This window comes from Bombyx mandarina, chromosome 20 (assembly GCF_030267445.1).
Source record: "Bombyx mandarina strain Sakado chromosome 20, ASM3026744v2".
NCBI lineage: Eukaryota > Metazoa > Arthropoda > Insecta > Lepidoptera > Bombycidae > Bombyx > Bombyx mandarina.
Window position 1 is genome coordinate 1962057 of NC_143226.1, and position 214040 is coordinate 2176096.

Genomic DNA, 214040 nt, shown 5'->3' on the forward strand with positions numbered 1-214040 from the left:
CAGCAATGACAATTTCATGGTACTTTAACGTTGTTTCGAATACAGTTTCCTTGAAGCTTCTTAATGTTACAATGTTTTTATTTTTTAAATTTATAACGCGAGTAACATCGCGCGGCACATCTAGCTCGGCATTAAAAAGAAAGGTCCAATTTCAGTTACACAGCTGTCAATTAACGATATTGTTTTCGTATGTCATACTCGGAACGGAAAACGCGCTACAGACGTCCATTTGACCAAAGCGCGACAGGCGAGCGCGCGCGTCTCCTCCTAAGCCTTTTACCGAAAAAATAAAAAAATAAAAAAACAGCCATGTTGAAATATACCGCGAAAAAATATTGCGCTCAAGGCAGCAAGATCAATCAAGTTCTGATTTCGATTTTAAGTGAGTATTTTTTTTGTATATTTTATTTTTGTCGTTCGATATTGTTTCGACAATTATATTATAAGTTCGTTTTAGAATTATTATTTAAATGAATTTTGAGAAATCTAAAAATGTCATTTTAAAAGGTAGTCTGAATGTTTTTTCTAGGGTATTTTTAGGAACATATCAACAATTAATATTAATAACGCAAACGACTCTGAATTGTAAGAAATCATAATAGGTACACCGCAGTCTTATAATGTGTATTTTTAAATTAAATATTTATGACCATTTAACCCTTTGCGTCAAAATCGACCGTTTTTTTTTAGTTAGTGTAAATTGTATTTTAGTGCAGTTTATGTTAACATTGAGCCCAGTGAGTTTCTCGCCGGATCTTCTCTGGGTCGTGTTTCCGATCCGGTGGTAGATTCTGCGAAGCACGGCTCTTGCTAGGTCTGAGCCCAGTGAGCTCATCTACTAGCTCGGTGACGCTGATATGGTCTCTCCAGAGTCTAGACCATCAGCTTAGGTAGAAAAAAAGAAATAAAATAAAGTTGACATTAAAATCTAACTTAATCTAATTGTTTTTCGATTAAGTTGTCTCTGATTTCATAACGCATTTCTTTCATCACCGAATATCATAATTAGACTATCGTAAGAGTTCAAATGCGAATTGCCTTTCTTAGTTTATTCTTCTTTCACACAACATTATAGCAAAATGTTTTTTTTTGCAAAGTTATCACAGAGTTTGTGGGCCCAAATGTACTGATTGTTAGGTTATTCTTTCGTCCGTATTCGCTGCAGATGCAAAAGTTACTAATTATTATATACGTATATTTGCGTTTTGTGTTCTATTATGGATTGTGACGTATTATAGTATCGTGTCCCAGAAAATGATATGTTTGATTATAAAATTGATTATAAAAATTACATAAAATACGACTCATATAATTAGACACTTCTAGGAAAGTATAATATACTAGCGGCCCTCTCCGGCTCCGCTCGGGTATTTAACTAAAATTTCAACGATGTTTGACGTTGTTTTATTTTTTGAAATAAAAGAACACTTATTGCGGCATAACTATAATAGTTAGACATACGCTGTCGCGACACTTTTTGTAAATAATAATGTGTTCTACAAAGTCGTAGTACATTATTTTATTCTATCATCAATAGTTTTCGCAGGGCACGTGATGTAAAGAATATTTTAGGTAATTTTTTTACACCTTGGGTTATATTATTGGAGTATTAGAAAGGATCCCTCATTTTTTCAAAAAAAATATAGTATACGTCACTCAGGAATAGTGTAGCTTCCAAACAGTGAAATAATTTTTCAAATCGGTTCAGTAGTTTCGGAGCCTATTCAATACAAACAAACAAATCTTTCCTATTTATAATATTAGTATAGATATTAAAACGGACCGTTACCGTATCAATGGTGTTTCAACCATACGATACTAATGAATTTGGTTAGAGAGGTACCTACATCTTCTTTTTTATTGCTTAGATGTGTGGACGAGCTCACGGCTCATCTGGTGTTAAGTGGTTACTGGAGCCCATAGACATCTACACCGTAAATGCGCCACCCACCTTGAGATATATATTCTGAGGTCTCAGTATAGTTACAAAGGCTGCCCCACCCTTCAAACCGAAAAGCATTACTTCTTCACGGCAGAAATAGGAGGGGTGGTGGTACCTGCCCGTACAGAATTACGAAAGGTCCTGCCACCAGTAATTACGCAAATTATAATTTTGCGGGTTTGATTTTTTTACACTATGTTATTCCTTTACCGTGGAAGTCAATCGTGAACATTTGGTAAGTACGTACTTCATTAGAAAAATTGGTACCCGCCTGCGTGTCTGTGGTCTTCTGTAACTATTTCACAGCAGAGGCCGTGAACTAACGAAAAAAAAAAACAAAGAAAAGGTTCATAATGTAACACTAATAATAATCATAACATTAAGCACAATGTAACACATAAATGCATAATGGCGACTCATTAGCACTTTACACTATTTTCTTCTATAATATGTTTCTGTATATCTAATTAAATGCAATTAAAAGTTCGCAATGGACTTTAAATACCTACCTAATTTAATTTATCTAAGATGCATCACACAAAAAGCAATTCGATTAAAAAAAACATTATATTTTACGTTCGTAATACCGTTCAAATTCATTTAAAACCTTTTTTTTTGTTTGGTCTCTTTAGTATTTCGTTTGACGCTACTGTCGATCCTTTGGCCAGTAAAAGCATACTACAATGTATTGAGTGTGTCAAAGCAACTTTGTCAAGATAAATTACTGTTTGTTGCTAAGTGTAAAACGCAGTTAGTCTGTTAGTTATAACCGGTATCGTCTGCACTGTAGTCCGCACGCACGTATGTTCTGAATTATCTGTCATTTGCTGCAATAAATTAGCGGCCTAAGAACAGTTAATATACAACAAAGTTCATAGAAAGGCGATGCATATTTAAATGCATTGCTGGTAAAAGCTTTACGGAATATGGATATTAGTTTGTTAAAACTATTTGTACAGTTTATTCTCGGCTTATTTACTATCGCAATATTTATTCTTAACGGCACGGGAGAAAAATTTGGTATTTTTTTTTATTCAATTTACATTAGATTAATATCAATAGCAATTAGACTTTAGAGGTCATCCACCGGAGAGTTAAGAAATTTAATTACCTAATCTATAACCCTACATTCAAATTACCCACTAAACCTCTCGACATTAAGCTTAATTTTATTTAGAATTCGCGATGTATATCTGAATTTGGCGGACCTTCGCAAGGGTTTTAGCGAAAAAATTGATGAATCTTCCACACACCGATACAGATTTCACCTTTATTACTATGAAGTTACCATTCATCATCACCATCATCTGAGGCATCACAGCCGTAGCCACTTAGCCTGGTCCAGTAATTTTTCCGGCCCGATTTACTCGTTGGGTTTTCTTCACGAACTCAATTGTCTCACAACTTACAGTAAAAATCTGTCGCGGATCATTTCCCAATTAAATATAAAATAATCTTAAGCAATCAATCAAATGTAATCAAATCTTAGTTATATAATTATTTTATTTTTGTTCTTAATGCATTGTCGATTGCACCTATAATTGAGGTGACATCTGCCATGAACTTTTGTCAATTTCTCAATGTTTTGTATTGATGACCACTTTGTTGGTGCAACTTAAGAAATAAATAATAAATAATAATAATAATAACTGTTCATCCTGAGTTTTTTGTCTCATACGACGCCGTCCAACCATCAGTGTGCTTAGTGCGAGTTTTTTGACGTTCCGATAGCGTAAAAGTTAGCTCAATTTTGTATGCAGTTGGATCAGAGCCCCTAGCGGCAAACGTAGGCAAACGATCCCATTCCATACAAATATGAGCTAACTTTTACGCTATCGAGAGTGTTAAAAAACTCGCACTAAGCACACTGAGGTGGGACCTGAAACCATTCCACTTACCCTAACTGAATTTACCTTAATAGCACAATTTCTGTGCCTTGCGACTCTTTATTTCTCAAAATTGTTGTGAAAATGCTTCTGAAACGGCCATTAGTGACGGAGACCAACCTTAATCAGGTAGACTGCATCGTATAAAGGGTAGTAAACAAGATACAATTGGAACCTTCATGCTTCGTATTAATTGGTGATTTACGATTTCCGGAAATATTTAAGAGCTACACCGTGACCACTCTCCTACTATTGCAAATATTCTGTTACTATAAGAATCGACTATTATAGATCTCCTTCGTAATCTAGTAGGAAATAGAAAAAAATAGAGAGAAACGATCACAAAAAGGCTACTAGGAACATCTGAACAAATATCAGATGTTTCTGCGAACTAGTTTAGGCCATTCAATATAATTAACCCAAATATAAGTACAATCTATATGTAATTACGTATGTATGTATTTACGTATGAAATTTCACAATTTAAGCATGTAGCACTGAATATTGTTCCTCCCATAGCCACAGCCCATTAAGTTTCTTGCCGGATCTTCTAAGTGGGTCGCGATACGTATCCGGTGGTAGATTCGCAGAAGCGCTTCTCTTGCTAAGGCAGATACTAACGCGTTCACGCTGATCCCCCCGCTGATGTCCAACGAAGCCGGAATAGCCCTTCGAGACTATTAACGAATAGAAAAGGGGGAAAAATAAGCTTTCAAAAAAACCATAAAATCGCCTAAGTTCCCATCGAAACGTTTAAGTGATAATTTTTTATATTTGCGTGAAATACAATCTATTGCATGGCATAGAATGCAAATGGTACCAAAAAATGAATTATCATTTTTAAATAATAAAGCTATTTTCAAATATGTATGTTGCGTAATTCATAAGCAATTATAAAATTATGACCACTTTGAGTGATTGTGATGTGTCAATGCGCCAATTACTTCAATTGAAACGATGTCTGCTGCTGAGCTTTTGCTGGAGACTTCACTTAGAATTTGTTAGTTATTTGAGCACAACACTAACAAATGGTAGCAACACTGTTTGCACACATGCACACACACACACGTATACACTAAGCATACACTTTACCTTTGGTCAAGGCGTAACGATCAGCTTTTTTTTCAAGGGGTTTTATGACCTGGTAACTAAGACCTTTAAGTCATATCTTATTTTAATTCATATTATTCTTATTTTTATGAATAATGTATGGAGTGAAATGAAATTAAATGAAGATGATTAATTTGAGACATTAATCAACTGGGATGAAATGAAATGAAATGAGATGAGATGATATGGGATGACATATATTATAATCTCAGTAAAATGGTGGTCATTTACTGAGATTTTTTCAGTAGACTTTTTGGAGGATCCCGAAAAGTTACGTCCAGCGGCTTTGTTTCATTTTCCCACATTTGTACACTTTCATAGATATTAAATAGTTAATAAGCCACCGTTATTATATATTTAAACTTGAAGACTACACTAAATAGATAAAATAAAACAAATCACACAACTTCACTCCTCGTGTTCTCGCCAAAAAGTCCGTAACGATCAGCGTGTTCGAAATATTGCAACAATCGAAAAATCACAATTAGTGCAAAATACAATCAAGTTACGAATAACTCGTTCCCCGACTGATTTGACGAGACTGACGTGGTGGCTTAAGTTCGATTGCTTAAACTCAATTTAAGTTTACCGCGATAGAAAATAATCGAAAAACCCATAGAGATATTTTTGCCACTAAAAATTCGTTTTTGGCATTTTGAAATTGTCCGTTACTACAGAGCAGATTCTGAGCTCACAGTAAGCACAATTCAATATACTTCTGTCGCGCACGTATTATTTCTGTCTGATACGCACAACGATTTATAAAATTCAAATTAACACCTAATTATAATCATTTCAATTCAAGATTGAAGAACTAAATATAGTTATTACCTACTCAGTGCAATATAGAACTGAAACCAATATATATAATTCAAAGCATCTTGTCATTTTCATTAAAATATTTACTCTATGGTTTTTGCGCCCATGATGTTCATTGAAAGGAATTCGTGTTTCGCGGTATTCTTTGAAGACACAATGTTTTTGGTGCAAACACTAGGAGATTGTTTGGTTTTCATCTCAATCCATTACACGTAAGTAATGATAGCGTTCCTATGCTCTTAAAAATTTATAGCAAATGTTTGAACGATAGCGTTGACCATTTTTTTGTAGTGTATAATTTCATGTTTGATATTCGGTCGCCATTATGACGAATTAATATGAAAATGCTCCTTATCTTCAAACCGAAACCGATGATTGCTTCGCGGCATAAATAAATAGACAAGATGTCATAGACTACCCCCTTTTTTTAACTCTGGGGATTCCCGGTCGAGGGTTTAGCAGACCGGGCTTCTGCCGGACTCCGGCGTTTCCAGAAAAGAAGAGGAAGATAGAGGTCCTCCTCGTCCAATTTTTCCTAGGAAACTACGCATTGAAAAAGGCACACGTGACACCACCCTTGTGGTCTAATAGCTCGTTATATTATTAAAAAATCCGTGTGGCGATCGTAGTATGCAGGAAATAAAGACGAAAATATTAATACTGCGGAAGCATTATGAAAATACAATAATAGTTAATCAGGCTGTATTCTATCTTCTGAGTAGTCCAATCAAATGTTTTCAATAAGATTATTTAGCCTAGCCTATTTTATGAGTCCCCAGCGACAGATATTAATTAATTGTGGACAAAGGTCTATGATATTTTGTGTGTTGTTATGTCTCGATTCCACCCACTCCAGTATTACCAGTAAGAGTAAGGTGCACCCATATCTACTGAGCTAAGTGATGGCCTTCAATTAACTAATTGTTCACCTCAAAGTTACGAGAAATTACGTCAATAGACCGAAATGAGATCGATTACACAAAAAATTCGAACTGACAAGAACCTATATATTGACGTCAACAAGAATTTTGTTGGCAATGTGGAATTATCAATCAATACACACTTTGTGTTCATATACCTTAATTTACTCTCCTTACGTTGCCTTCGAAGAGCATTGACCCTATGCTGAGCGATGCCATTAAAATTTCTTTTTCTGTCGAATCTTTTTTATCTTTTGTCTAAAGATCGGCGGCATCGGTACTACGGCATCTGTTGGCGCTGGTAACCTCTTAAGATCGACTGTAATTTAGTGTAGCCAATAAACCAGAACGTTTTAAAATTATTTATCTAATTGTTTTCTTTACGATAGTAACAACGTTCATTAGTGTAGACTAATTAAAATATTAATACAGTTGTAAACTCATTTCTATTTTTAGAAAACTGTTTTATAGTTATTTTGTTTTTGCTGGTAGATGAGGACCGACGCTCTCCCGGTTCAAAGGGAGTTTTTTTTTTTTTTATTGCTCTTGTAGGCAGACGAGCGTACGGCCCACCTGATGGTGAGTGGTTACCGTCGCCCATGGACTTCAGCAATGCCAGGGGCAGAGCCAAGCCGCTGCCTACCGTTGAGTACTCTCCACGGAGTTAAATAGGATTGAGACATCTAATGAGAGTAGGTACCTTTATATCCTGAACGGCATATGCTCATGTAAAGTAATACAAAATACTTTCGTATACAGTGTTATTAAAACAATAATCAAAAACCGAAGAGATATCGAAATGGTGATCCGTATTACCATAATACTGAAGGAACTATGATCAAGGAATTGTATTTTAATTATTTTTTTATTGCTTAGATGGGTGGATGAGTTCACAACCCACCTGGTGTTAAGTGGTTACTGGAGCCCATAGACATATACGACATAAATGCGTCACCCACCTTGAGATATAAGTTCTAAGGTCTCAGTATAGTTACAACGGGCTTGCGTAAGTAAATTACCTTTTTTTTCCTCTAAGCTGTTAATATAGTTATTTATTACCTACCGCTTCGATTTTAAGTATGGCCCTTTTACACCACGACACGTTGATACAATAACAATGATAATTAATTGTCTGGTCTCTGCTTTTGCAAAACTAAATTGGACGATTCACGATGTGGGAGCTCGCATTCAAGTTCCTGAGTAAACCATAAAACATTCCTTAATTAAATCAAGAAATGCAAGTGCGTGTCAGTGTAGTAGTAATAATTAATTAACGGCAGACGTAGGTAGGGTATTGGTGCCCCTACGTGTACCCGTGCGGAATTACAAGACGTCCTACCACCAGTCATTATGAAAATTAATAAATTTGTGGGTTTAACTTTTATTACACGATGTTATGCCTTCACCGTGAAAGTCAATCGAAAACTATTGATGATAAAATAAAATAATGTAATACGATTTTGTAGAACACATTATTATTTACAAAAAGTGTCGCGACAGCATATGTCTAACTATTATAGTTATGCCGCAATAAGTGTTTTTTTTTATTTAAAAAAATAAAACAACGTCAAATATTGTTGAAATTCTTGTTAAAGACCCGAGCAGAGCCGGAGCGGGCCGCTTGTATTTTATAATAAATATATTTAAAAGCATTGTAACTCGAAATTAAATAAAACTTAATTCTTCTTCATCGTTCCCTCACTGCTGAGGATCGCGACCACATGTGACTTTCCTCCACAGTGTTCGATCATGGGTGGCATGGACCGCTTGGTATAGACTACCACCAATCGCTTCCTTTACCAGAACTGACCATCTGGTTGGTGTTCTGCCCACAGCACGCTTGCCCTCTATGCGACCCGAAATTAAGAGCTTCTCTAATTCATGTCTGGGAGACCGCAAACAAACTTCAAATAGAATACACATTAACATTGGAACAGTGGAAATTCCCAGTTACGTGGTACGGATTTTGGCAACACATAGACATAGAAAGGTCGAGGACGTTTGTATTATGACACTGAGTAAATATGAACAGTGAAATAATAGGGAGGAATGAGGTTTCTGGGACTTGGAAGTGTGAACTGATTGTCTTGTTTATTGACAACGTTTACACAGTGTTTTACTAGAAATGGATTTGTTTTCTTGTTCATGGAGAGCCGAGAAATACCAGGACTACACAGATGTGTCGCTCTGTACCGCTCAGAACTCTCTTCAAACCTCATTTGTGTGAAGGATATGTCATAGTTCTCCGAACACCGTGGTTCATTTTTTTTTTGCTATGGTGGGTGGACGAGATTACAGCTCACCTGATGTTAAGTGGTTACTGGATCACATAGACATCTACAACGTAAATGCCGCCACCCACCTTGGTATATGAGCTCTAAGGTCTCAGTATAATTACAACGGCTGCCCCACCCTTCAAACGGAAATGCATTACTCCTTCACGGCAGAAATAGGCAGAACAGTGATATCTAACCTTGCGGACTCACAAGAGGTCCTACCACCTGTAATTAATTACGCAAATTATAATTTTACGGGTTTGATTTTTATTACATGATGTTATTCCTTCAAAGTGGAAGTCAACTGTGAATATTTGTTAAGTAAGTATTTCATTAAAAAATTGGTACCCGCCTGTGGGATTCGAACACCGGTGCATCCCTAGGTACGAATGCACCGGACGTCTTATCCTTTAGGCCACGACCACTTCGCGGGTCTCTCTGAGTCGAATAATACGCGGCAATATTGGAAATGAGCTCACGATAAGCGCGGTGTTTCCAGGTAGTATGGATGAAGTCTGCTCCACTAGTTAGTGGTGCGATGGTGTACACGTGGCCGCGTATTCAAATCTATATATATAGGGTATCTTTTTTTTTATTTTTTATTGCTTAGATGTGTGGAGGAGCTCACAGCCCACCTGATGTTAAGTGGTTACTGGAGCCCATAGACATATAGAACGTAAATGCGCCACACACCTTGAGATATAGTTCTAAGGTCTCAGTATAGTCACAACGGCTACCCCACCCTTCAAACCGAAACGCATTACTGCTTCACGGCAGAAATAGGCGGAGCGGTGGTACCTACCCGTGCGGACTCACAAGAGGTCCTACCACCAGTAATTACGCAAATTATAATTTTGCGGGTTTCATTTTTATTACACGATGCTATTCCTTCACCGTGGAAGTCAATCGTGAACATTTGTTGAGTACGTATTTCATTAGAAAAATTGGTACCCGCCTGCGGGATTCGAACACCGGTGCATCGCTTCAACACGAATGCACCGGACGTCTTATCCGTTAGGCCACGACGACCACGCCTAACGCCTAGCTTTTATCGCGGTCTTTGAGCGCGGCGACCAAATCAAGAAATTTTGTAACGAAAATAAAACCTAACACCCCTACTCCGCCTACCATGTAACTCGCGTTCAACATATTCACACGTTGCGCTTGTGTAGTGTTTGTGAATAAGCGCGCGGCGTGATGTCGCACTGCATGCGCATCATGAAAAGTCTGCCCATCTCTCTCTCGCGCGGTCTAGCTTATGAGTGTGAAGGGGACACCTAATGTTTTGCTTTTGTTAATGTTTATAAATATAGCGTGTTCCTATTTTATTACTGTTTTAATATTAAATTATTATTGTCTAATTATAATTACATAACTTGATAAAAATGCTATGTAATAGCTTTACCGCGGCAGTCCCAGAGTGTCACACGTGTTTTTAATATATGTAGTATATGTTACCTATTAAGTTTTAGTAATGTTTTTATTAAACTTCATTATTAACACACAGCTATGACAATTTGCTTTTTCGCTATATAGATTGTTTTATTTCGAACAAAACGCGAGATTATTGAACTGCAAATAAAATACAATATAATATATTAATGTAACAATGGGTTCATTAACGAAAATGTGACTGGAGACACGTCATAAAGACTTTTATAAAACAAAGAAAAATACCTAATTGTAGGCTTGAAACCGTCGGTCGCCATTTGTAGATTCCGTAAATGCAGCTTAATTGCAAACTGAAAGAAAAGAAAAATTGAATTGTAATTTGTTATAAAAAATTACAGTCAATAGAAATTGATGTTTTTATCATTTTGATTCTTATACTTTAAATGTTATATTTAAAATGCGCTTATCATTATAGACCCCTCTATTAGGAGTTGGAAGTATAGGAGAGTTGTTCAGATTATTTTGTTGTGTTGAGCAGAGTAAAATTTAGTTGATACTAGTTGAGCTACGCTGTGGCTCATGGGAAATACAGACTGGGAAGGTAAATCCTTTTAGAACTCTTAAGAAAAAAGAACCACAACGCTATCAACCTCGAGGTTTCTGGGATATGGGTTAAACTTTATTATCATTAAAAAATAAAATATTTAGCACACGTTTTAGCTGTAATATGATGTCAATATTAGATATATTATGTGCTTAATATTTTATTTTTAATCTAAATAGCTAAATAGCTAGGACACTAAGCTCGACTTGGTTAGCAGCATTTCAAAGTAAATTTCTAACAAAGCACTAGAAAGCATATATTTTATATTTCATAGTGGAAGCTATATATTTCATATTATATGTAAACGGTATATATCTGTTTATTGTATGTATATGTTTTCTATAGTAATGTATTGTATATAGTACACCTCAATATCCTGCAATATTTTTATATTTTCCAAAATTTCTGTAAATTAAACGGTTGTCTGGAAGAGATTTTAGCGATAAGGCCGCCTATTGTACAAATATGTCTCCTTTTTGACTGTTTTTTGAATGTAAATTGTGTTTTGGTGTGCAATAAAGTGTATTCTTAAGCGGTAGGCAGCGGCTTGGCTCTGCCCCTGGGATTGCTGAAGTTCATGGGCGACGATAACCATTCACCATCAGGTGGGCCGTATGCTCGTCTGCCTACAAGGGCAATAAAAAAAAATCTCTCTCTCTCTCTCTCTCTCTCTCTCTCTCTCTCTCTCTATAAAGCGACCCACTGATTTTCTCGTCGGACCTTCTCTGTGGTTAAAAAGCCGCAACATTGTGGCAATCCTGCATTATTCACGAGGACCGACTCCTCGTAAATAATCCAGGATTACTTTAGCAGGAGCGGCGCGCATTTTAATATTCTTAAAATGTGTGAATGCCATTTATTATTCCATGTATTATATAAAATTAATCATCATTCCATTTATCTTATATTATTACTTCATTTATAACGTTAGTAAGTACGTAGTAAGGCCAGACGCGACCAATTTATTTTAATAAAAGACAGTATCTGAGAAGTCTTGTAAAAAAAAAGAAAAGTAAATGACTTCATATTTTTTCCATAGCGTAATAAAATCTCATTCCACATCAAAACAAATCAGTAATCAAACGTGTTCAAAACAATGTACTAGCTAACGTTATTAATTCACAGTTATCTAGAAACATCTGCTTGCAAACCAATATTTCAATCAGGCGGCTGAGTCTTGAATCCGTGTAGACGGCGACCCTTCTCAATTGAAAGTGCAGGAATGCCAATTCAGAGCCTTGTTGTGCGGAGGCCTTTTCGTAAACAAATAAATTAAGGTTCATTCTTAGATTTGTGTTATTGTTACTGCCGTTAATGTTATGAAATTTTAATGGACTAAAAGAAGTAGTTATCTTTCTTGATTGTAATTCTAAAATACTATCTTTATTGTATCGTAATTGAAGTTGTCGAGGATAAGACGCTCGGTGTGTTTGTTTTTTTTTTATGATTGAAGGATTACTGGTGGCCCGGAGGCCTTTCCAGTTTCACCAGGACAGGTGGGCGAGCAAGGGCTCAGCCAGAAGGGGTGGGATTTGCTAACAGCTGCCCGAGCGCCTCCAAAGGAGACCTAACAGCTCAAGAGCAGCTGCTTCGCGAATGAATCTACTACCGGATCGGAATCGCGACCCGCTGAGAAGATCCGACGTGAAACTCAGCGAGCTGATTTATGGGTTAGGTTGCACGTCGAACTCTCTGTCGAGTTCGACGAGTACGGTTACCGGGGTCCCTAAGCCTGCTCCTAGTATTAGAGCTGAAGGCGTATAATGCAAAGGTTATTGGATCTGATGGATCCATAAGGACATGTCTAGGGCGTCGACGGTGACTGGCTCCTGCGTGATCAGGATTCGGGGAGTAGTCAGCGGCGGCAACGATAAGGCGATTATCATGATGCATAGCCTTATCGAAGTACCGTTCCGACGCTGACTTAATGTATTTCTGGATAGATTCGAGGCCCAGGTCGTCGTGTAGGTCAACGTTCCTCACGAACCACGGAGCTTCGACGGCTAACCTGCAAAAGCGGGATTGTAGAGATTGGAGGGTGTCTATGTGTGTGCGGGCCGCTTGAGCGAACACCACACTCGCGTAAGTCATGACGGGCCTTATGCAAGTTTTATAAAGTGTTACCTTGTTCCGAAGGGACATTTTACTCCGCTTACAGATCATGGGGTAGAGTCTACCGAGAATAAACGCGGCACGGTCGCGGACCGTTTTTATATGCGGGCGGAATGTCATGGATGCATCAAGGGTGACTCCCAGGTACTTGACCTTCCTGGCCCAGAGTATGGGTTGGCCGAAGAGGGTGATCGGGGGTCGGTGTGCTTGTATAGAGCCAAGCAACTGTACTGATGATGCATGAATCCTGCAGAAAAGTACTAACTTTTCTAATGGAATATGTATCTAATACACTTTCACGAAAGTCTTGTAAAAAAATGAAACCCGCAGAAATTTTAATTCTCAGAATTATTGGTGTTAGGGTGTATTTTGAGCACGCACGGGTAGGTATCGCCACTCCGTCTATTTTTGTCGCGACGTGAGTTGAAGCCATGGGTTGAGGCCAAATTGAAGGACAGGCCAACTGTTGTACTATAGAACTTGATCTCCATGGGCTCCGGTAACAACTTAACATCAGGTGGACCGTGAGTTCGTTCAGAAGTCTAAAAAAAAAGCTAAAACAATCACATGGCCATAACTTTTGTGATTGTTTTGTATTTTGAGTGAGTTTTGAAGATTACCACCAATAACGATGTTAGCGTTAGTCACATCTGACACTACACGCGGTTACATTTGACTAATCATTGTACATTTGGAGTCATCGGCCTATAGCAGTCCCTTTCTGGACATAGACCTCTTCAAATGCACGCTACTAAACACGGTCCTCGGCTTCTCTCATATAACTCTTGCCAGCCACCCTGCATAGATCATCACTCCACCGAATCTGAGGGCATCCTCCACTATGTTTGCCAATTCGCGGACTCCACTCAGGAACACGTTAACCCCCAACACCTATCGGCTCTCCGGCTAATATTGCCAGACCATTGCCACTTCAGCTTAATCACCCTCTGTGCTATGTCAATAACTTCACTTAACAATCACCTCGTTCCGGATTCGATCCTTCAGAGAAACCCCAAGCATAGCTCTCTCCATAGTGCACTGAGCGACTTTAAACTTGTGGACCAGACCAATCGTGAGTTGATCTATAGTCTGATTAGGATCTCGTACATTTTGGCCCCAAATGACATCATAATGAGAATTCAACAGTGGTAGCTGTCTCATTGTTGTACTGTGGCCATATTGCAATGCATCCTGAATAACTAGTACGAAATTAGTCACTATAGAAAACATATTTTTTGCTCAATCTATCATCATTAACCCTTGAATAAAAGGTGATTGCCGATAAAGCTTGTTGGATAAATTGTCTCATTGTTATCTGCTTCTTGACAAGATCAGATTGAAATTAATTTATACTTGCAGTCAATTGAGATGCGTCAATTTCCTTTTTTTATTTATATCCTACCATAAATAGAATAGCGCTATGAATTGCGATATTGATTGGCTTGATTTTGACTGTTTGTTTTCGTAAAAGTTTAATCTAGAACTATTTTGCTCAAAAACAGTAAGTCTTGTACATTGGGAGGTTTTTGGCTATAATGTGAAAAAAACGGGTAGATAATCTTAATATCGTTTATTTTAATATCGTCAATAGTCTGATAACAATACGCATTTCACATGATCCAATTCAAAAAATTACAATTTACTGAATTCGTAATTCGTTTTTCAGCTTTTTACTCCGCCGTTTCAACTATATATGTAAATGTTTTTGGATAGAAAAAAAATATATTTCATAAGAGTTAAAATATAATTTAAATATAATATGTATTGAACATTTTCAAATTGAAACTGGAATACCGAAATTCATGGATTTCCGACCTTTTGGTGTCAAAAGATTCTAAATAAGAATGTTGATTTTAATGTTTTGTCCTCAGTGGTTCTTCCGGTATTCTCGTATGGTGCAGCGGTGGGATGGTTGTCCCCCATGGGACCCCGGCTGATGGCCTCCGACACCCCTGCCTCGGAACCCGTTCACGCTGACGTAATATCCTGGATGGCTTCCGTGGTTTATCTAGTTGGTACACCTGCGGTTTTCCTGTTCGGGTACATCGTCGACAACTATGGGAGAAAGAAGGCTCTGATGCTGACCTCATTTTCTATGGCTGTAAGTTGAATATAGTTCTAATAAAGGTCTTACGTTTCTTTCTTTCATAATTCATTTCAATAAAAAATTGTGTTATAAATTTGAGCTAATAATCGTTTCATAATTCATACATAAAACACTCTAAGTTGAAGGCTATAGTTACGTCCCTATTTATTCTTTTTAATGTGGTTTGTTATTTGTTGTTCGTATTCGCGGGATATTTTCACTCCGAATATACAAAAGATAAACACACCATTTCAACAATATCTATAATATGTCATATATCAATATTAAAATATAAACTAAAAAAAAAGAGTAAACAACGCTAGGCACTAGAAGACACAAAGTAAAACTAAAATTACGTTTTTACATTCAACTTAAATCGACGCGCGCGAATCTTGTTGCATGACGTCACGGGACCCTGCGCGTTCGGAAACTCCGATGACGCCCGACTGCAACCGAATGTTGCACGCTACAAATAGCTTTAAATTAATACGTGAAGCAAAAACTTTGTATCCCTTTTTACGAAAATTGCGCGGACGGAGGAGTATGAAATTTTCCACACTTAAAGAGAATATAGAGAAGAAGTGCACAATGCTAATATTTTTTTAAAATAATGCATAAAAGATACAGTATATCAATAAAGAAAACATTACACACACTACATACCATGTTTTTTTTTTTTTTTATGATTGAAGGATTACTGGTGGCCCGGAGGCCTTTCCAGTTTCACCAGGACAGGTGGGCGAGCAAAGGCTCAGCCAGGAGGGGTGGGATTTGCTAACAGCTACCCGAGCGCCTCCGAAGGAGACCTAACAACTCAAGAGTAGCTGCTTCGCAAATGAATCTACTACCGGATCGGAATCGCGACCCGCTGAGAAGATCCGGCGAGAAACTCAGCGAGCTGATTCATGGGTTAGGTTGCACGGCGAACTCTTTGTCGAGTTCGACGAGTACGGTTACCGAGGTCCCTAAGCCTGCTCCTAGAGCTGAAGGCGTCTAGTGCAAACGTTATTGGATCTGAGGGATCCGCAAGGACGTGTCTAGGGCGTCGACGGTGACTGGCTCCTGCATGATCAGGATTCGGGGAGTAGTCAGCGGCGGCTACGATAAGGCGATTATCATGACGCATAGCCTTATCGAAGTACCGTTCCGACGCTGACTTCATGTATTTCTGGATAGATTCGAGGCCCAGGTCGTCGTGTAGGTCAACGTTCCTCACGAACCACGGAGCTCCGACGGCTAACCTGCAAAAGCGGGATTGTAGAGATTGAAGGGTGTCTATGTGTGTGCGGGCCGCGTGAGCGAACACCACACTCGCGTAAGTCATGACGGGCCTTATGCAAGTTTTGTAAAGTGTCACCTTGTTCCGAAGGGACATTTTACTCCGCTTACAGATCATGGGGTAGAGTCTACCGAGAATAAACGCGGCACGGTCACGGACTGATTTTATATGCGGGCGGAATGTCATCGATGCATCCAGGGTAACGCCCAGGTACTTGACCTTCCTGGCCCAGGGTATGGATTGACTAAAGAGAGTAATCGGGGGTGTGAGATTCCTCCTCCTAATACGGGAGGAAATCCGTGTGGAGCTTCCCCTCTGAAATAGCACCGCAGTACTTTTCGCTGGGTTGATGTCTATGCGCCATTTTCGGAACCACTGTCCTAGGGCTAGGGCTGCGCTCTGAAGCTTCTTCGCGATTAGGGACTTGTTTCTACTGGAATAGTAAACAGTCGTGTCGTCGGCGAATAAAGCTAAATGGGTCGGCGGCGACCGGGGAATATCGTTAACGAATAAGCTAAATAGGAGGGGTGAGAGGACAGAGCCTTGCGGGACTCCAGCTGTGAGAGGTCGTGGGGAGGAGCGGGTTCCCTCGACTCGATATCGAAAAGAGCGGTTCGACAAGAAGTCCCGTATGATGAGCACGAGACTATCCGGCACGCCCATGTTGAATAGTTTGAAAATCAAACCGTTGTGCCAGACTTTGTCGAACGCTTTTGCGACGTCGAAGAAGAGAGCTCCCGTGTATAACGGTTTTGGTCGATTAAGCCCCACAAGAATGTGCTCCGTGAGGCGGTGCACCTGTTGAACGCATGAGTGATTTGTACGGAATCCGAATTGTTCATCGATGAGAATGCCCTTGGATGAGACGAAGTCTCTGAGGCGTTTGTAGAGCAGACGCTCATACAGTTTGCCTAAAGACATGAGGAGGCTAATCGGGCGACTACATACCATGTATTTGACGCACACATGCATGCATACTATTTATTGTCAAACTTTTGTTCTTGACGTCTGTGGTCAAATTGAGAAAACATTAAATATTGTATGTATGTCTTTATTAATATTTTTTTATAGTGTAGCCTTGGCGAAATTTGTGATTATAGAAGTATAAAATACAATCATAATAGTGTACAAACTTACAATTCCAATTAATTATAGTCGAATTTCGACTACTGCGGGACCTCTAGTAGCTTTAATTAGATATAATCTTGTTTTTAGGCATGTTGGGCTTTGAAGCTGTATTCCACGGAGACCTGGGCTCTGATCACGGCGCGTGCGATCATCGGCTTAGGGGTCAGCGGCTCGTATGTCGTCACGCCTCTATACATCAAGGAAATAAGTGAAGATTCCATCAGAGGCACCCTCGGAAGTCTCGTGGTCTTATCGCAAAACCTAGGCAATCTAGCCGTTTATATATTAGGCGAATACCTGAGCTATTACACGACCCTGTGGATATGTTTGGCAGTGCCGCTTTTGCACATGCTTGTGTTCACGACGATGCCCGACACTCCGTCGTACTTGCTGAAAAGTGGTAAAGTCGAGGTGAGTATCTTGAGAACGTTTACGAGAGAATCGTTACTGGTGGTAGAACGTCTTCTGAGTCCGCACGGGTAGGTACCACCACCCTGCCTATTTCTGCCGTGAAGCAGTAATGAGTTTCGGTTTGAAGGGTGGGGCAGCCGTTGTAACTATACTGAGACCGTAGAACTTATATCTCAAGGTGGCTGGCGGCATTTACGTTGTAGATGTCTATGGGCTCCGGTAACCACTTAACACCAGGTGGGACGTGAGCTCGTCCACCCATCGAAGTAATAAAAATATATATTTTCCTTGTGCTTGCATCGTGTTCCTCAGTGCTTCAAGGTCGTGACCTTTACGGAGAAGTTTTATTTGGATTATGTTTCTCCATAACTTTGTTGACATTATGAGAATGTTTTAATGAGGTTAAAATTTATGGAAATCGCATTTCGTTGGTAATGATTAAGCTGGATTAGTGTCTTCTTCTTCTTTTTCTCTACCTTATCCCACTAGGTGGGGTCGGCACAAATAATCTTTCTCTTCCATTCTCTTTTATCAGCCGTCATCTCAACACTCACTCCTCTCTCTCTCTCATATCGTCATTCACACACTCCATTGATGTCTTCTTTGGTCTACCTCTTCCCCCTCTACGTTGCTCTACCATTTCCATACATCTCCTCCTCATTTATTTTCTATTTTTTAGTTTGATCTTCTATAAAAGCATATTTTTTTGTATTTTTTAAAAAATTTTTTTTTCTATATACGCTTCATAGATTCCGTTACATACTAACATACGTACGTCTGAAGCTAATAAAAGCGTATTAAAATACCTAACAATTATAACAGTAATGAAAATTGGTGAATGTGTGTTTTAGGAAGCTCGCGATGCTCTGGCCTGGCTGCGATGCCGCGATAGCTCCGAAGCCGAAGTGGACAGCGAGCTACAGAAGCTGTTAGTTGAGTTGGAACAAAGCAAATCTGGAAAATTTGTCAGCGCTGTCAAAACTCTAAGTAAGTTACCTAAGTATTGTTGTATTTGTATAATTATAAATATTTGTATATTTATCAGAGGTGGATTATCCGTAAGGTAAACTAGGCACGTGCCTAGGGGCTTGTAGTTAAAAGGGGCGCGCGAGCTCAGAATTTTTAAATAAATAAAGAAAATAACATATCGACGATTAAGAACTAAATGCTGATCTATAATCTAAATTGATGATACAACGTCATCGTAATTGCAAAAACAACTAGTTAAAATTATATTGTAAGTATTGTGTATTGAGTATTGTGATGGCCATTTATGGCCGGTACAGGGGCGCCGATAAAGTGATTGCCTAGGGCGCCCTGGACCTTTATTCCGCCACTGATATTTATCGTGTAATAAAAATGAAACCCGAAAAATTATAATTTACGTAATTACTGGTGGTAGGACCTCTTGTGAGTCCGCGCGGGTAGGTACCACCACGACCCTGCCTGTTTCTGCCGTGAAGCAGTAATGCGTTTCGGTTTGAAAGATATAGAGCCGTTGTAACTATACTGAGATCTTTGAACTTATATCTCAAGGTGGGTGGCGCATTTACGTTGTAGATGTCTATGGGCTCCAGTAACCACTTAACACCAAGGTGGACTGTGAGCTCGTTCAACCATTTTAAGCAATAAAAAAAATTCAGAAAGTTGACAAATATAATACTAGATAACCAACTTATAACTAACTATTCGGATAACTTTTCGAAAGAGTTTAGTCTTTCGGGGAAATGACAAAGGGAAGATCTTCCACCGAGCATGACAACAGTTCTATGTACAATACTGATGTGAAAGAACGACCGGTTGGCAGCGTACCGTGCTCAGACTTTTTTATTGCTTAGATGGGTAGACGAGCTCACAGCCCACCTGGTGTTAAGTGGTTACTGGAGCCCATAGACGTCTATAACGTAAATGCGCCATCCACCTTGAGATATAAGTTCTAAAGTCTCAGTATAGTTACAACGGCTGCCCTACCCTTCAAATAAAATGCTTCACGACAGAAACAAGCAGGGTGGTGGTGCCTATTGGTGGTAGGACCACTTGTGAGTCCGCGCGGGTAGGTACCACCACCACCTCGCCTATAATAACAAATATTTTGCCTTCAATTGAATCATAGTCAAGTTTGCACGTGTTCCCTTGACGCAACATTTCGTTAATCGTATGCAAACAAACTGATGACGTGTTAACGGGATGTAGAGAGTGCTCTCCAAACACGATCGGTTCTCAGGCCGGTAGCGAGGCTAACGTTAATGTTTGCACAAGCGATGCTTCTCAAATAATAAAATTGACAGTGAAATATTGATTGATATGTATATTTTTATTGCCCTTGTAGCGGGACGAGCATACGGCTCGCCTGATGGTGAGTGGTTACCGTTGCCCATTGATGTAGGCAATGCCAGGGGCAGAGCTTAGCCACTGTCTACCGTTGCTTAGTCGCTGCCTACCGTTAGATAGAATTATATAAAGGATTATTTTTTTATTTATGTATTTTTATTGATAAAATTATTTTTCCATATTCAAAATATTTTAGAAGGCTCTTGTATTTTCCTTTCTGAGCTGGCGATACTAGGATAATTATTCTGCTCCGAAACGGTATTGCGGTCTAGTTTCAAGCGTTAGGTAGATTTTATATTTTTATTTTTTTACTTTTAACTTTTATTTTATACTAAGTGACCCGGCAAACTTTGTTCCGCATTAGAGGCAATAAATGAGCAGACTTTTGATTTTATCATGGTCAATTTCTTATTTGGATAATTAATATAAATCAAAATAGCAAGTATTTTAATGATACTTTATTGGCCATGTATTTTAGCTGGTATTATTATTGTATTTTCTTGTTCTTCTTCAGTCCTTTCACTCGCAATGTTTCGAATACTAGTTGCATTACGGCTTCGTCGGGAAAGATTTGATAGTGCTGGTCGCGGCATGGCTTTCTTAATGATTACCTATCTCGGCACAATAAATAGACATCAAAACAAACACATCAACCGGTCAACTTCAAAATTCTACTATAATTAGCCATAGACTACATTACGTTTAGCTGTCAGTTGCATTTTGTTATTCCATATCAGTTGCGTTTTTTTATACCACGTTTTATGTCGCGTCCAACGGGAGCGTGATAAAAAGTATCCTATGTCCTTCTCCTGGTTCGAAGCTACCTCCCCACCAATTTTCAGCCAAATCAGTTCAGCCGTTCTTGAGTTATAAATAGTGTAACTAACACGACTTTCTTTTATATATATAGATTACGGTTGAGACTTCTTTTTTTTTATTGCTTAGATAGGTGGACGAGCTCACAGCCCACCTGGTGTTAAGTGGTTACTGGAGCCCATAGACATTTGCAATGTAAATGCGCCACCCACCTTGAGATATAAGTTCTAAGGTCTCAGTATAGTTAGAAATAGGCGGGGTGGTGGTACCTACCCGTGCTGACTCACAAGAGGTCCTAACACTAGTGATTACGCAAATTATAATTTTGCGGGTTTCATTTTTATTACACGATGTTATTACTTCACCGTGGAAGTCAATCGTGAACATTTCTATGGGTAGGTTGTCAAATATACAAATTAACTTGAGCATCCATCGATGTTTTAGTAACGTTTTGTATTAACGGATGTGTTAGTATCTCACTAACTTAATCGGTAAGTTTAAAATGTCTGAAACTATTATTCTAATCAATTTTTAAATAGATTTAAAATCAAGTATTTGACATATCCATTTTAGACGTACCTATTTGAGCAAATATTGCCGATGATGAACTCAATAATATTTTTGAATAATTCGCTTAGTTTTACTTCCGTAAACGTGATCCGAATGTTCATACAGATTTGACAATTGAAATAATTGACGAATAGGTATTGTATAGTAAATTTATTATTATATATTAGTGATTATATTTTTATATATATTATATATTTTTTATTTATATAAAAATATATAGCTATATAATAATATAATGTATTATTTTATTTACATCAAAATACAGTTTATATTAGTAGAAACTATAAACACAAATTGAGTTGCTATTATAAAGAGAAACAACATTTAAAGCTATTGCTTCACCACTATTTTTATATCTATATATATAAAAGAAAGTCGTGTTAGTTACACTATTTATAACTCAAGAACGGCTGAACTGATTTGACTGAAAATTGGTGGGGAGGTAGCTTAGGATCAGGAGAAGGACATAGGATACTTTTTATCACGTTTCTGTGGGATGTGACATAAAATGTGGTATAACAAAACGCAACAGATGTGGAATAACAAAACGCAACTGACAGCTAAACGTAATGTAGTTTATGGTTAATTATTATGGTTGATGTGTTTATTTCGAGTTTCGATTAGCTTATTGTGCCGAGATAGGTAATCATTAAGAAAGCTATGCCGCGACCAACACGATCAAATCTTTCCCGACGAAACCGTAATGCAATTAGGATTCGAAACATTGCGAGTGAACGGACTGAAGATAATAATAACAACAAAAATACATGGCAAATAAAGAAACATTAAAACGCTTGCTTTTTTTAATTTACATCAATTATCCAAATAAAAAATTTACCTCGATAAAATCAAAAGTCTGCTTATTTATTGCCTCTAAGGCGGAACAAAGTTCGCCGGGTCAGCTAGTCTTTTTATATTTTAATATTTCAAAATGCTTTTATATTTCTTATGTTCTTTCTAATGTTTTTATGTTTCAATATTCGAAATTCTATTTATGTCATCTTTATATCATATTAACCTCTTTAAAGATTAATCGTATAGAGGTTACATATACACCTATTATTTTTATTTTATTATATTATTTTTTATTATTATTTGAGATTATATTTTTATATTAATATTTTTGAGTTATATTTATTGCCGTTTTCGTGCTGTTCCCATACCGACTCACTACACAGTGTGCGTTTTAAGTTCGGTAAGTTAGGTTAATCTATGTCTAAAGTTGGATGGTTGATTTTATATGTACATATATATCGAGACCGGATTAAAGTATTTTGAAAGTTTAACCTCTTTTTATACAAAAATGAAGTAAAAAAGGAAGCTATTAAATACTATGGTTATTAAGCATTTTAAATTTACAAACGCGCTTATAGGTACTCCTGCTAATGTTTAATGTTTACCGAAATCTATAGACATTACAAAAATAAATAGATACATGAATTCGAAGTATTAATAGGATTATATTACGGTTTTCCTATTCAGAATGGGTGGATGTTTAGGAGCTGAAATAGGCAAGATGGTAGTACCGATCACACTGCCTACCATAACTAGATTTGTTAGGATGTCGGAAAAATAGCTTAAAGCGCAACTTATGTTGAGTGGTCGAGACAAGTACAGGTAGCCTCCATATGACACGGTAGATATGTTCCTACAAAGTCCCGTGTTGTTTGAAACCGTGTTATACATATAAGACTCGAACTCAGTACAAAAAGGAGAGTAATATTTCTGAATGAAACATCTCAACTATGTCTGTACCTATGTATTATTTTATCTATTTTACATAAAAACTAAGCAGTATAATTTCTGTTTTTCCCATATATTGTGTGTTCATTGAAGTTGTCGTGTCCTAAAGGATAAGACGTCCGGTGCATTCGTGTTGAGCGATGCACCGGTGTTCAAATCTGAGGCGGGTACCAATTTTTCTAATGAAATATGTACTCAACAAATCTTCACGATTGACTTCCACGGTGAAGGAATAACATCTTGTGATAAAAATCAAACTCGCAAAATTATACTTTGCTTAATTACTGGTGGAAGGACCTCTTGAGAGTCCGCGCGGGTAGGTATCACGACCCTGCTTATTTCTGCCGTGAAGCAGTAATGCGTTTCGGTTTGAAGAGTGGGGCAGCCGTTGTAACTATACCTGAGACCTTAGAACTTATGCCTCAAGGTGGGTGGCGCATTTACGTTGTAGATATCTAAAGGCTCCAGTAACCATCTAAGCAATAAAAAAAAAAGTATAGGTAAAGTCAATTTCTAAATAATTTTAAACAAAAATCTCGTTATCATATTATTAGGAGTGTCGCATTATAAGAGAGTCATAAAAATTTCATTTTTATTTATTAGATTAAAACAAAAAAAAAACAGACATTCTATCATTTAGCGCATGACTGTTTCGCGGTAGATACAAAGTTAGTACGGGGGCTCAAAACAGCCCACATTTTGCGTCTTGTATCTGGGGGTAATGCGAACTAAACATTGAAAAACTTCGACGAAGTAGGTAAACTACATGTTTTATTGCAACGAATGGAAGTGACGCGGTTTACAAACACGCAACGTTTGTATCAATTAACGTTTTGAAACAGTATCGTCGAGGAACGTACAAATGAATTTGAAACTAATTTACAAAGACAGGTGGGTGGCGGCATTTCCGTTGTAGATGTCCATGAGCTCCGGTAACCACTTAACACTAGGTGGGCTTTGAGCTCGTCCACCCAACTACGCAATAAATAAAAAAAGAAGAGTGTACGTAAGATTATGCCTAATGAAAATGTTAGGATTTACTATGTAGTGAATTCTAGTTGCTTATTGAAAATCGAGCCTAACTAGAAAGAAAGTTCTGAGGTAACACGCACCAAAATAATATGCACTCGAGTTGGTAGGGCATCCTGGGCTATCCTGGCAGGGTCGCCATGTAATGTTGTACTTTGGGAGGTGTTAAAGGAAAACGTCTTCTTGCGTGTATTCCATGTTTAATTATCATCTTAATCCTAGTTTACAATTATGAAGAAGCCTATGTTTCTGGGTGGTCCGCCTTATTAAATAAATAATAAATAAATACAATACTAACAATCACGCCACGTTAACTGGTCCCGTGCTAAGTTCGTAAAGAACTTGTGTTACAGGTACCAGATAACGGAAATAAATGTTTTTATTATACATATACATATATCTAATATACATCCATAACCCTGGAAAAGACATTTATATTTACCATACAAATATCTTCCCTTGGCGGGATTCGAACCCGCGACCCCCTTGTGTAGTTACCATGTCACTTACCACTACACCAGAGAGGGACATACGAGATTACAATTATTAATTATGTTATATACTAAATGCTATGCTAATACTACGCTATGCTATAATATATAAGTATCTTATTTTATTTTTTATTTTATTTTATTAGGAAGACAAACAGTGAACTTAAACTATATAAACTCTAACCTTACAACTAAACACCATTTAAATGTCTCCGCATTTAAAATATATAGTATAGGTACACACTTCATTGGAATCGGTTAAAATGGGCTTTTTGCAAGTAAATTGATCCGAGATTTTGACGCTGATACGAAAAGCTGCCAGTGTCAAACTAATTGTTTATCCACGATCGTTTCGCGTGGGACGTTGAGCCCTATTAAAGAACTGGCTCCACCGAAATCACCACTGTCCACACAAATAAGTATGATTTATGTCATTGTTCAGTTGATAGACGGGTTTGGGTTGCGCAATGAAACACGCTGCGGGCCACACAGTTAGATTTGTCTTGTTATTTTAACGGTAATCTGCGATTTAGTTGTTGTATTTTTTTTTTATCTTCATCGATAACTACAGCACAGCTCTATGTCGTCCGCGTTAAAATGCAAATAATATGTTTGATTTCGGAATTGTTTTAGGTCGGAGCTTAAGTTGTTCCAGAAATATTTGCACGACTTCAAAGTCAAACAAGTATCGTGAATGATTATTTGAATTTTCATCGCGTAATTAATGAGCGATGTTCGAATACCTATTGTATTTTTTAAAAGGGTAAACAAGATCGTTTTTGAAATATAATTAATTTTAAACGCCTAAAGTTGTTTAATGATGATCCTTGTCCACAGTATTCGCAACGTCAAAGAAATGGCTAATAACGGCTAATACTATTCAAGGTTAAAATGTTAGGGACTTGAATTTTTTAATTTATAAATTTGTCCTATCTATATATTAATACGTGAAGCAAAAACTTTGTATCCCTTGTTACGAAAATTGCGCGGACGGAGGAGTATGAAATTTTCCACACTTATAGAGAATATAGAGAAGAAGTGCACAATGCTAATATTTTTTTTAAGTAATGCATAAAAGATACATTAAATCAATAAAGAAAATATTACACACACTACATACCATCTATTTGACGCACACAGGCATGCATACTATTTATTGTCAAACTTTTGTTCTTGACGTCTGTTGTCAAATTGAGAATAGATTAAATATTGTTTGTCTTTGTTAATATTCTTTATAGTGTAGGCTGGGCGAAATTTGTGATTATAGAAGTATAAAATACAATCACAATAGTGTACAAAGTTACAATTCCAATTAATTATAGTCGAATATCGACTACTGCGGGACTTCTAGTTAATTTTAAACGCCTAAAGTTGTTTAATGATGATCCTTGTCCACAGTATTCGCAACGTCAAAGAAATGGCTAATAACAATATAACGGCTAATATTATCCAAGGATAAAATTTTAGGGACTTGAATTTATCAATTTATAAATTTGTGTTATTATTAGAAATCAGGGATGTTGTACACACGAGTGCTTTTACCAGCTTTTTTTACCGGCTCCGGTAATCACTTAACATCAGGTGTAAAGCGTTGTGAGTGAGGTTCACCGATTGATACGATAAAAAAGGAACTTATTTTCCTTTTCTTGCTGTTGCCCATTATCTGGTGAAGTCCTTAGTTGCTACTAGGGACTATTCTAGGCGGAAACCAAGTGCAAAGAGAAAGACAGGTTTTATTTCAATTAACACACACTAAGCATATATGAGACCGTCAGCGCAAAAGTGACCTAACCCACAATTTTTCATAATCATGCTTATAATTATGTATATTTTTATTTATTTAGAAATAATAAATTTTGATGCAAAAACGGCGTATCCATAGTTTCACCCATAGATAACAGATGGCTTTGTAAACATTATTTTTGCGCGTGTTGTTTTTTAACCTACTACTCAAATTCAAATTAATGAAAACCTAAACCTCATTGCTCCGTAATAACTATGGTAAGCTTAGGCCACTTTTGCGCTAACGGCCTCATATGTTTTGTTCGTTTCATTACAGTATCAGACAGAAATACGTTCCGGGCTTTTCGTATAACCCTCGTGATAACTCTGGCTCGAGAGCTTTGCGGTTGCCTAGCCGTGCTACACTTCGCTTCGCTGATATTCAGCAAGGCCAGCTCGGGCTGGGTGTTGACTGCGAACCAGCAGGCCGTGGTGCTGGGCGTCGTGCAACTGATCGGCTCGTGCACCGCATCGACTCTAGTCGAAAGGACTGGTCGTAAGGTGAGTATTTATTCACATAATTATGTATGTTGTACCGAGGCTACGTTTTAGGAAAGTCTGGCCCGGACTAATAGGTAATCAGTATATTTAATTTTTTTTCCTACCTAATCTGATAACCTTGAGAGGCTATGTCAGCGTAACCGGGCGAGTAGCTGAGCTCACGGGGCTCAAACCGGGAGTGTTGCTAACACTGGCCCTAGCAAGAGCAGTGCTTCGCAGAATCTACCACCGGATTGGAAACGCGACCCACTGAGAAGATCCGGCCAGAAACTCAGTGGGCTCTAGTTCCTCAATCTATACTAATATTTAAATCTACAATGGTTTTTACGGATGTTCCGTTATAACTACTGAACCATGCATCCGATTGACTTGAAACTTTCTATACGTGTAGAAAATACATGTACTTAATGGATAAGCTAATATTTATATGAGTGTTGGACTGCCTAATAATAATGACAATAAATAATAATGTTAATTTTAAATGCCCAGCGAAGCAGGCCAGTACGGCTAGTTAGAATATATGATCGTTGTTCGAGTTTTTAATTTTTTTATAACGCATTAAGGTTGTACGGTCTCGTGAGCTACCCGGTGCTAATTAGGCGCAGACCTTAGTGTGACGTCACATGATAATCCTCAGTTGTGTTTGATATAACGGATATCAATCGCAACCAAACACTACCATGCTAAGTACTATTGCTTTATCTGTTATGTTTCTTATTATGATTAGGGTTAGATTATTCTTTCTTGAAGTGAGTATAATGATTAATGGAACACAAAAACGACTATTGATCACTAAGGGGACGCCACTAGCGCGTTATGTAAAGTTTGTCCACCTTCAAACAGGAAGGCTACGCAAAGGAAACAGGGAGGATAACAGTAACTACTCGCTTAAAAGTTCATACTGTGTGCTTAGTGCGAGTTTTGTAACGTTCTCACTAGCGAGCCAGTTTGCTCAAATTTGTATGCAATTGGAACAGCGCCCCTAGCGGCAAACGTACTCGGTGTTATTTTGTGAGTGCGAGTTCATATTAACGTTGTGATCTCGTAACCGAGTAATTTTACCGAAATGAGTACTACGAATGACATTTGTGCGAGTGCGTGTTACAAATTAGTGGATTTTAACGTTTCAATCGAGTATTTCTTTAGTAGTTTTATTTTTCCAACTAGAGAGGCAAAAATATCATGCCATAGAGCCTAATCTTTTTTTATGAAAAATGATAATATGGAGTGAAATAGATTTGATTAATTTGAAGCATTAATCAATTGGCATGGAATGAAATGAAATGAGATCAGATAATATGGGATAAAATATAATCTCTGCAAAATGCTGATTATATACTGAGATTTTTTCAGTGGACCTTTTCGAAGACTGAGAAGCTACGTCCAACGGTTTTGTTTATTTTTTTTAAATTTTCGCACTTTCACAGATACTAAACAGTTAATAAACCCACGTTACTTTGTTATTGCACAGATGGGTGGACGAGCTCCCGGCCCACCTAATCTTAAGTGGTTACCGGAGCCCATAGACATCTACAACGCAAATGCCGCCTCCCACCTTGAGATATTAGTTCTAAGGTCTCAGTATAGTTACAACGGTTGTCCCACCCTTCAAACCGAAACGCATTACTGCTTCACGGCAAAAATAGGCAGGGTGGTGATACCTACCCGTGCGGACTCACAAGACGTCCTACCACCAGTAATTACAAAAAATAATTTTGCGGGTTTGATTTTTATTACATGATGCTATTCCTTTACAGTGAAAGTCAATCGTAAACATTTGATAAGTACGTATTTCATTAGAAAAATTGATACCCGCCGGCGGGATTAGAACACCGGTGCATTGCAAGATACGAATACACCGGACGCCTTAACCTTTAGGCCAGGACGGTCTCAAAATTACACTTATACACGAAGAAATATTAAATACGCATTAACTAAGAAACATTAAATAGACAAAATAAAACAATTCACACAATTTAGCTCCTTGCGGTCCCTCCAAAATGTCTTTTCATCTTTTTTTCCTAGTTGTTCAATTGTAAATGAATAAATCAAAATCAAATCGAGTTTACGTTCTATACGGTGAAAAATGAAGAATTGTGAGTGTGAGTTGAGATATGCTACTCGCTTCGCAGGGCGTTTATTCACCGAGAGCAGCAATAATATTATTTCTCGTATATTGGTAGCACGTGATGTTTTGGCATTAGACCGTCTAAATGAAATACAACGCATTTTAACAGCATTTTAATGGGAACCAACTACTTTCAAAATTATTCGGGTAATGTCACGTGTTCAATACTATTTTGTACCTTTAGAATTAAAGTGGCTCAACCCAAAATTCTTAGTTTCTGGTAAACTTCAATATTGTAATACAATAATTGTATTTTTTTAGTTTTTCGGTTTAAACACTTTAAGCCATGCCATTTTATTTGAAAAAGACAGAAAGAGTACTTTGTCCTTTTCTAGACTAAAAGAGACTGTTTAATTTTATAAGCTGATAGAATAATATAGAAAAGAATAATAGGATACCCTCTAATCGTCACATTGGAAAAAGGTATGGCTTTATCATTTTATCATTTAAATTATTTTTTATTGCACTTATAAAACTAATTTAATTTACAATATGTAACTACATATATCTATAACTAATCCGTACTTGTCAAATTCCTCATAAATTGTCAATATTCTTAATAAAATTCCTATTAATAATATACAAGTGCAAATGTTGAGCTGCTTGCCAGAAATGATATAATATTGTTTTGTTTTTTTGTTGTTTCCTTGTAGGCTGCCTGTAATAATCTAAATCTGTGTGAAAGGCAATAAATGATTTTATTATTATCTACTAATGGTAGTCCAGTGGTCGAAATTTGACCATAATTTATTTAAATTTTAAGTTTGAACATTATTATAGTTCTATTGTCACCTTTCTATTATCATCATTTCTATAATAATCATTGCTCTATGTCGCCAAGGCTACATTATAGAAAAATAATATTAAAGACAAAAAATATTAATCTATTCTCAATTTGACCACAGATTGATAAATCAATAAACAAAAAAAGTATAAATGCATGTGTGTGTTTGTGTGTCAAATACATGGCAATGTGTGTAAGATTTTTTATTGATTTAGTTAATTTTTTTTTTTATTATACACAATTAAAAAAAATATTAGCAATCTGCACTACTCTATATTCTCTCAACGTGTGGGAAATTTCATACTTCTCCGTCCGCGCAATTTTCGTAAAAAGGGGTACAACATTTTTGCTTCACGTATTACTTAAAATGTAGGTTCTTAATAATAATACATAAGTGTTTTGAAATATAAAACTAATCTTAAATTTTTTAGTTATACCACTTCCATTCTAAGGGTGCTATTTCGTAAACAAACTTTGCCGTAATGGCGTAATCTTTAAAATACACGGAAACTGCCCAGCATAAACATAATTTTTTAGTAACTTTAATAGAAGTATTAGAATTAGAAGTTTATTATAGAATTTATTTAATTGTAATTACATATTTAGACATACTTAACATAATTAATCCTGGAATAGGTAATTATTTCAGCTTTTTTTAATTAAAGAAATTATGTTTTATATAGGTTTAATCATTTACCCGTTGAACGTTTATAAAATGATTGTATTTACGGTAATAGTGTTAATGATCTTCATTAGGTGGCCCAAATATACTAAAATTATTACGAGCATCCATCCTTACTTATAAATGTGTAAAGAAACAAATTTATAATTACATTATTCAAATTTCTACATAATTTATAAATTTATATCTGTATATATGTATGTGTAAATATGTATATATGTGTGTGCGCGCGCGCGCGCGCGCGCGTGTGTGTGTGTGTGTGTGTGTGTGTGTGTGTGTGTGTGTGTGTGTGTTTGTGTGTATATATATTTCAATAGATAGGTACATAGTGTGCAATTCATTTCGAAATTATTCTTGCCCATCTAATGGTTGTCTGGAAGAGATCACTCTTAGTGATAAGACCAAGAATTGTACTCTTTTTTTTTGTTAATGTTGTTTCGCAATATTTATTCATTTTGTGTACAATAAAGAATACTCTATCTCACTCTCTCTTTCTCTCATCAAACAATTCTTTAAAAAAAAGCAATGATTTTATAAGAATTAAATGAAAATGCAAAGAATTCATATGTATTTACAACTAGCTAGACGTCTATAAAATTTTCTAAACGAAAAAATATATGTGTATAAACCATTAGAATAGATAAAACCTTAAAAAACAATATTATTATTAAAAACGAAAGAAAAAATCTTGAAATTGTATTGGTTTCACGGCAAAATTTTTAGTGACTACGTAACTTGCTTGAAAGTGAAGAAATACTCTCAAAATCCATTAATTTGTAACTCGCACTCGCACATACAATAATCGAGAGGCTCACTTCGGTAAAGCTATTCGATACATGAGACAGCAACATAAACAAACCTTCTCTCTCCCACAAAATGGGATTCATAAGTTTACCACTAGGTGGCACTGATACAACCTCACACAAATTAAACATAACATTAACATCGACTGGGTAATTAAAAAACCTCGCACTAAACATAGGTACATTACCCATTACCCGACTAACTATAAATATCGTTAGAAAGCTTGGCATTTCAATTAAACGCCTTAAAAAACAACCTTGCGTGCTACCAATATAAGAGAAAAAATTATCGCTTCTCAAGACGAATAAACGTCCTGCAAATCGAGTAACTCACACTCAGAGCTCCGCACGTTTCACCGTGAAGAGCGTACACTCGATGCGAGTCATTCGATTCGATTTTTGAAACTCGCACTAAGCCTACTGGTGTACCATCACAGCGCGAAGGTATAGGTAATACTCAGAGAACGCAGCTGTGAATCCGCGGGGAATCCCCTAATCGCCTTTTGACAATCACGCGAGGTAAATAATTAAATTATTATTATAGGCAAAAATAATATTGACGTAGAAAAAGATACGAGTGTTTGATCCAAATAGAGTTAGGCGATGTCACCTCGAATTCATATGAGGTCAAATCATATAAATTTAGGGGCATCCGCTACAAGATGTCGCTAGTTTCGATACAAAAAGTGTCTTAAAGTATCGCAGTTTCAAGGTCCTGGTCTATGGATTACATTAACTTAGCAGGTAGTTTATTGCCCCGATTAGTGTTATGAAGAGTATCACGTGTTTACTTTCAGCCCCTACTCGGCACGACGTGTTTAGTGTCTGGTATATCGATGTGCGCGTTAGGAGCGTGGTTCTACGCGCAGAGCATCAGCGCCACCAGCGTGTCGTGGCTGCCGATAGCGGCGTTATGCTTGTGCATCTACTGCGATGCGGCCGGACTGCAACCCGTGCCTTTCGTTATCATGACCGAAATGTTCTCTTTCCAGGTAACTAGATATTTGTCTTATCTCTAGTCATCTGATTGTAGGCACTTGAATGTGCTATAAAAGTCACAAATTGCGTGATAAATAAAAGTTGTTTTTTTTTATTGCTTAGATGGATGGACGAGCTCACAGCCCACCTGGTGTTACGTGGTTACTGGAGCCCATAGATATCTACAACGTAAATGCGCCACCCACCTTGAGATATAAGTTCTAAGGTCTCAGTATAGTCACAACGGCTGTCCCGCCCTTCAAACCGAAACACATTACTGCTTCACCGCAGAAATAGGTACGGCAGAAAGTATGATTTTATATATATGATTTCATTAAATTAGTTCAAGAATACCTACGAAATATTTTCTCGATAAATCTATTATGTACCTAATATTTAAGGTGACTTCAGATTTAGATATAAGAACTAGAGTTCCTTGTTCTAGCTCCGCGGTACAGTGACTTCAATAGTGATATCGTTCGCGTGTGCTCTAGTATCGGTTGAGCTCCGCGTGTTCCAACCCCTGGCGGCCTCAATGGGTCTCCATATGGTGTTCTGGCTGTTCTCGGCTGTCTGCATAATCAGTACAGTGTACATAGCTTGCATGGTGCCGGAGACAAAAATGCGAACCCTGGACGAGATCTACACTGAAATAGGTGGCAAGAAACAGAAGGATTGCGAGGCAGACGTCACTAAATTGTAGTCAGATAATTCCTCTCGGCTGCTCTGTTAAAAATTAGTGTAAGATATTACTTTTAGTACGTAATCATCTTTATTGTTCAGTTCCATATAAAATTGGACTGTTCTAGATCTAGGCTAATAAATTATAAAATCGTATATTTTTCGTAACAACATGTAATTATTTTTATAAAGCTGTAGGTAGGTACATAAACTATGAGTATTTGAGATGCTGTCTTTGAGAATAGGTATTTATAAAAATTGACAATTTTAGACCAACATTTTCGTTTTTATTATTATTATTATTTCGAAATTTACGTTCCGTAGTTTAATCATAAATTGATTATTGTTAAATTGTGTACTTGTTAGAAAGTTATTAAATTTTTATTTTTATTTATATTATTATGACTTCACAGATTTTAGGTTAGAATTGTATTGTTATATTGATTTAAATACTATTTATAGTTATTTTAATTTTATTTCCGAATGTCTCATCTAAAGTATCTTACTCCTCTTTTAAGTAAATAGTTTAAAAACGTTCCTAGTATGAAATATTTCGGCCATTTTAGCGGGAACAAAGAGTGATCTGATAATGTCTGAATTGTTTGAATTTACCACTTTAATGTTTCTTCAGCCTTGATCGTGTAATATGAATGTAACTGTACTTGATTCTTAAATCAATTTACGTATCTGTGGATTGGCCCCATTTTACTAAGTTACTAGACTACGTCAGACTAAAAGGTCAAATAACCAAAAGCCGCAATGTATTTTTTTTTGTTTTTCAATGAATGTGAAGGTTTAATTAAACTCAATAAATGAAACACGCTTATTTCTTTGTTTAATTTTACCACCAGGGCCATGAAACTGAGATACTTTAATTTTTTTATATGGAGACTAGCGACCTCCTGTAGCGGATGCTCCTAAACTAACTATATGTTGTTAAAGTTAAGGCATTTCAGTATTGTTTAACTAGGTAACACACAAAAAATAAAAAAAACCGTACAAGTCTTTATTTGTTATAGACAAATTGATTCAATTTTATCAATTTGTGGTTTCAGAAAATTTACAAAATCCTTCATTAAAAATAAAATATAGGATAGGTAGGATACTGCCATGAGAAACTAATCGAAGCGAAGCCATCTAGTGGCTGATGCCCGTAAACTTTTTTGTTGAGTGCTTAAGTTGCCTATATATAACTAATTTATGTGAATTATCTATGTTTACCACATTCGATATTCTGACAGTAGTCCCTTGCTCCAAACCATGCCGTGCCAGCCAATACACTGTAATACTGCAATTACGCAGTCACCCTCAGACAAAGGGCACAAATTTCTCGCCGAATCTTCTCAGTGGGTCGCGTTTCCCATCCGGTAGTAGATTCTGAGCAGCACTTCTCTTATTAGGGCTAGTGTTAGCAACGTTTTCAGGTTAGAGCCCCGTGAGCTCACCTACTAGTACGATGACGCTGGCATAAACCCATAGGTTACCAGCTAAGGTAGGTAAAAAAAATACGCAGTTTTTTTTTTCAAATACAGAATCGTAATATCGATTAAATAAAACACAACACTCACAAGCAATGGAATGTTTACATTTTAATGACAATATTCTTAAATATATAAATATATAAGTACTTATACGATTTAAGTATGAAAGATTGTCTCACTCGATTATAATCAAACATTAACATTTTTCTATAGTGCGTTTCATATTTAGGATGTATTTTTAGTATCCTAATATGTAGTACCTACTAAGGATGAAAGGTAGATGAGGGTCATCTTTGAGGTGGTTCAAATAGAAAAGTTGTATCTCAAAATATTAAACTCCAATTGAATAACTGAAGATGGCGCTAGTGTGACTTCAGGGACAATATTGCGAGAAGTATACTGAATTAATTAGTTAAATAAATAAATAAAACTTGAAGTATGTAAACCTTCTTTTACTAATAAATGTAAATTTTAAAATTCAAAACGTTTATGGAATAATAACGCCATCTTACTTTATAGTTTCTTGATTTTTTTACATAAATCTTCTCTATAAATATTAATATGCATATTTTTCTTTTCATTTGACATAGCACAATAGCCATGTTATTAGCATATCAATCATGGATTATCTTCATTCAAGTTAAAAGGATAGACAATATAACCAATCTAATGGTATCATTCTACAGATTAGACAATCTTTCAGAATCAGTCCAGAAATTTATATAATATTAGAATGTAAAATATTTTTTACATAGGTACTTACTTACTTACAAGTGTGATCTTAACGCACAAATATGGAAGTTTTTTTTTTTCACCAGAAGACGTACACAATTACAATTTAGAAAATGTGTTTTGAAAGACATTAATTGTGCTCTCTTTACAACTCAATTGAATATTTAAATCTGAGGAGTGATTAAATAAGTTACCGAATGAAAAACACCTTCTACTTACCGTAACATAGTTATGATACTCGATACAGTACTGATAAATTATAAATTATTTTATTTAATTCCCCAAAAATATATACGATTGACGAAAACGATTTTACTGGCGCATCACTAAAATAACAATCACTCCTCTATTTCATTAAAATCTAAGACATATAATAATCTAAACGTCTTAATCTATAAAATCTATAGTATAAAAGATTATGTACGTATTTATAAGCCTATAATAAATTTAGTAAGTGGTTTTTATATATCATTAAAGAGTAACAATGTATGTACTGGTAATTTGATCAGTAATTTAACGTGACATCAGGTTGCCTTTTATGTCGTTAGAGCTCATATTATTATTGCATTTAATATTTAATTTAATAAGATAAAAATTGTCATTCAGGATCGATGTGTACTTGAAGAACCTTCGAAACAAACCCTCCTATTAGTTAATACAACGGAATTATAACTAGCTTCATGAAACTGCTGCCTAAAATAAAAGTAGGTAAGTAAATACAAACTGGTGGTAAGACCTCTTGTGAGTCCGCACGGGTAGGTACCACCACTCCGCCAAGTTCAGCCGTGAAGCAGTAATGCGTTTCGGTTTGAAGGGCTGAGCAGCCGTTGTAACTATACTGAGACCTTAGATCATATCTCAAGGTGGGTGGCGCATTTACGTTGTAGATGTCTATGGGCTCCAGTAACCACTTAACACCAGGTGGGCTGTGAGCTCGTCCACCCATCTAAGCAATAAAAAAAAATACTTCAAAAAACAACCACAAAATTTGTGACTGCAATTCGCATAATACTCATTTATCATAATTTTAAATCGGAACCAATATCCATTATCACTTAGAGCTTCGGAAAATTGTCTGAAAGCATGTATTTTTGTTTGAACAAACGTTCATTAGGTATTTATTTTCTCTAATGACTACTCCTACATGTCACATTAAACGCAGACCCTAATTTTTTTGTAGAAGAAAAAGCAATAGGTATAAATTGATGGAATATAATCCAAAAACAAGTACTTTTTAATATACTTCAAATTACTGATCAAAGTAAAATTAATTTTGTTTACATATTAAATATTACAGTTAGTGTAAACTTTGCATTAGTATCACGAGGTTTCTATCTAGTTTTGTGAAAATATTATAATTATCATATATATAATATATTATCATATTTAAGCAAAATATACCTAAATACAAAAATTTTGGCGTACACAGTTCAGAACGAGCACAGATTAGGTAAAAAAATGTAGATTAAATAGTTTTAGACGTAAACACAATAAAACATGTCCATAAAACTCGTTTTCTTTGATCAACATTAATCATCTATAAGAACAGCAATATAAAAAATACAATAAAAAAAATATCTATTTAAAATACATCAATAATTTTATGTTTTTTGTAATTTTATGTTTGAACATGTTTACTCATAAACTGTATACACCATTTATAAAAAAAAAACAGATTACAAACTAAATAAATTCTAGAACGCTTTGGAACATAACCTAAAAGTACAAAAAAAAACCATCCGTTACCAAGAACACAACAGATCTTCGTGTTAACTTAACAAATAAAAATCATCACAAATAGGCAAGACAATCTCTAAATTCCAATTATTTTAACAATATTGCACTAAAATTGCAATGTACATTTATATGTACATTCGAAAGTTGAAAAAAAAAGGTGCAAAATACGGCAGCCATTTTATTTCAAGTGTCAAAAATAAAACGAGGTAATGCCAAAAAGGTTAGGTATGCAAAAGCGCATCTAACAGCATAGGAACACGGTTCAAATATCAAAGACCCGTGAAAATCTCTTATCTCATGGTTTAGTTCAGGCATAATGCATTTCATGTTATGTTGCATTGTCTTCAAAACTATTAAAATATTTTTTACTTTATTTAGTTTTATTTATGGCGGTTCAATGTGATATGCAAATTGTAAACCTTTAGAAGGTGAATTAATTTTCTCAACTTTTTCCAAAATAACTCCAATAATTTTTTTTTATATATAAGCGACTATGTAATTAACTTTTCTTATACTTTGTGTCACAAGAGACGTACCGATATTTGTTAGGCTGTCTATGAAACATTTCGATTTTATGCATCGATTTTATTTGAATCATTTTTTACATCGGGGAGTATCGATTTTCGTGTGAACTTAAATTAAATTTTCAAAAAATAATCTTAATATAATAAAATAATAAACATAATTTGATTTGGTTGCGTTAATTTGGTTTCCACGGTCGGTGGTCAATGTCAAAAAAAAAAAACAAATCCTCAGTCTTTAATTAATTTTTAGTGATGTTTTTGTAATGTAAAAAATTTGGTATTCAAAATTTGAGATTACATTAATATTAAGAAATATCTACATCGCGATTTTAAATGTTCTGTATTCCAGACGTCAAATAAAGTTCGTTGAGTTTTAGCTATTAATTCTTAAAGGTATGCCATAATATATATCCCATACCTAAGTACTTTATTTCAAAAACTTTTTAATAAAGCTTTTTGAAAAAACATATATGTGTAAAATTAAAAATTAAATCAAAAGATTTATTTTTATTTAACGGAGTATAACATTTAAGTACATACGTATCATGTAAATAAATTAATTAATTAAAAACTTATAGAGCCCAACAGGGTTGTACCGTAGGCCAATAGACAATTTTGTTTTTGTTTTTTTAAGGGTACGGGATATTCATTATTCATTCTTTGATTTCATAAAATCGGAAATTTATTAATCAAAGCGACTGTGCAATTGTACGCAATAAATTCAAAATAAGTAAAAATATTTAAAATATTACAATCACTCCTCTCGTATTTTAAACAACAGAATTTTAATATAATTGCATTGAAAGGGAAGTTTAAATTGACTTATTTGTACATAAAATGGAAGGAATTGACCATAGGAAGACGAAACAAGATGTAAATATACTGATATGAAGGAATAGATAAATAAATAGAAATACATTTGTAAATTATGATAAAAAAAAAAGGCTTCTCACTATCAAAAGCGGAGCCCGGAGGAGCACAATCTCTCTCACAGACATTCAGTTTATAAATTAGCTTTTGAACATTCCAACCTAAGAGTGAAAGACATAATTTTTGAATATTTTTTTAAATTACATTATTGTATTAAATTTACTTAAATTGTATTAAAAACGTGATGTGACAACCCTAACTGCTAGGCGATCGAATATGTAGACACGCGTATTCCTACAGACTTACCAAAGTAAATGTTTCCGTTCTTTCAAATTAAAGCTTCTCTCTTTGTATATTGCAAAGCTGCCAATTTCAGCAGCAGCTTAGTAGTATCAGAAACCAATTTCTTTACTATAAAATATTCATGAAAATATTATTTTTTCACTTCTATCCTTTATTAGTACTATATTTGTTATATGCTCTTCAAACACATACCGCAATTTAATCAAAATAAATACGTAATCATAATGTTTAAACATAAAAAATAATGTACTATAGGGGGTCTAAAATTATGTAGACTGGTTATTAATTTTACTCACATTTAAAAATGTTTTTTTTCAAACAATGTTTATATTGACATCAATTTTTTTCTGACTTCATATTAAGCATTAATTAAATCAATCACATCACTCAAAAAACAGTATAAAAGGAATCTAATAGTGCATTTGCTAACCTAACAGATTAATTTGACGATTCTAAAACTATGTATGGTACAACAAATGTATTTCGTATTGAAACACTGCCTAAACTGACGCAAGTTGATTTGGAGCAGTGGACCCGGGGCAGCAACGCAACTTGAACGTGGATTAAGTACATTAGAAGACGAGTAGTTAGATAAGTTGCCTGTACCAGCTTAAGTACTCATATTTACAGAAAACAAATAACATAAAGCTATCTTCGAAATATGTATACATATATATTTTTAATGATAATGAATTTTTCAAATAGAATAAATTTAAAATTTTTTCAATCATTACACTTCAGTTGAGTCGGTCGGTTTTAATATTATTACAAGAAAATAGTTTTTTTTTTTCATTAATATTTTCCTTATAGAGATGCACAAAATATTACGGTTTTACATAACAATAAAACCGATATTATGTGCCGAGAAGGAAAACATACAGCATTGCAGGAAGTTCTTCCTGGTGAAGACTATGAAGATCAAAGATGGCTGCGCTCCCTTTATACTTGCTGGCAGCACCTAGCGGCTAAAGATGGAACTAAATTGACGGTCTATGGTTGGACATAGACAAGGAATCTAAGCTAAGTACACACTGCTTCTTCATAATACAATGCTGTATGTTTTCCTTCTCGGCACATAATATCGGTTTTATTGTTATGTAAAACCGTAATATTGATGTGCCTTTGGAAAACATACAGCATTGTATTATGAAGACGTGTTTGTTATCTGCTGGTGAAATTATTAAGTACAACGCTATGATGAAATAGGTAAAGCCATAATAAAATTATGAAGCGCAATGATAATGTTCATAATTTATATAATTATTAAATCGAAAAAAACAGTTGTTAACTTCCACGTTAATTCAATAATTAAAAAATATTTATAAGTTTGTAATAAACATTTTATCTTGTATATACAAGAAAATGTATAAATTGTATAAATGATGTATATACATAATGTAGAAGTAAATGTGTTGAAAAAAAAGAATCGTGAGGATCTTTACGAAGCTCTATTATTCGGCAATAATTATTGTAAACGTTTGGATGATTTGCAATTGCCTCTAGAAAGTATTTCGTCCATTGGTTCATTATCAATCCATCTCAGAGGCTACTGCTGATCTACCACTTCTTAGAGATGCGTTGATGCCATTACCTCGTAAGGTTGAACGAAGACCAGTTTCCAATTACAGTACGGGATGCCGCTTTTGTGACAACACACATAGTTAGAAAAAAGTCCTTACGAATCTTACCGGGCATGTCTTTAGTTTCATGTTTAGAAAGCACTTATGCAGATTATTGACGAAAATGGATTTCAATTTTAGACCCAAAGACTGGTATCAGAAAGATGTTTTTCTCTGTTATCAAAGAAACTGTCTTTAGAAATGTTGAGCAAAGTAAGGTCATTAACTCTGCGTCCCGTAGCCAGCAACATGGTTGTTGGTGTCCTTCAAGCTACATTGAGGCGTGATGTGGTGGCTGGGTTTGAAGAAAACCAGTTTAGAACTATTCTCGGATCTCATGTGAATGGGACTACACTTAGTAAAATTGTAATAAGTAGTTGAATTTTGTTTAGCTATTCCGATGGCTTTTTTAAATTAGCAATTTTTATTAGAGAGCTTGAGAATGTTTGCTGTCCTACATGTATTTCGCCCACAGAAAGTCGACAGCGCTGCTTTATGATGCAGAAGGATTGTTTTATAGGCAAAATTTTCTTTTTGGAAAAGAAGAAAGAATTTGGCAACATCTGCAGACTTAGGATCAATTTTAAAACTGTAGCACCATATGCACCATCTTCTAGTTGCTGGTAAGTATGCTGACAAAGTGGATTGACACCAGTTAATTTTCAACAAATCTTCTCCTGTTTAGACCAGTCATTATTTGTACAACCTCCCCCCCCCCTTTCTAAGCTTTCAGGGTTAATGTTTAACCTGTGGAGGAGGCAGGTTTTGGATTTCGTGCGAGTTATCTAGCGTTCGGGATCTGAGGGCTTGGAAACCCAAATGCTTTCGCTCAGTCTGGGAACACTACCAGGTAGGTTCCCTAGACACTGTTGAAGTGAGTCAGTACTTTGGGGAGAAGGTTGAGAGGAGGAATTCTCCATGCTAGTTGCATCCTCTACGGTCTGCTGAAGGTATCCAATCTTGGTCGGCGAATGGGTTTATATCCGGATGACCCCACTTTCGAAAAACTTTTGTGGTCACTTGTGGTAAAAAGTGCCATTTCGCAGGTTGATTTCCTCGTGATAGCCTGTCGGCTATGATGTTGTATCTCCCCGAGAGATAAGCTGACAGTTTTCTTGAACTTATCGCTTAGGTTTAAAAATCGAAAGGTCAACGTTAGTGAAATACTTTCAGATTCATTTTGATTGTCACTACCATTGCAAATAGCTCTTTTGTGGGTGAGCCGTTTCTGTTGTTGAGCTGACCATAGACAGGACGTTAATATTTTGTCTAATTGTAACCCCTACCCATGTCCGAAGCTTCCGTTGCCAGGAAATGGTTGGTTTTGGGTCTCGGCAATGTTTGACATGTGGCTCCGCGTCAGCATTGCATTTGTAACTCCTACACATGTCCGAAGCTTCCGTTGCCAGGAAATGGTTGGTTTTGTGTATCGGCAATGTCTAACATGTGGCTTCGCGTCAGCACTGCATTTAATTGTTAACACATGCAGGATGGCCTGTTTTTTACCCCTTTTCTTGAAACTTCGCAAGAAAATTTGCAAGTTAGCATAGATTGATGTAATTCCGTCAGAGTTTGAGTTAGGATGTTGTTGAGTGGCCACTTCGTTTCTCGCAATTTTCCATCGAATCCCTAGACATGTCATCTCTTGAGCCAGTGTACTAATTGATTTTTTGTAAGGCTGACTTGGCAGCCCAAATAATCCAAGAGCTTTACAGCTTATGTGGCCTGAAGACTCAACTTGGACTTCTTTTGATGGACCTGGTGGGATTTGCGTAGGTGGGATAACACTCAACATCCCTTTGCACGCAATGTTTCCGCGACCGAGCATGCTATGCAAGCAAAAAAGGTGTATTTGTCTTCATGGACCAAGAAAAAGTCGCGTAGGTGACTTCCCTATGTACGTAAGGTCTTCGCGACCGAGCATGCTATGGGAGCAAAAACGTTTATTTGTCTTGGTGAAACAAGATCATGTCGTGTAAGTAAGCTAGCACTTCGATTTTGCACGCAATGCCTCCGCGACCGAGCATGCTGTGGAAGCAAAAAGGTGTATTTGTCTTCAAGGACCAAGAGAAAGTCGCGTAGGTACGTTAACATTTGACTTCCCTATGTACGCAAGGTCTCCGCGACCGAGCATGCTATGGGAACAAAAACGTTTATTTGTCTTGATGAAACAAGATTAAGTCGTGTAGGTAAGCTAGCACTCGACTTTGCACGCAATATCTCCGCGACCGAGCGACCGAGCACCCTATATAATGGAAATTGACATGCCAGCCCAGATAATCCAAAACCTTCACAGCTTCTGCAGCCTGAAGTTTCAACTTGGATTTGTTTTGGTCGACCAAAAGGAAGTCGTCTAGGTAGACTAGCACTCGAGTTCCTTTTGCACGCAAGGTCTCTGCGACCCAGCATGTTATGGAAGCAAAAAAGGTTAATCCAAAAGCTTCACAGCTTCTGCAGCCTGAAGTTTCAACTTGGATTTGTCTTGGTCGACCAAAAAGGAAGTCGTCTAGTAGACACTAGCACTAGAGTTCCCTTTGCACGCAAGGTCTCTGCGACCCGCATGTTATAGAAGCAAAAAGGTGTGGCTCTGAAGCCAGACCGAAGGGTAGGCATGTCATTTCATACTAACTCATAAGAAGGTACCGATTCCTTCCTGGAGGTACTGATACTGGTACCTTGGTACTGATCCTCAAGAAGTATCGACGAAATTTTGCGACTGATACTAGAAAAATATTCCTGAGAAATGTTCAATTCTATCATCCAGTCCCCTGGGTGGAGAAAGTTTGGTACCTAGGTGTCCGAAAACAGAGGTGTTTTATCTTTACGACCTTGTTCAACTCTCGAAGATCCAAAATTGGACGCATTGATCCGTCGCTTTTCTTCCGCAGAAAAAAGGGAGTTTTTTTTTTTTTTTTTTTTTTTACGGTATTTGGTAACCATACATGGTTTACAAATTATTACAATTTTGGTGGCACTCAGTGCCTCCCGTCGGTGTCTTCAATTGCCCCCCTCTGGATTGTGCCAGATGTTACAGACTATGATTGTTTATAATGTTTGGCTTACCTTTTGTACGAGATCGTGACAAATAGGATTGTAGCCCTCCGAGGGACTGAATAGATTTCAATTTACTATTATCAAACAAAAATTCCTCAATGAGTGGTGCGTTGGCAACAGGATACTTTGTTAGAGACCACGGAAATTAAACTTTGACGTGTTATTTCTATACATACGGCCCTTTTTTCCGTATACAATTTAAAACGCTTTTTACGGGTAACTTGTACGACGGAGACGATTTGTCAAAGTTTTCAGTAATTATGTTACAAAGATTATTAGTTTAAATCTGTTGTGTTTTTGTCAAAATTTCCGTATTGACGAGATCAATTTGTTTACAACATTTTTCGTTACATTCAATTGTTACACACAGTTGATGCATTATTAGATTTACAACGTCACTGACCTGGTGGGATAACGAGCCGATTCGAAGATCGACCGTTACCTTTGAATCCCGTCGTTTCTTACGCAGAGACTCCTTTTGTTCTTTTTCGCTTGACGAGCTGTTCGAACGCGAGGCGTCTCCATCGCGTCTCGCCTGGACATCTTCCCTCTCGGAAATTATGGAGCTTGACTCAACATCACCTCCAACAGATGACGCGTGATTCATGGCGTCCGATGATAGGATTGGTAAATAATACTCGTAATGATTGCAAAATAACACTCATAGAAACACAAAATAAATATTTTTTGCAATTAATAAGAAGTCGAATAAATATTTGTGGACTTGCGACTTCACAGTACGAAAGTACACAACGCTATGAAGATCAAAGATGGCTGCGCTCCCTTTATACTTGCTGGCAGCACCTAGCGGCTAAAGATGGAACTAAATTGACGGTCTATGGTTGGACATAGACAAGGAATCTAAGCTAAGTACACACTGCTTCTTCATAATACAATGCTGTATGTTTTCCAAAGGCACATCAATATACCAAAATTTTGTTCTCAAATGTAAATCACGGACATTAGCTTCAATCTGAGCTCACATCACTAAATTTTATTTTAAGTCGGTATATGAGAACGTATCTTTTAATTTCGCGTATACTATCTTCATTTGATTTTTTATACGGCGACGAATACAGGAGATTATAATACAACGACATCTATTAAGAAAAATATATCGAACCAACAAAACAAAATATGCGCAGTCATTCTCATTGGACATACACAGACTACAACACAAAATACATATTTATTTATTACACATAATAGGAGAAAACGAATTAATTTTGTCTTTAATAATTAATCGTTCCAAACTATTAATATTTACTCCGCGATACATAGATGGCGCTAGTGTCCGTGATTTTTTGAGGGTCGGTACTTCTGCAGTATATAGTATTTATATATTAAAACTAGTTAAGTATATAATAGTCATATAGTACATAGTGCTTAGTAGGTTCGAGTACGTGCGGTTATGTCCGAGGATAGTAATGTCCCGTGCGAGCCGGCAGCGGAGGAGGCGTATCCTGAAAAGTACAAAATAAGTCTTTTTAAGTTTTAGTCTTGTTAGTCTTAGTCATTTAAGTTTTATACTTATTGCTTAGATGGGTGGATGAGTTCACGACCCATCTCATGTTAAGTGGTCGCCGGAACCTTTATTAGCCGGAGATTACTGGTGGTAGGACCTCTTGTGAGTCCGCACGGGTAGGTACCACCACCCCGCCTATTTCTGCCGCGAAGCAGTAATACGTTTCGGCTTGAAGGGCGGGGCAGCCGTTGTAACTATAGTGAGACCTTAGAACTTATATCTCAAGGTGGGTGGCGCATTTACGTTGTAGATGTCTATGGGCTCCAGTAACCACAACATCAGGTGGGCTGTGAGCTCGTCCACCCATCTAAGCAATAAAAATAAAAAAAGCCCATAGATATCTGCAATCAAAATGCCCCCGCCCACCTTGAGACGTAGGTTTTAAGTCTGTATTTACAGTAACACGGCTGCCCCAACCTTCAAATCAAAACGCATTATTAGCTTAAGGCAGAAACAGGCAGACTTGTTGTATCTACCCGTGCGGGTTCACAGGAGGCTCTACCACCATTAAATAATTAAAACTACATCAACATCTCTTGCTTTTTATTGTCATTATGTTATTTACGGCATTTTGTTTTCAAAAATCCGAACCGTCTGATGTGGTTATTGCAATTTCCAGGTCCGTACTTGGGAGTTTAGTACCTGTTTTTCAACAGTTTTTACAGTAAACATAATTAAAACGTTGCCACTACGACAGATGGCGTTACTCATCCCAGCAAAACAATATCTTAATATTTTATTTTTAATTGTTTTTTATTTCTGTAAAAATTTATAGCTATTAACATGTTAAAACTTAAAATAAATAAGCTTTGATGAAAAAAAAAGAAAACATAAAAAAAGCAAGCAAACGAAAAATAAATAAAACAAACCTCAAAAAATAATTGCAAATTACGTTTCGTGACTAGGTGCTTATGCTCTGGAAAGAAAAAGAAAAACAAAACGGTGACTGACAAAATAACATATAGCAGAAAAAAAAATAGGGATGAAATAAATATACTGTCAAGTGCACTAAATATACAATTTGCAACATGTAATAACACCTAGGCCGGCACCCCTATTTATTACCGTCAATGTCATAAATATCGACTGAGGAGTTAACAGGAGAATGAATAGCATCGTTCTCTGAGTAGTACATTGTCCATTACGATCATCAACCCGCACTTACAGGTGGTGGGGTGACTGCTCATGATAAACCATCATTCTGTCTGAATCTATTTAACCACCATTCTGTCTAAATTTGAGATAGCCGTCATGAAATACATTTAATACCACCCGCCTCGGATAGCGCCATCCTTGTCACGATGTTCATCGATTGTTATAATATATTGGCATTTTCACATGATTTACGTGTAATATCATTTGCTAAACTAGTAGACTTTTACCATGTAACAAACTATATACAGGATCTAATTTATTTAGCAAAGCTAAAACACGCTACATGTTCGCATTGGGAGATATTTAAAGGATTAGGTAATTTAATATCACTTTACCCGGTCAACGCATTACATCCAATTGACGTAAGACCCTTTGGCCTTTTGACTTTTGACGTTTTACAGTGTGTTAAGCAGTGTGACCATATTTTATTTTAATTATCCTAGATAACTAGTGATAGCGACATCTTCATTGCAAGTTCCGAATGACAACACAACTACAGGGCTACGGCAAAGATCTTCTCTTAATCGTTTCCCCAAAACCTACCTAAATCGGAAACCTGGATCATAGAGCATTTACTTTCATAAAGTATGATTTATTCAATTCGGAATGTATATTATAGCTTAACATCAGAAATATGAAGGTTGGTGAACTCCTACCGTGCGAAATGGTAATATACCTTAAAGCTAGCGCTTAAGACTGAAATTCAACTAGATAAGGAATTATATTAAATAGGATAATATGTGAATATACCACTCCTAAGGCTTAGGAACGAAGTAATAGTTTTTTTTTTATAGATTTCACAGTAAATTACTACATAATTTAAAAATTATTCAATAGATCACATAAACAGAATTCCAAGTAGAATGAAATGTGAAATATATGAATGTGAATGAAATGAATCAAAACATGGCGTGAGTGGGTTTTGTATTCACAATCGTGCGTCATAAAAGCTTTATAGTTATGAAGTTTACAAGAAAACTTACTTGTACATTAGTATCGTGTAGATAGTGTCTCGGCGGTTGAGGTCTAGGCATTGGCTCGTCGCTATCATCGTCCTCTTCAAAATCTATATCGTATAGTAATTTTAAAACATAAAAATCAATTCCACTTTTGACACAAGCCAAACTAAAAACTAAGTTTTTTTTTAAATACCGGGAATGCTGATCAGGATATTGGATTAAACTAGTGAAAATCTTGTAATGTCATCGATCCTTGATACCAGAATTTTCAAGAAAATCTTGAAGTTGGCAAGTTTTTTTAATGATAAAAACCAAACTTGTTTTCTATGAAGAGAGTTAGTATCAAATCTTTAAACCTCCCGAAATAGTTTTAAACTTCTTTCATTAACAAAAATTATATCCCTAAATGACAACATAAACGTTATTTTATTTCGATTCAAAATTGCTTTGAATTTTCAAATTGCAATAAAATTAATGAAATACAAAAAAAACATATGTATTACTCATGTTATTTCTTAGTATGTATTTTACATTAAATTTTTTGGTCACACATATCCTATGTATTTTCCATTTAATTTTTTGGTCACACATATCCAAGCTTATTATAGCTATCAAGCTATAATCCGAAAAAAGGTTGCCTCTTTTTTAAGACGAGTGAGAGACAGTAGTAATGGCATCCTCGGGATGATTGCTTCTCGCGCTGATTGTCCGATCCAACATAAATGGATGTGTATAATTACCGGACAAGACTGACATATCCTTATTATTATTTTACTCTTCATTATGAAATGTGTATGATTTTCTTTTTTATTTTATTTTTTCTCCAAATTGATTGACTGATTGACATAATGATAGCTAATATTGACATAGAGTGGTTACTACTGTATTGATATAATTATGTGTTTCTAATTCATTTCCTTTGTATATTTAATTAATTGAATTAGTATATTGTTCATTTTCTATTTGTATTGTTGAACTGTTTGTGTGCTGACTATTGTATTATTATTATTTTATGGATTTTTTCTGAAATAAATGTTTTATTATTATTATTATTATTATTATATCCGAATAAAAGTTTACTAAGTTACGCAAAATCCTAAATACCAAACAAAATGGACGAAGTCACATTCAGAAGACATGCAAATCCATGCAGGACTGAGTTAGGAATCAGTTTCCAAAACATTGACAAGTTTTGCGTTTTTTTTCCTCAATTGATGAGTTGAAGTTATACAATTTTCAAGAAAACAGAACATTCAAAAGGTTGCTTAGTTAGAAAATTTATTTCTAATACAATTCAGTATTCAAAATGTAGTCCCAACCTAATAGGAGGTTTCATTGATTGAAGACATGAGTGGATGAAGGGGTTAAATACAATTTTTAAGATTTTTTAGTTTTTACATTGAATGAGGGTGTTATGCGCCTATAAAACATATTAGTCCTTAAAACGCCGGGTTTAAAGGCTATTTTTAGAGATTGCATGTGATGAAGGAGTTATGTAAGAAAAAGTACAAGTAACAAAAGATTGATGCCCGTTTTCTTAATATTAACAAATTGTATCATATCGCCTTCATCCACTCATGTCTTCAATTCCAAAGATACCTTAGTTCAGCGGTGACGTCACAATGTAACCAATGTTAATACATTGCGGATTATTCTATAATTGTTTTTTTATGTCAAATTCGAACTCGAGGTTAATTTAAACGCGATTCTTAATTTTTATTAACGTGATTCTAATGCGGAATTTACATTACGAAATTAGTGTCATGCATGTTGAGCTCAGTTTCACGAAAGTAGTTTCGATATAATATGGGAAAGTAATTTCGTTAAAAAATTAGTGTCGCGAAATCCACAGTATCGCATTAACCATGGCGCCTTCAGCATCAAAGCTACAATTTTGCTATATTCAATGTAGCTAAAGAAATGCTTATATACCTATAAACTTAAAAAAAAAGACTATCAAGAAAAAAGAAAGACGTTGGTAGATTCGAGGATGGTTAACTAAGGATAAGTTAGTCTCTGAATTAGCCGATGACGATCCTGAGAGCTATAAAAACTATTTTCGAATGAGTGAAGATAATTTTGATTTTTTACTGTAGGTGTTTCGGGTCCCACAGACACCCCTGTTGCTGATATTCACTAATGAAATCTATATTTTTATCTGTACTCCATCGTTGGTTTGCCATTTTCAACGATCGAAGCGCGCGCGAACTCAAAATACACACGTCCGCACAGCGTAGGCCCTTTCGCGACATTACTTTCACGTCGCGTCTACACTACTTCATTACTGGTGGTAGGACCACTTGTGAGTCCGCGCGGATAGGTACCACCGCCCTGCTTATTTCTGCTGTGAAGCAGTAATGCGTTTCAGTTTGAAGGGTGGGGTAGCCGTTGTAACTATACTGAGACTTTAGAACTTGTATCTCAAGGTGGGTGGCGCGTCCACGTTGTAGATGTCTATGGGCTCCAGTAACCACTTAACATCAGGTGGGCTGTGAGCTCGTCCACCCATCTAAGCAATAAAAAAAAATAAAAAAAAATTATAAAATTAGTTGCATGACACTAATTTCACCAAAAAATCGCGCAGGCCACGAAACTTATTTACATTCATGAAATTATTGCATGCATTACGAAAATATTACTATTATTATATAATTTACTAATTAATTATATAAATATGTCAAGAAATTAATTTCATGCCACTAATTTCGCAATGTCAATTCGCCTTTAATTATTTTTTGTTATATACGGACTCACAATATTCATTAAGCTTAAACAAACTATTGGCACCTACCTCTTTGCTTTCTCGAATCGCCTTTAACCGTATCTTCGGTGTCTGAGCCCTCTGGAAAACATTTACCAATTTGACGTGACTGAAAGCTAGACCGGAACGGACAACTTTTCAAACTTTAACTTTAAAACCCTTTATGAACATTTCAATGCAGAGGTGCTTTCTAGGAATATGCCTTTGGAGACTGCCCCTTCCACGTAATCTAATTATTTAAGGCTTTTTTGGTTGCTCTGAGTGGACAGACATGCTCGCGCAACACTTTATTGAGTGATACCCGAGGCTCATAAATGCCTCAACGTGTTCATCTTAGACATCGCTTTTCCGGTCCAGCTTAATGTACTTCTGTACTTTAAATTATCTTAAACCTACATAGCATGTTTTTTTTTTATTGTTTCTTAATTCGAAAACAAATTAGAAAAATGTTAATATTTTTTATTTATTATAATCAGTTTTGAAGATTTACTTATTATTACAAGTATTTCAAAATAAGGGTTTTCATAAGTCAAGGGTGTGATTTGTAACAGTAGGGTACTATCTCACGTACAATCCTATACAGTATAAATAGGCACAGTAGTTCAGTATACTTTTCCCCTATATTTGCCGGTTGGCATTTACTGACACATAAAACAAAATTTGAAAACAGTTTTAATCAAATTTCCAAAAAAAATTGTCTATATGAAACAAAAGCGACAATTTAATATACACGAGTAGAATTTAGTTTTTGAGGTGTCCGATCCCAAAACACCCTGTATACTAATAACATGAACTTAACCAAACCATACGTCAAGCCGTAAGTGTTTTGCCATCACGATTTCTTAGTGTTATTTGCTTGCTCTGTATTAATATTACTAACAATATTCTAGGCTTACTCCAAAAAGATGTTTTACATCTGGTGAACAATAAATATCACTCTTATATACGGGGAGTTCGAAAAGTTGAAAATAATTTTAAGCATGCAGTGCGCATTCAATAAACATCCATTGTCCAGAAGACTGCAATATCAGGAATAAGTTATAACGAAAATATTATAGAGCTTAGAAAATAGAGAAAGATATTTTGAAGAATGTCATGCCCAATGCACTTTTAAAATTATTTTACCTAATCATATTTCAGAACATGCTTCCTGTTTATGTAAATATAAATAATATATTATTAGATTTGTTGATTTGGGAATAGAATCAGTTTTATCGTAGTGACGTGTTTTTTTTTATTTACCTCGCAACTTTTTTAACAAATAATGTAATTGTTGTAAAACTTACGACTTAAAATTATTTTACATTTGCATTTAATAATATAATTCCCAAATTATTGTTTCATTTTTAACATTAACGTAACTACAATAAAAATAATTCACAATTCGAGGGTAGGTCATAACATAATTTACTACATGAAATCGAAACTAACCTGAATTGAGCTCTCTGACCAGAGTGGACATGGCGTTCGTCACAGAATCCGCAGCGTATAGAAGGTCGCTCCTTAGACTACGGTTGTCTATGCCCACTGCACACAAATAAAATAAAAATATATAGTTTTTTTATTAAACACACGGCTTACCTCACAATTAAGAGTAATAGAAAACCTTATCAACCTAAAGAACGATGCTGACTCAGAATGGGAATCAAACCAGGTGACCGTGGCACAATAGTAGCAGCTTTTAATTTTGATGATGTTTGATGAAGTTTTATATCACGATATCTTCTATCTATATATTCTACTAGTGGCCCGCTTCGGCTCCGCTCGGGTATTTAACGAAAATTTTAACGATATTTGATGTTGTTTTATTTTTTTTAAATAAAAGAACACTTATTGCGGCATAACTATAATAGTTAGACATATACTGTCGGGACATTTTTTGTAAATAATAATGTGTTCTACAAAGTCGTAGTACATTATTTTATTCTATTATCAATAGTTTTCGCAGGGCGCGTGATGTAAAGAATATTTTACGTAATTTTTTACCCCTTGGGTTACATTATTGGAGTTACAGTAAGGATCCCTAATTTTTTTCATTTTTTTAATTTCAAAAAGATTATAAGCCTATGTCACTCGAGAATAGTGTAGCTTCCAAACAGTAAAATAATTTTTCAAATCGGTTCAGTAGTTTCAGAGCCTATTCAATACAAACAAACAAATCTTTCCTCTTTATAATATTATAGTATAGATATCTTTTAGATTTTGATAAATTTGTCTTTTAATATGGCGCACCGGATAAAAAGTGGTTACCATAGCTGGATGTTGGCAACACCAGGGATACAACCAAACAGCTCGGCCAATGGACTTGTATCCGGCTAATTTTATAAAAAATAAAAAAAAACCAAACAGCTGGATACCGTTGAGGTTACCAGTAAATGGTTCGTCTGATTTTTTTTAATGCTTAGATGGGTGGACGAGCTCACAGCCCACCTAGTGTTAAGTAGTTACTGGAGCCCACAGACATCTACAACGTAAATACCGCCACCCACCTTGAGATATGAGTTCTAAGGTCTCAGTATAGTTACAACGGCTGACCCGCCCTTCAAGCCGAAACGCATTACTGCTTCACAACAGAATTAAGCTACGTTATCTGGCACAACGTTGTACCTATTAATAAATAATAGCTTATATACATCTATAATGTATTTTTTTAATTCCAATAAAGTTTCACATAGTGAGTAAGTAATACATATTTGTGAAATGCAATAAATAAAGCTTACTTGTCGTAGGCCTTTGGTTCTGAGGGAAACATCTCGTTTCATTGGACATGCTCTCCATTGCACCTAAAACGAATTACAAATTATTATTTTATCACTGAATATTATTAAGAAAAATGTTCGACATTCTACAATTTAAAATAAAGACGTGTTTTTTTTCTCCTACCTATGCTGATAGCCTTGAGAGGCTCTTTCAGCCTCACCCTAACGTGTAGGTGAGCTCACGGGGCCCAAGCCGGAAGTTTTTTTATTTATTGCTTAGATGGATGAACGAGCTCACAGTCAAGTTGGTGTTAAGTGGTTACTGGAGCCCATAGACATCTTCTACAACGTAACAATAAAAAATATATATAATATGTTGATTTTTTTAAAATTGAATCAGATAGATTGAGAGAGAGATAGAGATGCTTTATTGTAGACGGTTACCGTTAAGAGCGATCTCTTCCAGACAACCATCAGGTGGACAAGCATCACTATAGGAAACAAATTACAGGCGGCTGTACTACTTGTACCCATCAATTGAAATATAAGTACATAATATATGTTACTGGTGGTAGGACCTCTTGTGAGTCCGCGCGGGTAGGTACCACCGCCCTGCCTATTTCTGCCGTGAAGCAGTAATGCGTTTCGGTTTGAAGGGTGGGGCAGCCGTTGTAACTATACTTGAGACCTTAGAACTTGTATCTCAAGGTGGGTGGCGCATTTACGTTGTGGATGTCTATGGGCTCCAGTAACCACTTAACACCAGGTGGGCTGTGAGCTCGTCCACCCATCTAAGCAATAAAAAAAAAAAAAAAAAATGTATGTATGTACGTATTATGTTGCCGTTGTAACTATAATGATACCTTAGAACTCTTATTTCAGGGCTCCGGTAACCACTTAACACGAGGCGGGTCGTGAGCTCGTTCACCCATCTAAGCAATAAAAAAATATATAGATATATTATAGATAGATATTATAAGATAAGATTTTAAAGAAGTTTACGTCACACCCTATATGTAGCTAGCGGACAGCTTACCGAGACTGTGCGTCATGTCGATCCGCTCTCTCTCGCCAAGAGATGGCGTTTGCGGCGCGCTTCTCACGTTGCCGCGGCCGCTCGTGTCTCTGTTCAATAACATTTTCATTACTTTAATACAATTTACCAAGTCTACAGTTAACCAATTTGGAAGATGAATATTTAAAAAAAAAACGTGTGCAATTCACACGTGGTAGAAGTGAAACCTTCAAAAATAAAAAAACAATTATCCTAAATGTCAATATTCTAAATGTCTATATAAAATGTTGTCATTAGTAAATAATTGTAAATCATCTTTTATAGCATGAGTTAGCACCCTCTGTGAATTGATATTTTCACTTCACGTATAATCCTAAATTAAAATTCACTACAAGAGGTTTCATACACACGTTGGTATTAAAAAATCTCATAGATGGCGCTGTATTAAAAAAACACTATGGACTTATTTTTTCGTTTCATCGAGTTTGAAGTCAAAACGATTCTAAAATAGTTTCACTGCAAAACTTTTTTCCTCCAAAATAACTGTTTAATTTATTTGACATTGAAACGTTTCGTTCACTACTTTTACCATTTACTAATAATAGTAATATCCACAAATAATCTCACAATAAGGTGGCTAAATTAAAAATATACTATATTTGTTTATTATACAGGTATGTTATTTAGCTATTTACCTTTCCGGTGCAGACGGTTGAGTTTGAGCTCCCGGCAAAGGTGGACTTTTGGTTGATCTAGGAGACGAATTGGGCGTCGAACGCGGTGATGATTGTTGTGTCTGAAACAACAACAAAAAAAATGTAATCTGTAGATTTGTAATAAAGATGACGATTCTCAAAGAATTTATAAATTTTTTTATGACGATGATGAAAAAACACACACTGTATATAAACAAAAGAATTTGTCGCGAAAAAACAACATACTCAACATAACATACGAAATAGTGTGACACGAAAAAAGCATTTAAATCGTAAACTTTGGCATTCGTTATTTACAAGAGGCGCAACATAAAACTATAATAAGAATTTTAATGACGCTAAAGAATTTAGTTAAAGCATAACAAATTCTATGACTTTTCAACAATCACAAGAATTCCAATAACAAAATGATAACAAAAAATAACAAAGTTAACCATAAAACCGTACGTACTATAAATTAAAGAGCATTTTTATTCTAACCCAAACCTCTTAGCGGAGTGCCATCGGGATGTACTATCCGATTTATATCTTTGTTACCGGTTTGTTCTACGTCACTAGTCTTCCTCAAACGAAAGACGAACGTATTTCGAACGCAAGAAATGTGACTTCAGAAAAACAAATAAAATGTACTTCAAATTATTTGAAATCATTTACGGACTGCTTCAATGACGACATGCGACACGATGACGGCTTGAGTGATTCTACTTCGAGAGGTGAGTCCGTTTTAGCTTCGGAAGCGGTTATTTTTTGTGACCGTATCATTCTTTATTTATTTATTAGGCACACAATATACATTACAAGCTTAAAAGATACACAATAAGTAACAACAAGTAAAAAATCGGGCTTGTAGCATAAGCCGACCAAACAAATGTGCTGAGTGTGTATACAAAGTTCCTTACAATTATGATAACGAGAAACTAATCTAACTTATAATATAAGAAAATAATTTCACTCACAATATACATTAAACAATTATACTACTTAATCTACTCTAAACATTAACATAGAGGTTGTCATTGAAATTTTTTATAAATGTCGCTAACCTACTTTTTTTCCTACCTATCTATGCTGATAGCCTTAAGAGGCTATATCAGCTTCACCCTAACGTGTAGGTGAGCTCACGGGTCTCAAACCGGGAGTGTTGCTAACACTGGCCCTAGCGAGAGCAATGCTTCGCAGAATCTACCAACGGATCGGCAACGCGACGCACTAAGAAGATCCGGCGAGAAACTCAGTGGGCTGTGTCTATTGGTTAACTTCCTCGTCGAGCCCTTCGTCGCAAGCGACGGGTTCGGCGAGGACGGTGACCGGTGCTTGAGGTACCTAAAAGCAGCCTTAATTTGATCGGGAGGATCCGTAATGACGTTCTTAAGGCCTAACCTATAAGTAAAAATGTGCAACTCTTTTGACGACTTTGCCAGATCGTTATAGATGCGAGACATTCGGGTAATAGAATTATAATATGATATATTGTTCTTGTAAATTAATAATACAAACACATTGTTTTGGTTTAAAACAATGTGTTCTTAACGCTCGCGTTAAGACACGTCCGATACACGTACCGATATCTAATACCTATAATCAAACTGCGCAAATAGTCGATATTCTGACGCTCCGCATTTTATACGCATTAATAGAGAGTCTATCTATCGACGGTTCACGTTCAAATTGTTAATAAACTCATTACGGTTGTATACTGAATTTTATTTTTAATTCATTCACTAAAGTTAGAATATCAGAATTTCACACAAAACTCACTTCTAAAATAACATATCTATATTCGAAGCCTGATTTTAATTTTATTTCAGAGGGCGGCAACACATATGAGTGTTTACAAGATTTGGCGCGAGTATTCAAACTATGTATGGAGAACGAGCCGCATTGGAATGAACACAAGAACGAAGAAAAATCGTCTGAAGAAGAAAGATCTCTAGATCACTCGTTCAAGCTGTTTCCGATTACACCGAATGACCACGACGCGCAATGGACGCAATCCAGTTTGTATACAATAGATTTTGGTTACAATATATACTTATGAACACTATCGTGATAATGAAGTTAGTTCACATCGCCCTAAGCACGTCCGGTAACCATTTAACACACCGTGAGCTCGTCCAGCCATATAAGCAATAAAAAAGTGCAGTTACATAAGTAATTATGTTATAGGAGCTAGTAGATATCACAATGCGAGTCGATAGTGGTGATGCTGACAATTCTAGGTGTTCTATACGATAGATATTCGAAAGAATAAAATATATTCCAAATGTAGTATAATTAAATGTCTAATATTAAAAAATTCTGCTCTTTTTACAGAATTTCACAAACCCGGACACGCGAAGAAGAAGTATTGTAATAAACATTCCGAATAATAATTTATACAAAATTACCAGGAAAAAATATTTTTCTCTTTCTTTTTTCTTAATAATTGTATACTTTCATTTTGTACTTTCATTTATGTTGAATATTTTTTTTTTGATTTGATTTGAATAAATTATACGACTAAATTAAATGTGGTAATATTTTATTTATTATAAGCTATTTGACTTGGCAGACTTCGTAGTGCCTCAATCGATAAATAAAAGACCCAAACTTTTGTATAAAATAAACTTAAAACAAACCAAAGGAATCCGTCCAAAGGGGGACACATCAAAAGGAAAACAAAATTATTATTTTTATTTAATTCCGAGCATTTTCATATTTATCTACCTTTTAAACCTTCTGTGGACTTCCACAACTAATTCAAGACCAAAGTTAGCCAAATCGGTCCAGCCGTTCTCGAGTTTTAGCGAGACTAACGTTAGATCTTTTTGTTACCTACAACTTTGCCGTTTGACTTTTTTCCATAGGACTTTTAGTTTTGCCGGAAATCGAGAAAAACCGTTTTTTACCCTTAACCCCCCCCCATCCCCTTCCCGACCTCAGATCGCCCGTAAATTATTTTTCCTTTCATTTTTATAATATTCCCCTCCTTTTGTAATGGGTTTTATCCTACTATTATTTTCTTTCACTTTTCATTATTTTTAAAGGCTTCTACCCTGGTCTATATATATAGATAAGACATGTTTTTATAGTTACTTATAACGGACTTATGACGCACAGATAATTCACTATTGATTAAGATCACTTATGTTCACACTTGTTACATTTTTAGGTCTATATGCCACTATGTAAGAATTCCTATTATAAAAAATCGCACCCTGTACCCTGTACGTAACCCACTATACAGCGTGATATTTTAATAATACATTTGAAAAGCAATATTTATTAAACCAATATTTACCTTCAGCATCCTCATGAGTCCCTCGAGCTGCTGCATTAGGTGTTTCCTGGAGTCCTGAAGCGAGGAGAGATGTCCTTCGAGTTCGTCCTTCCGTTGTCTGAGGGCTCTCAGTTCCGACACTAGCGGCGGGGCTGACGTCGAACCAGCACCGGCTTCGGCTTCCTGCTGGCGTCTGTAGCAACACATTATATCAACTCACTAAGCGAAAATTAATTATACTATAGTAGAATTTTTTTGCAGTTTGGGTCATAAAACATAGCCCGGCTAGGGCGGTGAGCATGTTGCGCGGGCGCAACGTCATTATCAATTAAAACAAATGAGTCATCGAAGGCAGGAATACGGCGGCGGGGCGGTGTACGAAAAGCGGTGAGACATTGTTATGTTATGAGTCATTTGTTGTACCTACCTGCAAATTATAGGACATGTCGAAAAGAAATGTGATTTTATTCATTCGCTGTCTGAATTTCTTTAGTGACACAATGGCTACTCCTTTGTTTTGTACCAAAACGGCAGAATTTATTCAAAATAATATTTGCACGTAATGTTATCAACAATGTGTTAAAATTTTTCACTGGATTCAAAATAGATCCCGAAAAGTTAAAAAGTGTTAATTTCTGCCGTTCTCGTTAACTTGCTGCGACGATATGTGGTGTAAGTGTTCGATTAATGATTTTTACTTTCATTTTTATCACTAACCAAACAAAATGACAAAACTAAATACACTATCGATAACGCTTATCGACAACAATAATGCGCATCACTATACCCGTCCATAAGACTTTTCACTGGTGGTAGGACCTCTTGTGAGTCCGCACGGGTAGGTACCACCACCCCGCCTATTTCCGCCGTGAAGCAGTAATGCGTTTCGGTTCGAAGGGTGCGGTAGCCGTTGTAACTATACCTGAGATCTTAGAACTTATATCTCGAGGCGGGTGGCGCATTTACGTTGTAGATGTCTATGGGCTCCAGTAACCACTTAACACCAGGTGGGCTGTGAGCTCGTCCATCCATCTAAGCAATAAAAAAATAAAAAATAAAAGACTCGTGAGTAGAAGAGAGACCGAAATACTCGCTTCACCACTCCGATTGTTTATGACCCAAACTGCACGGACAAAATAATTTTACTATAGACATTGAATTCAATCAGACGAACGATGTTTGAATCTACTGACTGAATTCAGCACATCAACTATATAGTGTTTCGGGAGGACCTACCTGAGTCTCGCTATTTCCCTCATAATTTCTCGATTCTTAGCCTCCAGCTGTGAGATGAGCTCGCGCTGTTGTCGAGCCGCGTCCACTTCCGAGCCTTCGGACGACGAACGACCCTAGAACGTACATAATTTAATTAAGTAAAACGGTCATAAAAAATGATGCGGCGCGCAACTTGGTGCACGTGAATGAAGTGAAACTTCTTTTTCGATGCGCTGTGCATAAGGGATGCGACATCCTCAACATTTATATTATATATATTTTAAATCATAGATGGAAAAATAAATCTATATTAATATATAAATCTACAGTGGTTTTTACGGATGTTCCGTTATAACTACTGAACCATGCATCCGATTGACTTAAAACTTGGTATCCATGTAGAAAATACATGTACTTAATGGATAGGCTAATATTTATATTAGTGTTGGACTCCCTACACCAGTTGCGGGGACGATAATGATGAGAATCTTTGTGGGGGTGGGAAATAATAATGTTAATTTGAAATGCCCAGCGAAGCGGACGGTTACAGCTAGTATGTAAATATTATTTTAAATACTTCATTAATATATTGGACGCTCTCGTTGCTAACGCTCGCGCTGGCCTGTAACAGGTACACTACGCGCATGCGTTCGAGTGTCGCGCATTCACTCTCGCTCTGTCTCTTTCTAGTATGGTAGCGTTAAACGTTTAACGCAACCTTGTTAGAAGTCGCATTAGAAGTTTCACTTCAAAAATATTGAATTGACATTATATTTCGTACAAAAAGTATACGTACCAACTCAGGAGTCAAGGAGGCCGATCTTCCAGCACGAGGCTATGAAATGAAAAACATATAATTGTGAGTAGAGATAAGGATTTTAGTACATTTTAAATATTATATGTTCTAAATTCACACGTCCTACCATAGTCCGGTTTTCCTGGGCCAGTCTAGCCGCGTACCGCGCTATGAGGCGGTGCTCGTCGTCCACTCCACGCGATAGATGCTCTGCTATACCTGCCGCATAAATGTATTATTTAATTCTCAATTCTAATAAATGGCTTATTATAGAGTTCCATGTCATAAATGCTGCCAAATTGATTTAGATTATCCTTGGAAATAAAAATACCAATTTCGTTGAGTGAGTTCGAGGTAGTTTCTAAGTAATGTCTTAGAATACGTTTATGTATGAGTTAGCCAAATAGGATAAGCGGCGGCTTCCATGTTGTGATGTGTATTTGCTCCAATAACCACTTAAAACCAGGTAGACCGTGAATTTGTTTACCCTTCTATACAATAAATGAAGCTAATACCTATGAAAATATGAACGAGATGAGAAATAGACTAGTATTACTAATAATAAAAAATTTGGCAATTATTTTAATATTTTTTCTTTCAAAATGTGAAAGCGACAGAGACAATGTAATGTATAAAATGAATCTAAGTCTTGGGGTATCAGTCATTACGGTCGAATTTCGTTCTTCGGATGAACGCTAGTACAGATAAATATAGATACGTACTGCGGTGGGTGGATCGGGACGAACGCGAATCCAAAGAACCCGTGTTGACGTAGCCACCCACGTACTCCGGGAAGCCGTTGTGGGCCGGCACTGGGGACGGAGGCCTGATAACACACTTCTCATATAATATATTGCAAATACATTTTTTTAAAGGGTTTTTGTGACCTGGTAACTAAGTCCTTTAGGTAAAGTCTTATTTTAATATATACTCATAATTTTTATGAAAAATGATAATATGGAGTGAAATGATATTAAATGCAATGAAATGAGATGATATGGGATGAAATATAATCTCAGTAAAATGGTGGTCATTTACTGAGATTTTTTTCAGCGGACTTTTCGGACGATCCCGAGAAGTTACGTCCAGCGGCTTTCATTTTCCCACATTTGTGCACTTTCACAAATATAATATAATAATATATATAAAAAATAGTTTGATGCACTAACACAATATGGCTGAGGTTGAGCGTCCTCTCCGGTTGGTCGGGGTACCGCGGCAGCTGGGCTCGGGCCCGTTCGGGAACGCAGCGGAACGACTTCCGTAACGTAGCGCCGATCTGCTTCGACGGCGATTTCTGGAACAATTCATTCAACAATTCACATAACTTCGCTCTCCGCGTCGCCACCAAGCAGTCCGGCGGTACTTACGTATGAGGCGTACTCCTTGACCTCGTGGTCGTCGGCGTGCGGCGGCGCCGGGCGGCCCCGCCAGAAGCAGTCCTGGCAGAGCGTGCAGCTGGCGCAGCGCGTGCAGCGGTACCGGAAGCCGGTGAGCGAGCCGCGCCGGCACGCGCTGCACGACATCGGGTGCACCACTGGGGAATGCGAAAACGAACTTTGTTATTTCCATCTGAACATTGATACACCACTTAACATAAGATGGGCTGTGAGCTGGTCCACCAAAAAAAAAAACCAAGTCATAACACTCGAGGTCTATTCCAAATTATTCTCATTCTGAAGGAAAAATGTCTTAAGGTAATGATTCAGGTTAACTTAATCTAGAGACATTTTCATGTCATGTCATGTCATGAAGTAATTAATGGTTTATAAAAACACGCGCCGACATGTATATGTTACGGTAAATGTGCACGTTTACCTCCTCGTTTGGGTAATGTGCATTCAACTAACATTTACAAATTCAAAGGGAAGTCTACACTGAATTCACAATGACAATTTGGTAAATGTGAGCATGACATACAAAATACGAAATCGCAAGTGCTAGTAATGTGGTGCGCATGCGCATGTGCACCTCACCTAACCTACGACATGTTATATAATATGCAAAGAAATGTATGTTTTGTTTGTCATTTACATTTTTTAATTAAAATAATTTTCGTTATTAAAGCCTTTTGTATTATGTTTATTTAAATATATTTTTTACTGCTACAACATTATTAATTTATTTGTATTTACTGTAACTTTTCTTAAAACACTAAGCTAAGAGTATACATTTACCAAAACGTGAAGGCAACAGTACACATTTACTGGGAAACATACACATATGGGTACATATACATTATATTCAATTCACATATACCTAACTTTTTGGCAAATGTGCACATTTCCCAAGAGTGTACATTTACCGTAACATATACATTCAATTTTATCTACACCCCCAATAAGGCTGTCTTACTCCTCAGTATGTTTAAAATTCGTGGCATTAAAAAAGCGACTCTAAATCGAGTCTTTTAAAGTTTAGCATATAAGAAAATGAAATAGAATACTTTTGATATAATCTTATTTATATTTATAACCAGTGTTAACTGCAAGCATGTTTTGGTTTCAGGAAACATTCATTACAAAACAAGAATATTTTATGAGCTTGAATTTGAAAGGTAGTATAAGAGTTATTCCAATATATATCACACCCGCATCTATGTCTAGGTTGGAGACTACATTCTATGTGATGTGAACCCGATAATCACTTAACACCAGATAGGCTGTGAACTCATACCACTCTACACAATAAAAGATAATGCATTTAGGCTTCATTTTGATGACAGCAAAAATTGTTTCAGTACTTATTTCTAGTTATAAGTTACTTACCATTTTCAACACTGGCAAGGCGATGCAATAATGGTAGCCAGACCAGGCATGGAGGACCAGGATCAGACATTAATGTGTCTAGGAAGTCATTCACTGTTATCTTTCCATTCTGAAAAAATATATAACTTAGTATTAGTCAAATTCAAGTTCAAGAGTAATTGAAATGAATTTTTTTTTCCAGCAACACGCAACCACAGTAGAAGTATTATAATATTTAAAAAAAATGCTATATATATTAGTTCAAGTTTAACAAAAAAAGGATCCAATTTTTTTACATACCTGATTAAAAATAGTTAGTGCCAATGTATCATTATAACTAAATGATGGTGACTCATACACAGCTGCAGGCAAGGCCAGTACTTCACGTAGATAGTCAGACAGTCTCTTCATCAATAAATGACCATTACCATCTGATAATTGCGAAAATATATCTGTGGAAGATATAAACTCAGCTGACTAAAAGATTTAAGAAAGCAGATATCTATTTAATATTTACTTTATTAAAATGGTGTACTTTATTTTGTTTATGTTTTGTTAATAATTCTGTAATATTTTAACTTTATGATATACTTGATACATATATAAGACATAACCAAACAAGGTAGATAAATTACTCTTTATTGAAACACTATAAATATAAAAGAGCATTGAAATAACAAATACCATCCCTGTCTGGATTGGCATTATTTATTACACAAAATTAAAAGTTTTCAATGAAGAAAACATTATACAATGTGTATATGTATATGCATTTACAGAATATGTTTTGTATGGTATATATTTCTGCTTCCATACATCTAAATTTACATAATAATGTTTAAGCCAAAATTTCAAATAATCTAAAAATTACCAACATAGGTTTAGGAATGTATTTATTACCTGTTGCTTAAATATGTTAAGTGAGGGCTACAGTCTAACACTAAAATCACTTACATGAACAACTATTAGATTTAAAAACATCACATACCACCAGTAATTTCCATAGCTAATTTTGTAATACATTATTGGTTAATTTATCAGCGGTCGTTTATTTATTACTTAATTTTTCTAATAAATACTCACATCGTAGTTTATCCATTAGTTTACCAGCGCACATTGTAGCTAATGCCACTTTAATTGAGAATACTCTGATTTTTCCCACATTCTCACTGAAATAATAATTTTATATAATTGATTACACAAAAAATTGCAAGACATAATGTTTGTGACATAATCAGAGTAAAGTCAAAGATATGACTAGTATTTAAGTTGAAAATGTAAGTGTAAGCATAAAATGATGCTTTGTTTTGATCCTCTGAAATTTAAGTAACATAAAAATTGTATGAAAATTTGTGTACAGATTTACATTTTTGGGTGTTCAATTTAAGATAGTCTATCAAATTATTATTTTTATTGTTTTTGCAGGCAGACGAGCATATGGTCTACCTGATATTGAGTGGTTATCGTCGCCCATGAACTCCAGCAATGCCAGGGGCAGAGCCAAGCCGCTGCCTACCGCCTATCTCTTCAATTCTAATATTCTTCTATAAACTTCTATCAGGAATACATGTAGATATAAAAATAAATCACTCACCCAGTACTGTATGCTGACAACAGCCAGTTTAAGAGTAACGCTGAGCACGCTTCTACTGAAACTTGGTGTGCAGGCGGTAAGCGTTTATTCAGATTATGATACAGAGATGACACTAAAGTTTCTAATCTTGTGACGTTTACACAGGCCGTTGGCTCTAATGTATTGAGTGCGTTCTCACGAAATGCTTCTATCACATTCCATATGTCTATGACATGTACTGAAATACAAATATCCTTAATTGAACTTGCAAATTGACATCAATAAGTTATAACCATAATAGGTAAGGGAATGGACTCTATGTGAAGGGACAATTGGGTAGACACGAGTTGAAGAAGAAAATTAAAACCTTAACCATATACCATAAACCATTACGTTCTTCACCATCACTCAAAGTTCAACGAAAGGGGAAGATAAATGACAAAACAACTACAATTTCAAAACTAAGATTGTAGTAAATAGTTTAGCTTGCTTATTCAAAAACAAATTCAGCAGTAAATGTTAAAAATATATCTTCCAGCATTACATTGTTTACTCTGATACTAGTTTCTATCTGGCACTTAAATTTACATTAAAAGTAAAACAGCTTTGAGACTGTTTTATAGGAATTAGGTAGAACTTTTAATCATATTACATTAATTAACTCTGTATTGCCGCAGTATTTATGTATTAAGGACAATAAGACTTCAGTTTACTGAAAGTAAATGTTGCCATATGTATTTGTCACTAATAGATTTCTTTAGCCAATCAATATATTCATCATCATCATCATTCTTTCCTATTACCCTCTGCTGGAGAGTAGGGCTCAAATAATTTTTTTTCCATTTACATCGGTCTTGGGCAGTCTGTTCTAGCTCCTCCCACGTCATGCCCAAGACCCCTAGCTCCTGCTCCACCAAGCGACGCCAAGTTGTTATATATTATGTAAATCAATTTACAACACTACAGGGTCTAATAACCACTATTGCAAAAAGAGACCCTTATCTACATTCATGTTGAAAAGTTCATATTATTCAAAATAAGTTATTAAATAAATAGATTGTTATTGTTCTAACTATACATTACTCACAGTTGCATTTCTTTTGTACAAAGCGCAGTTTACAAGCTGTTCTGTATGATGCAAATCTGATTAGATCAAAGTTTTGTTCTCGCATTTCTTGTAGAAGTTGTGAGCGAGGATCTGCGGCTGCAACAACATTGGTGACTGGAGGTATACCTCCTATACTTTCACGATCCAAAGACATCTTGATAGGAGTTTTAATACTGCTAATACCTGAAATATAAACTCGTTATTTATTACAATATGTTAGCGCAGGTAACCGACCGTATATAAATAATAAAATGTGGTGTTAAAATTGTATGATTCATTGGATTAAAATTAATAAGCTGTTTATTATCCCAAATGACAATATTATAAACTATTTTTCAATAGCGTCTTATTATTAATTCTTTGTATAAGATTTCCAGAAACTGTACCACTTACAAGTTAAATTATTTGCGCACTTATTCATGTGTATTTCGAAATTACAATTTTGTAATAAATTAACGAATATTGAGAAATCTTACCTTTGCTTATCGGTTAGCTCATAATTTTGTTGACATAACGATAATATATTCACAACGAACCGCTGGTTTGTTTCATAGATCGATTCAAAGATAATATTAGTAACTTGGCTTTTTCTTGCAATATTCTTTGGGAGTAAATCACTTACTTAAGTTAGTCGTAGTAAAATTTGTGTGTTCAGTATAAAGATATCATGCACTATTCTTAATCCTACGTAGAATAATTATTAATGCTTTACAATTTAATAATTCATAAGAGCTAATAAATTAAGGAATTATGTATCGAAATCAACGAAATGACAAGCTCCTGCCATCATAGTTACGTTTCGTTTTACGTATTTCAAAAACCTACGAAATATTTACCTTCGTTTTATAAATTTCATCCCAGCTGACCGAGGTCTTTAATTATTCAGCTTCATCTCATTTAGCTCCATATCATTTTTCGTATTACAACAGAATGTAAGAATCAAATAAAAGACTTGGCTTAAAGGTCCCATTACCAGGCCGTACAACCAAAACAATATTTTAAATGAAACGAAACAACAAACGGTTTTTTGGCGGGAACACGAGCTATGAATTAATGTGAACTGTTTTAATATTTTGGTTAATTTAGTGACTAAGCGTGGAATATATTACTTTATTAATCGTTATATATGGAATATATTACTTATTTAACGTTTAAAGTGTAGGCAAAAAGAAACAAAATAACTGGATGCGGCTTTTCGGGCTCATTCAAACAACCCACTGAAGACACTAAATTTCAACAATTACACTGGGACATTTATGCAGTTTCACCCCAATGGATTATGGTTTTTAATACACGAACTTCACTACATTTCAGTTTTCATATAACACAGTCCAAGTAATTTTATACTAATCGATGACTATCTAAACTCCATTGCTACCAGCAACGATGGCATCGAGCCGGTTGCCAAACTGTAATTAGAAGACTAAGATATCACACTCTGTGTGGCGCTGTCCATCTTGAAACGCCAAGACGGCCGGTGCATTCGTATCGAGCGATGCGACTCTGCGGGTATTCGATTTCGCAGGCAGGTACCAATTTTTTTAATGCAATACCCATAGGTAAAACAAATTTTCACAAATAACTTCCATGGTGAAAGAATAACATTATGTCAACAAAATCAAACCTGCAAAATTATGATTTTCGTAATTACTGGTTCTGGGGTATCTTGTGAGCTCGCACGTTCACGGATTACCGCCTTGCCTATTTCTGCCGTGAAGCAGTAAGAGAGAGAGCTGGTGTACTTAGTCAAAATGATCAATTTACTTTACTACTGGTATATACTCGCGACTTCACTCGAATTAGTGTAGAATGTAGAGTATTGTAGAGGATGTAAATAGTTCAGCTAAGATATTTTTTTAATAAAATCGATTGCGTAATTAGATGGAAAAGCTTATAAAAACAAACTAAGTTTCATATTAAATTATGTTACAATAAATAAAAGTTGTTCTTTCTCTACAAATTGCATAAAAGTCTCTAATTGGCAATTTCTAATGAAAAGACAGTATAGCAAAATGAGAAAACGTAATCCCAATAGTAAAAAACCGTTGACGATCTTTGTTTCAATTAAAAACTTTAGTTTCTTACTACAGTCCACTGTGACCCACTCCACCATCTATACAAATAAATAAAAGTGGAGTATCTGTGTGTAAAATTAAATAATCGCTTTTTAATAAATTCATATGTATGTATACACGGTTCATACACTAAAAAAGCATTTATAAAAATTTCGTCTGTCTGTCGGTCTGTCTGTCTGTTTGTTCCAGCTAATCTCTGGAACGGCTGGACCAATTTTGACGGGATTTTCACTGATAGGTAGCTGATAATATAAGGAATAACTTTTTTAGATTAACTTCGCCCTGTAGCATTAACCGCGGTTAACACCGCGGGGTTCAGCTAGTTTAAAATAAAAACGAATGAATTTATCTAATACATTTATTAACTTATGACTGAACACAACAAATTTACATTAAACATAATTTTTCCAAATACAATAAATGAGTATTCAATTACATTATATACATTTTCAACATTCAAAGATTTCGTTTATTTTACAGATTTTTACTCACCTGGAGCATTGCCACTAGACACAAATGTTTAATTTGTTTTCAACTAATCATTTCCTACATTTTGCTACTATAACAATTACGTAAATATAGGTACATAATATATTTTATTTTAACATTGTTTTACAATTGATTACATAAATACAAGTGATTAATTTAAGGATTAATTTCTACTAAAGTGATCGTGGAAAAAAGCTTTGTGTGACGCAGGGCTTTGTAAGCATTTTATGATTTTCATATAGGATATTTTATAAATTCTATGTTTTGTTATGCCAAAATTTATATTTCTATACGCACTTGATCCATACGCACAAATTGAACCACTTTAGTAGCGTAGGCGTATCAATCAACATTTGGAGTATGTATTTGGAGTATGTATGTATGGAGTATTTGGAGCTTTGTAAATAATTATTAAATTTATAAATGGTTTGTTTATCTAAAAAGAAACTTCAAGAACCTAATTGAAACGGCATAATTTCTAACTAAGGCGGTTTTTTTTTTGGAAAAGGATTTGTTTGTTGTGTTTTCTCGTTAATCAAATCCAACTAAAATAGCGCTAGTATAGAAAGCGGTTTGATATGAATATAGCAGCTGTAAACGTATTGAAGCCAGCCGAATTGAAAAATTTAATAACTTGCTATTGTTTCGCCGCCTTAATTGGTCGCATTTTTACATACACTAATAGTCTGCTCTTTACCTCTGCTCTCGATAAACTAAAACTACAGATCTAGAATACCTAATGCTACTATCGAAAATGTACTTCGTTAAAATTAAATCAAAAAGTATTTCTTTTCAAGCTTCATTCGTTGATAAGCGATCACTGGACTACACACAAAACTAGATCATTCCCACACGCCAAGAAACGGGGTTTCAAAATCTCGATTGATTTGAAATCACTGGAATACACGCCGGTTCTGCACTTGAATTTGCGACGCGTTAGCCGGACTGGTTTAGTGAAATAAGCATTAACAGTAACGTAGTGCAGCTATTTAATTAAGGCTACACTTTTTACTATACTTTAATCTTTATATCTCTAATACCTAGTCAGGTCATAAATTCTGTCACATGTTTAATGTAAAATAATTGAAACAAGTTTATTCATTATGTAACCATTCATATACCAAAATGAACTTAACAAAACATAGATTCTTATGACACTAAAGTTTATTCAAAATAACCTCCGTGATTTTGAATACAGGCCTTCAATCTGCGCGGCCAGTCGTCTATCGCAGCACGAACGAGGTCCATGTCAATATCGGCGGCTGCCTTAATCAAGGATGTCTTGAGTGACTCCAAATTGGGATGAGGCTTTGAGCACGCCTTTTCCTCCAAGTGTTGCTATATCTTGTAATCTTACGGATTCAAATCTGGACTGGAGGAGGGCCAGTCTTCGTGCCGGATGAAGTCGATTTCACGCGCCGCCAGCCAGCCTTGTGTACTCTTCGCTCTATGAGCTGGCGCCGAATCTTGTTGGAATACCCAGTGCCTGTTATTGAACATGGTATGAGAAACAGGTTCCACAAGGTTCGTCAGGATCGTATTTTGATACACAACTGCATTCGTTTTTACACCTTTCTCACAAAAATGTACCTCTGTTAAGCCCCAATAAGAAACTCCCAACCATACCATGAGCGAGGATGGAAAATGACCTCGTTGGACACGCGGAATACGGTTGCTCGCTTCTTCACTACTGTGTGCGTACACCTTATCATTTTATTTGTTGTAGCTCTCTTCTACGGTAAAACATTTTTTCATCCGAAAAAAGATTTTCCCGATATATTTTTTCCCGCGTACCGCTTCAACAAAGCGCGGCATCTCTTCAGTCTCAGGTCCATTAGACGAGCATTCAAACGATGTCCTGTTTTTCTTCGATATGCCCGAAGCCCTAAGTCTTCATTTAACACCCTTTTCACTGTGGTTCTGCATAACCCCATCTGAAGGGCCAACAGTTTCTGCTTACGTTTGGGATTTCTTTGAATTCGCGCCTTCACAGCTTTTATCACTGCTGGAGTCCTAACAGACCGAGGGCGACCACTTCTTGACCTGTCAACTACACTAGAGTCTTCATTGTATCGTTTGATGGTACGATAAACGAATCTTTTGGTTATATTCAAATTTTTCAGTATGTTAAAAATTTGAATTGGCGCGTAACCGCAACGATGCAACGCAATAACTGCAACACGGTCCTCTTTAAGCGTCCACTCCATATTTAAAAATGAGTAAAATTCTAAAAGTATACATTTTTATTTTCATGAACAATTCGAAATTCGAATTCAATAAACTTTTTTGTGGCCAGCATTAGAAAAGTTTTTACTGTGTGACAATACTTATGACCTGACTAGGTATAGTCTACATATATAAATATGAATTGCTGTTCGTTAGTCTCGCTAAAACTCGAGAACGGCTGGACCGATTTAGCTAATTTTGGTCTTGAATTATTTGTGGAAGTCCAGAGCAGGTTTAAAAGGTAGACAAATAAGAAAATGCTCGGAATTAAATAAAAATAACAATTTTGTTTTTCCTTTGATGTGTCCATGCGATGAAAAGCTTAGGTCTTTTATTTATCGATTGAGGCACTACGAAGTCTGTCGGGTCAGCTAGGTATTATATATTTCTTCTGTGCGTGTGTTTGTAGCTATCAGTGGAACTCCTAAACGGTTGGACCGATTTGAATTATTTTTTGTATGCGTTTGCGTGGCACCCTGGATGGTTTATATTCACAAATAAGCCCGGCAGATGGCGCTGCAGTCGGTATCGAGGTTAATTATCTATACTACAACTAAACGGCTAGATCGACTTCAAATAATTTTCAGTCTAGTAAGTAAGTAGTTGTAAGTTTTTTTTTTTTTTTTTTTATGATTGAAAGTTTACTGGTGGCCCGAAGGCCTTTCCAGTTTCACCAGGACAGGTGGGCGAGCAAAGGCTCAGCCAAGAGGGGTGGGATTTGCTAACAACTGCCCGAGCGCCTCCGAAGGAGACCTAACAACTCAAGAGCAATTGTTTCGCGAATGAATCTACTACCGGATCGGAATCGCGACCCGCTGAGAAGATCCGGCGAGAAACTCAGCGGGCTGATGCATGGGTTAGGTTGCACGTCGACCTCTTTGTCGAGTTCGACGAGTACGGTTACCGGGGTCCCTAAGCCTGCCCCTAGTATTAGAGCTGAAGGCATCTAATGCAAAGGTTATTGGATCTGATGGATCCGTAAGGACGTGTCTAGGGCGTCGACGGTGACTGGCTCCTGCATGATCAGGATTCGGAGAGTAGTCAGCGGCGGCAACGATAAGGCGATTATCATGACGCATAGCCTTATCGAAGTATCGTTCCGACGCTGACTTCATGTATTTCCGAATTGATTCGAGGCCCAGGTCGTCGTGTAGGTCAACGTTCCTCACGAACCACGGAGCGCCGACAGCTAACCTGCAAAAGCGGGATTGTAGGGATTGGAGGGTGTCTATGTGTGTGCGGGCCGCGTGAGCGAACACCACACTCGCGTAAGTCATGACGGGCCTTATGCAAGTTTTGTAAAGTGTCACCTTGTTCCGAAGGGACATTTTACTCCGCTTACAGATCATGGGGTAGAGTCTACCGAGAATAAACGCGGCACGGTCACGGACTGATTTTATATGCGGGCGGAATGTCATCGATGCATCCAGGGTAACGCCCAGGTACTTGACCTTCCTGGCCCAGGGTATGGGTTGTCTAAAGAGAGTAATCGGGGGTGTGAGATTCCTCCTCCTAATCCGGGAGGAAATCCGTGTGGAGCTTCCCCTCTGAAATAGCACCGCAGTACTTTTCGCTGGGTTGATGTCTATGCGCCATTTTCGGAACCACTGTCCTAGGGCTAGGGCTGCGCTCTGAAGCTTCTTCGCGATTAGGGACTTATTTCTACTAGAATAGTAAACAGTCGTGTCGTCGGCGAATAAAGCTAAATGGGTCGGCGGCGACCGGGGAATATCGTTGACGAATAAGCTAAATAGGAGGGGTGAGAGGACAGAGCCTTGCGGGACTCCAGCTGTGAGAGGTCGTGGGGAGGAGCGGGTTCCCTCGACTCGATATCGAAAAGAGCGGTTCGACAAGAAGTCCCGTATGATGAGCACGAGACTATCCGGCACGCCCATGTTGAATAGTTTGAAAATCAAACCATTGTGCCAGACTTTGTCGAACGCTTTTGCGACGTCGAAGAAGAGAGCTCCCGTGTATAACGGTTTTGGTCGATTAAGCCCCACAAGAATGTGCTCCGTGAGGCGGTGCACCTGTTGAACGCATGAGTGATTTGTACGGAATCCGAATTGTTCATCGATGAGAATGCCCTTGGATGAGACGAAATCTCTGAGGCGCTTGTAGAGCAGACGCTCATACAGTTTGCCTAGAGACATGAGGAGGCTAATCGGGCGGTAGCTCGTCGGATGATTTTTTGGTTTACCGGGTTTATGTATGCCGATAACGTCCGCTTCTTTCCACACCGCGGGAAAGATACAGTTCGCCATAGCGGCATTGAAAATAGATGCCAACATCACGATGAGTTGGACGGGTAGAAGTTTAATAACGCGGTTAGATATACCGTCGGAACCGGGAGCCTTGCGAGGACGTAGGTCTTTGATCAAGTCTTTAACTTCCATCGGGGTGACGGGTGGTAACGCATCCGAGGGTGGCAGTTGTAAGTCTGTCGGGTCCGCTAGTACGGCATAATTTTCTACATAAGGTTCAGCTAATACGACATTAAGCAACTTGAAATATTTAACATTATTATTACGTCAAAGTACCTACGGTATTTTGAACCGAAGTTCTGTGTTAGTTAAATAATTTTCCGCGCTTTTTTATTAAGTGTAATATAATACAGTGATACGAATTTCTTCTGATTTTATGTTCTTTTTTTAGTTTTGAGATTTTAGCTTTACGAAGATTTTATAAGTTCGATGTACACACATAAGTACTATCACAAAAAACAAAAAACAAAAACTGAAGGCATGCGTATACAATAGCATTAAAAACTAATTAATATTAACATTACATCTTTCTAATTCACTATTAATTGTGTACATTATTCAGGCATTGATTACAGGTTAAAGGATACAAAGTACACACCGATTAAGAAGAGATACTTTATACAAAGTTATTGTGTACGTCACAGATTTTAATTTTAATTACAATATTTTTATTAATGTATTTTCTAGTTTTTTTTTTAAATTGCTAGATGGGTGGAAGAGCTCACAGCCCACCTGGTGTTAAGTGGTTACTGGAGCCCATAGACATCTACGACGTAAATGCGCCACTCATCTTGAGATATAAGTTCGAAGGTCTCAAGTATAGTTACAACGGCTGCCCCACCCTTCAAACCGAAACGCATTACTGATTCACGGCAGAAATAGGCAGGGCGGTGGTACCTACCCGCGCGGACTCACTATAGGTCTTACCACCAGATCTTCTATTTAGATCTTCTATAATAATTATTAACAAATAAAACACTAATAGAATTTAATTCATTTTGATATTCGTTTCACTGAGTTCATTTACGCTCCCGTTAAAGGGAATATTTAAATATACATACTACTCGTCATACTTTCTATTACAGCATGTTACCACCACCAGTGATTTTATAATGCGTGGTGGATGTTGAAAAAAGCTTTTTATGAAGCCTATATAAAATTTTAATACAATCTTAAATTTCCGTCTTAAACAAGAATTTTAAATTCAAAAACCCTATCAAGCTTTTAACATACTCAGATGAACTATTTTAATTACTACAATAAACAACTTACTACAAAAAACTACTTGACCTTGACTATGTACTTAATTAAATATTACAATAGTTATAAAAATATTAGGTCTCTACGTACTAAGCTATGTATGTAGTTTTATTTACTTTATCGTTGATTTCGACTATCGTGAAGTAAGCTGATTTCCTACTTTTTTAAAAATCATCGGACTGTGATTTAGAACCTATTGTATGTTTATTATTTGGTGTTACTATGTGTCTTATAATAAATGGAAAATGCGTAGCTTCCGAAGAGGAAAACAGTAACAATATATATGTATTAAACTTGTTATTTACTTAAACACAGTCATATTTCGGGAACCATTCTTTTCCCCGTCGTCAAAGACTGAGATAACGACCCCGCATTTCAACCTATTTCAAGTTATACTTCATTGCGTGCAGTAAAAAAATAACCTTGGTATCTAAAACCAATTCCTTTTTTAAGATTGATGAATTACTGGTGGCCCGGAGACCTTTCCAGTTTTACGAGGACCGGTGGACGAGCAAGGGCTCAGCCAGGAGGGGTGGGATTTGCTAACAGCTACCCGAGCGCCCCAAAGGAGACCTATCAACTCAAGAGTAGGTTAGGTAGGTGCACGTCAAACTTTTTGCCGAGTTCGACGAGTACGGTTACCGGGGTCCTTAGGCCTGCTCCTAGTGTTAGAGCTAAAGGCGTCTAATGCAAGGGTTATTTGTTCTGATGGATCCGTAAGGACGTATCTAGGGCGACAACGGTAACTGGCTACTGTGTGATCAGGATTCGAAGAGTAGTCAGCGGCGGCAACGATAAGGCGATTATCATGACCAAACCAATTCTCTTGGGTTTCGAGTACAGATTTTCTATACCTAAGATACATGTCCTTGAATAAAAAATTGGTTTTTAAACACATTACTGCTCTAATAATGAAAAGTACCGATAAAGTTTAGCTGTAGTTTAAATAATTTTATTTTGAAACTATATTTTGCCCCTCGGTGTTGAATGAAACTTTCTCAGCTCACAATATTGAAAGTTTTGAAATATTAGAAAGCCGTTTTTACTCGTAACGACTTTCATTTCATTAGTTTAATTATTCAATCAATGATAAACTAATGCAGAGCATTTTACACATGGACAATACAATCGTTGCGCTTTGCAAGCACACTCAGTCAGATAAGTGTTTATTTTAGCATCACAATATCTTATCATGGTTTGTAAATATTTAACTTATCATTATGTACGTATGCCACGTAAAATATTAACAATCTAATTGGCGTTTTAAACTTAACCAAATGAACTGCAAAACTTTACATTCAAATACTAGTAAATAGTGTAATGTGACGAAGATTACTCTAGAAAAGATCTCTAGTTATTTCTTTAACCGACGAACTACACAAGGATTCATGGTCACTTGCTAAACATTTATACATATAACCAATGTCGCCACGTGAAGCGACTGACGGGAGCCCCACCTCGGATGGCTTCGTGTTCGGATTCAGGAGAAATGCAGCAAGCAAGACGCTGTAAATCAAATAGATATATTTAATAATTTAAAAAAACTCTTACATAGGCCTGATCTCGCTTAAATACGGGCATTTCGACTACTTTATAGTTCGTGGTAATGAACGGCGAATGGTTATCCGTCGATATTTGAATATTGTACTGACTACCATTTAATTTTCTATAAAACTATTTTGAGGTCTGATAGTTTGCTTGACTTGGGTTTTTATATTCATCATAAGATGATCCCGGGCGTTATACAAGCACTTTTTTTTGGTCATGTGGAAATCGCCGGACTTCCGCCCTCCGCTGGGAATGGCGGGCGGGGTATGTCAGAGTCGAAGTGACTAAAACCTCCTGTTGCACAACAACCAACATCCAAACCTCACATGAGACAGAACTCATGAAAAGGCAAAGGGGGGAAAGTGAAGCGTTTAATGCGGAGCACATCTCTTCCATCACTCTCCCCCTCATTATATAAGCGCTAACCGTATTCTCTATTAAAAATTAGGGTATATCTTTTTGTTAATGACCCGGCAGCGTGGAATTAACTTGTTTTCTCTAGCGAGTATTTGGATTAAATCAAATCTTATAAAATGGGTCGTACCACTGTCCAGAGCACGTTAACAAACTGCAGAAATGTGTTATCAATGTGACTTCGGTGATATCAAGAATAACCAAGTAAGTATTCAAGTTTGCAGTGTGTTATTCGTAAATTCAAGTTGACTATCAATATCTGCATGACAAGTACATAATGATGTTACCTGTCTAAATGTTCCGGGAGTTGTGGCCAGTTTGTATATAGCTACGATAGGTATCATTAATATGGAGGAGCAGGCAAGACCCCAGCCCAACACCACGGCCCACTGCGGATACGTGTATTGCTGATACTGGAGAGGCTGCTGGTACAATAAGCCGAAAACTACTACTCCCTGTAAAAATGTAACATAATAATTACGATGTATATAGGCTAATAAAATTAATGTAGTGTTTTTCTGTAATCTATGCTTCGAGATTTTATGCCATTGACTTAAAACTTAATATAACGTTGGAGGGTAGGTGTAAAGAAAACTGTATTAAATGGGGACAAATTTAAAAAATATTCAACTGTAAGCAACAAATTACAACTCAAAAATCCACTAAAACTGCGCTAGCGTTAAGTAAACTGAATTGAAAAATAACCTGACCGCTATCTTTGATTGACAGATCTCTAATTGGTCACTATATAGAGATTCTGCTCCTTACACCTCTACCGACTTATTAAAATAATTGTTGGCTCTTCAGATACTTTTAAATATGGTGCCTATTATAATTAGTGGTCGATCGGTAGCACTTAATGTCAACAAACTGGTGTCTGTCTGTAAACTTAGTAATACTATAAATTGTGCTCACGACAACACAACATATGCAAGTCGTTAAATGTTTATTGCCCAAGAGGACAGAATACCATACGGTACAACTGATAATAACTAGGTATTCACTTTTGTTCATGACGATCAACTATTTTCAACGATCATTGATATGTACATCGGTACGTCGGGCGCTTTGTGAGCTCGTATGTGAGCGGTGGTGAGTCTATATTATTCACCTATTTTTAAATTAAAGAAGTGTACATTTAAAGAAAGAAATTTATTTATTAAATTATTTTGTTTATTTACTAAAAGAAGAACCAACAGCCAACGAATATAGTATAATAATATAACAAATAATAGAAACAAAAAGCCAATTAAAGGTACCACCAATATTAACAAATCAAAATACTACTTAGAGTAACAAAAATAGCTACAAAGAAATTAAAAAACAAACATCCAGCAAGAAACAACTTAAGCAAAGGAGAAACACACCCGACTAATTAAATGTAGGTACACTTATATATACCTAAATATCACAAATTAATAAAAATGTAATTTATATTCTTACGATAATGAATATTGGGCTGACGAATTTCCAGCATATCCTCCAGTAAATACCGGGCCTGAAGCCGAGCATTTCTTCAACATCGTCAGAGAACCTTTTCAGACCTAAAACCAATTTACGAAGTAGACTGAACCACTTTTGTGCTCATGTTTCATCTGATCATAGGAACCAGTTAGCATATATGATTATGTACCTCACGATCGATCATTTTATTTTATAAGGAAAAAAACGTTTATGTTAAAAATGTACATGGGTACACAAATAAACACAAATAAAAGTATATATATATTTGTATAATGTATTATAATATAAAGTATGTATATTATTATGTATGTGTGTGTGCGAGTGTGTGTATATTTGTGTGTATACGTATTGTTTTGTATCTTGTAATATGTATATATTATTATATGTAATGTTTACTGTATGCACTAGGTTTGTGTTCCTAATTCTTCTTTCCTTCTGCGGGCGTACTGGAAGAGATTTCAACATGAAATAAGTAGTGCCTTGTACTCTGTATCCTTACTGTCGTGTTTCTTCTAACAACTGTGTATACAAAATATATTAAATAAATAAAAATGGGTTACCATAGAACCACGAGACAGCAACGGCTTCGAACAACGCCGAACACAACAGTGATATGCCGGCAGCGTAGGTGTCCAAAAGATGAAACATGTAAATCCCACCCTGGAATTTAAATATATTATGTGATTCAATTGTTGTAAAAGTGGAACGAAGTTTTGCACCATAATTAAAATATATACAAAGTATTTTATGGCAACCAAACTGGTGTAATATAGGATATTGAGTATTAGTCGAACTAAGTTCCCTTCGAACTAATCGTGCGGTCATTCATTGATCCTTAAACTGACATAATACGTACTTAACGAAGATATTTATTTCGTGTTTGTGTTACAATATAAGTACACTTATCCTATTCTGTTGCATTAATGAGTTTCTGATATGTCGACTCTCGAGACTTTTGGCGTCAGCGTATGAATTTACCGGTGTTACATTGATGCAAGCGATACAGAAGGACACACAGACGACCAGCAGCGTGAAGTGCTCCCGGCGGAGCCAGTGCGCACCGCTCGCACGCGCCTGGTCCAAAAGACCGGTGATCACACACTCGAGGCCCCCCATCTGTTACAAGTTCAACATTTCAATATTAGGTTAGCCGTAAGCTCATACGCAAGAGCGGACGGTTAGCGTGGTATGGACATATGATGCGTAGAGAGAAGATGCATGTGACTAGGAGTATGGAAATGGTTGTGCAAGGTAGAGGGGGAAGAGGTCGACTGAAGAAGTCATGGATGGAGTGTGTGAATGACGAAATGAGAGAGAGAGAGAGGAATGAGTGTTGAGATGACGGCTAATAGAAGAGAATGGAATAGAAAAATCAGCTGTGCCGACCCCACCTAGTGGGATAAGGTGAAGAAAAAGAAAAGTAAGCTCATACGCAAGTCTAATAAAAATAACCAATAAACATAACAATAGTAATGCTGGTACACACCATAGAACAATATATTGAAACATCAATTGTATTATTAATCGGCTGTCCCATCATTTTAATCGGTATACAAGTGGACACTGTGCTAAGTACGCATTTTGTACTATTTGACGAAGGCCACAAAATAATATGTAGAAAAAAAGCCACAGTAAGCTGATTAAATGAATTCAATGGTTTTAACAATTAAATTAAACCACACGACTATACATAATTTTACTTTGTTCACTTTTATGACAATTACCGAAATATCACTTTTGTCTGTACCTACTTCTATAAATATCTAAACTAGAATATGAAAATATTTGAAAGCTTCACCCCCGAGTCCAGTCCAAGCATGATCAGCATAAAGAAGAACAACATCGCCCATAAACTCGCCCCTGGTAGAGTAGCAACAGCCTCGGGGTATACTTGGAATACCAATCCTGGTCCTAAAATGCGCAAATAATGATAAATAACGAATTATATCATGATCATTGTCATAGAATTGTTAAGGCTACATTGCATCTTTTATTGCGAAACAAACTTTAAGTCTCGCGTTTAATATTGTCAATATCTTTATCTGCCATTTCGAATACTTTGCAAGTTTCGTGGTCACGAATAGCTAAAGGATTATTCGTCGTAATTGCACGAACTACCATCTATTTTTGCATTAAACTTATTTGTAGGCTATTACGTTTCATATCAGTTCATGTCTATGACTCGTGAAAACCGAAAAAATTACTAATAATTAAATTAATTCCTACGTTACAAATCTTTCGCCAACCTTCAGTAGCCACGGAGGAAATGGGTACACCCTGTTTGTACGACATGAACCCGAGGTACGTGAAGATCACGAACCCGGAGAAGAATGACGTGAAACAATTCACTAGAGTTGTAACCAAGCAATCCCTGAAAATAAAAGAAAACACGTAAAGACTGGTGGTAGGACCTCTTGGGAGTCCGCACGGGTAAGTACCACCACCACCCTGCCTATTTCCGCCGTGAAGCAGTAATGCGTTTCGGTTCGAAGGGTGGGCTAGCCGTTGTAACTATACTGAGATCTTAGAAGGTGGGTGGCGCATTTACGTTGTAGATGTCTATGGGCTCCAGTAACCACCTAACACCAGGTGGGCTGTGAGCTCGTCCATCCATCTAAGCAATAAAAAATAAATAAAAAAGACATAACTAAGTATTTGGAAATTTTAACGTAATAATAGAAATATAAATTTAAAGAAAATAGGTAATTTAGGTTTCCGTCTTCATGGAAGACCGCCCACGTCCACCCTATCCCCAAGAAGTGTGACCGGTCGGACCCATCGAGCTATAGGCCTATCGCGATAACTTCCTTGCTTTCCAAGGTGATGGAGCGAATAATAAATATACAACTCCTGAAGTATCTTGAGGATCGCCAGCTGATCAGTGACCGACAGTACGGCTTCCGTCACGGTCGCTCAGCTGGCGATCATCTTGTATACCTTACTCACAGGTGGGCTGAAGCCTTGGAAAGCAAGGGCGAGGCTCTTGCTGTGAGCCTTGATATCGCGAAGGCCTTCGACAGGGTCTGGCATAGGGCACTTCTGTCGAAGCTACCATCTTACGAAATCCCCGAGAGTCTCTGCAAGTGGATCGCTAGCTTTTTGGATGGGCGGAGCATCACGGTCGTTGTAGACGGTGACTGTTCCGATACCATGACCATTAACGCTGGCGTTCCACAAGGTTCGGTGCTCTCCCCCACGCTTTTCATCCTGTATATCAATGACATGCTGTCTATTGATGGCATGCATTGCTATGCGGATGACAGCACGGGGGATGCGCGATATATCGGCCATCAGAGTCTCTCTCGGAGCGTGGTGCAAGAGAGACGATCAAAACTTATGTCTGAAGTGGAGAACTCTCTGGGGCGAGTCTCCAAGAGTTAAAGACACAAGTTTGCGCGTTCACTGCCAAGAAGGACCCCTTTGTCATGGCGCCGCAATTCCAAGGAGTATCCCTGCAACCTTCCAAGAGTATCGGGATACTTGGGGTCGACATTTGGAGCGACGTCCAGTTTCGGAGTCATTTGGAAGGCAAAGCCATGTTGGCGTCCAAAATGCTGGGAGTCCTCAACAGAGCGAAGCGGTACTTTACACCTGGACAAAGGCTTTTGCTTTATAAAGCACAAGTCCGGCCTCGCGTGGAGTACTGCTCTCATCTCTGGGCCGGGGCTCCCAAATACCAGCTTCTTCCATTTGACTCCCTACAGAAGAGGGCCGTTCGGATTGTCGATAATCCCATTCTCTCGGATCGTTTGGAACCTCTGGGTCTGCGGAGGGACTTCGGTTCCCTCTGTATTTCGTACCGTATGTTCCATGGGGAGTGCTCTGAGGAATTATTCGAGATGATACCGGCATCTCCTTTTTACCACCGCACCGCCCGCAACCGGAGTAGAGTTCATCCATACTACCTGGAGCCACTGCGGTCATCCACAGTGCGCTTCCAGAGATCTTTTTTGCCACGCACCATCCGGCTATGGAATGAGCTCCCCTCCACGGTGTTTCCCGAGCGCTATGACATGTCCTTCTTCAAACGAGGCTTATGGAGAGTATTAAGCGGTAGGCAACGGCTTGGCTCTGCCCCTGGCATTGCTGAAGTCCATGGGCGCCGGTAACCACTCAACATCAGGTGGGCCGTATGCTCGTCTGCCTACAAAGGCAATAAATAATAAAAAAAATATAATGATATTCACTCAACCCTGGCTGATTTTGTGAATATCTGTTATCGTTTAATGGTAATAGTGTATTTAACTTAACCCTTAAAATATACCTACTGATTATATAAATTTCAATGTTTGAATGCATGATGCTGATGCTATATGTACTGTATTAAATACAGCACATATAGCTTGCTCGTTGGTTCATGATTTTACGTAAAAGTCGACAGCTAATTTACGAAGCGGGGCTACTGGGCCCGCGTGGATATTACGAAGCTCGCTTGTCAATATGTATTTACCGATATCTACCATTCGAAGCGTTTTTACTGTGATGATGACAGCTCTATTATGTAACAAATCACCTGTAGCAATTGTTGTGAAAAGTGTTGTAACTTGCATATGAAAGGTGAACGCCGAAACCAGCACCAACGGAATAAAATATCTGCACCGCTGCGTCCACCCAAACCTGTAAAAAAAACATTACAAAATTTTAATGTTTGAATACTGATATACATTCTCATGTCATTCTGTTAGTCACCTTTGCGATATTTACAGAAAGAAATAGCGTGGAGCTATTCTAGGCCACTGTAGCCAGGGAGGCGGATCTCGCCCAAGCCCTGGCCCTCTAAGTGTTTCGGGTCCCCTTCACATGTCGGTCTGGGGACCGGCGAAGAGGGCCTAAGAAGACGACTTGCAAGCTGCTCTGCACGCGTTTTACGCAAGAGCATCCGGGTTATGGAAGGCCGGCTATCCTCGACCCACGCTGGTTCTGACCCAGCGTGGATAACCCGTTCTAACCGGCGCCATCTAGGCGGGCTCCGGATAGCCTGCCGACCGAGAGGGCTGGTGGTCGTGGCGCCGACGACCGCCGGTCCGGCGTCCCGAAGGGAAGGGTTATTGGAGCGATGTGCTCCGCACTAAAAGCTTCACTTTCCCCCCTTTGCCTTTTCATGAGTTCTGTGTCATGCGAGGCTTGGACGTTGGTTGTTGAGCGACAGGAGGTTTTAGTCAGTTCAACTCCGACATGCCCCGCCCTCCATCACCAGTGGAGGGCGGAAATCCGACGATTTCCTCAAGGCCACTGTAACAACTTCTCACTAGTTGAAAAATGTGATGTATATTGTACCGCAATTATCACTTTCGTGGGCAAGCGGTTATACAGAAGCCACAAAATTGAAATTAATATTTTTGTTAGAAATGATTGGTATTCGGGCTATGATTATTCTGGCTCTTATCTCGTGTTCGTGTTCCTGAACATTTTAAAAAGTTCCTTGAGGCTGCTCTCTTGGGGCTGTTGAAAGTTTATTTTTATATTATTTATCTAGTACACTTCATGTACTTACTACATTGGCGGACTTAATGCTTCAGGCATTCTTTACCAGTCCACCAAAAGGTAGTACAGAGTAAATTTTGGTAGGTGCATTCAAATATAAAATAAACACATAAATATAATAAATAACACACATATTATACACAAGTGTATATATATTGTAGATACAGTATTTTCTATTTTAGCTTAAACTATCCTGAACAAGATTACTTAAAAAAATGCAATTATATTAACATATGCTTTTGTAATGATCACCAAACTCGCCTGCGTATCCTTGAGCCTAGTAAGTTCCGGTTGCAAATAGTAGGCGATGCCCCGTGTTGCTCCCGGCAGAAGTAATCCACGGGCCAGGAGGATCGAAAGAACAACGTACGGCATTGTTGCTGTCATCCATACCACTTTTCCTAAAACATAACTTTAAGCTAAGCGACATCTGAATAATTGAGTTTTATTGATGAAACTAGCGACCCGCCCTCGCTTCGCTTCGGAAATTGTAATTTATTATTGATTTTTCCACTATTAAATTTAATGGATGTTATTATACATATAAACCATCCTCTTCAATCACTCTATCTATTAAAAAAAAACGCATCAAAATCCGTTGCGTAGTTTTAAAGATTTAAGGACTTAAGATTTAAGGACAGACAGATATAGGGACAGAGAAAGCGACTTTGTTTTATATGTAGTGTAGTAGTGTTTTATATGTAGTATACTATGTAGTGATAGTCACTGGAGCCCATAAAAATCAACTAGATACGTTAATGCCACCGCCCAGCTTGAAACACGAGCTCTAAGTCTCAGTTTCTACAGTACAAAGACTGATTTCTATTCAAAGCAAAACGCATTACTGCTTCACGGCAGAAAAAGGCAGGGTGGTGATACCTACCTATACGGGCTCACAAGGCGCCCTACCACCAGTAAAGACCAATTTATGGGTCATATCGTGTATTCACTATGACATACGGTTGACAGCATTTGAATAATGCTACATGTTTAATGTCACAGAATCAAGCTCGTAAGCTCAAGAATAAGCTCATAAAAGAAAATAATTTTAAATCACCTTAACCAGAAATAATTAAACTATACAGTTGAATCTTCAACATCATGTCTCAAGATGGCAAGATGAAGTGGACATTTAGGCTGATGTCTATGGACACTAATAACCACTGAAAACGAGATGAAACATGAGAGAGAGAGAGCGAGAGAATACACTTTGTTGTACACCAAAACACAATGTAAATTAATGTAAACATTAAAAAAACAGTCAAAAAGCAGATACATTTGTCAATAGGCGGTCTTATCGCTAAAAGCGATCTCTTCCAGACAGCCGTTTAATTACAGAAATTCTGGAAAGTATAAAAATATAGCAGGTATGTTGCGGTCTACTATAGACAATACATGAGCTTGTTCACCACTCTAAATAGGTATAAAAAAATAATAAAGAATAAAAATTCCAAACTAGAATTTTTCTAATGCCATAGCTGTGAATCATACATATGAGTCAAGCACAGTGGCACTAAACGCCAAATGTCCTTAACAAATATTTTAGCTCGTTCTGGGAATTCATTTACATAAAAAATTACTCACCGGAGCTCTTAACGCCTTTGAATAATGACAGGTATAAAGTTACATAGACCAAACCGAGACAAGCAGCCAATTGCCATTTCGGCAAACCTAGATCATTCAAACCTTCCGAATGCTGCATTTCCAAGACTGCTCGACTAGAAAAAACATGTTTAGATAAAATCTATGATTAACAAACACGATAAAAAAAATCCTTTACAGTAATATAAATTAAATCATTGTTCACAATAACATCTAAATCAAGGTCATGAAAATTACCTACAAACAAAATTTAAAAATAGTACCTTTATGGACCTTACAAATACGAGTATAGTGAAAAAAGATTTTCCTTCGTAAGTTTTCGGAAAAGTTCGTATTTATCGTGCTGTCTCAAATAGCTTCAGTACAATTCATTTTGACATTTGACACTAAACAATAAAGTTCCTTAATATTATTGGATATGAAAATGTCACTCATTTAATACAAACATTCATTGACAGTTCGGGTATCATCGTATTCCGATAAAGATCCGAGTTTTCCCGAAGGAAAATAATTTCTCAATATATATATGGTAAATAATGTATTGGCGATTTTTTTTCATTAAAATGCTGAATTCGGTCATATCGGTAATTTCAAAGCCAATCACATGTAAAGGGGTAGCGCAGCACATAGAAACTCAAATGTGATTGTCATCAACTACCTTGTATTTTGTGCAGACTTACTGAAAGAATTCTGAAGCGGGCGTGAAATGCGACAGTGGTCCTTGGTATTTAACATCCGTGCGATTGGTACCATTCAACCGAGCCGAGTCCCAACATTGTTCCGTGTTCCAAGAATTATCGCAATGCACCCAGGGCAGTTCTGATCGAGCTGACGACATCAAGAAGTAGAAAGCCCAGCCTGGAACGCGGAAGAAAATATTTTTATTCGCTTAACAACCAAAACAAAACATGAAAGTCGATTTTAACTACTGTATTTGAAATATAAAGTTTGTCGAATTATGATGCCCTTACTGTATGTGACAGAAATTTGCTCGTGTACTAACCTATGTGGGCTAAGCTTTAACGTGTAAAAAGTAAAGATATACCGTCCAAAATAGAACTAGTTATAAATGAGCCTATATTTAGAGCCCTTTGTCGTGTAACTATTTGACTAGAGTGTAAAATATAAAGTAAAGTTTCAGCAAAAATAAAGAAAAGGATAAGGTTTTTCTTACCAATTATTACATTATAATAGAAGGAAACATAGAACGCGACCATGACTGCGCAGAATCCAACACCTGAAATAGTTATGTTTTGATTAGTAAATAATAATATACAAAATTATAAAAACAACAAAACCGACTTCTACGAATCTCAGAATTTGGTTAAATTAAACTACTATACCTGTATCTATATTAATATTATAAAGCTGAAGAGTTTGTTTGTTTGAACGCGCTAATCTTAGGAACTACTGGTCCGATTTGAAAAATCCTTTCAGTGTTAAATAGCCTATTTATTGAGGAAGGCTATAGGCTATATAACATCACTCTAAAACCAATACAAGTGGAACACCAATAAAGAATGTTTCAAAATAGGGGTTTAAATAGCTCCATAACATTCTATAATTCAAAATTATTTTCACTTTCTACGTAAATGAAGTAGAGGTAAAATCTAGCGTATTCCACGCGGACGGAGTCGCGGGATAAAGCTAGTCAAAAATATATCAGCGCCGTTGCTTTATTTTTCCCATACCTTTAAATAATGGACATATTTTCCATAGAGTGATAGGTCCTTGTCGGTTATACTGCCCGAGGATCAACTCCATGTAGAACAGAGGAACTGCTCCGAAAACCAGCATCAGAGTGTAGGGTATCAAGAAGGCCCCTGAAGCAATTGCAAAAAATGTACAGTCGCCAAAGTAAAATTAAAAACGCACAAAGTTGTCCTGTGATCGGCTCTGGAAACCGCCTGATATCAGCTTTAAGCTCGATCCACCATAACAACATAAAAAATACATAATTCTACCGAAGAAATAAATATTCAACAATTTGATGCCAATTAAAGGATTATTATATCCTGAATATTCCATATATATATATATATTGGTGGTACATATATTATACTTTTACTGGTGGTAGGATCTCTTGTGAGTCCGCACAGGTAGGTACCACCACCCTGCCTATTTCTGCCGTGAAGCAGTAATGCGTTTCGGTTTGAAGGGTGGGGCAGCCGTTGTAACCATATAACTTCTGAGACCTTAGAACTTATATCTTAACACCAGGTGGACTGCGAGACGGCCACACATCTAAGCAATAAAAAATAAATAAGTAAAAATTGTATATTTTACCACCGCCATTCCTATAGCAAAGATACGGAAATCTCCAGACATTGGCCAGATCAACCGCGAAGCCGATGATGGAGAGAAGGAAGTCTGCCCCGGTGCCCCATGTCTCTCGGCCATCTGATGTTTCTGCAACAACAGTTTCAGTACAGATTTTCTTGTCGACATCAATTCTTTCATTAGAAAATTCTAGAGGACATTTGAAGTAGGTAATACTGTAGTACAGTTAATAAATATACTCGTATGTACAACATATGGACACCAAAATCTAAATTTCCAGAAATGGCGAATAAAGCTTCTAGTATTTAAAAAATATATATATGTATTATTTTCAATATATAACGTATAATATTATAAAAAATATTAAAAATATTAAGCTAAAAAGGTCTAAACAACAGTATAGATATTAAGTTCAAAGCAGATCTATATCGTAAGTATGTATATCAATCTCTGGTAACCATAGGGAATCCTAAGTTAGGCCTAGATGAACTTATGTCACTTGTACCCAATTAATATTTATCTTATTTAGTTTATTAACATTGTAAAATTACTGACCAGGCTTGCTGTTCGCTCTAAGTCGTTTGCTGCCTTCGGTATAAAAATACTCCTCCTCTATTTGTACTTTGGGCTCTTCTGAAAAACAAAACCAACGAATTTCCGGTTTAGTTTCATTCAAGAACTCCAGTAAATTGGTAAAAAATTATAGGTTTTGGAAGATATTTGCACTATCGCTTATGAAGCCCATAGACATAATTTGAATCTTGAGACGTGAAAGCATAATCACGGTAGGATTGGATTACCTTTTACTGGTAGTAAGACCTCTTGTGAGTCCGCGCGGGTAGGTATCAGCACCCTGCCTATTTCTGCGGTGAAGCAGTAATGCGTTTCGGTTTGAAGGGCGGGACAGCCGTTGTAACTATACTTGAGACCTTAGAACTTATATCTCAAGGTGGGTGGGTATCATTTACGTTGTAGATTTTTTTATGTGGCTTAACTAACCACTTAACACCAGGTGGGCTGTGAGCTCGTCCACCCAACTAAGCAATATAAAAAAAAATGTTTGCTTCCACTCTGTTAAAAAGGTCGTGTTTCGCGACAAAAGTGGACAGGATGGTGATACTTATCCGTGCTTACTATAAGCCCTCACACAATAATTAGGCAAATTTACATTTTTTATTTATTTATTAGCACTTACGTTAAGTACGTACTTCATTGGAAAACGTGCCTGCGAGGTTTGAACATCGGCACACTTACATCGGATTTTCCGAATATATCACACCGGCTGTGTTATCCTATACCCTATTCTCTTATTATCGATAAAAAGCGACATACGTAAAGAGTGCAGATAGAACATCGCCTAAGTCGAAACGGAAATTAACTAGTCTAAATTCACCAAGAACATTTTTTTTTTTTACTAGACGAGCATACCTGATTGTTAGTGGTTACCGTCGCCCATGGACGTCAGCAATGCCAGGGGGCAGAGCCAAGCCCCTGCCTACCGTTACTAATTTACTTAATGTACTTAATTTAATGAAGCCATATCTCGTGAACCAGTAATATCAGTGTGCTTAGTGCGAGTCTTTTAACTTCTCGTTCGCGTAAAAGCTATCTCAGATTTGTATGGAGGTGTAACAGCGCCCCTAGCGGCAAACGCATGGTAACAACCTACAGGAAACGAATACTAGGAACCGCCCTACGTTTTCCAGTGAGACCGTAGATCAGGAGCTCCCAAACTTATTTCATCTACTGCCCACTTTGAGAATAAATTATTTTGTAGCGCCCCCATTTTTTCACCTACTTAAAAACTGCTATAGCAAGGGCTCAGTCGGTGTCTAGGAGTCCTCCTAGATGAAATTACAAATCGCCTGACAAGCCTCTAGACAACGCCCCCATTTTTTTCTCTCTCTTACCGCCCCCCTTTAGGCCTGCAGCGCCCACAAGGGGGCGTTATCGCTCACTTTGAGAAAGGCTGCCGTAGATTATTTACGTCATTAAACTTTAAATTGAATTACATTGCAAACTACGCAATGAAATAATAGATTCTAAAATGTTGTTTATATTGTATTAGTGTCAGGATTTTTTTGTTTTCAAAAACGTTCTGCATACATCGGTGTATAATAATAACTTTAATATTTTTAGTACAAATATTTCAATACCCTAAGCGTTTTTAAATGAACTCTCTATGATTTAATTTGCTTACTTTTGTAGCACGATAAGGTTACGACAGATCCCTTCGTTGGCTTGTGGTCTGAAACAAATAAAAAACAATAACAGTCATCCTAAAAATACAAGGTTATTAAAAATAATATTATAGTCTAATATATGAATGAACTCCCGGACATAAATATAAGTTTTAAGTCTTTTTTTTATTGCCTTTGTAGGAAGATTAGTACACAACCAACCTGGTATGAGCCACGAGCATACCTTAAGGTAATTGGTTACTGTCGCTCACTGAGGTCACCAATGCCAGGGGCAAGCCGCGACCGCTAATTATATAGTATAAAGACTGTCCACTCTTCAAACCGGAATGCATTATTGCTTCTTGGTAAAAATATTTAGAGCCGTTAAACCCATCTACATGGGATTATAAGACGGCCAAAAACCAACTATTTCGCAAATAAAATTTTTACTTTATAGTAGTCCTTCATTGTGGAAGCCATTTGTGAAAATATTTATTATATTTATTTACTACTCATTCTTTTACTATTTAATCTATCCACCTTTGAAAAACACATGAGATTCCGTTTAAACTTTTTTAGTTATTCATTTTTATCCAATGTATAATGAAACCAGATTCTTCACCTTTCTTAATACATGTATTGATTTAAATTTAAAAATAATTGATCTAAATCAAATTACTAATATTCAAAATGAGCTTAATGAAAATTATCATTAGATGCATAATCGTTTCTTTAAACGTAACGAAAATAAATGACACAGAACCACTTTCAGAGTCTCGTCTGTTTTGCGAGCATTCGCCTCGAGAGCCGCAAAGAATTGAACGCTCAAACGTAATAAATTCGAAATCGTGTCCGCAAAACGATTATCCACCTGGTCTCAGAGTCGCATCCTCATTCCGCTCCGCAATAATGTCTTAAGCATTCGAGCTACGGCCCTCATAATAGGGATGTGGACGCGGAAAAATTCCGCTGTAATTCCGCATCGAGGTGCCAACTCGATTGGAATTCAAAAAGCACCCGCCGCACAGGAATGCCTCGGAATCGGTATTCCAATAATTGAAGGCTTTATAATGCCGATAGAGTGGTGTCCTTGTCGATCGCGTTTTTAAATCATACCTACTATTACGAATGACTTAATGATATCGTGACGCTAAATTAAATTTGTTATTATTTAAACGTGCAGATTCGTATGATTTTCGTTCATCATAAAACAATGCATCGAACATATTCTTTTTAGTTTTAGTGTTACGTCACATGAAATTTAAAATTATTGTCAGTTACAAGCCAAAATTGACCGTGTAATTCTGAATTATTATACTGTTATTATTAACTTTCGTCTCCGTATGTAACTTATTTTATCAAAATAGTAGTCATGCATTCCGGTCTTCAAGGAACAGTTGTAACACAATACAAGGTAGTTGATGACAATTACATTTGAGTTTCTATGTGCTGCGCTACCCCTTTACATGTGATTGGCTTTGAAATTACCGATATGACCGAATTCATCATTTTAATGAAAAAAAATCGCCAATACATTATTTACCATATATATAGTGAGAAATTATTTTCCTTCGGGAAAACTCGGATCTTTATCGGAATACGATGATACCCGAACTGTCAATGAATGTTTGTACTAAATTAGTGACATTTTCATATCAATTATTAAGGAACTTTATTATTTAGTGTCAAATGTCAAAATGAATAATGTCATTGCACTGAAGCTATTAGAGACAGCACGATAAATACGAACTTTTCCGGAAACTTACGAATGAAAATCTTTTTTCACTATATCTATACATGTCTACTAAGACAAACGACAAAAGCACTAATCTCATTAATAGAAAAATATTAAAGAAAACCGTACTTTCTTCTTTAGTTTAAAATAAAAGAGTACGGACATTAAAAAAGCTGTCAGTTTCTTTTTGTAGGCTCATCAAAAGGTAATCAATAGGTAGCCGGGATCGTGTAGCCCTGGGGATATTTTCCAATCGACCGAATAATTAGGTACATTTGGAATATTACATCGGAAAAGTAACTGTGTCCTCAATATTTTCTGTTTTAAGTACACTAAAAAAATGAATCTAAGGTTATTCGAAATTGTGCTCGATAGTACCTCAGGATATTTCTTTAAAACAATTAAATATTCCGAAAATACTGAACATGGAAGCATGGACATTAAGTGTAATTAAAATCATCTCCATAAAGCTACCTGTAGTCCAATGAAGAGCTTACTTAAATTAAGTAAGTAATTACATTTAAAAAGTGATATTGACAACCCTAACCCAATATGTGGATATTTCATTAATATCTGCTGTGGTGGTACTCACTTTTTTTTCATTTTAAATAATACGTAAACAAAACATCATATCGTGATATGTACTGATATTTTGATACGCACCTATTTACATATACTAGTAAATAAAGAACAGGTATCTTTACTAATATATAAATCTACAGCGGCTTTTACGGATGTTCCGTTATAACTACTGAACCGTGCATCCGATTGAATTGAATCTTGATATCCATGTAGAAAATACATGTACTTAATGGATAGGCTAATATTTATATGAGTGTTGGACTCCCTACACCAGTTGCGGGGGCGTTAATGATGAGAGTCTTTGTGGGGGGTGAGAAATAATAATGTTAATTTTAAATGCCCAGCGAAGCGGACGGGTACATAATACGTTTTTCTGCATTTTTAAAGACCAAATAAAAGACTGAATAAACAGAAATGGTCACTTCACAATAAGCCCGCTTAATAGATTTTGTTTATTCTAAACAAGTTTCCGCAATGCTGAACAAATACGGCTTCGTTTCTTACTTTTCACGAAAGTCATGTTGCAATCGTCTAAACAGAAAATATATTTAAAAACTGATAGAAGTGTACGGGCTCTTCAATCCTTTGCCTTATTGCCTGTTTCCTGTATTTGCGCTCTCATGTCCGGCCGACTGGAAAACTTTGTTTATTGTTCGTTTATTACGACCTTAAGTGGTTTTCTTTATTGTAAAATTAAATCTTACGACATCCGGATACGACAGAGCAGTCGGCGGTGAGTGTACGCGAATTCTTACATTCAATTTATACGGCTTGTTGTTTTATGTTTTGAATGTTTTGCTTTTAGTTTGTTTATTTTTATTCTCTACTAGCGGACCCGGCGAACTTTGTTCCGCCACACGGTTTGTTTCAAACACATCAACCGGTCAACTTCAAAATTCTACTATAATTAACACAATTAACTATAGAATATATTACGTTTAGCTGTCAGTTGCGTTTTGTTATAGTTACCACGTTTTATGTCAAGTCCCACGGGAATGTGATAAAAAGTATCCTATGTCCTTCTCTTGGTTCTAAGCTACCTCCTCACCAATTTTCAGCCAAATCAGTTCAGTCGTTCTTGAGTTATAAATAGTGTAACTAACACGACTTTCTTTTATATATATAGACTAGTGAAAATAGGACACATTCTCACACTATCTCCGAGATAGTAGAACTTACGACTTTTATAGTAGGATTTTTATTAAAATTTTCTTTCATAAAAACCTTTTTCTAACAATTACGAAAACAACAAAAAATAAATTAATTCCATGAATATCGATAACTTAAATCAAACAATCAATTTATTCAAACAATTTGAATCTTGTCCGATTAAAAAGTACTTAGCCTTATTTAGAAAGCACCTTTTCTTTTCTTTTTCCTATCTATTTGTCAGTAGCTTCGAGGGGCTAATCTGGCGTCAGCGTGAATAAAAGGCTCAATTTGAAAGAATGGCCTAATGTCTGCTCTAGCAAGAGCGGTACGTCGTTGAATCTACCACCGGATCGGAAGCATGAAGTTCCGGCGGGAAACTTAGTGGGCTACGCAATACGTACCAAGAGCCCTTGGAGTGCTACTGGCTGAACAATAGCCATCATCGCGTGCGCTGCGTCCTCCTGGAGTACCGCCAGCCCCTCGACTAAGCAACGCTGGACTGGCGCGTTGCTCCTCATACGAAGGTGCTGTGTGTGTCAGCACGCCCGCCCCAGTTAAACTAGCCTATAACAAAAATAAGACGAAACTAATAACACGTACCTGTGTTCTAGGTAAGACATATTATGTAGTCTTAGCTACAGTATACCCTGAATTAAAATGAGACAGGTAGCTTAAATATTTTTATTGCTCAGGCAGCATGTATTACGACCCACCTATTGCTCTTTTTTTTATTGCCTTTGTAGGCAGACGAGCATACGGCCCACCTCATGGTGAGTGGTTACCGTCGCCCATGGACTTCAGCAATGCCAGGGGTAGAGCCAAGCCGCTGCCTACCCTTAAATCCTTTCCGTTCCGTGGTTACCGAAGATCATAGATGCTGTCTCCCGTTTGAGATATTAATTCTAAGTCTCCATTCGCAACGGCCACCCCACCCTTCCATCAGAACGCGTTATTGCTTCGAGGCAGAAGTAGGCAGGTTATAATTTTTCTCATTATCAAACTATTATTAACTAGCTTAGTGCTGGTAGAGTACACCTACTGCTAGCTACCTATCCTACCTACACCTATTGCTAGCGGTGGACATTTCAACAAGAATGCCTTCAAAAGGAACACATTAATTACCATCAGAAACAAACAGGGTAATTGTAACGCGAATTTACCGACTTACCCTAAAACCGATAAGCACGTATACATTTTGCGCATTTAATTTTAATATACCTACACCGATTGCGGGAGTCATGCGTGAAAATGATTAAGACGGACGTGTACGGATGCTTCAAAAATATTAATACCAAAAACAGTTTGATTAAGATTTCATGAACGAAATATGCGTTATAAAAAAAAAAACAATACATACTATGGTATTGACTTTTTCACTGTGGTCTCTGTCGTAGCTGACGGGGCGAGGTCTTGGCGGAAGCGGGCTTGTGGAGTCCGGCTTGTGTATTGTCGCGTCACACGTCTCTTGCTGCTGTTAAATAAAATATAAAGTTGGTTACGACAATATTTAACTTACGTATGGTATTGTTTTTAAAATGGTTGCTAATTAGTTTTCGATCACAGTACGTACATTTTCATTGTGATTTGCCATATATTTATCTATTTGTTCTTGAAAATATTTAAAGAGTAACATATTTAAAGCAGAGAAATGAAGTAGATAAGAAAGATACTACTACGCATATAGTTTTATGAAGCTTTGAAAAGTTTCTAGGCCTGGAGTACATCTGACCTCTTCAAGAAGGACGTTTATAAATCACTGCTGCGTTGGCAGAGGTACATCGATATTTTGTTTGACACAAAATAAAGTAAAATAAAAAAACTGTAACTTTCTGTATACTAAACGGCAATTTCATAGATAAAGACCTAAGTATTCAGTGACCAAAAAAAACCATAAGGTATTGGAAACCTCGGAAACAATATAATTACAACAAAAAAACACGAAAATAAACCGTAAAAGTCGGTTTAATTGTGTCTCCGACTCGCACAACCCGATGAAAATACGATTTATTTTCATTTCTTAAAAACAAATAAACTATAACAACCAAAACAAATAAATTTTAACTGTCTCTATATAACTTATGACGTACAATACTACAGTGTTATAGTGAAATAGTGCCTTATAAATAATAAATGATCGCCAACACTTACATCTTCGTTGCGCGGAGAGGACCCCCGACGCGAGCCACTACTTGAAGACCTGTTGCTTGCCGCTGTTTACAAACAATGTTATTAACACGGTTTTAGTGGCCCGACCTGTATGTGTGTATCTATGTAATCTTTATCAACGTAATTTGCGGCAACTTAAAGACTGCCGATTAAATTGAAAATTTGGAAAATTGCCGATGCCTGATGACTTTGATCTAAAAAGTCAGGATTATCAGGAAAAATAATTAGTTACATTTTAATTTATATTCGTAGTTATGATTCATATGTTTGCTCGATGTGGGAATTATTAGTGGTGGTAGAACCTCTTGTGAGTCCACCCTGCCTCTTTCTGCCGTGAAGAAGGTTCGGAAGGTTCGAAGGTTTCGGTTTGAAGGGTGGGGCAGTCGTTGTAACCATACATTAACGGTTATAGCTAAAGTGTAAGTAAGTCAAAATCAATGGCAGCCTAAAAGTATTCTTTTAGTTCTGTTGTTATGGTTTGCTGAAAGAAAATTCATTAACGACTTACGGTTGCCTCTTAACTTTTGTATGTTATTTCAATTTTAATTTAATAACCTCTAAATAATGAGTAATATTTTAAATAATTACGAAACATTTTTTTAAGCTTTTGCATAGTTTTTATCGCGGGCCTTGAGCGCGGCGACCGAATCATGAAATTCGTAACGAAAAAAACCTAACACCCCTCACTCCGCCTACCATGTAGCTCGCGTTCAACACATTCACACGTTGCGCTTGTGTAGTGTTTGTGAATAAACGCGTGGCGTAACGTCACACTGCATGCGCATCATGAAAAGTCTGCTCATCTCTCTCTCGCGCGGTCTAGCTTATGAGTGTGAAGGGGACAGTTAATATTTTGCTTTTATTAATGTTTAATATAGCGTGGTCTTGTTATTGTTTTAATATGAAATTATCATTGTCTAATTATAATAGCATAAGTTGATGAAAAATGCTATGCAATAGCTTTACCGCGGCAGTTCCCGAGTGCCACACGTTTGTTTTTTTAATCTATCTTAAAATGTTACATTGACCAGTGACCGTCAAAATTATAGAGAATCCGGAACTAATAAACAGTATCAATCGTAAATCAGCAAATGCCTAAACGAACTACGAATTACTTATTCAGCCTCAAGAAATTCCTAAAATCGTTTGATATCCGCCTATAGGTATAATTGATTGATATCCGCCTATAGGTATAATTGACCCGAGCGACTGAACTTGTACTAATAAAGTTATGCTACAGACGTACACTATATCGAACCGCCATTACTGGTAGCCGAGGTAGGCGAAATAGCAGCGATCCATGTTCCACTCGAGAGCACTACATCATCGCAGCCACGCATCGTGGTACAATCAAAACGTAAAATGTTTTAAGCCCAAAAATGAAAATTAGAGTTCTGTTGAAAATAGTCAGAAGTTGGAAGGACGAACTGAAAATGACCTCTAGACCCCTTTGGATAAAAGTAGCGCCAGAAAGCAGTGTAAAGAGTTAGAGGAGGCCTTTGCCGAAAGTCTCACCGAGACCAGAGACATTTTGTGGTATAAATGTAGATTTTACTTTTAAATTTTATTTTTATAAAATACTAGTTGTGCCCGCCCGCTTCGCTGGGCATTTAAAATTAACATTATTATTTTTCACCCCCACAAAGATTCTCATAATTTACGCCCCCGCAACTGGTGTAGGGAGCCCAACGCTCATATAAATATTAGCCTATCCATTAAGTACATGTATTTTCTGCATGGATACCAAGTTTCAAGTCAATCGGATGCATGGTTCAGTAGCTATAACGGAACATGGGTAAAACCCATTATATATTTATATAAGCATATTAGTATAGATATTGTTTTTTAGTCAACTTTCTGAAATGAAAACCCTGATAATTAGTAGTACTGCCCCGTGTGATTGATGTGTTGTTTTACGGGTGGACTTATTTTGATTACATTATTTACATTTACTGGTGGTAGGACCTCTTGTGAGTCCGCGCGGGTAGGTACCACCACCACACGTATTCCTGCCGTCAAGCAGTAATGCGTTTCGGTTTGAAGGATGGGGCAGCCGTTGTAACTATACTGATACCTTAGAACTTATATCTCAAGGGGGGTGGCGCATTTACGTTCTAGATGTCTATGGGCTCCAGTAACCATTTAACACCAGGTGAGCTGTGAGCTCGTCCACACACCTGAGCAATAAAAAAAGTGTTCAAATTTTATTTATTTTCGTTTTCTCAGCTCTGAGACTCGACAGATACTGAAATTGTACTCATTAATTAAATTAAAACAAGGTTTAGTAATATGATCTTAATGTATGTATATTATTATTTTGTCCGTGTTAGTGAACTCCTCCTAAACTGCTGGATTGATTTTGATCAAAATTTTGTGTGTGTTCCAGTGGGTTCTAGAATGATTTATATTCACAATTGAATATTGTAATAAATTTCATTTACTATACTGAGAAGTATATACTGGTGGTAGGACCTTTTGTGAGTCCGCACGGGTAGGTACCACCACCCTGCCTACTTCTGCCGTGAAGCAGTAAAGCGGTTTGAAGGGTGGGACAGCCGTTGTAACTATACTGATACCTTAGAACTTATATCTCAAGGGGGGTGGCGCATTTACGTTCTAGATGTCTATGGGCTCCAGTAACCACTTAACACCAGGTGGACTGTGAGCTCGTCCACCCATCTAAGCAATAAAAAAAAGTATAGTTACAACGGCTGCCTCACCCTTAAAAAAAAAACCGAAAGGAAAATTTACTCGCCTGGCGTTGTGTTCTTCATTTCACCAGCACTCACGCTGTTCCCTTGTCCAGGCATGGCCGCCATCCCGGCCACTACGCTTGCTACACTCTCATTGCTCCAGACCTACATAAAACATTAATATATTTCAATTTAACTATACTGCATATTTGTAAAACAAAGATGTGTGGTGTCGTGGGACACCGGATAGGAACGAAGTTCCTTATTATAAAAATATTAATTTAAAGTTCAATGAATGATAAAAAAATATGTTATTTTTGTACGTTATTACAAAGTTAAGTCGTACACTGTGTGCATTACTAATAAAAATCTTACGCTACGGACGTTTTTTCCCGGTTAGGGTACCCCTCCGCATCGTCCAATTAGGAATTTTGTTCCAAAAAATAATAATTATAGCTTTATTATATTATAATAATCTAGATGGAAGATACCTTAGCTAAGCTCATAGATATCACAATTTATGCATTCGTTTGTATGCAGAAGAAAATACCACGAAATGAATATTAAAGATGTATGGTATAAAAAAGATAGAGAAAATCTCGCTATCTCTCTCGCACACACCTACTTTAAGTGATGAAACGTTATGCGTGTCCTTTTTTAACGTTGTGAATTACCACACAAATGAGTACATTTAAACAGTATATATACTTTCAATGGGTTTTTTTAAAATCATCCGGATTTCGATTTAGCATAATATAAAAATAGATAATCATTAAAAAAAATGCGTCAAAATACCGTTACTTACTAATTTACGTGTAGAATATACTTTAATTTATTACCTCTGGACCCTTATGGATAAAAGTAGCAGCAAAAAGAAAGCAGTGTGAAGAGTTGGAGGAGGCCTTTGCCGAAAGGCTCACCGAGACCAGAAACATTTTGTAGTATAAATGTAGATTTTACTTTTAAATTTTATTTTTAAAATAATATATTGTTTTTGACGTGACAACGTCTTATAATTCGATGGAGCCAGCTGCACGTACGAAAAAACATGACTCATGCGGCGTTACCTCGCTCTGAGGCGTTCCATTTAAGGCTTGAAGTGCAAGCGAGAGCGCACAACGAGCGACAAAGAGGCACAATCGGGCTTTGCGTTCGGCAGCATTCGACATCTGTCTCTCTCCTACTTGAGTGAGCGATGCATCCGCGAGGACAGCTGCTATACAATAATACATTTACATGTTTTCGTCAAGTATGAAGTCCAAGAAGTAAAGTGAAGATCCATCAGTATTTTCTTATGACGTTGTCACGTTCAACTATCGTCACCAAGCCGACTTTACAGACAACCGATTTTTTTAGTCTACTTTAAATCGTCAGTCAATAAGGTAAAATGATCGGGAAATAAAGGCATTATTATTATGTACCTTAATACATTACCGGTTACGCTTTGGATTTTAGTTTAAAGAAACCTCTCAAATGAAAACCCTGGTAATTAATTGTAGTGTGTGGGAAGAAAAATAAAGTAATTAGATGGAATATTTCTCATCGAAAATTTTATAAGTCATTAATATTCCATTAAAACAAGGAGAAGAAACTCGTAAAGGTCAAAGCCTACACGATATTATTAAATGATTAATTATTATACAAATGTACTGCAAGTAGCCGTAATTCGGATACTTTAGTTTATTTAATTAAATATAAAGACTATTAGTAGTTATAACGATTAGTAGCAAATATTTAGAAATATTTTTTAACTTATGCCTGATACTGACTGACACACTTTTAGGACTACAATAACTATAGACTCGTATTATCTATCGTAAATTTCCTTGACTAAAATAGCTATGACATTTAAACAGACAAACTGGACGATATGACTATGATTCAATTTGATTCCAATTTATTTGAATATTTGAAAACTAAATTCTCAACAAATCAATCTAATTGAATACAGCTACGTAGCTTCGTAGAGCCGTACACGAATGCTACGTGCTACGACGCTCTACGATATTATAAACTTGACAAAAGACTCCGGAAAATTCGAATTTTTATTAAAGTTTATGAAATGCGTGTGCAACTTTGTAGCAGCTGTGCATGTGTGAGTGGTTTTTAATTAACTGCATAAGTATATTGTGTACAAATTTACGGCACAGCCTTTACGTACAGATCTAGATTTAATTTAGCTTCGCCAACCTCTGTGGAGAGATTTTAGTTCTGATTTTTCGACTGCCTGTTACGTGAGTAGTATTATAAGAATTGGAACTCCGCTGATTGCGAGTAGCACAGGACCGGTCAATATGACAAATCTATGAAGTACCCAGAAGTGGAAGTCTGTGGACCGATGATGATTGTCTTTTATTAGTCTGTATTTTGGTCTCCCATCTATTACTCGAGTACCCCATAACGTCTCATAAAATTAGATGAAACCAGCCGTATTCGCCCGCTTCGCTGGGCATTTAAAATTAACATTATTATTTATTGTCATTATTATTAGGGAGTCCAACACTCATATAAATATTAGCCTATCCATTAAGTACATGTATTTTCTACATGGATACCAAGTTTCAAGTCAATCGGATACATGGTTCAGTAGTTATAACGGAACATCCATAAAAACCACTGAAGATTTATATATTAGTATAGATAAATTACGACTTTAGGATACTAAATGTACAAAGACAATTTCTATTTTTGTTTATTACACACGAAACATTTAATTTTCCATCAACCAACAAACTCGATTCAACTATAAAATTATAAATATTACCCATTAACAACATAACAAGAATGTAAAGTTCCTGTATGTAGCATGACGCTGAAATTTCATTTTATAACTCAATATGATATTTACGATGAGATACAATGTGTTTAATATTTAATCTAACAAAGCATTCTCGGACATTAAAAGTTTTTATTTGGAGCCTATAGTCGGAATAGCGTCTTCTCTTACGACATGGCCAAAAACTTATTTACTCTAAAGACTTTTACTGGTGGTAGGACGTTTTGTGAGTCCGTACAGGCAGGTACTACCTACCACCCTGCCTATTTCTGTCGTGAAGTAGTAATGCGTTTCGGTTTGAAAAGCGGAGCAGCCGTTGCACTGTTAAAAGTGAGACCTTCGAACTCATGTTTCAAGGTGGATGGCGGTGTTTGCGTTGTAGATGTCTTTGGGCTCCGGAAACCAATTAACACCAGGTGGATTGTGAGCTAGTCCACCCATCTAGGCAATAAAAAAAAGTCATGTTTTAACAGGAACTAGTATTATCTTCGCGGAATAATTAGAGCAAAGAAGTCCCCAATGATACTTATTTTGTTCTACAACCCACCTTGTGTTAGATTACTCGAGTCCATAGGCATCACAACCTCAATAACACCGTCCAGCTTGAGATGTGATATTGAAATATCAATTGTATTATTATTATTTTATAAGTTTTGATTTAGGTAAACACGTGAAATAGTGACAAAGCTTTTATTGCGTATCTTAACAATCAGTTCAATTGCTGCGTAGTCTGTGATCGATTATTTCCTAATACTAGCTAACCCCTCAGCCTCACCGGGTACGGTGGGACCCTTCATCGTTTTCCGGTCGTGCGTGGTGTTCCGCAGGGGTCGGTTCTCGGCCCCCTCTTGTGGAATATCGGGTACGACTGGGTGCTGAGGGGCGCCCTCCTCCCGGGCCTCCGCGTTATTTGTTACGCGGACGACACGTTGGTCGTGGCCCGGGGGGATGATTATAGGGAGTCTGCCCGTCTCGCCACAGCGGGAGTGGCCCTGGTCGTCGGAAGGATAAGGAGGCTGGGTCTCGACGTGGCGCTCAATAAATCCGAGGCTCTGTGGTTTCACGGGCCGCGGAGGGCGCCACCCGTTGACACCCACATCGTGGTTGGAGGCGTCCGGATAGGGGTCGGGGTGCAGTTGAAGTACCTCGGCCTCGTGTTGGACAGCCGGTGGGCTTTTCGTGCTCACTTTGCGGAGCTGGTCCCCCGATTGATGGGGACGGCCGGTTCTTTGAGCCGGCTGCTCCCGAATATTGGGGGACCGGATCAGGTTGTGCGCCGTCTCTACGCGGGGGTGGTGCGATCGATGGCCCTGTACAGTGCACCTGTGTGGGCTGAGCCGCGCAACCGGGCCACTATGGCTCGGTTCCTGCGCCGGCCGCAGCGCACCGTTGCCATCAGGGTCATCCGCGGATATCGCACCATCTCCTTCGAGGCGGCGTGTGTTTTGGCGGGGACGCCGCCATGGGAGCTGGAGGCGGAGTCGCTCGCTGCCGACTATCGGTGGCGCAGCGAGCTTCGTGCTCGGGGCGTGGTCGAGGCGATTGGCCAAACCCACGTGGGGGCTACGGACCGTCGAGGCGGTTTACCCGGTCTTTGATGACTGGGTGAATCGTGGCGAGGGACGTCTCACCTTTCGTCTGGTGCAGGTGCTGACCGGGCACGGATGCTTCGGGAAGTACCTGCGCCGGATAGGGGCTGAGCCGACGACGAGGTGTCACCATTGTGGACACGACCTGGACACGGCGGAGCATACGCTCGCTGTCTGCCCCGCTTGAGAGGTGCAGCGCCGTGTCCTGGTCGCAAAGATAGGACCTGACTTGTCGCTGCCTGGCGTCGTGGCGTCGATGCTTGGCAGCGATGAGTCATGGAAGGCTATGCTCGACTTCTGCGAGTGCACCATCTCGCAGAAGGAGGCGGCGGGGCGAGTGAGGGAAAGCTCTCCTCACTACGCAGAAACCCGCCGCCGCCGAGCAGGGGGTCGGGACCGGGGTCGTATCCGTGACCTGGCCCCCTAAGAGCTAGGGGTCCCACCCGTTTTATGCGGGGAGAGACCCAGACGTGGGGTGGCGTGCTTTGCACGCCCACCCGCAATAGGAAGCCGGGTGATGGTAGACCGCGTTCCCCCGACCGCTCTGGGGGAAGGTGTAACGCGGCGCCATCAAAGCGGGCTCTCGGCCCGCTGAACGAGGGAACCGCTGGTTGTGTCGCTGGCGGCCGCCGGTCCGGCGTCCGTGGGACGGTGGGATGGATGTAATGTGCTCTGCGTCAACCCTGTCCCGCCGTTTCAATAGCCCCGACTGGGCTCCGGCCCGGTCCGAGGTAGGGCGCCGGTTGTGAGCGGCAGGAGTTTTTAGTGGGTTCAACTCCCACATACCCCACCTGCCGCGCGGGTGGGGATCCGGCGATTTTCTCATGTGGAAAAAAAAAAAAAAAAACCCCTCAGCCTCAGCCAGCCCTGAGTAGTGCCTCAATCGATAAATAAAGGACCTAAACTTTTGTATAAAATAAACTTAAAACAAACAAAAGGAATCCGTCCGACGTGGGACACATCAAAGGAAAAACAAAATTGTTATTTTTATTTAATTCCGAGCATTTTCATATTTATCTATCTTTTAAACCTTCCCTGGACTTCCACAAATAATTCAAGACCAAAATTAGCCAAATCGGTCCTGCCGTTCTCGAGTTTTAGCGAGACTAACTAACAGCAATTCATTTTTATATATGTAGATATTGACGTGAAAATTACGTGTCAATATACTTTTTCTAGGCATTGAGACACATACAACTAACATTTAGTTGTGGTGTTTGTTTAAAATCAACGTACCCTATAAAATTATTAACGCTTCAGAATACTGTCTATTTTGTACGTGGCCAGTCAAGGATTCTTATTAATTACCCGAACTCACGACATCACAGCGAAGGTCGCTAAAGGAATTACAATTGGCCAAGGTCAATGTATCACAAAGTGCGTCTTTACTAACATCCCCATTGGGACATTCGCGGAACTACTTCTTTTCGTTCGCTTAGATGAATGAACGAATTTACCACCTGCCTGGTATTATTATATGGTTACCGGAGCCCATAGATATCAACTATAAACGGATCCTCAGGGTGGCGGCGACAATTGAGACAATTTACATCCACACGAAATATTATATTCTCTTTAGTACACGTTACGGTGGGTAGAATACGAATGCAACAGAGATATGCTAACCGCCGGTATTTATACAATCATCTTGACCTATTTTAATACAAACTTAGTAGGTAATATTAAACATTGTTCATCTTAATTATTCTGCTGATTATTTACGTACAATTATTATTTAATAATATCGAATTATGTAACATAAATAGCATTAAGGCTTATTGCGCCGTAAGGCTTATTGCGCCGGAAGCTGTCAAGCGGAAGGCACCAATAAAATATTATAAGTATAAAGAAATATGAATGAACTATTTACTTGATTATGAAATTACTAATTATATTATAAGACAATAATAAGTTCTATATATTTCCTAAGTTCGTAAATAATTAATTATGTGAGGCCGGAAGTGTTGCTCGATAACACAACAGTGTAAATGCGGTTATAAAAAAAAAAAGTCACTGTTTTATAGTACAACAGCTGCCCTACCCTTTGAACCGGGACGCATTATTGCTTCGCTACAGACATGGGCCAAGTGATGATACCTATCCTTGCGAACTCCCAAGATGACCATCGGTAAGCTGCCTACCATCTTAATGATTTGAAATTTACTTAAGTTCCCTAGAGTCGCATTTTAGATATTGTTACGCCGGTAAGAGTAACGTTATCTATCGCCGAATAGTCGAACGAATATCGAAGGATCTAGTAGCATCTAGAATGCTCGAGAAGTACAACGCCATCCATTGTTAGATAGCGGAAACACAATACTTGATTTGTGTGGAATATTCTCGATAATTCTAGAGATGTGGTATCGGCGATAAAAGCGTTGCAGAGATGGCACGCAGTCAGTTAGTAATCGGAACTACTCGAAGCGAAACAGCGAACGGATCACCTGAAGCGAAGCGGAAGAAGCGAATTGAGAATTTTAAAGTGTTTGTGAAGTGTTCTAATTGACAAATACACTTTTAAGTTGTACTTTGGAGAGAATCTCCAGAAATTGTGGGAAAAATAACTATAATGAATTATGTCACCAAGAAATTAGTTTTAACCATAAATAAATAATTTTCACCGATACCCAATATGATAAAAAAGATTTATTTAATCTGCATCAAGCACAGCATTAACCAGGAAATGAGATATATGACGACTTTTATGATGATTTTTATTCGTATTCTCATAGCACATACAGTTGTGTTACACTAAGTACGTTAATTGAATATCACTAAGCATTTTAATTCAATTATTTTTTGAGGAAATTAGCAGAAAGGCCGAAGGTGTAATTGAGCTAAAATGGCGTTTTGAAATCTAAAGCTATTTAATAAAATGCGCCCTCAAGGGTGCTCTTACTCAGCGAGTAATTAATTATGTTCACACCCTACTTGAACAGGGCTGTGTGGAACCGAACTATATGAAATTAATGCATAAATTGTGTTTTCAGGTGGAAATCATTGATACTCGCTTGTCAACGCTAGGTATGGAAAATATGAAATCGCTCTAAGCGCATTTGTATAAGTATGTAGTTTTGGTAAGTGGCTTAAAAGTGAGATTAATTCAAATGATAAGAACAACACAAACATGGCCAATGTTTGGGTGTTTCCTGAGCAAGCTCAAAGAGAGACCACCGTCATGCTCTTTTCTCCACAAACCGTAAACAGGAAGGCTATTATTTAATGTTTCTCTGCTAGACCGATACATGAATGAGGAAATTTGCAAATGACCCAGGATAGCTGACATAGCCGGAGGGATGGTGAGGTTGAAGTGGTAATGGGCAAGGCACATACCTAAAAGACTGCTGCGACCAAAAAATTTTCAATTGCCGACCGTGCACCGGAAAATGTAACATGGATAGGCTTTCCACGAGATGGATCGAAAACCTGCTAAAAGTCACAGGAATACGATAGATGTGGGCTGTGCAGGGCCGGCCATCGTGGCAAACTTTGGTATTGTGGCAGGCCTATGTCCAGCAGTGGACGTCTGTGGGCTGATGATGATAACTTCTCTAGCTCTGGTGGTAACTTTCGATTTTTTATAAAATCAGCTTATATTCTGCCTTAAATCAAACTATGTCTGCCTTTGAAACCTACACGAGAGATCGTTCAGTAGCGCAGGAGATGTGTGTGAGTAAACAAATCGACAGAAAGAATATAATTCTAATAATCTCTAGTTTTTAAAATTGTTTAGTTTACCCCCTTTTTATTGAAATTTTCTTCAATGTACAGGCATTGATGACTGATACATGGTGTTTCAAGACCGTAACAGACATTCACATTACGATACAATACGAAACATCCTGACTTCAACCCGTAGCCGTCAGGGTGAATTACTTACTTCTAAACTAACGAAGCGGTTTCCAAGCGGTTTTTGCTGGCGGTAGGACCTCTTGTGAGTCCGCGCGGGTAGGTACCACCACCCTACCTATTTCTGCCGTGAAGCAGTAATGCATTTCGGTTTGAAGGGTGGGGCAGCCGCTGTAACTATACTGAGATCTTAGAACTTATATCTCAAGGTGGGTGGCGCATTTATGTTGTAGATGTCTATGGGCTCCAGTAACCACTTAACACCAGGTGGGCTGTGAGCTCGTCCACTCATCTAAGATATAAAAAAATACAGCAAATAAATTTTAATTGTTATGATTCTGTGCTGAATAGCTTCTAGATCTTAGGTTACTGATGAATTTCAGATAACGACAGGAACACATTGCGTGGGGTGGGATCGCAGAAAATACGGCTTTGAAAATAGCCATACGTAGAATTAAATTTAAAAAAAAAGAATTAATCTTACCCATGGCTTATATCTCAGGGTGGGTGGCGCATTTACGTTATAGATGTCTATGGCATCCAGTAACCACTTACCACCAAGTGGACTGTGAGCTCGTCCACCCATCTTAGCAATAAAAAAAATTAAAAAAAACCCCAAAATAAAAAGCATTCGCAAACGCCAATGTCCCAAACAAAAATATACTTCATAAACAATGATATTTATTCAGTGACAGCGATTAAGAATAACCTTCCCGGAATGAAATAAGGAGGACAAATTAATTTAACGTTTAAATGTGGAGAGCGAGAAACGCGAATGGCCTGTTTTTGTTTTGTAAGGTTTATTTAGAAATATAAGTCGACGGATCAGATTAATTACATTAATTTGAAGTCGTCGTGGCCTAAAAGATAAGACGTCCGGTGCATTCATATCGAGCGATGCACCGGTGTTCGAATCCCGCAGGCGGGTACCAATTTTTCCAATGAAATACGTACTTATCAAATGTTCACGATTGACTTCCACGGTGAAGGAATAACATCATGCAATAAAAATCAAACCCGCAAAATTATAATTTGCGTAATTACTGGTGGTAGGACCTCTTGTGAGTCCGCACGGGTAGGTACCACCGACCCACCTATTTCTGCTGTGAAGCAGTAATGCGTTTCGGTTTGAAGGGTGGGGCAGTCGTTGTGACTATACTGAGACCTATTTTTTTAAATTTTTTTTTATTGCTTAGATGGGTGGACGAGCTCACAGCCCACCTGGTGTTAAGTGGTTACTGGAGCCCATAGACATCCACAACGTAAATGCGCCACCCACCTTGAGATACAAGTTCTAAGGTCTCAAGTATAGTTACAACGGCTGCCCCACCCTTCAAACCGAAACGCATTACTGCTTCACGGCAGAAATAGGCAGGGTGGTGGTACCCACCCGCGCGGACTCACAAAAGGTCCTACCACCAGTAATTACGCAAATTATAATTTTGCGGGTTTCATTTTTATTACACGATGTTATTCCTTCACCGTGGAAGTCAATCGTGAACATTTGTTGAGTACGTATTTCATTAGAAAAATTGGTACCCGCCTGCGGGATTCGAACACCGGTGCATCGCTTCAACACGAATGCACCGGACGTCTTATCCGTTAGGCCACGACGACTTCAATCCTTACCTTAGAACTATATCTCAGGGTGTGTGGCGCATTTACGTTGTAGATGTCTATGGGCTCCAGTAACCACTTAACACCAGGTGGGCTGTGAGCTCGCACACACATTTAAGTAATAAAAAATAAAAAAAACATTCGTAGTTTGTCAAATGTCCGCCTATTCAAATTATTACTAGCACTTTCCTATTGCCTAAATTAATAGCTCAATCTTTACATATTTTCCTATTAAACACTAAACTCTCCTTTTCCTGAGTACTATTAGTGGTAGGAGTAAATATAAACCCCCACGAGTAGGTATCATAGCCTGGCTATTAGTGGCACAAAGCCATCATACTTTCCGGTTTGGAGATTGAGACATCCGTTATTCAATACGTAAGTTCAGCCCCAAGTGTCAAAATGGGTAGTGCCTTTCTCGTCGTAGTCTATGGGCTGTGGTAGCCAGCCACTCAACTCCACAACTAACATTAAAGTTCATCTATATTAATGTGAAAAGTTACTAAGTCAATATTTTTGTTGACAATTTTTTTCATTACATCAGTTAAGACAACAGGTTCCGATCTTCGCATGACACTTATAAAAATCCAGCTAATCTACCAATTAGCTTTCAGACTATATAAAGAAGTAGACTGACCATCTAAAAATTGATGACGCCAAAGGTTCAGCAAGTATAAGCACGTGCATCTATGGAATCTGGATGCTTACAAGCTAACAAATGTCATGCCAGCGGTGACGGAAAATAATTTTAAGGATCTTATTGGCCCGGTCGAAGATACCTCTCAAGCTTGAATGTAAGAGAAAAACTCCGATCCGTATTACTTAATGACCAATTATTTATAGTTGGAATAACACTTCTTGGTAGTTGGAAAAATGGTAAATTGCATTTTTCGAAAAGAAGCTCGTCTGAGAAATTCTTTTGTATATAAGATATTAGAGTTTACGGTCAACACAACCCCTGTGAGTTTATATCTCGACCAGCTGTCGTGTCGTTTCAGGATTAATTCCTTATTTTATTACGCCTATTGGAAAACTATTCATGAGGACAACATAAATGTACAAGTGCCATTTTGATTTTTATTTATTTCCTTCTCGCTGTTGATAATCGGATTCTGGCAAAGAATGAAGTCATTTCAACGCGCTCTTATAAGCTTCGTATGTACATATTTATTTTATTAAGTAACGGAATCTTTGAACGTCATTTTTACCGACTTGAAATCGTCCGATTAACTTGAAAAAATTCACTCGAACGATGATATTGCAATAATTTCATAACATCACCCTGCTGTACCTATCCACCACTATCATCACTTTTTTGAGATTCTCTTCTTCATGATTATTTTTTGTGTTCTTTAAATTTATTAAAAACTAGCCGTACTCGCCCGCTTCGCTGGGCATTTAAAATTAACATTATTATTTTATTGTTATTATTATTAGGGAGTCCGACACTCATAAAAATATTAGCCTATCCATTAAGTACATGTATTTTCTACATGAATACCAAGTTTCAAGTCAATCGGATGCATGGTTCAGTAGTAATAACGGAACATTCGTAAAAACCACTGTAGATTTATATATTAGTACAGATTAATATTTTGGATTTAATTTGTGATCAGAGTACATAAAAATACTAAGGATGTGGATTTTTTACAATTTTTTAAAAAATGTTTTTTTTTCGTTAACCAAAACGAGTATGACATTGAGTTTTGGGACCCTATATATTTATATTTTTTTTTTCATAAATAGCTCATGTCAGGTTTAGATAGTTAAGGCCTTAAAAAAATTGGAAGGCCCGTGTGAAACAGAATATGCGAGAGAAGCGTGTACGTGCGGAGATGATGTATTTTAAGCCTGAGTCGAAAAAGAGAAGAGAAGAAAGAGAGTGGCATAAGGACCAGAAGGAGAAGAGTAAACTTTGTAAAATTATTATCCGTTAATAACAAGCAACCTTTCAACTTCAATAAAAAGACACCTAATAAAAGAATTAATTAAGATTAATCATTTAAGTCATCTCAATGCTGTTCATTTGTAACAATTATAATTAAGTTTCCTGACAAACACAGCGCAACGTGATAAGCAATTGCCAGTTCGTGTTAGAGACGTCTGAATTCGTCGTAACATTACTGTAAATGACATTCAGTTATTTCAGCGTGAAATGCATAAGCATAAAATGCTATATTAGTAATTAATCTACTTCCAATTGAAGTATTCGCTATTATTGACTACATTGTTCAAAGAAAAAATTTAGCGAATTAGCGAAATTTACGATTGTAAATATTGTTGCGTTTAGAATAATTTTATGGGTATGTAACCAACTAAAATCCGTTATATACAAAGCGTGATCATACTTGCTGATCATCCAGCTGATTTGCCGATGTCAGCGTGTATTAATCCGTGGATTTTAGTGAATTATTGATAGTTTTTTTTTCCTACCTAGCTGAGAGCCTTGAGAGGCTATTTCAGCGTAACCTTAACTAGTAGGTGAGCTCACGGGCCTCAAACCTGACGACGTTGCTGACACGAACCCTAGCAAGAGCCGTGCTTCGCAGAATCTACCACCGGATCGGAAACGCGACCCACTGAGAAGATCCGGCGAGAAACTCAGTGGGCTGTGTCTGAGGGTATTAACAGTACGATCTCTGTATGTACTGGAACCTTATTTGTAGTCTTCTTGTCTTCACTTCGTGCTAACTAATACATATTATATACATGAGACTATTTTTGTTGAAGTCTAAATAATGTTTTGGAAAAAGAAAAATTGGAAGGATTTCCCAGACAAACGGGATACTCGCAAAACGAAACACAAAAATACTATTAAAATTTCAACAGGACAGCGTCTGTCTGTCATAGCCCCGTTTCTAATATTTGTCCATTCTTCCGATGACAAAATAAAACAGCGGAGTTCAAAATCTAACAAAACATTTGCCGATTTTTTTATAAAAAAAAACCTATAACTGAAATAGAAGGGCATGAAAACTTCAATTAGTTCCTTGATAAAACATTCCAAAGAATGATGGCTTAAGATTAACAACATTAAATAGAAGTTTAGAGATTACAGTAATTGAAATTGTTACGGGAAATTCAAGTAATCAATAAGGTTTTCTCTCATCACAAAGTAAGACGTTTGTGACGTAAACGAAATAAAAATGTAAACTGCCTGAGCCATCAATGCCAGTAATTGAAATTGATGGATACCCTATTAAAGGCCTACTTTAAAAATAATAAAAAAAAAACATCTCCGAAACAGGAAATTAAACTTTATCGTTTTCCGTATCACAATTTCGTGCCTTGAACAGTCTCGATCACAAGAGAGAGAGAGAGAGAGAGAGAGAATACACTTTATTGCACACCAAAACACAATTTACATTCAAAAACAGGCAAAAAGCAGATATAAATGTACAATAAAACCGCTTATATAATCTACTAATACAAATAATAAATGAAATTATTAATTTATCTACATTTAAACGCTGCATTTAACTGCTTTTTATATGCTTAATGACTGAATGAGGATTTGGTGGGAAACTCACGATCTTCCTCGTTGAGGACTATGATAAGGTTTTACTTTAAAATAGAGACGTGGAACTCATGTCTCAAGGCGGGTGGCAGCATTTAGGTTATAGAGGTCTATGGGCTCCGGTAACCACTTCACACCCGGTTACCCTCTGTATTAGTGGGTAATACGCACGGTATATATGTCATACATGTATTATTTTTAATTAATTATGAAAGCTTATAACTTTTAACGATGAAGAGACAGCACTGTTTAATAAATTAAGGACACGTTATGGGCCCACGTGCGTCGATTTCATTATCCTATTTCTATCGCTAAGCTAGTCGTCCGTCCTAATGTGAGAGCGGGATAGCGATAATTCCACACTGAGTGAAACTTTGAGCATCTACCTCGATTTAGGCAAAATTTAATTTATATAGTCTGTGCACCTGATGGTCCGATAGCTCGTCGGCTCACCCGCGCAAATAAAAGTGCAACATCAATAGATTAGAACCCTTTGCCTAATCTTATTAGAAGTTTGGATTCACCGCACATAAAATTTAAGTCAGACTTCGCCTGGCATCGACTGTAGACTATATCGGTTTAAAATTTAAGTGGCTTAACTAAAAATTTTAAGAAAGTGAGTTTTATGCTTAGAACTACTTATAGATATGTATTCTTTAAGTTTATAAAATTAAAACAGTCTCTTTTAGTCTAGAAAAGGACAAAGTGCTATTTTCATCTCTCCAAAATCAAGCGCACACCTTAATAAAGCATTTAAATCGAAAATTTAAAAAATTACAATTTTGCCATTTACCAAAAAAACAGAATTTTGGATTTAGCCACTTGAATTCTTAAGATGCCTTAAATGAATTCAAGATTTACACAACATAAGTACAATCCGAGAAACAAGAGAAAGTAATAACGTCACGTAACACGAAAAATTCGAGCTTACAAGAGATAAGGTTGTCACCGAGATATTGTTTAATTGTCCGTGAAGTGACCGTAGGGTTGACCTTGAAACACATAAAAATCTGCGTCTTTTTGTGCGAAAGTAGGGTAAGGAAATGATGTGTGAAAATGTGATCGTCAAAGTATGTATGTATGTATGTGTGTATGTATGTACAAATGAACTAAAATTTCATGGCTTCGATGTAATGAAATGATTCTGAAACATTTACACGTAAAATATTTCAGTTAATAAACTTGTTTTTTTTGCAATATGATGATTTTCTGGAAGTATAACAGTACCTTAAAAGTAGTTAGTGTGTGTTGTTTTTTTTTGTTTTTTAATTAGCTCTCTTGAAGGCTAACAAAAAAAAGTTCAGTCCACTTTTAGTCAGGTTATTTCATAAGGTTCTTGTGACCAAATTTTCATAAAAATGCACGCAAATTTTTTTTAAGTAGAAAACAAAATTCAAAACTAGGTACCTATTAAACTTAGATTAGTCTTTATTAATTAAGTAATAATAATTGTTTCGTACGTTAAATACGTTTAAATTCAAATTTTAAGAAAACAACTTCATTTTTTTTTCCTACCTAAGCTGAGAGCCTTGAGAGGCTATTTCAGCGTAACCTTAACTAGTAGGTGAGCTCACGAGGCTCAAACCTGACGACGTTGCTAACACGAACCCTAAAGGGCCGTGCTTCGCAGAATCTACCACCGGATCGGAAACGCGATCCACGAAGATCCAGCGAGAAACTCAGTGGGCTGTTTGTGGGTTAATTTACTTGTCGAGCACTTCGTCGCAAGCGACGGGTTCGACGACAACGATGACCGGTGCTTGAGGTACCTAAAGCATCGTTAGTGGATCGGGAGGACAACTCCATCGATTCAAAAGCTGTCTTTAAAAAAAAATACATTTAAAAATCATAACCAACCAATATATCCGAAAAAGTTTGGCCACATTCGTCTGACTTTACTGAAATTTGACATTTATACATTTTACAATGCTACTTGCTCTCTGTAAATTTATATATCTCGTTTTGTTGTCATATTAAAAGCCCGTGGCTGCCAACTCGACTGTTATAGAGATAAAAACAGCTCATGCATTCAGCTTAACCAAGTGTTGTAAACATTATTCCGCGAAGAACATGGAAACGATTGTAAAATAGGAAAAACAATATAAATTTAAAAAACACACGGCCGTTAGTTTGTAGTGTTCGTTTCATGTTTAATTTCCTCGATATTCCATATGTTACAGCAGCAATTAACCCTAGAGGATGACCGAGCTTTGCTCGTTTTTTTTTTTTTGATAACGCCATCTTGTTGTGTCTTTAAAGCGGTTAGTTGCCCTCAATTAAGAAAAATAGCATTATTATTCGCCAATAGATGTCGGGAAGAGTTGATTATTGAAAACACGAATAAAAATAAATCGTAGCTAGATCGATTTATCGCCCCCGAAATCCCCTGTATACTAAATTTTATGAAAATCGTTGGAGCCGTTTCCGAGATTCAGATTATATTATTATATATGTACAAGAATTGCTTCTTTAAAGGTATTTAACATTAAAAATCGATATTCATTTGAAACAGCGTCGAAATTTTATATTACCAACCATAAAACATTACTAACAGCCTATTATAATCAGAAATATCCGAGTTTTAGAATTTTGATCACTTCATTTAAATGCATTACGATCCCAAACATCAAAACAGTTGTAATACAACATCCCTCCATTGTGTTGATAAATTGTGTTTTTTAAAAACTATATTTAAACACGAATTACATATTGATATTATATTCTATTATTTGTTATTTTCTTTCAATAAAAAAAAAGGTTTATGTCTATGTTCATTATCGATAAAGTTTTTTATTGGGCACACGAATAAAACAACATTTTCTGAAAATATGATTATCACCATATACAATATCACCTGGTGTTAAGTGGTTACTTGAGCCCATAGACGTCTACAACGTAAATGCGCCACCCACCTTGAGATATAAGTTCTAAGGTCTCAAATATGCCCCACCCTTCAAACCGAAACTCGGCAGAAATAGACAGGACAGTGGTACCTGCCCGTGCGGACTCACAAGAGATCCTCCCACCAGTAAAATTACATAGATGAAGTCATTAACGTGTACAAATTCCATTGAAGCATGCACACTAGCTCATTAACACGCGCAGCTTACGTCTCTAGTGTCTTTAACTTCGTAATATCGCTCAAAGTTGCGAACTCCAAGACCGAATGCGGTTACTTTTGATAAACCTCTGCTTACAGTGGTGGAGCTAAGATATCTACAGCTAATTTTTTGATATAAATTTTCATTTTTTCATGCGTTAAAGCGGAGGCGAGGCTAATTCACGCTATTGGAGACTAATTCCAACTATTCGATATCCGAATCTGTTCAAGATTAGATGAAGTTCAGAGCTCATCCGGTGATTATTCGTTACAGGTCCATAGATATCAGAACGTGAATTCCACTGCCTATGTTTTTTTCTTCTTTTTTTAATGGATTAAGCGGATGGACGAGCTCACAGCCCACCTGGTGTTAAGTGGTTACATCTACAACGCTAATGCGCCATCCACCTTGAGATATAAGTTCTAAGGTCTCAAGTATAGTTACAACGGCTGCCCCAACCTTCAAACCAAAACACATTACTGCTTCACGGTAGAAATAGGCAGGGTGGTGGTACGTACCCGTGCGGACTCACAAGAGGTCCTACCACCAGTAATTACGCAAATTATAATTTTACAGGTTAGATTTTTACTACACGATGTTATTCCTTCACCATAGAAGTCAATCGTGAACATTTGTTGAATACGTATTATGTTGTGATGTAGTCAGAAACTAATTCAGACCTAAACACATTATTGGTCTAATGCAGAAGTAGATACGACGATAGTGCCAATTGAACATTTTGCTGGTCTTCTATAACGTCAACTTCGGCCGTTTGAATGTACCCCATGGTCAAAATAGCTGGTATGCACTGGATGCGAAAGGCAAGAAACCGAAAAGAATGGATTGCATATGAAGAGACTTACACTCAGCATTGAGTGGACATGTAATGACGAAGAGAGGGAGAGAGAGAGAGAGAGATCGAGTGAAATGTTTGCTCATTACACTTTAAAACACAACAAGTAGGCCGCAAGCCTGTATCGCACTTAATTTAATTCATCTTAGATTATTTTTTTACTTTTTTTCCTACTTAAGCTAATGGTCTGGAGAGACTATATCAGCGTCACCAAGTTAGTAGGTGAGCTCACGGGGCTCAAACCTGACGATGTTGCTAACACGAATCCTAGCAAGAGCCGTGCTTCTCAGAATCTACTACTAGATCGGAAACGCGATCCACTGAGAAGATCCGGCGAGAAACTCAGTGGACTGTGTTTTTATACAATTGACTCTCATTCAAAAGGTTTGAAGAGAGTGCATTGACAAAATCATAGTTTTTAGGGCTCCAGTACATGCCACAACATGAAAACCCCTAATGAGATAAGATCGAAAGCTGCTTTAGACAAGATGATAGTACCGATCCAGACCACAATTATGAATGTTTAATATAGTTATTCCAGCCTTTACAACTAACATTATCGCTTCTGTATAGTACGTATAGTGTGCACAGTTATTGAAACAAAAGGTATATTAAAGGTATATTTATATTGAGAGTTCAACAAAGGTCGCACAATAATGAACAGTCGTACTCACTAAATCTTCATCAACCTAGCCTGCATTTGTTTTGATGTCTTAATCAATATAACAGTTATTTTATGTTTAGTTTTAACAGTAATGAACAGTTTATGTATTGTAACAGTTAATATACTAAAATATCGATGATTTAAAGATTGATTAATTTAAGATAAATGTTTTTTTTTTTCGTAGATGGATGAACGAACTCACGGTCGCGGTAGTTTGCAAACTAAAAAATCACACGCTTACATAACAAACCTAAAAAAAAACATTTTAAAAATGTTTTTAACACATTATAGAGATAGTGTGAAAATTATTTTGAAGTCGAAGAAAATGACTTTCAAAGATTCCATTCCACACATACCAAGCCAACCTCCTATTTTCGCAGCAATAAAATGAATGCGTCAAATTATATGACACGGATAATGTCAGATAGACACAGAATGACCTTGTTACGTTTTTCTTTCGTCCATTAAGCAGTTTTCTGACTACTTCCCTTCTCCGCGAGTTCCACTTTGATCCTGTAACTTAGGATTATCCCTCGTTCTTTGAATTCTCAGCCGCCTATCATTTTGTTAATATTTATTCTGACACCTTCTAAGTTACGACGCCAGTGATAATTCGATATTTTGGAGTGTTTTTTTTCTTGCTTAAGACCCAGAAGAGCTTATGCCTCATCCGATGTTTAGAGATTAACAGAGCCAATACACATTATAAATTGAATACTAATCTATAGATTAATACGTGAAGCAAAAACTTTTTACTACGAAAATTGCGCGGACGGAGGTGTATGAAATTTCCCACACTTATAGAGAATATAGAGAAGGAGTGCAGAATGTTAATTTTTTTTTTAAATTATGCATAAAAATCTATAAAAATACATTATATCGATAAAGAAAACATTACACACACTACCATGTATTTGACACACACACACATACTCTTTATTTATTGTCAATTATTTGTTATTGCTTAAGTTAATATTGTTTATCTTTCTTGGCGAAATCTGTCACTATAGAAATAGTCTTGGACAATAGAACCAGAATAATGTTCAAAGTTATAATGTCAATTAATATAGTCGAATTTCGACTACTGCGGGACCATTAGCTCTAAGAATTAGAGACTAGTGGTTTTCTCGATTTGTAGATAGAATTAAAGGAAAACTAGTAGAGCATTTGAAACGTCGGAGACAATAAATTAAATGAGTGATTATCCCGTAATGTTAGTTTCAATTTTGGAATTTTATTGTCTTATCTTTGAAACCGAAATAAATGATGCTTAACTCCGGAAATAGGGAGGATTGTGGTATCCACTGGTACGTATCAACATCTTGCTCTACCAGTGCTTCTCAAACACTGGTACCTGTGATTCCAAACAAACATCTAATCCAATGTATCCGTTCTATAGTTATATTATAGAACGGATACTTAGAACTCATGTCATCAGGCTTTGTTATGTGCTGTAATCACTTAACACCAAGTGGGCCGTGGACTACTAAGTTCGTCTAAGCAAATATATACATTCTATGTACTATAGATAAATAACATTTTACAATGCGACAGTTTTAACAATAACTAGTTGAGTAATATATTAAAAGACGCAAACTTTGTTTAAATATTCTCCCAAACTCAAAATCCTTTTTTTTCTTACCTGAGCTGATAGCCTTGAGAGGCTATTTCAGCGTAACCTTAACTAGTACGTGAGCTCACGGGGCTCAAACCGGAGTGATGCTAACACTGGCCCTAGTAAGAGCAGTGCTTGGCAGAATCTACCACCGGTTCGGAACCGCGACCCACTGAGAAGATCCGGCGAGAAACTCAGTCGAAAAAAATGACTCATATTCATGAGACGCTATCAGCCAGCCAGCAAAAATCATATTCATGAGTCGCTATTATAAAATTATATGTGTATATAATATGTGTAAAAATCTATGTGTATTCACACAAATATAGTATCGGGGATCTAATAACTAGGATCTAGGATCGGGAGTCGCTTATCTTCCACACTAAATACACAATCTTAAGTTTTCATTTGGTTACTTGCTTTTTAGATAAATATAGTGAAATCTTGCTGTAGATTGCGGTATTGTCAGAATCATAAGCTCAAACTTAGAAAAACATTCGTTATTTAACACGCTTTTATTAGCTTCATTGGTATAATATACGAGTATTATATTTTTGTTAATAACAGGATATTTGAACGTCGTTCTCATCGATTTCAGGAAGTCAGATTAAATTGAAAAATTAGACACTCATCAAGAACTGTGGACATTACGATATTTTTACAAGTTCGTTCTAATACCCTGAACAGTTACAATGGAACAAAAAATAGATAAATTCGTAATTAGTTCCGTTTGCTTTTTAAACTACTTTCAGTTTTACTTTATTTAGTTTTTTTATTAAACTTTCTTTTGTCGTTGAGCAGATGTCAACATCTATCATAGCCATCCTCAATAAAATGACAATCACGTCAATATTCCCGTGCACGAGAGAAATCTGTAACGTAATCTAAGTACGCAAGCCCTGAGTGGTCACTCAGCCTTCGGAGGCACTGTATACATTACTAATAGCATTCTCACACACAAACTTCTTACATCCAGTACTAAGGTTCAAGTTATTAAGAAAAAGTTTTTGTCTCGACTTTTTTTATTGCGTAGATACGTGATCGAGCTTAGGGCCTACCCACAACTAGCAGATGTTAAATGGTTGTCAGAGCTTTACTTAATACTTCCGAACTTCTTTATTCCTTCCGGTTCCCGGTAGAAAAAAACTTAATCGTTCAAAGACCGTAGACGTGTGGGATATCACTACGTTTCACCACCAGTTAATCCCGGTAAGCGATTGTAGATTGCTGATAAATAAAAAATACTCATGCTGACCAATACTCAGAAAATTGCCGAATTTTGTATTATTGCCCTTGTAAGCAGTTGAGCGTACGGCCTGTATGATGGTAAGTAGATACCGTCGCTCATGGTTTACTGGTGGTTGGATCTCTTGTACATCCGCACGAGTAGGTACCACCACCCTGCCTATTTCTGTCGTGAAGCAATAATGCGTTTCGGCTTGAAGGATGGGGCATCCGTTGTAACTATACTGAGACCTTAGAACTTTTATCTCAAGATGGATAGCTCATTTACGTTGTAGATGTCTATAGGCTCCAGTAACAACTTAACACCAGGTGTGCTGTGAGCTCGTCCACCCATCTAAGCAATTAAAAAAACATAACTCCCATCAATGCCAGGGGCACACCTAAACCGCTTTTTCACAGATATACACAGAAACAGATTACGTTGGGGTTTCGATGCACACAACACTACCCAAAAGTGTTACGCATCAAACTACCCATCCATTTTATTTTAACGTTATTCAATAAATTCATTTGTCTCCGTCGCGGAACTTCGACGTGACCATGTTTAATTCAATACAGTATCCATTTGAGTGATAAACAAGAACGTATTTGAAAAAAGTCGCTTCGTGGTGGAGTCCAAACAGAACATTATGAATTTTCGTTCGGAATTAAACATCATGTAATTTGCAAAGCAAAATTGAATTGAATTGAATGGAATAGCCTTTTATTCAGATCCATATTACAATTATATGACTAAACCAGCTGTAGCCGTCCGCTTCGCTGGGCATTTAAAATTAACATTGTTATTTCTCACCCCCACAAAGATTTTCATCATTAACGCCCCCGCAACTGGTGTAGGGAGTCCAACACTCATATAAATATTAGCCTATCCATTAAGTACGTATATTTTCTTCATCGATACCAAGTTTCAAGTCAATCGGATGTATGGTTCAGTAGTTATAACGGAACATCCGTGAAAACCACTGTAGATTTATACATTAGTATAGATATATTATGTAGAAAACTTAAATTTAACGTAAACCTTAATCTAGTCTCTCATTTGAATTTTACCAATTTTCTGCAGATCTGTTTGCCAATCTTCAAAGGCTTCCTCCAACCTTTTCCACTCATGTCTTTCTTGAGCCACTCTGTTCCATGTGACGCCTGCCACTTGTCTTATGTCGTCGTCCCATCTTTTTTGCGATCTAACTTTTTCATTTTACTTTCTCTAGGATACCATCGTGTCAAGCAAAGCAAAATAGTTAACGAATTTTCACCATCAATAAACATAATCAGGATACCATTTAATATTAAATCGATAAATAAACAAAAAATACGGCCAAAATTTTAATCCTCTTTAAATAAATCGGCAGAAAGGCTTACACCCCGACCACTGAAGTTACTAGCGTAGCCCGGGGTATTTTAACATCCATAACAACCGCCTTACCAACGAATTCAGAACATTTGACTGCTTCACAACAAAAATAAGATAACGGTCCTCGATGCTCGTGCCAATTTTTAAGCTAATCAGACGTGTTGAAGTCTTATTTAGTATTAGTTGCAACAATATGTTTATTTATTACAGCTTATCTGAACTTTAAATAATAAAATAAAAACAAATAGAAACAGAAAGCCAATAATGGTGAGGACCATTAAAAACATGTTGAATCAGAAGGGGAAACAAAAAATTATTATTATTAGTATTGATCTTTCAATACGTTTTTATTTGCCTACTGGTGGTAGGACCTCTTGTGAGCCCGCACAGGTAGGTACCACTACCCCGCCTATTTCCGCCGTGAAGCAGTAATGCGATTCGGTTTGAAGGGTGGGGTAGCCGTTGTAACTAGAGTGAGACCTTAGAACTTATATCTCAAGATGGGTGGCGCATTTACGTTGTAGTTGTCAATGGGCTCCAGTAACCACTTAACACCAGGTGGGCTATGAGCTTGTCCACTCATGTAAGCAATAAATAAAAAAATCGAAAATCATTTAAAAAAAAATCAGTGTCATCTTTTCGGTCACACCGACTACAGAAGAAACAAATCTACTTGCTCACTTCTACAAAAACGGTGATTAGATATTTATAAAATCAACCAAACACAATCAAAAGCCGTCGCCAAAGGTTATGAAGTCCTCGCGTAGATCTGAATCTATCAACCTTTGAAACTTTTAATTGAAATTCTTTATCGAACAATTATATCTTTGGGCTGAGCTCTTTCTGATATTTCAGACGAAACAAATCTGTTTTGGCTTCTAAATCTATTATTATTAGCTAGCATTGCCTTTGTGTAATAATGCTTTGGTTTTAACTATTTAAAAGGGTAATTGTTATCTGGAGAAAGACCAAAAGAGCCGCAAGATTCATTGGTATTGACATTCAAAGAATGTGTCGGAACTACAACCGTACGTACGTACCTTTTTTTTAAACATAGGTGTTTATTTAGCCCCACAGACATAACCCACTGAGTTTCTCGCCAGATCTTTTCAGAGGGTCCCGATTCCAATCCGGTAGTAGGGTCAGCGAAGCATTGCTTTTGCTAGCGTTTGTATATTTTTTTATTGCTTAGATGAGTTGACGAGCTCACAGCCCACCTGGTGTTAAGTGGTTACTGGAGCCCATAGACATCTATGACGTAAATGCGCCACCCACCTTGAGATATAAGTTCTAAGGTCTCAGTATAGTTACAACGGCTGCCCCACCCTTCAAACCGAAACGCATTACTGTTTCACGGCAGAAATAGGCAGGGTGGTGGTACCTACCCGTGCGGAATCACAAGAGGTCCTACCACTAGTAGTTACACAAATTATACTTTTTTTGCGGATTTGATTTTTATTACACGATGCTATTCCTTCACTGTGGAAGTCAATCGTGAACTTTTGTTAAGTACGTATTTCATAAGAAAAATTGGTACCCACCTGCGGGATCCGAATACCGTTGCATCGCTAGATACAAATACACCGGACGTCTTATTCTCTAGGCCACGACGACCTCAAATTCGTCGCGATTCCGATCCCGTAGTAGGTTCAGCGAAGCATTGCTTCTGCTTGCGCTAGTATTACCAACCTCTCTCAGGTTCATCTCAATTACGTCACCTACTAGTACGCGCATAATGAGAATAGCTCTTTTGACTACCAAAGATTAGATAGGTAGAGACGAAAAGACTAGAGAAGCTCCCGGCTTGCTTGATGCTGATCAGTTGTAATCAGATGTAAAATGTCATCTTAACTCAGGGGTAAGATGCTCGGTAAATTCGTATCAAACGACGAGACTATGTCAAGGTTCAAATCCCGCAGGCAAATACCAATTTATCTAAGGAAATACGTATTTGACACGTGCTCTCTGAAGCTCACGATAGAGGAATAACATTGTGTAATAAAAATGAGATGATTTTGCGGTAGCAACGCTTTGTCTGTGTCCTCTGACATTGTCGAAATCCATATATGACGGTAACCACACACCATCACGTTATAGGTCCTTTTTCTGTTTTGCCTACAATGGTAATAATAAGAAATGAAAAAATCTTCCGCTTTTACTGGTGGTATTATGTGGAGAAAGGTAAGCATGACACCCTTACCTTTCTTCTGGCTTGTTTCTGCTACAAAATAGTCTTACATTCCGACTTGAAGAAACAAACTAGACAACTATAACACAATTGAAAGCTCGTCTAGATTTGTTAAGGCCGGTTATATGTGCGCTTAACTTAACCACTTAACACTAGGTCGGCGATGTGCTTGTCCAGTGATCTAGTATAAGAAAAAGTAAATTGCTTAGAGCAATTCTAAACCTGGAGTTTGTAAGACTGTTTTTTGAATTTTGAAACAGAATAATAACTTTGGCAACACGGTCATTGTAAGTCAATAAAAAAATCAGGTCGTACGTGCACGTGTTGTAACTACATTAAAATAAGATAAAAATAACCTTCTCTCTGAATATATCTAATTATTGAAGCGACCAGTACAAATTACAGTTCACGCTCTACACATAGATTACCTTACAAAATCAAAGTTTCCCATGTAGTGGACCCATCCAATGGTGATATGATTACCAAACATTACTAGCACTTAATTGAAGTTACTTTGAATTAACTATAGTAATTTGTATGTTCTCCGCAAACTCTCCGTTTAAAACATCCATTTGGGTAATTGCCATAGGAAATTCACAATTTCCCCGCGTTGACAACAATACATTTTTGTAGATCAATCTTCTTCTATATCTATAAAATAGTACGTACTGTATTTGACAGGCGGGAAGTCTACAATTTAAGGTAACAATTTAGATAGCAGTATTCATAGTGAAAATCGATTTTTTTCTTCACTCTGTTTTACACTTTCTGTCAAGACATTTTTAGTACCTCCCTGTCACTTGTCTTGTCGGTATTTCCGTGTAAAGATGTCGGCCACCAGAGGCTACCTACGAGACAAACATATTGAAAGAAATATTCTTTACAATATAGAGCAAAAATAGTGTAGAAGTTTTGTGTTAATGAAATAAGGAAGCATTCCGAAACGCTTCTCTTGGTCAAACAACACAACTGTAAAAATGATCAATTCGAAAATCAATACTATAACTATGCTATTACTTATATGAGTAACCTACAAAAGCGCTAAAACCCGTTTCTTCTATCCACTTCAACTTAAGCCATGGGTAAGATTTTAATTCCACGTATGGCTATTTTCAAAGCTGTATTTTCTGCTATCCCACCCCACGCAATGTGTTCCTGTCGTTACCTGAAATTCATCAGTAACCTAAGATCTGGAAGCCATTCAGCACAGAATCATAACAATTTCAAAAATTTTGCTGACTTATAAAGCTTTTTAATTTTTTTCCGTGTGCAAAGATTTCTATTTACCCGAAGCCTTTATAGATTCACCATAATGGGCTAGCCAAAAGTTACAGTCTCATTTTGTAAAAGTGTTTTTTTTTATTTCTTGAACTGTCTTAAATAAAATGAAACTCACCTTCCATAGCAAAAGAAAACTCCGCGTACAGCCGAAAGCCAAAATCTCGCGAGGACACAAAAATATCGAGAGTCTTTTCACTTCTAATCGAATTACTAATCAAATAAGCTGATCGTATTTTCCCGACAACTTTTCCGGCTTGAGAAGCGTGCGTCCCACCCCGAAGTCGGAGTCACACTGGAGGATGGCTTTCACGGTGTGACTAGACATGCATTGTGTACACACGATAGCTTCAAGGGAAAATACAACGTGTATTGTACCTTATGGCTTTTAATTTACAAGTGAAAGTATGAAGCGATATTGAAGTAGCACAAAAAGTTTTCTTTTAATTTTTAAATAGGCAAAAGAACTTAAACCTAGCTTAGTACTGTCATTTACCTGCATAAAGTAAGTCGAAGTTTCGGTTGTATTGAAATAAAGGATATTTTACATTTGAAGCAGAAGTGCAGGACTTTTTTGGCGGGCAAATAATCAGAAAATCAGTACCTTTGTTGTGATCATCAGTGAAGTTTGATAGACCATCTCTGCTCCATATGAGACTTTGGAATTAAATAAACGGCACTTTATTTTCTCTACGAAATGATATCCTTGCGCTCGTAACACCTCTAGTGTTACTGATGTTTTGGCAACGACGTAATTGTATGTTCCGCTTCGAAGGGGAAGAAGGCAGTGGTTGAATCAATTGAAACTTCAATGCTGTGTCAGGGCAGGTAGTAGCATTCAGGTTGCGAGGCAGCTTTTACTGGTGGTAGGACCTCTTGTGAGTCCGCGCGGGTGGGTACCACCACCCTGCCTATTTCTGCCGTGAAACAGTAATGCGTTTCGGTTTGAAGGGTGGGGCAGCCGTTGTAACTATACTTGAACTTATATCTCAAGGTGGGTGGCGCATTTACGATGTGGATGTCTACGGGCTCCAGTAACCACTTAACACCAGGCGGGCTGTGAGCAAGTCCACCCATCTAAATGTAACCCCCACCCATGTAAAATTGCTGTAACATGTCATAGTGTGTTATAAGAGATTGCTGTACATGCCTGTAACTGGCTTACATACCAGTACTTAATTTTATACATGTTAATTTTAAGCTCGAATGTTTTGTGTGTATTGCTGTTGGTGTGTCTAAATAAATAAATAAATCTAAGATTGAAGTCGTTCATCTACCTTGCTTCGTCTTGCTTCAGTTTCCTCAATACTGAGGGTCGTGACCACCTCCTCGCAACAAGAGCTTATTACGGACCATTCCACGCCATTTGCCTCTATCTGCCGCCGAGTGTAGAGCATCGTGAACTGTGATGTCGAGGGTAGTGCGGATCTGGTCAGTCCAACGTGTCGTTCATCTACCTGGTGCAATGAAAATATTTCCACCATCACTGTACAGAAGACAACTTCAGCGTCGTTCCAAGAAATGTCTTTTCTTGAGAATACATTTCGCGATCGTCAAACGAAAGCGCGTCCGAACTTCACTGATATGCAAATTCAAAGAAACAAAAAAAATAAGAAAAAAGAAAAAAAAAAAGAAAAAAAAAATTCCGAGACCTGGATAGGTGACTTGTTCGTCGTTCCAAAAAAAATTACCGATTTTCACAATACATTTAGCGATAGTTAAATGTAATCGTATACAAATTCTACTGGTGCGAAAACAAAGAAACGCAAAAGCAAACATTCGATATCTTCACAGTGAAAATTTCTCCTATACTTTGCCTTAAGCATACACAAGTTTTTTTTATTGCTTATATGGGAGGGCGAGCTCACAGCCCACCTGGTGTTAAGTGGTTACTGGAGCCCATAGACATCTACAACGTAAGTGCGCCACACACCTTGAGATATAAGTTCTAAGGTCTCAGTATAGTTACAGCGGCTGTCCCGCCCTTCAAACCGAAACGCATTACTGTTTCACGGCAGAAATAGGCAGGGTGGTGGTACCCACCCGCGCGGACTCACAAGAGGTCCTACCACCAGTAAAAGCTGCCTCGCAACCTGAATGCTACTACCTGCCCTGACACAGCATTGAAGTTTCAATTGATTCAACCACTGAAGATACTGATCCTGACCTTATCTCTTATTACCCCACGGTCATCGCAGCATTTCCTCTCATCGTGCCACATAAGGATTTGGCAGGAGTTTTACAATCGGGCGGGTAACGTGGTGCATTAGTAACTTTTAGACCTGACCTCTAGAGAAATGAGATAATATAATATATGAATACAATATTTTAATTAAAAATTTCACTTTGTGTAGAAAAATAATTTAATTATATCAAATCACTAAGCTCTGAAGTTTCGATACAAAATTAATATAAGACAGGATATGAATCGTCGAATAAGAAAATTTTGCTGAAACCATTAGACAGAATATTATCGATCTTCACGAAGTGAACGCTTTTAGTAATGTCCTCCGTAGCTAACACCTATGTGCAAAGTGAAAAATGAAATGATTTATAATAAAATGGTTTCAAAAAGTACCTTTTTTGGTTCAAGAAGAAATCGCCGGACTTCCATGTACGCGTTGGGGCGGTAGGTCAGTGTTGAAACGACCACAACCTCATGCTGCTGGGGCTAGTGTTAGCAAATTCTCTCAGGTTGAGCCCATGAGCTCACCCACCCGTCCGGGCGTTATAGCCTCTTAGGCTACCAGCGAATAGGTAGGGCAAATCATAGCAGAACTCGTTCAAACTCCATCTAAACAGTACCACCAATACCTACTCCTGAGATATAAAACTGGACCGAAACCAAGGTGCAATAATCACCTTACAGTCGTAACAAATTTTAAACTAGAATACTTGAAACAGCTAAACAGCTATCGATATTGCTGTTGTAGGAAACGTTTACAGTAAGCCATTTGTGGTCAGAAGAGCTCATTGACATCACAAGATAATGGTCAATATTCAGAGAATGCAACTGTCTATTTTCCAATGAATCAGGAACATGGGGTGGTGCTATTCTAAGACATCAAAAAGATATAATACAGAAACATACAAAGCAGTTATCGTGACTTGTTTCATTTCATGAAAAACTTAAAGACCTGGACTTAAATCTCTATATATGAAATGAATTGCTGTTCGTTAGTCTCGCTAAAACTCGAGAACGGCTGGACCGATTTGGCTAATTTTGGTCTTGAATTATTCATGGAAGTCCAGGAAAGGATTAAAAGGTGAGAAAATATAAAAAAGCTCGGAATTATATAATAACAAACAATTTTGTTTTTCCTGTGATTCGTCCCCTTGATGTCTCTTTTATTTATCGATTGAGGAACTACGAAGTCTGCCGGGTCAGCTAGTATAAATATAAAATTAACTTTTCCGAAAAAAAAGTAATATTAATAATTGAAAAACAAAATTAAGCACGTCTTTTTATTATTAGCACATCCATATTTGAATCTCGCTAACTAATCTGTGTCTATGGCTTACTCGATTTCCCGTTGACCCGAAATCCAGGAATTTGGCACTAATAAATATATTCCGCAAAACCACACAACTTGTAATATTGTACAGGCAAGTTAAGTTACTAATAGTCTGTGGTAAAGTTAGATAGGTATTGTGTAAAATGAAAATCATCAAGCAAAACATTGTTACAACAAGTATTACTCTTTACCGCGGAATGATCAAACTTTTTTAGCGTACCTAAATATTGAAGTCAACCAATATACTTACTTATCCTATTGAACTATAATACTTGACTATATTACCAACAACACTGGGCATTAATGAATCGGATTGTGTTATCGGAACGTCGCTTCCATCAAGTAACAACAAAGCTTGTTGGAAGATCTTTCATTTGTAGTTCATTAAAGAATAGAATTATCTTAATCCAAAAAAGAAACGATATGAGTTTTGCGACTGTATTCTGGTTCGATTCCTACGCCTGGTATATATCGGCGTTAAGCCAGGGTTTTTACACATAAGATTTATTTACACAATACAATTCTATAAAGCGTTATCATTACTCGTTCATTACAAAAAGCCACGTCTTATTTTTTACATAATTAGCCATTTTGTGATGGCTATAGCAACTACAACTTCTTTTATACAAACGTATGAAATTACTGTGAAACATTTCAACGTGACACAAATGTATACAGAGTCAAGTTAATTAAATAAAGGACGAATTAAATAAAAGTGCAAACAGACTATGGTATGCCCTACTATTATTAGGTGATAGTGGGTACTTAAATGAGAAACTGCGTTGAGTGTCGTACCCATAGATTCAACTCACTGAGTTTCTCGTCGGATCTTCTCAGTAGATCCGGTGGTAGACAGGGACGTCTTAAACTAGGATGGGGCCTTTGGGCACACAAGAATTTGAGGCCCTTTTGGAAAGTAAAAAAATAATAACATTTTTTACTGAGTATGACCATTTATTGTAGATAATCAAATACAGTATGATATAATATGTCATTAATGATATTAGAATGCTGCTGGTTTTTTGGTTACGATTTCGATAACGGTTTCTTTCGGGATTTCTGTTGAGCAAAATCTTATATTATAGTCATAGTATATGCCTTGTAAATACCTTCTGATTACTGATTTGTGAAAAAAATGTAATGTGCCCGAAAAAATGTTTTGAGAATAAACCTGTGAGAGAAATTGTCGGTCTTTCGGGGCCCCCTGAGAATGGGGGCCCTGGGCACGGGCCCCGTGTGCCCTTATGGTAAAGACGGTATTGGTGGTAGATTCTGCGAAGTACTACTCTGGCTAGGCCATTGCTAGAAAAACTTCTCAAGTTGAGCTCGTGAGCTCACCTACCAGTTCGTAAGTAGCTGGAATTACCCCTTTGGCTCCCAGTGATTAGGTAGGGAAAAGAAAATTGTGTTGTGATCAATTGAGCATTGAGCTCACAGTGAGCGGCCACGAGCGTGATGATGCTGTCAGTCACTCGGACACATTGGTAACACAGTGGTACCCAGTGGTGCAGAATCTTGAAGTTGCGCTCCGTCGAGACAATCAGAGCCTGTTCAAATCATTACCATCTACAAACTCCTGAAAAGAAATATCTTCGATGAAAAGGCTTGAAACTTAAGTTATCCTTTCGCGTTTGAGAAAATCACAGCAATTTTACCCCCGAACAGGCAATTAAGCTAAACAAAAGAACGACAAACGATTTATGACTCCCTGGTATCTAACGGAACGACGCCACTAAATATCTTTATTGTTTTTTTTAATTAATCGATTTATTTAAAGAAAACTGGTGAAAACTTTTTAGTACCACAAGCCCGCCTATTTCTGCCGTGAAGCAGTAATGCGTTTCGGTTTGAAAGGTGCGGCAGCCGTTGTAAGTGTACTGAAACCGTAGAACTCATATCTCAAGGTGGCTGGCACACTTACGTTGTAGATGTCTATGGGCTCCAGTAACCACTTAACACTAGGTGGGCTCGTCCACCCATCTAAGCAATAAAAAAAAATTAAAGAAAAATTTACATTTTATTTTCGTAGATTTTCACAACCTATTTTGCAGATCTCCATACCATAGGTAAATTTTCCTATTGCTGAGTTCGTCGTGGTCTAACGGGTAAGACGCCCTGTGTACTCATATAAAGCAATGCGATTATTCCAGTGTTCAAATGCCTCAAGTGATTATTATTTTTCTATTACCTCATTACATGTACTCACAAATGGCTTCTACGACGAAGGAAGAACGTTTAGTAGTAAAAATCTTCGTGAATATCAATCATCAGCCTTTAGTCGTCCACTGTTGGACATAAGCTTCTTATCAATTAACGCCAGCGATGCCATTAGTGCGCACGGCGGGAAGTCGTTGGATGCGGAAGGCGGAGGACCGCATTCTGTGGGAGGCATTGGGGAAGGCCTATGTTAAGCAGTGGGCAGATAAAGGCTTATAGTGATGATGATGATGCTGATGTGATTCTCCTCATACGTTTCTTGCCGATCTTCACTCAAGAACCCACGCGGACTCAAGAACATCCGCACGGATAGGTACCACCAGCCTGCCTATTTCTACCGTGCAGCAGTAATGCATTTCGGTTTGAAGGGTAGGGCAGCCGTTGTACTGTTAAAACTGAGACTTAGAACTTATGTCTCGAGGTGGATGGCGGCATTTACGTTGTAGGTATAGGTAGGTCTATTGGCTCCGGTAGGAACTTAACACCCACCTAAGCAATAAAAAAAAAGAAACTGTTTGTTACAAAATGTTTGCCTGATGTAGGAATCGAACCTAAGATCTTCGGCGCAATAGTCAGAAGCACTAACTACTGCACTAGCGAGTCAGTCAAAATAAATAATGGTAATTTGTTTGTTAAACAACCAACTCATCTCAACGAAATTCGTTTTGTTTGAGAGCTCTTTCCACAACGCGATAAACAATTTCGCTAACTAACAAAACAGGGATTAAAACCTTCAAACGAATTCACAGTTTAAGAAACAGCTTTAATGAAGTTTGAACAACATCTTATGAACCAAAATAAAGTAGTTTCTGTGCAAAACTGTATTTAAAAAAAAAAAACATTTTTTGTAATGGTCTTTGGTTCCCGCGGGTCGTGAATATAAATTATAATTATTTGAACGATTTATAATTTTGATTTTATTGTTTTCCTTTCAAATAGGTACTTCATGGTTATTATGATCACTAATGCCCAAGGTATCGTATTTATTCATTGATATTTTAATATTGTGCTAAGAATCGCCTACTTAAATTATTATTATCTATGGTCACCTAAATTTCTTGAAAAACATTCAATGACATTTCGACTGATCAACGTTTCTTTGCACACAGAAAGATTTAACAGATTCTGGCGGTTTGTTTGACTTCCCCTTGGTAGAGCTCGTTCCAAAAGAGGATTCCGTGTTAAAAATGCCGCCGTACATTTTAATTATGAAGATATCACTGGAAGGATTTTAATCCAAACACAATAATTGAACTTGATTCAATAGAACGTTGCATTTCAAAGCTTAATGAACTTAATAAGTAAGGCCTCCTTTATACCGTCTGTGTAAACTTGCGACCGGTATATTTATATTTCAATACCACTGTTCCTATCTGACTAAATATATTAAATAAATAAATATTTAATAACAATCACGCCACGTTAACTGGTCCTGTCCTAAGTTCGTAAAGAACTTGTGTTACAGGTACCAGATAACGGAAATAAATGTAAGATTTTTATTATACACGTACATATATTTAATATACATCCATAACCCTGGAAAAGACATTTATATTTATCATACAAATATCTTCCCTTGGCGGGATTCGAACCCGCGACCCCCTTGTGTAGTGACCATGTCACTTACCACTACACCAGACGGCCGTTAAATTTTATTAGGTACTAAAAAGGTAAAAAAAAGAAATCGATTTACCAAAATCAATTCACAATTGTAAAGTTACAGTCCGCGTATATGTAAAAGACCTGATATAAAACAGGTTCTTAGAGATTGCGAATACTTAGGTAATAAATAAAAAGCATAAATGTGGAGCACCATCAGGGTACAAGTATCTATCAGTAAGTAAGTATTTACTTCTTATTTTTATGATTTTTTATTTTATATATGCGGCCACATCAAATAAACTTAATCATCATCATCATCATCAGACAACAGTCGTCCACTGCTGAATAATATAGGCCTCTCCCAATCCACACCACTGAGCCAGCTCTATGGTTCTCCTCATCCACTTCTTGCCGACCACCGTTCGGAGGTCATCGCACCACCATCGGTATGAGTAAGTTAACTATGCATTAGGGCTGGAGGAGGAGTTTGGTCTTACTCCGGCTCCTGTAGAATACGGCATACCCCTGTAGAAGAAGATGGGGCGACCGAACGGGATTGAAGCGGCACGGTGCGCTACCAGCATTCCGGTGTGTCCCTGACGAGCAACTGGTTGGCAGTGAGTGTATCGTGCTTCTGATTCAACAGACTGTTTTTGGGTCAGCGGAGTAGTCCGTGCCACTCAGCTCTGAAATGAACACCCTTCCCGATCTTTCCCGAGCGCTATTCTTTTTTTTTCTTTTTTTTATTGCTTATATAGATGAACGAGCTCGCAGCCCACCTGGTGTTAAGTGGTTACTGGAGCCCATAGACATCTACAACGTAAATGCGCCACTCACCTTGAGATATAAGTTCTAAGGTCTCAGTATAGTTACAACGGCTGCCCCACCCTTCAAACCAAAACGCATCACGGCAGAAATAGGCGGGGTGGTGGTACCTACCCGTGCGGACTCACAAGAGGTCCTACCACCAGTATTCTCCAAATAAGGTTCGAAAATAGTCCTTAGCGGTAGGCAGCGGCTTCATTGTACCCAACAAAAAAGGATTGCGACTCTGCGACTTTAGTCTTAGAGAACACGGAAGTCGCAATTTTAATTTAAAGCCGTGTGCTAATCACCTTATGCGGCCGAGCGTGATGGTGTGGGGTGAGGCAGGCCAGGTATCTCGCGGCTATTCCAATTATACGTCTTATGAAATAGTTGTCTCGTCGGGTGTCGCGGATGCCCGCAATATCGATGGGACGCGATAGATGATCGGAATTTTTGTTGTGATGTACACACAGTGTGGAGCGAAGCGGGTTATTATAACGTTGCGAAAAAGATTAATCGATTGCGTTCGTGATATAGCGATAACACACACCCTACTTTCCAAGATCTTGCAATTTCAAAAGTTTCCTAAAATGTTCTTTACATCGCGTGCCCTGCGAAAAATATGGATGATAGAATGAAATAATGTACTACGACTTTGTAGAACACATTATTATTCAAAAAAAAGTGTCGCGACAGCATTTTTCTAACTATTATAGTTATTCCGCAATAAGTGTTCTTTTATTTAAAAAATAAAACAAGGTCGTTGAAATTTTTCTTAAAGAACCGAGCGGATCCGGAGCGGGGCGCTTGTTCATTAAAAAGGTATAACACATGAAAAAATAATTACAAACCCCAATAGTAGTTCGCGTAATGGTTAGTTGTAACTATGCCTATTTTTTACGCAAAACAATCGTTCGTTCTTGTTTTAAATGATGAAATATCCGCTATACTTATATTTCAAGTCTAATGGTGGTATTTACGTCAGAGTGTTTATGGATTCCGATAGCTACTTATTACAAGGTACGCCGCGAGCCCGTTGATCAATTAAAACAATAAAAAAGCTATTCCGCTCCGTCTATTACACAGCTGGCACCCTGAAAAGTCTTCTGCGTTCTCATCGCTCGAAGAATGAGCCGTATAGTCGATCGAGGTTTTAAATTCGGTTCAGGGATCTGTATAAGGACGAGACTCAGTTATTAGATTTTCTTTTTTTAATTTTAATATTGCTTTCATATTAATTTCAGTGTGGAATTCTTTTCAACTTTAATATTTATTGAGAAACGGATTTGCCGCCTTTTCTTCTTTGTTTATTCCACTATTCAGTTAAACCTTTGTCCTGGAATGGTAATACTGGCATTTACATCGTATATGAGCTATAAGTAACAGGACTTCGGTTCTGTCTTGATTCTGATTTGAACGTCCGCGTAATTACATCGATCAATACGAGTACACCAAATAACCTATAGGTACCTACTGCTTACAGGTCATGACAGCTTTGCTTAAAAGGTGCTTAAGATTTTAGTAAAAAATATCAGGGATACTAATTAAAACCAATCGAATTATAAGCACTTATTTAAAAAAAAATTAAAAGTTTAAATGGTTGTTTAAAATACATATCTACATAGAGCATACATTTACCCAAAATACATACACAAAACATTTTACCATCGCACCGCCCGCCACCGGAATAGAGTTCACTCATGCAACCTGGAGCCACTGCGCTCATCCACAGTGCGTTTCCAGAGATCTTCTTTGTCACGTACCATCTGGCTTTGGAATGAGCTCCCCTCCACGGTGTTTCCCAAGCGCTAGGACATGTCTTTCTTCAAACGGATCTTGTGGAGAGTATTAAACGGCAGGCAGCGGTTTGGCTCTGCCCCTGGCATGGTGTGGGCCGTACGCTCGTTTGCCTACACGGGCAATTAAAAAAAAAGAGTAACTATTTCGGCTTTGTTTGTTAATCAATTGTTTTTAATGTGTAAGCCATTGACATTGGTGTTAACAATAAACCAATGAGAACTAAATTAACACGGAAAAAAAATGACTAACTTGATTACAAAAAAAATATTTGAATCTTCATTTGTCAGTGATTAATGATTATAGTATATTTTGTTACAACTTTTCGTAATGCCCGCCCTTATTTAGAATATAACCTTACAACGATCGAGAGATCAGTTGATTACAGTACGGACGTTCATATTTATATATCAATCACAGCTTAAATATTATGCTTTAGGACACACCAAATTATAGTGAGATTTAGCGAAGACTTTTTTCTTCTATGTGTTATCATATTTTATATATTTTTGAAGTCGTCGTGGCTTAAAGGATAACGCACCCGGTGCATTCGTATGTAGCGATGCTACGATATTCGAATCCCGCCGGCAAGTACTACTTTTTTAAATGAAATACGTACTTAACAAATGTTCACGATTGACTTCCACCGTGAAGGAATAGCATCGTGTAATAAAAATCAAATCTGCAAAATTATAATTTGCGTATTACTCGTGGTAGGACGTCCTGAGTCTGCACGGGTAGGTACCACCACCCCGCCTATTTCTGCCATGAAGCAGTAATGCGTTTCTGCTTGAAGGATGGGGCAGCCGTTGTACTGTAAAAACTGAGTGAGTGGCTTTTATTTACGTTGTAGATGTCTATGGGCTCCGGTAACCACTTAACAGCAGGTGAGCCGTGAGCTCGTCCATCCATCAAAACAATAAAAAAACCAACAGGCCTAGATCTTGGCTGGAATAGAGACAACAAATTTGTTGGAATAGCCAATCGGTTTTTGAACATTACCTACTCTTTCAATAGTCAAAAATATAAACATTGTAAGTCTAAAAAAATTTATATTATTTACTCTGAATGTCTTTATATACTGGTTATAAACATTATCTTCTTCTTCTTCCTATTCATACACTCTTGACAGAGTGGTCGTGGTCATGCATCAGTCGGATCCTGCGATACCGATGCTCTCGCGATGCGACGCCTTGTGGCACGATGTTTCGCAGAGTGAGAGCAATCATTTATATCTGGTCATGCAAAATCTTTATGCAGCTTCATAAGAGGAAAATATGGTGCGCTGAGCCCACATAATGTGGGATAAGGGCAAGAAGAAAAGGAAGAAGACAAAGTGTGTGGATATTATTAATCACTGGAAGAGCTCTGTTATAAGCCTTAAAACCAAAATATTAACTGTTACGACCTGGTAACTAATCTATCCGCCAACTAAAACTAAATTGAAGCCAGTGCAGACGTAACAAAGTTAACCGACCCATTAAAATTAACATCTGCACCTGTTGATTACAACCACAACAACACGCCGTCCTGTCGAGACGGGTTATTTCAGTATGGCGTCCTATTAATTTCATACTAATAACTCGTACACCGTGTCCACATTTATGTGGCAAATAAGTTAGGAATATATTAAGTGTTGTAATGAAATGTGTTGTATTTTGTGCGTTATTTGTATTTTGAATAAAGAAGAATTTCTAATTATGATCAAAGAACACCATGTACAAACCAAAAAGCTAAAATACACAAAGAACACAGGCTGTGCTATGTTTAAAGCCAGGCTGCTTTCTATTTATTGCTATAAAATAAATGAAATTATTCCATGATTATTTGTTTATCATTTCGTATTCAAAAATTATCAAATAAAATAGAAAAAAATAAAAGTTAGATTTATTATTATTTATTTTTTATTTAATGGCTTGAATTACAGATCATATTGACTGACCTCTATTTCACTGCATTCTTAACTATCACTTAACGTCTAATCAATCTTGACAAATTATGTTCGCAAAAAAACAAAACATGTCTATTCTTTGAAGCTTTCGAATTAATCAATCAGTAATCAATCATACTTTTGGAAATAGCTTTCGTTTTTATTTTTACTTTAGAACAGATTTAAATCAGGTAAATATCGGGTTATGTCATTTAAGCTTTTAGCATTTCAACCACTGGGTCTTCATACACGATTTTTCTCAATTTACCAAATAGTGTTATATACCTTGGGCTGTAAATTTGATTTGTCTCATGTTAATGACAATGACAACCTCCTACTAGAGAGCATGCTAATCGACATTGTGTATTCGTTGATCTTTGATAGCAATACAAGATGATGTACTTTATTACATGAACACAACAAGAATAATCTAAATTGTAATACTAGGATCTCGTTACGTAATAATGTTATTCATAGTATGCTTGGATAAAAGATTTCAAGCTCACAAATTGTCTCAAACTTTGCGGGTTCTTACCGTGAATTTTATTTATGATCACGTGTAGACCGTTTTAAGATAGTAACTTTAAGCTTAAGCTATTAGCTTTAAGTAGACTTCTTTATGCTTATAGTTTAGGTATAGATTGATGAAATAGATTCATCAGGGAACGATTTGCTGAGTTGAAATTTTCATATGATAACTTTTGGCGCTAACTTTGAAATTACACCACTTGCTACGGTGGTGCCACCCAATTTTGACACTTTTTGACAGATAGTTTTTCGTACACATAAGTGTATGTATAAGTGTATGTATGCTGAAAACTTGTGTCCCTCGCCACCTTACTGCACTCCTTCAGTCATTATACTACAACAGCCAGGGAGTAGTGAGAATCGATAGGACTGCATCTGACTCGTTCAAATTTCACAAGGGCGTGCGGCAGGGCTGCTTCCTGTCACCCATCCTGTTCAATATTTACGGCGAATACATCGTCAGGAAAACATGCGATGGATGGGATGGTGGTATTACCGTCGGAGGCTGTAAAATCTCTAACTTACGCTACGCTGACGACACCACTCTCCTGGCAGCCAGCGAAATCGAGATGGGCAAGTTCTTGGACAGGATGGAGCGCATTAGCAAAGACCTCGGACTCGCGATAAACAGATCTAAAACAAAGGTCATGATCGTTGATCGCACAGGCAGACTGGAGCTCAGCGGTACACTTAATTTAGAAGTAACGGACAACTTTATTTACCTGGGCTCCAACATCAGCAACAATGGCTCTTGTGAACCGGAAATTCGCAGACGGATTGGGATGGCAAAAGGTGCCATGTCTCAGCTGGACAAAATATGGAAGGACCAAAATATCTCTATGAACACCAAGAGCAACCTAGTCCGCACACTAGTGTTTTCAATATTCATATACGGAGCAGAGACATGGACTATAAAGAAAGCTGACCGCAATCGGATTGATGCCTTCGAAACGTGGTGCTGGAGGAGGATGTTGGGTATTCCCTGGACCGCACGCAGTACCAATGTATCCATCCTAGCTCAGTTGAAGATCCGGACTAGACTCTCCACCATTTGCATGCGAAGGATTCTTGAATACTTTGGCCACAGCGCAAGGAAAGACAGTGACAACTTAGAGAAATTGATGGTCACTGGAAAGGTCGAGGGCAAGCGACCAAGAGGCAGGAACCCGACCCGTTGGACGGACCAGATTCGTGCAGTCCTGGATACCACAGTGCACGATGCTCTGCACTCAGCTGCAGATAGGAACAGATGGCGGTGCACTATAAAAAACAATCTGTTTCAAGGCCATGACCACGACCCTCAGTAATGAGGAAACCGACGCAAGGAGGAGGATGCTGAAAACTTCTAGCTCAGTGCTTACTTTGGTCCAAAATATGTCACATGAACTATAATTCAGTCGATATTTGTTAAGATTGCGGCTTAATTAAACAAATAATAGTTTAAAAAAACTAACAAAATACGCTTTTATAGAAAATTCAACAAAAAAATAGAAAATAAATTTTAATAAATTTGAATTAAAAATAGTGTAAGAAAAAATGATTTTATTGTAAAAAAGCCTGGGGTGCATGGTATCAGTAGTTATAAATATTTTATGAACATATATGAGTAGAACGGTTATTTTGATAATATCCTAAAATTTATTTTCTATTTTTTAGTTGAATTTTCTATAAAAGCGTATTTTGTTAGTTTTTTTAAACTATTACTTATTTTTCATTTTTTAATTGAATTTCATTTTTTTTTTAATATTGAATAATCATCGGCCTTTAATAAGTATACCAAATTTCGAGTAAATCCGACGTTTTGAAGAGGGTCAAAGTCATGTTCAAAGATTCCGTTACATACTAACATACATACGTCTGAAGCTAATAAAAGCGTATTAAAAATTGAGATTTTTTCTTCTTTTACAGCGATGGGTGGTGACGCGAAATGCACGTTCGGCACACGTATGGCCATCGACATACACATGCTTAACGAGATCATATATAGGGAAGTCAAACATTTCAGAAACTATAAAATTTACAGACCCAATTTCGGATGTTAGTGTTTTTGTTTTATACATATTTATATAACTACTGACTTGGTCAGACTTAGAATGCTTAAAGGCATTGATTAATAGTTTAATTAATTCAGCAATTATCATATTCGTATCAATTACAAGGCATCGACTTCTAAACGTTTCTAAATGTAACTAGATAAAACGAATGCGTGCGTTTTACTGGTGGTAGGACCTCTTGTGAGTCCGCACGGGTAGGTACCACCGCCCTGCCTATTTCTGCCGTGAAGCAGTAATGCGTTTCGGTTTGAAGGGTGGGGCAGCCGTCGTAACTATACTGAGACCTTAGAACTTGTCTCAAGGTGGGTGGCACATTTACGTTGTAGCTGTCTATGGGCTCCAGTAACCACTTAACACCAGGTGGATTGTGAGCTCGTCCACCCATCTAAGCAATAAAAAAAAGTGTGCGAAAACATATATATTTTATATGAAATTACTTGAAGCGTAGTCTTTTAATATTCATTACTTATTGTTCACATAAATTTCTCTCCACACGAAACTCGCACAGCAATCCCTGTTACTGGTAAATTCTACGCCGCTCATGATCAGCTAAAAGCAGAATCCGAAGAGCAAACGAAAAAAGTGGACGATTACCATCACAACGTCGCCCAGACCAGGGCAAAGGGACCTCAAAGCAAGTATCCATCGCCGGCCACTGAGAACCAAGAGTTAGATTTTCATTCGTTTGTTTTTTTTTCTTTCACAAGCCGTTTTTTCAAATGAATTCTGTTCCTAATATGTAATTTATTTGTTATCACGTCGCAATATTGAGACCAATCAAACTAATATAATGAATCCTACAGTTTTCGTGATCACACATTCTTAGGATATTGTTCGTCGACATTTGAATATTGTATTAAATACAATATATCAATTATCAAAAAAAAATCACTACCTTTACGTGTCTTTTTAAGATTTTTGTATCTGTTCGCAAAGTCGTAAATAATTAAATCAAAAATAAAGATTAAACCGTAAAAAGAAACGTAAATAAAATAACCGTAAAAATAGCTTTCTCTCCACGACTCACTAGAACCGCAGAATACTAACCATACGTACCTATTCAACAAAGACATTTTTAAATATTTTTTTAGTGTAATATAAAATAACCACCTCTTGAACACTTTTTTCCCACAATATTGCTTGTTTCCTTTTTTGGAGCTAATGGCTATTAGAGCCCTTAGGCACCACAAAAGGTATGCCAATCTTTAAGACGTGAAAGACTCCAAAACCGAAATGAATTCTTTTGCGCGATACCCCTACCATTACGGACTAACTTCAGGCCGAACCACCAATAATTTTGCAAATTATAATTTTCTCAGCCTTTATTTTTACTATATGATGTTTAGCTCCATTGTGGTAATCATTCATGAACATGTGTGAAGTATTTGTTTGATTAGAAAAAAGGCACCTGACGGTAGGATTTGAATGCCGGCGTCGTCGCGTCACTACAGCACTCATCGCTATACATTCGGTACCTACTAAACACACTCAGTGGTTCTAAACGATCAGTGAACACGAGATTAAAGACAATTCTGTGTGGATCAAAATGGAGAAAGCTGTGTGACTGATACAAACATAACCTCTTCAGGTACGGCTGGTACACGACACCGCTCGTCAAAATGAACAGGAGCGATAAACGTTTCTACCAGCCGAAGAAGGAAAGCGAAAACACCAAAATCGAAATAGTCATCCTAATGTCTAATCCTAAGTCTAAAAAATCTAAATGACACTTCAATAAACAGTCACACCTACTTATACAAATTAAACTTGTTTATAATAAACGAAAAATCTACTTTATTTTTAACTTGTTGTGTCATTATGAAATTTGATGTTTGAGCCCATAGACAACAACAACGTAAATGCCGCCAACCACCAAATCTCTATTTTAATACGCTTTTATTAGCTCCAGACGTATGTATATATGTAACGTAATCTTTGAACATGACTTTGACCCTTTTCAAAACATCGGATTAACTCGAAATTTGGTATACTTATTAAGGACCGATGACAAATAAATATTAAAAAAATTCAAAAAAAAAATTTCAAAAATTTTAAATCAACTAAAAAATAAAAAATAAATATGTAGCAGTATAAAAAACTAACAAAACACGCTTTTGTAGAAAATCCAACTAAAGAATAGAAAAAAGCGTGGGGGCGCATAGTATCAGTAGTTATAAATATTTTATGAACAGATACGAGTAGAAGCAATACCGTCTTTACTACGGAATAGATAAATAAGGTTATTTAACCTTATATAACCCTATTTATCTATTCCGTGGTCTTTACCATAAGGGCACACGGGGCCCGTGCCCAGGGCCCCCCTTCTCAGGGGGCCCCGAAGGACCGACAATTTGATTACCATTTGTAGTCGAGAGCGGTCATTTTCGCAGCTTAAGAGAATAGAAAATGAATTGCGACAATGTTACAAGAACGGCTGAGTAATTTGTCAATTATGGGCATAGAAAGTGATATCTTTCAAAAAATTGACTTTAAAGATATAATGGAATATTTTGCTGAACAGAAATCCCGAAAGAAACCATTATCGTAATCGTAACCAAAAAACCAGCAGGATTCTAATATAATTAATATTATTATATCATACTGTATTTGATTACCTATAATAAATGGTCATACTCAGTAAAAAAATGTTATTATAATTCGCTTTTTTTACTTTCCAAAAGGGCCTCAAATTCTTGTGTGCCCAAGGGCCACAGCCTAGTTTAAGACGTCCCTGAGTAGAAGGGTTATTTTGATAATATCCTGAAAAGCACCCCACGCTTTTTTACAATAAAATCATTTTTTCTTACACTATTTTTAATTCAAATTTATTAAAATTCATTTTATATATTTTAGTTGGATTTACTTACTATAAAAGCGTATTTTGTTAGTTTTTTTAAACTATTATTTATTATAGTATAAAGATTGGCCTACCCTTCACAGTGAAAGGCATTATAACTTCGCAACTGAAATAGGTGGATCGGTTTTACCAACCGGCACACGCTCATAAGATGCCCTACCCTACCAGCAAACTTCATTGAGCTGTGTGCTTAGTGCGAGTTTTTTAACTTCTCAAACGCGCAAAAGCTAACTCAAAGTTGTATGAAGTTGGAACAACGCCCCTAGCGGCAAACGAAGGGATGCTGTTCCAACTCATACACATATGAATTAGCTTTAACGCGATCGAGAAGTTAACACACTCGAACTAAGCATACCTACTGGTCCAATGACGAAACAGTCGCCATGGTAAACTTATCAAAGTTGGTTCATTATGGTCTTAACGAATACTATTCACAATAGCTCCGGTAAATTTAAGATTTGCAAAATTCACATTTTTGAATTAGCCTAGTTATATAACACTAGCGACCCGCCCTCGCTTCGCTTCGGAAACATTAAAACACAAATGAAACAAAAAAAAAAAAAAAAAAATTTAAAAAAAGTAGCCTATGTTCATCAGGGACAATGTCGGCTTCTAATGGAAAAATAATTTTTTAAATCGGTCCAGTAGTTTCGGAGCCTATTCGAAACAAACAAATCTTTCCTCTTTATAATATTAGTATAGATTGGTTATAAAAGTACTATCAATTGTGTTCGAAAGCAAATATGCGGCCACTTGATGGTTGGTCTTTGGTCACTGACGCAACCTACCGTATACTACTCTTTTCAGACTTCCTACCAAGAAAAAGATATCGTGGCGCTTAGGAAACGCTGTATATTCATAGAACACTGAAAATTCATTTCCAAACTGGATGATACCTAGCAAAAAAAAGGTTTTTAGAAAAGAACTTTAGACTGGTGATAGGACCTCTTGTGAGTCCGCGCGGGTAGGTACCACCGCCCTGCCTATTTCTGCCGTGAAGCAGTAATGCGTTTCGGTTTGAAGGGTGGGGCAGCCGTCGTAACTATACTGAGACCTTAGAACCTATATCTCAAGATGGGTGGCGCATTTACGTCGTCGATGTCTATGGGCTCCAGTAACCCCAGATGGGCTGTGAGAAATTCAAAATGTTAGTGGTATCCATACTGGGATATAAAATGGCCTCGACTATGCGAGCAACTTTTTTTCGTTCTTTTTGGGGTATCTCATATGAAATTCTCATGTCGTATCTGCGTGCGACATCTAAAATTACTCATAAATCCCTGATGGTTCACCTAATTTGTTAGAACCGGTCAACATGAGATCTTTTCTAAACAAACTTAGTCCTATCTACAGCCTGTATAAAGGAAATCATACAACTCAAAATCTAACACCACTTATAAATTTTTATTCTTCGACATTTTTCGTGTTCGTAGCGCACTGGTTCCAAGTCCGTGGAATCTTTTGTTTGTAGTCGGATTTCTCTAAAGGCCTCAAGTGAGCGGCCGCGACACGATCACTGTAATAAAAATCATTAAAAAATATCTGTCAAAGCTCTGTCTTCAAAAGAAGATCTATAATTTCATGCCAATTATCCTATGTGTGCTGCTGAAATCAAGGTATGCTCATTACATTTGTCCACACCAAAAATTCTTTGCAATCTTCTACGGTATGAAAGAGTACGATCTTAAATATTAAGTGTAATAATAAGTTATGCATATCAGTTATGTAATAGCGTTTTTGGTAGTGAGTGTGTAATTATGTTAAATTTTCATGCAATGTTATATACCTATAGTTTTTTTTTCTCTAATATTATACAATGAACCGCTTTTTTTACCAATGTATGCTGCTGGTACCTGAAATTGTGTTAGCATTTAGTGTTTTTTTTTAACCCTACCTATGCTGATAGCCGATGTAAATGGAAAAATTTGATTCGAGCCCTACACCCCAGCAGAGGGTAATAGGAAATAATGATGATGATGCTGATAGCCTTGAGAGGCTATTTCAGATTCACCCTAACGTGTGTAGGTGAGCTCACGGGGCTCAAACCGGAGTGTTGCTAACGCTGACCCTAGCAAGAACAGTGCTTCGCAAAATTTACCACCGGATCGAAAACGAGACCCACTGAGAAGATCCGGCGAGAAACTCAGTGGTCTGTGTTTAATTCGCGCGTCGAGCCCTTCGTCGCAAGCGACGAGAGTTCGACGAGGACGGTGACCGGATTTAGTGTGAGATCAATGTATATGTTGCTTGTAATGTTCTGTGCTTATGTTTATCATGTTGTTAACAAATTAATAAAAAATAATAATAATAAATTGTATTATCTATGTCAAAGAGCGTGGCCGTACACACGTAGTGAATGAAGTCTTTGATCTACAGTTGGGCTATTCAAACGACATTCGAAGTTTGAAGGGCGGCAGAAAAAAAAATACTCAAAAACAAAATATCCACTTTTCAGACAAGAATACTTTAAAAAAAAAAAGTAAAAGATAGCTTCACTAAAGATAAAGATGAGTTATGAGAAGAATAAAGATGAATCATACCAAATATTGATTAATATATGTTTTGACGAAAAAATCTATTATTCAAACTATTTATATCCAAAACTATTTTCTGATTCAAACATTCGTCGCGGGCCGCATGAAAACAAGCCGTCGTCTGGACAACCCTGATCTGCAGTAATCATTTATCACTAGGCCCATCTCATTCACACATCCAGGGCAACAAAAATTTTTTCGTAAAACCTTGCTTCTAATACTTACGCAAATTCCTCATAAGTTTTGGCGGTGTGTATAGCGTCGCATTTCACGTCATTAACTTGCCAGTATTTTCTGTCGTCTTCCACGCAATTCCGGAGCTGATTCTCCATCGCTGCAATGTCTTCCTGGCTCAGGGGCTTGTTCATTGCAACTATCGATTGAAAATACGATTATTAAAAATACGTTTTCCGGAACCGGGCTGTCAAAGGATATTAGGATAAAAAGGACTTTTGTTTGACTCATACAACAAAACAACACAACTTTTGACAAAACAACTTTTAAACCTTACTTTCTTTATATTGATGATAAACCACTTTTGTTATATATTGCTTTTAAGCGTGTCAAATAAATGTTGTGAAAAGTTGAGCTCAAAAATACAAGCGGTTGTCATGGTAACAGAACCTTGGTCATAGATAATACAATTTATCAACGTACCTACATATATGTTAACTTCTTCATTTTTACCCTGCGGCAGACCGGTAATGACCCTGAACTGGACCCTGGTAGTCCAAGCATTACGTCTTAGAAGTTGAACTTGAGACGATTGAGTATTAAATCGAAATCCCATTTGGGTTATATAATGGATACTACACGCAGAAAACCGGCAGCGCCACAAAAAAAATTGTGCACTCGCAATATTCCAAATAAGCATGAATTAGACGGAGAAGTAGACAAAATTCAAAATTTCCACTAAATACAGAATACTACTAATAGCAACTATTGATACAAATTAATACTAATTTACTGGTGGTAGGACCTCTTGTGAGTCCGCGCGGGTGGGTACCACCACCCTGCCTATTTCTGCCGTTAAGCACTAATGCGTTTCGGTTTGAAGGGTGGGGCAGCCGTTGTAACTTACTTGAGACCTTAGAACTTATATCTCAAGGTGGGTGGCGCATTTACGTTGTGGATGTCTATGGGCTCCAGTAACCACTTAACACCAGGTGGGCTGTGAGCTCGTCCACCCATCTAAGCAATAAAACGAAGGCGCTGGATAAACATAATCGTAAACCGAAATTATGTAATAGACATTACTTCATCACCAAACCGCCAATCATTTCATTGAAGATCGCAACAGCTGTACACTATTTGCACGCAATAATACGCAAGTTGTAGGCATTTGGACACTACAATATCATTTGTGTGCAATTTGGGCACTATGGCTGTTTTAATAGAACTAGAGGTCCCGCAGTAGTCGAAATTCGACTATAAATAATTGGAATTGTAAGTTTGTACACTATTATGATTGTATTTTATACTTCTATAATCACAAATTTCGCCAAGACTACACTATAAAAAATATTAACAAAGACAAACCATATTATATTCTCAATTTGACAACAGACGTCAAGAACAAAAGTTTGACAATAAATAGTATGCATGCGTGTGTGCGTCAAATACATGGTATGTAGTGTGTGTGATGTTTTCTTTATTGATTTAATGTATCCTTTATGCATAATTTAAAAAAAATATTAGCATTGTGCACTTCTTCTCTATATTCTTTATAAGTGTGGAAAATTTCATACTCCTCCGTCCGCGCAATTTTCGTAAAAAGGGATACAAAGTTTTTGCTTCACGTATTAATATATAGATGCAGTGGCAACATTTTTGGTTGTGCGAATAGTTTTCCCGATTTTTCTAGGGCAACTTTTCCACCAATAAACTCTGATCATGGCTGACCCAGAGGGCGGGGCAACGCAAAGTCGCTGTCGCCTTAAGCACATCCTATCGGATCGTCCTAATCCACTCTCGATAATTTTAGGCACGCAAAGCACCAGTTACCGTTCTCGTCAAACACATCGAATGCGATGTGCAAACTAGCTCACGGACACAACCGACTGAGTTTCTGGCCGGATTCAGTAAAACGCTGCTCTCGTGTTAGCAATTAATTCCAAATTAAACCCTGTGAGCTCATCTACCAATCCGGGCGTAGTTGGAATAGCTCTTAAGTTACAAAATGTAGGTTTTCCTAACACTAACCTCACAAATGCATCGAAAAATGTATCCAAATAAGCTATGCAATCATGCGATACGTAAGCTATACAAATTGGAGCATAATAGGAGTATTATTAAACAAGTACACGCACTCTAGTGCAAACAATAACTTGACGACTCAAAAGTAGTCGCTTCTGGGAGCAAAGCAAATCTCGGAAACTCGATTTTAAATATCTGAAACAATTACTGAATTTCACTGACATTTCAATATAATTAGTTGTTCGCTTATTTTTAGAATATACCGGTAATTAATTCCGGTCATTTACCTTTACACCATAATTTGCCTCCATTATCTATACGCAGTATATTTTTAATACAGGAAAAGGTCTCTGGACGCAATCGGCTTCCCCACACTCCAATTCGATCTTGTTGCTTTCAGTAATTCAAGTCTTCCTTTGCCAATGCAAAAATTACCTAACCCACGAACGTCTAATCTCATGTAAATGAATATCCTTGCGTAAAAGAAATGAAAAAAAATATATTTTTAAAACATTATTTCCCTTTAAATTAGAAGCAAATTGATAGTTGGAAATTAAAAAAAACAGAATTGCAAAAGTTCTTCTCTTTGTCTTTGAGATTTAAGAAATGAACCATTTGATTGACTATGATGAATCGTATAATTATACACGTAATACATACATACATATGTACTTATATTTCAATCGATGGGTACAACCGCCCGTAACTTGTTTCCTATAGTGATGCTTGTCCACTTGATGGTTGTCTGGAAGAGTTCGCTCTTAACAGTAACCGTCTACAATAAAGCATTCTCATTATTAACTTTCTCTCTCATTATTAACGACATCTATCTGATTCAGTTAAAAAAATCTAAGTATCTTATCTTTTTTTTAATTGCTTAGATGGGTTGACGAGCTCACAGTCCACCTGGTGTTAAGTTACTGGAGCCCATAGACATCTACAACGTAAATGCGCCACCCACATTGAGATATAAGCTTTATGGGCTCAGTATAATCACAACGGTTGCCCCGCCCTTCAAACCGAAACGCATTACTGCTTCACGGCCGAAATAGGCAGGGTGGTGGTACCTAGCCATGCGGACTCACAAGAGGCCCTACCACCAGTGCACAGTATCAGAGTATTGTTTCAGCGAGAAAGAATATTACTATTTTTAAAGTGAACCACAAATTCGATGCCTCCAACGAACACTACTCTAACTCAAAATTTTGAGATTTTGTTTTTTCACGCAAATCGCTTCACCATGTTAAAAGTATTACAATTAATCATTATTGATGGGGTTCGAAGCAACAGTAAATCAGCTAGCTACACAAGCAAAAACCATAAATATATCTGCAATAATAAAGATGTTATCAACTTTTTTCATTTAAACGCTCCTCCTGTAAATCTACGAATTTGGAGTTAGCGTAGTGTTCATTGGAGGCATCGTAAATGCTCTCGACTAGCAGTTCGTAAACACTGCTAACTTCAGGCAGTAGTTACCCAACAATCGAGCGATGAAAACAAAGCTATCTCGCTATAAACGTAAACGTGCCTAAACAATGAGCGAATGGATTTGAATAGTTGAATGCAGACAAGCAATATTAAACGTAGTTATTATACTTCAACTTAGAATTTAATTACAATATGATGCTCGGTAAGTATTATAATTTTATGTTCAGTTTAAGTAAGTATTATAATTTTAAGTAACTCGGTAAGTATTATAATTTTTTCACTGGTGGTAGGACCTCTTGGGAGTCCGCACGGGTAGGTACCACCACCCCGCCTATTTCCGCCGTGAAGCAGTAATGCGTTTCGGTTCGAAGGGTGGGGTAGCCGTTGTAACTATACTGAGACCTTAGAACTTATATCTCGAGGTGGGTGGCGCATTTACGTTGTACATGTCTATGGGCTCCAGTAACCACTTAACATCAGGTGGGCTGTGAGCTTGTCCTAAGCAATAAATAAAAAAAAGTTTTGGTTTTAGCGACTCACAGCGATAAATCTTAATGAAGAAATTTTGGGTGATTCATTTTCGTAAATGATTGATTAAAGTGCTTTTTGATATTTTAATACGATTTTATTAGCTTCATACCTATGTTAGTATGCAGCGGAATCTTTGAACATGATTTTGACCCCGTTCAAAATGTCGGATTAACTCGAAATTTGGCATACTTATTAAGGACCGATAACAATTCAATATTTTAAACAGTGTGATCCGTTATTCTTACTAGGATAATCAGGATTAGCGATTTTTCGTTTTCCTCAGACCCGGAGTGTCTGCGTCATGATCAAGAAATAGAAAATAATTTTTAATAAATTTGAATTAAAGATAGTGTAAGAAACGTAAAAAATAGTGAATAGAATTAAAAATAGTGTACGTAGTGTAAAAAATAGTGTATAAATATTTTGATAATATCCTGAAAAGCACCCCATTTTTTTTAAACTATTATTTATTTTGAAAATAGATTTTAGCTTCAAAATACTATATTTCAACATACTAAAAGCGAGTTGATAAACAAATGTAAACATACAACACGGTGTGCATTTCTCGCGTGGTATTGTAGAATAAAATCCGGAATACAAAATGAAATGGGCCAATCAAAAGCATTAACTGATTTGCAGCGATATTTTTCATCACTTATATCGCCCGATGTCTCGGTTACGTGGCCTACGAAATGTTTGAAGGCTTCGAGGTAACAGAATCAGTTAAGACGAATACAACGAAATCGAATCTTTCAACAACTGGCAATGTATACTTTACAGAGAAGGATAACATCTTTCTGTACGAGGTGAGTGGAAATTAAAATCTGATGATCATATGATAAGTATCCTTAATAATGTATATATATAAAAATGAATTGCTGTTCGTTAGTCTCGCTAAAACTCGAGAACGGCTGGACCGATTTGGCTAATTTTGGTCTTGAATTATTTGTGGAAGTCCAGAGAAATGAAAATGCTCGGAATTAAATAAAAATAACAATTTTGTTTTTCCTTTGATGTGTCCCCCGTCGGACGGATTCCTTATACAAAAATTGAGGCACTACGAAGTCTGCCGGATCAGCTAGTATTATAATAAATGTTAAAAAATCTTCTTAACGAGTCTATATTCTATGTAGGTAATACTAAACCTAAGTATTTATTTTTTGTTACCGTATCTCAAATGACTTGCACACACAAGGCTTAGTCGTACCGCTTGATATATTTAAACTGAACGAAATTACATCTAGCCGTTTTAATTCACTATTTCTGTTAACGAGCTCGTGACCTGCCAGCTAGTAAGTGAGTACCGGAGCTTATCTTACATTGACACCCTCACCTCGAGACATCGGGTTAATAGACTCGTCGAGCCCTTCGTCGCAAGCGACGGGTTCGACAAGTAAATTAACCCTCAGACACAGCCCACTGAGTTTCTCGCCGGATCTTCTCAGTGGGTCGTGTTTCCGATCCGGTGGTAGATTCTGCAAAGCACGGCTCTTGCTAGGGTTCGTGTTAGCAATGTCGTCAGGTTTGAGCCAACGTCGTCAGCTCACCTACTGGTTAAGGTTACGCTGATATAGCCTCTCAATGCTCGGTAGGAAAAAAACAAAAAAAACTCGAGACATGATGGTTTAACGACTGCCCAAATGACAGCAGTGTGACGAAAATAAGCAGGACGACATACCAGATTAGTGCGTATTCAACAGAATATTCTACCATCAGCGAAATGGCGACAGTGCCGACACTATGAAGCCTACGTCAAGTTTCAATTGTTTATTTAAAGAAAGACACTCTTGGCTACGAAACGAATTAAAGATGTGATACGTGTTTCAGAACGTGACCGTGACACCAAAAAGGGTTTCGAAAATAAAACCTAAATGTCCTGAAAACGAGAAGCCGTCAAACATAGGACCGTACGAAGTACCCACTCAAAGGGACATCGTATTTTACATCAAAGATACACTAGTGAGGATGTACAACGAATACCATCAGAAGGCGTTGTTGCTGCTGAAAGATATTAAAGAGGTTAATTTAAAATAATGTATATAAAATTAAAAAAAACGAAAATTTTCATCGCCTCGTTCGTGTAATTAATAGTTAACCTATTGTTACGCACTGGGGTTCGGGATAAATAAAAGTTCCACCAAAGTACAAATTAAAACTCTATTTAACACTTACAACACTCACAGAACACTTCATAATTCATTACTTCCGCTTGGCTTCAGGTGATCCGTTCGCTGTTTCGCTTCGAGTAGATCCCGATTACTAGCTGACTTCGTGCCATCCCTAGGTTTATCGAGAATATTCTGGGCAGGTCGAGTAGCTTCGATGTGAGTTTCCGTTATCTGACAATAGATGGCGGTGTACTTCTCGAGCGTTCTCGATGTTACTAATTCGTTTAATATTCGTTTCTGCTATTCGGTGGTAGATGGCGTTACTCTTACCGGCGTAATACTATATTAGTAGAGGATCCGATGTCTTTGGTTTTTTTTCTCCTACCTTATCGTTGATAGACTAAGGGATTATTCGACTACGCGCGAACAGGTAGGTGAGGTTGTCAAATATAAGGTATTCTGCTTAAATTTTAATAATATCTTTGTTCTCGTCTCGTATATTTTTGGCATTAATATAAATGTATCATAGGACAGTTAATTGTACAATAACTATTCATTTCAATTGTGCACTTATTTATACAGTTGTTAATCGCAATTAAGGGATACTTCTTATCAAAGCACTTCAAGTGGCGCCCGAGTATTATCAAAAAGTAAGTTTTGTTCGTTATTTTCAGTCAAATGACCACAGCTGGATATAACTTAGCATCTAATAAAAATAATATAAATTTAAATCTAATTAAATAATAGTATAGGTATATAGTAACACAACGCAACGTTCAAACCTAAACACGTGACTATAGTTAATTTGAATCGTGTAATTGGCCATTGATAACCCGTCCTAACTGTACCTAAATTTAAGGCTTTACCTAAAATTTGTGAAACAAATTTAAAATATTCAGGCTACAAAAGCTACAACCGAAATCGAACAGAAGTGCCACGTCAAACAGCGAGAATCGTATCGAAACTGCGTAAAACGCGTCGGCAAAAAATGCGAAACGATCACGAAAACATTCGTCACTACAATCGAGAAGCAAAGGGAAGATGTGACGTCGTTCAATGAGGTTTTAATCCATATTTTTTTATTAATCTAGCTGGGCGACATGATGTCAGATGATTGACCTTATTACTGCGTGAATATTGCCCAATCCATTTATAGTTATTATAAATATAATACTTTATTTGTTTTGTAAAATGATTATACCACTCTTCAAGCAGGAATACAAGTTTGCTTCGCGCCAAAAATATCCGATGCTAATCTCTACTCGTGCATTCTCGCGATATGCCCTATCATTGTTACAGTATTAACCATATAACCATCCAAATATTAATATTGTCATATTTATAAACGACAAAATAAGATCAAAACTTTATATACAATTTAGTGATTTTGAATATTTTTTAACGTTTCTAAGCCTCTGAAGCATTATTAGTGGATTTTGTATTATGTGTTTGTATATGTGTCTTATAAGTAAATCGATCCTGCTATCTGTCGTATAAGAAGTGGCAAGTAATATACTGTGTCTAGAGTGTAAATTATCTTCCATCAATTATGTGATTCAGTGATTTAAAAAAAAATCATACTTCGATTTCAATGTCAATAAATCATACTTTTTGTGTACTTTTTAGATGTCAAAACGTATTGTCACGGGTTTAAAAAAAAGAAAAAATGTCACAATCTCGACAAAATCTGGTATTGATATCGACTGGTGGTAGGGCGTCTTGCTAGCCTGCACGCAGGTATTACCACTCTATCTATTCCTACCGTGAAGCAATAATGCCTTTCGGTTTACCTATTCTAAAACTGAAACTTTAAATTCATATCTCAAGTTGGGGGGTAGCCTTTACGTTGTTGATGTCCATAGTCTCCGATAACTACTTAACACCAAATTAGCCATGAGCTCGTCCACCATATTAGCAATAAAAAGGGAGAAGAAATAAATTCAATTTCATCACTAATGTTCCATTGAAATCAACAGGCTACCGTGTGCAATATTGCAGCATTAAAAATGGATCCATTAAAATTAATTAAGATCATTGCGATGGAAGACGCATCACTGAGTTTCGCTCTGCCTGGTTTCTTAAGATTATTAAACGCATGTTCCAGATACTGTGATGAGTATGTTGATATTAAACATGAATTAATGTTTCAAGAATTTAATGCAAGCATTGACAAAATTAGACTATGAGACTAATAATAAATGGTGGGCATCATCGATGTCATCTCAATCTGAGACCTGATGTCCACGAACGTATATGTACCTACCTACTTATTTGTTTTAAATCTGATGCCAGAAACACACTAGCTGTTATTTAGGTTTTGTTAAAATTCTAATGATTTGTCCGTCGTGTCCTGTAGACACTTTTTGAAATTATTTGTGATATAAATATTACAGTCAAAGACTAATGATATAGTGTAGTAAATTGTAATTATAAGCTTTTAAAATTACTATAAAATACTTATATCACACTTTTCCTTCACTGTAGGTCTCCAAATACAACAGCACTTAAAAAGCCACTCCGACACATGACAGACCAAGACCTCGTCGTAAAGCATTTTCTAACCAAAAAGACATACATTCAACTCATAAAAGGGACAGAATAAATGACAAAAAAGAAGGACGCATTCTTAGCATTCATTACGAATGGACGTATCCAAAGCGATCGATCGAACTTCAAGAATTTCGCGTACCAGCAACTAGATGTCACCACTGTCAATGAACTTTTGACATGAACTTAATCGTAACTTGAATAACTTAACCAAAATACTCTAAGCTTTTTATGTGATGTGAATAACAACCGCCGTGAGAACTTACTCTCCTACTTGATGTATTTAAATACAATGTGTGCGAAACATTAGTGTTTGTTTTAGACAGTTTTAACCATATCCTGGTTTTTTGTTTAACGAAATGTTCAAAAATATGTTCAAAACGGTGAGTCTTGCTATTATATACGTTTATATCCCTTATGTACCATGATAAATTTATAATTCTGCGTGTTTAGGTCAGTATAGTTACTGATAACATTAAAAAGTTGGTTAAATTTGAAAAAGTTTAGCCCACTTTTCATACGTCAATTTTTGAAGTCACGTCCGAGAAATGTAAGCAGACACTAAGTGTTATCAGATCTTACAAATCTGTGCCTAAAGCATGTCCCGTTTATTTTTAACGCAAAAATGGGTATTATTCTGTTAAAAAACTCAATACCTGCCAGTTAACTAGTATTTTTAATTTAATTTATTTCATTTTACTGGCCATTTAAAAAATTTGAGTGCAATTGAGAATACATTAAAAAGTGTTTAAATAGCTCAGTATTCCTTCCAGTATATCCTTCACAACAAAAAAATATTCAATGAAACTTAATAAAAATAATTTGCAACATACTAAGGAGTCTAAAATAATTCAGTTTACAGATTCTCATTTGTAAATATTGAGCCAATTTAGCAGAAATACTGATGAATGTGTTGAATTTATTGAAGTACACCCTTAGGTATAAGTTACGGATTAGAAAAACAAATGGTCATTGTAATTTAAAAGTGATCGAAAACAAAAATTATCACCATTATGTTAGCTAAATGAGAATAAAGAGTCATAAGTTCAACTGTTCGAGTAAAATTTAATAAACATAGCTTTTCTAGTTTTGCCTTGGTGAAAATCAGTAATGGAAAATTATCGTACTAACCAGTGTATTCTATGTTGGATACAAAGTATTCTGTTTATGTATTAAGCATAAGTCAACACTAATTCTGTACCTTATTTAAAACTTCAGTGCCTACTAATTGAAATTCTGAAACAATTTCAAGACTGTACACGACACATTTCAGCACAAAATATAATTTTCATTATGTATATGTATGCTAAGCTCTTAAATAGTTTTAGTAACTTTATCAACAATTTGATTGTTAAAAAAAAAACTATTTACTAAAATTCAGAATTTATTTCGAATAATAATATTTGTATACACATTAACGATTCATTACATAAGTGGTTATAAAAATTTAACACTTTTATTTTATTACCAATAACTTTTATTGTTTCCATTAATAAAATTTCTTTTTAACGTCCCCAAATGGACAATATCATTTTCAGGAGCCTTCTGCTATTAGAAAATAGGATGCTCGTGCAAATCATATTACCATAACCCTTTCCACCCTGACTCTTTGAACTGATTCTTTTTCCAGATCAATTTCTTTTACTTTCAAGTACTTTAGCAGAAATATATTCCATTCGCCTAGGTCACTAACATTGAACCCTCTTTTTGAATACATTAATATAACATAAACAAACATTTAGTTACATAGTATAGTCATAAGATAAAATCCCTGTCCCCGGCAACTTTGTCTGCTTGTAATTAAAATGCTTAGAAATACAGTTTTACATTAAAAAGATTCTTATATAAACATAGAATTTAATATTTTCGTATATTACATATTTTTATAACAAATCTAATAAAAGACTAATACCACCTAAATTAATAACAATAAACAAAGTTATATCATCTAAGTAGTACTGTAATGTGCACGTGCACTTAGTACTAAAAAATTGTACCCGAAAAAGTCTAGAAAGACCATATCAGCGTAACCTTAAATAGTAGGTGAGCTCACGGGGCTCAAACCTGACAACGTTGCTAATACGAACCCTAGCAAGAGCCGTGCTTCGCAGAATCTACCACCGAATCGGAAACGCGACCCACTGAGAAGATCCGGCGAGAAACTCAGTGGGCACAGCCCTGTAGGTTAATTTACTCGCCGATGCATGCAGTTTTTGCATAATAAATATGTGCACAGACAAACAAAAAGCTTAAGTATTAGTAGTTTGTTTATATCTAGTTTACTAGTATGTCTAGTTTACCCATTAGTTCTCAAAAAAGATTTGATCTATAGACACTGCTTTCCTATTTTTACTATATTGATAAATAGTAATAAGTAATTACATTCTATTACTTTTCAGTATCATGTCCGCATAACAGTCATATACTAGTAAAAAACTAACACTTTCTAAACATCATCGTCTAACATAGATTAAGTTTCTACGAATGCATTGTTGATTAATAAAGTAACTAAAAAGATAAAATTCAATTTGATGATTTAAACACTATAATATTTAGGTTAGCCTGTATTCAGGCACTTATTTTCAGTTTAAAATTATATTAGAAATTCAGCATATTTGTTATTTTTGATGACAACACAATAACATTGTAATGGTTTAATAACTGGTGAGCATTGATCACACACATCAATGGTAAGAGGGAAAACATGATAAGAATCAGCCATTATGTTTATTACCTAAATAACTGTTAATTGAAATGATATTGAATGAAATGTAATCAAATCTTAGCTGTATATATTTTTTTATTTTTGATGTTAATGCACTGTCGATTGCACCTATAATTGAGGTGACATCTGCCATGAACTTTTGTCAATTTGTTAATGTTTTGTATTGATGATCACTTTGTTGGTGCAACTTAATAAATAAATAATAAATAATAATAAATAAACAATAATATTGAACTATTAATAAAAAAATAAAAACCATGCTCATACAAAATATAATATGACTTCTCAGAAATTTGCTATATCAAGGTATTAAAAAAATGTTACAATATTATAAGATTATTATTACGCTATATAAGTATTTATTGAATTTTACAACAAATAATAATTAGATGATTATACATTATCAGTCTTCTATGAACTATATTTTTTAATATTTTAACTGAATACTGGGGTTTTATTTAAATATTTAAATAATGAGATTTATTGAATACTTAATATTTTAGAAAAACATAGTAAATCAATGTAGTAATAATTTACTGTTCAAGGCTATCAAAACTCTAGCAGCTTTTTGATGTGATAGCAGTAAGCTATTTTCGTTGCATTAGAAATTAAACAATACTAATTATATTTAAAATATTAAGAAATCCTACATACAAATGTAGTCTTAAAATGTAAATTTGCAATCATTTTTTGCTTTTCTTTTTTTTATGAGATTTCTTCTTTGATTTCTTAGATTTCTTTTCCTTTCTTTTCTTTTTGATATCTTCTTCTGAACTGCTATCGGATGAATCTGATGATGAACTGCTGTCGCTACTGGAGGATGAACTTGATGATCTGTCACAAGGAACGATTGAGCAATTTATTTATTTGCTAAAAAAACAGAAATAGTACAGTATTTCAAACATAAATCTATTTCAGTTAGAAGTCTTAAGTTATCAATTATTTTGTAGTTATCAATACTTTGACTCCAAGTCTCAAGGTCGTGACTGATTAACATCAGCCCGAGCCAGCTGCGAGTTTATCAACTCAATTACCACAAGTGAAAAAAAGAACAATCATAATTATTGAGATGAAAGATTTTGAAAGATGAAATTCAAAATGGTTTATTGTTTTCATAACTTAAACAGAAGAGAACGGAAAATATCTCAAATGCCACAAGCTACCTTGTATTTTTGTTCTATTCCACTCATCAATTCAAATAAAGAGGAATATGTTTCATATATCTTAATAGGAACCTCAACATTCAATTAAATATTGATTGATATTTCAGAACAACATTATGTTGCTATTAAAAAATAGTATCTAGCTTCGCAAATTCATCTGCAAAGTCTAAAACCAAATAGCAGATGTATGGGGTGGTGAGAAATATCAATTGTTCCAAATTCAGCTATTGGACACACAAATAAACTATAAAGGACAAAAATAATCCAATATTCTTACGTAGATCTCTTTCTTTTCTTAGTACTTTTTTTCTGCTTAGCTTTCTTAAGTTTCTCCGCTAGTTTCTGTTTCAGTTCTGCTTCTCTTAGTGACTGAAGTGGTGTTGCATAATCATCACTGTCACTGCTTGTACTACTCACATCCAATACTATCTCTTTATTTGGATCTATCTGAAAATTAGATAATTTAACAAATCAAAGATAACTACTAAAGTCGTTAGTTGCACTGAACAAGATCTCAACATGTGGGGTGCATGCATCGGTGCATACAGCGACAGTATGCAGCAGTGTAGAATGAGATCCTCGTATCGCAAACTTTGCTTTCATCTCAAAGCAAAATGTTGCACGCTCTGTGGTTCATATGTCAAAACACTTGTATATTAGAGCACTTAAGGAAGTCCACTTTCTTTACATATATTGTAAATGTTATAGATAGGTTAATCCCGTTTTTTTATTTAATCAAAATTTTTTCTACAGTTAAAATTGCCTAACTTATGTGGTTAAGGCCATCACCCATAGATCAACAATGCAAGAGACTTATACACAAATACAAAAATACAAATACAAGGGCTCACTCACATAACATGCTCAAGCTGCAATGTATGTGACCTATATCTATGAGTGTTAATAACCACATAAGAATTTTTTTTTGTATTTTTTCTTTATGGTCACCCTTGTAATTTGGCTATATAAATTAAATTTTTATCAAAAAAAAAGCACATGACCTATAGGTAAAATATACAAGTTTTTACTTAATTCTTGTATGAAAAATTCCGTTTCTTTTAAATGCTATCTTCTTTATACTTCGCGAGTTACGTACTCGCACGCTGATATTTATTGTAAGTTGTAAAATGAAAATGTTAAGCGTCATATTAAACCGAAATGAGTTGTTTTTTTCAATTAGTTGTTCAAACTTGATTCGGCCACGAATATAGTGAGGTGGCTATTAGAAAAGGAAAATTAAATAAACAAAAGTTATATCGTAGGTAACTTACTTTAATAAAATTTCGACATTGAAATGTTAAATGTCCCGCATAACCACACTTCTTACAAGCAGCCCTCGACGAATCTTTTCCAATTTTATTAACGATATCAGGATAATTCGACATTATCGAACAAGATTTTATCTTAAAAAATGCGTGAAAAAGTTCACGAAGCAAACTTTATCTATCTCTTAGGTTTATGGCGTTTCAAGCAAACTTTCATAACAGCCAACTTTACAAACAATTACTGACACTTGACACTTGACAGCGGTATCATTTTTTTAAACTTTACTATTACCGCCCTGGACTAGCGTCTATTGTCTCGTGAGCCTTAAAACAAGGTAAAACGTTTCGTTTAACGCAAACAATATTCTGAAAATACAAAGTAACAAAATTATACACAAAGTTAGGTATTTAATTTTAGGTATTTATTTACTATAGTTATTAAATTTTAATATAAAGTTATAAGTTAAAAAAATTATGTATCGCAATTGGTTCTTTAATAAAAGCGTTTGCGTTTAATTTAGTGACGAATACTAAAGATATTTTGTAACTCCTTTCAGTAATGAAAAGGCGAAAATTTATTCTATGCCGCTACAAAAACTAACGAGAAATGTACCGAAATGGCTGAGTTCCTGCCTCTGTGTGATGTCCTCTTCAATGTTATCTCCCTTGCGGGATATTTCTGCGATGTTGTATTCGACGTTGTAATGGGTTACGCATTGCTTGAACGAGGATACAAGGGCACCTTCGCGGCTGCCATATCGATAGTCATCACCTCACTTTTAATATCACAGGTTTGTTTCAATATACATATGTATATATGTATATATTATGTAGTCGTCGTGGCCTAACGGATGAGACGTCCGGTGTATTCGTGTTGAAGCGATGCACCGGTGTTCGAATCCCGCAGGCGGGTACAAATTTTTCTAATGAAATACGTACTCAACAAATGTTGACGATTGACTTCCACGGTGAAGGAATAACATCGTGTAATAAAAATGAAACCCGCAAAATTATAATTTGCGTAATTACTGGTGGTAGGACCTCTTGTGAGTCCGCGCGGGTGGGTACCACCGCCCTGCCTATTTCTGCCGTGAAGCAGTAATGCGTTTCGGTTTGAAGGGTGGGGCAGCCGTTGTAACTATACTTGAGACCTTAGAACTTGTATCTCAAGGTGGGTGGCGCATTTACGTTGTGGATGTCTATGGGCTCCAGTAACCACTTAACACCAGGTGGGCTGTGAGCTCGTCCACCCATCTAAGCAATAAAAAAAAAAAAAAAAAAAAAACATAATAAAAATATATTCTTGAAGTATTTGAAAACATCTCGATCAAATGATTAATAATGGAAAAACTACGTTGTCCCTCAGATATTTCAGGGGTTGGTAGACACACAATAGACATGGTATTAGCCATTTAGAAATCTGACCCACGCTGTCAATACGGTTTTGTATAACGGCTACTGTATTTTTCAAACTGGACGGCATTATAATTGGTAGAAACTAAAAGTTGGGAAACATGTAATAATATAGAAATAATTTAAAATTTCCTAGACTTTCATGCTAAAACTTAACCATAAAAATTGTCTTGACAGTGTAATAATTATTCTTGAACATTTGATTAGGTTCTCTCTCTTCGTTGGTACCTGCATGTTTGGTGGGCAAGTGAAGGTAGGAAAGACCGACCTCCCTGGCTTCCCATCCTATTGCATTGCTTGCAACTGGGTGTACTATGGAGATATGCTCGCCTGCTAGTGCCAGTCGAACTCAGAAGGGTCAAACATCAGGTCAGGGATTTGTGTGAGTAAAATTTTTGTAACTATAATTCGTACTTAAAAATATAACAAATATTTGAAACAAGGTCATAGGGTCAATTGAAGGTTCCTAATTCGATATCTTTATTCGATTTTCGAAAGTCTATCATAATATGTTAATTTTCTAAATTTAAGTAGAGCGTATCTGGTACGACCAGCGCATTAGACTTCATTGGTTATTTTACGATCTGATTACTGTTTTCTGATCTGAAGGTATGCTACGACTAGTCCACGCCTTTTGCGAGGCGGCCCCTATGCTATTGCTCCAACTTCACATCCTGTTCAAAGACACTGCCTACCAGGATCTTCAGGAGACCGCCAACGAGCTAGGAATAACTCCGGAACCTAGCATAGATGAACCCGCAGGTAACAGGTCGCCAAAGTTTGCTTTAATGTTATCAACCTTTGCCATTTAATATATTAAAAACTAGCTGACCCGGCAGACTTCGTAGTGCCTCAGTCGATAAATAAAAGACCTAAATTTTTGTATAAAATAAACTTAAAACAAACAAGAGGAATCCGTCCGATGGGGAGCGACATCAAAGGAAAAACAAAATTGTTATTTTTATTTAATTTCGATCATTTGCATATTTATCTACCTTTTAAACCTTCTCTGGACTTCCACAAATGATTCAAGACCAAAATTAGCCAAATCGGTCCTCGAGTTTTAGCGAGACTAACGAACAGCAATTCATTTTTATATATATAGATTTATTAGATGTAAAACATATATTGCCCATTAAATAAATTGCTCCTTTTCAGCAAATAAGGCATTCGCAGAATTAAACGTGATATCAGCATCGTTGTCGTTGTTCTCCGTGTGCTGGGCTTTAGCTAGCTTCAGTAAAAATGTGCGCCTACAAAACGTACACCGACTCGTATTGACATGGCTCGGAGTTATATTTCAGGTTAGTTACTTAAATACATTACAAATGCAATGGTTATTTTAAGCTGTATGAAATATAAACCCTTTGCTTATTCGTACTAGAAAAAATATATTATATTAATTACATACCAAGGATGCTGCAATAAAATACTAGAATGTCTAGACTATTTTTATTATTTGCTTGTCCTCGTCTTCGTTTCTAGTTAAAATGTTTTAATTGACACTTTAGTAATTAGATTTTTTTTTACACACTCAATATTCAAATAATGTCACTCCCACAAAAAATTCGGAATACATTACCTTTCAGTTAAATATGTAGCTTATTAAATATAGTTTTTCACATAATATATTACCAAGAATAAACGTTTATCAATAAGAAAAACTAAGACTCATTTCATTTTCAGTTCCTATGGCGTTTGGGAACGGTATCGGCACGAATTTGCGCGCTAACAGTCTACGCTCTAGTCTACGAATATTGGGTATTCTTAGTTATAGGTGAGTATTATTATTAATGACTAGCTAACCCGGCAGACTTCGTAGTGCCTCAATCGATAAATACAAGACCTAAACTTTTGTATAAAATAAACTTAAAATAAAACAAAAGAAATCCGTCCGACAGGGGCCACATCAAAGCGAAAACAAAATTGTTATTTTTATTTAATTCCGAGTATTTTCTTAATTATCTACCATTTAAACCTTCCCTGAACTTCCACAAATAGTTCGAGACCAAAATTAGCCAAATCGATCCAGCCGTTCTCGAGTTTTAGCGAGACTAACGAACAGATTGAAAAAAAAATTGTTTGTCTGTAGAATCGGTTTACGGACGATATTTTTACGTGTTAACCTCAGTAGCAGAACTATTTGAACGTCTAGCTCTGACGTCACGCGAGAAGAGAACTAAATGTGTCACAAGCCAACGCCGAACGTGCCTCTCTATCGTTTGTTCTGCGCTCTCGCTTGCACGCTCAGGTTCAGGCGGAACATGACACTTTTTCGTTTATGCAGCCGGTGTTCACGTAAATATTTTTTTTTTAATATGGATATATTATCTATATACATTATAATATATAATTTATAACTATTTACACACGGTCAAACCAAGTTTTCCTTATATTACGCAACCGGAGACTGGTATACATATACAGGGTGTTATAAAACTTTTTATAAATGATTATTATTTATTTTTTATCAATTCGGCCCGGCAGTCAGCGTTAGTAACAGCTGCGCCATCGAGTCAGTCAATATTTTTATGGTTCAATGCTCGCGTCCGATGAAGGGCTCGGTAAATTAACCCACAGACACAGCCCACTGAGTTTCTCGCCGGATCTTCTCAGTGGGTCGCGTTTCCGATCCGGTGGTAGATTCTGCGAAGCACTGCTCTTACTAGGGTTAGTGTTAGTAACGTCGTCAGGTTTGAACTCCGTGAGCTCACCTACTTGTTAGGCTATCAGCTTAGGTAGGAAAACAAAGTTCAATTACCTAAATTTGATAACAAAAAATGTATCTACTGTTTATTGTATTTTTTTAATTACACTTTCTTAATCCATTGCCACGTCTCGAGCTTTACAATGCCTTTCATTTATATAGGTCTCCATTGGCTATCGATGTTTCTGTGGTTGATATCGCCAAAAAACGTGTTCCACGGTGAGAGGATAAGCCGACCGAGGAAGGCCTGTCTCTCGGCCCTCATAGCGTTCCTCTACGTCTTCGCTTACGTTAATCTCCATGAACATAACCATAGACAAAAAATGGTGAGGTTTTTTTTTTCATTAATTAGGAACTGTTGTAAAAGAGATCCCATTCACAGCAATTACAATATTTTGCGTATTAAATAAAATTTAAATAAAATAGTAAAAAATGAAAACGGACAAATTAACTTAATGTCATCTTATTTCAAAAGTGTTTTCTATCATAATTAAAACGGCTTTCACGGCTTTGTCTTCTCTCGTTTAATATTTTAATTTTATTATTTGCAACGCTTGCAATACATAACAGTTTTCGCGGTCAGGGAGGACTAGGGTATTTATTTTAACTACCCTCAAAATATTCTACAATTTTTTTTATTGAAGTGTACATTTCTTTGCGCACAGAAAGAATTAAGTCTATCAGTTTCCTATTTCCTAGACCTCCATATTCATAGTTAATATTCTCTTACCAACCTCATTTTCATTTCTTCTCATCACATGTCCATACCATCCCAAACGCGCACTTCTCAGCTTCTCTTCTCTCCATACCATCTTAATTATAATGTTTATTTATAACGCACGCAGAATATTTTGATTGTAGTTTTTTTTCTTCTTTTTTTTTCGGTAAAGGTGAACATGGCCTCATCGCTAAATACGAGTACACAAATTCTATTATTTTATAGACGTGTCTGTACAGGTGACGTTCTACAGTGTGATGTGCATAGAGAATACGCTGCTGGTGGTGTCGTGGTGGTGGTCAGGGAGAGGCGCGGGCTCGCTGGTGGCGGGAGCCGCGGGATCCTTCATCGCTGGGATCGGATTCATGCTCCTCTACTATAGGTATGCTTTTTTTTTTATTATTGCTTACATGGGTGGACGAGCTCACAGCCCACCTGGTATTAAGTGGTTACTGGAGTCCATAGACATCCACATCGTAAATACGCCACCCACCTTGAGATATAAGTTCTAAGGTCTCAAGTATAGTTACAACGGCTGCCCCACCCTTCAAACCGAAACGCATTACTGCTTCACGGCAGAAACAGGCAGGGCGGTGGTGCCTACCCGCGCGGACTCACAAGAGGTCCTACCACCAGTAGTAACATGCATTAATTATTTCTCTATCCATTGCTAATAATAGTTGGTAAAGTGAATGGAAGACTATCAAGAGGTCGGAGTGTCAGACGTGGTTCTATTTGAGGGACTGAGCTCTGGAGGTTAGGGGCTATTTTAAAACACTGACTTCATGGTTAATTTATATTACAAACACTACACTATTACGTATTTACAATATTTTTATTTTTATATAACCCTAGGATGTTTCATTGGACAGTCTCTAGATGAGAAGTATATTGTCAATTGTCATAACAGAAGACAAATAACTGTTATAACATTTAAATAAACATTCCGATATTCGAAAACTGTCACTTCACATGCGACAAGTGTTGCCTGCCATTACTTACACATTCAAACCCCAACACGGAGCCAGAAAAGATGAGAGTGATGAAGTCTGTCTGAGCACCTGCGCGAGACTGAGCGACGCACTTCGCTGTGCCACTGACCGACAAAAGTGCCTTTTTTTTCCTACCTAAGCTTATGGTCTAGAGAGCCCATTTCAGCGTCACCGGACTAGTAGGCGAGCTCGCGGGACTCAAGCCTGACGGTGTTGGTAACGCTGGCCCTAACAAGAGCCCAATTTTATAAACTAATAAAAAAAATGTTCAAACTGTAAAACATATTTCCTTAAATTTTATTTTAGTTAAGCCACTTACTTCAATTGTAAGGGTGCGTTATCATTAATGTCGCATTACACGGAACCGCCATGTAAAGCGTACAAAAGTTGGGCGTCGCCGGTAATGTATAGCGGGTGTTGTGTCCAGGTATTTCCACGTGAGGAGGCTGGGGTACATGCTGGGTGAGAACCAGCAAGGCACAAACAGCACTAACGCATCGACGCAAAGCAAAAACGGTATTAGTTACACCCAAGCTATTTTTTAGAAATAAGAGTCTGCACGTAGGTACCACCACTCTGTCTACTTCTGCCGTGAAGCAGTAATGCGTTTCGACTAGGTAGGGCAGACGTTGTATTGTAAAAACCGACACTTTAGAACTCATATCTCAAGGTGAGTAGCGGCATTTACGTTGTAGATGTCTTAACAGCAGGTGGGCCGTGAGCTAGTCCACCCATCTAAGCACTAAAAAATAAGTGTCCTTACAGCATATACACGCGTTACGGCTTATCCACATTTTCCTTTATTTATCTATCAAAATGTTTTGTTACGACGCCGCAATGTACAAGCCATTACAACGCAGTGGTTATTAAAACTAATTTTAATAATAATGAACATTAATAACTCGGAACAAAGGCACACGTCGCCAGGGATGGCTGAGCGGTAGTTTCCGTCATCACTCGTATTTGGTTGAACTCAGTTTATAAAAAGTCAATAAAACCTTTTGAATAATAATTATTGAAACTCAACACACACAACTTTCACAATGACAGGATAAACCGACAGTTTCGTTGCACATACCGACAGACCGACTGACTGACTGACTGACTGCCAGAGACAAATTACGCACGGTCATCCGGCCCCTAATATAGAATTCCCTGTTTTATGGGTACCACAGACTGACAAACATAATTATATACAGTTAAATATATACATATATAGATAATGAATACCCTGACAAAACAATAAGCAAAGAGCAAAGAGTTCATCATACAATGTTTGCTCTATGTGAGAATCGAACCCACGACCCTCGCCGCAACATTCATGTCTGCCAATTACTGCACCACCGAGTCACTCAAACATTTTAATCTCGCTTTTTTTTATTTTCCGTCCATGTCCACCGAGACAGATATAGAGCGCTATCTCTGTCGCGCACACTACTTATGACCTTTTTCAGTCGTTGTTCGAATGCGGTAATGTAAAGTTGTACTATTGAAATGTCTTGCGAGACAGAGACAACACACTACGAAGACGAAAATTGTCTCTTTCCAAAAACCGATGTGCAGTATTTATCGTCGGGTACTGTGAAGTAATCGAAGCGTTCGAAATAATTGATTGATAAAAACAAACGCAAGATAATAAACTGTAAAATTAGTTTTAATTACATTGTAAAGTGCTTTTAAAGGTCAGTTTCACTAAAACAATTCTTTGATTTTGTTTCATTGCTTGTCAGGTAAACCGTCCAGTCCCGGAGATAACGTGGCGATACCAGGTGTATTTAACTGCCGTTTTACCAACCCAGTTAATAATAGGTAAGTAAATTTGCCTATAGTAGAATTATTTTGTCCGTGCAGTTTGGGTCATAAAAAATCGGAGCGGTGAAGCGAGTATTTCGATCTCTCTTCCACTCGCGAGCCTTATGGACGGACATAGTGATGCGCATTATTGTTGTCGATAAGCGTTATCGATAGTGTATGTAGTTTTGTCATTTTGTGGGTTAGTGATAAAAATGAAAGAAAAAATCACTAATCGAACACTTACACCACATATCGCCGCAGCAAGTTAACGAGAACGGCAGAAATTAACACTTTTTAACTTTTCGGGATCTATTCTTATTTTAGTGAAAATTTTAACACATTGTTGATAACAACACGTGCAAATATTATTTTGAATAAATTCTGCCGTTTTGATACAAAACAAAGGAGTAGCCATTGTGTCGCTAACGAAATTCAGAGAACGAAAGCATAATAACACTTTTCTCTTCGACATAATGTTGTGTTTTAATTCTTGTTTTTTTTTTTTAGATTTTAATTTTAAATTATTAAAAGAATATTAACGATTATTTTAAATTTTAATTTAGTTCTTGTTCGTTTCACGACGAAAAGTATACAGTATTCGAAATTTCTTTTCAACATATTGATTGATAAGGATGAATTTAAAATAGTGGAGATACAACCTTTTCGTTCTGATATCTTTGAATATTTGTTGGGTTTCGTCGCCGAAGACGACTATAATGGCGCGTGTTGGTTTAGTGCAGCAAACGGCCGTAAGAAGAAGAAGCCGACATCGTTCGTGCCTCCCCCCGCGCACCCCCCCACGGCTCACCCCGCGCCCCTCCCTGCGCACTCCTCCGCCGCCTTCTGGAGACGCCCGCTGGCCGGCGCACATCCACATCACGTCAGTACACCGCATTTTCTTTTTCTTTATTTTTTAGCTCCGGTTTGTGCATTAGTCAGCGTCAAGTAATAAGATTTTTATAATTCGCCGTTTTAATTATTTACAGTTTATGAATAAGAATAAACGAAGGAATCTTAATCAATTGGAATGAAATTAAATTAAATGAGATGAGATGATATGGGATGAAATATAATCTCAGTAAAATGGTGGTCATTTACTGAGACTTTTTCAGTGGACTTTTTGGAGGATCTCGAGAAGTTACGTTCAGCGGCTTTGTTTCATTTTCCCATATTTGTGCACTTTCACAGATACTAAACAGTTAATAAACCACCGTTATTTATACATTTAAACCTGAAGAAACCCTAAATAGACAAAATAAAACAAATCACACAACTTCACTCCTCGCGTTCCCGCCAAAAAGTCCCAACGCATCTTATAGTTCGCGATTTTTTAATTTTGATAAAATTCTGCTGAAGTGCAGTTGGGGATCATTACGGGACTTGTTTAGTAAACTCAACCAGCATATGACCCCTCAATTCCAACGTGTAGACTGATGATTTACATACAAGTCCACCCAAAAAAACCGATCAACCAATACATTCGGCAACAAATCGGAATGTTTTAGTAACAGACACAGAACGTTGGCTTTCCCGAACTGATACTTCCTCATCATACGTAACGGTAGCGTCCTCCTCCACCGCCATTGCTACAATGTCCTGTTTATTTTTACCGCGAATAACCAGCGGGGTCCTTATTCATATTTAGATCGATAAATAAAAAAAGATGTGTGGTGTCGTGGGACACCGGATAGGAACGAAGTTGCTTATAATGAAAATATTAATTTTAAGTTCTATTCGAGGTATAAAGAAAATAATTATTCGGGTATACATTTTTATTATGATTTTTTTTATTGATATGAAATAAAAAACAACTTTACAAAGTTATCAACTTTATTTTATTCACAATGATTTATAAAAAATATATAATAATAATATACAAAGAAACAGCTATTTATATGTATAATAATAATAACCATCATCGCGTAGACTATACATTAGACACTGTATAGCCATCATACTAAGACTATACATAAATAATAAAAATCTTACGTTACGGATGTTTTTTTGCCGGTTAGGTTAACTCCTCCGCATCGTCCCATAAGGAACTTCGTTCCAAAACAAATCGACAAACAAAAATTGACAAATGTAAATAATATTTTTGTATAGTAACACAGTATAACGTGCTTTCCGAACAGGGAGGATCATCGGAGAACGAAGGATCAAGCGTCGGATCCCGCGTCAATATACAGCAAAAGTTACAGGAGAAGAAACAGAAGCAGCTCGCCGAACTGCGCGTCATAGAGGAGGAGATCAAACAGGGCAAGCTCGCCAAGACGACGCCCGTCGCCGCCGAAGAGATCTACAGCAGCCTCCAGAGGCAACCGATACCGAGGGCGAAGACGCACGCCGAACCACCGCCATGGCCCTCCATAGAACTGACGCACTCCTATCAGAACTACCCGGTGCTGCCTCACAACTGCGGCCTCTACCCGGCCTACACGGATAAACAAGACTTCGGCCCACAGAACAACGAGGACGCGAACGATCTGAAGATGAGGAGGATACAGAATCGATACGAAAACAGAACGTTCTATGAGAGTCCGGCCGGTGCCAGGAGCGAGGGCAGGCCGCCGCTGCGTTCACCGAACTATATCGACAACAGGACCTACGACAGCAACTGCGCCAGTCCCAGGACCCTCAATAGTCCCGGGAACTACATAGCCGACGTCGCCAGTAATAACTACGACGCCATAGACAAAACCCGAAACGGCCTGTACAGCGAGGAGCATAGACAATTAGGAGAATATTCCGGTTACTGCGAGAACAATCAGTACAAGTACGAAGGGAAGGACGAGTACGCGTCCGCCTTGCATAACGCTTTATCGAACGTCCAGACCATAGATAATATGCGGAGTTATAACGAGAGCGGTGCGCAGTATGGCCAGAACTGTGAAAGGTTCGTGTATTCAGGGTTGCCCGGAAAGAAAATGGAACAGATCAGGAAAATGCAGAGGTGCAGGACTCCTGAGATATTGTTGGCGCCCCATTATTTGGAGGGCTGCAATAGACAAGTGTGCTGTCAATGGGGACCCCCGTATGGGTAAGTTTTGTACTTAAAAAATATTTATATTCCCTTCCGTTTAACAAACTACTTTTTAAATTAATATGTTATCTGTGGCCAATTGCAAAATAGTATTATGTAGATTAACCCTTTGTTTGCTGTGTAGGCCACGAATGCCCTACGCGGTGCCCTGAAGTAATCATGTCGATTTCTGTTACTTATGCGCCTAAATATCTAGTAGATCTGGGAAAGACAAATCCGAATCAATACTGAGAATACTATTTTATCACACCTAAAAGACTAAGGCATACATTAACAAACAAAAGAAGGCAAAGGGTTAGGCAATCCGGGAGTCTTAGTAACAGACATAATTATATCAGCGCGCCGCGTAGGGCACCGGTAACCTACATGGCAGTCAAAGGATTAAAACCTATTTCGTCATCAAAGGAAGTGAGGCTTTTCGAGAACTTATTTTTTTTAGTAACAGAAAGAGGACGCCGCTTTAGGCTTTTCGAAAACATTTTAATTTTTTTTTTTTTTGTAGTAACAGGAAGAAAGAGGACGGCGCTCCGGCCAGTAGCGGGGAGGAGTCCAGTCCCGACGGACAGAACCGGGAGACGCCGCGGCCGCCCAGCGACATCGACAGCCAGGTTCTCGCAATATTTCTCTGTTTACGTCTTACAAGCTGCATTATTATATCGTTTGTCCTTGAAATTTAACGGAGACCATTAGCTATAAAAGTAGTACGGAGCAGTATGCTTAGTGCGAGTTTTTTAACTTCTCGATCTCGTAAAAGTTAACTCAAATTTGTATGGAGTTGGAACGTTTACCAACGTTTGCCGCTAGGAGCGCTGATTCGTACATGTCTTACCGGCTATCTATAACCCATCCCATATAACATGAGATCGGGATCCCAAACAGCTGCCCCGGGACTGCAGTCAGGTAGATTTTTTTTAACGGATTTTATGACCTGGTAACTAAGTCCTTTAGGTCAAATCTTATTTTAATATATATTCTTATTTTTCAGTCAGACAAAACACAAAACGGTACAGAGTGTTATTTCTTGGGTTTTTTTAACATTCTCACATGGTTTTAGATATCTTTGCCACGATCGTATACCTTGCCGAGGGAGTTCCGTTACTGGCGCAGAAGGCCCCGCCTCAGGGACGCGCACGTGCCCAGCAACAACAGCAGTGACGGTGAGCACTTGCACGCTTCTATCGCGTTACATTATCGACAAAAAGTCAATTCTTAATGATAACTAAAATTTTATTTCACTCGAATACCGCTCCGGCTCCGCTCGGGTCATTAACGAATGAGTCGACTATTATCAAAGCCGGCAATCTGACTTTTGGACAATGATTGGTAAATCAGAAAAACGAATTATTGACTTTGTATTCCATTGGCAGTCACAAAACTCTTCGGAACGACATCTTAGATAAATAACAGGTTAACTATTAACCTTTATTTAATGCAGGTTTTGAACCGTATTCTTTGAAGGAGACGATTATATTCAAATCAATCTGTATTGACATATCAATAATTTTTTTTTTGTCCAAATGCACAGATTGCCACCTTTGATAATAGACGACTCAAATATTTCAACGATATTTGACGTGGTTTTATTTTTTAAAATAAAAGAACACTCATTCCGGCATAACTATAATAGTCAGCAGTCAGACATAAGCTGCCGCGACACTTTTTGTGAATAATAATGTGTTCTACAAAGTCGTAGTACATTATTTTATTCTATCATCAATAGTTTTCGCAGGGCATGCGATGTAAAAAATATTTTAGGTAATTTTTATACACCTTGGGTTACATTTTTTGGAGTTTTAGTAAGAATCCCTAATTTCTTTCAAAAACGATTATAGCTTGTCACTCGGGAATAGTGTAGCTTCCAAACAGTGAAAGAATTTTTCAAATCGGTTCAGTAGTTTCGGAGCCTATTCAATACAAGAAACAAACAAACAAATCTTTCCTCTTTATTATATTAGTATAGATAATTAGTAAGACTCATTTTGTAATTAAAAGTAAGATATGTTATACATATATTTTATGAATTTAATGGGCTTTTTTTATTTGAGTCTACATTATTGCATGACTATTAATTATTGAATGTGCATATTTTTACGAACATTTGTACGTTGAAGTTATATTTTCTTTATTCATAAGAAGTGTTTCTAATTATATGACTACCACTGTATATTCTATTATCATCGGTCGTTTATACGTTCGCTAACATTCAAGTTAATCCCAAAGATCACGTGTTTACACACAAAAAGATACAAGTCCAGCTAAAAGAAAGCATTTTTTTAAATACTAGTGGTCCCTCTGTAGTCGAAACTCGACTATAATTAATTGAAATTATAAGTTTGAACATTATTATGGTTATATTGTCAAAGACTATTAAACTAATCACAGATTTCGCCAAGACTACACTATAGACAAATAATATTAAAGATAAACAATATTAACCTATTTTCAATTTGACCACAGACTTTTAGCATTAAATAAAGTTTGACACTAAACAAAAAGTATATATATACATATGTGAGTGTCAACTACATGGCAGTATGTGTGTGTTTTCTTTATTGATTTTATGTATCTTTTATACATTATTTTTAAAAAATATTACCATTATGCACTCCTTCTTATTCTCTATAAGTGTGGGAAATTTCATACTTCTCCGTCCGCGAAATCTTCGTAAAAAGGGGTAAAAGTTTTTGCTTCACGTATTAATCTAAAGATATTATTGTTCCTTTAGGAGACGTGGACAGCGCAGATAACGACAGCGATCGTCGTTCGAATTGTTCGGCGACTTCACAGATCCAAAGTCCAACTTACGGTGAGGCTTACCAGTACCAACCCCGCCCGGACCTGTACGGGGCATGTCCGCCCCGGACCAGACGGACGCACGGATACAGGAAACAAGTGCCTAAACCAGAGACAAAGTTATAGTTGACACTTCTAGTATAGATCACAATCAGTCATTGTTTAAAAAAATAAGCTTAATATAGTCTTTATTACCTTGTCCACAAACTGTTTGATATATAAAAAAAAATATTAAAAAAAAAGTTTATTTTCTTGTATTTATTTTCGTAATACAAGTCGCTTCCAGTACATTTATTGAGACATGTTATCGAAGTCTGCCAGTAGTACTTAAAGTACGAGGGGAATCAAGTAAGAACAACCGATAACAATAATTGACGTGTACTTTTTAAAATTGTAAATAAACTTAACCATCCAAATTGGATCTCTCAAAAACCTTTCTAGTTGTAATTATCTTTATTAACGAAATGCCATGTAAGTATACTAAACATTATTTTATATAATTGTATATTTGTACCTTTGTACGATACTGTATATTGAACAACTAATAAATGACAATGAAATGATATTTTTGTATCTCTTATAACGACTATACATTTTGGAAATTATTTTTCAATTTGACGCTTTCCATAACCCATTCCTCTATAAATGCGAGAAACTAAGAGTATTGTCGTGTCACTACTGCTATCAAAGTTTTATAATCCAGGCGCTTAGTAACAGAAATCGATAGAAATATACTTCAGTACGCCACTTTTTTTCCCTACCTATTCGCTGGTAGCCTAAGAGGCTTTACCAGAGCTCACGGGCTCAATCTAAGAGAATTTGCTAACATTGACTTTCACGGTGAAGGAATAACATCGTGTAATAAAAATCAAACCCGCAAAAATTATAATTTGCGTAATTACTGGTAGTAGGACCTCTTGTGAGTCCGCAAGGGTAAGTACCACCACCCCTCCGTTTCTGTCGTGAAGCAGTAATGCGTTTTGGTTGCAAGGGCGGAGCAGTCGCTGTACGGTTAAAAGTGAGACCTCACAACTCATGTCTCAAGGTGGATGGCGGCATTTACGTTGTAGAGGTCTATGGGCTCCGGTAACCGCTTAACATCAGGTGGGCTGTGAGCTGGTGCACCCATCTAAGCAATAAAAAAATGGCCCTAGCAAGAGCAATGCTGCGCAGAATCCATGCTTGAATCGGAATCTCAACCCACCGAGAAGATCTGGCGAGAAACTCAGTGGGTTGTGTATGGGTTAGTTCGCTCCCTTCGTCGTAGTCGACTAGTTCCACGAGAATGGTAACTGTTGCTTGAGAGGTCTAAAAACACGTGAATTCGGGGGATCCGATAAGACATGTTTCGGGTGAAGGCTTTGCGTTGCCCCGTCGCGGTCGGATAAGTAATTAGCGGTGGCCATGATAAGAGGGTTTTCGTGACGCGCTGCTTTGTCGAAGTAGCGTTCCGCCGCTTCCTTAGAGCCGAGTCACACCGGAATGGCAGCGGCCGGCAGCGTCGCGGCGAGAACTTTCACTGTGAAATAATTTTAAACTTTATCTATATACTTAAAAGATCAGTTTCGCTTGAAAAGCTAGAAAAGGTCGCGACACAGCCGCCGCCCGCCCGCGGTGAAGCGAGCAGCCGCGCGCCACGTGCGTCTTGTCGGTAGTTCTGCCCTTCGCTAGAAGTAATAGTGTTCTGTGGTTCTGCCCGTGGCTGCCAGCGGCGACACGAGGCCGCTCGCGACACCGCCCTCATATATAATAACCAATTCCGTCATGTTCACTCCAAACATACGTTTTTTTTTTTTATTGCTTATATAGGTGGAAGAGCTCTTTTTTTTATAGCTTAGATGAGTGGACGAGCTCATAGTCCACCTGGTGTTAAGTGGTTACTGGAGCCCATAAACATCCACAACGTAAATGCGCCACCCACCTTGAGATATACGTTCTAAGGTCTCAGTATAGTCACAACGGCTGCCCCGCCCTTCCAGCCGAAACGCATTACTGCTTCACGGCAGAAATAGGCAGAGTAGTGGTACCTACCCGTGCGGACTCACAAGAGGTCCTAAGTACCACCAGTAATTTACACAAATTATAATTTTGCGGGTTTCATTTTTATTACACGATCATTGCCGAATGAAGAAACTAAACTATTCAAGAGGAGACTAGGCCTGGAGGCCGCGCGAGGCCGCCAGCGGCGACGCCGGCCGCTGCCATTCCGGTGTGACTCGGCTCTTAAGATACTTACGTATCTGTACTATATTTAGGTCGTCGTGAAGATCTACATTCCTCACATACCACGGTGCTCCGACGGCTATCCTGCAGAAACGGGATTGGTTGACCTGGATATTTTTTTCCTACCTATGCTGATAGCCTTGAGAGCCTATTTCAGCTTCGCACTAACGCGTGAGCTCACGGGGCTCAAACCGAAGTGTTGCTAACACTGACCCTAACAAGAGTAATGCTTCGTAGAATCTAGAACCGGATCGGAATCGCGACCCACTGAGAAGATCCGGCGAGAAAATGTAGTATCTGTTCTTTTCAGCTTAATATCTGAAAGTTCCCTCATTGACCTGGAAAGAATTGATGTGTACGGGCCGCGTGAGCGAACACACTTGCATAGGTCATGACAGAACGTATTAAGTTTTATAAAGCATCACCTTGTTACGAAGGGACAATTTACTTTGCTTGCAGATCATAGGGTAGAGTCGACCAAGTAGGAACGCGGCTCGGTCGCGTACTTACCTAATGAGGCTCGAATGTCATCGCCCTGCTTAAGCACATACCCTTAGAAGCCCGCGGTATGGGCTGGCTAAAGATTTTTATGGCGGGAATGAAGTTACTGCACCTAATTGGTGACGAGAAATGCGCCACGTAGGGCACCGGTGACCAACATGGCAGTCCAAGGGTTAAAAATTAGTTTGCACACCCAATAAAACATGATAACTACGTAATTACATCAAGTTTGCCAGCATCGATTTTTTTTTTAATGCAAAGGCGGTTTATGGAATAAAAGAAACAATATCAAACTTTTATTTATTTTTATTATCTATATCCAATTGTAAAAGGGGGAACCAGTCACTCTATCACTCCGTGTCACTACGTTGCTACAGATCTCAGCCATTTACACATTTATAAAGAAAAAACATCAACCGAAATTACGTTTAAAAATTCACAAATACACATTTAATGTTGATTACAAACTAACTTAAACACTATTCGGTTTGAACAAAACGGGAGGCGTCATCATCACGTCAAAACAACATGTTTGGACGTTTTTTCTTCATAATAACGATAGTATTGGCGATAGAATAAGGACCGTACGCGATTCATATCAATGTATGTCTTAACGATACAAAACATTGATAGAAATCGTTGTTTTCAATGCGTTTTAAAACAGAGATGGTCGAACGGAAAGATCTGTGTTTGTAAACGCATTTATTAGCGTCTCGTTGTGCTCAAACCCGACTTATACGTTACTGCTCATCCACGGCAATGCGACGGCCACAAATATAAAAATGCAGTGAGAGCACCTACTTACTGTTGAAGCGAAACAAAGGGCTGTTTTGAAAACTAATGATCTGGCAGTTACACGATCGTATTCGGAATTTAAATAATTCAACTGTCATTCGGCTCGTTTCTATTGAACTCGGAAAGTTTTTTTTTTATTGCCCTTGTAGGCAGACGAGCAGACGAGCATACGGCCCACCGGACGGTGAGTGGTTACCGTCGCCCATGGACTCCAGAAATGCCAGGGGCAGAGTCAAGCCGCTGCCTACCACCACCCGATTCTAGGTGGAGTTCATAGTCACCACGATCGAATGCCCCATCCCCACTCTAGGGACACAAGTTCCAACTTGAGGGTATCCGGTGTTACTCTATGAATGAACATCTTAACAACTTTTGTGAGAAAATTAATTGCTGTCTTTCTGAAACGATACTACTTCTGGTAATTTTTTTACTTACATTACTTTACTATTCTATTGCACTATTTTCTTCATTCAATTAACAAGGCTCATTTGAACACAATGCTTAGTTATGCTAACTTATACCAACAAAAATGTACAATTTAGAAATTCATTTTAATAATCAAATAATCAAAAATGCGTTTATTTGGCAAATACTTAATACTTTCCCACAAATTCGAGTTGCACACAGGAAACAAAGTCTGAGCCATAACATTCCGTGTTACCAATATTAACAAGCTTCAAATAGTCCTGTTTATTTTAATGTGAATTTACAAACAGCCCTATTAAGATAACCATGCAAATTATGTGTATTTATTTACACATCTTAAATTTACATCTTAATTCGATAGCTAGACAGACCTCTCGCGATAGTGTCAGACTGCGTGAAATATTCTAAATACGATGAAAAGGAAACCAAAGTTACTTCCGAAATCACAAACAGATTAAAAGATGAAACGCAATGTTTATCATTAAAATCAGACCGTAATAAGAAAATACAACTTTTATATTTAGTACAATTTTGAAAAATATCACTTTATCGTGTAAATTACATTATTATAATTTCTACTTTTTATTTAATTATGTAGTGGATTATTTTATGTCTTATACATATTTTTTATAATGACGTACAGTTACCGATATTTAATTCGTAATAACGAAGAAAAAAAAAACCATTTTTTGTCGTTTACGTCATGTTAATTTTACCAAAAAAAATATTTTAGGAAAACAATTACTTTTCAACAAATTAAAAAAAAAACAGGCACAGTAAAAATAAAGCATCCCTTACACATCTAAAATTGTTTAATTTTAAACTTAGTCTAAGGGAATTATATACCTATAACATAAAATTACAACCCATGCTGCGTCGAACTGAATACATAAAAAGTATTGTATTAAAAAAATTAAAGTTCGTATCAACAAAAAAGAACGTTTAGAATATTAATGTGTAAAAACTGCGTCGACGCCAGTACGGGATCAATTAATCTAATTTTCGTTTGGAGTGGTGTTTCTTACTAGATGTGTAGGATGCGGCCGGGCTCGTCGCTCACGATGATATAAGCTGAAAAAAACAGTCCTTAAGAATCCTCAATAATCATGTTATAAAATTAATTAAATACAGATGTCTCATTTTCGAAAATTCATTTCATCAATATATCGAGCAGAAGTTACAATATATGGGCCAATCAATACTCATAATCCAATAAAACAATTAGAAAGTATATATTTTAATTTATTGTAAATAAAATCCAATTTAAAGTGTTATTGGTACATGAAAAACAGTATTCAATTTATAAATATTTGTAAAACAAAAACTTGAGGAAAACATGCAAAAAAAAATAAGCAAAAAAGTCTACCTTGTAAAGTAAAGCGGGTGTCTATCCGTTCCACTTCATTTTATTGTTTTTTTTTTTTATTATTATTTTTAATTAAACTTTTATTTTCATAATATATTATTATTGTAATAATATATAACTATGTCCTTTATAAACTATAGGTATACTATGTAGACATCTACACTGCTCCCTTAACTCCTAACATCTTAAATACACTGCAACAAACAAAACAAAATAAAAATAAATAAAGTTTTCAAACATGCATATTATGTGATAGCGAATGACATCTAGGTCATATGGAACAATTAAATTAAATATAGATTTATATGTTTAGCTATAATTCAAAAGACAATGAGTAAACCTTGTTCGATTACCATAGAAACCTATTGTAACTGCAATAGCTCTGACCCAGCACTGTACATTTATGATATAAACATGCAAAACAATAATAATTTGACAAAGTTTGAATGGTCGACAATAAAGCATGTGTGCCGTGAGAGGTTGTGTAATAATAATAATATAACTCTTTATTTAACACCACATGTACAGAGTAAACTTAAAAAATAAATAATAGACGTAAAACAAATAATAAACTTAAAAAACATTAATTGGCAGCCTTATCGCTAAAAGCGATCTCTTCCAGGCAACCTTGCAGGGGGAGGAATTAGCAAACTGGACGGTGCTATATCGTAATAAACTTAAATAAAAATATATACTTATATATACATGTGAAAAATAAATACAATATAAGATAGACTTACATATAAAAATAAATATTAGAGCCAAATTATTGTGTTAGGTAGTGCGATTTTAATCTGAACTTGAAAATTTCCGGCGAGGACGATTGTTTGATGCTTAAGGGTAGTGTATTCCATAAACGGACTGTTTCAATCGTAAAGGAATGGTCATAAAATGACGTCCCGTGAGCCGGAAACTTCAGCATTAAATTCTGTACTGACCGACTTGACCGTGGCCTTGATGAAGTCCTTCTTGTGCGCGAGGTCAAAGTCCGGGTAGTGGCTGTAGACCTGCTTGCAAACAGTCTTCATAGTGATCTGCTCGAGGTTCGCGCCCTCCAGGATTTGCTTCACGTACTTCTTTATCTCTTCATCCTGTAAACATCATATTTGAGGCCATCAGCGCAAAAGTGGCCTAAGCATATATATTTTTATTGCTTGGATGGATGGACGAGCTCACAGCCCACCTGGTGTTATATGGTTACTGGAGCCTATAGACATCTACAACGTAAATGCGCTACCCACCTTGAGATATAAGTTCTACAGTCTCAGTATAGTTACAACGGCTGCCCCACCCTTCAAACCGAAACGCATTACTGCTTCACGGCAGAAATAGGCAGGTTGTTGGTGTGCCGATGCGGCCTCACAAGAGGTCCTACCACCAGTAATTACGCAAATTATAATTTTGCGGGTTTGATTTTTATTACACGATGTTATTCCTTCACCGTGGAAGTCAATCGTGAAAATTTGGTGAGTATGTATTTCATCAGAAAAATTGGTACCCGCCTGCGGGATTCGAACACCGTTGCATCGCTACATACGAATGCACCGAACGTCTTATCCTTTAGGCCATGACTTGTTAAAATATCATAGTTAGTATGGAGATAAAGAGGTTTGAATTTAATTTTACACTGCTTCGTAAGCAGTAATGATACTCGGAAAAATGTTTACAATCTGTTGTCCGTTTGGTAAAACCGCAGATAGGCCGGTTTTCAATGCAAATTTTATGTTTTAAACGAATTGCAATATAAAAGCGCGAATATGAAAAATTGTGGGTTAGGCCAGTTTTGCGCTGACGGCCTCATTTGTAGTTTTACAAGAACCTCGTATTCACTGAAACCTTGATCTTCAATTGCTCCAGCTAGACTGGATGACTTAGTACACTAGTTACAAGCGCTAGAGTGGTAAGTCCGTATTTTATTATCAATATATAATATCGATCTAATATGACTTATTGTAAACTAGGACGTAATATATGTAGTTTCATTAGTAATGTAAATTATGTATCATGTTTTTACCTAAATTATGTCAGAATATTTGCGTTAAGCAGGAGTTAAGCTGTTCAGTTACTAGATAGTTTCAAGTCATCTCAGTAATACACATAATATATTTTCAATGCCCACTGAAGTACCCTTTTTAAGCACTAAAATGTTTTGTTAAAGTTTTTCCATAAAAATAGAACAATCAATGGAACACACAAATATTGAGGGTAAAAGATGCAAGGTGCAAGTTCATATATTGCGAATTTAAACTTTACAGATTTAAATTATTAATTTCTTATACCTACTTTTAAGTTTTAATTATAGCAAATCACCTTTTAGGATAATTATTTTCAATTACATTTTTTCATTTTAATTACCCATTTAATAACCCTTAATTCTGCCGTGCAGTAGTAATGAGTTTCGGTTTGAAGGGTGGGGCAGCCGTTGTAACCATACTGAGACCATAGAACTTATATCTCTAGATGGATGGCGCATTTACGTTGTAAACGGGCTCCAGTAACCACTTAATACCAGGTGGGCTGTGAGCTCGTCCACTCATCTAAACAATAAAAAATAAATGCTATTTTCAGATAATGATAAACACAGTCCATGAATCACTATTTTCGACATAGAAATAAAATCTTACAGTAGGCGGTCGTTTAGCCTTCTTGTCGGTCGGCGCGTCCGAGTCGTCTCCGCTCTCGTCGTCGCTGGCCTCCTCCTCGTCTTCGTCCTCCTCGCTTCCGTCGCCAGACTCTTCGTCGGACGAAGCCTTCTTCCCCTTCTTGGCTGGCCGACCTGCTGCGGCTTTACCAGCTACTGCTTTCTTTTTGGCTAAATACAAATATTTTTACTGTGGTTAATTAAGCAAGATTTAAATATATTATTCTTCTTTAAAGTCACATCAATCAGTCTAAATGACGGAAAATCGCCTTAGATGGTATGGCCATATCATGAGACGGGACGAAGATCATGTGGTGAAGGTCGCATTGGGCTTGCCAGAACAAACAAAGGGTAGAGGCCGCCCGCTATCGACCTAGTGGTCAAACATCGAAAAAATACGTTAAAAAAGCCCAATTGCCAAAAACGACAACCCAGGACAGATCAGCCTGGCGCCGTAGAGTGAGGAGACCCGACCCCAGATAACGGGAACAGGGACGGATAGTAGTAGTATAAATATATTATTCTTCAAACAATTTATATGTGTGGATAATAAAACGTAAAAGTACTAAGACAGCCGCTACTGATAGGGGCAGGCGACTTTAGAACAGTATGATCAATCAAGGCCACTAAAAATATAGCATTCTAATATTTATATAAACTCATTACCAGGTGGCGTAGGTGCTTTCCGTTTTACGGGCGTTGCTTTAGAATTCTTTGCGACCGGACCCTTGCGTCCCTTAGCTACCACCGATGGCCGTCCTCGCTTCGCTTTAGGCTCCTACAAAACAAAACAAATCTATATTACCTTTCCTTATTCTGTCGCCTAATACGCCCAGGACAAGACTTTCGAAACATCGACCTACATCTTCGATTTGTACCACCCGTTGAAATCAATATTAAATATAGTAAATTCACTGATCAGTGTATTGAATGTAGGTTCAAACTTATTGACTATATTTTATTAATTACTTCAGGTAATTTTGACATGAGTATTAAAGAAAATTCCCTAAAAAGATATTTTGCTTCTATTACGACCCACCTAAATTTAATTTTACTGGTGGTGGCAGGACGTATTGTGAATCCGAACGGGTCGGTACCACCACCCTGCCTATTTCAGTGAAGCAGTAATGCGTTTCGGTTTGAAGGGTGGGGCAGCCATTGTACTGTAAAAACTGAGACTTTATAACTCATGCCTCAAGGTGGGTGACGGCATTTACGTTATAGGTCTATGGGTTCCGGTAACCACTTAACATCAGGTGGGCCGTGAGCTCGTCCAAGTAACAAAGCAATAAAAAATAAATAAAGCGATTACCTTAGCCGTAGAGTTTAAAGCACGTCCTACCACAAGTACCTAATATAATATGGATTTATGGGCATAATTATAGAATTCCGCCTGCAAAGTTATCCTTTTGATCGTATAGTGCTGATAAACATATACAAAAGCCCCTTACATCTGATTCCTCTCCGTCGCTACCGGACTCTGCGTCGCTTTCACTCTCAGATTTTTCACTTTCCTCGTCGCTTTCGGACTTTGCTCGTCTGCCGCGACTCGGTTTAGCCTGCTTATAAACAAATTTAATTGTTAAATAATTATAAGTGTCTATTAAAAGCGCCTTGTTTTCGAAAGCGAAGATATGGTACCACTTACTATGTTAGTGGTACAATATCTTCGGTGTAGTGCGGATATAGTGCGGATGGCGTCAAGAGCATGTAATATATATTGGGTGAAGATGTTTTCCAGTCAGATCACAACTGATTCCACTTATAGTTAACAACTATTATATTAACAATACTGAATGAAATTATCTTTTTATGATTGAGGTAAATTTTTCGGTTTAAGTTCACATTTATAATTTATTTATTTATTTTTTATTTATAAATTGTTTTTCGACAAATTTTCTGTGTATTTTAAAAGTTCTTAATTCATGGTATTTGATTTAACTGTAATTTGCACAGTATTAAAAATCCGATAAATAACATCGTAGTAGTAGTAGTCGTAGTAGTAGTAGTCCGTAACACGAAAACTGTTAAGTATTCGAACTATCGGAATTCTTAAAATGAAAATATCTAAATAAAATAAAAAAATTAAAAGTGGTTTCACTTTGTTTAAGACTTGCTGAAACTGAAGAAGTCGACTGACCTTTTGACGGGAATGCGAGAAGCGAAGTTTTATGAATTATTTTATTTTGTAAATTTATTCTTTCTTCAGGTTTCAAAGTGTAATAATGGCGGGTAATTGACTCTTATCATTTTTGGAAGTGCACAAATGTGGTAATATGAAACAAAGACGCTGGACATTGCTTCTTAAAAAATTCAATGGAATCTAGTAAATAACCATTATTTTGCTGAAACTTTTTCATCCCATCTCGTTTCTAAATGAAAAATGAAAATTTCATCCCAATTGATTAAAGTATCAAATTAATCAACTTCCTTTCATTTCGCTTCATTTAATTTTTCATATACCGACGTTTATATATGTGGTATAAGAAGCGAATTGCCATAGTTAAAAAAAGAAGAAGTAATCGACAGAATTCTCACGTCAAGTTAACACTTGTTTTGCTTTGTAAAACACTAATGGATCCTGTACCAAAGAGAGTCCTGACTAGAGAGGCTAACCTTTCCTTTCTTCCCCTTGCTGCTGCCCTTCTTGGAGGACCGTTTGGTGGGTTTCCCGGCGGATCGTCTCCGCGGCGCACGTTTCTTCGCGACGCCCTCACCGGCTTCAGGATCAAAGTCCGAATCCGCCTCCTCCGAGCCACTCGGATTGAATGAACCCTACATACATAAGTTTTTTTTAATTATATCAAAACGATCTAAGACAAAAGATTAAGGTATGATAACATACCAATTATCTGATTACACATTCAGTAGTATTATGAATGTCCTCCCGATATATAGATCTAGTGAAGTTATCAGTATTTTTGCTTGTAAAAACTTAATATTTTGACAAAATAACTTGAACAACTTATCTTAAGCACAATACAATTATATTACTATTTCAAAATAATTATTTTGAAATAGTAATATAATTGTTTTTAGTCACAATGAACGATTCTTGCATCTGTAAATTAAATATACCAATCAATGAGTACTATAAAATGTATTCAACTTACGTCTGAATCTTCGGAACCTTCTTTAGTGGGCTTCGGCCCTTTGACTTTCGGTTCTGGATCAGTTTCATATTCTTCATCAGAGTAACCTAAAAATACAATTTTCATTACAATGTGTAGCTTATAAATAAATAAAATAGATTAAATTTTGCAAAATAATGAACAAGTTATGTAGTCTTCATTACAAATCATCATCATTATCATCATTATTATCCTGCCCTTCTTCCAGTCACCTGGGGTTGGCGCAACATGTTTTTTCCTTCCATACTCTTCTATCATATACCATTTCATCGCTCACTCCCCTCTTACCCATATCGTCTTTCACGCAATCCATCCATTTCTTCTTAGGTCTACTTCTTCCGCTATATCCTTCCACATTCATAGTTAACATAAATATATAGCCTAAAAAATTTATCGCGCGTTTCACTTCACAGAGACATAGATAGATAGGATTAGTTACCTCTGTTATGCACCTTGACGGCGGCGGACCTCCGGGGCCGGCCGCCGGGCGTGGAGGTGGGGGCGGGCGGGGGCCGCGCCACGCCGCGCGCGTGCGGACTGTTGGCGGTGGGCTGCTGCAGGAACCCCACCAGCCGCCCCGCCAGCTCCGACGCCGACCCTGTGCACACACACTCGGCATATACTACATGTACGACTATCGTCAGTAAATAACGACGCCAAATCCATTCACTCGTTTGATGAAACCAATTGGAAGACACCTATTATTATTAATTTAATATCAGAATTCTTCACACATCTATCAAGAACATGAAGACCTTCAAGAAACAGTTTTTTTATTATCTTTTTATTTTTTTAAATTACTTCAAAATTCCTTTTTTGTAATTTTCCTATTTACCAATAATAGAAAATAAATTTTAAATTCGTAGAATTTATAATGCAACTGCAAAAAAATCGTCGGTTTTCGCGTTTCGTAGACATAATTAAAACTACTCTTACTATTTAATTTAGGGTTTTTAGTGCATTACATTATTTTCTTATTATTTCAGTTAAAAATGAAACGTAAAGATCTAGAAATATTTAATACTTAGACGTCCGCGACCACGATAACTGTAAAATATTTAAAACGTAATGACAATAAAAACGCTAAATTAAACAGTAAAAGTAGTTTTAATCATGAAAAGATTTCCCTGTCATGACATGTCACAACAATGGTCAATGCGAGCAGAGATCACTATTTATCGTAGGTCGTTACCTATAAGATAAAGGACGATCTACAAACCTACCAAAACAATGAACTACAAGATGTAGGTAAGGTCAAACTTGATATCAAAGCACATACATTTTACCAGCCCTTTGTTGTAAATAGTACCAGTTTTACGGAAGGTTTAATGAAACCGTTTCGCAATTCGAAAAGATTACCGTTTATAAAATCGCGTGAACTAATTTATAGCAACAGACGTATGATTTCTAATAAAAACTAATTATTGTCCTCTGTGCATATCTAAACCGATTTTGATCGTAGTGCGACTCGGTCTTACAAGTTACAGATTTAGAAAATTCATTCGTTTCGTGACCCGCAATCGGAAATCTCACTGTGGTAGAAGAAGCGTTGAAGCGCAAAACCATTTTATTATTATTGACTTATTAAACACAAATACTTCTTATCTTCTTGTCGCGTCTTCATTTTTAAGATAATACACATAATATTTTAATGTTACAACATTCCATTTTGTACAAAGCAAAAATTTATTCTTAACAATCACGAACCAAAAAAATATACTAAATTACAATTCTGATTAGAATCAAAACTTGTATAATTCTAGTTCTACCATTATACTAGAATCACTTTTCGTTCCCAGTGAATAATAAGATTATCTTATATAAGGCTTCCTTGGAAAACTATCTTTATAATCATCATTTGTTTCAGGTGTTATCAAAAAAACTAACCTTTTTTATCCAAATCAAGCATTTCGCACATTGTACGCAACTGTTTGGGTTCCATCTTGGTGGTCTCCTCCAGTTTAGCCTTGTAGTCGGACGAGCCGATCGCCCATTCGTAGCCTTTGAACTTCTTGATGTTGCGTTTAACATTACGATCCAGGCAAAGTTGCTGCACAGAAAGTTACTCATTAATTTAACTAACATTAATTAATGTAATTAGCATTTCTATGTAAGTATATAAGCTTTGACACACAATGTGTTTAATTCAGTAATCATATTATTATGTTTCGATTCAACAACAGTGTTCAACAATATTTTTCTTTTGGTAAATTTGAATTAAAAACTATTTTGTAAAAAAAGCGTGGGGTGCATAATATCAATAATTATAAATATTTTATGAACAGATATGAGCAGAAGGGTTATTTTAATAATATCATGAAAAGCACCCCCCACGCTTTTTTACAATAAAATCATTTTTTCTTACACTATTTTTATTTCATATTTATTAAAATTTATTTTCTATTTTTTAGTTGGATTTTCTATAAAAGCGTATTTTCTTAGTTTTTTTAAACTATTATTTATTTTTCATGTTTTAGTTGAATTAAATATTGAATTGACATCGGTCCTTAATAAGTATACCAAATTTCGAGTTAATCTGACGTTTTGAACGGGGTCAAAATCACGTTCAAAGATTCCGTTACATACTAACATACACACGTCTGAAGCTAATAAAAGCGTATTAAAAATGACAGCTCACCCCATACAAATACTGATGTAGTAGTTTCTGATCTTGGGTCTTGAATCGCGACAACGATACTTCCACATTGCTGATGTGCCCGAGCGGGATACCTTTTCCAGCGGGTAGTGGTACCGGCGGCTCCGTGGGCTAATAACATTTTTAACAATTTGTACAAGCCTAAATCACAACTAATTCAACTTTTAAGATGTAATATACCAAAACTGATAAAGTATATTTGTTTTACCATTTCAACAGATGAATTTAGGAAAGCTGTACTAAATTTTGTTTAGTACCTATTACCAAAATATGCTGTTAACTATTTTAACCATTTAGGTAGGTAATGATTTCTTAAAATGAGATGATACAAATGTATAGAGAATGCACACGAACCTCTCTCTTGGGCTTGGGTTTAGGAGCTTCCTCCTCCTCTTCTTCCTCTTCCTCCTCCTCTTCTTCGTCCTCTTCACCTTCATCATCATCACCTTCATCGTCATCACCCTTTGCTTTTTTTGCCGGCTTCTTTACTCTGCAAAAAAAGACATTGACTAAATTTTTCTTAAATATTGCAAAAAAATATATTAAAGTATGCATGAATAATTCATTTTTTTTAAGTATGATAACAGTACTGGTAAATTGAAAACGTTTTGATGTAGGATGGGATTAACTGTCGAATCAAACATAAAGAAAATGATGTCACTGACATTTTTGTTGGAACTTCCGAGCTGGATACTGGATAGACTTTCTCTGCTCTGTACACACTCCTACATCAACAGTGAGCTTTGTCATACAACAATTCTTAATAGTATTTGCTTTAGCGTATACAGTAATTAGAATAATGAAATAAGAAACATCACACGCCTCAATGTTATAAGACTAGCTCTGTGACCAGTAAGTCTTACTATACTACAACTATATGAACACTACAGTAGAGCAGTATTTATTTATTTTACAATTTCTTTTATTTTCATAACTTTCACATGGATCGATCATCAGTACATTTTGCTAATTAATATGTCTCTTGTCAATATACATTTATTGTTTAATACAAAGTACTCACTTATCCTTGGTTTTCTTGTCCTCCTTTTCATCATCTTCATCTCCTTCCTCTGGTTCCTCCTCCTCCTCTTCCTCTTCTTCTTCTTCGTCATCCTCGTCTTCTTCCTCAGTATCCTACTCATACAAATTTCATTAATTCAATTCTTAGTAGCAAACAAAATCATAAAATCTATTTATTGCAGAAAACTGCATGTTCCAATTGTGAGTTTTCAAACATTGTGATAGATATACCACCTTTTACTGGTGGTAGGACCTCTTGTGAGTTCGCACGGACTAGTACCACAACACTGCTTATTTCTGCCGTGAAGCAGTAATGCGTTGTAGCAGGGGCAGCTGTTGTAACTATACTGAGACCTTAGAAGTTATATCTCAAGGTGGAAGGAGCATTTACATTCTAGATGTCTATGGGCTCCAGTAACCACTTAACACTAGGTGGGCTGTGAGCTCATTCACCCATTTAAGCAATAAAAAAAAAAGAGGAACTACTAACATTAGCTTCATTTTATTGCTGATAAAAATCGCGTGTAGCCCAAAATATTAAGCGAATTAATTAATTATAAATTTATGGATATTCTAAATATCTCATAGTATAGCATTGTATAGCGTTCATAGAAAACGGAGGATTCTATGAAAATTTCCTTTATCAATTCGATCAAAACCGTTTTCCATATGAGTTCTAGGCCCTGTCGGTTCTGTTCCCATGAGAAAATATTACTATCACTACGGATTAAAATGCACTATTCGACAAAGTTGAATGATCGTGAATAATGTACCTCTTTCTTAGGTTTCTTCTTAGGGGGCGCTTTCTTTGGGCCCTTATCATTACTCTTCACATCGTCTTTTTCATCTTCATCGTGTGTCTCACCATTCTCCTCCTAAACACGATATTTTTAATTTTAATCAAAATAATCTACGCTAGCAATTACCGGCTAAGATTAGTTGTCGTTGTGAAGTATGCAGATCTTATTATCTATCTTTTCTATTACCAATTATTATTTCTAATATTATATCAAAAGCCAACAAATATGCTTATTCAAATGCAAATGTATTTATTCTATTATTCCCGAAACCGAAAAAGGAACAAATATTATCCTGTAACTTATATATGTATACATAAAAAGGGAGACACAACAGTTCGGTATCAGATTCTTCTCTGTCTGTCAACCTATTTTCTTTTTTTGTAGTGGCTATACACGAGTTGTCGGTGTTATCAATGAAAAAATAGGAAACAGTTACCATCAATTTCTTTCCACCTTTAAAAAACGAAATGTCAATAACAAAATTAAAGAGGAAATGTATAATAATTTGTATAAAATGAATCTAAATCTTGACGTGTCTGATGTCAGTGACTTGTCGGATTTCGACCAGTGGTCAAACACTACCCACTTAACACTAGTAAGCGTAAAACGATATATGTACATTTGCTGAACTAGGTATAAATAGTGTTGTAACATTTTAAATCTATACTAATAACTATAAAGTTGAAGAGTTTGTTTGTTTGAACGCGCTAATCTCAGGAACTACTGGTCCGATTTGAAATTATTTCAGTGTTAGATAAGCCCATTTATTGAGGAAGGCCATAGGCTATATAACTTCAGGCTAAGACTAATACAAGCGGAGCACCAATAAAGAATGTTTCAAAATCGGGTTTAGAAACGGTTAAAGTTTCGCTAAAATAATATATGACAGAATTGTTTCCCTTTAAAAGATCTAAAAAAAAACCGCCACAGCATATGGGCTGGCTCACTATAACGTTTTTTATGCTAAACAAATTTGTTCTAAAATAAAGCATTATTTGTGAATTATTCCACGCGGACGAAGTCGCTGGCAAAAGCTAGTACTTTATATTTCGTAAGCCCCAATCTTAAGCCAGCTGACATCAGCTGGTTTTGTGGAATGCAAAAATCATTGTTACAACAATTTTCCAATTACAATCAATTTTGATTTTTGCATACTGTGCATTCACTTCATTCGCTCCACAACCTGTGTCAAGTATCATACCTAAAATGTCCGACATATCCATTTTTACATTTTTCAATCAAAAATAATATTTGTATATACATTTTGCATAACATTAACGTATTACTAAATATTCACTGCATCCGGTTCATAACAACATTTGATGCTTGTTACTTCCTCATTCACATTTCTTTAGTGAAAGTTGTCTCTCAAAGAATTTCGCCCGTACACATTTATTAGTTGACCAAATATTATTACCTAGCTCAATTTATACTTTTTTATGTTTAATAATTATATTATTATAATGTTCATAGAACGAAAGTGTGAATGTCCTAAATAATGGATTGAAAACATTAAAGGCAAGTAAGCAATATTGACTGTTTACCATCTTATAGTTAAGTGGGAACAGAGTTTGATGTTTTTGTGTCACACTTGACTCCAGTAATAAATATTGAATAATTAATATTGAATAATTAATTAATTAATAATAAATGTCCGTCTTAGAAAATTAAAAGAAAATCAAGATCTTCCTGTAAAGCAGCAACCTCATTATTGGTCCTTCGCGTTTAATGTTCGTGAGTTTCTGTTTAATGTTCGTGAGTTTCTCGCCGGATCTTCTCAGTGGGTCGCGTTTCCGATCCGGTGGTAGATTCTGCGAGGCACGGCTATTGCTAGGGTTCGTGTTAGCAACGTCGTCAGGTTTGAGCCCCGTGAGCTCACCTACTAGTTAAGGCGACGCTGATATAGCCTCTCAATACTATCAGCTTAGGTAGGATTAAAAAAAATCGTTTTTGAGACTTTTAGTTACCTTTTTAGTATCACTATCGGTTTTATCCTTTTCATCTTTGGAGTCATCACCGCCGGTCTCGTCATCCTTACCGTTGGCTGTCGTCTTTACGTCACCTGCGTAAGAAAGACAACATTTTGTCAAGACAAAAACAAAACTTTGTAAAATATACTTTTACATACTAATACGTACATAAACATTAGTATTTTAATTGCTTATATTGAATATACTTAATCAGCGTATAAATGTTTAGTACTACACGAGCGTATTTGATACTTGAACATATTTGTAAACTAATTACAAAAGAGTATCAAATATGAAGAATGTAATTTGAAAATAAATCTATTTATTTATTTTAAAATTTATATTTACACATATAAGTCATGACAGAAAACCAAGAATTGTAAAGAAACAGAATATATGTATTTGGTTTTGATTTATCATAAATTTTAGCGTTTTTATAATATATTGTGCCGAATTCTTGTAAATTTAATTCAGACTTCTATACTGTACAATAAATTTAAGTGAAAACTATTTAATGTACATTACGATAAAATAACTTACTACTATATTATATAATAATATGTAGTGAAAAAAATGCAATGGTTAAATGCAATTTCTCATTACATTCCCCTATACATTTGATGATACGCTTCGCGATTGTGATAATTTATAAAATATGAATTACAAAAATTACAATTAATTACATAAACTATAGCCCGTTCTACTCTCTGTTGTTAGTGCATAAATAGCATATGATTTCACGATTTTATTTCACCGATAAGTGTCAAAAGTCGATAAGCGTTATCTGAAGTTATACATACATACATACATATATACTGTACATAATATAATTTAATGATAATTAATAAGCACGTGAGATAAGCATATTCGATCTCGCTCCGTTATTTAGTCACATATGATAACGACCTATCTTATTCGAAACCTAAAATTTGCTTGTTTTGATTTAAAGAAATATGTTTTTTTTTTTTGTTAATAAAATAATAATAATCATAATCATAATTTCAGTTCTGATGCTCTTACTGATAAGTTTTCGAACTACATACTGTTTAAGAATTTGATGTTCTCTGATTGCTAAGATGGGTGCACGAGCTTACCGCTCATCGGGTTTTAAATGATATCCGGAGACCATAGCCAGTACTAATTAAATGCCGCCACCCACCTCGAGACATGAGGTTAAGTCTATATTGAATTATAAAACGACTATTAACGCATGGAGGCTTCACGGCAAAACTGGGCACAGTGGTGATTTACCACTATTTTCTACCACTAATTTGTCGAAATAGGAAAACATATTTTTCCTAGTTAGCCAAATTCATACAATTACGGTAACTGTAATCTATATATTAATACGTGAAGCAAAAAGTTTGTATCCTTTTTTACGAAAATTGCGCGGACGGAGGAGTATGAAATTTTTCACTCATAGAGAATATAGAGAAGAAGTGCACAATTCTAATATTTTTTTTTAATAGTGCATAAAAGATACATTAAATCAATAAAGAAAACATTACACACACTGCATACCATGTATTTGAGGCACACACGCATGCATACTATTTATTGTCAAACTTTTGTTCTTGACGTCTGTTGTCAAATTGAAAATAGATTAAATATTGTTTGTCTTTGTTAGTATTTTTTATAGTGTATCATAATAATATACAAACTTACAATTCCAATTAATTGTAGTCGAATTTCGACTACTGCGGGACCTCTAGTAAAAAATAAATAAATAAAAACCCAACGTTCATATGATGCATTTCAATTAATTTAAGCCCAATAAGATTTCGGTATTATGACAAAAGAATTTTAAATTATATAATAGATGGTTCTGACATTGAAAAAGCTTTAATGGATTTTTATTAGTGACGAAATTCTTTCCGCGTTAATATTAGATGAAAGCAGCGTTCAAATAGAGCTTTCATACATCAATGTTACATTTATTGCATGTTTACCTCGAACTGCTAATAATAAAGTTCCTGGTATTATATTAACTGGACATGCTAACAGTTAAATAGGCAACGGGGGAGTTTATCTAACAAATATGATTATATTCATCCTAAGCTCTAGTAAGGCTTATTTAGATTTTTTAGTAATTATTTGTAGATTAATTAATTGTTGAATTTATAGTAGGTAAGACATTTAATGCTTGAATTGATTAGTCCAAACAACTATAAGGGTTCTGGACACTTCAGCGGAAATATTGAATTATGCGGACCGATGGCAGCCACATCCGCGAAAGACAAATTAAATCGCGAACGGAGAGCGCACAATGCACGAGTCTGTGCACTACTTGTGTGATGAACAAACTGAATTTATCATTCTTCCTGGAACATATTTCGTGTTTATTGCGTTTATGAATTTGAAGCTTGGAGCTTTTAAACATGACGGCGGTAATACTCTGTTCGCTATTATATTCATTATGTATCATTCCTTGACCTCATCTTAGGTAGACGTAATGCCAATAAAAAATTAAATTACTTCACAATGTATCTTGGATTTTAAACATGGGATACATATCTCTATATATAAAAATGAATTGCTATTCGTTATTCTCGCTAAAACTCGAGAACGGCTGGACCGATTTGGCTAATTTTGGTCCTGAATTATTCGAGGAAGTCCAGGGAAGGTTTAAAAGGTGAGAAAAAATAAAAAAGCTCGAAATTATCATCCATAACCATTATCTGGTTATGGATGTGCGTATAAACAGCACACTTCAATTTAATCCCAGAAATTAATAATCATTTTTATAGATAGTGTTTGCACAGCTTTATTTTCGTAAATTGTTTAATACATACTTTTATTGCAATTTACATCATTGAAATCGAACAGAGCCATACGACAGGGAAACACAAAGCCACCGTCGCGTCGCTCAAACTATGTCTTATCGGATCCTCCAGGACCACTCTCGGTGGTTTTAAGCTCTTGAAGCACCGCTAATTCTCGTCAAATGAATACGATGAAATTTCGACGTGCAACCTATGTCATAGAAACAACCAGGGCCGGATTTAAACTTAATGCCGCTCCTGGGCCCTGGAAAAAATCCGCCCCAATACTGGAATTCTACTTAAACTTATTTTATTTTTCAAAATTAAAACAACTAATTGATTGCAGAAACGTTATCATATCTTATACATTCCAAAAACATAAATATTTGTTTTTTTTGTTTTAACAATTATAAATTATGCACTAAGGGTCACTCATAAACTATATTACAAAAAAAAAAAACTAATTAAATTTCTTTAATTCTAGAAAATAGAAAAATCGATTATTATTTTAAATGTCCAAGGAAATAAATTGATTAAGTCATTTTGATTACAATTTTTTACCAAAAGCACCAAACTTATAATTCACAAATAATAGGTGAATTGAATTTGTTGAATTATCAATTAAACAGAAAATTATTAATTAATTATATTGAGCAATCTTGATCCCTTAAAAAAATGTATCGCTATCAAAATTTTGCCGCCCTGGGCACTTGCCCCGACTGCCCCCAGTGTAAATCCACCACTGGACACAACGAACTGCGTTTATCGTCGTACGTTTGCACTAGAAGCATTTCTCTATGTTAGAGCTAGTGTTAGCAAATTATCTTAGTTTGAGCCCGTGAACTCTCCTATCCGTCCGCGCGTAGTTATTTATAATAGCCCAGTAGGCTGCCAACGATAAGGTAAGAAAAAATAATCAAAACTTTAAATTAGAATAAAATGCAATATCATTAAAAAAATAAACGTTTAATATAATCAAATATTTTAGTTTCAAACACTACGTCGTGTCCTTGTTGCTTGCTACACATGAGTCACATTGTATTTTTCAAGCTCATCTGTCTGAATTCATTAGTAGCTCAATCGCAGATTTTTATTTTAACATTGTCGGTGGGCACATTTTCAAATAAGTCTTACTAGTCAAATAAGAAGAGTTAAAAAATAGCATACGAGTACCGTGATATCTTCGAATAGATTTGACTCAAACGGCTACGACAATCCTCAATGTCGTGTAGGGTAGGAAATAACTAAAGACGGCAGAACATAAAATATATGGTGAAAGTTTACATAAGTGTTTCTAACGTAGCGATAGGCTACGCACTGGTAAGTATGAATATCCTGCCTTTTTCAGTCAGGAATTGCGTTTTTGAAAAGTGAGACAGTCGTTGTACCATCCAATTGAGATTGAACTTGCGTATCACAACTATTACACTGTATTGTAGTACTTACGCTGCAATCGCCATAGGTAACCCATAGGTCGCGTATGACTGATCGGTGACTACGAGAGCCGGCCGTAAGCTCGTCAGCACTATTAATAAGAAATCTTTCGACTTTTTAGCTTTTTAATTTGAAAATTGGGAAGCCACGTTGATATTTTTAAATTTTAATCGGAATACGCAGAAAGTTAATCGAAAAAGATTCCCTTATAAAGTAAACTATCTTTATTATTTGATTACATCCGTCTACATATTCTAAGTAAATAGAATCTATTACTATTCCGAAACCACGAAAGCAACACCCCAGCCATGATTAGCAAGCGGACGACATAAGCATTAACCACATTAGTACACAATAATGAATTAGTAAGGACTTCACAAAACACCCAAAACTTTTTTATAAATATAGCGAACAAGTCGCACAAACGGTGAGCACGCTTGAACATAATTAAAACTACTTTTATGGTTTAATCTCATTTTTATTTTTATCATTTTATTAATTTCGTTTTCTTTCTAGACCTTAGATGTCAGTTAGACGAAAAATATTATAAAAGAATCGAAGTTTTAATTATGTCTACAACTGTGAGAAAACCGGGAAAATTACTATAATATTCACACTACGTACACACGACTTTCGTGTATGCAATGGCATTACAAAGCGAACTGGACATTTTTAGTTATTAATATAGACGTTTATATCTGTCTTAGACGGGTGAACGAGCACACGGCCCACCTGCTGTTAAGCGGCTACCAGGGTCATAGATATCACTACATAAACGGTGCCACCCGCCTTGAGACATGAGCTTTAAATCTAAATTGTAGTGTAATTGCTGTACCTTCAAATTAGAACACATCACTGCTTCGCGGAAGAAAATAGGAAAGGTATTTACTGGTGGTAGGACCTCTTGTGAGTCCGCGCGGGTAGGTACGACCGCCCTGCTTATTTCTGCCGTGAAGCAGTAATGCGTTTCGGTTTGAAGGGTGGGGCAGCCGTTGTAACTATACTGAGATCTTATATGAGATCTAATGGGTGGCGCATTTACGTTGTAGATGTCCATGGGCTCCAGTAACCACTTAACACCAGGTGGGCTGTGAGCTCGTCCACCCATCTAAGCAATAAAAAAATGTGGAGCCTACCTGTGCGGGCTCACAAAACGGCCCGATCATGATTACGCATTTTTATTCATTACACAATGTCATTTACTTTTATCGTGGATGTCATTAGACAACATTTGTTAGGTACGAATAAATTTTGTGAGAAATGTTTTTACTGTTTGGGGGATTTGAACCACGACATAGTCGTGTCGTTAGATACGTGCTCACCGGACCTCTTATCCCTTGGGCCACGACGATTTCAACACATCGACATTTGGATTTGATTTCCTTCAAACACCAACGTATTTTAATTAAATAGGCTATATTTATCAAATTTTGAGAACCGGTGGCTTATAAATACGTGTTTACTTATTAGACATTAGATTTTACTTATTATGCATTCAGTATGCATTTATGGAAATAGGGCTAATAATAAAATTTTGTAATTGTGTATTTCGTAAATTAAGATTATAAATAGGAACTTATTGTGAATTTGTGAGGGTACAATCATACTTATTTTTATTTACAAAAAAAGAATCGTGCGTTCGAAATATTGTTATTCGAACACAATATTTTCTTTCTAAATATTTACTACAGCTCCTTTGAATTTGCGGAATGAAGATGCCATAATTCGCAATGCTCCGGTAACCCCTTCCGATCTGGTGATCTGACTGACAATGTACTTATCTTCGCCCTTTTATTTAATAGTGAACAAATGTCTATAGCATCTCTTATTGCTTCTGTTTGATAGTACTACGGGACAGAGTATCATGATGCGTATTCTTTGATTTTTTTATTTATTGCTTAGATGGATGGACGAGCTCACAACCCACCTGGTGTTAGGTGGATACTGGAGCCCATAGACATCTACAACGCAAATGTGTCACCCACCTAGGACCCAAGTATAGTTACAAGGGCCGCCCCACCCTTCAAACCGAAACGCATTACTGCTTCACGGCAGAAATAGGCAGGGTGGTGGTACCAACCCGCGCGGACTCACATGAGGTTCTACCACCAGTAAGTAAGTAATTCATTAGAAAAATTGGTACCCGCCTGCGAGATCCGAACACCGGTGCATCGCTAGATACGAATGCACCGGACGTCTTATCCTTTAGGCCACGACGACCTAAAATATATATGATTGACACACCGTTTGACACTAAAGTAATATACAAAATGGAGGAATTATTTTAGAAATAAATTTAGCCGTTTTTTTTTTCAAAAAATCGTGTAAGTTCCATCATAAAATGCACAAAACGAGATTTAAAAAAAATTAATCAGCGTCTTCCTTAACTAAGTAATAACCACGAAAATTGAGTACACTTTTAACAGGCCTCATTGTTATTAGTGGATACCAGACGTTACACTTTAAGTCCACAATAAAACCATTTTGGAGTCCAGTTTTTATTAACTGGTTGTTTTAGTAATCGTTTGGTTTTCCCTAGCATTCGGACATGGATGTTGACATAAAACACTTTTGACAATTTATAATATCAAATAACATTTAAATTTAATTAGAAATCAACTAGAAGAGACAAACACTTGTTGAATGTCACTGTATACTCCTACCACCACCAGTCCAAAATGAGCCAGTTCTGAGAGAAGCTAGAAAACCCCTCTCAGTGGGCTTTTTTTTTTGTCTTATCTTTGTGCTTTTTACTTTAACATTGACCAAAAACTCCAGTATCCGTATATCCATAATTTAATTAAATGACCCAGAATGAAAACCTCAATCATATGTATTGCTGAATCTGCTTAACATTCATACACTTAGCATTTCTATGGAACACCAGCATTTAAAAAACTGAACCAGTCTCTGAGGTACAAGTAGGACAGTTTATAGTCCTATAGTCTGTATTTTTATATATATATAAATATATAGCAACATCTACACAGTCTGTTTGAGCGAAAAGGTATTATTTTTGCAACAATGAAAGGCAAAAAAATGGTTTAATTTAACTATATTTTCATCCATTTTAAATAAGAATTACTTTATTTTTAAAAATAATGTTGGTAACCTGTTAAGACTGGTCCATTTTTTTTTCAAAATGCTCATGTATCTAACACATTAATGAAATATGACAAAAATGAATCATTCGAGCCTGATTTAGGTTAGTTGCCATGTAGATGAACACTGATATGCAAAAACACTGAACGGTCTTTAAGACTTTTTGGGGTACCTTCTATATTCTCTTCTTTTGCATCTGGTTGATCTACATCAGCGTTACCTTGGGCCTCAGAATCTTGGAACCGCAGCGACTCACCCTTCGAGTCCTGGGAAGACTCGTCTTCAGTTGTTTGACCATCGCCAGTACTGGATTTCTTGTCTTCATCCTGTTTAAGAAATCTTACTTAAGAAGCAATTTTATTTTTGAAGAAAATTAAGATTTATTTTTATAGTCTTCGGTCAAATATATTAAAGTCAATGAATAAAGAGAGGCTTTTGAACTCATATATTAAACAGAATTACACACAAAAAAAATCATTTCATGTGAAAAATATAACATTCCATATGAAATTCATTTCGTGATATTAGTTTTTATTTTTATATTGGTAGAATATTTAAAATATAATTCGAAGTTATGGATAGCTCAATATTTGGAAGCCAATGTTTTAACCCAGTTTCAATACTAAAACTATTAAAAGGTCAAATATATTTTGTGCTATATTACTTTAATTACATTTAAATAATATTCTACTTTCAAACAACAAAATTAAATACTTAGAAATGTTGTGAATATTAGCAATAACACAATGCCAAAAACTGCAATTCTACACTATTCTATCGCTTGGCGTTGTTACTTTTGTGCCATGACAATTTCAACCTTATATCTACAGTGTCAAGATATACTTTCTATTCAAATTTGCCTACACTACTGAAGTTATACAGCTGTGTACATATAGATAGATGTATGTGCGATCATAGAAAGGAAGAATCGTGCATGTTGCACCAAATATAGGTGCTTAGCTATATATACTTATTGCCCAATACGCAAAATAACGTTTCCGGATCTGCGAAACACGGTATACGCAATGACCTGTTTAAGATTAGTTGAGAATAATATATCAATTTCATCGGAAAAAATATTTAAGGAGGTCAGCAATAAAGGCCTCGCAAGCTACTTTTATTTACATCGCCGCTCGAGCACCGAGCGTGAATACTGAATAGCGAGCCCGCCAATCGGTGGAACAAAAACATCTCACGCCGCCTAAAAATTTGAATAATCGCAAGAAACTAAATATCAAGGTCAGGCGGAATTCACATCAATGTCATATAGGCAACATCGTGCACATTAACAAAGGCCCTGCAACGAAATGCTAAGGGGCGGGGGTGGTCGAAATATAACAAAACATGAAATTTATTCCATTAGAATCAGTTTCAAGAACCGATCACGTTGGCATATACAGTTTTAATTGCGAAATTTCAACTTTGATCACAACCCTTCGTGGCGTAGTTCCCGCTTTTAGCGGGAAGCGAATGTTCTGTCAGCCATGTTGAGACGCAGGCAAACATTAGTGATATAACACGGAAATAACATCACTTCACTGGTTTAAAAGCTCTCAATAGACGCGCACTAATACAAAGAAAATAAGTGTTGAAACATATTTCACAATTATACCTGATTGTCACTGATTTTTGCTTTATCGGTATCACCCGACATTTTTCCTACGAAGAAATTGAAAGCGAATTCCAAGCGTCTTCAAACACCGGACAACACAAATGCACGCACAACATAGAAAAAAAAACTTGCACGTTTCGTTTTCAGATTTGCAGCGGCTTAAGGCAACAGTTATCGAGTGGCTTCTTGTGCGAAGTAAAATTTAAAATCGATTTATTTTCATTATTTAGTAAAATAAATACTACTAAATGCAGTTGCGCAATATGAGCAGTTTAAAAAAAATCCTTTTCATATTTAATTATTACGATGGGTTATGATTCAATTACCTTAAGTTTAAATATAAAAGACGTCATGTCGATCACAATTTCAACTCTTAATCTAAAATGCAAAAACAAAATAGATCGATATTGATTTTATTAAATATTTTAATCCTAGTGTATGTATTCCTTTTTTGTTCTAGTGATATTTCTAAAAACTCATTGCTTAACATAATTATTTTTTTAGCATTTACATTAATGTTTTTTTTTTTTTATTGCTTATATGTGTGGACGAGCTCACAGCCCACCTGGTGTTAAGTGGTTACTGGAGCCCATAGACATCTACGACGTAAATGCGCCACACACCTTGAGAAATAAGTTCTAAGGTCTCAAGTGTAGTTACAACGGCTGCCCTACCCTTCAAACCGAAACGCATTACTACTTCACGGCAGAAATAGGTTTAAGTTGTCGTGGCCTAAAGGATAAGGCGTCCGGTGTATTCGTATCGAGCGATGCACCGGTGTTCGAATCTCGCTGGCGGGTACCAATTTTCTTATGAAATACGTACTCAACAAATGTTCACGATCGACTTCCACGGTGAAGGAATAACATCGTGCAATAAAAATCAAACCCGCAAAATTATAATTTGCGTAATTACTGGTGGTAGGACCTCTAGTGAGTCCGGACGGGTAGGTTTTTTTTTTTTTTGCTTAGATGTGTGGACGAGCTCACACGCCACCTGGTGTTAAGTGGTTACTGGAGCTCATAGACATCTACAACGTAAATGCGCCACACACCTTGAGATATAGTTCTAAGGTCTCAGTATAGTCGCAACGGCTGCCCCACCCTTCAAACCGAAACGCATTACTGCTTCACGGCAGAAATAGGCGGGGCGGTGGTACCTACCCGTGCGGACTCACAAGAGGTCCTACCACCAGTAATTACGCAAATTATAATTTTGCGGGTTTGGTTTTTATTGCACGATGTTATTCCTTCACCGTGGAAGTCAATCGTGAACATTTGTTAAGTACGTATTTCATTAGAAAAATTGGTACTCACTGCAGGATTCGAACACCGGTGCATCGCTAGGTACGAATGCACCGAACGTCTTATCCTTTAGGCCACGACGACTTCGAAATCTATCAATAATCTCATATAACCTTTAATCCATTAAGTTGAAATTTAAGTACATATGCCGATTAAATTTTATTGAGCAAATATTGTAATCTATACATATATGAATCAAAATTTCATTTGAGATGTAATGTAAAATTATTAAAATAGGACTCCAATATAAAAAAAATGTGAAAAATGTTAGGTAATGTTTAAGGGCTGTGTTTTAGTAAATGATTTATATTAAAATTGTACGATCGATTTCAATCGTATGATTTTACGGGACGGGAATATTCAAACAATCTTATTTTTTGAAATGTACTGGACTGCTCCTCAAATTGATACTGATACTTTGTTAAAACAAAACGCTTCAGTTTTTCCATAGACACCGATTTCAACTTACAGATTATAATTAAAGGACGACTTCACTATTCCTTGGCCAGCTACGTATCCACTCATGGTGAAAGAGTTAACTATTAGCAGAGTTTCCACATGTTAAAATTTTGTTAAAGTAGTAAGAAGGTAAAATTTGTGTCCAACAGGACAGATCCTGACGCGCACTGATAAGTAGGAACTAGTCTATGGTACCGTAAAAAGTATTAAATTAGCTCATAGATTATCTCTGATTTACAACAAAAGGCCGGGCGACGACATCTTGAAACGCAATCTTTTATGTCTATGGTTCGCGTCGTTCATTGGGCTCGCAAGATTGCGAGTAAATTTATTTCAATTTATAGTTTTAGGTCTTTTTGACCTTTTTTTTTTCATGGCTGCGTAAAAACGCGGTTGAAAGTGCAGATTGTTCCAAACATGAGTGATTATTCTTCTATGGCTACGCTCCAAAATAATAGTCAAACGGCGGGATACGCGACTGCTGTACAACGTGCGAGACAGGTAATTCTACGTTTCAGCTCACAATGCTTCTTGGCTATTACCCGCACCGTATCAGTTGATTAATCTTAAAAATTACCCTCTATAACCTCACAAGTTGATATTCGTACTTTCATCTACCCTAATTTCTGCTTCTCGATCGACTATTACTACAGCCATAGACTTTTACTTAACCTACTTACTTAGAAATTTTATTTTCGCTCTGTGTTTACTCATTAGAATAGGATTTGTAAGTTATTCATTTGCTTGTATTTCTTTCCTCTTAAATTCAATACGAAATTTCATAGCCACTTCCAGTTTCTAAGTGCAACGTACTTTCAACACGTCAGAAATGAAATGCGCAAATGATCACTAATTATTGTCAAACAGCAATGATTTTAATTAATCAGTTTTGAACTTTTGAAACGATTGATTCAATTGACCAAACTACAATGACTGTTTGTTGGCTTTGTTATCATACAATACGAATTTTAGCTTGCATTGTTGCTTTTGGAGTAACTTTTTTCAAAATAACAGTAGTGATTACCTAGTAATTTTGTTTTGTTACAAATATTGATTGGATGTGTACCTCATCCTAGTACATGTACAAATAAATCGAAAGTGAAGTGTTTCAAAAACACCAAGTATACATAATAGATTAATACAAACATGTTTACATCTTATTAAACATGTTGAATATAAATATTTTATATCTTCAGTTGGCTATTTTCGATCTAAATGTTAAAAATCAAAGGTATCTTAAGAAATAGAAAAAGATCCAGCTATCAAGCATTAGATAATTTTGATTGTATGTGTAATAATACCAATGAAAATATTAAGAATACAATTAAATTATGACGTAATATAATAAATTCTGTCCATGACATTTGTTTGCATGACAGGTAGCTGCTAAGATTGGTGGTGGTAGCAAGAGGCCATTGGAAGACGGACCAGAACCAACACCAAAGAAATTAGCACCAGTTGAGCCGGTTTATACACCACAACCTCCAGTTATGAAGTAAGGGATAAAGGTTTTTCCCACATTTTTCATTCAGATGATTTAAACAGTACTTGTACTGTGCTACTAGACATATACAGCAGTGAATATCTTGTAGCTGAACTGAAAATCCTGAAATTTATTACTAGATAATCCTATACCATGTTTAGACATAAAATTATTTTAAATAATCTTTAAATAACTGTATTATATTTAATATATATATTTAATTCTGTTGCTCACTTGTGGTGTGAGATTATTGTATTACAGTAAGAACTTGCTGATTCATAGATGGATAAACTATAAATATAAAAACTCAGTTGCATGCAACACGTAACACAAGAAGAGTAGTGTAACATAAGATATGTTCTATGATGAGAGAAATATGCAGATATATACAGACAGAAAATAAATAAAAACATAGCTAAATTCATTAATATGCTAGGATTTTGAAGTCTAAATATAAATCAAATTATTAAATAAAACAATATAATCATAGAAATGTGTTTCAGTTTTGTTGACAGTGTATCGCCAGTTGCGGTTGGTGGTGGCGGACGTATGATAGCAGGTGCGGGCCCTGGCAGTGGACCAACAAATTTATTGCCTGATCAGAGCATCAATGAATACATCAGAGTACCTGATCGTATGGTTGGACTAAGTAAGTTGGTCTTCTGAACTTTGTAATAATAGTATGTTTATTTATTCATTAAGGATAGTTTAAAAATATCTATTAAAATCAATACTCATTTTCAATGTGTTCCAAATGACATTCTAGATTTATTTGAGAAACCAAGTTCAATTAATGTAAATGATGTAAAATGTTTGATCTAAGAATATGGATACTGTCCAGTTGGGGCATACCGGAAATGAGGTTGGGAAGCACAACATTCAAAGTCGAATATCTACTCATGTGACTGAGTTTGTATTTTATTGACATAATACTAAGCTTATCTGTTGCAGGGTATGTATGTATGAATAGATGGTACATACTGATTTGTGTACAACTCATTAAATGTAGAATGTCTTCTGGTTTTCTATGATTATAATATCAGTTTGTATTTATAGTAATTGGACGTGGTGGAGAACAAATCACCAGACTGCAAGCAGAATCCGGTTGCAAGATACAAATGGCACCACCCACTGATGGAAATCCTGATAGGCTATGCACGCTTACTGGTTCTAGAGATGCTATACAGAGAGCTAAGTAAGTTACCTATTATAATTACCTATTATTGCATAGAGCTGACTTGTCAGTGAGTGGTCTTCGTCTTGTGAACATGAGGAATACCAGGGACTTTCTTGACTGACAACAGGTTTTCTGAAAAAAATATGAAAAAATTGTAGAGGTTATAAATAAATAATAAATTGCAACTGAAGAAAAAAACGTATGTAATAATTTTTTACCAAATTAAAGATGTTCCTACAACAAAGTAAAGAAAATTAGATTCAAAATATTATTTCAAATTATTAAGATTGTAATGGTTTGTAAAAGATTGTCACAAATATCATTGTTTTGTAAGCCCGTGCAGTCCAAGAATTGTGATAAACAACTATCAGTCTTCTTTTCCTGTTCTTTTGTAAACTCCATAAGATTATTTCAACGGTTCAATATATAAATTTTACCATTTTAGGTTTTGATCAACTTAACATTGATTTTTAAAGCATAGGCAAACAGTTTATGACTTCTCGGCTCGCTTGGTGCTAAGGGGTTATCGAAGCCAATAGGCATTGCCACATAAATTTTTCACTCCCTTGATACATGGGGTATAAGCCTCATTTGTTTTGTATAATTGTTATTCTAGTGTTTCAACCGAAATAGACTAGGGTTGTATCTATATGTTTAGGCCCCAGAAACTCAGCCCATCACCAGTAATGATAATGTTTTAATGAAACTTACATTTTTAGAGAATTAGTGAACCAAATTGTGAATCATCGAGGAAGGGAGAACGCTCCACAACATCAAGACCCTTCTGAACCTGGAATGAACATGGGCAGGCCAGGCCCTAACGCAATGGTAAGGCTTTTTGCATCTAAAAATTAATTCAACTGTTTTTGTATAATAGTATAGGTAATGATAATGTATTTTAAATCAGTATAGAGTTGAAAAATAAAAATATTCAGCTTTGGATTCGCGTTATGTTATCATTGGGCTTCGGTGTCCACTTAACAGCTGCAGGTGAGCCGCGAGTTTGTTGTGAGTAAGTAAGCATTAAAAAAATGATATTTTTTCACAGGAAGAGATCATGATCCCCGGTGCTAAAGTTGGCCTGATCATTGGCAAGAATGGCAAAACAATAAAACAACTCCAAGAACAAACTGGAGCCAAGATGGTCGTAATACAGGATGGACCTAATGAAAATTCATTTAAAGTTGGTTTAAATTACGTCTTATATCTATATATTTTTTTATAAAATTATGAGTGAGCAGAGGATTTTTCTTCATCTGGATTAATCTAGGTAATATTACTCAAACCAAAAAAAACAAGAACTGGCTGATTTGTGAACCAATATGTTTAAAATAAATTATAGATATAGATAGGTATGGTTCACTTAATTGCTTTTATCAAGTTATGTAATGTTAAAACTTGTTATTTCTTAGTAGGTATGTGAATTGATGCATAAATTGTAAGTTGTGGTGGTCCAACAAATATACACTCGGTCGTCTTTTATAGAACGATGTGATTGTGCTGGTGTTCATATCCTCCAGACAGATGGCAATTCATAGAAATTATTTATTTCAATAGGAGGAATAGTTCGTTGTACTAAAACTCAAAATTAAATTTGTAAATTTGCGTAATTACTGATGGTATTGTATTCACGGGTACTTACTACCGTCCTGCCTAGTTATGCCAAGATGCAAATTATGTGTATGAGTTTATTGATATTGGTGGGCAGCATTCAAGTTGTAACTACACATATAATACTATAATAGTTAACATCTAGTGGGCTGTGAGCATCTTCACATGTCTATGCAACAAATAAGTAACTAGCTGTTTGCAATAAAAAGATCAGTGAAGTAATTTTTTTTAAGTTATTGTTGTGTATTTATATTTTTAAAACTGTTTGAATAGCAGTTGTTTGTTGTATTTATTAGAAAGCTCATGATAAATAAATCTTTATGAAAAGCACAATAAAACAGAAATAAGGATAGATATTTGTTTTGTCCACTATTATCACTACATAGTATAAAACAAAGTCGCTTTCTCTGTCCCTATATCCCTATGTATGCTTAAATCTTTAAAACCACGCAACGGATTTTGATGAAGTTATTTTTAATAGATAGAGTGATTGAAGGGGAAGGTTTATATGTAAATAACATCCAAGAAATAGTGGAGAAATCTATAATAAATTACAGTTTCCGAAGCGAAGCGAGGGCGGGTCGCTAGTAACATAATAAAATCTAAGTGTTCAATAAGTGTTACAATATCTCTTGAAGAACATAAAAACAAGTGATTGTATTGCAATTTTCTGCCACAGCCGCAGGAGAAGCCTTTGCGTATATCCGGCGATCCGGCCAAGGTTGAGCACGCGAAGCAGCTCGTATTCGAGCTCCTCGCCAACAAGGACATGCAGGAGCCGCCGCGCCCCTATGACGACGGCTACGGCGGCTCCGACCCCGGGAACGGACTCGCCACCACTTCCGCTGAGGTACCTCGCTTCTATTACTTAGTTATGCGTTTCGGTTTGTAGGGTGGGGTAGCCGTTGTAACTATACTGAGACCTTAGAACTTATATCTCAAGGTGGGTGGCGCATTTACATTGTAGATGTCTATGGGCTCCAGTAACCACTTAACACCAGGTGGGCTGTGAGCACGTCCACCCACCTAAGCAAAAAAAGTTAGACTTTGTTCAAACGGGACAATCAACTGTGATTATTGATGGGTCACAATGTTTTTTTAATACGCTTTTAATAGCTTCAGACGTACATATGTTAGTATGTAACGGAATCTGAACATGATTTTGACCCCCCCCTTCAAAACGTCGGATTAACTCGAAATTTGGCATACTTATTTTAAGCACCTATGACAATTCAGTATTAAAAAAAATAATTGAAAAAATTGAAATTCAACTAAAAAATTAAAAATAAATAATAGTTTAAAAAACTAACAAAATACGATTTTATAGAAAATCCCACTAAAAATAGAAAGTAAATCTTAATAAATTTGAATTAAAAATAGTGTAAGAAAAAATTATTTTATTGTAAAAAAAGCGTGGGTTGCTTTCCAGGATATTATCAAAATAACCCTTCCACTCTCATATCTGTTCATAAAATATTTATAACTACTGATACCATTAAGATTTATTATTTTCTATTTTGAGTGAGATTTTCTAAGTTTTTTTAAACCATTATTTTTAATTTTCAAACATTACTGGCGTAAAGGAATACCGATCGAATTCCTATTTATATAATCCATGTTTACATGTATCTTGTTATTAATAATTAGACAAACAAGAAATCCTTGTAATTAAATTATACAATGTCACTTTGTTAACAATGCAGGTTTTAGTCCCAAAAGTGGCTATTGGTGTTGTAATCGGCCATAAGGGTAAAATGATAAAGAAGATACAAGCGGACACCGGATGTAGGGTCCAGTTCAATCAAGAGCATGATGAGGAACCAGGGGATAAACTATGCTACTTGCAGGGGAAACCCCATCAGCTAGATCAAGCTCGTCAGATGATCGAAGATCTTATATCTAGTGTCAAAGTAAGTGTTCTAAGAACACAAGTTGCTTTATTAATACGATATCCTTAATTAACACATTCACTGCCGTATAGGTCACCGGTGCCCTACGCGGCGCACTGAAGTAATTACGTCGATTTCTGTTACTAAGTGCCTGGATTGCCTAACTTTGCCTTCTTTTTATTGAGAATGTATGAAAAACATAGGCTTTTTAGGTCTCTTAGAAATAGATTAATTGTCAGTGTCGTTCGGATTCGTCTTTCCCAGAGTCTACTAGATATTCCGGCGCCTTAGTAAGAAGAACAAAGAGAGAAATCGACATAGTACTGTCAAACTGTAATAATGACAGTAAATAATAATGTTCATTTTAAATGTCCAGCGAAGCGGGCGGGTACAGCTAGTTTTTTATATATTTTTACATAACAAGAACGATCTAAACACCCGTTTATATAACATGTTACTGGTGGTAGGACCTCATGTGAGTCCGCACGGGTAGGTACCACCACCGGCCTATTTCTGCCGCGAAGCAGTAATGCGTTTCGGCTTGAAGGGTGGGGCAGCCGTTGTAACTATACTGAGACCTTACAACTTATATCTCAAGATGGGTGGTGCATTTACGTTGTAAATGTCTATGGGCTCCAGACACCACTTAACACCAGGTGGGTTATGAGCTCGTCCACCCATCTAAGCAATAAAAAGAAAAAAACATGTTTTTAATGAGTAGAGATGTGAGGAGGACAGTCGGAGCCGTGCAGTACGCGGCCAGGGCCAGCAGAACGGCGACAGGGGCGGCATGGAGTACGGGCAGCAGTGGCCCGACCGACCAGAGATGCGCGTCACCTTCACCATCCACGGACCCAAGTGCGGCCTGGTCATTGGCAGAGGTCAGTGTGCTTATCTTTTATTGCGGGCTGGTCATTGGTAGATTATTGCTCTCTTATATTTTATGGTTATATAATTTCCGACGTTTTCAATATTTTGCTGTTTTCGTGGTCACAAACGATTGTCTTCTTCTTCTCTTCTTTCTTTCCTATTGCCCTCTGCTGGGGTGTAGGGCTCGAATCAAATCCCTCCGTTTACATCAGTCTTGGACAGTCTGAAGTATTCCAGATAGTCTGTGTCACAATTACGGCACAATCGTATTTGAGTCTACTATTATCAAAGCCGGCAATCTGACTTTTGGACAATTATTGGTAAATCAGAAAAACGAATTATTGACTTTGTATTCCATTGGCAGTCACAAAACTCTTCGGAACGACATCTTAGATAAATAACAGGTTAACTATTAACCTTTATTTAATGCAGGTTTTGAACCGTATTCTTTGAAGGAGACGATTATATTCAAATCAATCTGTATTGACATATCAATAAAAAAAAATTGTCCAAATGCACAGATTGCCACCTTTGATAATAGACGACTCATTTATAGTAAAAATTAAAACTAGTCAACAATAATTTTGCGCAGGAGTTGTCGCCCCTTTCAACATGTTCTCCCATCTTGTGTCTTTACCACTTCGACAAATGAGATGCGCCGGCGACATGTTGCAGGGGGCGTGGTTTAACTGGCTTTGCACACGGCACTCGGATCACCTGATGTGACGTAAAATCGTATGATTTCGGTGCTGTGTTGAGATGTGCGAGTTGACTTACTCACTCGCCACAAGTCTGCTCTAGCTCCCCACGTCATCCCCAAGACGCCTAGCTCCTGCTCCACCGAGCGACGCCAAGTTGTTCTGGGACGATTTGCTAACGATTATGCTTTGAATAAATTTCTCGGTTTCTCGGTGTAGAGATAAACTGACATTTTCAAACTGCTTGCTGAACACAGGTGGTGAAATCATAAAGCAAATAAACGCTCAGTCCGGAGCCCACTGCGAACTGGACAGGAGATGCCAGAGTAATGACAGGAACACAAGGACGTTTATAATCAGAGGACACCCAGAAGCAGTTGAGACTTGTAAACGAATTATCATGGAGAAAGTTGGTGGGGTTAGTATAATTAATTACCAGTCATTTTAATTTGATTGACCAAATTTATATTTTAATGGAATCCAAAAAAAATTTAAAAAAAAAGTTGATGAAACCTCTCGAAATATATAATACACTTTTCAAATACTAATAGGTTTTGTTTTGGTGCGATCGAACAAATTAATACAAAAAAATAGACCTTTATTGTATTTGTACAAGTGTACAATTGATTTATATATATATATATATATATGTATATATATATATGTATATAAAACGGTGTACGACTACTTAAATGTTTCTCATGCCGAGTTTACAAATTTTTAACGCCTGTAGTAACTTTAATATATTTTTTGTTGTTCGTCGTTAGCCTGTCAACTTTATCCCGGAAGGCAACGGTAACGGCAACGGCAACGGTAACGGGTCCGGCAGCGGCGGCGGCACCCCCGGCCCCGAGTACTACACGGGCGGCACCCCCGCCGCCTGGGGGTACAACCCGCACTGGCACCAGCCGGCCGCCTCGCAGGGACCGCAGGTACTACGGCTACCCGGTTTTTTTTGTGATTTTTCCTACCTATGCTAATAGCCTTGAGAGGCTATATCAGCTTCGCCCTAACATGTAGGTGAGCTCACGAGGCTCAAACCGGAGTGTTGCTAACACTGGCCCTAGCAAGAGCAGTGCTTCGCAGAATCTACCACCGGAAACACGACCCACTGAGAAGATCCGGCGAGAAACTCAGTGGGCTGTGTCTGAGGGTTAATTTGCTCGTCGAGCCCTTCGTCGCAAGGGGCGGGTTCGACGAGAACGATGACCGGGGCGGCTACGCCTTCACACTTATATTAAAGTCAGAGGTCATCATCGAATTATTTACTGTGGAGGAAACAATAAGGAATATTGTTCAATATTATTAAATAATATGATTATAAATAAATGCTTAAATCTAAATAAATTATCACAAAATATATATATAATTTATTTATTTAGCAAATATTAACAATACAGTTAAGATTAATGTAGTGACGTACTGCACAGCACTTTCGTTGGTCCTATCATGATGTCGATATTATTTTACTGAGTATTTATGTAATGAACATAATCCCACATGATAACACAATGTGTAATAACATTTGGTTCCATTGTCTATAGTGGGGAGATAATGTAGGTAGAATGGATTACTAGAAGAATCTTTGTTTTGATTTATTTTATAGGCGAAGAATATCTGTTCTATCAAAGCAGAAGGGCTTTGGATCTACTTTAACTTTTGTTTTTTTTATTTATATCATAAACATGTAATTACACCAGGTGGGCTGTGACCTCATCGCAGCCCACTTGGTGTAATGTAGTTACTGGATCCTGTAGACATTACAGGCCATCACTCACCTTGAAGCAAGGTCGAAATCCCTATTGTGTATTGTCTTATGCCCGGTTCCAAAAAATAACGAAAAGTCATTGTATTATAACAACTAATCGTAATCATGCTACCAATACGTAGGCGTATATTAGCGTTCCACAACTATTTTACTTGCCGCGTTACCTACGAGCATCCGTCGGCGCGCTGCTTACTAACGAATCCCTCTGCGTTTCGTTAATGCAAATGATTGTGTCACAAAGATCCTTTAGAAATAAAACTCTTTTCAAAATACATAAGTTTTTATTAGTATTTTTACATAAATATTTTAAAATAATATAAATTAATTATAATTCATCACATATGTAATTTTATTTGAAAATTCACAATTTAAAAACAGTTACTTTAGTTTTAACTGTAAAGTGAACAAAACGCCATGAAGAGACAAAGGAAACGCCAGATGTCGGCCGGACCGCGCCAAAATACCAAAAAATTTGTGTTAGCGTCGTACTTTGTTGTTCGTTTATTTCATTACAAACTGATAAATTGTAATGTAAGGGAGATATTCCATGATTCCTAGAATTAAAATAAACTAGTAAATACTATTTTCATGTAATCACGTGTTAAATAGTTAACTACTTCATAAAATACCAATTAACAGCTGGCATTAAAAATACGAACCTGGTTCCTTTTACCTTTAAAAAAGGATAAATTTCACCTAACAGTAATTGCACAGACTGCTTGTCGAGCCGAAATCTTAGTTGAAACTCCTGATTATCGAGCTCTGAATAATAATTGATTCTTGTTTTATACACTCTATTACTTCGCGTATCATCACTTGAATCGTCGCTTGAATTCAGTAACGTTAAAACTTCGTTATCACTTTCTGAACTCGACATTTTAAAAGAAAAAAACACAAACACAAAAATTCCAAAGCACAACCGAACAAAATCGGTAGGTTAAAAAATGCTCTACGCGTGGTAGTTTTGACAGCTCACTGACATTTCTAAAATAATACAGGAACACTACAGACAACAGTCTCCATACAAAACGCAGTACGAACCGTTATGTTAGCCCTCCCATCCGTTAGTAGCAAGTCATCAGTAATTTTAAAAACGAGTCGTTTTTATAGAAACTATTTTGTCCTACGATTCGTAGATATTGTAACGGATCGTAATATAAAACGATTCGTTTTTTGGATATTGGAACCGGGCGTTAGCCTACAACAGCTGGAATACATTACTGCTAACGGCACTAATAGACAGGGTGCTGATGACTATCCTAGTGCACTTACATTAAATAAGCGTTATTACTCCCTGCCGAGTCTAAAGAATACTTACGAATAAGTTCAAAGAATACTTAGCTACTTAAAGATACTCCTCAAGATGGGACGTAGATTTGACATTAATTATTGTGACTATGGACTCGTTACTGCTACAATACATACATGTACACAAGTGCATAATTATGTTCATTAGCTTAATCAGTTGTTCAGATACAATAACATTCCTTTGAAACGTGTCTTGTCCACATTGAACGATAAACTATTAAAGTTATTTAAATTTTATCAGCAACAAGTATCAATAAACCCAGCGACGGGTCAACTGGATTATTCACAACAATGGATCGACTACTACCGCTCTGTGGGCCTTGTCCGGGAGGCCGAAGCCATCGAACAGGCTAAAATGCAGCAGCAGCAGCAGCAACAACAACAACAGCAGCAGCAACAACAGCAACAGCAACAACAACAACAGCATCAGCAACAAGGTCATTTCCACACTAACAAAAATTACTTAGAATTGTTCTGTATTACTTAGAATAGTACATAGAGAGTATATATACTATTATATATGACCTTCTCTCTATACTATATAGTTAAGAATGAGAAAATAGCTTTTTTTAAGGAATGATATTTAAAAAAAAATCTAAATGTATTTAGGACACATTTAAAAAAGCAAGTCAAAATAGTTTCCAGACTACCAAAACATTCCATGTTCATTCCAAACAAGCTCTTTCATGTTTAATTGGACATAAATATTTTTTCATTTGTCTATTCTTTTTTCTATTGTGTATTTACTATGCAGTAAAGGTGGACGAAGACTTTAAAGGTTACACTAAAGATTTTTTTTTTACAGAAGAAGCGAGTAATCAGTCGTTGGGCGGTAACGACAGCGGCGGTCCCTCCACCCCGCAGCCCACGCAGGACTACAGCGTGCAGTGGGCGGAGTACTACCGCAGCATCGGGAAGGTCAAGGAGGCTGAGGCCATAGAGGCACAGATCAAAATTAAGGTGCACATCACGATCTTAAATTGATCACTTACCTGTTTTAAGACTTTTTTTTATTGCTTAGATGGGTGGACGAGCTCACAGCCCACCTGGTGTTAAGTGGTTACTGGAGCCCATAGACATCTACGACGTAAATGCGCCACCCACCTTGGTTCAACGGCTGCCCCACCCTTCAAACCGAAACGCATTACTGCTTCACGGCAGAAATAGGCGGGGTGGTGGTACCTACCCGTGCGGACTCACAAGAGGTCCTACCACCAGTAGGTGAAAGTAAATCAACGAAACGTTTGACTGTTTAGCAGCAGCAAAACCAACAGCCGCAGCAGATGTCGCAGGCGGAGCTCCCGGGCGAGGAGTCCACGCCGCCCGGGCCCGCGGCGCAGTACGCGCAGTACTCCATGTACCAGGGCGCCATGTACCCCGGCTACTCCGCCTACGGGTACCCGGCCGGCTCCGACCACCAGCAGTGAACTCAGTGAGTACTTTTAAAGTGATTATTATTTACGAGCAAAAACATACAAAGCAAAATAAAATCCGTTGCGTGCGGTGTGTCTGGCGGCGGCCTACAGTAAGTAACAGATGTATGGTTTAGTTTTTTTTAAATCACGTGATTTACTCATGGCATTTTCGTAATCCGTGGATAAAATAATTCTATATGTTTACGTCGTGTTAACAAATTATAAGTATTTTTAATACGCTTTTATTATTAGCTTCAGACGTATGTATGTTAGTATGTAACAGAATCTTTGAACATGATTTTGACCCCCCCATCAAAACGTCCCGCTTTTTTACAATAAAATCATTTTTTCTTACACTATTTGTAATTCAAATTTATTAAAATTTATTTTCTTGTTTTTAGTTGGATATTCTATAAAAGCGTATTTTGTTAGTTTTTTTAAACTATTATTTATTTTATGAGTTTACACATAACTAATTAAACTGTAAGCTTGTTACTATCACCGTGCTTTAAGTTAGTAAGCTAGTGTTACGGTCTGCAGGGTGGACCGGCCATTCTAATGGCCTCTGTGACTACGTAACGTTACGCGGGCTTGTTTTTAATTATTGCCTACGCAATCCCATCTTAACCCATCTGTATGGGTGAACGGATGAGGGTAGGGCGGTTACAGCGGCTCACGTGCATCCCAACGTAAATACTGCTACCCAGCTTGGAACATAAAGGTCGAAATCTCAATTCACGAGGTGAATTCATAATCTATATCTAGCATTGCCCCCGGTCTCACTGACTACCGCTCTATTAATAAAAAATGATATGAGTTATATTTTGTTCACAACAATGTCAAGGTACGATTGAGATGCTGTTAAAAATGTGATTCCCATAAAACCTAGCATGCAGTAAACATTTGGTATTAGGCTTGGCTTACCTATATTCTTGTTTAACGTATATTTGTCGTTTTGTATATATATATTTATTTAATAGGCAGCGGCACCAATAACATAAAATTGTTATAAAAATTCATAATGTAGTTCAAACATTTATTTTTGTGTAATATCTGTAGATTTCATAAACCTATATATCGACGGGTGGAAGACTATTGATTTGGTTTATATAAGCGACATTAATCTTTGCAATTAAAGGTGCGTTTTATTTGGTATTAGCATCAACTGTTAGATGTTTTTATTTGAACTTCAATTACATAAGTTACTTCATTAAAATAGCTGAAGAAGTTTTTTTTAATGATATTTTTTACAAATTTTAAACTTTACTCCTGTAAAGTTTCAAAAATATAGTTTAAACCAAATAGCATTCAACATAAGATCTTCTAAACTATCTGCACTTTAAACCATAAATTTGGCATGTATTTTTTTTTCACTATGAACGGATTTTAGACAAATCTTATCTGTAGTTTGTATATGACAGGTAATTTATCGAAGACTAGTGATCAACAAACAGTTCTTTATTTCCGAAGAAAAGTGACGCGTTTTATTCTTTCTGAATAATACGCTAGTGAAAACACGGGAGGCGTTAACTTATTTAAATAAAATCGAGTAAATCTAAAATTAGTTTACACCACCTTAAAAATGAATCACAAAATATGATTTCATTGGCTAATAGGTATTAGTGTACTCTTCATCTATGTTGACTTCAAACGATTTCTCGAGTTCCAAATAATACAGTTGCGTTTAGGATTCACATTTGAAAGTGTGCGCGCGGATATTTAAAAAAATGAGAGCTTTCTGGTTATATATTTAGAGGTGATGGGGTGATAGTTTTAACTAGAGTAGATAATGCTTTTTATTTTATTGTTCATGTATTTTATTTCAAGTTTTTTTATTGTATTTCAATAATATATTTTATTTTGCAGGCCTTCATAATTAAGCATGCATGTTTTGATCAAAATAAAACAAAAATATGCTGTTGTATATAAAATTTACGTATGCATTCTTGTTTCTTTTGTATTTAAATCTTAAAGAACTGAGTGAATGATATTTTGGTATTGTGTATGTAGTGTTGCAGATAGGGTCACCAGCGCCAGGGCTGCCAGCTCTCAACGTAAAACTACTAAAATATATATTTTTTCCACCATTGTTGCCATGTACGTTTGTTTGCAGAAATGAACGGGTCGAGCGCGGGCTGTCACGACGCGACACGTCTTGTAGATTTAATAATTAAAAAAAAAAATTATAAATAAGTAAAAACGTTTCTACATTTCTTCACAGTGCGAGCTATAGATGAGACATCCACAATAAATAAATAAATAAACAATTTAAAAGAAAATACGTCTCTGTACGCGTAAAAAAAAATACCAAAAGAAAATTATTAACGAACAACGTTTCATAGTTTTAGTAATAAATTCAATTAACATAAGTAACGAATTGTTGATTCACAATTTAATCTAACCTCGTAAGACCTCTAGTTTCTCACAAATTCACTTGTTTGAGACAGCATTTTATTTCTTGTGGATCCTACTTCATTTACTTTATCAATACATTGTTTAAAGTATAATCTTTATGACTGACAATTATCAAATTTATATTTCAAACGTGGCTGTGTGGTCTATTATTATATATGGTTTTTTTTCTCTTTATAACAACAACTGTACTACTTTTGTATTGTTTAAAAAAAATATGTGTGTAAACTTTTTTTGATTTTCCGTGCCAATATTCATGTATGTTGTGCCAGTCTGTCCAGGTTTAAAATATAGCCACACTGCCTTTAAAAGTCAAAAAAAGCAACGGCGTACCACCCGGGCTTGAGAGAGAGAGAGACACTGAATGAAAGCGTAATGAGAGAGAGACATACTTCGCCGAGGAGCCGAGGTAAATGTATTGAGTGACTTAGCACATTACACGATTGTCGTTAGGACGCGTAAACGTTTTAGTGGATTTACGCCACTCTGAATGTTTTTATATTTATCGAAACTATGATATCAGTGCGAGGGAGGAAACTCTCGGAATGTGCGTAAAGAACTCGTATCTAGTTTTTAAGTTAGGGACTAGTTTTATAAAGTTTACGCGACATCTCTCTTGACTCAGCTCCTTTAGGTAGTAATCGACCGCAGTTTTTTAAAACATATGTATTTGAAAATTTAAATCTTGTTACAAATAAAATTATAATGTAATTTTTTTAGTGTATAGACAAACAAGAGGTAATGTAAATCGATCTACATTCCTATAAAAAAAATTGTTCAATTATGGGTAAATAAAAAAAAACTTATCTTCGCAAGTTTCCGCTCGAGGTTTGAAGGGCGTCGATCCCGAGTCTTGTATTATTTTTTAAGATATAAAGTGTATGTTGATTGACTTGTGTGTTCATTTATTTTAACGTATTTTTCTCTTCGCAGTCCCGCAGGTAAGTGACCCTAAAACTGAAGGTCTGATTTATGCCATGATGTGTTTTGTTAAATGTTTAATGTTTGTAACGATAGCCTATAAGTAGCACCATTTTACGTGATAGTAGCGTCTTCCGATGATGTAAAAATGCCTATGTCGTTTTTTTCCGTGTTTCCTGTGTGCCCTCCACAGCATAATGAAGAGGCAACACGGGATCCCCGACCGAACTTACACCGGACATCGGTACAAATACTTCTACACAATATGTGGACATATGTTTGATATGCATTGTCACTAGAATGTATTATATGTTATTGTTATACTGTGTACCAAATATGTACTGTGCCTAAATATTGTCTTTATACATATTGTCTATTGTATTTAAATGTTATCGATTTTTGTCGATCTTGTTAAAGGTACAACAGTCATTTCCTAAACAAAAACAGACAATTTAAAATAAAAATGAGTGCTGTGGATGATTGGAAACACGAAATGGTGGACTTAGCAAAGTAAAATGGTGGCTTGAGTTAGACAAAATGGCGGCAAACACGAAAGTGGAGTTTTTAAAGGTGGTATGCTATAAATTCGGTAAGTTTGCAATACATAAAATCAGCAAAATATTTACA

General features: G+C 36.7%; 11 protein-coding genes across 24 annotated transcripts; 6 read left to right on the forward strand and 5 right to left on the reverse strand.

Annotated features, from left to right (window-relative positions):
• The first annotated feature begins 218 nt into the window (after positions 1–218).
• On the forward strand, positions 219–34110 carry LOC114245071 (facilitated trehalose transporter Tret1). The gene is made up of 7 exons (XM_028177076.2): positions 219–382; positions 14933–15162; positions 17642–17965; positions 18817–18952; positions 27005–27228; positions 32423–32617; positions 33049–34110. Exons 1-7 carry the CDS (start codon positions 310–312, stop codon positions 33304–33306), a joined length of 1440 nt encoding a protein of 479 aa, XP_028032877.2. The 5' UTR covers positions 219–309; the 3' UTR covers positions 33307–34110.
• A 10353-nt stretch (positions 34111–44463) lies between these two features.
• Positions 44464–65898, reverse strand: LOC114245088 (dystrobrevin beta). Of its 4 annotated transcripts, XM_089736027.1 has the most exons (21): positions 65609–65898; positions 65112–65315; positions 64046–64262; positions 63535–63620; positions 62752–62903; positions 62473–62581; positions 61075–61241; positions 60874–61001; positions 60427–60530; positions 59832–59923; positions 59705–59743; positions 58930–59042; positions 57715–57886; positions 54414–54514; positions 53740–53828; positions 52725–52787; positions 51436–51531; positions 50035–50085; positions 47268–47350; positions 45999–46045; positions 44464–45067 (listed from the first exon to the last, which is right to left on the reverse strand). In XM_089736027.1, the coding sequence occupies exons 2-20, from the start codon at positions 65284–65286 to the stop codon at positions 46031–46033; spliced, it is 2052 nt and encodes a 683-aa protein (XP_089592153.1). In that variant the 5' UTR covers positions 65287–65315; positions 65609–65898; the 3' UTR covers positions 44464–45067; positions 45999–46030. The 4 variants fall into 4 exon arrangements, with proteins under 4 accessions (XP_089592153.1, XP_089592155.1, XP_089592154.1 ...); XM_089736029.1 differs by lacking the exon at positions 50035–50085 and having other exon boundaries at positions 44506–45067; XM_089736026.1 differs by lacking the exon at positions 45999–46045 and having other exon boundaries at positions 44869–45067.
• On the forward strand, positions 54550–57210 carry LOC149500580 (uncharacterized). Its single transcript, XM_089735959.1, has 3 exons — positions 54550–55147; positions 56243–56431; positions 56748–57210. Exons 1-3 carry the CDS (start codon positions 54943–54945, stop codon positions 56801–56803), a joined length of 450 nt encoding a protein of 149 aa, XP_089592085.1. The 5' UTR covers positions 54550–54942; the 3' UTR covers positions 56804–57210.
• An 8832-nt stretch (positions 65899–74730) lies between the features above and the next one.
• LOC114245044 (sodium-dependent noradrenaline transporter) lies at positions 74731–122680 on the reverse strand. Its single transcript, XM_089735724.1, has 21 exons — positions 122511–122680; positions 96809–96911; positions 94036–94097; positions 93245–93358; positions 92289–92451; positions 88439–88486; positions 86794–86871; positions 86245–86367; positions 85650–85781; positions 85133–85195; positions 84639–84816; positions 83941–84074; positions 82618–82757; positions 81386–81489; positions 79119–79243; positions 78671–78783; positions 77851–77988; positions 77433–77532; positions 76852–76952; positions 75696–75863; positions 74731–74952 (listed from the first exon to the last, which is right to left on the reverse strand). Exons 2-21 carry the CDS (start codon positions 96870–96872, stop codon positions 74854–74856), a joined length of 2247 nt encoding a protein of 748 aa, XP_089591850.1. The 5' UTR covers positions 96873–96911; positions 122511–122680; the 3' UTR covers positions 74731–74853.
• Positions 122681–133628: 10948 nt separating this feature from the next.
• Positions 133629–138649, forward strand: LOC114245092 (uncharacterized). The gene is made up of 5 exons (XM_089735744.1): positions 133629–133666; positions 135252–135580; positions 136697–136825; positions 137351–137510; positions 138431–138649. The coding sequence occupies exons 1-5, from the start codon at positions 133629–133631 to the stop codon at positions 138567–138569; spliced, it is 795 nt and encodes a 264-aa protein (XP_089591870.1). The 3' UTR covers positions 138570–138649.
• Positions 138650–141082: 2433 nt separating this feature from the next.
• On the reverse strand, positions 141083–150928 carry LOC114245091 (dynein axonemal assembly factor 19). Of its 3 annotated transcripts, none has more exons than XM_089736049.1 (3): positions 150763–150928; positions 142459–142606; positions 141083–141215 (listed from the first exon to the last, which is right to left on the reverse strand). In XM_089736049.1, the coding sequence occupies exons 2-3, from the start codon at positions 142599–142601 to the stop codon at positions 141104–141106; spliced, it is 255 nt and encodes an 84-aa protein (XP_089592175.1). In that variant the 5' UTR covers positions 142602–142606; positions 150763–150928; the 3' UTR covers positions 141083–141103. The 3 variants fall into 3 exon arrangements, with proteins under 3 accessions (XP_089592175.1, XP_028032900.2, XP_028032901.2); XM_028177099.2 differs by lacking the exon at positions 150763–150928 and adding an exon at positions 142745–142864; XM_028177100.2 differs by lacking the exon at positions 150763–150928 and having other exon boundaries at positions 142459–142738.
• On the forward strand, positions 147045–151350 carry LOC114245005 (uncharacterized). The gene is made up of 5 exons (XM_028177002.2): positions 147045–147197; positions 148219–148410; positions 149399–149560; positions 150476–150615; positions 150984–151350. Exons 1-5 carry the CDS (start codon positions 147084–147086, stop codon positions 151099–151101), a joined length of 726 nt encoding a protein of 241 aa, XP_028032803.2. The 5' UTR covers positions 147045–147083; the 3' UTR covers positions 151102–151350.
• Positions 151212–170220, forward strand: LOC114245065 (uncharacterized). Its single transcript, XM_028177069.2, has 15 exons — positions 151212–151429; positions 156757–156990; positions 157820–157994; positions 158222–158374; positions 158771–158916; positions 159299–159389; positions 160482–160645; positions 161277–161419; positions 162457–162545; positions 163760–163838; positions 164559–164703; positions 165959–166863; positions 167369–167474; positions 167921–168023; positions 169592–170220. Exons 2-15 carry the CDS (start codon positions 156817–156819, stop codon positions 169783–169785), a joined length of 2667 nt encoding a protein of 888 aa, XP_028032870.2. The 5' UTR covers positions 151212–151429; positions 156757–156816; the 3' UTR covers positions 169786–170220.
• On the reverse strand, positions 154027–156421 carry LOC114245066 (uncharacterized). The gene is made up of 3 exons (XM_028177070.2): positions 156206–156421; positions 155212–155381; positions 154027–154605 (listed from the first exon to the last, which is right to left on the reverse strand). Exons 1-3 carry the CDS (start codon positions 156317–156319, stop codon positions 154455–154457), a joined length of 435 nt encoding a protein of 144 aa, XP_028032871.2. The 5' UTR covers positions 156320–156421; the 3' UTR covers positions 154027–154454.
• A 2451-nt stretch (positions 170221–172671) lies between the features above and the next one.
• LOC114245007 (uncharacterized) lies at positions 172672–196249 on the reverse strand. 8 transcript variants are annotated; one of them, XM_089735795.1, is made up of 16 exons: positions 196099–196249; positions 194743–194812; positions 187186–187280; positions 185192–185293; positions 184420–184532; positions 183753–183888; positions 183381–183509; positions 182630–182792; positions 181182–181340; positions 180725–180810; positions 180228–180386; positions 179063–179170; positions 178278–178389; positions 177595–177782; positions 175909–176061; positions 172672–174675 (listed from the first exon to the last, which is right to left on the reverse strand). In XM_089735795.1, exons 1-16 carry the CDS (start codon positions 196138–196140, stop codon positions 174661–174663), a joined length of 1830 nt encoding a protein of 609 aa, XP_089591921.1. In that variant the 5' UTR covers positions 196141–196249; the 3' UTR covers positions 172672–174660. The 8 variants fall into 8 exon arrangements, with proteins under 8 accessions (XP_089591921.1, XP_089591920.1, XP_089591916.1 ...); XM_089735794.1 differs by having other exon boundaries at positions 179063–179173; XM_089735790.1 differs by having other exon boundaries at positions 194659–194812.
• A 1645-nt stretch (positions 196250–197894) lies between these two features.
• Positions 197895–213384, forward strand: Psi (P-element somatic inhibitor). Of its 2 annotated transcripts, none has more exons than XM_028177092.2 (15): positions 197895–198362; positions 199241–199356; positions 199848–199993; positions 200401–200539; positions 201241–201349; positions 201570–201704; positions 202812–202982; positions 203836–204042; positions 204743–204902; positions 205847–206007; positions 206357–206521; positions 208907–209102; positions 209471–209625; positions 209922–210097; positions 212194–213384. In XM_028177092.2, the coding sequence occupies exons 1-14, from the start codon at positions 198279–198281 to the stop codon at positions 210090–210092; spliced, it is 2115 nt and encodes a 704-aa protein (XP_028032893.2). In that variant the 5' UTR covers positions 197895–198278; the 3' UTR covers positions 210093–210097; positions 212194–213384. The 2 variants fall into 2 exon arrangements, with proteins under 2 accessions (XP_028032893.2, XP_028032894.2); XM_028177093.2 differs by having other exon boundaries at positions 209925–210097.
• Positions 213385–214040: the final 656 nt, after the last annotated feature.

What these genes read in the sequence shown, in the direction of transcription:
- Psi (XM_028177092.2), top strand. Translation starts at nt 198,279, where the DNA reads ATGAGTGATTATTCTTCTATGGCTACGCTCCAAAATAATAGTCAAACG. An exon ending in CCACAACCTCCAGTTATGAA is followed by an intron (nt 199,357 to 199,847) that starts GTAAGGGATAAA and finishes AATGTGTTTCAG; the next exon opens with TTTTGTTGACAGTGTATCGC. An exon ending in CCGCCTCGCAGGGACCGCAG is followed by an intron (nt 206,522 to 208,906) that starts GTACTACGGCTA and finishes AAATTTTATCAG; the next exon opens with CAACAAGTATCAATAAACCC.
- LOC114245066 (XM_028177070.2), bottom strand. Translation starts at nt 156,319, where the DNA reads ATGTCGAATTATCCTGATATCGTTAATAAAATTGGAAAAGATTCGTCG. An exon ending in AATGTCGAAATTTTATTAAA is followed by an intron (nt 155,382 to 156,205) that starts GTAAGTTACCTA and finishes TCTAATTTTCAG; the next exon opens with ATAGATCCAAATAAAGAGAT. An exon ending in AAGAAAAGAAAGAGATCTAC is followed by an intron (nt 154,606 to 155,211) that starts GTAAGAATATTG and finishes TCCTTGTGACAG; the next exon opens with ATCATCAAGTTCATCCTCCA.
- LOC114245005 (XM_028177002.2), top strand. Translation starts at nt 147,084, where the DNA reads ATGTTTGAAGGCTTCGAGGTAACAGAATCAGTTAAGACGAATACAACG. An exon ending in ATAACATCTTTCTGTACGAG is followed by an intron (nt 147,198 to 148,218) that starts GTGAGTGGAAAT and finishes TACGTGTTTCAG; the next exon opens with AACGTGACCGTGACACCAAA. An exon ending in ATGTGACGTCGTTCAATGAG is followed by an intron (nt 149,561 to 150,475) that starts GTTTTAATCCAT and finishes TGAAATCAACAG; the next exon opens with GCTACCGTGTGCAATATTGC.
- LOC114245071 (XM_028177076.2), top strand. Translation starts at nt 310, where the DNA reads ATGTTGAAATATACCGCGAAAAAATATTGCGCTCAAGGCAGCAAGATC. An exon ending in TGACCTCATTTTCTATGGCT is followed by an intron (nt 15,163 to 17,641) that starts GTAAGTTGAATA and finishes TCTTGTTTTTAG; the next exon opens with GCATGTTGGGCTTTGAAGCT. An exon ending in TGAAAAGTGGTAAAGTCGAG is followed by an intron (nt 17,966 to 18,816) that starts GTGAGTATCTTG and finishes TGTGTGTTTTAG; the next exon opens with GAAGCTCGCGATGCTCTGGC.
- LOC149500580 (XM_089735959.1), top strand. Translation starts at nt 54,943, where the DNA reads ATGTACTATCCGATTTATATCTTTGTTACCGGTTTGTTCTACGTCACT. An exon ending in GAGTGATTCTACTTCGAGAG is followed by an intron (nt 55,148 to 56,242) that starts GTGAGTCCGTTT and finishes ATTTTATTTCAG; the next exon opens with AGGGCGGCAACACATATGAG. An exon ending in CGCGCAATGGACGCAATCCA is followed by an intron (nt 56,432 to 56,747) that starts GTTTGTATACAA and finishes CTCTTTTTACAG; the next exon opens with AATTTCACAAACCCGGACAC.
- LOC114245044 (XM_089735724.1), bottom strand. Translation starts at nt 96,872, where the DNA reads ATGGCGGCCATGCCTGGACAAGGGAACAGCGTGAGTGCTGGTGAAATG. An exon ending in GTGAAAAAGTCAATACCATA is followed by an intron (nt 92,452 to 93,244) that starts GTATGTATTGTT and finishes TTTTTGTTATAG; the next exon opens with GCTAGTTTAACTGGGGCGGG. An exon ending in CTAGGCTCAAGGATACGCAG is followed by an intron (nt 81,490 to 82,617) that starts GCGAGTTTGGTG and finishes TTTTTTTTACAG; the next exon opens with GTTTGGGTGGACGCAGCGGT.
- LOC114245065 (XM_028177069.2), top strand. Translation starts at nt 156,817, where the DNA reads ATGGCTGAGTTCCTGCCTCTGTGTGATGTCCTCTTCAATGTTATCTCC. An exon ending in ATCGACGCAAAGCAAAAACG is followed by an intron (nt 162,546 to 163,759) that starts GTATTAGTTACA and finishes ATTGCTTGTCAG; the next exon opens with GTAAACCGTCCAGTCCCGGA. An exon ending in CCAGCGACATCGACAGCCAG is followed by an intron (nt 167,475 to 167,920) that starts GTTCTCGCAATA and finishes ACATGGTTTTAG; the next exon opens with ATATCTTTGCCACGATCGTA.
- LOC114245091 (XM_089736049.1), bottom strand. Translation starts at nt 142,601, where the DNA reads ATGAACAAGCCCCTGAGCCAGGAAGACATTGCAGCGATGGAGAATCAG. An exon ending in AAAACTTATGAGGAATTTGC is followed by an intron (nt 141,216 to 142,458) that starts GTAAGTATTAGA and finishes TTTTTATTACAG; the next exon opens with TGATCGTGTCGCGGCCGCTC.
- LOC114245088 (XM_089736026.1), bottom strand. Translation starts at nt 65,286, where the DNA reads ATGTCTTTGGATCGTGAAAGTATAGGAGGTATACCTCCAGTCACCAAT. An exon ending in CCTTGCCAGTGTTGAAAATG is followed by an intron (nt 61,242 to 62,472) that starts GTAAGTAACTTA and finishes CGCATTCCCCAG; the next exon opens with TGGTGCACCCGATGTCGTGC. An exon ending in GTCCCGATCCACCCACCGCA is followed by an intron (nt 59,924 to 60,426) that starts GTACGTATCTAT and finishes TTTATGCGGCAG; the next exon opens with GTATAGCAGAGCATCTATCG.
- LOC114245007 (XM_089735789.1), bottom strand. Translation starts at nt 196,140, where the DNA reads ATGTCGGGTGATACCGATAAAGCAAAAATCAGTGACAATCAG. An exon ending in GACAAGAAAACCAAGGATAA is followed by an intron (nt 183,889 to 184,419) that starts GTGAGTACTTTG and finishes CTTTTTTTGCAG; the next exon opens with AGTAAAGAAGCCGGCAAAAA. An exon ending in TACATCAGTATTTGTATGGG is followed by an intron (nt 182,793 to 183,380) that starts GTGAGCTGTCAT and finishes CTTTCTGTGCAG; the next exon opens with CAACTTTGCCTGGATCGTAA.
- LOC114245092 (XM_089735744.1), top strand. Translation starts at nt 133,629, where the DNA reads ATGTGGGATAAGGGCAAGAAGAAAAGGAAGAAGACAAA. An exon ending in TTACAGACCCAATTTCGGAT is followed by an intron (nt 136,826 to 137,350) that starts GTTAGTGTTTTT and finishes AAACTCGCACAG; the next exon opens with CAATCCCTGTTACTGGTAAA. An exon ending in CCGGCCACTGAGAACCAAGA is followed by an intron (nt 137,511 to 138,430) that starts GTTAGATTTTCA and finishes TAACCTCTTCAG; the next exon opens with GTACGGCTGGTACACGACAC.